Source organism: Procambarus clarkii, chromosome 63 (assembly GCF_040958095.1).
Source record: "Procambarus clarkii isolate CNS0578487 chromosome 63, FALCON_Pclarkii_2.0, whole genome shotgun sequence".
In the NCBI taxonomy this organism is placed as follows: Eukaryota; Metazoa; Arthropoda; class Malacostraca; order Decapoda; family Cambaridae; genus Procambarus; species Procambarus clarkii.
The window spans coordinates 17,559,221-17,812,568 of NC_091212.1; the positions used below are offsets into that span (position 1 = coordinate 17,559,221).

Here is a 253,348-nt window from a genome sequence, read left to right on the forward strand (position 1 = left end):
ACACCATACCACACCCCATAACACCATACAACACCCAATAACAGCATACAACACCCCATAACACCATACAACACCCTATAACACTATACAACACCCCATAACACCATACTACAACCCAATGAAACCATACAACACTCTATAACACCATACAACACCCCATAACATCATACAGCACCCCATAACACCATACCACACCCCATAACACCATACAACACCCCATAACGTCATACAGCACCCCATAACACCATACCACACCCCATAACACCATACAACACCCAATAACACCATACAACAACCCAATGAAACCATACAACACCCCATAACACCATACAACACCCCATAACACCATACAACAACCCAATGAAACCATACAACACTCTATAACACCATACAACACCCCATAACACCATACAACACCCCATAACACCATACAACACCCCATAACACCATACAACACCCCATAACACCATACAACACCCCATAACACAATGCAACACCCCATAACACCATACAACACCCCAAAACACCATATAACACCATATAACACCATACAACATTCCATAACACTATACAACACCCAATAACACCATACAAAACCTCCTAACACCGTACAACACAACATAACACCATACAAAACAACACAAGACCATAAAATACCTCATAACACCATACAACACCCCATACAACATCATATAACACTATACAACACCCCATAACACCATACAACACCCCATAACACCATACTACACCTAATAACACCATACAACACCCCCTGTAACACCAAACGACACCTTAAAACACCATACAACACCCCATAACACCATACAACACCTCATAAAACCATACAACACCCTATACCATCATACAACATTATATAACACCATACAACACCCCATAACACCATGCAACACCCCAGAACCCCATACAACGCCCTATAACACTAAACAACACCCTATAACACCATACAACACCTCATAACACCATACAACACCCTATAACACCATACAACACCTAATAACACCATACAACACCTCATAACACCATACAACACCCCTTAACACTATAGATCACCACATAACACCATACCACATCTCATAACACCATACAACACCACATAACACCATACAACACCCCCATAACACCATACAACACCCTATAGCACCTTACATCCCATAACACCATACACCATGTAACACCATACAACACCCTATAACACTATACAACACACCCATAACACCATACCACACCCCCATAACACCATACAACACCCCATAACACCATACAACACCCCATAACACCATACAACACCCCATAACACCATACCACACCCCCATAACACCATACAACACCCCAAAACACCATATAACACCCCAAAACACCATATAACACCATATAACACCATACAACATTCCATAACACTATACAACACCCAATAACACCATACAAAACCTCCTAACACCGTACAACACAACATAACACCATACAAAACAACACAAGACCATAAAATACCTCATAACACCATACAACACCCCATACAACATCATATAACACTATACAACACCCCATAACACCATACAACACCCCATAACACCATACTACACCTAATAACACCATACAACACCCCCTGTAACACCATACAACACCCCCTGTAACACCAAACGACACCTTAAAACACCATACAACACCCCATAACACCATACAACACCTCATAAAACCATACAACACCTCATAAAACCATACAACACCCTATACCATCATACAACATTACATAACACCATACAACGCCCTATAACACTAAACAACACCCTATAACACCATACAACACCTAATAACACCATACAACACCTCATAACACCATACAACACCTCATAACACCATACAACACCCCATAACACCATACAACACCCTATAATACTATACAACACCCCATAACACCATACAACACTCTATACCATCATACAACATTATATAACACCATACAACACCCCATAACACCATGCAACACCCCAGAACCCCATACAACGCCCTATAACACTAAACAACACCCTATAACACCATACAACACCTCATAAAACCATACAACACCCTATAACACCATACAACACCTAATAACACCATACAACACCTCATAACACCATACAACACCCCTTAACACTATAGATCACCACATAACACCATACCACATCTCATAACACCATACAACACCACATAACACCATACAACACCCCCATAACACCATACAACACCCTATAGCACCTTACATCCCATAACACCATACACCATGTAACACCATACAACACCCCATAACACCATACAACACACCCATAACACCATACCACACCCCCATAACACCATACAACACCCCATAACACCATACAACACCCCATAACACCATACAACACCCCATAACACCATACCACACCCCCATAACACCATACAACACCCCATAACACCTTACAACACCCCATAACACCATACAACACCCCATAACACCATACAACACCCTATAATACTATACAACACCCCATAACACCGTACAACAACCCAATGAAACCATACAACACCCCATAACACCATACAACACTCTATAACACCCTACAACACCCCATAACACCATACAACACCACATAACACCATACCACACCCCATAACACCATACAACACCCAATAACAGCATACAACACCCCATAACACCATACAACACCCTATAACACTATACAACACCCCATAACACCATACTACAACCCAATGAAACCATACAACACTCTATAACACCATACAACACCCCATAACATCATACAGCACCCCATAACACCATACCACACCCCATAACACCATACAACACCCCATAACGTCATACAGCACCCCATAACACCATACCACACCCCATAACACCATACAACACCCAATAACACCATACAACAACCCAATGAAACCATACAACACCCCATAACACCATACAACACCCCATAACACCATACAACAACCCAATGAAACCATACAACACTCTATAACACCATACAACACCCCATAACACCATACAACACCCCATAACACCATACAACACCCCATAACACCATACAACACCCCATAACACCATACAACACCCCATAACACAATACAACACCCCATAACACCATACAACACCCCAAAACACCATATAACACCATATAACACCATACAACATTCCATAACACTATACAACACCCAATAACACCATACAAAACCTCCTAACACCGTACAACACAACATAACACCATACAAAACAACACAAGACCATAAAATACCTCATAACACCATACAACACCCCATACAACATCATATAACACTATACAACACCCCATAACACCATACAACACCCCATAACACCATACTACACCTAATAACACCATACAACACCCCCTGTAACACCAAACGACACCTTAAAACACCATACAACACCCCATAACACCATACAACACCTCATAAAACCATACAACACCCTATACCATCATACAACATTATATAACACCATACAACACCCCATAACACCATGCAACACCCCAGAACCCCATACAACGCCCTATAACACTAAACAACACCCTATAACACCATACAACACCTAATAACACCATACAACACCTCATAACACCATACAACACCCCTTAACACTATAGATCACCACATAACACCATACCACATCTCATAACACCATACAACACCACATAACACCATACAACACCCCCATAACACCATACAACACCCTATAGCACCTTACATCCCATAACACCATACACCATGTAACACCATACAACACCCCATAACACCATACAACACACCCATAACACCATACCACACCCCCATAACACCATACAACACCCCATAACACCTTACAACACCCCATAACACCATACAACACCCCATAACACCATACAACACCCTATAATACTATACAACACCCCATAACACCGTACAACAACCCAATGAAACCATACAACACTCTATAACACCCTACAACACCCCATAACACCATACAACACCACATAACACCATACCACACCCCATAACACCATACAACACCCAATAACAGCATACAACACCCCATAACACCATACAACACCCTATAACACTATACAACACCCCATAACACCATACAACACCCAATAACACCATACAACAACCCAATGAAACCATACAACACCCCATAACACCATACAACACCCCATAACACCATACAACACCCTATAATACTATACAACACCCCATAACACCGTACAACAACCCAATGAAACCATACAACACTCTATAACACCCTACAACACCCCATAACACCATACAACACCACATAACACCATACCACACCCCATAACACCATACAACACCCAATAACAGCATACCACACCCCATAACACCATACAACACCCAATAACACCATACAACACCCCATAACACCATACAACACCCTATAACACTATACAACACCCCATAACACCATACTACAACCCAATGAAACCATACAACACTCTATAACACCATACAACACCCCATAACATCATACAGCACCCCATAACACCATACCACACCCCATAACACCATACAACACCCAATAACACCATACAACAACCCAATGAAACCATACAACACCCCATAACACCATACAACACCCCATAACACCATACAACAACCCAATGAAACCATACAACACTCAATAACACCATACAACACCCCATAACACCATACAACAACCCAATGAAACCATACAACACTCTATAACACCATACAACACCCCATAACACCATACAACACCCCATAACACCATATAACACCCCATAACACCATACAACACTCAATAACACCATACAACACCCCATAACACCATACAACACCCCATAACACACCATACAACACCCCATAACACCATACAACACTCAATAACACCATACAACACCCCATAACACCATACAACACTACGCAGCATTCCCAATGTTAATATTGAGCAAGTGCTCACCTGCGTCAGGTCTCTACAGTGCACGAGGTATTAAACCCGCGCCAAAAATGGACCTCAACTGGACAATAAAGTTGTTATTGATCATTCAGTAATGGGAGCCAGCGGGGATATATGAGACTTGTGTTCTGGGCCTCTCGTATGTAAATTAGTGTACCTTTGTCTACTTTTTGATATGCAAATGAGGTGTGGTGTGTGTTACGGGGTGTTGTAAGGTTATGGCGGGAGCTGTAGGGGCGGTGGGGTGGTGGAGCAGGTAGACGGGTAGAGGTAATTGGAGAGGTAGATGGGGTGTGGGTGGAGGAGGAGGAAGAGAGGTAGGTTGGTGGGGGAGGTGGATGGATGGTGGGGAGGTGTGAAGAGGTGGGGTGGTCAGGAAGGTAGGGGAATAGTGAGGGAGAAAGACGGGGTGGAATAGTAGGGAAGATAAATGGGGTTGAATATTGAGGGAGAGAGACGGGGTATTTGTGAGGTAGATAGTAAGATGATTGTGGAGATAGGGTGAAGGGAAATGGAGGGGAGGGTAGGAGACAAAGGGGGTCGGGGAGGAGAGAGGGGTAATTTACAGACATTAACTATAAGGATACAACCCGTTCTCGCACTTGCTTACAGTCAATATTGGTTTATTTAATGAGTGCATATGTGACATACTAATTGAGTGTGAATATTTTAGTTTACCTTGAAAAGCTTCATAGAAAACACCGACCTCACCTAACCTTCTTAGTATGTTAAGATAATCATCTTAACCTATTACTTAACCTATACCGTTGATAGGTAAAGTAATAATTGTAAATAAGAAGCAATAAGATGCTTATCTTAACATACTAAGAAGGTTAGGTGAGGTCGGTGTTTTCTATGAAGCTTTTCAAGGTAAACTAAAATATTCACAATCAATTAGTATGTCACATATGCACTCATTAAATAAACCAATATTGACTGTAAGCAAGTGTGAGAACGGGTTGCAAGATATTGTTCATATGAATAATATCCTTATCGTAAACCTTATCAATCTCCAGGTATTAATTTATTTTAATAAACCACGAATGTTTTGGAAAGAATAACAACAGTAAAATAAAGACCTATCAAACAACAACAGTAAATTTAGACAAATGGCATCTGTGCCACGCTCTCTGCGCGTTTGTTTCACTACATTAACATTAGAGTCAATAACCAAACATCATCTCGTGTCTGCGCAACATTACAAAAAGACAATCATCAACATTGGGAGCGCAGAGTGGTGTAATTACGCGCAGAGCAAAGTGTTAAGTCTAAATGAGATGGGAGGCAAAATGGCCGCCTATGGACCAGTTTGTTTACAAAATATGACAATAAGTGAGCATCGGGAAGCGAAGGTCGAGGGTTGATGGGGCGAGCACCGGTGCTTCTGCCTCGCTGCTGCTCAGTTTGAGAAGAGCAAGGCATTGACTGACAGATGAATAGACAGGATGACAGAGAGATATACAGAGGGGTAAAGAGAGAGAGAGAGAGAGAGAGAGAGAGAGAGAGAGAGAGAGAGAGAGAGAGAGAGAGAGAGAGAGAGAGAGAGAGAGAGAGAGAGAACTCTAGGGGAGAGTGGGAGAGAGAAACAAAGTAGCAACAGAGAATCCCAAGACACAGCTTCTCACTTTTCGTTAGAATTTCCTTAAGAAAATCTATATAGATGACTTGAAAACTGACCCACTAAAATATTTCTCTCTCTCTCTCTCTCTCTCTCTCTCTCTCTCTCTCTCTCTCTCTCTCTCTCTCTCTCTCTCTCTCTCTCTCTCTCTCTCTCTCTCTCTCTCTCTCTCTCTCTCTCTCTCTCTCCTCCCCCTCTCCCCTCTCTCTCCTTCTCCTCTCTCTCTCTCTCTCTCTCTCTCTCTCTCTCTCTCTCTCTCTCTCTCTCTCTCTCTCTCTCTCTCTCTCTCTCTCTCTCTCTCTCTCTCTCTCTCTCTCTCTCTCTCCCCTCTCCCCTCTCTCTCTCTCTCTCTCTCTCTCTCTCTCTCTCCCCTCTCCCCTCTCTCTCCTTCTCCTCTCTCTCTCTCTCTCTCTCTCTCTCTCTCTCTCTCTCTCTCTCTCTCTCTCTCTCTCTCTCTCTCTCTCTCTCTCTCTCTCTCTCTCTCTCTCTCTCTCTCCCATAGGGAGAAAGCATGGCAGGAACAAACTTAGAGGGGGGGAGGGGAGGGACCGGATGCCTGGATTAGGGAAACAATCGAACAAATGTGGAGTCAATTCAGGGAGGAACTGAGGGAAAGGAGTGAGAAAGTAACCAACTTTCTGGATGCAGGATGAGCTGAAGGCAGCAAAGGAGGAAATAAGAAGCCTGAAAGAGAATCCTACTCATGTCATGACCCCATGTAGCCTTGGTGGAACGAGTTTACCCTAGTGAGAGTTATTCTGCCGACCGGACCTGATTGACAGGTCAAAGGAAAGATGTGTATATTAAATAATTGAATAAACATCAGTGCGTAATCTCAGGATATGTGCAGAAGATGGGCGGTGGTAATAAGTGACGTGAAATGAGATGTCGATACTCTGAGGGCGTGAAGTGAGGCTAGCAGGAAGTCGGTGACCTCACTTGAGTCGCAACTGTCGTCAGAGGTGGTTGTACTTCATTGATTCTCCCGAAATAACGAAGAATATAGTTCGCTGTGTTAGTGCTGGAGTGAAGACTACTTGTCTGCAAGTGTGAGGAAGCTGTTGGCGACTTAGTACACCATTTCTCTGTGGTTTTGATAATTAGGGGCGGCCGGGAAGTGGGTGTTTGGCCGCGCCTTAGTGAGATCCTATTTGACGTGCCTTCAAGAGGAAGGAAGCGAGCAGGAGTTAATGTTATGGAGACTGCCAGGCGACGTTGTGGACTGGGAGGAGCCTTGTGAGGCAGTCCTGAAGCATTTTTGTGCTGGGCCTATGTGAGCGCCGTGTCTGAGCCCCAGTGATTGAGCGCCCTCACATCAGAGATTTCAGCTGTAAGCCTATTTAATCATTTCTTAGATTAGATATTAATGTTTGATCATGTGCCCAGCAATCAGCCTGTCCTCTTAAAAAGAACGTCGCTTTTGGCCGTTTGCCCGTATGGCCGAACATGGACGTAATTTGAAAATGAAAATAAATTTGGGATTTTTTTTTCAACAACAGTAAGTTAAGGTGGGCAGGAAATTCTCATAAAGTTTCAAAACGGTATGAAAAACGTTAATGGAAAGTTTCCTTTTCTAAGCTTGCCGAGAAAAAAGGACGACTCAAACAGAAAACGGGACAGTACGTCACTTTTGTGAGTCGATTTCATTTCAAATTACGTTCAAATTTGGCCATAGCGCGCATACGAGTCAAAAGTGCCGTTATTTTTAAGAGGACGGGTTGAGTGAACACATGTATATGTAGGGTAGAGAATTTATTGAGCCAGTGAACTGAAATAAGAGAGTAGAGATAAGAGAACATGCAGGAGGGAGGAGCAGTACATCCTTCCTCGCCGGAGATCAGTGGATGACTGAAGGGGAATCCCCCGGCCTTGCGACCGACCGGGGAGGCGGCCAACAACGTGTTGAGACATGTTCCCAGAGTAGACTCGCCCAGGATGGGGGAGGTTATCTTGAGATGATTTTGGGGCTTTTTAGTGTCCCCGCGGCCCGGTCCTCGACCAGGCCTCCATCCCTAGGAAGCAGCCCGTGACAGCTGACTAACACCCAGGTAACTATTTTACTGCTAGGTAACAGGGGGCATAGGGTGAAAGAAACTTTGCCCATTGTTTCTCGCCGGCGCCTGGGATCGAACCCGGGACCACAGGAACACAAGCCCAGCGTACTGTCCGCTCGGCCGAGCAGCTCTAACCTGAATCATCAAAATTCAGTTCATAATGTAAATCATCGCAGGGTAGGTCCTGTAAGCTCTCTCTGTAGTCTATATTTTCATCCGTCTTGATTCTTCTCGTAATTTTTGTATCATCATCACATAATTGTTGTTGTGGTGGTGGGCAGAGCTCCCCTACGGACGACCAGGGCGGCGACGACCCATTACTGTTTAAAGAGATGGAGGATGGAGGATTATATTTTCTGTGAATACATTGAATAATGCTTTGTTAGGAAAACATTTTTATTGGCATGGTAATGGAATTGCAGGTTTGTTTTGGAAGGAGTTTGTGAAGAAACTTCGAGGTTAGAGAACAGGTTGATAGAGGAACTTCGAGGCTGGAGAAGAAGTGTATGCTGAACTCTGTGGTAGAGCAGAACTCCATAGTGAAGAGTTGACTTATAGCAGTGTAAAGGAGCTACACATGTCTGTGAAATCAGTGGTGAAGCGTCACTGATATTGGACTAGGACTTCGTTGTGGAGCAGATTGGGAGAACTGCAGAACTACCTTTCCTGATATTTAGGAGGACCTATAGATATACATTGGTGTTGAACCTCTAGGAGCAGAACAGAGGTTCATGGTGGACACGCATAAGTGTATAAGGGAAGTGCTTGAATGCTTATTGGCGTGTAAGGTGGAAGATTGATTTCGTCTTTTGTTGGGGGTACTTATGTAGATGTTTCTGGTGTTTCAGCTCCAAGCTGAGTTTCATATAATTTTAGGACTGAGGATACAGTATTGTTGTGACAGGATTTTAGTCCCATTTAGTGAGGGAGTAGTAAGTGGTAAGCCAAGAGTTGGGCAGCCACTTGATATCGACAGTTGGTGAAGCCGGGATATGATATCGGAAAGCTACCGAGTTGTAGCAGTTTAGAGTGTTGTATGATAACGTTCTATTTTATATGTTATGTATTATGTACGTTTCCTTTGTATATTAAATATATACGTTAGCTGGCTTTGCTCTTGTCCTAGTGAGGTTTCCCAGAAAGTGGGAGAGAGAGAGAGAGGGTCACGGCTGCGGACAGGATGAAAGAAGATACTAATTCACGAAAAGTGGAGTTAGATTTTTCCAAACAAGGAGAGAGTGCGGAACCATGGCGGTTCGAGTTGGGTGTGTACACTAGACAACGAGGCCAGTGTTGGAGCCACTCCCATAAATATGTGATGCTGAACCCCTCTCCAAGATCAAGGGACGTACAGGGTGATCTCCTAGATAAATTACAAGCACTCCAGTGTCCATTGCTGGTCGACCGACGGTAGTGGGAGCGTAACTGCCGAGGTCAGTTGTTTGTTCCGTCAGGGAGTGGTTGGGGACCTGTCCGCCTGTACGCAAGTAACAGTCTGGTGCAACAGCCAGAGCTCTCGTTTGGAGGTTTAAATCCCAAAAGCCCCAACCCCCTCAGGGCAGAACACTCAATACCAGACACAAACCATCCCTCAGGGGGATACTATGTTCCTGTAGAGGGGACTTCTACAATTCAACCCTCATTTGGAGACTAGTTTAAAAAGAACCCTAAAGCTAAGTCTGCAGTAGGGGAATTTGCCGTGAAAATGGCTTCTTTTCAGGAAGCAGCTAGATGTACTAGCCGGCTGATAGAGCAAAAAATAAAAACAGTAATAGTAGTAGGCATTAAGGAGCAAAAAGGGAACAGTCCAGCGGAATGGAGAGACAAGGACAAAAATGCATTTAATGAGATCCCTAAAGAGGTAAGGATGGAGGGCTGACAAGAATATTGAAAAGGTTTTCAGGCTTGGACAGTACAACAAGGACAGAGACCGATTGATAAAGGTGGTATTCACGAGTGAGAACATAAAATAGGACCTGTTAGCAAGGAAGAGCACACTAGTAAATGTACTGAAGTTCAAAAAAGTATTCCTGCAGAATATGACAAGGAACGAGAGAAGTTCCTTGTCATATCCTGAAGTTCTTTGTCACATGTCTCGGCTGCTGCTGAGGGCAGCAGCCGAGAAGATGGAGTGCAGGGAGAAAGAAAGGAATCAGGGAACAACAACCCCGAGCCCTACAATCCCAAAGGGGAGTGGGGAATCCTCCACAAGCAGTTCAACAGCCACAGTGAGAGGAGCACCACCCCACCCTCCACCCAATAGAAGTCGTACCTCCCCAACCCCTGCCAGCCCCCACTAAGTGCCCACCTAGGTCACCCTCCTCCCACTCTCCCCAGGGCCTCCCTTCTTCCTTCCCCATTAAGCCCTCCCTCCTCTCCCACTCCCCCAAGCCCTCCCTTCTCCCTCATGCCCTCCCTTCTCCCCCACCCCCGTAAGCCCTCCCTTCTCCCCCACTCCCCTAAGCCCTCCCTTCTTCCTCACCCCACGATGCCCTCCCTTCCACCCCACCCCCCAAGCCCTCCCTCCTTCCATACCCCCAAGCCCTCCCTCCTTCCATACCCCCCAAGCCTCCCTTTCTCCCCCAAGCCTCCCCTTCTCACCCCCCCCCCAAGTCTCCCTCTCTCCCCAACCCTTCCAAGCCCTCTCTTCTCCCCCAGCCCCCCATGCCCTCCCTCCTCCACCACCCTCCTCATACCAGTTCCTCCCAGCCCCCTCACACCCCAGATCCCCCCAGGTCCCCCTTCTTAGGGTTTCCCCTATCCCAGTCCCTCCCTGTTTTCCTGCCTCACGGGAATCAACAGAAACTGAGGAAGGACAGAAGAGAGTCAGTTTCACGGTGATGTACTCAAACATAGATGGGATTACAAGCAAGGCAAGTGAACTAGGGGAAAGAGTACAAAACGTGAACCCAGATGTAATTGGAATCACTGAAACAAAGCTCTCAGGAATCAAAACGAATGTGGTGATTCCCCAGGACTACACTGTAATATGGAAAGAGAGATAAGGAAGGGGAGGAGGCGGAGTGGCCCTACTAATGAGAAAGGAATAGAGTTTCAAGGAGATGGTTATCCCAGGCTGTGAGAGTTTCAGAGACTACATAACAGGCACCATGACGATGGGAGGACCAAGAATAGTAGTAGTAGTGATATATAACTCTCCACCAAGCGACAGAAGACTCAGGCACGAGTATGACATCAACAACATTTCAGTTACGATAACTGAGAGAGCAGCCTCTGCTGCCTGTAGAAATAGATCCCATCTGCTCATCATGGGGGATATCAACCACGGAAGTATAGACTGGGAGAACAAGAAACCGCATGGAGCTGAGGATACATGCAGAGCTAAACTATTGAAGGTGGCGACAAGAAACTTTTTAAGCCCGCATGTCAGGAAACCTATAAGGATGAGAGGAAACGATGAACCAGCGAGACTCAGCATTGACTCCGACATAAGAGAAATCGGTTTTGAGGCCCCAGTAGGAATGAGCGATCATAGTGTACTGACGTTTGAGTATGTGGTCGAAGAAGGGTTAATGAACTCGAGGAGGGCAACCGAAAACAAAAGGCCGGCATTCCAAAAGGGAAACAATGAGGAGGTAAGAAAATTCCTAACAGATATAACATGGAAAATAGAGCGCAGGGGAAAGACGGCCCAAAACATGATGGATTACATCACGCAGAAGTGTAAGGAGGCAGCAGACAAGTTTGTCCCGGTCCAAAAGGAAAACAACGAAATGCAGATGAGAAACCCATGGTTTAATCAGAGATTTAGGCTAGCTAAGCAGCAAAGTAAAAGGGCGTGGAGAAACTATAGAAATAACAGAACACTTGAGAACAGAGAAAGATACCAGAGTGCCGGGAATGAACACGTCAGATTGAGAAGAAAGGCAGAAGGGCAATACGAAAATGACATCGCAAGCAAGGCAAAGACTCAACCTATATTGCTGCACAGTCACATCAGGAGAAAAACAACAGTTAAAGAACAGGTAATGAAACTGAGGATAGGAGCAGACAGATTCACGACAAATGACAAGGAAGTGTGCAAGGAACTGAATAAGAAATTCCAGGAGGTCATCACATTACAAGAAGAAATTCCAGGTCATCTCATGAGCAAGAAGCTCCAGAGATAAGAGAGGGAATAGTTAACCAGGCACCACTAGAAGATTTTGAGATTACCAGTGGGGATGTAAGCAAGTTTTTGCTAGAGTTGGAAGTACCAAAGGCTATTGGCCCGGATGGAATCTTCCCTTGGACACTAAAGGAAGGAGCAGAAGCACTGTGCCTGCCACTCTCCATTGTGTATAATAAATCACTGGTAACAGGGAACAGCCAAAAAATTTGGAAGACGGCTAATGTAGTCCCGATATACAAGAAGGGGGACAGACAGGAGGCACTGAACTACAGGCCAGTGTCCCTAACTTGCATACCATGCAAGCTGATAGAGAAGATTGTTGGGAAAAAGCTAGTGGAACATTTGGAGCAAAAGAACTTTGTAACACGGCATCAACATGGGTTCAGGGATGGCAAGTCCTGCCTCACAGTATTAATTGAATTCCACGACCAGGCAACAAAAATCAGGCAAGAAAGAGAGGGGTGGGCAGACTGCATATTTTTGGATTGCCAAAAAGCCTTTGACACATTACCACACAAGAGGCTAGTGAAAAAGCTGGAGATGCAGGCAGGAGTGAAAGGGAAGGTACTCCATTGGATAAAGGAGTACCTAAGCAACAGAAGACAGCGAGACACTCTGAGGGGTGAGGTCTCAGATTGGCGAGAAGTCACCAGTGGAGTCCCGCAGGGTTCAGTCCTTGGAACTTTACTGTTTCTGATATATGTAAATGATCTCCCAGAAGGTATAGAATCGTTCATCTCATTGCTTGCTGATGATGCAAAAATTATGAGGAGGATTAAAACAGGAAGATAGTATTACTACAAGGCTACAAGATGACCTAGACAGACTGAATAAATGGTCCAACAAATGGCTACTAAAGTTCAACTCGAGTAAATGTAAGGTAATGAAACTAGACGGTGGAAACAGGAGACCGGACACAGGATACAGAATGGGAGATGAAGTACTTCATGAAACAGACAGAGAGAAAGATCAAGGAGTTGATATCACACCAAACCTGTCTCCTGAAGCTCACATGAAAAGAATAACGTCTGCGGCATACGAAAGTCTGGCTAACATCAGAAGAGCCTTCAGGGACCTGTGTAAGGAATCATTCAGAATCTAGCATACCACATTTGTAAGACCAATCCTGGAGTATGCGGCCCCAGCATGGAGCCCGTACCTTGTCAAGCACAAGACGAAGCTGGAAAACGTTCAGAAGTATGCCATTAGGCTAGTCCCAGAACTAAGAAGCATGAGTTACTAGGAAAGGCTGCGTGAAATGCACCTCACGACACTGGAAGACAGAAGAGTGAGGGGAGACATGATCACTACCTACAAAATTTTCAGAGAAATTGACAGGGTAGATAAGGATAAATTATTCAACACTGGTGGTACGTGAACAAGGGGACACAGGTGGAGACTGAGTACCCACATGAGCCACAGAGACGTTAGAAGGAACTTTTTCAGTGTCAGAGTAGTTAGTAAATGGAATGCACTAGGCAGTGATGTGGTGGAGGCTGACTCCATACACAGTTTCAAATGTAGATATGATTGAGCCCGGTAGGCTTAGGAATCTGTACATCAGTTGATTGACGGTTGAGAGGCGGGACCAAAGAGCCAGAGCTCAACCCCCGCAAGTACAACTAGGTGAATACCTACTCATACGCACACACACACACACAGGCTACCAGGCTACCAGTGGGGCCTGGTAGCCTGGTGGAAAGCGCACAGAACTCGTAAGTCTGTGGCGAAGGTTCGATTCCCGCACTAGGCAGAAACAAATGGGCAAAGTTTCTTTCACCCTGAATGCCCCTGTTACCTAGCAGTAAATAGGTACCTGGGAGTTAGTCAGCTGGGACAGGCTGCTTCCTGGTGTGTGTGTGTGGTGTGGAAAAAAAAGTAGTTAGTAAACAGTTGATTGACAGTTGAGAGGCGGGCCGAAAGAGCAAAGCTCAACCCCCGCAAACACAACTAGGTGAATACAACTAGGTGAATACACATAACCTATCCAAGGATGGGACCTACCTTGAGGTTACCTTGAGGTGCTTCCGGGGCTTAGCGTCCCCGCGGCCCGGTCGTCGACCAGGCCTCCTGGTTGCCGGACTGATCAACCAGGCTGTTGGACGCGGCTGCTCGCAGCCTGACGTACGAGTCACAGCCTGGTTGGGGAAAAGACCGGAGGGGAAAAGACTGAATTACTGAAGAGAAAAATATGATGAGACGAGGAATTTTCTAATGGGAATACCATGGGAAACAGAACTCAGAGAGAAGAATGTACAGGATATGATGGACTATGTCACCCAGAAGTGCCAGGAAGTTACAGATAGATTTATCCCGGTCCAAAAGGAGTAAAGCGAAAAGCAACAGAAGAATCTATGGTTCAACCAGGAATGTAAGGTAGCGAAGCAATTGAGTAAAAAAAACATGGAGAAACTACAGGAATAACAGAATGCTAGAGAGCAGAGAGAGACACCAGAGGGCAAGAAATGAGTACCTCAGAGTGAGGAGGGAAGCAGAGAGACAGTATGAAAATGACATCGCGAGTAAAGCCAAGACCCAACCAGAGCTGCTCCACAGCCACATCAGGAGGAAAACTGTAGTGAAGGAACAAGTGATGAAACTGAGAAAAGTGGAGAATAGATACACAGAGAATAACAAGGTGTGTGAAGAACGTAGAGCATCTGGAGGGAAATAGCTTTGTAACACACCACCAGCATGGGTTCAGAGATGGTAAATCGTGCCTCACAGGGTTAATAGAATTCCATGACCAAGCAACAAAAATTAGGCAAGAAAGAGAAGAGTGGGTAGACTGCATTTTCTTGGACTGTCAGAAAGCTTTTGGCACAGAACCCCATAAAAGGCTGTTACAGAAGTTGGAGAATCAGGCAGGAGTAAAAGGTAAGGTGCTCCAGTGGATAAGGGAGTATCTAAGCAACAGGAAACAACGAGTAACTTTGAGGGGGGGGGAGACAACAGAGTGACGAGATGTCACCAGCGGATTCTCACAGGGCTCTGTACTTGACCAATACTGTTTCTAATATAAGTAAATGATCTTCCAGAGGGTATAGACTCATTCCTCTCAATGTTTGCTGATGATGCAAAAATTATGAGAAGAATCAAGACAGAAGATGATAGACAGAGACTATAGGACGACCTTGACAGGCTAGAGGAATGGTCTAGAAAATGGCTACAAAAGTTCAACTCAGGAAAATGCAAAGTAATGAAATTAAACGAAAAGAGCAGAAGGCTGAAGGACCTTGTATACCACTTATGTCAAACTAATCCTGGAATATGCAGCTCCAGCCTGGAGTCCATACCTAGTTAAACACAAGACAAAGTTAGAGAAGATTCAGCGGTATGCCACCAGACTGGTCCCGGAACTGAGAGGTATGAGTTATGAAGAAAGGCTAAAGGAGCTGAACCTCACGTCCCTGGAAGACAGAAGAGTAAGGGGAGACATGATAATCACCTACAAAATTCTCTGGGGAATTGACAGGGTGGACAAAGACAAACTCTTTAACATGGGTGGAACACGAACAAGGGGACACAGGTGGAAGCTGAGTACCCAAATGAACCACAGGGACGTTAAAAAGAACTTTTTCAGTGTCAAAGTAGTTAACAGAAGGAATGCATTAGGAAATGATGGGGAGGAGGCTGACTCCATACACAGTTCAAATGTAGATATGATAGAGCCCAGTAGGCTCAGGAATCTGTACACCAGTTGATTGACAGTTGAGAGGCGGGACTAAAGAGCCAAAGCTCAACCCCCCCCCCCCGCAAGCACAACTATGTGAGTACAATTAGGTGCGTACACACACACAAATTAGTTAATAGTAGTTAGTAACAGTTGATTGATTGATAGTTGAGAGGCGAGCTGAAAGTGCAGAAATCAACCACTGCAAGCACAACTAGATGAATACACACACACACACACACACACACACACACACACACACACACACACACACACTTAGGGGCCTCATGGCTGAATGACAGTGCTCTGGAGTCGTCGTCGTAAGGGCCCGGGTTCAATTCCTGGCAGAGGCAGAAACAAATGGGCAGAATGTCTTTCACCCTGATGCAACTGTTCAACTAGCAGTAAAAAGATACCTGGGAGTTAGACAGCTGGTACGGGTTGCTTCCTGGGGATGTGTGTCTGTGTGTTAGAGATAAAATATATGTTGTAGACATAATATAAGAAAAATAGATTTGTTAGAAAGACGGGGTCCAAGAGCTAATAGCTCGATTCTGCAGAATACAACTAGGTTAATACACACACACACACACACACACACACACACACACACACACACACACACACACACACACACACACACACACACACACACACACACACACACATACACACACACACACACACAAAAGAACTGGGAAACAAAGGGCTGACGTACCGAAAGGGAAACTATGAGGAGATGAATAAATTCCTAAGGGAATTTATTGGGACACAGAACTCGGAACCAAGTCCGTACAAGACATAATGGACTATGTCACCCAAAAGTGTCAGGAGGCGATAAACAGGTTTATCCCGGCCCGACAGGAAAAAACCGAGAAGCAAAAGAAGAATCCATGGTTTAATAGGGAATGTATGAAAGCAAAGGAGCTGAACAAAAGGGCGTGGAGGAACTTCCGTAATAACAGAACACCAGAAAGTAGAGAGAGATACCAGAGAACCAGGAACGAGTATGTTAGTGTGAGAAGAGCAGCTGAGAAAAGGTATGAAAATTATATAGCTAATAAAGCCAAGACCGAACCAAAGCTACTCCACAGTCACATCAGGAGGAAGACAACAGTGAAGGAACAGGTGATGAAACTTAGAACGGGTGAGGACAGGTACACAGAGAATGACAAAAAGGTGTGTGAAGAACTCAACAAAAGGTTCCAGGAGGTCTGTACAATAGAACAAGGAGAGGTCACGGCGCTAGGAGAGGTGGAAGCAAACCAGGCGACCTTGGAAGGGTTCGAAATTACAAAAGATGAGGTCAAGAGGCACCTATTGGAGCTGGACGTGAGAAAGGCTGTTGGTCCGGAGGGAATCTCACCATGGGTATTGAAAGAGTGTGCAGGAGCACTTTGTTTGCCACTCTCCAGAGTGTATAGTAGGTCACTGGAAACGGGAGACCTACCAGAAATATGGAAGACGGCGAATGTAGTACCAATATACAAAAAGGGTGACAGACAAGAGGCACTGAACTACAGGCCAGTGTCCTTAACTTGTATACCATGCAAGGTGATGGAGAAGATCGTGAGAAAAAACCTAGTAACACATCTGGAGAGAAGAGACTTCGTGACAACCCTTCAACATGGGCTCATAGAGGGTAAATTTTGCCTTACAGGCTTAATAGAATTCTACGATCAGGTGACAAAGATTAAGCAAGAAAGAGAAGGATGGGCGGACTGCATTTTTTTTTTTTGGACTGTCGGAAAGCCTTTGACACAGTACCCCATAAAAGGTTGATGCATAAGCTGGAGAAACAGGCAGGAGTAACTGGTAGGGCGCTCCAGTGGATACGGGAGTACCTAAGCAACAGGAAGCAAAGAGTTACAGTGAGGGGTGAGACCTCAGATTGGCGTGATGTCACCAGTGGAGTCCCACAGGGCTCTGTACTCGGACTTATCCTGTTTCTGATATACGTAAATGATCTCCCAGAGGGTATAGACTCATTCTTCTCAATGTTTGCTGACGACGCCAAAATTATGAGAAGGATTAGGACTGAGGAGAACAGCTTGAGGCTTCAAGAATACCTGGACAAGCTGCAGGAATAGTCGAATAAAATGGTTGTTAGAGTTTAACCCAAGTAAATGTAATGTAATGAAGATAGGTGTAGGGAGCAGGAGACCAGATACAAGGTATCATTTGGGAGATGAAATACTTCAAGAGTCAGAGAGAGAGAAAGACCTGGGGGTTGATATCACGCCAGACCTGTCCCCTGAAGCTCATATCAGGAGGATAACATCAGCGGCATATGCCAGGTTGGCTAACATAAGAACGGCCTTTAGAAACTTGTTTAAGGAATCTTTCAGAACATTATATACCACATATGTCAGACCAATCCTGGAGTATGCGGCTCCAGCATGGAGTCCATATCTAGTCAAGCATAAGACTAAACTGGAAAAGGTTCAAAGGTTTGCCACCAGACTAGTACAAGAACTGAGGGGTATGAGCTACGAGGAGAGACTACGGGAATTAAACCTCACGTCACTGGGAGACAGAAGAGTTAGAGGTGACATGATCACCACATACAAGATTCTCACAGGAATTGATAGGGTAGATAAAGACAGACTTTTTAACACAAGGGGCACACGCACTAGGGGGACACAGGTGGAAATTGAGTGCCGAATGAGCCATAGAGAAGTTAGAAAGATTTTTTTTCAGTGTCTGAGTAGTAGACAAATGGAATGCATTAGGAAGTGATGTGGTGGAGGCTGACTCCATACACAGCTTCAAGTGTAGATATGATAGAGCCCAGTAGGCTCACGAACCTGTACACCTGTTGATTGACGGTTGAGAGGCGGGACCAAAGAGCCAGAGCTCAACCCCCGCAAGCACAATTAGGTAAGTACAATTAGGTAAGTACAAAGCAAAAGGTGCCAATTTAACAGCCCGTCCTCATAAACAATAAGCAAATAATTGTTTACTTATTGTTTCACATGCGACCCACATCTTATTAGGCTCCATCATTTGTTTTAAGTGCTTGTCTTTCTTCATGTGTTCGAATCACTCGTGTAACTCATTCACTGGTGTACTGCAAATACTAATAATTGTCCTCAGAAGCACCATACCCAACTTAATATATCTGAGACCTAACTAAACACAAAGTTTTAATATACATTAATATTGATTTATATTGGAGTAATTAACTTTATTGATTGGCCGCCCTAGATGCACTACTCTCGCCAGACTTTACGACCTCTCACTTACATTCGCCTGGACAGTAAACATTATCCTCCCACCATTCTATGACGTCTTCCACTTAATCAGATTCGTTTGTGGATTTATATAAACAAGAATGCTTCGTATCCAAGTATCTCTGACATAACATAGATAAACGGATTCCTGGTTCAACCTTGACGACGAGCGGACATCTGGACACCACCTCCGCCTGGGGGCCGCCGGATCACGTCCTGTTTTCGCGTTGTGGCTTTGCTACTGCCGCTTGGCGTCCCTCTTCAACGGTCCGGTTGTACAACGCCTGGCGCACATATCACCTTGGGTCACGGGATTGTTGATAGATTTTTTTTTTTTTTTGACGTCTTCTGGCTGGTTCTCACGGTGGGGTGACGGTGTCCGGCGCCGGCTTGGGCGACAGGTGCCGGGGGTTGGTGGGTGTTGGTGGGCTCCTGGGGTGCCCTCAGTTGTGGCGGGCGACCGGCCTCTGCTCTACCGGAGGACACTGGATGACTTGTGCGTTTTAGCTGGGGGCCGAGTTTTGGTTTTGCTACCCGATGCAAACAAGCGCCGGCCTGTGTGGGGCGAGGCCGGTGCTTGTCGCCCTGAGGGACTCCTGGGGCTCTCCAACCATCACCCTGTTGCGTTTCTTTGCAGCGAGGCATATTAGTTTCTAGTGATTCGCGTCACTCGTTTCACGATTAGGCTTGGCGTTTCACCTTTCCGAGCTTCGCGATTAACCCTTTACGGGTACTCCGGGGCGCATTCGATCCCACAATCGTCGTCGCCCCTAAATCAACAAAAATAACATTGTCCCTCCACCGTGAGTACAGGATGATTAGGAGGTTCATGAGGATAGAAGTTAGGAAGTATTACTCTATGGCAGTTGGAAGGAATATGAGGAGGGAGTGCAGGAACGGTGCCAACCACCTGCACCACTGGGGATCGAGCACCGACTCTGCAAGAAGTGAGGCCAGACCACGAGGATGGACAGCAGGGAGATCATCACTGCCCCCTTCCATGTGGGTACAGGAGAATCATTTGTCCATCCCGCGTGGGAAGAAGAGAATAATCTGCCACCTCCCTCTAGGATACAGGAGACTAATAGCCTTACCTCTCTCCCTCCCTCACGGTAAGGGGAGGGTGCCCCCCCTCCCCCTGCCCACACCAGCCCACCTCTCTCGCACCACACACAAAAGTGACATAGTTGTACGCTTGGTATTCAATAGCAGCGAAAAAGCTACAGAGAAGCGCGCAATTTGTCCCTTCCAGCAGAAGCAATTTTACAGAGAAAAAGATTAAATAAAAAAAGTTTGACTCGACAACAGTAAAATTCTGGAGTGTGATTCACGCCCCCCCCCCCCCCCCCCGGCCCATGGACCACTGGAGAATATTTGTGGTCCACATCCTCCCGTAAATGGTCCCATGGACCGTGGGCGGAGGACGGAAGGATCTGGTGTGGGCGGAGGACGGAAGGATTTGGTGTAAGCGGAGGACGGAAGGATCTGGTGTAAGCGGAGGACGGAAGGATCTGGTGTAAGCGGATGACGGAAGGATCTGGTGTAAGCGGAGGACGGAAGGATCTGGTGTAAGCGGAGGACGGAAGGATCTGGTGTAAGCGGAGGACGGAAGGATCTGGTGTAAGCGGAGGACGGAAGGATCTGGTGTGGGCGGATAAGACAAAACTTGAGCGACTTTGAGAGAGTTTCTCAACTGTTGCCAAGTTGGGCGCGGATGCTGTCATTTCTGCTCTCTCCCATCTCACTCACCACCACATTTTTCATGGCCAGGCGCACCTGTATACGTGCATGTATGCATGTATACATGAATTTATGTATACTGACATAATCGTGTATACTCGCCAGCACGTGTACAAACATACAGGGGACAGGTTAGGAGACACAGGTGGAAATTGAGAGCCCAAATGAGCCATAGAGACGTTAGAAAGATTTTTTCAGTGTCAGAGTAGTAGACAAATGGAATGCATTAGGCAGTGATGTGGTGGAGGCTGACTCCATACACAGCTTCAAGTGTAGATATGATAGAGCCCAGTAGGCTCAAGAATCTGTACACCAGTTGATTGACGGTTGAGAGGCGGGACCAAAGAACCAGAGCTCAACCCCCGCAAGCACAATTAGGTAAGTACAGACACATATGAGCAAACTTGAAACGGTTGGAGACTGTTGTTCAATGTTTGGTGCTAACAGAATGGTACAAAGAGAATGGGATGAACAGACTCCCAAAGCGAGAGTTCACTTTCAACCAGCTCGTCCTTCTAAGGTTTCCCAACGTCAAGAAACTGTCGTATTAAAGTGCCCTTATCCTAACCTACCAGAGAACCCGAGACAGATAACGGAAAAGTACGTCAATTTCTCTGGCCGCTACCATTTTCTAGTCCGAAAATTTTTAGACTTAGATAGAGTTTACGTCAAAATGCGACGCTCTATTAGGAGGCCGGGTTGTTCAACATCCAGGCTGGTCAGCACGAGTGATGGGGCTCTCTTGTCACATTTCACAGACAACAAAAACTGACATCCATACTGTCAGGTGCACCACAACTGGCCACCAGGGGCTGAACTATGCAACAAGAAGCCCCACAATCACAGCCAAATAGCTACGTTGCACCAGCACTCAACGACACCATATTATCGCGACACTAAGTAATGGAATGTGTAGCAACACGCCCATGATCTAACCATATGGTCATTACAACAAATAAAACATACAAATGGCTCTTTGGCTCTTTTTATCATTATCAAATGATAATGATAAAATGGTGCCGTTAAAGATAATAGCATTTACAATTAACATAAATGTGTTAAAAAACATAATCATAGCAATAATATTATTTGTAAATCCACCCAGTTGAATATACTCAGCAAGCGAAAAAACTTTCGCAATTTGCTAATCAATAAATTAGAGCAGGTGCAAGAGTTTGGGTCATAACTCAGGTGGCCTTCACTGCCAATATATCAACAGTGATTTATCAAGGCCCGCGATTTTAAGGGCAGTTTAGAATAATTTTGGCGATGGAGTTAGATATTGCAAAGTGGACATTTTGTCCAGAGAATGAGGCAACTAGAGAAATTATTGACCGGTAATTAAACAATGTGTGTCCATGTCGACTTCTTACGGAATGAAGAAGACTGTGTATATATATTAATCAACAGTGAAAAGAAACGTAAGAAAGGTCGAGAAAATTCGTGTTAGAATTATTAATCTTACTTCTCGATCTTTCTTACGTTTCTTTTCACTGTTGATGGTAATTCAAAGATCAATTCTCCAAAATTCATTTTTATTTCTAGTCTGACGCGCCACTTGAGCGCGTTTCGTAAAACTTATTACATTTTCAAAGACTTTAGTTTACACAAACACACACAACTTTAACTGAATAGAGCTTAAACACCTTTCGAGTTTTTATACCTACATTTGGGTGAAGTGACATGTTACAATAGTTTTGGAGTTGCATAAGCCCTGTTGCTTATGCAACAGGGCTCCATTAAGGAACATATAGCCTCTTCCCACAACCAAACCATCACCAGAGAAATCTTAGCAAACAACACAGAAATCATCGATAGATACAGCGATTGCAGGCGGCTCGACGTCTGCGAGGCACTACACATCAAGAAGTCAACACCAGCAATCAACAGCCAATTATTGCACAACTATATTCTACCCACTTCAAGACTCCGCTCCAATATAGAAGCATCAAGAAATATGGGCCAATAAAAATAGGCCTTCTGCAGTCACCTACTTTTAATACCTGTTTCATTGTTTCGCGTTCTGTCTTGTGTTAAAAGTTTATTTTCACCTCATCCAAAACTATTGTAACATGTCACTTCACCCGAATGTAGGTATAAAAACTCGAAAGGTGTTTAAGCTTTCCAGACTGTCCTAATTGTGGCAGATCCTTTCGTGACTATAGAGCTATGCGCGTTCACGTAAGTCGCATGCACAAGGTTCAATACTAATAGATTAACTTAAGATTTGCCTAATAAGCCAAGTTTTCCTGAATTAATATATTTTCTCGAATTTGTTTCTTATGAAATGATAAAGCTACCCATTTCATTATGTATGAGGTCAATTTTTTTTTATTGGAGTTAAAATTAACGTAGATATATGACCAAACCTAACCAACCCTACCTAACCTAACCTAACCTATCTTAATAGGTTAGGTTAGGTTAGGTGGCAGAAAAAGTTAGGTTAGGTTAGGTAGTCGAAAAACAATTAATTCATGAAAACTTGGCTTATTAGGCAAATCGGGCCTTGCATAGTAGGCTGAGAAGTGCGTTCTGGCTACTAGGTACGACATATATATATATATATATATATATATATATATATATATATATATATATATATATATATATATATATATATTTATATATATATATATATATATATATATATATATATATATATATATATATATATATATATATATATAAATATATATATATATATATATATATATACATATATATATATATATATATATATATATATATATATGTATATATATATATATATATATATATATATATATATATATATATACATATATATATATATATATATATATATATATATATATATATATATATATATATATATCTTTGGCTGTCTACCTGTCTGTCATTCTGACTACCTGTCTGTCTATCTGTCTACCTATTTGTCTACCTGTAAGTCTATCCGTCTGTCTACCTGTCTGTCTATCTGTATACCTGTCTCTCTGTCGGTCTTCCTGTCTGGTTATCTGTAAGAAAAAGGAAATATCACAAAATGGATATTGGATGAAATGTGCAGTTATGTGTTTTTTGTCAGAGACCCCGTGTGGTGGTGGTCCCAGGCGACCTGTCGTTAGTGACCCCGTGTGGTGGTGGTCCCAGGCGACCTGTTGTTAGTGACCCCGTGTGGTGGTGGTCCCAGGCGACCTGTCGTTAGTGACCCCGTGTGGTGGTGGTCCCAGGCGACCTGTCGTTAGTGACCCCGTGTGGTGGTGGTCCCAGGCGACCTGTCGTTAGTGACCCCGTGTGGTGGTGGTCCCAGGCGACCTGTCGTTAGTGACCCCGTGTGGTGGTGGTCCCAGGCGACCTGTTGTTAGTGACCCCGTGTGGTGGTGGTCCCAGGCGACCTGTTGTTAGTGTCCCCGTGTGGTGGTGGTCCCAGGCGACCTGTTGTTAGTGACCCCGTGTGGTGGTGGTCCCAGGCGACCTGTTGTTAGTGACCCCGTGTGGTGGTGGTGGTCCCAGGCGACCTGTTGTTAGTGTCCCCGTGTGGTGGTGGTCCCAGGCGACCTGTTGTTAGTGACCCCGTGTGGTGGTGGTCCCAGGCGACCTGTTGTTAGTGACCCCGTGTGGTGGTGGTGGTCCCAGGCGACCTGTTGTTAGTGTCCCCGTGTGGTGGTGGTCCCAGGCGACCTGTCGTTATTGACTAGGGTGGTGGTGGTCCCAGGCGACCTGTCGTTATTGACCAGGGTGGTGGTGGTCCCAGGCGACCTGTCGTTATTGACCAGGGTGGTGGTGGTCCCAGGCGACCTGTCGTTATTGACCAGGGTGGTGGTGGTCCCAGGCGACCTGTCGTTAGTGACCAGGGTGGTGGTGGTCCCAGGCGACCTGTCGTTAGTGTCCCCGTGTGGTGGTGGTCCCAGGCGACCTGTCGTTATTGACCAGGGTGGTGGTGGTCCCAGGCGACCTGTCGTTATTGACCAGGGTGGTGGTGGTCCCAGGCGACCTGTCGTTATTGACCAGGGTGGTGGTGGTCCCAGGCGACCTGTCGTTAGTGACCCGGTGTGGTGGTGGTCCCAGGCGACCTGTCGTTAGAGGACACAGCAAAACGACTGGAGACGCGGTGATAAAACTGCATTATGAAACTGCTCTCAGGCGAGGGGACCCCCACACACCCTGCCTCAGCACCTCCCCCACACCCTGCCTCAGCACCTCCCCCACACCCTGCCTCAGCACCCGCCCCACTACCCTGCCTCAGCACCTCCCCCACACACCCTGCCTCAGCACCTCCCCCACACACCCTGCCTCAGCACCTCCCCCACACACCCTGCCTCAGCACCTCCCCCACACCCTGCCTCAGCACCTCCCCCACACACCCTGCCTCAGCACCTCCCCCACACACCCTGCCTCAGCACCTCCCCCACACCCTGCCTCAGCACCTCCCCCACACACCCTGCCTCAGCACCTCCCCCACACACCCTGCCTCAGCACCTCCCCCACACACCCTGCCTCAGCACCTCCCCCCACACACCCTGCCTCAGCACCTCCCCCCCACACCCTGCCTCAGCACCTCCCCCACACACCCTGCCTCAGCACCTCCCCCACACACCCTGCCTCAGCACCTCCCCCACACACCCTGCCTCAGCACCTCCCCCACACACCCTGCCTCAGCACCTCCCCCACACACCCTGCCTCAGCACCTCCCCCACACACCCTGCCTCAGCACCTCCCCCCCCACACCCTGCCTCAGCACCTACCCCACACACCCTGCCTCAGCACCTCCCCCACACACCCTGCCTCAGCACCTCCCCCACACACCCTGCCTCAGCACCTCCCCCACACACCCTGCCTCAGCACCTCCCCCACACACCCTGCCTCAGCACCTCCCCCCCACACCCTGCCTCAGCACCTCCCCCACACACCCTGCCTCAGCACCTCCCCCACACCCTGCCTCAGCACCTCCCCCACACACCCTGCCTCAGCACCTCCCCCACACACCCTGCCTCAGCACCTCCCCCACACACCCTGCCTCAGCACCTCCCCCACACACCCTGCCTCAGCACCTCCCCCACACACCCTGCCTCAGCACCTCCCCCACACACCCTGCCTCAGCACCTCCCCCACACACCCTGCCTCAGCACCTCCCCCACACACCCTGCCTCAGCACCTCCCCCACACACCCTGCCTCAGCACCTCCCCCACACACCCTGCCTCAGCACCTCCCCCACACACCCTGCCTCAGCACCTCCCCCACACACCCTGCCTCAGCACCTCCCCCACACACCCTGCCTCAGCACCTCCCCCACACACCCTGCCTCAGCACCTCCCCCCCACACCCTGCCTCAGCACCTCCCCCACACACCCTGCCTCAGCACCTCCCCCACACACCCTGCCTCAGCACCTCCCCCCCACACCCTGCCTCAGCACCTCCCCCACACACCCTGCCTCAGCACCTCCCCCCCACACCCTGCCTCAGCACCTCCCCCCCACACCCTGCCTCAGCACCCGCCCCACTACCCTGCCTCAGCACCTCCCCCACACACCCGGCCTCAGCACCTCCCCCACACACCCTGCCTCAGCACCTCCCCCACACACCCTGCCTCAGCACCTCCCCCACACACCCTGCCTCAGCACCTCCCCCACACACCCGGCCTCAGCACCTCCCCCACACACCCTGCCTCAGCACCTCCCCCACACACCCTGCCTCAGCACCTCCCCAACACACCCTGCCTCAGCACCTCCCCCACACACCCTGCCTCAGTACCTCCCCCACACACCCTGCCTCAGCACCTCCCCCACACACCCGGCCTCAGCACCTCCCCCACACACCCTGCCTCAGCACCTCCCCCACACACCCTGCCTCAGCACCTCCCCCACACACCCTACCTCAGCACCTCCCCCACACACCCGGCCTCAGCACCTCCCCCACACACCCTGCCTCAGCACCTCCCCCACACACCCGGCCTCAGCACCTCCCCCCACACACCCTGCCTCAGCACCTCCCCCACACACCCTGCCTCAGCACCTCCCCCACACACCCTGCCTCAGCACCTCCCCCCACACACCCGGCCTCAGCACCTCCCCCACACACCCTGCCTCAGCACCTCCCCCACACACCCTGCCTCAGCACCTCCCCCAGACACCCTGCCTCAGCACCTCCCCCACACACCCTGCCTCAGCACCTCCCCCACACACCCTGCTTCAGCACCTCCCCCACACACCCTGCCTCAGCACCTCCCCCACACACCCTGCCTCAGCACCTCCCCCACACACCCTGCCTCAGCTCCTCCCCACACACCCTGCCTCAGCACCTCCCCCACACACCCTGCCTCAGCACCTCCCCCACACACCCTGCCTCAGCACCTCCCCCACACACCCTGCCTCAGCACCTCCCCCACACACCCTGCCTCAGCACCTCCCCCACACACCCTGCCTCAGCACCTCCCCCACACACCCTGCCTCAGCACCTCCCCCACACACCCTGCCTCAGCACCTCCCCCACACACCCTGCCTCAGCACCTCCCCCACACACCCTGCCTCAGCACCTCCCCCACACACCCTGCCTCAGCACCTCCCCCACACACCCTGCCTCAGCACCTCCCCCACACACCCTGCCTCAGCACCTCCCCCACACACCCTGCCTCAGCACCTCCCCCACACACCCTGCCTCAGCACCTCCCCCACACACCCGGCCTCAGCACCTCCCCCACACACCCTGCCTCAGCACCTCCCCCACACACCCGGCCTCAGCACCTCCCCCACACACCCGGCCTCAGCACCTCCCCCACACACCCTGCCTCAGCACCTCCCCCATACACCCAGGAAGACATAGTCCTGCCCACTAATCACTCCAGCAATATACCAGCTGACTCATCACAGTGTCTCAAGTCGGGCGTCCCGCCGCCTGACTTGAGACGCCTAATTTGTGTAAATGGTAGAAGTAGGCGGGCAGGAGTCAGGCTTGTCCTCGCCTTCTCTTATTATTCATTATATAATATATATAATATATATATATATATATATATATATATATATATATATATATATATATATATATATATATATATATATATATATATATATATATATATATATATATATATATATATATATATATATATTAGCATATTTTGGTAGCAGTCTTCCTTAAAAACATATATTATTAATTATGACTGAAAAGTAAGAGTAATAATTCTAACACGAATTTTCTCAATATTTCTTATGTTTCTTTTCACTGTCGATGGTAATTGAAAAATCAATTCTCCAAAATTCATTTTTATTTCTAGTCTGACGCAACACTTGAACGCGTTTCCTAATAACTTATTACATTTTCAAAGGCTTTAGTTTACACTCACACAACTATAACCTACAAACACTAAACAGAGTTCTACTATGCTATCATTTAAACAACTTTCATCTTATATACCCACATTTGGGTGAGGTGATATGTTACAACAGTTTTGGATGAGGTGAACAAAATTTTCAACACAAGATAGAACACGAAACAATGGGTATAAATTGGGTAATTTAAAGGGAAGAATCGAAGTAACTGCAAAGGGCCTATTGGCTCATATTTCTTGATGCTTCTATATTGGAGCGGAGTCTTGAAGTGGGTAGAATATAGTTGTGCATTAATTGGCTGTTGATTGCTGGTGTTGACTTCTTGATGTGTAGTGCCTCGCAGATGTCTAGCCGCCTGCTATCGCTGTATCTATCGATGATTTCTGTGTTGTTTGTTAAGATTTCTCTGGTAATGGTCTGGTTGTGGGAAGAGATTATATGTTCCTTAATGGAGCCCTGTTGCTTATGCATCGTTAATCGCCTGGAAAGAGATGTTGTTGTCTTGCCTATATACTGAGTTCTTTGAGGCTTACTGTCCCCAAGTGGGCATTTGAAGGCATAGACGACGTTGGTCTCTTTTAAAGCGTTCTGCTTTGTGTCTGGAGAGTTTCTCATGAGTAGGTTGGCCGTTTTTTTGGTTTTATAGTAAATCGTCAATTGTATCTTCTGATTTTTGTCTGTAGGGATAACGTTCCTATCAACAATATCTTTCAGGGCCCTTTCCTCCGTTTTATGAGCTGTGGAAAAAAAGTTCCTGTAAAATAGTCTATTAGGGGATAAAGGTAGTGTTAGTTGTCTCTTCAGAGGTTGCATGGCGTTTCACCTTCCTTCTTATGATGTCTTCAACGAAACCATTGGAGAAGCCGTTGTTGACTAGGACCTGCCTTACCCTACAGAGTTCTTCATCGACTTGCTTCCATCCTGAGCTGTGGCTGAGAGCACAGTTGACATAAGGGTTAACAACACTCCTCTTGTACCTGTCTGGGCAGTCACTGTTGGCATTGAGGCACATTCCTATGTTTGTTTTGTTACGATAATCTCCTTCAAAAGAGATTTGGCCTGCTCTTTCCTATCGTCATGTTACTTCAGTACATCTACAACATCTAGATACTACAAGCAAGTGTAGTACATATTTTGTCAAATACGTTTTGCCAGGCGCAAACGTATCACACACTCGCTCTCCACCTCCCCTCTCCCTCGTCGCCGATCACCAAACTACCATTTCCAGCCTGCCTGCTTCTGATTGGTAAATCGACGTCTGCACCACTGCACTTCTGCACCTCAGCGTCATCTACCTAGCCGATGTCTGGGCTTGTACCAGCCATTGGAGTCAGAATATTCTGTGCTCTCAAGCTGAAACAACCATCTGATATACGCTCTGTCTATTAGTGGATGTTCTCAGCCAGCACTTTATTCTCAGCACCTGTTAATTTCATTTTGTCTTTACCCATTTTAGAGTAACGTCACCACTATATTATTTTATGTTATTTTTTTTAATTTATAATCTTGTGAGTTTGCACTGTACATAGCCAAGGAATTGTCTTATTCATAATTTGTTTTCAATTTCATTAAAGTTTCATTGTTCATACTATTTGTTTTGCTTGTTTTGCCTTACTTTGCCACAGGACACAACAGCTACACAGTCATCTATTTTTTTTTAAATGTGATAGGCATTGACACCAGCCATTGGGAGGACTGCCGAACACCTACACTTCTTTTTTCCATCACATTTAATGGGGGCCTGTCCGGGAGCTTCTCTCAGGTACTAGTACTAAAACATCAATTTGTGGTAAGTGTACTTGGCTTTGATACAGTTGCTTTTCAATATTTTCGTTACTTTTAATATTTATATGGTGCTGTGTATTTTGGGCTTTCCGAGGGTAGCATATTGTGAGTGTTGGATAACTGTGGATTACGTGGTGACTGGAGGCCTCAGTCATTCTCTTAATTGGTCATCCCTCCCTCAGTGTTATTACCCGTGTATTCCACCTTTTTTTGTCCCTAGGATATTTTTCATTCAGACAGATCATCATTTTGGTACCCTGGTACTTTGATTTGTCTTCGAGCCAAAGCACCCTATCTTCTGCAATCTGACCAAAGGAGGATACAGAGGGCCATAGTTCCTCTAGCACGGACTACACTGTTGAGTTGGGACCTCAACAGCAGTTCTCGTCACCAGTTGACACTCGCACCCCTATATGTCAGTCAGAGATGATATTTACTCAGGTAGGGAATTTGCTTTCTTTTTTCAGAGCACAAGGAATGCTAATTCTGTAAGTATCATATAATTAAGTAGGAAACCCCTTGCTTCTGTCCTATAGAGACTCGACAAGGTATCCCTACATTCTTGGACTACTCTTTTCACTTTTGAAACAATTACAAGTTTCATTTGTTTTAGAAACTATCGGTGTCATTTATTTAGTAGGATTTTCTTGCCCTTATTCTCTTACATTGAGTACCGGGTACAAGATTTCCTGCGATTTTGATTGACTAATCATTTACCATACTAATATTAACGTTAATTGTTAACGATTAAATTTCCACAGGATAGTTACCAGTTGCCACGTTATCCTGTTACTGACACTTACAATATCACAAGTATATTCGTTGTACACTTATTTGCTATTTCAAAATGTTTCGTCTCTCAGCATTTCGTAATGATCCAGCAAGTGAAGTAGGGAACTTAAGTCGTGCCAAGAGGACCGAATTACAAACTCTTGCACACGAGTATCACCTAGATGCTCTCCCTGGAACCAACAAAAATGACTTGCACAATCTTATCTTGGATCACCTCTTAGATGAAGGAATCATAGACTCTGATGTTCACGAAAACTATTCTATTGCAGATAAACATGCTCTGGCAGCTATGAAGTTGAAGCTCGAACTAGCAAACATAGAGCGGGAACAACAAACAGAAGCTCTCCGACAATAAAAAGAAGCTCTCCAGATAAGAGAACGTGAGGCTGCCCTAAAGAAGGAAGAACTGGAACGAGAGATGGCCCTGAAGAAAGAAGAGGCGGCCCTACACCAAGAGCATGAGCGAGTACAGCTTGAAGCAAGAAAACGTCACCTGGAGATGCAACGTGAGCACGATAAGAAGCAAGCTGATATGGCTCTATCATGTCGTCAACAAGAACTCACCTTGGAAACTACACACCACACTCAGCGCCAACAAGCTACAGTTAGTCTTCCCGTAAGTTTCAATGTCTCCCATGCAAGTAAGTTAATGCCACCATTCGTTGAGACAGAGATAGACGTGTTTTTTACCACTTTTGAGACCCTAGCTAAAAAACTTAGCTGGCCTGCAGATCAATGGTCTACCCTTCTCAGAGTGCATCTCACAGGTAGAGCTGCAGTTACTCTCAGTACCTTAGCGTCTGAGAATGACTACCAGACCCTGAAGCAAACAGTTTTAGACGCCTACCTTCTCTCCACCGAAAGCTACAGACGAAAATTCCGTGATCATCTAAAGGCAAGTACCACCACCTTTTTAGAATTTGCCAATACAAAGAAAAAATATTTCATGAAATGGCTGGAAGCAGCACATGTCTCTACATTTTCAGAACTTGTCAACCTCATTCTAGTTGAGGAATTCTTTAGACGTGCTCCCCCTTCCGTCCGTTTATATTTAGCAGACAAAGAAGAAACCGACTACATCAGATGTGCGAATTCGGCTGACGCCTACAGTCTTATACACCAGCTAACACCTGACTCACCTTCCAGTAAGAAGTCTTGGTATAGTTATGACAAAGTGAATACCGATCAAGCGAGCTCCCAATTGTATTGTAAGTATTGCAAGCTCTATGGACATACCATAGATAAATGTGGGAAAGCTCAATACAAAGGCTATAGTGAAACTCCTAAACCCAAACCGACTCCTCCTAAGTCCGGTAGGCCTGTGATGAATGTTGGTGTTCCTGTTAATGATCTTTCTCTCTTCAGCAAACACTTGTATCCTGGAACTGTCTCTGCCAACAGTACAGATTCGGAGGGACGTTTCAAATTGAAGATCTTGAGTGACACAGCGGCTCTTCAGTCTATTATATTGAAATCAGCTGTGCCTAACATCACCTACACCGGGGAAACCGTCCTTATCACTGACCTCACTGCTACCACTCCGTATCCACTCGCCAGAGTCCATCTGGATTGTCCTTTCGTGACCGGTGAAGTCCAAGTCGCCATCAGGGAAAAGCCTTTTCCCATGTCTGGAGTGCAACTTCTCCTGGGCAACGACTTGGCCGAAGATCTGCAACCTTCCAACCTGATCATCATGGACAAACCCCAGGTATGTGACTCTGTAGTGGACAACCCCATCTTAAAGTATGTTCCAGCAGAGGTTCAAGAAAGTGATGAAGTTTCTCCTCCGGTTTTGGTGACCACCCGTGCACAAGCTGCACGACCACAACCAGCTGACCCTACTGCAACCGCTGTCCCTCAAGACCATCAGAACCTACCACAGAATCTTACTAGGTTGGAGTTCCGTAAGTTACAGAGGGAAGATCCTTCATTAACACCATTATTCTTCCAGGCTGAGACTCAACCTGACAGTATCCCTGGGTTCTTCCTAGAGAATCAGTTGCTCTACCGTAGGTACAGACCCAGTAAGCTGACGGAGGATGACGATTGGGCAAATGTCGAACAACTAGTGGTTCCCACCAGCCTACGGCCCGATATTCTACACCTGGCCCACGGAGCACTTTCTCACTACGGTTTTAACAAAACCTATCACGGAATCAGACAAGACTACTACTGGCCAGGTATGGTTAAAGACGTCAAAAGTTACGTGAACAGTGTCATATATGTCAGATGGAAGGGAAACTTAACATCCCGATTCCCAAAGCTCCATTAATTCCTATCCAGGTGCCTGCAGAACCTTTCCACAGACTCATCATAGACGGTGTTGGTCCTTTACCCTGGACCAGTTCTGGCAACGCTTATATACTAACCATCCTGTGTCCAACCACCAGATTCCCCATAGCAGTTCCTGTAAAGAACATTACGGCTGCTACGGTGGTAAAACAACTATTGAAGATCTTTACCCAATACGGATTTCCACGGGAGGTTCAAAGTGACTGTGGCACCAACTTCACCAGTGATCTCTTCAAGAAGACACTGGAAGAGTTCAACATCACTCAGATATTGTCCAGCCCCTATCATCCTGCTTCACAGGGTTCTCTTGAACGTAGTCATCAAATGATTAAATCACTCCTAAAGAAATTTTGCAATGAAACCATGAAAGACTGGGATAAACAACTTGACATCATCATGTGTATTTTCAGAAGTCTCCCAAATGAGTCTCTAGGAGTATCTCCTTATGAGATGCTCTACGGACGTAAGTGCCGTACTCCTCTCAAAGCTTTTAAAGACTCTCTACGTAATGCCACCTTCAGTGACACTCAGAATGTGCCCCAGTTTCTTCAAAACTTAAAGCACATTCTAGAGAGAGTACGTAAATTTGCCAATAACAATCTATTGAAAGCTCAAAAGAGGATGAAGACTCATTTTGATCAATGCAGCAAAATCAGGAAATTTAAACCAGGAGACTTCGTGTTGGCATATCTTCCTATCCCAGGTTTTCCATTACAAAATAAGTTTTCAGGACCAAAAAACACAACTACGTTCTTGAGACTCCAGATAGGCGGCGGAGGACCCAGTTGTGCCACGTCAATCTACTCAAGGAGTATAAAGGTATTCCCCCCACTGTGCTAATATCACTCTCCACTTTCAAAGATCCATACCTCTACAGTGAGACCTTCCCTGCTTCTCCTCCGGAAAGCACTGACTCTGAGTCAGTGCCTTCCAACTCGGAAATCCTTAATGATCTTCCTAAAAATTTACAGGACTATAATAATGCTTCTCTGCTATGTTCTGATCCCATTCTCGCCTCTCCAGATATCACGAAGCCCTTCATCATCAAGGTCGACGCCAGTAGTACCGGCACCGGGGTCGTCCTACTACAACAACGAGGCGAGGAGGTTCTTCCTGTTAGCTACAACAGCTACTAGTTGAAGCCTCACCAGAAGAACTACAGCACTATCGAAAAGGAGCTCCTCTCCATCGTCCTGAATCTGCAACATTTCGAACCTTACCTACAGGGGAATCGGTCTATTACCATCTACTCGGACCACAATCCCCTGCGGTTCCTACAACAGGCCCAATTCAGCAATCAACGTCTTCTACGCTGGGCACTGTACTTGCAGAATTTTAATCTGGAGATCTTCTACATCAAAGGTTCGGACAACATTATAGCTGACGCCCTCTCCAGAGTCTACGAGGTAAAGACAGCTACTCCTACCTCTACACCAGCTACTGAAGTAACTTAACCCGTAAGAGCAGGATTCGGGGGAGAGCTGTTACGATAATCTCCTTCAAGAGAGATTTGGCCTGCTCTTTCCTATCGTCATGTTACTTCAGTACGTCTACAACATCTAGATACTACAAGCAAGTGTAGTACATACTTAGTCAAATACGTTTTGCCAGGCGCAAACGTATCACACACTCGCTCTCCACCTCCCCTCTCCCTCGTCGCCGATCACCAAACTAGCATTTCCAGCCTGCCCGCTTCTGATTGGTGAATCGACGTCTGCACCACTGCACTTCTGCACCTCAACGCCATCTACCTAGCCGATGTCTGGGCCTGTACCAGCCATCGGAGTGAGAATATCCTGTGCTCTCAAGCTGAAACAACCATCTGATGTACGCTCTGTTTATTAGTGGATGTTCTCAGCCAGCGCTTTATTCTCAGCACCTGTTAATTTCATTTTGTCTTTACCCATTTTAGAGTAACGTCACCACTATATTATTTTATGTTATTTTTTTTAATTTATAATCTTGTGAGTTTGCACTGTACATAGCCAAGGAATTGTCTTATTCATAATTTGTTTTCAATTTCATTAAAGATTCATTGTTCATACTATTTGTTTTGCTTGTTTTGCCTTACTTTGCCACAGGACACAACAGCTACACAGTCATCTTTTTTTTTTTTTTTTAAATGTGATAGGCATTGACACCAGCCATTGGGATGACTGCAGAACACCTACACTTCTTTTTTCCATCACAGTTTCCTTAGTATAGACTGCAGTGTGGAAACCTCCGCTCCTTTCCATGACTTACATCTAGAAAGGGCAGCTTCCCATCCTTCTCCATCTCGTAAGTGAAACGCAACACAGAATTCCGCTCAAATGCGTCTTTCAGCTCCTGCAGATGTCTGACATCAGGTACCTTTGTAAAAATATCGTCAACATACCTGCAGTATATGGCCGGTTTCAAGTTCATGTCGACTAACTTCTGTTCGATGGTACCCATGTAGAAGTTTGCAAACAGGACACCTAGGGGAGAACCCATAGCGACCCCATCTAGTTGTTTATACATGTGCCCATCCGGGCTCAAGAAGGGTACCTCTTTAGTACAAGCTTGGAGTAGTTTCCTTAGAATGTTTTCTTGTATGTCAAGAGGAGTACAGGCCGGATTACAATACACTCTGTCCGCCATCATCCCGATTGTTTCATCCACAGGTACGTTGACATGTATGATTCCACTCCTGTAAACATATCATTTACGTAAATTAGAAAGAGGATTGGTCCCAGCACCGATCCTTGAGGTACTCCACTTGTTACTGTTCGCCAGTCCGACTTCTCGCCCCTTACCATTACCCTCTGGCTCCTTCCTGTTAGGTAGTTCTTCACCCATACTTGGGCCTTTCCGCTTACTCCTGCCTACCTCTCAAGTTTGTATAGCAGTCTCATGTGCGGTACCGTATCAAAGGCCTTTTGGCAGTCAAGAAATATGCAGTCTACCCAGCCTTCTCTGTCCTGCCTTATCCTTGTTACTTTATCATAGAATTCTAAAAGGTTTGTTAGTCATGATTTCCCTGTCCAGAACCCATGTTGGTGCTTGTTTACAAACCCAATGCTCTCCAGGTGCTCAACAAGTCTTAGCCTAATTATTCTTTCAAGTATTTTGCAGGGGATGCTTGTCAGTGATACGGGTCTGTAGTTAAGTGCCTCCTCCCTATCACCTTTCTTGAAAATCGGTATGACATTTGCCTCCTTCCAGCAACTGGGCAATTCTCCCGACATAAGTGACTCATTAAAGATCATTGCCAGAGGCACGCTGAGAGCCTGCGCTGCCTCTTTAAGTATCCACGGTGATACTTTGTCTGGTCCAACAGCTTTATTTGCATCCAGTGTTGTCAACTGTTTCATTACCTCCTCTGCTGTCACCTCTATATCTGATAGTCTTTCATCTAGGGTAATCGCTTCTAACAATGGGAGCTGCTCAGGCTCGGTTGTAAACACTCCATGGAAATTTGCATTCAGTACCTCGCAGATTTCCTTGTCGCTTTCTGTATATGCCCCTTCTGTTTTCCTCAGTGTGTGTGTGTGTGTGTTTAGGGGGAGGGGGAGGGTAGAAGGGTCAGTCTCACCTAAGTGTCAACTTCCCACTTCTCTGAGCCACGAGTAATCTAGTTTGATATGAACCTCTTTACTCTGCTTTTACAGGCTATGTTATAATCTAAATTAATATTTAAAATCATTGTGTGTGTAACCACAGATACACACTCTCAAGAGAATACAATGTGTTATCTTCCACACCTGAGGTAAGACAGTGTTGTCACCAGACATGTACACACACCTCACGCACCTGAGGTAAGACAATGTTGTGATATATGTATGTGTATACAGGATATGTGGAAGCTGGTCAGAAATGCATTTCACCTTTGTAAACTCATTAATGGCACTGTAGAAAGACACCTCGAACACTGTTTGTGTAGAACAGACGTAAATCTGTGTATTTATGTAGGTTAGATCAGCATTTTAAAAGCACTACAATCACCTTCTGTGGTTGATTGTTCAATAAAACTCTGAACTATATGTTTAACACATCTCTAACCCTGTCCATGGAGGACAGAAGAAAATGTATATATGCTGGTTAGCATTGTAAATGTGTGGCCATGTCTGTGGTAGAAAATAATAATGAAACACACACGCACACGCACACGCGCACGCACGCACGCACGCACGCACACACACACACACACACACACACACACACACACACACACACACACACACACACACACACACACACGCACACACACGCACACACACGCACGCGCACACACACACACACACACACACACACGCGCACGCGCACACACACACACACACACACACACACACCAGCACGCTTCCCACACCAGCAGAATGCTCGCCAAGAAAGGGACAAGAAAATGAACTGAAGAAAGTGAGCTTCAATGCAATGTACACTAACATAGATGGAATTACAAATAAAACAAGTGAACTCGGAGAATGGGCACTAGAAGAAAACCCAGACATAATAGCACTCACAGAAACAAAGCTCACAAACACCATAACAAACGCAGTGTTTCCACAGGGCTACTATGTAGTGAGGAAAGAGAGAGAAGGGAGAGGAGGAGGTGGTGTAGCTTTGCCACTAAGAGAAGGTTGGAGTTTCGAAGAGATGGTAATTCAGAACTGTGAAGGTTTCAGTGACTACATATCAGGCACCATAGCAACTGGAGGACAGAAAATTATAGTAGTAGTCATATATAACCCCCCACCGAATGTCAGAAGACCCAGACAGGAATATGATAGAAACAACTTGGCCACCATCAATATAATAGAGAGAGCAGCTTCTGTGGCTAGCAGGAACGGATCCAGGCTACTAATCATGGGAGACTTCAACCATGGAAAGATAGATTGGGGGAACAGAGACCCACATGGAGGCCCAGACACATGGAGAGCTAAGCTGCTGGATGTGGCAACAAGAAACTTTCTAAGTCAACACGTCAAGGGACCGACAAGAACGAGAGGAGGGGATGAACCAGCCTTGCTTGATCTGATATTTACCCTAAATGAGTCGGATATAAGGGAAGTTAAGTTGGAAACCCCCTTGGGAATGAGTGATCATAGTGTATTGAGCTTTGAGTACCTGGTTGAGCTAGGAATTATCACCCCCAAAAAAGAACTGGGAAACAAAGGGCTGGCGTACCGAAAGGGAAACTATGAGGAGATGAATAAATTCCTATGGGATATACATTGGGACACAGAACTCGGAACCAAGTCCGTACAAGACATGATGGACTATGTCACCCAAAAATGTCAGGAGGCTGTAAGCAGGTTTGTCCCAGCCCAACAGGAAAAAACAGAGAAGCAAAGGAAGAATCCGTGGTTTAATAGGGAATGTATGAAAGCAAAGGAGCTGAACAAAAGGGCATGGAGGAACTTCCGTAATAACAGAACACCAGAAAGTAGAGAGAGATATCAGAGAACCAGGAACGAGTATGTTAGTGTGAGAAGAGCAGCTGAGAAAAGGTATGAAAATGATATAGCTAATAAAGCCAAGACCGAACCAAAGCTACTACACAGTCACATCAGGAGGAAGACAACAGTGAAGGAACAGGTGATGAAACTTAGGGTGGGCGAGGACAGGTACACAGAGAATGACAAAGAGGCGTGTGAAGAACTCAACAAAAGGTTCCAGGAGGTCTTTACAATAGAACAGGGAGAAGTCACGGCGCTAGGAGAGGTGGCAGCAAACCAGGTGACCGTGGAAAGGTTCGAAATTACAAGAGATGAGGTCAAGAAGCACCTATTGGAGCTGGATGTGAGAAAAGCTGTTGGGCCGGATGGAATCTCACCATGGGTATTGAAAGAGTGTGCAGGAGCACTTTGCTTGCCACTCTCCATAGTGTATAGTAGGTCACTGGAAACGGGAGACCTACCAGAAATATGGAAGACTGCTAATGTAGTACCAATATTTAAAAAGGGTGACAGACAAGAGGCACTGAACTACAGGCCAGTGTCCTTAACTTGTATACCATGCAAGGTGATGGAGAAGATTGTGAGAAAAAACCTAGTAACACATCTGGAGAGAAGAGACTTCGTGACAACCCATCAACATGGGTTCAGGGAGGGTAAATCTTGCCTTACAGGCTTGATAGAATTCTATGATCAGGTGACAAAGATTAAGCAAGAAAGAGAAGGATGGGCGGACTGCATTTTTTTGGACTGTCGGAAAGCCTTTGACACAGTACCCCATAAAAGGTTGATGCATAAGCTGGAGAAACAGGCAGGAGTAACTGGTAGGGCGCTCCAGTGGATAAGGGAGTACCTAAGCAATAGGAAGCAGAGAGTTATAGTGAGGGGTGAGACCTCAGAATGGCGTGAAGTCACCAGTGGAGTCCCACAGGGCTCTGTGCTTGGACCTATCCTGTTTCTGATATACGTTAATGATCTCCCAGAGGGTATAGACTCATTCCTCTCAATGTTTGCTGACGACGCCAAAATTATGAGAAGGATTAAGACAGAGGAGGACAGCTTGAGGCTTCAAGAAGACCTGGACAAGCTGCAGGAATGGTCGAACAAATGGATGTTAGAGTTTAACCCAAGCAAATGTAATGTAATGAAGATAGGGGTAGGAAGCAGGAGACCAGATACAAGGTATCACTTGGGAGATGAAATACTTCAAGAGTCAGAGAGAGAGAAAGACCTGGGGGTTGATATCACGCCAGACCTGTCCCCTGAAGCTCATATCAAGAGGATAACATCAGCAGCATATGCCAGGTTGGCTAACATAAGAACGGCCTTTAGAAACTTGTGTGAGGAATCTTTCAGAACATTACATACCACATATGTCAGACCAATCCTAGAGTATGCGGCTCCAGCATGGAGTCCATATCTAGTCAAGCATAAGACTAAACTGGAAAAGGTTCAAAGGTTTGCCACCAGACTAGTACCCGAGCTGAGAGGTATGAGCTACGAGGAGAGACTACGGGAATTGAACCTCACTTCGTTGGAAGACAGAAGAGTTAGGGGGGACATGATCACCACATTCAAGATTCTCAAAGGAATCGACAGGGTTGATAAAGACAGGCTATTTAACACAAGGGGCACACGCACTAGGGGACACAGGTGGAAACTGAGTGCCCAAATGAGCCACAGAGATATTAGAAAAAACTTTTTTAGTGTCAGAGTGGTTGACAAATGGAATGCATTAGGAAGCAATGTGGTGGAGGCTGACTCCATTCACAGTTTCAAGTGTAGATATGATAGAGCCCAATAGGCTCAGGAACCTGTACACCTATTGATTGACGGTTGAGAGGCGGGACCAAAGAGCCAGAGCTCAACCCCCGCAGGCACAACTAGGTGAGTACAACTAGGTGAGTACAACTAGGTGAGTACACACACACACACACACACACACACACACACACAATAGATAGGGACTGGAGAAGTCCCCCGTGGTGGAGAAGACACGGGGGAAGCAGAAGCAGAAGAGGAGGAAGTTATGAAAGAAACATCTAAGAACGTGTCAACAATTACACAAGATGTGAGGAGACGCACCAAGTGTTCTGGACCTGGTCTTCACTGGGAATAAGGAAGACGTCAAGATATTGGGTTTTGCACGATTTTACTAACTTATCCGAGCAAACATATGTGTAGGACACATACATGTGTACATTATGAACAGCGGGCGACAGACAGACTGGCCAGCAGCGTGAGGAGTGTGTATCAGGTTCATCAATACACGACAGTTCCCAGAATGCCATTACGACTTACCAAAGAGCGGACTTTCTTCTCGTGATTGCACCATTCAGATCCCTTGCAAATTCAGGGAATTTTTTTGAAATTTTATTTTCCAATCATTTTGGCGACGATACCGATAAAGTGGCAACACTGCTCGTCGATATTGCCATAAGTGGGTTCGCAATACTTTTAGTTATATATTAGCATGGCAAAATTGTACCATAAAGGATATAGCCCCCTAACAGCCGTGCGTGCGCAAACAGTTTAGTGACCCGCACCTAACGCACTCGTAGAATGGTTGCCACTACCGCAGACAAGGTGCCTGAGGGTAGGTACCACAAGGACTCTCCTCTCACAGTCACTCTCCCGGGCACACCCACACCGGCGCCACACTACAAACCACCACTGACTGGGGCCTGACAGCTGAGTGGACAGCGCTCGGGATTCGTAGTCCTGAGGTTCCGGGTTCGATCCCCGGTGGAGGCGGAAACAAACAGGCAGAGTTTCTTTCACCCTGATGCGCTGTTTACCTAGCACTAAATAGGTACCTGGGAGTTGGACAGCTGCTATGGGCTGCTTCCTGAGGATGTGTAACAAAAAGGAGGCCTGGTCGAGGACCGGGCCGCGGGGACACTATGCCCCGAAATCATCTCAAGATACAAAATCTTACTGAAGCGACCATACGAGTCATAAATACTCATACTCCGCCCAAGTAAAACAGAAACAAGCAACACTTAGTGGACCAGCCAGAGGCTTAGGGCCCGCGCCTCCTCCCCCTGCAAAAAAAAAAAAAAAAAAAAAAAAAAAAAAAAAAATCTCAAGATAAGCAGATGAATAGACCTCCCCCTGGCTCAATAAGGAACTCCCCTGACGACCCTCAATGTGATGGGATTGAACTCGCGTCTCTGAACTAACCAGAGACAATATTGTGATACACTTGTGTAGGATGAAGAACACCTTCACCAGTGTAGAAGGGTACTGTGTACACATTGTGAGAAGCAGATAAGCGTCTTCCAACACTGACTGTCCTATAACACTCCCATACCCCACATGTGTCATCTTGGACATTTGTGTGGGATTAGCCCCAATCGTCTAGCCTCCAAACTCTGACAGACAGACACTTTGAATGGCTTTATGCATTTTGCTAAGGAACAGCTACGCATAATCAGAGGCAGAGAAAAAAGATAATGCAAATGGACACAGCATTATATCCAGGCGGGTGTGACAGTAAATGTTGAGGTTATCCTTATCAGTGTACTTAGTTCACTTAGTTCACTTAGTTCACTTAGTGCACTTAGTTCACTTAGTTCACTTAGTTCACTTAGTTCACTTAGTTCACTTAGTTCACATCTTCACTGGTGGTTGAGGTGTAAAGTGGCAGGTCACTCTCGTCTTGATCACTCTCGCTGGTTCTTGAGTATTGGATGAGAGTGCTTGATGGGAAGTGCTTCTGCTATGTGTAATTTCCTACTATGATTTTATCGAATATTTTGGTGTTGCTGGTCAGGATATCTCTAACGATTGATTGATTGTGAACACAAATTATGTGATCTTTTGTGGAGTCACTGACCCTTACTGTCATATGCTTGGAAAGAGATGTTATCGTCCTGCCCATATATTAGGAGCGTTGTAGACCAGACCTAGTGATAACCAACAGATCATGGTAGGTAGATATAAACTAACATAACCGAGTCGTATAGACGCCAAAAATATCACGGTCACTGTAAAAGTTTTCAATAAATGTAATGTGTGATAAAGACATAATTAAAGATAAACTTAATACACACAATTTGAAATGTAGATATAATAAGAAACACAAGATAATAATACAAGATAATTGCATGATACAATGCAATGCAATGCATAAATTGCATTGTATCATGCATAATTCAACAGGCCCTGACGCTAGTCCCTGCAAGGCACATCCAGGTGAGTGTTCTTGTGTGAGTATTGCCTCCTCCTCCTCCTCCTCCTCCTCCTCCTCCTCCTCCTCCTCACTTTCTAACAGGATCACAAAAACGAGAAAATGTCCAGCCAAATCCCTTTAAGTTTGTGCCTCTTTCTCTTCCTCTTGGAGCTGTCATCATCATCATTTTTCTGTCTTCCCGCGGATCTCAGACGCGAGAGAGTGCGCGAATCGGGTTAACTCGAGAACCAGGGACAACACGAAAACCAGCGAGAACACGAGATCCAGGGAGAACACGAAAACCAGCGAGAACATGAGATCCAGGGAGAACACGAGATCCAGGGAGAACACGAGGACTGGGAGAGAACGAGAGAACCATGTGAGAACATGAGAACCAGGGAGAACACGAGAACCAGGGAGAACACGAGAACCAGGGAGAAGACGAGATCCAGGGAGAACACGAGGACTGGAAGAGAACCATGTGAGTACATGAGAACCAGGGAGAACACGAGAACCAGGGAGAACACGAGAACCAGGGAGAACACGAGATCCAGGGAGAACACGAGAACCAGGGAGAACACGAGGACCGGGAGAGAACAAGAGAACCAAGGAGAACGTGAGAACCAGGTATAGAACACGAGAACCAGGTATAGAACACGAGAACCAGGTATAGAACACGAGAACTTAGAGAGAAGAGCCAGGGGAGTACAGCTGGGGTAGGGAACACACCGGACCTGCTGCACGCTACTAGCCCAAACAACTAACTACTTAACACAAGACATTAGAAGGCTGGGCGTCAGAGGATGGGCGTGTGCCCTCATTAGGCTTCCCTGTTGGCTCGCAAGACTTGGCAACCCGTCCTCGACTCAAGTCCATTACATCCAGCGGTCGACCCCACAGACGCATTCATAAATTTTAACATGCTGTTCAGTCAAAGCGGGAATTTTCTCAAATATAAATTAATATTATAATATTAGCATATTGTGCATATATAGGCATAGGTTAGGGTAGATGTTTAAGTTCTTTTGGCGATTTTTTGTAGTTGTAGTACGTAGGTGAAGCATTTACAGCGTTGTGGTTCAAACAAAATTCGTCAGTGAAGCACTTGTTCCGGAAGAGTTCGAACGGAATCAATTGTGAGTCGTGTGTAACAGCCCGTCCTCCAAACAAAGATCCAAAAGTGATTCCATGCACCCGCCAAACCCCCTGTTTATCAATGAAAAGCGGTTTACACACGACTCACAACTGCTGACGTTCGAACATATCCGGAACAAGTGCTTCACTGACGAATTTTGTTCGAATCACAACGCTATAAATGCTTCACCCACGTACTACAAATACAAATAATCGCCAACAGAACCTAAACACCTAACCTAACCTATCCTATGCCTATATATACACAATATGCTAATATATTATAATATTAATTTATACTTGAGAAAATTCCCGTTTTAAATAAACAGCATGTTAAAATTTATAAATGCGTCTGTGGGGTCGACCGCTGAATGTAATGGACTTGAGTCGAGGACGGGTTGTTGGTGCCCTGCTGGTGCGGGGTACGGTTTCTCCAGGATGAGGTCAACTATGTCTCCTATAAAGCGGAAAACATCGGCTGGCCTGGAGTTTTCTTCCTCGGTGGACCATACATCTGTTGGTGTGGCTCTCGTGGACGTCCTGTGTCAAGATTGCGGACTTGGTTGGAATCCAGCTTATTAGGGACCGGCATGTGGTGGCGAAATTCCAGCTGCAGTGTGTACCAAGAGTTTATCCATCGATGTGAAGGTCGCTCCTTCCCACTGACTGGAGGAGTGGGCACCATGAAGGTAGGCAGCCTAAGTGGAACAACAATGTATGTGGCGGTGTGGGGCGCACCGTTCGAAATGCCGGATGGGCTTTTGGGTAGTTTGGGAAAGTGCTCAGCTTCAGGTGGAACAAGGGCTCTTCAGGATACTGTACGGGGCTGCTTGCTGGCACCAGGACTCTGCTGATGTCTCTAGATCGGGATGCGCCGTCATCAGTTTTGCTGATGGTATTTAACCTCCACTGCCAAAACACACGTTCTGACCAGCCCTGTACGTGTTTTCGGTGTGGGTTGCCAGGTCACCTGGCAGCGGCGTGCTTGGTTGGTGCAGCTGACCGGGGTGAATATTTTCTGGGAGGCTGATTTGCCCCTCTCGAGGGCCCTGGAAGCCTCCGTGGGTACGTTGGATGTGGTTGTGTCCTGCCTATGAGCCTTCTAGCTGCTGGACCTGTGAGTGAGTCTCCCGGGTGCAGGCGTGTTTTTTTTTTTTATAAAACACATAAATACAATATAAAAGTAAGATTCCGAGGCACCTGTACACAGAGACAGAGAACACACACAGAAATCAAGAATATAGATAAACAACACAAACCGGCGATAGAACAATAATTCAGTACACAAAGAAAAGAACAGGACCATGAAGGAAGCAATATATATATAGGGGAACATAAAAAGAACACAGCACCACAAGAACATAGCAATAAGCATAAAAACATACTCAAGGAACAAAATACAGCAAAAAAAACAGTAAAGAAAACAAAATAGAAACATACACTTCAGACCACAGGGAACCGGCAAGACTACAGGAAAGAGCAACATCAAACTCAGCTTAAAGGCGAATACATGTAGATATTTTGAACTGGGATACTTGTCACAATACGCGTCCCAGACCTTTCATTCATCTTCAGTAGGGGGCAGTCCTGCATGCGAAGAACCAGGGCGAGTCTTAGACAATATCACAGGGTCGGGCCGCACAGGGCTCATCATGACGGGAGCTGGCGTCACGGCAATCCCCAGCGTGGGGTCCTTCCTTACGGGGTCCTTTTTCAACACAAGTCCATCACCACCAACCACACCATGAGGAATAACCCCCCATTCCGGAGAACCGGCACACGGGGGTGCGGGTTGGCACACCTGACCAACAACCGAGACGCAGGCAGGAACAGGCTCCACGCCACCTCTATCCGACTCCTAGACAAGACCAGTCTTGTCTAGGCACGGCCACCATCACCTCATCCTTGCCGTCCACACCCATACCGTTCGAAGAACCCTCAGAGGCTACATCGCCTACACAGCCCAAACCATCATAGGAAACCACCAAGGAACACTGGCGTGCACGCTTCTACAAAGGGAGTAAGTCATCAGAAGTAAATTCGTCCACACTCACAGGCGCGGCAGGCACCGCACCCGACCTTGGCACCCTCACCAGATCAGAAGAAACTGTACCCCCGAAAGCCGGGACCACAACCGCAGGCGCGGGCGGGACATGGACCTCCATCGGTACATCCTCCTCCACTCACAGTCCAGGCGACGGCGTTACTCCCTCGCACACTGGCCCAACAACATCCCCAGGGATCACAGCCGTTACCACACGTGGCGCACAAGCTGTAGAACCCACCACAACAGGCGGGGCAGCAGACAGGCAATCAGGCACCACAGGCACAACATCCACCCCGTCCTCACAACCAGCTTAAGTCAGCAGGGGCGGAAAATCCTCTTCAAGAAAAATGTTCACCCGATTTGTTGCTCCCACGTCACACGCAGCAGCCAAATGACCCACCTGGCCACACCATTAACAGGTGTGCGGCTGCCCCCTATACAGACAGTGGAGCATGTATCCGAAAAAGGACACCAATGACGGAATACTACACTTTAGGGACATCGTCAGGGTGTGGGAACCATTAAGCATCCCAGCAGTGTCCGGATAAAACTTTGTTCCAATGAATACTTAACACAGTACCAAACCGCTCAAAACACGAAAATAAAAGACCGTCCTTAAACTCTAAAGGGGCACTACGCACCGCCACATAAGTCAGGGCTACTCTGAGGATTACCTCTACACTGCGCCCTCTAGTGTAAAATATTACTTTCAGTGTGCCTGAGTGTACCTCAAAGTAATCTACCGCATTCTTTATATTGTAATTTTAGTAATTTACTAAGTTTTGTATTCTAACATAGTCATTTCTGTTAGAATCCTCTTTTTACTTGTCATCTATATTATTTGATTTACTTGTCAAATTACATTTTTTGTTATAATTAATTTTCACTTGTAATTATTTTTATATTGCATTACATGCAATATAATTTTTTTATATCTAGATCTTTTTCATAATTACCTTTTTTACCATCAAACAGTCCTCTTATACAAACTAGTATAAGCCCGGAACTAAACCTCTTACCTAGTATCTATGACAATCATCACTTTAATGATCAAACTTGCAGGTATTATACAGCACATGATGTAAACAATGTATTAACACGTAATCACAATGTTTCTGTAATTAACTTGAATGTAAGATCTCTAAGCAAACACTTTGATGATGTTAGTGCCCTAATTCAAACAGTTGACAACAAATTCGCCTTTATTATTGTCAGGGTTCACCCCCTTCCTACCTATGGTTGGGGTTATCCCACGAGTCTTCGCCCCTTAGTACCAGGCGCCACTGCCCACCCTGGGGCACCCCCAGTCAACTAAGAGCTGGCCTTATATATGCCCCTAGCAAGTGGAGAGATTCAAGTCTACCTGTGACACACCTGAACCTGCCCGTCCTGACACTGGGACGCTCTCTTAGATATCTGGTCTGCTCAGGTCGCCAGCTGGGTGTTTATACTCGTGTCCCAGCAACACGTCAGTAGTCTCATTAGTTATCTTAATTTAAGGATGCAATCTCATGTGCAGTGCAAGGTGACATACATGGTTTCACTCAAAATAGCCCTAGAGAATAAAGGCTCACTCAAACACATAGGTAAGATTAAAAATTTACTAAAGAAAAATATATACACTTGTATAGGGAAATAATCAGGTGGAAATTTCCGATGGTGGCAACCTTCTCTCGTCGCATCTCTGGCAACACAGTCAGCTGACTGGGTCCACACGTCAGGCGGCGGGCACACACCTTGCGCCTCTGGCAACATGATCAGCTGGCGGCTCCAACTGTCAGACCGGCGGGGACACACCTCCCGCTTCTGGCAATACTATCAGCTGACTGGGTCCAACTGTCAAACCGGTGGGGACACACCTCGCGCCTCTGGCAACACTATCAGCTGACTGGGTCCAACTGTCAGACTGGCGGGAACACACCTCACGCCTCTGGCAACTCTGTCAGCTGGACGATTCAAAATTCGTTTCTGGCTTCTTGAGAACCAGCTACTATTCCCAGATACACTAACGTCACCGCATCAACGTACTTATGTTCCACCACCAATTTACGCCTACATGAGCCTCTTGGCTCCTACCTTAACACTATCACATAGACGATAAATGGTAACAAGTAATGTTCACGATATATAAAATATCCTAGCTCACCTAGATCAAAGGGGTAAAAGGAGGGATAACTATCTACCTTACGATGCCATGCCAACTCGTCCTCTGGCGAGGGATGATGAGGCTCCTGGTCCTGGCTTCTGGTCTTCTGTTGATTAGTTCCCACACACTCAAGTTTCTCAGTCGTCCTCGCCATACTCACACCCGGCAGGTACGGTCCCCCTCCTCTCACTCGGGGTACTGGAGTCAGGTACCTGCGCCGTCGTCGTCCCCCTCCTCTCACGGGCGCTGTAGACACACCTGCAGTCCAGTGTAACTTCCCCTTGCCTCACTTTCAGTAGATTCGGCCCAGCCGTCACTACTCGCTTGATATGTGGAACGTGATTCGCCAGTCGTCCCAGACGTTTCCAGGCCAACATTCGCCCCTGCTACAGACTCTTGAATATAGAGCTCTTGACTCTCTATCCCGGCCTATCCTTACTTCCTGGCACTCCAATGGATGTCTGCAGTATTAAAGCGATGCTTAAATCCACTGGTAAGAACTTTCTGGCCTCAAGATCTGGAGCTCACTCGAGCGCGTCCACACTCTAGGGCAGCTCGTGACGTACTCTCCCGCCCAGGCGTCAGCCGCCCCTGGGGTCCTCCACCTCGGGACGTCACACCGCCTGAGGGCTCTCGTCATTGGTTACTTCCGGCACGTGACCTCACCTGGCCAATCAGGTGCCGGGAGGCGTCACAACGTCTTAGAGGGGAAACAGAATGGCTCGGCGCCATCTTGTGCCCCAAAAGGGCATAAGCCCCTTGCATAATCACACTTAAATGACAATTTCACAGCCATCCTGAAAACGCTCCACACTCTCACACATATGAAAATGTTCCCTGGATATCAGAGAACGCTCAGGTTATAGAGATATGACTCTTTAAGCTGGGTTAGGAGAAATATAGGGGTGGGACACTGTCACAATTATACTTACTGAAACGTGGTTAAAAGAGGATACAACACAATGCTTTAACATAAACTACTCAGCAATTTACAACTGTCGACAAATTCAGAGAGGTGGTTGTACTGCTCTTTACTACGACCAAGTGTGAAGAAATGATGTGAATTATTCTTTTTTCTTTATTTTTGGTGGTTTAAAAAAATTATTTTTAATTTCTTTATCCTTATTCCTGTCGAGATATTCTAATATTATATCCGTCGACTTTAACTGAAAGTCTAGATGGGTCGCCTGATGAAAGACTTGTTTAGCTAACACGCCAAGTGTAGTAAGCAGCTCATTCCTCACTCTGGGACCATATAAGAACAATTGACAAGGCACGAGCAAACGCCGAGACCTCAAAAGTTTGAAATCCCCTTCACTTAGGCCGTTGACCTTCGTCATTCGCCGGAGCGAATCTAACGAGTAGGTCATGGACTCTCACAACAAAATTTATGTTGTGTGGTGCTATGAATTCAGCTCTAATTTTCAGAGGCAGTCTCAAATGAATAGCAAAGTAACAGAACATATGTAAATCAATAAAATTTGTAGGGTGTAATGAAAAGACAGTGTTCAACATAACAAAACAGTTTATTCAACAAAGTACTAACTACTACAACAATGAAAGAAATATGATGGTTGCGCCCTAGCTTCGGTGGAGTGCAGACGTGTTGCCTGACCTCTCCGGCAGTTGGTGGTTGTTTGCCAGTTTGGCCTGTTGGGGACGTGTGTCTTTGCACGCCTGTGCTGACGTGGAGTTCACGATGGGGGTCCCACTTCCCCCTGTAGTGCGGGCTTAGTCTGTGGGCCTCGAATTTTCTGTACAGGCTGGGTACCCGGAGATAGTGCTGGTGTGTGATTTGCTTTCTGTCCCTGTGATAGACATTAATGGAGTCGGGTTGGTAACAGCACGTCGGGCGATCGTGAAATTTATGGAGGAGTTGGCGTAACGGGAATTTCTCCGTCGATACGAGGGGGCAGACCTTACCCCTGCCGAATGGTACAGACACTGTGACCCTCTCTAATTGGAGTGGTGCCCTGGTTGATATCTGGTTGATACCTGGTTGATGGGGTTCTGGGAGTTCTTCTACTCCCCAAGCCCAGCCCGAGGCCAGGCTTGACTTGTGAGAGTTTGGTCCACTAGGCTGTTGCTTGGAGCGGCCCGCAGGCCCACATACCCACCACAGCCCGGTTGGTCCGGCACTCCTTGGAGGAATAAATCTAGTTTCCTCTTGAAGATGTCCACGGTTGTTCCGGCAATATTTCTTATGCTTGCTGGGAGGACGTTGAACAGCCGCGGACCTCTGATGTTTATACAGTGTTCTCTGATTGTGCCTATGGCACCTCTGCTCTTCACTGGTTCTATTCTGCATTTTCTTCCATATCGTTCACTCCAGTACGTTGTTATTTTACTGTGTAGATTTGGTACTTGGCCCTCCAGTATCTTCCAGGTGTATATTATTTGATATCTCTCTCGTCTTCTTTCTAGTGAGAACATTTGAAAGGCTTTGAGACGATCCCAATATTTTAGGTGTTTTATCGCGTCTATGCGTGCCATATATGTTCTCTGTATTCCCTCTATTTCAGCAATCTCTCCTGCTCTGAAGGGGGAAGTGAGTACTGAGCACTACTCAAGACGGGACAACACAAGTGACTTGAAGAGTACAACCATTGTGATGGGATCCCTGGATTTGAAAGTTCTCGTAATCCATCCTATCATATTTCTGGCTGTCGCAATATTTGCTTGGTTATGCTCCTTAAACGTTAAGTCGTCAGACATTATTATTTCCAAATCCTTTACATGCTGTTTTCCTACTATGGGTACATTTGATTGTGTTTTGTACTCTGTATTATGTTTAAGGTCCTCATTTTTACCGTACCTGAGTACCTGGAATTTATCACTGTTAAACATCATGTTATTTTCTAATGCCCAGTCGAAAACTTTATTAATATCAGCTTGAAGTTTTTCAGTGTCTTCAGCCGAGATAATTTTCATACTGATTTTTGTGTCATCTGCAAAGGATGATACGAAGCTGTGACTTGTATTTTTGTCTATATCTGATATGAGAATAAGGAAAAGCAGCGGTGCAAGGACTGTACCCTGAGGTACAGAGCTTTTAACTGCACTTGGACTAGATTTTATATGGTTGACAGTTACTCGCTGAGTCCTGTTTGACAGAAAACTGAGTATCCAGCGTCCTACTTTACCGGTTATTCCCATTGACTTCATTTTGTGTGCTATCACGCCATGGTCACATTTATCGAAAGCCTTTGCGAAGTCCATGTGTATCACATCAGCATTCTGTTTTTCTTCTAATGCCTCAATGACTTTGTCGTAGTGCTCAAGTAGCTGTGAGAGGCACGATCTTCCCGCTCGAAATCCATGTTGGCCTGGGTTGTGAAGGTCATTGGTCTCAATGAAATTGGTGACCTGATTCCTAATCACTCTCTCAAATACTTTTATAATGTGCGATGTTAGTGCAACTGGTCTATAATTCTTTGCCAATGCTTTGCTCCCTCCCTTGTGTAGAAGGGCTATGTCTTTACGTTAGTGTACATGGGGTACCCTTGGAGTTTCTGGAGGGTCTGCTACGGCGGTACTTCGGCCAGTTTGGCCCCATAGTTAGTGTGCGGTTGCACATGATATCCTCCAGTCCGCTCAAGGATGTGAGGACTAACATTTGCACCCTGGGCATCCGGCTCCGGGCAGACATATCGTCCTCTGTGCATCTTATGGGATACAACGTTCGGGTGTTTTACGCCCACCAGCCTCGGACGTGTTATCGTTGTGGCCTCTTGGACCATCAGGCTGCTGACTGTTCTGAACCTGCCGTTGCGCCCGTGAACCTCTTCAGTGAGGAGGATTTTCTGCCACTTCCTGTGGAGGAGGCTTTGGTGGATGTGGACGTCTCTTCAGCCACGGATGTGCCCCCTGTGTCGACTGTTGCGCCGCCTGTTGCGCCCCTGTTATTGTCGCCTCTCCTCCGGGGGTTGTGTCATCGCCTGGTGATCGTCCTGCTCCGTCTGGTGTCTCTGGGGTTCTTCCGACTGCCTTCTGCTCGAATCCCCCGTCTTCCAGTTCGTCCTCTGCTGCGTCTGACCCTGTCCCTGCATCCTCGCCGTCTGTTTCGGCTGTGCTGGGTGATGGGGTGGATCCGGCGCTTCCTCCTGTGCCTGGCCTGGTGCCCCATGTGGTTGAGGATGCTGCTGTTCTACGACGTGCATCGGTTCGCCCGGCTTGTGTTGCGCGTGTCTCTGAGTCAACCTCCGGGTCTGATGATGTGCGGCCAGATTCTGCTTCCTCGACGGACGTGGTTTGCGCTCCCCAGCCTCGTTATGCGACTTGCGTCGCTGAGCTTCAGGAGTGGCCGTTTCCGCCTGATCTGGAGATTCCTGAGTTTATGCTGGGCCCACGGCGGCAGGGAAGTCGTTCCCCTACCGACATGGAATATTTGATTTGGGAGGCCTATAAGCGAAAGTATCTTTGGGATTCGTTCCTTGAGAAATATGTTCCTGTCTCTGAGAAATGTATTCCTTGCCCATGATTCCTTTGTATATTGTGTGTTGTGGATTGTTTCCATTAGTGTGCATGGTTGTGGGGTGCGGGTCGGGTGTGTGTGTGTGTGTGGGTTGGGCGGGTTTGTTTCCCGGTTCCTGCGTGCTCCGGTTTGTTGTTGTGGGTTTATTTGTGGCTTGTGTGTGTGTGTCCGGTTCCTGTGCGGTCCGGGGTTTGGTTAGTGTGTGTGTCTGGTTGTGGATGTCATGTTCTTATCTAACTAATGTTAAGGACCTAATTTAATCTAACTAATGTTAAGGACCACCTTACAGGAAACTGTCTAGAGTCTTTGTACCTGAATCCCGCTAATTATACTGATGTTAATGTCATAATCCTTTCCCTTAAAACAAAGTCAAGTGCCCTTGCTGAGATACCAACTATAATTTACAAAAAAGCCTCCAGATTTCTAGCTCCTGCAATTGTATTGCTCTACAACAAAACACTTGAACTCCAAACCTTTCCGGATATTCTAAAAAAAAAAGCGAGAGTAACCCCAGTCCATAAATGTGATCTCACTGATGTCAACAATTTCAGACCTACATCAATTCTGCCAACCTTGTCAAAAATATTTTACAAACTAATCTACAAGCAGCTTTACTCTTAACTAGCAAAACACAATATATTTAGCTAGTGCCAATATGGCTTCAGACCCCAAAAAGCACTAACGATGTACTGAGTAGAATGATTAACTTGATACATGCAGCTTTTGATAAAAATGAGTTCCCTGTTGGGATATTTGTTGACCTGCGTAAGGCTTTTGACATTGTCAACCACCAAAACCTTCTTCTTAAATTACATCATTATGGAGTCAGGACACTTACTTTCAGTCTTACTTTACTGACAGGCTCCAGTATGATTCTGGGAATAATTCCATTTCTCCCACCCTGTCCATCAACATTAGTGTTCCACAGGGCAGCATACTTGGCGCTCTCCTCTTTCTCGTCTAAATTAATGACCTTCCAAAGTGCCTCTCAACTTAAACCAATTTTATTTGCTGATAACACAACCTTCATTTTCTCCAGTCATGACCCTCTTGCTCTGAATGCTACAGTGAATATTGAACTAAATAAAGTCCATCTTTGACTAACTGCCAACAAACTCACCCTTAACATTGACAAAAACTTTCTATATTTTGTTTGGTAATAAATCCCCAGATCAAATTAATCTAAGAATAAACAATATCCAAATTAGTAACTAAGTAGATGGTAAATTCCTTGGTGTCCTCATCGATAACAAGCAGAACTTCCTGGGCCACATTCTAAATATAGCAAAAAAAGTTTATAAAACTGTTGGTATTCTCTCTAAGATCTGATATTATGTACCTCGCCCTGCCCTGGTGACGCTCTATTACTCTCTCATCTATCCTTATCTCAATTATGGTATTTGTGCTTGGGGTTCTACTACCGAAAATCATCTACGTCCCCTAATTACTCAACACAAAGCTGCTATTAGAACAATATCAAACTCTGGCCCCAGACAGCACTCGATCGGTACCCTTACTTAAATCTTTAAATATGTTAGATATTAATTCACTGCACATCCTCTCAAGTGTACTCTATATATTTAAAACTCTGAACTGTAATGCCAATCCTGACCTTAAACGCTTCCTAGAAGGTTGTAACAGAACCCATGGGCACTACACTAGAAACAAATACCTTTTTGATATTTCAAGAGTGTGCCTTAACCAAACTAGAAATGCTCTACAAAACAAGGGACCCAGAATGTGGAATGACCTTCCCAATCATGTCAAAGGCTGTACCTCTCTCAACTAGTTTAAGAGAAAAACTAAGTACTACCTATTAAACTCCATGTAACCTACCTTACTCCCTAAATGCCAATCCATGTCTTGCTATTTTCAAACAATATTGTTTGTTGACCAACTTGTTCAATTGCTGGCTCCTGCCATCTCCCCCCCCCCCTCCCCTTTTTTTTTGTCCTTTTCAACACAATTTATACTTTAATCTCAATTAGAATTAAGTTTTAGTCTAAGTGCTTTTTCCCCCCTCACCTTGCCCGCAACGCTGTGCGTACTAGTGGCTTTAGTCTGCCAGGTTGCAGTCCCATGAATGTGAGGACCCTGTGGAGAATATGGAAGATGAGCTGAGGGTAGTGGTTGTTTCGGAGCAAGGTAGGGATGAGATTGCTCCCTCACCGGTACCGGCCTGTGGGACCCCAGTGCGGGGAGGGGGGTCGTTGTGCCTGATGTCGGTAATAGCGAGAGCACTGATTTCCATCTGGTATTAAAGATGGGGGCCTTTCGCCCCACTTTAATGGGATGCCCCTTCTCAGTGTCCTCCCTGATGTTCTAGGTACAGTTTATGAGTCCCCGGGTGGTGTTCTGGTTCTATCGGGGCAGCCGCCACCCGATAGTTAGCTCATTTGTGTTTCACTCTCCCTTTCCCGATATCTTCCCATCTTACTTGAGCCTCCCTGAATGTAAATAGGCTTCGTTCTCTGACGACCCAGTTGGGTCTAGACTCGATGTTTCGTTGCCACAAGGTCGACGTGACTTTTATCCAGGAGCATAATGTCCGGGAAGTGGGCATGCAACAGGGGTTAGCATATCCGTAAAAGATTTTTTTGAACCCCACCAGGTTGTTGAAAAGGGGTACGTTAGTTCTTATTCCCGGTTGAATAGGTTTTAGGTTCATAAGTTAGAGGGGGCTGTGAACTTCTTTTTTATGTTTCCAGTTGCTTTTTCTGACTGTATGGCATTTGTGGAGGTTGGTGTTTGGAGCCAGGTGCGGGTGGGGAGGGGTTGATGGAAACTCAATTGTAGTTTGCTGCAGTGCCCCGACATTCGTGAACTTTTTTTTTTTTTTTTTTTTTTATTTTTACATGCAAGCATGCGTAGAACGTACAAGAAAAACAGAACAAATATAACATAGAACAAAGTACAAAGCACACATATGTACAAGGACAAAGGAACAAATCAATAGAAGACCAGCCAGAAGGGCTGACCACAAAAAAATGCATATACAAACAATACACAATTAGTAACACAGTGTAAAACAAACATAAGGGAAAACCCCAGGACAAAATGCACACAAAACAAGTCTGCTAACACCTCAAATACATACAGAGAGGCGAGAAACATACAAGAATAAGGACAATAACAATAAAGAAAACAGATCCGCCATAACAAACGGAAGGCAAAACAGAAAGAGCACACGCCAACAGCCTGAAGGGCACACAATATGACAAACAAGTGCACACGACATCCATAACCGAACACACAAACGCATAGGATCCGCACACCCCCCCACTAGCCATACAAAAAAAAAAAACAAAAAAAAAAAAAAAAAAAAAAAACAAACCGGAGCACGCAGGAACCGGGAAACAATACCCACCCCACCCACCCACATACACACCCCACAACCAGGCAACACAAAATACATAGAAATCACTTGCGAGGAACCTCGTAAGAAATGTACTTCTCCGGGAACTGCTCACGAGGATATTTCGACTTGTAAGCTTCCCAGACGAGATCTTCAAGGTCGGTAGGGTTTTTGATCCCCCGCGCTCGAGCGGGTATCATAAACTCGGGAACATCTATATCTGGCGGCATCGGCCAAAGCCTAAGGTCACTGACGCAAGTCGCATAACGAGGCTGGGGAGCGCCAACCACGCCCTTCGAGGAAGCAGATGACACCGGAGAAGCGGACGAGGGACGCCGAGCCTGCCACGCCTTCGCCATCGGAGCAGGTGTCGGACGCTGAGACGACAGCACTTCCACGGATACCGCAGGAGACACGGAAGGGACTGCAGGAAACGGAAGAGGCGGCAAGACCGCTGCCGAGGAAACGGGTAACGAGGAAGGGGCCACAGAACATCCAGAGCGAGCATCCTTTCTCAACATCACCACCAGGCCACCCCGCTCACCACCAACTACAGCAGGGGGAACCACCGCCCACGAAGAACCGGAGCCATCCGACGCAGGACCCTCGGACACCGGACCAGAGGTTGAGGCCGAAACGCCGGCACCGGCATCCTCAGGCAAGTGTACCTCCGCCACCACCGTAGTGTGCACCACATCCGGAGCCACGCCACCGTCAACGGAAGGACGACACTCGTCGAAGTCGCCAACATCAGCCCACACAGAAGAACGCCGGGAACGCTTAGGCTCGGGCCGCACATCATCAGACCCGGAGGCAGACTCAGCGACCCGCGCAGCACCAACCGAGCGAACCGACGCACGCCGCAGCACGGCAGCCTCCTCAACCACACGGGGCACCAGGCCAGGCACAGGAGGGAATTCCGGATCCACCTCAGCTCCCAGCACAGCCGGGACAGACGGCGAGGGTGCAGGGACCGGGACAGACACAGCAGAGGAAGAACTGGAAGACGAGGGGACCGAGCAAACGGCAGGCGGAAGAGGCTCAGGGACACCAGCTGGAGCACTAGGCGAGGACCCAACCTCCGGAGGAGATGCGGCAACAACAGGGGGCGCAACAGGCGGAGCAACAGCTGCTACAGAGGGCACCACCTCAGCCGAAGAGACGTCCATACCCACCGAATCATCCCCCACAGGAAGGGGCGGGAAATCCTCCTCACTGAAGAGGTTCACTGGTGCAACAGGAGGCGCAGAACAGTCAGCAGCCTGATGGCCCAAAAGACCACAACGATAACACGTCCGCGGCTGACGGGCGTAAAACACCCGAACGTTGAACCCCATAAGGCGCACAGAGGACGGAATATCCGCCCGGAGTCTCATGCCCAGGGTGCGAATGTTAGACCTCACACCCTTAAGAGGACTAGAAGACACCACGTTCACTCTCACACTAACAACTGCGCCAAACCGCCCGAAATACCGCCGTAGCAGAGCCTCTGGAAACTCCAAGGGAGCCCCATGCACACTGATGTAAGTAAGTGCACCACTTCTATCCGAGAGGGTGACAGTGCCCGCACCATCCGGCAGGGGCAGTGTCCGCCCCTCGTATCGCCGGAGAAAATCGCGATACGCCGCCTCCTCTGCAAACTTCACAATGGCCCTACGGGCCGTTACCAACTCTACCCCATAAATCGCAAACACAGGGACAGAGAGCAGTTCACAAGCCAGGGCAATCTCCGGGTAACCAGCCCGCACAGAGAACTCTAATCCCACAGACTGAGCCCGGACGACTGGGGGTAGAGGGACCCCCATCGTAACGCCACGTCAGCACAGGCGAGCAGACACACACCCGCCCCCAACCGGCCGAAACGGGCAAACAACACCAAACTGCTGGAGCGCCGATTCAACACGTCTGCCCCGCACCGAAGCTAGGGCCAGACTCCATGAACCCCACCAGGTTGTTGAAAAGGGGTACGTTAGTTCTTATTCCCGGTTGAATAGGTTTTAGGTTCATAAGTTAGAGGGGGCTGTGAACTTCTTTTTTATGTTTCCAGTTGCTTTTTCTGACTGTATGGCATTTGTGGAGGTTGGTGTTTGGAGCCAGGTGCGGGTGGGGAGGGGTTGATGGAAACTCAATTGTAGTTTGCTGCAGTGCCCCGACATTCGTGAACTGGTTCGGGTTCGGTGGGCTTTGATGGTCAAACGTAAACAGTCTTTTCCTTGTCTCTTGGACTGGTGTAGGAGGAATGTAGGTGCAGAATGTAGGAGGCTGTTTATTTCTGTTGCAAAACGGAAGTCAGCTGAACGGTTTGGTTTCTTAAATAAGTTGCAGGCCAGGTTGATGCTTTTGTGGTTTGGTAAATAGAGGGTTTGATAGATTTGCCGATATTTTGTTATGTAAAGAACAGATTCGTGGGCTGAAGGAGGAGATGGCTGCGGGGATGCAAGTCAGGGCTGGGGTGGAGGAGCTGTTGTTTGGGGTGTGTTTCGCAAGACTTGCTTCAGAAAGAGTAGGATCGTGAGTCGGTGTTGTTGACTAATCTCCATATACCTGATGGTTCAGTTTTGCTGAAAACGGATGGGATGTTTTACTATGTTGGGTGGAAGCTTGAAGATCCTTATAGGAGTGAGGAGGGGGTTGGAGGATTTTATTCTTGGGTTTTGTTCTCCTGAGATGTCATCGCTGGACTGTATGGTTCTAGATGGTGAGGTTGGTCGTTCGGAGGTTTGGGGTGTGGTTCGTTCCTTGAGAAAGGGTAAGATGCCGGGGTTTGATGGGCTGCCAGCAGAGTTTTGTGTATCCTGTTGGGTCTAACTTCTTGGAGGTAGCTCAGTTTTGTTCCGCACGCATGCAATTGGCTGAGTCATAATGTTACGAAATCAGCACCGTTGCTGGAGTGAGAAGTGGCGGTATCAACTCCATCTTTGGACCTGTACTCCATCTCCAAGGCATTACGTAAGACGAAGACAACACTATCTGTTGGCCGAGGTGTGGCGTCTATGAAAGGCTCCTGTTTCATCCTTCAGTTAGGAAGTGAGGTCGATGATGATGACCTCTGGTAAGTAAAGTAACGATATCAGCGTCATCTAGATTGTACATCCGATTTCATTTCACTGTTCCCCGATGAAAGGCTACCATCCTATGTTCTCCCTGTATACTTTCTGTCTGGATAATAACTTTTATGTCCACAGAGGTGACGTGAAGAGTCTGTTGCACTGTGGAAATCAGTTCACCTTGGACAGTCCCGAACTCCTGACTTGTTCCAGAAAGGACAAATGGCCGCAGTCGGTAGTAAGCAGTGGGTTGGCTGTTATACTTATGCAGTATTGTGTGGACCGACGTACCCGGGATTTGGCCAAGAGGAGTTACAAAACGACAATAGTGGCTGTCTGCTGAGAAGTGCTGCTAGTTTGTTGTTAGAGATTTCTGCCAGAGTGTTAGAGACTCCTGGAAGTGATTATTTGTGACCCCAATTAGCGTGTTGCTGAAGCCCTCTGCCAGTATGTTTCTGGAGAGCAAATGTGGGGTATTGGGACATTGTGATGATACGATGTGTAGACTGGCCTACGTTGAGGAAGGTGAACTCGCCGGTGATTACCATTGAGCGTGGACGACGTATACTTGAAGATAGTGGACTCACCGGGATTTGAGGAACACTGCAGATATATTGAGTTTCCTGTGTGTAAGCAACACTGTGTACGTAAGTATAGCTATACTTCGATAGATAATATATTGGTAAAGGTGTAATTGCGTCTTGTTTACACCCTTTATTCTTTGCACTATTACTTACTATCATCAATTCTTGAGAACTTGCCATTGACTTGGGGAGGGATCATAGAAGAAAAGGCTCTTGAGGTTCAGTCTTTGCCTTGTAAGGCAAAGACTTGAGATTCTTTGCCAACTGGCGTACGATTACTCTCCTCAATCAGGATTACAAGATTCTCTTAATTTGAAGGTGAATTGACTCCGGTCGAATGGTGGGTTCCTTGGTTTCGCAGGAAGTTTTATTCCGGGGAGGTCGTTGGTCCATTATAACAACCTGGTCCAGAATATGATTGTTATATGTCGAGGTCTTAGTTCCCGGCAGTCTTGATCAATCTGCACTGGTCGAAGGCCATCGACCGTGTGGCCATTGACTTTGTGGTACGGATTGTGTAGAGGCTTGGGGTTGCCTCGCGGTTTGTGGGCTGGGTGGGAATGTTGTATAGAGAGTGTTGTAGTCGGGTGTGTGTGTGAATGGGCTGTTTAGTACTCACTTTGCCATTGGTCACACGGTCCGGCAGTGTTGGCCCCTTTTCGATGCTTTTGTATATTTTTCCGGGAACCGTTGTTTCGGTCTTTGTGGGCTTGTGGTTCTATCGTTTCCCCAAGGTTGCCCAACAGGTTTGACCTGAGACTGTGTGGGTATGCTGATGATACGACTGTCTTTGTCGTTACGGTGGGTTTGGTGGTTGGTGTGCAGGACGTGGTGCATAGTTTTGAGCTGGCCACAGGAACTGTCATCAATCGTAGGGTAGCTTGTATTATAGGGTTAAGGAGTTGGGCTTCCCGGGAGTCTTGGGAGGGGAACGTGGTGCGTGGTGCGGTCTTCACGTGGTGCGGTCTTCACGTGGTGCGGTCTTCACGTGGTGCGGTCTTCACGTGGTGCGGTCTTCACGTGGTGCGGTCTTCACGTGGTGCGGTCTTCACGTGGTGCGGTCTTCACGTGGTGCGGTCTTCACGTGGTGCGGTCTTCACGTGGTGCGGTCTTCACGTGGTGCGGTCTTCACGTGGTGCGGTCTTCACGTGGTGCGGTCTTCACGTGGTGCGGTCTTCACGTGGTGCGGTCTTCACGTGGTGCGGTCTTCACATGCTGTGCATCACTTGGTTTGGTTCGTATGAACCAAAATCGTAGGAATCGTTGTTATCTAATAGGGCGAGGGTTGGTCCCTCGGTGGCAGTGGAGGATGCTGTCAAAGTGGGTCATGACGGTTTATCAGTGGGCGAGTATTGTGAATTGTACGGTTCTCTCTAAGGTCTGGAATTTAGCTCATTGTTTCTCCATTGTTGAGCATGGCCAGCACGCTGGATTTGATGAATGTAGTGTTTCGTTGCGTGTGGTGAGGCCGTTACCACCCGATTCGCCAGTCCTTTTTGTATCAGGGTTTGGGAGAGGGTGGGATAGGTCTGGCGAATATGTGAAGTCGTTAGCTATATTTTGGGTGTTCTTTTGTAGGGGGCTCGGGTTGGGGGATGGTCTTAACTCCTTGGCTCTATATTTCTGTTATATTCAGGTGAGTTACCTTATGGGGGTACCGTGTTGTCGGGACGTGACTTTCGTTACGCTGCCGGTTTACTCCTGGGCGGTTCTCATTCTTCGGTCACTATGTAAGTCTCCTAGGTTCGTCTTTTAGTTGTTGGGAGGTGTATTGGGTGCTTTTGGGTCAGATGGATAACAGGACGGAGTGGGTTGTACCTGTTGTTTGATTGGGAGCGGTGTGAGGCGCTCTGAGAGGGCCGTTTCTCGCCCCGAAACAGCGGCAGTGGATGTATAGGTTTCTTCATGAGACTCTAGTTACCAATGCCCGTTTGTTTATGTTGGATTTTGTAGGCTCGGATTATTGCGCCCATTGTGGGGAGATTGAGTCCCAACTCCATGTGTTTTACTTTTGTCGGCGGGTTTCTAGTTTGGTTGGCTGGCTTCGGAGTGCCATGTTACCTATTGTGGTCCTGATTTGTGGGTGGATTTGCTGCGGTTTTTCTTCTTGTCGTTTCCGGGGGGAATTGTAAAGTTCGCAACACATCAGGGATGTTGGTGGCGGGCTTCATTTTTTGTTTGTGAGTTGGAAGGGTACGATGTAGTTTAGCTTTTGGGGTTCCTGAAGGGTTGGCTGCGCTACACGATGTGGTGGTTGAGGCGGTCGTTTCCGAGGGGCATTGCTTGGTGGATCACGGCGGCTCAAGTCGATTCTGCTCGATGTAGAGTTTAGCGTGCACCGGTGCCTCGCAAACGTCAAGCCGCCTGCTATCGCTGTATCTATCGATGATTTCTGTGTTGTTTACTAGGATTTCTCTGGCGATGGTTTGGTTGTGGGAAGAGATTATATGTTCCTTAATGGAGCCCTGTTGCTTATGCATCGTTAAACGCCTAGAAAGAGATGTTGTTGTCTTGCCTATATACTGGGTTTTTTGGAGCTTACAGTCCCCAAGAGGGCATTTGAAGGCATAGACGACGTTAGTCTCTTTTAAAGCGTTCTGTTTTGTGTCTGGAGAGTTTCTCATGAGTAGGCTGGCCGTTTTTCTGGTTTTATAGTAAATCGTCAGTTGTATCCTCTGATTTTTGTCTGTAGGGATAACGTTTCTATTAACAATATCTTTCAGGACCCTTTCCTCCGTTTTATGAGCTGTGGAAAAGAAGTTCCTGTAAAATAGTCTAATAGGGGGTATAGGTGTTGTGTTAGTTGTCTCTTCAGAGGTTGCATGGCGTTTCACTTTCCTTCTTATGATGTCTTCGACGAAACCATTGGAGAAGCCGTTGTTGACTAAGACCTGCCTTACCCTGCAGAGTTCTTCGTCGACTTGCTTCCATTCTGAGCTGTGGCTGAGAGCACGGGCGACATATGCGTTAACAACACTCCTCTTGTACCTGTCTGGGCAGTCGCTGTTGGCATTTAGGCACATTCCTATGTTCGTTTCCTTAGAGTAGACTGCAGTGTGGAAACCTCCGCTCTTTTCCATGACTGTTACATCTAGAAAGGGCAGCTTCCCATCCTTTTCCATCTCGTAAGTGAAACGCAGCACGGAACTCTGCTCAAATGCCTCCTTCAGCTCCTGCAGATGTCTGACATCAGGTACCTGTGTAAAAATGTCGTCAACATACCTGCAGTATATGGCCGGTTTCAAGTTCAACTGATCTTCTCGTAATGCACAGTCTTCAAGAATCTTTTTGATTTACCTCCAACAGTGAAAAGAAATGTACGAAAGATTGAGAAAATTCGTGTTAGAATTATTAATCTTACTTTTTCGGTCATATTTAATAATATATATATATATATATATATATATATATATATATATATATATATATATATATATATATATATATATATATATATATATATATATATATATATATATATATGTCGTACCTAGTAGCCAGAACGCACTTCTCAGCCTACTATGCAAGGCCCGATTTGCCTAATAAGCCAAGTTTTCATGAATTAATTGTTTTTCGACTACCTAACCTAACCAACCTAACCTAACTTTTTCTGCTACCTAACCTAACCTGTAAAGATAGGTTAGGTTAGGTTAGGTAGGGTTGGTTAGGTTTGGTCATATATCTACGTTAATTTTAACTCCAATAAAAAAAATTGACCTCATACATAATGAAATGGGTAGCTTTTATCATTTCATAAATAAAAAATTAGAGAAAATATATTAATTCAGGAAAACTTGGCTTATTAGGCAAATCGGGCCTTGCATAGTAGGCGGAGAAGGGCGTTCTGGCTACTAGGTACGACATATATATATATATATATATATATATATATATATATATAGGGGGGGTACCACCTCTGGTTGCGTCAACCTCGAAGAAGACGATATGCAGCATCCGGGGGAACCTTGTGGGGCACCCTGCATACACTCACATTGAGATATATACAAGAGTTGTTACATTCTTGTACAGCCATTAGTACGCGTAGCGTTTCGGGCAAGTCCTTAATCCTATGGTCCCTGGAATACGATCCCCTGCCACGAAGAATCGTTTTTTCATCCAAGTACACATTTTACTGTTGCGTTAAACAGAGGCTACAGTTAAGGAATTGCGCCCAGTAAATCCTCCCCGGCCAGGATACGAACCCATGACATAGCGCTCGCGGAACGCCAGGCGAGTGTCTTACCACTACACCACGGAGACTATAAAAGACAGAGAAGACATATTGTCTTCTCTTACCAGCCTCTATATTTTTGGTACTTTGTCATTTTTAAATTTTATTTAAAATTTCATAAAATAATTATTCATAATTGCATACAATTTTATAAAATGAAATACACCTTTTATATAATAAATAAATACTCAACACCTGACAATTCATTAGCCTGCCATGTTCTGCCCTTTCAATAATTGAAGATAACACAATTAATCCATTGTCAATCCTTTCAGGTTTGTCTCTAATCCGCAAGGCTGCCTGTTTGTTCACGAGGGAGCAGCTGTGTTTGTTGAACGTTCATTCTTATATACGCTCCTCTTGAACGTTCATTATACACGTTCCTGTTGAACGTTCATTATTATACACGTTCCAGATGAACGTTCATTCTAGTATACGCTCCTCTTGAACGTTCATTTTTAATATTATACACGTTCCTGTTGAACATTCATTCTAGTGTACGCTACTCTTGAACATTCATTTTTGTATGTGCGCCTTTTCGACGTTCACTCTTGTGTCTGACATAGATGGCATAATGCCACGAAAGTACTCCAGCCCAAAATTCAACCGAAAAAACTTCTCATGAATAACGAAGGAGACTCTGACAAGCCGTCGGATTCCTTGCACCATCGAGGCCACTAGAGATGGTGGCCCCGATCTATATTCAGGTAAATGTTGCGTTCAGAATATGCTTTACCTAACTTCCTGTAAGTTTTCCGGATGTTAATATGTTCGGCGTACAGCGACGACGCTAAGTTGTGCGTCTGGTGTCACATTTATGTTCGTTTTATGTCTGTCTCATCTGGTTTAGGTTGGTGAAGGACCTTTATTGAGGCCAGTGTCAATAATATATCTGGTTCTCTTTTTCTTTCTCGCGTTTGGCCGGATATAAGTCCGGTAGCCGTTTTACGGACAATCTCAGGATTGTGCGTAAATCAGTTTGCGTTGTTTAGCAATCTGCTGCTGCACTGACTCTCATATTTTGTTTTGATTATCTGCAAATATTGGCATGAATTATCCTAGATTTACTTGGGACCGATGATGTATGCCAGGAAAAGAATGAACCCTAACACAGGTCGTTGGAGTAGTGTACTTGGACCCTCTCTCTGCTTGGATACCTGTCCTCTCACTGTGTCTTGCCGTGAGGTATTTTTTTGCGTTTAATTTTCAAGTTAACACTCCAGATGCTTCTCCTTGTTTCGTGAACTTTAGTAGAAGTCTCTTGTGGGAACTGTGTCGAGCACTTCTTGACAATCTAGAAAGACAGAGCCTGGCCATCCTTCATGCTTTACGAGTGTCGCCCTCTCAGACAACTGCAATAAATTTGCCAGCAAGGACTAAAACTTAATTTTGTCAAGATGTAGAGTATCTTTCTGGTCAGCCTCGCTAATACCTTGCTGGAGATACTTGTGTGACGGCTTGTGGTATCGCAGCTACTAAACAAAGATGGTATGGCTCTCCATCACATAAATAAAACAAAATGCTGCTAATGGCCCTTGCAGTGTGGAAGTCGCAGGTGGAAACAAATGAAAATCATCAAATAAATAATTAAAACAATTTACTGAAATATTAATGAACAAAAATGGCACCTGAGAACACTTGGCGATCATATAATGCAAAGGTGGACAAGATAATATGAAAATTAATACAAAATTAAACTAAGAAATTCAACGAATACAAAGTATGAAGATATACTGGTGTAGTGAAGACAGCTACCACACCACCACGGCATCACACACACGGCGTAGCTGAAGGCAGACGACGGGTGAGAGAGACCATGGTGATCCAAGAGCACTAAGAGAGAGACCGCCTCTCCAGGAGAGAGAGAGAAGATCAAGCCACCCAAAAGGTGGCTTGGGCATGAATAGCCCATAAGTGGTGGCCCTTTTGAGCCATTTCCAGTATCAATAGATGATACTGGAGATCTGTGGAGGTGCGACTGCACCCTGCGTGACGGGAGATGTCTCCCGTGGCCTCTCCAGGGAGGCGGTGCCCTCTATATAGTCCGGCAGTAATGACTCATCCGGTGTCAATGCAAGGTGGACATCTGGTCAACAAGCAAAGTGCTCGTTTGTGGCTGGCGGTGCTTTTGTGTTAAGCTGAACCACTGCTAGTTGAAGGCGGCTAACTGCTTGTTTGTTAAGACAAACTACCGGTTAGCAGAGGTGCCCAGCTTGCCTCTGAGTCGTACCAGGCCGTGCCAGGCCCTGGAGGGTATGGAGAGGTGGCAGGACTGATGACTCGTCTGGGCTGGTGTAGAGGTAGACTGCCAGTGTAGAGGCATTGAAGGTGAGGGGAAAAAGGCAGTTCCAGTGCTATGCAGGGGATTCATGTGACACTTGTTAGTCATACTAGTCGGTAATTTAGCAGTTCTTGCTTCCTTCCATTGTATAAATAACACATTGGCTGTTTTCAAAAGCTCTGGTAGTTCTCTTTTCTGTATTTGAGGTGAACTGAGCACTGTAGCAAGTGTTGTGCTGTTGTATCAGCACTGTAGCAGCTGACACAACAGTCAGCTGTCTCCTTCAGTACTTTGGGGAAAATCTTATCTAGGCTCGTTGTTTTCGTCACGTGAACGTCTTCCAATATATACACAGTTACACCCCCACTCCTGTGCCAGGTAAATCCACTACGGGCTCACCATAGCCCGTGCTACTTGCAACGTTTTGTTTCGAGTAGCTGAATCTTAAACAACACCAACAACGTCCTCCAATAGTTTCGTTACCTCTACTTATATTACTTAAACTTCTATTAGTCTTTCGTTCGGAAGGTTCTGTTAGTTCCAGGGTAGTTGTGGCTCCAGTGTTGAAGTGTTCATTCTGTTAGTTCCAGGGACAGTTCTGGTTTTAGTTTGGAAAAAACTTGTTCACTTAGTTTTGTAATAACTAGAGCTGAGAAAGCCCTTACAGGTCTGTCTACCTCCAGGCTTCGTCTCTCTCAGTCAAAAGACAAACGCGCACACACAAGATTTATATAACATACATCCACACTCGCAAATATCAATACAATATACGGTACAGGCAACACAGATTACGACATCCCATCATTGTTACCACTACAGGAGATTTAGCTGGTAGCGTGCAGTAATCACTCTAGCTTAGTGTAAATCCAGAAGCTTAGAGTAATCCTGCTTTAGTCCCCACCTTTGACTTTCGTAGATTAACCTATTGTGATATAGCATAACACTTGCCTATCGGTATTCAACCAAAATGTCAGATCACTTGGTAAACATTTTGATGGCATCAATGCGATACTTGAAGCACTGGGCACGAAACTATCTTTTATTATTTTAACAGAAACATGGCTAAGTAAATGTCATGTTCACAGAAAACGGTACCATCCGTTTTCTATGTGCGGCGGCTCGGACGCCAGAGGAAGGTAAACAAGAGCGTACAGGACGCCCGCCAAGCTTGGTAGCTACTAGTCATGTAATCGTTTATAAGTATTAAAGTCAGTAACCAAGCAATGGCTTTATATCAACCCTACAACCAAGACTTCCTCAGCTACATACAAACACCACACTGGCGACGAGGATGAACTGTGAACAGGTATTTGTTCAGCTTAAAACACAAGGAAGAACATGCTGTCTCGCCCCTGGAGGAGGAAGGAGAAGTCGTGCTGTTTGTGAGCACCATACCCGATGCTGTGTGCTAACCAATGCTATGTGCTGACAAGCTGTGTACTGAGGAATCTGCGATCCATGTGTGCTGACGCCGTGTACGAAATGACGCTTTGATACAATATACAAAACCCGATGTTTTGCATACGAAACGCGTTATGTGCTACAATTCTTCACGCTGTGAACTGACTGCTGTGCCAACTGCTGCCAACTGCTGCCAACTGCTGTACCAACTGCTGACAACTGCTGTGTTGCTGTGAGTAGGAACAACACATGTACACAAGGGCTAGGTAAGAAGTCAGTTGCTGCTGTATTGTGCACTGCTGTGAAATTTTGCATTAAAATGCTTGTGTGCTTTGCAGAATTAAAGTAATTACAGTGAATTCTTAACTAACATATACAGTGCAGTAAGTGTTTAATATTCTGAGGAACATTTAAGTGATAAGTTACATTTATTCAGTAAAAATGGCAAATATAACTCAGTTTCCTGCATTTGATCCTGACTGTGACCAGACAAACCTGTCACAGAGGAGGGTCAAATGGCTTAAAAGGTTTGAAAATTTGTTGATAGTTTCTGACATCAAAGTGCTGAAAGAAAGCGTGCCTTTCTACTTCATTATGCAGGTGATAGAGTTTGTGACATTTTTTACACACTGAAAGACACTGGTAGTGCCAAAGATTATGACACTGCCAAAGCCAAACTAACTGAACATTTCAAACCAAGACAAAATACTGCAATGGAAATTATGCATTTCAGGAGAGCAAAACAACTCTCTAATGAAACCGTTGATCAATACCACACACGTCTGCAGGGATTAGCAGCCTATTGTGAGTTTGCTGATGTTGACAAAGAAATCAAACAGCAAATAATTGAAACATGCACATCTACACGTCTCCGTCGAAGAGCTCTAGAACTTGTTGATGATGAAAGTTCTCTTACCAAGATACTGGATATGGCTCGTCGAATGGAAAATGCTGCACGTGATGCTCGTGTCATGGAGTGCAGTGCCAACAACAGCTCTGCCATTGTTACTAACAGAGATGAGGTATGTAAGGTTCAGGGAGGACACCGTGATCAAAGAAGATATCATAGCAAGCCTAACAGCAAATTGAGCCGAGAACCACATCACAACTGGGGTCATGGAACATGACTCAAGCAGTCACAACGACCCACATCAGAAGGTGTCAACAATAAATGTTACAATTGTGGAGAAGACTACCCACACCAAGGTAATGTTTGTCCTGCTCAAGGTAAGAAGTGCTATGAGTGTGGAAAACTAGGTCATTTTGGTGCTATGTGTCGTTCCGCACTAAAGAAACCACAGTCAGTGAATAAAAGCACTGTACGAGGATCAGGTCATAGGGGTCGAGGTGGTAAACACAGTATTGCACCTCATATCCAGAGTGTTAATAATGTACAAGATAACATTTCATTACAACCAGTCTCAGATGACAGTGAATGTGATTACACTTATGGAGTACAAGCAACCACAGAATGGAATGATCTCCCAAGCAACCCAGAGACTATAGTATACATTGCTGGTATTTGTCTTAAAGTTCTCATTGACACTGGATCAAATATTGACACCATTGTTGAATGTCACTACAAAAAATTTAAAAAACAGTTCCCAAAGCTTGAAAACTATAATGGCAAAGCCACTGCCTATGCTTCAAAGGTAGGCTTGCCAGTGATTGGAACTTTCACTGCAGAGATTAAGTCAAAGAGTGCAATGCTCACTACTACATTCCATGTTGTTAGGAATGCAAAGGAGTCTCTACTCAGTTACAAGACTTCAACTAAATTGGGGCTACTTCAGCTTTCTAATGCTGTAGCAGTGGAATCTGCAAACAATGTTGATGCTATTGTTGCTGAATTTTCTGATCGATTTAAATCCATAGGTTGTTATACTGATGGCAAAGTACATCTGCATATCAACCCAGATGTAATTCCAGTTGCCCAACCACATCGCCGACAACCATTCCATACTCGCAAGAAAGTCGATGCCGAACTGGATAGGCTGATGGAACTAGATATCATTGAACCAGTAACAGGCCCAACACCATGGGTAAGCCCAATTGTCACTCCACCAAAGCCGAAGAATCCAGATGAGATACGCATGTGTGTGGACATGCGTGTTCCCAACAAGGCAATAATGCGTGAACGCCACCCTACACCCACTGTAGATGATATGATCTACCGCTTGAATGGTGCAACTGTATTTAGCAAGTTAGATTTAAACAAGGGCTATCATCAGCTTGAACTTGATGATGAGAGTTGCTTCAGCACAACGTTTACGACACATCGAGGTCTGTATAGGTACAAGCGTCTGAGTTTTGGTATTAACAGTGCTGCTGAGGTATTCCAGCACATCATCAGCCAGGTATTGCAAGATATACCTAATGCTGACAACATGTCTGATGACATCATTATTTATGGCCGTACCCAAGCTGAACATGACAAAGCTCTTCGTGCAACATTGCAACGCTTACGAGAAAAGAATCTGACGCTAAGCCGAGCAAAGTGTGAGTTCAATCAACATAAAATTGAATTCTTTGGACATGTACTTAGTGACAAAGGTCTGTCTCCAGATCCTAAGAAAGTTGCAGATATCAAGAATGCTTCACCTCCTTCAACGTCCACTGAAGTACATAGTTTTCTGGGAATGGCAAACTACTGTTCTCGCTTCATTCCAGATTTTGCTACCATTACGAAGCCTCTACGTGAGCTCCTGAAGAAAAATGCATCATGGTACTGGAGCGATATCGAGCAAAATGCATTTGATGCTGTGAAAGATGCACTAGTAGAGAATGCGACTGCTGCGTACTTTGATCCATCAATGGACACTGAGTTAACGGTGGATGCTAGTCCTGTTGGTTTAGGTGCTGTTTTAGCCCAACACAAACCTGGTCAACCAGATTCCAGAGTAGTTATTGCCAACGCCAGCCGTTCTCTCACTGATGTTGAGCAACGATACAGTCAGACAGAGAAGGAAGCTCTTGCTCTTGTATAGGGCTGTGAACACTTCAAAACACTGTGTATCTGCTTGGTGTACCCTTCATCACGATAGTCACTGACCACAAACCGTTGGAGACCATCTTCAATAATCCAAAGTCCAAACCACCAGCTCGCATTGAGAGATGGGCTCTTCGTCTACAACCATACAACTTTACGGTGAAGTACAAGCCGGGTGCAGGCAATCCCGCTGATTACATCAGTCGACATCCTGCCAACAGTTTCACCATCACCAAGCATCAACAAGTTGCCGAGGAATATGTACACTCTGTAACCTGTGATGCAGTCCCTAAGGCTCTCACTCTTGATGAAATCCGTACTGCAACCCTAGAGGACCCAACTCTGCAAGCAACAGTGGAGGCATTTACTAAGAAAAAGTTTCCGCGCATCCCACCCTCAGGAGTTGACCAAGATGCATTCAAAGCACTTGAACGCATCCAGACAGAATTAAGTGTTACGCAACAACGCGACACCGTGCTGCGAGGTACTCGTATCGTCATTCCAGCTGTTCTCCAGCAACGTGCTCTGAAGCTTGCACATCAAGGACACCAAGGTCTTGTTAGGACCAAACAGCTGCTACGAGAAAAGGTGTGGTTTCCTGGCATTGATCGTCAAGCAAAGAACATGCATGATGCCTGTGTCCCTTGCCAAGCTGCAGTAGATACTTCAAGACCAACACCTCTACAACCTTCACCACTACCTGCTGCACCATGGACGGAAGTATCGATAGACTTCTGCGGACCGCTACCAACTGGAGAGTACTTGATGGTAGTCATTGATGATCACTCACGTTATCCAGAAGTAGAAATCATCACTTCCACATCTGTAAAGGCTGTCATCCCGAAATTCGACAAGATCTTTTCAAACTTTGGCATTCCTGAAGTTGTCAAGACGGACAATGGACCGCCATTCAATGGACAATTTTGACTTTTGACAATTTTGACAATTTCAACTTCGTCAATTTTGCTGAGCATATTGGATTCAAACACCGCCGAGTGATGCCACTACATCCTCAAGCAAATGGAGAAGTCGGAAGATTCATGCAACCTCTCATGAAAGCGGTACGCTGTGCTCATGCCGAAGGACGATCCAGGAAACAGGCTATGTATGCTTTTCTCAGGAACTACCGTGCAACACCGCATGGAACTCTGGGCAAGTCGCCTGGCGAACTTTTATTTGGACGTCCTATGAGAATCGCACTACCTGTCATGCCAGCCGAGGTAACGGATACACGTCTCGCTCAGAAGGATGCATTAGCCAAGGGCAAAATGAAAATTGCTCATGATCAACGTACAAAGGAACAATTCATAAAGGTTGGAGACACTGTTCTCGTTAAAAAGAAAAAAAGAGGGAAAGCTAGATATGCCGTATGATACAAAACCATATAAAGTGATTAGTGTAAAAGGAACTATGGTAACAGCGAGTAATAGAGATCATAGTGTAACACGTAATATGGCTTATTTCATAGTGATTCCAACTAGTGTAGAAAATGATGAAGTGCAAAGTCGTACAAACGAAAAAGAAAAAATGAGCTATAACCCGACAAACAATTCATCAAGGGATATTCTTATATTTGGGGACTCTCGTCCTAAACGTCATGTTAAACGCCCTACACGATTTCTCGGACGCCAGAGGAAGGTAAACAAGAGCCTACAGGACGCCCGCCAAGCTTGGTAGCTACTAGTCATGTATCGTTTATAAGTATTAAAGTCAGTAACCAAGCAATGGCTTTATATCAACCCTACAACCAAGACTTCCTCAGTAACACACAAACACCACAGTGAAGACCAGACCCAACTATACAACTTAGCCGGATATAAAGCCCTTCACAACTGTAGGCCTGACACAAAAGGAGGTGGTACAGCTATCTATTATCAAGATAACTTCAATTGCACAAGTGTTATTAGCAATAGAGACGACTACTGTGAATATACCTTTGGTCAATTCTCGGTCAAATCCGTTAAATCGTCAATAGCTATTGGAGCTATTTATAGATTTTCTAATACTAATACAACTGCATTCTCAGATAATATAAAGAACCTAATCATAAACAATAAACTCAACAAAAATCACATCATACTAGGATGCGAGTTCAACATTGACCTCTGTCAACAAAATAGCTCCAAGTTGAATACTTCCTAAACAACATGAACTCCTGTATGCTAATCCCCACAATCACTAAGCCCACACGAATTACTAAACCATCTGCTACAACCCTGGACCACATACAGACTAATATAACAGCCCTCCCTTGTCTCTGGTATAATCACTGACAGAACAACCGATCACTATACTACCTTACTCTCAGCACACATGGACATAACACACTCGGTCACCAATAAACTTACCTTTAGACTACACAACAAACCAGCAATAGGGAACTTCATAAATGCACTTCACAATATAAACTGGGAATCTAAACTCGACAATACACAGGATATAAATTCATTAGCCGACATCTTTCTTTCCAAAACTCTAAGCCTCTACAACACACACTGTCCTCTCCTAACCAAGCAACTACCAAAATATTAAACAACCCTGGCTCGCAAGTCCCATACTTAAATCAATTAACAAGAAACACAAATATGGAAAAAAAAACACGCCCGAAACGCTTTGCGTAATAGTGGCTTTAGGCATTGTATGTACTAGCTCTACCTATAAGTCAACCAATCTTTGTAAAAAATTTATTGTATGTATGTACCTTACCTAAATAAATTATTTTATTTTATTTATTTTACATAGGATTGGCCTAGCTACAAAAGAAGTAGTTAAGCGATACTCATCAATGCTTACCAATATAATACGAAGAGTCAAACTTTCCTTCTATGAGAATAAATTTAAAGAAGCAAAAGGAAACATGAAAGTCCATGGAAAGCCATCTCTAACATCCCAGGGTCTAAACAACAATCACATAACAAGCAGATCAAACACTCAAAAGATTGTTACACATTTGCAACAGACTTACAAACGGCAACTGAATTCAATAGTTTCTTTTCATCAATTGATGCTAACCTTGCCAGAAAAGTCCCAGAGACCCAGACACATGTCACTACATACCTCACCGACAGCTATCCTAACTCTACTCCTTTTACCAGTCAGTCCGACAGACATTATATCCATAATTCAATCACTTAAAACCAAAGCTGGGAACATTAGTGAAATACCATCTATGGTATATAAGGGTGCTGCACCTGCTCTTGCACTACTCATAGCTCTGCTATTCAACAAATCTCTAGTGTCATACTTTTCCTGATATCCTTAAAAAAGCAAGAGTAACGCCAGCTCATAAAGGAGGCGGGACAACTGGCATAAACAATTACAGACCAATATCAAATCTACCTATACTTATTTACAAACAGCTCTATTCTTACTTTGTAAAACTCAACATCTTAAGTCCCTGCCGGTTTGGCTTTCGTTTCCAAAAGAGTACCAATGATGCCATTATTAGTTTGCTTAATATAAACTACACAGCCCTTGACAAAAATGAGTTCCTAATTGACCTCTTCATTGACCTGAGAAAGACCTTTGATACTGTAAACCATGACTACCTCTTACTAAAACTTCACCACTATGGTATCCGAGGCCTTGTTCTGGACTATATTCGTTGCTATCTCAGTAACAGACACCAATATGTAGTCATCAATAGCATAACCTCTCCCACTCTACCATTAAAAATAGGAGTGCCACAGGGCAGCATCTTAGGACCTCTCCTACTCCTTATATATATATATCAATGATTTGCCAAATGTTTCTAACATTCTTAAAACCTATACTATGTGCTGACGATACTACAACCACCACACACTAAATATATTGTCAATAATGAATTTAAAATAAGATCCCTCATGGATGTTAACCAGCAAACTTACATTCAACATTGAAAAAAATCTACTACATTTTATTTGGTAGTAAATCATCAAATCAAATTCATATTCAGATAGGCAATGTTAACATTACCAATAAAAATGAGGGGAAAGTTCCATGGCCAATACATAGACACGAGACTGAAATTCAGCACCCACATACAACACATTTTTTTTTTTTTTTTTGAGATATATACAAGAGTTGTTACATTCTTGTACAGCCACTAGTACGCGTAGCGTTTCGGGCAAGTCCTTAATCCTATGGTCCCTGGAATACGATCCCCTGCCGCGAAGAATCGTTTTTTGTTTTTCATCCAAGTACACATTTTACTGTTGCGTTAAACAGAGGCTACAGTTAAGGATTTGCACCCAGTAAATCCTCCCCGGCCAGGATACGAACCCATGACATAGCGCTCGCGGAACGCCAGGCGAGTGTCTTACCACTACACCACGGAGACATAGCCAAAAAAGTCTCAAAAACGGTCGGTATACTTTCTAAATTATAGATTATGTTCCCCACTCTGTTCTCCTCTCATTATACTACGTACTAATCTAATTCTATCTTACATACGGTATCTGTGCATGGGGTTCAACCACTGCACATTGCCTCATGCCAATCATCACTCGGCAAAAGTCTGTTATCAGAACTATAACAAACTCTGTCTTCAGACAACACACAGCCTCCCTCTGTTTAAGTCCCTTAACATGCTAAACATACACTCACTCCACACATTCTCATATGTTATTTACATATACAAAACTTTGTTCCTAAATGCTAATCTTGATCTGAAACTTTTCCTTGATAGATGTAATAGAACCCATGAGCACCACACCAGAACTAAATCTCTCCTTAATATCCCTAGAGTCAAACTAAATTTGTGCAAACACTTCATACAAATAAAAAGACCCGGCCTTTGGAACTCCTTGACGGATTACAAAATTGTCCAACCCATGCTCTGTTCAAAAGTAAAACCAAAAAATACCTAATTTCATCCTCATAGTTTTCTACCTTTGCTTCAAACTTACACTGTATCATGTACTACCCACTTCCCCAATATTATTAGTACTTAAGACATATATCTTTATCAGTGTAATCACCTCTATCAATTCATTTTGTAGTTATTTGTTAATATAAAACTTTGCTACAATGCACCTTTTCATCTCACGTGATATCTTAGATTAAAGTCCTGCCTGAAACGTTATGCGTGTTAATGGCTTTGCAAGAATGTAAAAATACAGCATGCACTCCTGTATGCTAATCCCCACAATCACCAAGCCCACCCGAGTCACTCAAACATCTCCCACTACCCTGGATCACTTATGGACTAATATAACAGCTCGCCTTACATCTGGGGTAATCTATGACAGAACAACTGACCACTATCCTACCTTCCTCATAGCAAACATGGACACAACACCACCAGAAAGCAAGAAACTCTCATTCAGGCTACACAGTGAATCAGCTTTAGGCGATCTCTCTAATGCACTTCACAATATTAACTGGGAATCTGTATTAATAATACACAGGATATAAACTCATTAACTAACCTCTTTCTCTCCAAAACTCTAAGCCTCTACAACACTTCCTGTAACCAAGGTTTGGTAACCTTGTTACCAAACAAGTAAGTGATAAAAGAAAAAATAACCCGTGGCTCACAAGTGGCATAATTAAATCAATCAACAAAAAACATGAATATGAAAAGAAATTTAGGATTGGCCTAGTTACAAAGGAAGTAGTTAAGAGGTACTCATCAGTGCTTACCAGTATCATAAGAAAAGCTAAACTTTCATATTATGAGGCTAGATTCAAAGAAGCAAAAGGCAACATGAAAAGCACATGGAAAACCATCTCTAATATCCTAGGAACTAAACAACACTCCCACAACCAGATAACACTCTCTAAGGATGGCCTTACACCGTCATCTGATTTAGAAATGGCGAATGAATTTAATAGCTTCTTTTCATCGTTTGGTGCTAACCTTGCCAGTAAAATCCCACAGACTCAGACACATATCAACACATATCTCTCAGGCAGCTATCCAAACTCTCTTCTCCTTTCACCAATCAGCCCGACAGATGTTGAGTCCATCATACACTCACTAAAAACCAAAGCTGGGAACATCAGTGAAATCCCATCCATTGTATACAAGAGCCCCTCCCATGCCCTTGCGCCACCTATAGCTCTGCTGTTCAACAAATCCTTTGAGTGTCATACCTTCCCTGATATCCTTAAAAAAGCAAGAGTAACGCCAATTCATAAAGGAGGTAATCCGGCAGACAAAAACAATTATAGACCAATATCAGACCTTCCCATACTATCAAACATATATGAAAAAATTATCTACAAACAGCTCTACTCCTATCTCGTAAAATTCGACATTCTTAGCCCCTGTCAGTTTGGCTTCCGCTCCCAAAAGAGTACCAACGATGCAATTATTAGTCTCCTTGGTACAATTTACTCAGTCCTTGACAAAAATGAGGTTCCGATTGGACTCTTCATTGGCCTGAGAAAGGCCTTTGATACTGTTAATCACAATTACCTCTTACGTAAACTCCATCATTATGGAATCCGAGGCCAAACACTGGACTATATCCAATCCTATCTCAGTGATAGACACCAATGTGTAGCCATCAATAATATAACCTCTCCCACCCTACCAATAACCGTTGGAGTGCCACAGGGCAGCATTTTGGGACCTCTCCTATTTCTTATATACATCAATGATCTGCCTAATGTCTCTAACATTCTGAAACCTATTTTGTTTGCTGATGATACTACCCTCATCTACTCTAACCCCAACCCACATACACTAAATAATGTTGTTAATAATGTACTAAAAAAGTTCACTTATGGATGTCAACCAACAAACTAACATTTAACATAGAAAAGACCTACTACATCTTAATTGGAAGCAAATCTACAAATGCAATTCAGCTTCAGACAATGTAAACATTAGCAATAAAAATGATGGAAAGTTTCTCGGCCTATTCCTAGACAAGAGACTTAACTTCTGTACCCACATACAACACATAACTAAGAAAGTCTCTAAAACAGTTGGTATACTCTCCAAAATCAGATATTATGTTCCTAACTCTGCCTTCGGTCCGTCCTGGACCATTCTCAAGTCCATCATCACCCAGCAAAAATCTGCTATCAGAATAATAACAAATTCTGCTTTCAGACAACACTCAGCCCCCTTGTTTAACTCCCTAAACATGCTAAACATAATCTCACTCCACAAATTCTCTTGTGTCAACTACATTTACAAAACCCTGTTCTTAAATGCAAATCCTGCTCTGAAACTCTCCCTGGATAGATGTAATAGGACCCATTATCACCACACCAGAAATAAATATCTCTTTGATATCCCCAGAGTCAAACTTAATCTGTGTAAACACTCTATGCAAATATAGGGACCTAGCCTATGGAACTCACTCCCTAATGAATTGAAAAGCTGTCCAACTTTTGCGTCATTCAAAAACAAAACTAAAAAGTACCTAATTTCATCTTCATAGTTTCCTACCTTGTTGCTTTAAAATTGCACTGTATCTAGTACTCTCTATCTCCCAATCTTTATGTACCCAATCCGAACATCTTTACCATTGTGATCATTGCTGTCTTCTTATATGTACTGTCAATCTGCTGTATGGTGTTTATTAATCTTGTTTAAATTACCAATCAAGCTGTCAATGTAATCAATCAGAGCTTTAATATACCAATGTGCTTTAATATACCTACTAATCTCTCTCATCTCATTTTTTTCTTGCAATGTATCTGTTATCATTTTATTAATTCTGCTAGAACTTACCTACTTAAAATTATCTGTTAGATTAAGGACCTGCACGAAACGCTGCGCGTACTAGTAGCTTTACAAGATTGCAAATACTATGCTATGTATTCTCACAAACCCAATGTACCTTCTTGTATATAAATAAATAAATAAATAAAATAATAAAAAAACATGACCTTGAAAAGAAGTATAGGTTAGGAGTCGTCTCCAAAGAATTTTCAAAGATTTACTCATCCATACTGTCTAAAATAATTAGAAGAGACAAAATAAAATACTACGAAAATAAATTTACCCAAATTAAGGGCAACATTAAGAAAACATGGAGCATTATCTCCCAAATATTAGGTTCAAAAAAGATTTTGATTCAAAAAACTAATTCTCCTATCCAATGAAGATGGTGTGCTTTCGGCCTCAGACACTGCTATTGAATTCAATAGGTTCTTTTCATCCATTGGGACATCCCTTGCTCAAGACATTCCATCCTCACTCACTAATAATAAAGACTACCTTACAGGTAACTATCCAGAGTCTCTGTACCTAGCTCCCGCTACTTCCTCTGATGTTAATGAGGTAATCCTTTCCCTTCAAACTAAGTCAAGCGCCCTTGATGAGATAACATCTCTAATTTACAAAAAAGCCTCCAGATTTCTAGCTCCTGCCATTGCATTGCTCTTCAACAAATCAATTGAACTCCAAACCTTTCCGGATATTCTAAAAAAAAAAAGCGAGAGTAACCCCAGTCCACAAATGTGGTGATTTCACTGATGTCAACAATTACAGACCTATATAAATTCTGCCAACCTTGTCAAAAATATTTGAAAAGCTAGTCTGCAAGCAGCTTTACTCATATCTAGCCAAACTAAATATACTTAGCTCTTGCCAATATGGTTTCAGACCCAATAAAAGCACTAACGATGCACTTATTAGTATAATTAACTTGATATATACAGCTCTTGATAACAATGAGTTCCCTGTTGGGTTATTTGTGGACCTACGTAAGGCTTTTGACACTTTCAACTATCAAAACCTTCTTAAATTACATCATTATGGAGTCTGAGGTCATTCACTGCAATACCTTCAGTCTTACCTTACTGACAGGCTCCAGTATGTTTCTGTGAATAATTCCCTTTCTCCGACACTATCTATAAACATTGATGTTCCACAGGGCAGCATACCTGGCCCTCTCCTCTTTCTCATCTACATTAATGACTGTCATGTTCACAGAAAATGGTACCATCCGTTTTCTATGTGCGGCGGCTGAGACGCCAGAGAGAGAAGGTAAACAATAGAGCGTACAGGACGCCCGCCAAGCTTGGTAGCTACTAGTCATGTAATCATATTAAGTATTAAAGTCAGTAACCAAGTCATGACTTTACATCAACCCTATAACCAAGACTTCCTCAGTAACACACAAACACCACAATGACCTTCCAAATGCCTCTCAACACTTCAAACCAATCTTATTTGCTGATGACACAACTTTCATTTTCTCTAGTCCTGAACCTCTTGCTCTAAATGTCACTGTGAATACTGAACTAAATAAAGTCCATCTTTGACTAACTGCTAACAAACTCACCCTTAACATTGACAAAACTTTCTATATTTTGTTTGGTAATAAATCCTCAAATGAAATTAATCTAAGAATAAACAATATACAAATCAGTAGTAAAGTTGATGGTAAATTCCTTGGTGTCCTCATCGATAACAAGCTGAATTTCCAGGGACACATTCTAATTATAGCAAAAAAAGTTTATAAAACTGTAGGCATTCTTTCTAAGATCAGATATTATGTACCTCGCCCTGCCCTGGTGACGCTCTATTACTCTCTCATCTATCCTTATCTCAACTATGGTATTTGTGCTTGGGGTTCTACTACCCAAAATCATCTACGTCCTCTAATTACCCAACACAAAGCTGCTATTAGAACAATATCTAACTCTGGCCCCAGACAGTTCTCGGTACCCTTACTCAAATCTCTGAATATGTTAGATATTAAGTCACTGCACATCCTCTCATGTGTACTCTATATATTTAAAACTCTGAAATGTAATGTCAATCCTGACCTTAAAAGATTCTTAGAAGGTTGTAACAGAACCCATGGACACCACACCAGAAACAAATACCTATTTGATATTCCAAGAGTACGACTGACAATCCAAGGTTACACTCAACGGCTCCTTTAAAGGCAGATTCTTCTATTTAGAGACAATTCTATAACCAATGTTCCAGCGATGTGTAAATATTTCATTCAAAATGATCTGCTACCAGAAATTTTAGCCAAATATCCCCAGTTTGCTAACTGTAGGTAGTAACTAAGTGATTGTAACCTATCCACCGCTGCCCACTGGATGGGGGGCGGTGTGCAGGACAAACTTATAAATTTTGACACTAGCTCTCCACATATGCCAGTTGCTTAATTTAGAACCTGTACTTGAGGTCGATCTCGAACCCATTGTTGATGTGACGACTTATATTGAATTTTGTAACTAGCTCATCAAGATTGTAACTTGCTTAGCTAAATGAATTGTGGGGTTCAGTCCCTGAGCCCATTATGTGCCTCTGTAACCCTTTCCACTACCGCCCACAAGATGGGTATGGGGTGCATAATAAATGAACTAAACTAACTAACTAACAAGAGTACGACTTAATCAAACTAGAAATGCTCTACAAATCAAGGGACCCAGAATGTGGAATATCAATCATGTCAAAGGTTGTACCCCTCTCAACCAGTTTAAGATTAAGATGAAAACTAAGTACTACCTAATTAACTCCATGTAACCTACCTTACCCCTAAATGTCAACCCATGTCTTACTATTTTTAGACAATGCTGTTTGTTGACCAACTTGTATATTGGTTATTTTCTACCATGTTCCCCCTTTTCTTTGTTTTCTTTCTTTTTTCAAGACAATTTATACTTTAAGCTCAATTACTATTAAATTTTAGTCTAAGTGTTTTTTCTCCACCTCACCTTGTCCGAAACGCTATGCGTACTAGTGGCTTTAGGTATTGTATGTACCAACTTTATCTATAAATCCAACATTATGTTTATAAATCAACTATGTATGTACTTTCCTGAATAAAATTTACTTTACTTTACCATGTACCGTAATCATACCTCGTGACCATATACCGAAATATTAATTATTTGGTACTGTAACTGCAAGTAAAAACTTTATAACTAGTTAAAGTTTACCACAAATATAAATTACTTAACCTAAAACACACAAAACTTCAGTTCATGAAAGAATATTATGTAAGAGAACCCTTGCGGTCCCCGGCCACAGGATGGGTGTGTTGAGCTCCTAATTACTTGATTAACTCCCATGTGCTCATATTAGAGCCACGAGGCCTTGCTCATTGTTAAACAACAATTTACAAGAATGTAAGAACAATAAAATTAAAGTCGGCGCTCACCACTGGACTACAGGTCCTGAATACACTACGCGCTTCTAGTTGTCATTCCCATTGCCCACTGCATGGGTAAAATATGTATAGTAAATTAGCAAAGTCTGGCTAATTGGATCAAGTTATATTAAATTATTTTAAAAATTTCGGGCTTGCTAGTGTTTCAAATTTCCCGCGTCGATTATTAAAACAAAAATAAATAACTTGTTGCTTTCATAGTTCTTCATGTAAATTAAAACTACCAAAAATTTAGTTTCTTGCTAAAGTCAAGAGATGATATAATTTTATCTCGAACAAATTTTGTTTATTTTTTTAATTTTCAATTGAATGGTGAGAGGAGCAGTGGCCAGCCATCTTGAGTCGAGGGAGCCGCCGAGATGAACACTGCTCGCGTGAGTCTCTATTACCCCGCCTCTCCTCACCTCTGGCACTCATATAATACATCTTGTTATCTTGGTGGTGTACCTGGCACCCTGTGTGTGTGTGTGTGTGTGTACCGTGAGGGACGGTACTGAGGCCTGCTGGTCAGGGGCCGAGCCGGGGGCACCTCAGCCGGCTCACTTATGTATCCTGTATTATGTGTCTTACTTGTATGTATGTATCTTGTATTGTGTATGAATTGTACGTATAATTGGTGGTGAGGTGAGGTCACATAAACGATTGTGTGTATTGTTGCAAGAGTTGTGATGGAGACGGCACAAGCCTGGCTCGGGAGCTCTACTATTACCTGCATATGAATGTTTTAATAAACATTTATTATTATTAACTCTTGATATTACACGTGGATACTTGGCTCTGGCCCCCGGGGCTACACTTGTGTCTGGCCCCCCCCCCATTGCTACGCTCGTGTCTGCCCCCCCCCTTATAACTGATTGTAACGGATTCATCAGTTATAAGGTAAAATCACCAGCATCTGGCCACCCTAGTCAATTATTGGTGTTCAAATTAAATTTTATAGTAGAAAGACAGAAATACCTTTATGAAAACACCAACAAAATGTAAAATAGTTGCTTTATTTAAATTACATGCCAGTCATTTGTGTAGGTTGTGTTTTATACTAATTGAAATGGTCGTGTATGACATGCTGTACCAAGTATCTGGTCCCCTCAATGTTGGAATTTTGTTTATTTATTTATATATATATATACAAGAGTTCTTACATTCTTGTACAGCCACTAGCATGCATAATGTTTCTGGCAGGTCCTTCATCTTATGTTTCCAGGAATGTGACCCACCAAATTGTTTAACAACCAGGTACCCATTTTACTGTTGGGTAAGTAATTATCAAAAGAAGGCACCAAACCGGGAAGGGCTATGTAGCACCATCAAATGTGCAGAATAATCAGAGGGTGCTAAATATCACCAAGGATGCCAATACGAAAACAGAAGTGCATAAGGCGAGCGATATGAAAAGTATCCGATTCATCAAGAATTCTATCGAGGGACAAGCGACCGTGAGGGACGGTCGGAAAACAAGACACGCTTGTCCTGGAAGTCGCAGATTGCTACCGAACTGGGTTCCCACTTTTCTTCTGTTAGCTCTGGTCTTCATCTTCCCCAATCTTTCCTTCTTCGTAAACCTGTCCTTGAGTCTCGTCCTTTAGATTTCTGCACTCGTCTTCGACTTTCCTATAACGATCCCTTCTCTCTCTCTGAACTTCGTTCTGCCCTGGCCCTCTGCGGTTCTACAGCGGTGGGCTCCGATGGTATTCATTTTGAGATGCTTCGCCATCTCCCTCTGTGCACGTCTCGGTATTTATTGAGTCTGTATAATCGGATTTGGGAGTCGTCGTCAGTCCCTGAGGACTGGCTCGATGCCGTTGTCCTCCCTGTTCGCAAACCAGGGTCTCTGGGAACTTCCCCTAAGGACTTTCGCCCTATTGCCCTCACAAGTTGTGTCTGCAAACTCTTTGATCATATAGTTAACATTCGTCTGATGGGGTTCCTAGAACACCATCACCACCTCTCCCCTTCTCAATTTGGTTTCCGCAAGTGCCGCAGCACGACAGATGTCCTGGTGAACTTGGAGGTCTATATTCGTACTGCTTTTGCTGCAAGGACCTCCGTTGTTGCCGTCCATTTCAACCTGGAAAAGGCTTAAGACACCACTTGGCGATATCATATTCTGTCCCAGCTTCATTCTTTTGGGCTTCGTGGTCATCTCCCTCTCTCTCTCCGCAGCTTCCTCTCTCGTCGTTCCTTTCGGGTGCGCCTTGGTACCGCTCTCTCTGCCTCTTTTCAGCAGTACGAAGGTGTGCCCCAGGGTAGTGTTCTGAGCACTACTCTTTTTCTGGTTGCCCTCAATGGTCTTCTTTCCTCTTCCTTCAGGTGTCTTCTCCGCTCTCTATGTCGATGATCTTAACCCTTTGCTGTCAGGGTGATGATTCGCCTCTCCTTCAGCGCCGGCTTCAACTTGCGATTGATGCCGTGTTGTCTTGGGCCACCGATCATGGCTTCAAGTTCTCTACTTCTAAGACTTGTGCCATGTCTTTTACTAGGAAACGGGTTGTTCTTCGTCCCTCTGTCACTTTATGGTCATCCTCTTGAGTACAAAGATTCCGCGAAGCTTTTGGGGTTATTCCTTGACACTCGTTTATCTTGGTCTCCCCATATCTCTTACCTCCGTGTTGAGTGCTCTAAGGCCCTTGCCCTCCTTCGGGTATTGTCCCATACTTCTTGGGGAGCGGATAGACGCACTCTCCTTGCTTTACATTCCTCTCTCGTCCTGTCTAAGCTCGATTATGGTTGCCCTGCTTACTCATCTGCGCCTCAGTTCTGGTGCCTTTGGTTCGACTCCCGTCCTTAGCTTGTATGTTGACACTGGCTTCCTGTCTCTCCAGGACCGCCGTGATCGCTACTGTCTTCGCTATCTTGCGCGGTCCTTACAACATCCTTCCTCTTGCCTCTGTCGTGCTTTAACTTTTACCCCTCCTGCGGTTCCTCTTCCTCTTCACCACCTCCCTCTTTCTGTCCGGTTATCTCGTTTACAGGATTCTCTTTCCGTTCGTGTTTCTAATGTTTCTCCTCGTGTTGTTCCTTCTTTGCCCCCGTGGAAAGTCCCCCTTCCACAGTTTTGTACATCCTTGACCCGCATCACTAAAGCTTTTACCCCTCCCATGGTTCTAAAACTTCTTTTCCTTGAGCACTTTTCTTCTCCCGCTCCGTTTCTATCTTCACCAATGGGTCTAAGTCTGCGGACAGTGTTGGCTACTCTGTTGTTTTTCCTGATCGCACTTATGTGTGTCGCTTACCTCCGGAGACTAGCATCTTTACAGCAGAGCTTTATGCTATTCTCTATGCTCTTCGTCTCTTGCTTTCTCGTTGTCAGTCTTCCTTTGTAGTTGTTGTTGACTCTCGTGGTGCCCTCATGGCTCTCGGGTCCTTTAATCCGGTTCATCCAGTCGTTGTCGAGATCCAGCATTGGCTGTTTCTTGTTCGCAGTAAATTTCAGTCGGTTGAGTTTTGTTGGGTTCCCAGCCATATTGGCGTGTCTTTAAATGAGCATGCGGATGCTGCCGCCAAGGAAGATGTCCGCTCTTGTCCCATCTCTCGTAAAGGCATTCCGTATTCCGACTTTTACCCGGTTATCCATTCCTCAGTCCTTACCCGTTGGCAGGCTTCTTGGTTGTCTGTTACTGGTAACAAGCTACGTACTCTTAAATGTTGTGTTTCCTCGTGGCCGTCCTCCTTCCACCGTAACCGGCGGTGGGAAACAGCTCTGGCGAGGTTGCGTATTGGCCATACTCGCTTAACCCATGGTCACTTGATGGAGCGCCGCCCTGCTCCTTATTGTCCTAGTTGCATTGTCCCTCTTACGGTCGTGCATGTCCTTCTTGAATGTCCTGACTTCCAGGATGAGCGTGTGTCTTGCTTTCCGACCGCCCCTCGCGGTCACCTGTCCCTCGATAGAATTCTTGGTGACTCGGATACTTTTGATATCGTTCTCCATTAAGTTAAGCGTGTATGGCCTATACGCAACCTCGCCAGAGCCGTTTCCCATCGCTGGTACGGTGGTAGGAGGATGGCCATGAGGACACACTACTCTTAGGAGTACGCAGTTTGTTACCAGTAACAGATGACCAAAAATTCTGCCAATGGGCAAGGATGGAGGAATGAATAACTGGGTAAAAGTCGGAATAAGGGATACCTTTAAGGGAGATGGGACAAGAGTGGACAGCTTCCCTAGCAGCAACATCCACACGCTCATTTAAAGTCGCCAATATGGCTGGGAACCCAGCAAAACTCAACTGACTTAAATTTACTGGAAATAAGAAACAACCAATGCTGAATCTCGACGACCACTGGATGGACTGGATTAAAGGACCCGAGAGCCATGAGGTACTGTTGAGTAAACAGAGGCTACAGTTAAGGATTGACGCCCAGTAAATCCTCCCCGGCCAGGATATGAACCCAGGACAAATTGCGTGCGAAAAGCCAGGCGAGTGTCTTAACCACTACATCACGGGGACTGCTTGTGCCTGGTGGCTCAACAGGCACGAGTAAGTTGATCCAATACATTACATGTACAATACAATACAGTACAATACAAGTTAAGCAAAATAATTGGAAAGTAAGACATGCCCCATTTTAAAGGGAAGTGTGCCATTACAGTATAGATATAAATGTTTTATGGTGTTTCATACATGGTGATAAACATGTAGTATTTTTCCCTTCAGTGCTTCATGTTTATTGTTTTAATCACTAGTGTGTGTTTTATAGGGTTTTTGTTTTGGCCAATGTGGCTGGATATCAACGACCTTATCGTGCCGGAAAAGTAAGTTACACTTAACAGTAGTGAAATGGATAAGCATCATATTGTGTGAAGGCTTGTATGGGCTATTTTTTTTAAATGCTACCCTATTTAAAAAACAATTGAAAGACTGCAGCCTGCACTGCTCTCAACATTAAGCATTGGCTTATTAGTCCTACAATATTTTTATTATAAATAATTATATTAAGTTTCTAGGTGCAGATATATTGGCATGTTACAAACAAAATTAACTTTTGGCACAAATTTTTTTTAATGTTAGCTTTGGTTGTACTACAATTTAACACTTGACTCACTTATGAAGGTGACTGCATTATCATAGCAACTTTGAGCAATGTTCATGTAACCTACGTGTTGTGACTGTCAGCCAGTGATGCCAAAATCCTTTGCTTGGCAGTGACCCAATTTAATACCTTTACTGGATGCTTTGGCATATATTGGACAGGCACCAATGTTATGCTCCTTGTTTATTTAATTGGTTGCTTTGTCAATTTGCCACTGTTAGTACTTTATCCCAGATGTTACTAATATTGGTGTGGTGAAGGAAGGGTTTAAATTGTCCTCCCTGGGAACTACAGATAATGTTGCAAGAAAATCATCTAAAGCAAAGAAGTTAAAATTATTTGAAATTTAAATGAAGCCTTTCAATCTAAAATTAATATTTTAGATTTTTTATTATACAGTATACAGTTGTATATAAATTGAGGCTTGGGTATACACCTGTACAACTAAAATCTTTAATGCAAGCCAAAATGCATTCAAATTTTTGTGTAATTTTTTTTTTTTTTTTTTTTTTTAATTTGAATATTATTTTTAGGCACTTGTCCGAACTTTTGCCACCGGCTCGGTGGGAAGGGCAGTCAAAAGTGAAGTCCATCCAGGATACCAGAAGATCCGTGCAAAGATGCTGGAGTTCCAGGTGAGTGCCTTTTACCACACAATTGTTCCTAAAATAGTTTTATAAGGAAGCACATTATCTATAAATGATTAACGAGTAGGGTGTAGTTTCAAGAATATATATGTTTGTAAAGTGTATTTAAAATAAAGAATATTTGAAAGTTTGATAAAGGCAGAGCTGAAATAATATAGAAACACCCAACTGCTGTTGAGGAATCATCAGCAGTAGAAAAAAAAATATGTATCAACTTTAGAATATTTTCTTTCAGGTTGACAATGGTCTACCAATCCACCTTAAGGGGGGTGCCACAGACAACATGCTCTTTGTCAGCACGCTGATTGTTAATGGTATAGGCTTGGCCATGTGCTTACACTTCTTCTATGGCATGGCATTCCCAAAGAAGAATTAAGAATTGACTTGACTACCTCATGCATTCATTCCACAAGTCTGAAATGGCAATGCTAAAAATTTAATTGCCACGTATTTATTAATGAGTGATGTACATAAAAATAATTAATAACCTGATTAATAAATGGAAGTGTATTGCAACTTCATAAATTGCTGAATGGAATGTTTTATTTACATGAAATTTCTTTTAAATTTGTAACTTCATAACCATCCCAAAAAAAAGTTTACTCAAGATTCAAATACTGTATTGGTACATTTAAATGTAATTTCAACATTTTTTTATTTGTATTGCAGAGAATCATTTTCACTTTGGTGTATTGTATTGGATAATATTTATTTCTCATCAGTTATAGGAAATATGTACAGTATTGTCATCTTGATCATTTTTCCTGATCCAGATTCTTATCATTGCACTTAAGTCCGCTTTGGATTGACCAGCTCTAGAACTGTTGAAATATTTAATACCTTTATGCCAATGGAATAAAGTATGGACATCAATAGTTTTACAAATTAGTCTTAGCAAGAATGTTAGGCACATAGTATAATTTATTTAGGAATTATCATGGCTAGAAGTATTGTTCTACTGTCCTTTGACATTAAAGTTTAAAAAAAAAATGATACCAATAAAAAAAGGACAAATAATTCGTCTATTTTTTTTATATTATAAATATTTAATTGAAAATGTTATAAATATCAGTATAAATGCTATTGGTTGCAAAAGACCCTTTATTAAACCCTGTATAAGAGGTTTGAACAGTGCACTGCAAAAGTAAATAACATCTCCAAATGCTCTGACATAACTCATGCGTTCCTATACATATTTATTATTAAATTCTTTGTATGAGTGTACTTGTACTAAAACAGTTGTATAATATTCAGAATGGTGTGATATACATACAAATCCCCCCCTCAATATAAAACAAAACTATCATACAATTTAGTATATACTGTATATGAAAATAGTACATTTAGACATTCATCTGGTATTGCAAGAACTTGTGACCATACCTGCTAAAGTATGTAATTATTGCTTCTACAATACTTTATGTATTTATGTAACTACTACTGTCCTGACCGTATGTTTAATATTACAAATGACACGAGTTTGTTCTATAAACCAGAAATAGGTCATCACACAAATACATAGGTCTTAAAGCAGTATAAAAATTAAATGGCAGCCCTCTGTGTCAAGACCTAGTCTACTGTACTTCAAAGCCACATATTGGTAAATGATATAAGGCTACACGAGGGATGATACATGGAAAATAATAAAACTGAGTGTAAAGTACTAGGGTTAAAGTTCCATAGTTTTCATACAGCATCACACCACCTAGATTTTATTTATATATATATATATACAAGGGAGGTACACTGGGTTTGTAAGATCACATAACATTGGTATTCTTGCAAAGCCACTAACATGCATAGCATTTTGGGCAGGTCTTTAATCTAATGAGCCAATACCCCCGGAAGAGACTAATCAAGTGACAACTAGAGAAGCTGAGCATGATAAAAGCCAAACTGGATTTCAACATGGATACTAAAATAGGCTGCTGTATCATTGTGTAGAACCCACGATAGACTGGAGAAAGTTAAAAGGTTTAGAAAATAACTAATATGGTATCTATATATGTACAAGACAGTCGGAAGGCAAGAGCCACCGACTGATATCACTAACAAGTATTCGCTTCAAAGATTCGACCAAATGAAGCACGTGTTATGCCAACCTTGTAAAAATAATGAATTATAATAATTAGCCTCTGTTAAGACAGATGGGCATGTCATTTAAAAGTCCAGACTGATTAGATTAAGTAATTATCAACAGGTGCCTAAGCCAGCAAGACTAGCACTGTGTATCACAGGCTATTCAAATGTGCTAAATACCACTCAGGATGCCAATATGAGCAGACAGGCAAATAAACTGAGTGACAAAAGTATTGGATTCCCAAGGGTTCAATGTAAGAACATTAGGAAAGCAAAATATTGAAAAAAAAGAGGACATTTTACAAGGAGGTGCATGACTAGAATACTACTGTTTATCTTGGAAGGTCAGCTAAAGGGCAATTAGTGCTCGGTTGACTCCTTGCCCAGGGCTCAAACCTGTCCAAGACTGCTGACTGATTTAAATACGCAGGACAGTATTATATAAAAAGAGGAGTATGAAAGGTGAATAGTATCATGAAAAAAGTAATGCAACTTATGAGTTTAAAAATAGACCGAGAGATAGTACTATATATTACACACTCAATCTTGACATCCTCCAGGGAGGAGTATAGATATATAGTAGAATTCTTAAAAGCAAAATTAGAATCACAGTATAAATTTCATGGGGGTCTATCACTGAAAACTACATACACTGTATTTGGATTTATACACTTTTCTTTTTATACTGTACTCTTTCCAATTATTGTTTAAAATTTCTATTAGTTACTAGTAATAACTATCAAATATAGGAATTTTGTAATAAGGTCAATACACATTATTGCTGCTCTGATATCTATATGGTTAAAAACAAAAAATCCAACTGGACAGAACAGTCAATCTAATTGACAATACATGTCAGTTAAAGCAACTACAGTATCAATATGAACTGATACTGTTCAAAAGTCTGGTTTAGACTGACCCTTTTTGAGAGAATAAAATACTGTAGTGTATACACTTCTGATTTTATAACAAATTGATAAGCAGCCATGTATGAAAACTACACAAATTAGAGCATCCGAAACTTTAAACAAAATTTTAACTTGTCTTAAAATAAATGTCACTTTTATAATGTGGAGTAAGATAAATATAATGACACAAGACACCTATGCATATTTCTCAAAAACATATTCTTGCAAACCCCCAGACATGAGATCCTTTGCATGTTAGTATACTTATGATGGCTTTTTATTAAACACAAGGCTCCAACCAAGGTTATTTCTCTAGTAAACTATCTTGTCACTTCATATAAATTATCATTGTTGCAGGATTCTCGATGAAAGATTTCCAGAGATTTGAAAACTGTGCCACAGTGGTTCCCTCGATAATGCGGTGGTCAGCGGACCAACTAATCTGCATTATGTGTGCTTTTGTTACTTTACCTTCAGCATCGAACCTCGGCAAAGTCTGCAACAGGAGGAAAAATACATTAGTCTCTATACTTTGTAATAGTTTATATCATTTAATCCTTTGTCTGAGAGATGTGATGGTGATCAAATCAAGGAAATGGAGCCTTTTAGGTGACATGCAAGCTTCATCCATGTTCCTAGAAATTATTTCTCAGTCTTGTAATATTTGCCAAGGTACTCTGACCTTCAAAACAAGTGCCTGGACCATTTAAATTATGTCACTTACTGGCAACCAAATCAATTGTCACCCCCCTGCTTGATAGTGCAGAAAATAAGCAATTATGCCACCATCAAAACTTTGCAACTATTTTTGTGATTTGTTCACATAATTAATATACTTGGTTTTGTACTTTTAATGTTCTGTAATAAATGGATACAGTATACAGTAATTTAATTTACTGTGTCGGGGAACAGGAAGCCAAGAGTGTATCCATACATGTTTGGCTTTTTTTCTAGGTCTAGCCCACCCCCCCCCCTAAGGACTAATTACTGACCCCACCCAGGATGCAACCCCACAACAAGCTGACTAACTCCTAAGTACCCACTTGCTACTAGGTGAACAGAGGAATTAGGGGAAAAGAAATGTGACCAACTATTCCGGGTTCGAAAACAGGGCGGGATTCGAACCCGGATTCTTGATTCTGCATCAAGAACAAACCCGACTGTACTACTGGAACCCCGGTAGTACATACATAGTTCAGTACAGTACAGTATATATTTAAATTTAAGCAAAAGGATGATGCACCCCCGACCTGACCAACCAAGCATCAACAACCCTAGGACTCCTCCGGAAAGCAGCCATCTCATTCTTCGCCAGAAAAGAAGGAGACGGCTACAGACGAACAAACCGATCGCCACGACCGAAAGAGCAGAAACCCCTGTGCCAGAGGAGAGCATGAAACTCCCCGACCCAACCCCCCAGAGGCCAATGGCAACAGGAAAAGAGCCTTTGAGAAACAATCCTGAACAGAGAGGGCCACAACAAACCGAGAAGAGAAAAAGGAGAGCACTTTGTCCAATGACCAGGATTGCTCAGGCGGCGCATGAGCAGGCTGGAGGTGAAACAACGCACGAGACAGCTTGCAAAACGGCGCAGAAGTAACATCAATACCGAAAGCAAGCTGAAGAGGCTCCGCCAGCGCTGCACGATATGAGGCGATAGTATTCGGCATAAGATGACAGTCCAGGAACACCCAAGAGAGAAAGGACAACACCCAAACTGAAAGTGGAGCACAACGACGAAGAGTTAAAAAGAACCAGAAGAACCACCAGGAAACTTCATACTGCAATCGAGATGAAGCCTGCAGATAAGACACTAACAAGGAAGCCACCTGATCACCATAGAGATGATGATAAACTCGAGTAAAAAATACCACATGCAAAGACTGAGAAGATCGAACCAGCCACGTGACTCACTGGTCCGATCTGCTGGAAGAGGCGGAGCCGCAGGAAAACCAACGGGTACGGACACGGAGCAAGCAGTGCCTGAAACCACAGCTGGATTGGCCACCACGGGGCCAAGAGGACTACTCTTGTACGGTACATCTCCAAGCGAGTCAGGACCTGGAGCAACAGCTGAACTGGGGTGGAAAGAGGTACAGGAATCTCCACCTGGACCAGTCCTGCCAAAAGGCATCGAGGGGAAGGGCGCCACATACAGCGGCATACGCCGCTAAGAGGTCCACCTCCGGGCACCCGAACGTCTGGCAGAGCCAATGGAAAAAGTCTGCGTTGACCGTCCATCCCACGGACAGGGGAACAAAACGAGACAGACCGTCCACCAAGATGGACACACCCCGAACATGAACCGCCAGGAGAGCCAAACCCCCGAGAACTCAGCAGACGAGTCACTCGTCTGATGAGATGACGTCTTCTCACTTTGAGAAGAGGCAGACACCGCTTGCCGACATGCGAGCCGGGAAGCATAAAACAGCGAAACCGCATCCCGCAGGATCGGCGCAAACAGCTTCAACAAGGCAACCGATGATCAAGCTGCCGAGCCCAAGGCACCAGACCCAGGACAGCCCCCAGCGCCCCACATTCTCCTCAAGCCAGTCCGGAGACAGCTCCAGGAGGGAAAAAAAATGCAAAGCCGAAGTCAAGAGGCCGCGAGCGCGCAGGTCCTCAGGGACCTGCACATGGAGCTGCACCACGCCAACATCCCGAGGAAGGGCAGGGGCAAACAAACACTCATTGAGGTGCTCAAACTCGCCCCCCAGGAACCTGAACCACCATCGAAGCCTCGTGCCACTCAAGCATATGGGAAAAACAGAAGGAATGCCGAGCCTCCAGAGCAAACACAGGACAGTTCGACAGCCAGGATGACTCTGGAACCTCGTAATGGACCCAGAAGGGGAACGAAGACCCAAACTAATGAAGACGGATCCATAACAGTGGCATACTTCGGGTCACACAGGAGGTAAGCCGCAAGGGCCGCTCACACCACAGGAGGTTGGGTGCGGGAAGCCGAAAACCTCCAGAAAAACGGAACCGACGGAACACTGGGGGACACTGAACCAAACCCGGGGAGGGGCAGACACCGAATCCAATTCATACGCAGAGGGGAGGGGGAGGAAAGAAAACCCCACTCCTTGTAACAATAAGCCCCGCTCAGAGGGCAGTAAAACCCAGGTGGGGTCTTGTAAAAGTAAAACCCAGTAAAAAAACCAGTAAAAAACCCAGTAAAACCCAGTAAAACCCAGACTTGGGGCCCAAGACCCCAAGTCTGCCCCCTCCCCAGCCCCAGGATCCTCCACCGCAGGACCCTGGGCCGAGTCATCACTCAAAGCACTGGCCTCAAAAGAAAAGGCCAGCGCAGCCGTCTAAGCCGGATGGAAGGGGGCCCACTGGCCAGACCCGGAGGCTTTGGCAGGGACATCAGATTCGAATGCCTCTGTCACCAGACCGGAAGGGGCATCCCCCGAGACTGCCCGAGTCTCGAGACCATCTAAACACTGCCCTGACTCCGAAACCCTCAGACGTTTCAGGGCCGGAAACAGGGGAAGGGGGGGACCAGAACGAGCCACAGCAGGGGAAGGACGAGGAGGTGCAGACAAACAAGGTCAAAGTGACCATCAACTCCAAGTCTGAGTCCCCTTAAGCAAAACGGGGCAGCCTTGGGGCATCCGGATGAGCAACCAACCTAGCACGTTGCAACAACCTAAAGCGCACATGCAACGCCTGTGCCGCCTGTACCCACAGAACATCATCATTAGATTGGGTAAACTAAGTCACCAGCAAGCAACAAAACTCACAGGACTCTGGATCAAAAGTGTCACTGACCCAACAGGCAGCGTGATGGAGGCAAAAACAGTGAGAGTCACCCTGAGACAAGGGGACAGAGCAACCCTCGAACTCGGACAAAGTGAGGGGGGAGTCGGGGCCACATCCATTGGACCCGTGAGCCCCCGTGGGGTTTCCCAGGGTCCTGAGACGGAACTCACTCTCGGGAAATCCCAGGCAGAGTACTGCTAAACAGTGCCCAAAACTACCAAGCAATACTAAAGCTGAACCCCAGGGACGTGTACACTCACAGGGACCTAGCAGGGGGTACCACCAGAAGATAGAACTGTACCCAGGTCAGGTACAATGGGGGCAACAATCAAGGCAGACCCCCACCAGGCAACACAACAAAAATAAAAATAAAACCCTGCAAGTGGACAGCATACCCAAAAGGAACAGAGCCGGCCGCTATGAATGGTAAAAACAACTGCGCAGCACCTTGTGCCTCTTACCAGTGCAAACTGCCTCTTACCCTAAGGTAAACAAGGGAGACAAAACACCCAAGCACCCAAAGGGCGGCCGAAAAACTGAGCAGTAAAACGGCCCAGCAGAGGCATGACCCAAGGAACTTGTGGAAGTTGGACCCAAGCCCCAAGGGCAGTACTTACAGGGCACCTAGGGAAGGGAACCCTAGGCGCATGCAGCCCGAGTACTGTAGAATAACTCCTGGCTTGCGTCCCCCTGGAAGACAGCCACCACACACAAAGTACAGTGCTGGAAAAATCACTGGAGCCAGAGCACATGACTTCTGCTTCTAGCATCAGCCTTAGAACTGAAGGGTGGATGGCCGGCCCGGCGACGTGTGACGCCATGCTCGTTTCTTTTTGGGGAGTTCTATCCACTTGTTTGGCTTTTTGTAGCAATTTTCAGCAGAACAGGGGTTTGTTTTGGGACGCATACCTTTCTGGGTGACTGACCCGGTCGATGGCAGACACAGAATGCTTCCAACCCCACGGGGTTTTTATAGGCCATTGCTTCCCCATGCCTCTATGAGGGGGCCAGGCTCGTGGTCCCCGGTAGGCCCACAGAGCTCCATACACATGACTGATGCCAAAGTCTGACATTTCCATATCAGCCTGCATAGCTCTGGGGAGCCGAAGGGGCTCCCACCGGAAAAGAGGCGTTGACAGAGAACACAGGCGCCAGACAAGGTCTGCTCCGCCCCCCAGTTGCCAGGCGGGAGTTGTCACAAAGACATTATTACCTAATTATTTCAATGTCTCTGACTGATTTTTCTTAGTTTTTTTTCAGTAATATTATTCAATAGTGTGTAGTGTGATATATTTATGTAATAAAATCTACCAGTTTATTTAATTTACCAGTCTCCATGGTGTAGTGGTAAGACACTCGCCTGGCGTTCCGAGAGCGCTTTGTCCTGGGTTCGTATCCTGGCCAGGGAGGATTTACTGGGCGCAAATCCTTAACTGTAGCCTTTGTTTAACTCGACAGTAAAATGGGTACTTGGTTGTAACAACGATTCTTCGTGGGGGTCGTATTCCAGGGACCTGCCCGTAACGCTACGCGTACTAGTAGCTGTACAAGAATATAACAACTTGTATATATCTAAAAAAAAAAAAAAAAAAAATGTGTGAACCATCACTACAGTATACTCAAAATTATGATGTGCATATTAGTGATTCAATTATTATGTTCATAAAATGATAAACAAATAGTTTGGTGTTATTACACAGGTTATATATAAGTATCTGCATGTTTTGGTAATGATAAAGAACCACTAAGTTGGGATGGTGAGTCAAAAAGCAAAGAATAATGGCCGCCACACACCAGCCAGCCAGCCACTGGCCGCCACACCCTTCCTCACCTCCTCACTCGCCAACATTCTCCTCCCACCATACTGTTTTTGCTATTATTCACTATATAGAGATGTTATATATAAGTATCTACATGTTTTGTTCACCATAACTGTACATCTAAGCTTGTATGGTGAGTTAAGGCAATAAGAGACGTAGCTACACACACAGTCAGCTGGTGGCTGCCTCCCTCACTGATTCAAGGCCAGATGCAGTAATATTTCTCCTCCAACAATACTGTTTGTGGTGTTATTACACTATACACACACATTAAATATAGGTATCTACATGTTTTATTCATCATAACTGTACAAATAAGCTGGTATGGTGCCCAAAAACCATAGTGGTACCTTACACAACATGACATGTCATGCAGACGGTGCCACATTCCTCACCAAAATGGCTGCTCCAAACATACTCCTTTTGCTGTTATTACATTATATACACATGTTATATATAAGTATCCACAGTTGTGATCACCATAACGAACCACTAAGCTGGTATAGTGAGTCCAGACAGTAAAAGGTGGTCACACAGAGTCAGCAGACAACGCTACCTCCCTCCACACACCAAGACTATTCCTCCCACTACAGTGCTAATTACCACCACAATCCTGCTATTATCAGAATCCTGGTCATTTTTATCACAGTCAGAGGTCGTCTGCAATACTATCATTGCTAAATAATAACATGTACATATATATTTTGACATTTTTAGGCAATGCTGTGGTCACAAGCTGAACAGCAGTGCTGTGAGCTCATGCTGTATGCACCAGCCTTGGTGGCTCACTCAGAACAGAAGCTCTTACACCAATGATTTTTTTCCTAGGTGGTGCCTGTTTAGTTCCAGCTATAGTCCATAGCTGGACTATAGCTGCCCCTATCCCTCGCGAGGCATTTAAAATCATGCGCTAGACCCTCGATCGTATATGTACATGTGTATTGCATGGTTTCCGGAAAGTTACTCCCATCGGATGTGTATGTATTGTGCGGGGTTAAGGATTGCTTGTCTGGTTTCTTTCTAGGGGAGTTAGTTTGATCTTTTAGGAGGTAGATTGCACAGGTAAACCAGACAGTGGTCTGTTTTGATTCACCTACCTGTCTGGATCCTTCCCCAGTCAATGGCAATTATGACATACTTTAAATGTAAAGTGCTCAAGGCCATTGCTCCCTGCACCCTTCTGAGGGGGACCAGGTTCTGGCTCGTGGTTCCTGGTAGACATAGGAACTCTTGTGACTGATGACCCTAACTAATATAGTACATATCAGTTCGGATAGCTTCAGGGAGCCAACAGGGCTCCCTACAGAAAAACTGAAATTATTATGTGCATTGCAATGAGTAACAATACAGTACACTATTTAGTTTGATATTGCAGTTCTTTATACTGCAAACTACAGATATAGAGTTCTAAACTAATTATGTGTACCCAATGTGGAATTTATAAATATTAGTGAAAACAACCTACCTGAATCTTGCCAATAGTACAAAGAGCAACTTCTGGAGGTCGGATCACAACTTTAGCAGAGGTGCCCCCAATCTGAAATAAAAATATGCTGTTCAAAAGTTGACTGTTTTGGGCTCATGACAAATTTTTTTTGTGGTGGGGTGCAGCGTGACTCGGTTTTTAAATTGTTACCCGTTTACCAAATTATTATATACAGAACTTTTAAGTTACTTTACATGGAAACCAAATAATCTCTTAATTATCTATGCTACTCATAATTAGACATCTTGACACATACTCTATAACTCTGGTTTTTCACAGTGGCCATTTACAATAATGAGCAGCTATGGTCATTTTCCCCCCACATCCTTGCCTCCTAGTCTGCCATTATCCAGTAATGTGGCTCATGCAAAACCATCCAAGACAATTCCAACTTAGTACAATGCCATACATTTCAACCAGACAGCTATGACCTGTTTTGTTACCATGTTGTTTAGTTCATGTTTTGAGTTTCATTCATTCTCCCATCAAAGAACAGTCTGGGTTTTTCTGTGGGGAACCCAGTCAACTCCCTGAAACTATCCGAACTGGTATGTGCTATATTAGTTTGGGGTCATAAATCAGTCCTTATGCCTACTGGGGACCATGTGCCAGAACCTGGCTTCCCTCAGAGAGGCGCAGAGAACAATGGCCTATGAGCACCTCACATTTAAAGTACTGAATGTCATAACTGCCATCGACCGGGGAAGGACCCAGAAAGGTAGGTGAATAAAAACAGACCACTGTCTGGTTAACCTGTGCAATCTACATCCTAAAAGATCAAAATAACTCCCCTAGAAAGAAACCCAACAAGCAACACTTCATGCAACGAGCACTCTCGTGCGTCAGTGCTATTCCCCCCATGGGGGGGGGGACGAACAGGGAGCTGGTAGCGCACCACTCCAGTTCTTGAACCGATGTGCTGGTGGTCAGATCAGTCACCTCTGGCCTCACATTCCTGTTGTGGGCTTTTTTCCTTGTGTGTCTGTTCCAGCTGTGTGTGTGGTGTGGTGGCCAAGCATCTTAGTGTATGCGCTTAGGGTGACCTTCCCTAGATCCTCTGTGAGTACTGCCCTTGTATATCAGGGTTATCCTCCCCGAGGCGTTCGGGAATCACCTGGTTGATACCTGGTTGATGGGGTTCTGGGAGTTGTTCTACTCCCCGTTTAAGAACTTCATCGCTTGATGTGAAATGTTAGGGGGGGCCCTGACGGATGAGTGGACAGTGCTCGGGATTCATATTCCTAAGGTTCCAGGTTTGATCCCTGGTGGAGGCGGAAACAAATGGGCAGAATTTCTTTCACCCTGATGCCCCTGTTTACCTAGCAGTAAATAGGTATCTGGGAGTTAGACAGCTGCTTCCTGGGAATGTGTAACAAAAAAAGGAGGCCTGGTCAAAGACCGGGTCGCAGGGATGCTAAGCACCGAAATCATCTCAAGATAACCTCAAGAGAAGTCTTTATCAGTCTCCGTGGTGTAGTGGTAAGACACTCGCCTGGCGTTCCGCGAGCGCTATGTCATGGGTTCGTATCCTGGCCGGGGAGGATTTACTGGGTGCAATCCCTTAACTGTAGCCTCTGTTTAACGCAACAGTAAAATGTGTACTTGGATGAAAAAACGATTCTTCGCGGCAGGGGATCGTATTCCAGGGACCATAGGATTAAGGACTTGCCCGAAATGCTACGCGTACTAGTGGCTGTACAAGAATGTAACAACTCTTGTATATATCTCAAAAAAAAAAAAAAAAAAAAAAAAAAAAAAAAAAAAAAAAAAAAAGATAAGATATTGTCTTCGCCCTTGTGGGGTCTAGGGTTTCCCCGTCTTGCCCCGGGTAGGGGAATGTTATTGGCTGGGTGGAGCGCATTTGGGCTGGCGCAGCTGGCTTTACTTTAACCCTCAAACCGCGCATATCATATAAAATGATATCAGTGACAAAACCGAAACCGCGCACATCATTTATATATGATTTCGTGTCTAGCGCTATAATTTAAACGCCCTGCCTGGAATAGGGGCAGCTATAGTACAGTGATAGTATTACTGAAGCCCCCTGACTGTGATAAAACTGACCAGGATACTGATAATAGCAGGATTGTGGTGATATTTAGCTCTGTGCTCCACGGAGGGAGGAGTAAGGCTGTGGAGGGAGGGTTGTGGTGTCGTCTTCTGACTGTGTGTGGCCACCATTTATTGACTGCACTCACCATACCAGCTTAGTGGTTCGCTATGGTGAACACAAATGTAGATACTTATATATAACGTGTGTATAGTGAGAGAGAACAGCGAGAGGAGTAGGTTGGGAGCCGCCATTTTGGTGAGGGAGGAGCGTCGTCTGCAGGACTTATCATGTTGTTTACTGATGACCATGATGGTCTTTGGGCACCATACCAGCTTATTTGTTCAGGTATGGTGAATAAAACAGGTAGATACTTATATATAATGTGTGTATATAGCGTAATAACACCACAAACAATATTGTTGGAGGACAAACATTAGTGCGTCTGGCCTTGAGGGCAGCTGCCGATCAGCTGACTGTGTGAGTAGCTACGTCTTTGTGGCCTTTACTCACCATACAAGCTTAGATGTACAGTTATGGTGAACAAAACTTGTAAATACGTATATATAACGTCTGTGTATAGTGAATAAATACAGAAAGAGTATTGTGGGAGGTGAATGAGGGTGAGTGAGGTGGTGTTGAGGGAGGGAGTGGCAGTGAGTGGCTCGCTGGTGTTTGGCAATCACTCCTCGTTGCTTTTTGACTCACAAGACCAACTTAGTAGTTCGTTATGGTGTACAAAACATGCAAATACTTATATATAACCTGTGTATATAGTGTAACAACAGCAAAACTATTTGTTTATTGTTTTATGAACATAATTGAATCACTAATATGCACACCATAATTTTGAGTACAGTGATGGTTCACACATTTTATAATATAAATATACCACAATTCACTGTATGGAATAATATTACTGCAAAAAATTTAAGAAAAAATCAATCAGAGACATTGAAATAATTAGGTAATAATATATTTGTGGCAACTGCCGTCTGACAGCTCGGGCGGAGCAGACCTCGTCTGGCGAAGGCTCTGCCAACGCCCCTTTTTTGCCACACTTCCCTACCCTATTGCGGCTAAAATATGCCACCTACGATTTTTTTGTTATTTTTTCCGTGATCACGGAACAAAAATGAACACTTCTATAAGACGAAAGAATTTTTTGGATTTTTTTTTTGTTGCGCCTGTGGGTGTGAATTCCATTTGGGCCCCTAGCGGTTTGAGGGTTAACACAGTGGCCGATGTTTCTCTCTGACTGCCAGTTTGTTGTGTCTTCGGTGGTTTGTGTTTTCCTTTTCATTCTCTGGCATTCTCACCTTGTTTAGACAGAGGAGGTCTGCTTAGCTTCTTATTAGGTGAGCCTAGGTTGTGTTGGTAGTCCTCCTCTGTTATCCCTGGGGTTTCATAGCTGCTACTGATGGTCAATTTGCCTGCTACCTGACAAGGTTCTACCGGCTTTGCTGGCACCAGTTTTTTTTTTTTTTATTACAGTATTATTATTTTCTACCACAGACGTGGCCACACATTTACAATGCTAACCAGAATATATACATTTTCTTCTGTCCTCCATGGACAGGGTTAGAGAAGTGTTAAACATACAGTTCAAGGGTTTATTGAACACTCAACCACAGAAGGTGATTCGGTGCTTTTAAAATGCTAAGCTAACCTACATACGTAAATACATAGATACACAGATTTACGTATGTCCTACATAAAGTGTTAGATGTGTCTTTTACATAGTGTCATTAATGTACATTCACAAAGGTGAAATGTAATTCTGATCAGCTTCCATATATACTTTATACCCATACATATACATACACACACACACATACACATACATATACACACACACACATGCATTCACATACATTTGTCTCATTTACCCTGACAGGGTGAGGTAGCTGATAAAGAAACTAGTGTGCAATTAAGCACTTAATCACTGAAGGTGCTTTTACAAGCTCAGGTTATATAGTTCCATCATATATATACATTGTATGATTGATATATTACATGGTCAATTTTGGATACAAGTCCAATATATCATCAAGTGTTCCAGTACTCATATAGTAACTACAGAGTTCAGCATACCTTAGCCCAGGAGGGCGAAAGTCAGTCAGTATGGGACATTCTACAATATAATGTTCAAGAGAGTGCATGTTTTCTCTTTCACAAAGTTGACACATTGTGTACTCGACATTTGGGTTTTGAGAAAGCTGCCAGATACGTCTATATCCCAGGCGTATTCTGGCCACTATAACATCACATTGCCGGGTTCTTGTTCTATTAGTCCCATATGTGAATGTCTCCTCACGATATCTATCATAATATTTAATGCTACAACTTTCAGGTCTTTGAGAATTTGTTAGGTCGGTGAGATTTTCATTAGATATTTGTTTAAGTATTCTTTGTCACTGCTAATGAAACACCCATATCAATTTCTACCACTGGTTTTCTGCAGGCTGTCTTAGCAAGCATATCAACAGTGTCATGCCTTGAGATGCCAACATGTGATGGTATCCATAGGAATTTAATCTCAAATCTGTTTTCTTTGGCAGCTAAAACATTCATTCGAATATCACTGACTATTTTCTGGGTGTCACTACTATGTGCGTTCAATGCCAGGAGTGCACTCTGTGAGTCACAGTATATAAGTCCACTGCCTTTGTCTTTTAAAAATTCAGTGGCAAGGTATATGCCTGCAAGTTCGGTTTGAGTTGTACTTGCCCAGTCATTGACGCGCTTCATTGCTGTAGGTACGAGAGAAGATGGTTCAAATATGTTACATGCACATCCGGTACATCGTCCACCTTCTTCTACAGAGCTGTCGGTATAGCACTGATAAACATCGTTACCCATACTCTGAGTACTTTCAGTGATGCTTTTCAGTGTTAACTGTTTTAATAATGTAGTGTGCACACTATCTTTCTTGGGCGCATTTACAAAATCAACTGATAGATCCCAGTTATCCCATGGAGTAATTGGCTGATTAATCATTAGTGGAGTTGGGTACATATTTAATATTTTGATGGAGTTGGCTACCTTGTAGAACCAATATACATAATCAGATTTCGTTCTTCTTCTATAGACCTCAGGTGAGTGTAGCATATTAGAAAGTTTAGCTTGAAACTTCATGTGTTGTCTAGATCTACTCAATGCCTTCACGCCGAAAACTGTGCTAATAGACAAAATTCTCTCACTTATGGTAGGTAATTTTAACTCTGCTCTCATGTTAACTATTCTCGTGGACTTTGGAGCCCCAAGGATGAGACGCATAGCTTCATTTTGCAAGGTTTCAAGAGATTTCAGCTCTCTGTCATTATACAGTGTGAGATGTAGAGCATTGTAGTCAATCACAGAGCGTATAAATGATACATAAAACATTCTAGCAAGTCTCACGTTAAGTCCATGATTGACACCAACAAGGACCCGCAAGGGCTTTAATCTCTCCCAAAGTCTCCTCTTGAGAGAAGAAAGGTACCCAGGGTCGTTAATGGGGACACCAAGGTATCTGTAAGACTCGCAGTTCTCAAGTGCTCGCCCATCTATATGATAATTGGCTGGTGGAATACCACATGGAATGAGGGCACGAGTTTTCTGTACAGAGATAAGGAGGCCACATTCCTCAGCTCTAGTAGCAAAAGCGTCGAGCAGAACTTGCATTCTAGGCTCGGTGGCAGCCTGTAAACATATATCATCAGCATAACAAATGACAGTGTCTTCATTATTAGTTGGAAGATCTTTAATAAGTTTATGCATCAGAACGTTGAACAACAAGGGACTGAGGACCCCTCCTTGTGGAGTTCCCAGTTCAAAGTGTTTGCTCTCTGTGCTTTTAACACCATTAAACAAAACATATGCTGTTCGATTAGACAAATAGCCCTTTATCCATTTCAGTTATTTTCCTTGTATTCCCAGCTCGGCAAGCTGTTCCAGTATGATTTCTCTGTTTGCTGTATCAAAAGCTGCTGCTAGGTCATGAAGACTGTTTGAGGGGAAGCTTCAATATGTGCGAAGTACTCAGCAAAACAGTGTTGTATACTGAGCCCAGGCATAAATCCAAACAGTTGAGGTGACAGGTGCCCCTTTATACGATACATGAGTTGGTTAAGAACAATACGTTCAAGCACTTTACAAACACACGATGTTAGAGATATGGGTCTATAATTATCCGAGTGTGGTTTAGGGATAGGAACAATGACACTCTTTGTCCAAGCATCAGGTAATACTCCTTCACGTAAACTCATTCTGTACAACACTAATAGTGGATTACCTGGTACGTGTGAGACTAATCTCAGTAGACTGTAAGTAATACCATCCTCTCCAGGAGCAGTTGATTTTCCCATCTTTAGTGTATGATTTAATTCCCATTCAGTTACATCATTAAGGTCCGACATGTCGATAGCTGTACAGGCAAGAGTGCCTGGGCCTTTCGTAGGGCTAATTCACCCTACGGGCCCTGGAAAACCCGTGCGCCCAGTCGTACAATGGCTACTTCTTCCGAGCTCGCTCTTGCCTTGTTGAAGCCGAAGGTTGTTCGTTGCCCCTGCCTCAGGGAAACGATCATCCGTACTTCCTCAGCCACACTGCCTATTCGGTCGGGAACACCACAGACCCGGAGTCTTGCGGCCTTGTTCTCCACTTGTACTTCACTTTACTCATTCCTTATCTGTTGATCTCAAAAATCAGGCAGCACTTGCATTGCATGCTCGATTCTCCTTACTGCAATGAGCCATGTTGGTTGCTTGGTTGGAGGCCCTGGAGCTGCCCCACTTGTGTTTTAGGGACCAGGATTTGAGAGCGTTGGTCGCTTCGACATTGGTTCTTTCCCTATGCCTCTTTCCACCAACGACTGGTTGGTGTAGGCTGCGTCAATTTCTCTCCCTCCCTCCTGCGGCTTTGCTCCAGTTACGGTCCCACCTTAAGCTGTTGAGGGGGGACCCGGGTCACTCGGTGGTTGCTAGAGCAGCTGTGTGGGAACCTGCACTCTGCCCTGCTGGTTTATCAGCTGGGCAAGGTTTGGCTTCGGAGGCTGTTCTGGTATCTTTGGAGCAGCCTCTTTCGTCGCTCTTGCGTTCGCTGGGTTGGTTCCCCGGTGTCCTTGCGTCAGTTGCTGCATATCCAGCTTCCTCTTTGGGGGTTTTGGGGTTTGGTGCCATGGTGCCTTCCTCTAGCCCAACAACTTGGGCTGGAGGGTACAGCAATGGTATCGCTTCATGCAGGTTAGTGTTCAATCCCCAACCATCCAAGTTGTTGGGCACCATTCCTTCACCTATCCATTCCATCCCAAATCCTTATCCTAACCCCTTCTAATTGCTATATGTATAGTCATAATGGCTCGGCACCTTCTCTTCATAGTTCCCTTCCCTTTCCCCTCACTTGATGTGTTCATGGACGCCTCGTCTCTCGATTGAGGCTTTCTGACCAGTGCTCGCCAGGCCAGCCAGGGGCGTTGGGCGCTCCCTTTCCTTCGAACTCACAGCATGGTGTGAGAGTTTGCAGCTGTGTGGCAGGCGCTACGACGGATCCGGCTTCCTCGGGGTTCGATGATCTGGCTCCATTCGAACTGCTCCCCTGTGGTTCAGTGTCTCAAACGGGGGGATGGAGGTCTCATCAGTCCGTGGTTTTGGGGCTAGTCACTTTGCGTAGCTCTTCTGCTGAGTTCTTGGTGTTTAGCTCTATGCTCTGTTCACATTCAGGATGTGTCCAACGTCCTGGCTGACAGCCTGTCATGCTTCATTCTTCTTTTCACAGAGTGGACGGTCAATGCCGCCTCCTTCCTTTGGCTTTGTTGGATGTATGGTGCCAGGGGGTGGATCTATTCGTGTCGGTTTGGTCTCGGCGTCTCCCATTATACATTGCGCCATTCCCCAACTGCGAAGCTCTTGCGGTAGATGCTTTTCGGTCCAGCCTGTTGCTCTGGATTCTGGATCGACTGAATTTATATCAGGAGTGAGTGGTTCTCTGGCTCCATGGTGGCCGGCCCAGCCTTGATATCAGACGCTGCTTGCTCGGTGTTGGAACCCGGGCGTTTTTTTGCGGCTCTGCCTCTTTCAGCAGGTTGGGCCTGTGAGGTACCTCACTGGTCGCCTTACTGCTTCGTATTATGCGACTGGTCTTGGTTGATCATCCATACTTCCTCATAGCTCCGTACATGGAGCTATCCAGGCTGACACATGTGTATTGCCATTTGTATGGTGATCAGGTGGCTTCTCTGATGGTGTCCCACCTGTAGTCTTCTTCTCACCAATAGTATGAAATTCATGGAGGTTTTTCCATCATTTTCCCTCTCTTTGTTGGTTTTCATTGATTTCGGACCAGGTTATTTGTCTTTTCGCTCTTTGATTTTTCTGGATCGGCATCTCATGCCTAATAGCATCGCTTCATATCGCGCAACTTTGGTAGAGCTGCTGCTGCTTGCATTCAGGACGGATGCTCTTTCCGCTTAGTTCTGCAAGCTTTCTCATGCGTTTTTTCACCTCCGACCTACTCATGTGCCGCCTGAGCTTTCTTGGTCTTTGGACCCAGTTCCTTTCTTTTCTTTCTTCTCCTCACTGTGTTGTAGCCCCTTTGGTTTGGAATTGCTTTCGGGAGGCCTTGTTTATTTGGCCTTGGCCTCTGCGGGTTGGGTTGGGGAACTTCATGCTTTCCTTCGATGCCGGGGGTTCTGTTCGTTTGTTCCAGGTGGTAATTTTGTTCATTTGCAGCCTTCTTTCTCTTTTTCTGGTGAAGAATGGGATGGCTGGCTTCCAGAGGGGTCCACTGGTTGTGGATGCTTGATTGGTTTGGCTGGGGGTGTGTCAAGTGTTGTAATTACCTAAGTGTAATTACCTAAGTGTAGTTACAGGATGAGAGCTACGCTCGTGGTGTCCCGTCTTCCCAGCACTCTTTGTCATATAACGCTTTGAAACTACTGACGGTCTTGGCCTCCACCACCTTCTCACTTAACTTGTTCCAACCGTCTACCACTCTGTTTGCGAAGGTGAATTTTCTTATATTTCTTCGGCATCTGTGTTTAGCTAGTTTAAATCTATGACCTCTTGTTCTTGAAGTTCAGGTCTCAGGAAATCTTCCCTGTCGATTTTATCAATTCCTGTTACTATTTTGTATGTAGTGATCATATCACCTCTTTTTCTTCTGTCTTCTAGTTTTGGCATGTTTAATGCTTCCAACCTCTCCTCGTAGCTCTTGCCCTTCAGTTCTGGGAGCCACTTCGTAGCATGTCTTTGCACCTTTTCCAGTTTGTTGATGTGCTTCTTAAGATATGGGCACCACACAACAGCTGCATATTCTAGCTTTGGCCTAACAAAAGTCATGAACAATTTCTTTAGTATATCGCCATCCATGTATTTAAATGCAATTCTGAAGTTAGAAAGCATCGCATAGGCTCCTTGCACAATATTCTTTATGTGGTCCTCAGGTGATAGTTTTCTATCTAGAACCACCCCTAGATCTCTTTCTTTATCAGAATTCTTTAAAGATTTCTCACATAATATATAGGTTGTATGGGGTCTATGTTCTCCTATTCCACATTCCATAACATGACATTTATTAACATTAAATTCCATTTGCCAGGTGGTGCTCCATATACTTATTTTGTCCAGGTCTTCTTGAAGGGCATGACAATCATCTAAATTTCTTATCCTTCCTATTATCTTAGCATCATCAGCAAATATGTTCATATAATTCTGTATACCAACTGGTAGATCATTTATGTACACAATAAACATCACTGGTGCAAGAACTGAACCCTGTGGTACTCCACTTGTGACATTTCTCCATTCCGATACATTGCCTCTGATTACTGCCCTCATTTTTCTATCAGTCAGAAAATTTTTCATCCATGATAGAAGCTTACCTGTCACCCCTCCAATATTTTCCAGTTTCCAGAACAACCTCTTATGTGGAACTCTGTCGAAAGCCTTTTTTAGGTCCAGATAGATGCAGTCCGGTACCCTATGCCCCTGTTACCTAGCAGTAACATCCAGGTACCTATTTTAGGTACCTGGATGTTAGTCAGCTGTCACGGGCAGCTCCTGGGGGTGGAGGCCTGGTCGAGGACCGGGCCGCGGGGACACTAAAAAGCCCCGAAATCATCTCAAGATAACCTCAAGAGAAGACAAGGAACGAACCAGCAACCCAATTGGGCTACAAGTAGCCCAAACAGGCACCCCGGACAGGGAGTAGGTAAAGAAAACGAACAGTGCCGAGACCGAGGACAAAGAAAATACTGGAACAAAAGAGCGAAACAGGACCGAAAACCCAGGATAAACCCGGAAGGGGACCAACAAGCCCAGAAAAAATGGAGGAAAGCCACACCAAAAGATGCCAGACGTTCCAAAAATACGGAAAGTAGCGAAACCTTCCCGAACCTTCGAGAACATCCACAAGCAAACAGAAATCATGAAGGCACAGAAAAGCACAGTCGCACCCGAGACCAAAAGTCATGCAGAACCCCCAAAAAGGAATGGGGAACATGACAGGAAGTCCGTCCCAAGAAAAGGGGTGAAAAAAACGCAAAGAGCACCCACGAACAGGACGGAACCAATGGACTCAAGGAACAAGGAACCGAGCCCGGGGAGGGGCTGATGCCCAACAACTCGTACGAAGAGGGGGAAAGGAAAAACTCCACTCCTCGCAACCGCAAGCCCCGCTCGAAGGGTAAAATAACCCCAGCAGGGACCAATGGGGCCCAGGGTCCCCCAGGCAGCCCCTCCCCAGCCCCCGTTAACCCACACGCCAGGCCCAGAGGCCGAGCCGTCCCCCCTAAGCCCCGGCCACAAGAAAAACCGGGGCAGCCGCGAAAAATAGCAAGGAAGGGAGCCCACTGGCAGACTCATACAACATGGCTGGAGGAACAGGCTCGAATGCCCCTGTCACTACCCCAGAAGGGGAATTCCCCGAGACTGCCCGAGTCTCAAAAGCATCGAAGCCCCGCCCCGACCCTGAGCCCACAGACGGTAAGAACCCGGATGCAGGGAGAAAGGGGAGGGGGGAAGACAAGGGGCGTGGAAGAAAACCGAAGCAACCAACACCCCCAAGCCCCGTCACCAAAACGGGGCAGCTTCGGGGCTTCCGGGGAGCAAACAACCTAGGGCATTGCCAACCGAAACACGATGCGCAACGCCTGTGCTGCCTGCACCCACATAGTCAGCATAAGTCTGGGTAAGCAAGCCACAAACAAGCAACAAAACTCACAGGGCTCCGGGCCGAAGATGCCACCGACCCCACAGGCAGCAGACAGAGGCAAAACAGTGAGAGTCACCCTGAGACAAGGGGACAGAGCAACCCTCGAACTCGCACAAAGCAAGGGTGGGGGGGCACCCCGGGGTCACATCCATCGGACCCACACATCCCCGTGGGGATTCCCAGGGTCCTGAGCGCTTACTTGAAGAGGACTCATGCTTGGGTAAACCCAGGCAGGGTACTGCTAACCGGCGCCCAAGACTACCAAACAACCTTCCAAGAACTGAACCCCCCTGACGTGTACACTCATGGGGACCTAGCAGGGGGAACCACTTGAAGAAGGAAGAGGACTCAGTACAGGGGACAGGGGGCAAGAACCAAGGCAGACCCACCCACCAGGCAGAAAACAAAAAAAAAAAGAAAACCCTGCAAGAGGTCAGCGTACCCAGGCGGAACAGAGCCGGCCGCTATGATAGGTGAAAACTAGCTGCACAGTACGCTACACCCCGCCAGTGCAAACTGCCCCCTACCCCAAGGCGAACAAGGGAGACAGAACACACAAGGGGTGGCCCAAAACCAAGCAGTAAACAACCTAGCAGGGGCAGAACCCAAGGAACTTGTGGAAGGGAACCCCAAGCCCCAAGGGCAGTACTTACAGGGCACCTAGGGAAGGAAACCCTAGGTGCATGCAGCCCGAGTACTGAAGAAACACTCCCGGCTCATGCACCATCTAGAAGACAGACACCACACTCTAGGTACAGTGCTGAAACAACCACCGGAGCTGGAGCACATGACCTCAGCCTTTAGCATCAGCCTTAGAACTGGGGGTGGATAGCCGGCGCGATGGATGGGTCTGGGGCTCTCCCTTCCCCCTCCCGGGAAGGGGGAGCTGCGCGGACAGCGGAGCCGCGACGTGTGATGTCATGATTGTTTGCTCGTTTATTTTAGGGGAAGTTCTATCCACTTGTTCGGCTTGTGGTAGCAATTTCTACCAGAATAGGGGTTTGTTTTGGGATGCATACCTTTCTGGGTACCTAACCCGGTCGATGGCAGACATAGAATGCTTCCAACCACATGGGGGTTTCTATAGGCCATTGCTCCCCTTGCCTCTTCTGAGGGGGCCAGGTTCTGGCTCGTGGTCCCCGGTAGGCCCATAGAGCTCCATACACATGACTGATGCCAAAGTCTGATATAGCATATCAGCCAAGTAAGCTCCGGCGAGCCGAAGGGGCTCTCCCCAGAAAAGTTAAGATTTAATTTATGACTGGACAATGAAGGGCGGTGGTGGCTTACCATGTAAGGGCGTGCCGATGCCAAAACATACCCAATACCAACCTACGGTTTTATCAACCACCAGACCGGTATTTGAGGCTCCAGATACCAGTCTTCAAAACCGGTTGTAGGACCCGGCAAAACGATAAATAAGAGGCTGTTATATCGAGTGGATACTAGCATATATCCTATTGGATAGCTTCAGGGAGCCTCCAGGGCTCACCCAGAAAATAGCGTTTCATTACATTCAACGCTGGTTTTTTTCTACTTCCTTGAACATACTGTCAATGAAATTGCATTGAATTTGCAGTACTATATACATATTTCATGATAAATATATTCTCAGTCACGGTAAGCTTGTGAAAACAAGTTAAACTTCTATGTAACTTACTGAGCCAATGTTGTAGAGTGTAATTGTTCCACCGGTGACATCCTGAACTCTGAGAGATCCTCGTGATTCCAAATTCTGCAAGCGGTTCAGCTCAGCAGATACTTCTAGCAATGTTAGCCCCTGAACACCCTTTATGTTGGGTACTACTAGGCCCTTACTGGTATCCATGGCAATACCAATGTTGTGACTTGTCTATGTAGAAAATAAACAAAATATTTAGAAAAACCAGACTGAGCCAATAAGGCATATGCATGAGCATAGTTATTCATTTGCTCCCTAAGGAAAGAATCTGCTCAACCAGAAACAGAATTTATGAAGACAGGTAGGATTATGGGGGATACTTTCCGATGGCACTGGAGAAAATCTCAAACTTTAGAGCATAATCAAAGGTGCATCCATAATGACTAAGCCTTATCATATCCTCATTTGGCAGCAGTGATATCACATTCTTCCTGACAAGCACAAATTTGCAAACGGTAACTGTGCAAATTCATCAAATCCCTAAGAGTAAATTTATGGTCATCATGGCCTAGTTCAACCAATTCTAGTCTAGCTATTATTTAACTATGAAACATAGAATATAAAATGTTTTCAATGTAAAATTGTTGTTAGAGAATAGTTCAATTAAAATAGAATCCAATCACTTAGCAGTTTTTAAAAGTAATTTGAAAATACAGGGATACCTCGGTTTAAGAGTTTAATCCGTTCCTGGAGACAGCTCGTAACCCGAAAACTCGTAAACCGAAGCTAATTTCTTCATAAGAAATAATGGGAAATGAATTAATCTTTTCCTGGCTACCCAAAAACCTCAATTCAAACTAAATTTTGTACCTAATTCATCCAAATCTACACTACAAAAGTATATTCAAGTTATTACTTACCCTTGCTGATGACTCTTGTTGATGTATGGAAGATGGTGAGGAGGGGGAAGGAGAGGTGTTACTGTTTGGAAGGGGAGTCCCCTTCTTTTATAACATCAGGCAGTAAAGATTTTTCTGGAGTGTACTCTCTGGCACGTTTTGCCTGCATACCACTAGGTCCTGGTTGTGGCTCACTGCTTGATTTTCTCACAACGAAACAATCCATTGAAGATTGTTTTTCCCTTCTTTGCAACACTTGTCTGTAGTAAGACATCACAATGTCATTTAAAAGGTCAATGCAATGACTTGCTACAGCTTTATCTGGGTGAGTTTTTTCAACAAAACTTTGCAGTTCTTCCCATACTTCACACATTTTCTTAATGAAGAAGGGACATCCTCTACTGTCTCTTCTCAACTATTTTCTTGGGTTGAACCTTACCACTGGCTTTCTTGGGACCCATGGCAAGATATATAATAGCAACTTTTATGCTCAAATGGCCAAAAATCTGACAAAAAACTGTAAATCCTTGTGAAGAATTCAGATGGGATAGTCACTGGGCGCAAGGCTCTGGTAAACTGAGGTGCGATCGTTGTGCCACCACACACTAGGTCGGCCCGTACGCGTATCAACACCCTCGTATCCCGATCCAAATTTTCTGAGCAAATCCTGCTCGTAACCCGAAAAACTCATAACTAGAGATGCTCGTAATCCGAGGTACCACTGTAACACCATTGACAGTAGGCTTTAAAATATTCTAGGGGGATCCAAATCAACATCAAGAAATACAAGACCAATTAGCAAAATGCTGTACGTATAATAACGTTTTGTCTGGTGCGCCATTTCTAACTCACCTTATATGTAATGTTTTCACAATTTTCATCCACTGAAGAATTGAGAATTGGGAAATGGGAAAGGGCCATTGATGCTGCTTTGATGAAGACAGACATGTACGAGAAATGTACACCGTGGACAGCAGCCATATTCTTCAGTTTATCATGCAGGTTAACCAGCACAGTCATGTCAATTTCATCACAATACCAAAATTGGGGAATTTTCTGGGGAAATAATATTTTTCAGGTTATCAGTAAATAAATAGTCCAAAATCCAAAATACAGTGGACTCTTGATATTGGACAGTAGACTGCACATTCACCACAAAAAGCTAAAATACTATGCAGTAAACATTCAGTGCTACATGGTCAATGTATCACTGCAAGTGATCAGCACTAATATATTCATTATATTATAGCAATGTTTTTTTAAGAAACTACACATATGGATAAACAAAATAAACTAAATATAGTATAGTACTGTACTGTATTATATTTTACAGCACTAGGAACATGTAACAAAACAGTTAACAAAAAAAATGAAGCAAGATTAGTGACAGGTGGAAAACCTAGCAAAATAAACAGGGAAATGATATGAACTCCATATGAATTGGTTTGTGACAATATACATCCTGGAGAAGATGAATATCATTACATTAAAGAAGCAGTACCAAAGATAAAATATAATTATTTACCACTGCAGATATCCTATTCTTAATCACAGCTTTTTGAAAATCTTTGACTTTTTCGTCCTTGTCCTCTCCCAAGATGAATGGCACGGATGGTGGCATAGAGAGTTGGACATGAGTAGCAGCAGCTGGAGGGACCGCTGCCGGCCCACCTGCTGGGGTGGCTGATGCCGGTCCACCTGCTGGGGTGGCTGATGCCGGCCTACCTGCTGGGGTGGCTGATGCAGGCCCACCTGCATGGATCAAACCACCTAGATTCAAAATCGAAAACATACTTGAGCAAAGATCAGCAACAGTACTTTACTTATGTGACAGCTAAACCAATACATCTATTTTTTCATAAAATCTTCTCAAGTAACAGTGAACATGGTAATTAGTGGATAATTAACTAAGGTCACTAACATAATTGTATAGTTTGGGTATGGTTATCTGAATTTCAATCAGTGTCATATGACATTCTGTAAAATTATTCAGTGATTTTCTTAGATATTCAAGAATTGCATAACATTCTACAGTTATTTACTTTTGAGTCCTTAATTACCAATCAGACAATCAGTAGCATCATCTGGAAAATTTAATTAAATGAACTGCAAATCAAAGATTGAGATACCTGTAATAGCTCAAGACATTCAACACAAAAACTATTCTTTAAATTTAAAATTATCATCATCAACTGCAGTGTAGTGCCATGACTACAAAAGAACATGAAGCAATGCACAGGCTTATGATCACACGATCATATTTTTCTGTGCAGGACTGCAATGACATGATTATATCTTACTGTACAGGACTATGATTACAGGGTTATATATAACCATACAGGACAGTGATCACAATTATATCGTGCTGTGTAGAACTGATCCTACAGACCAAAAAACCAACAATGAATGTAATGAAATGCCATTTTCTGGGCGAGACCCGGAGGCTCCCTGGAGCTATCCAAAGTCCATATCATTAGACTTTGGCATCAGTTAGTGTGTATGGAGTTCTAGGCCTGCCGGGGACCATGAGCCAGAACGAGGTGCTGCTTGCTCGGTGTCCGAACCCTGAGGTTTTCCGTGGCTCCGCCTCTTCCAGCAGATCGGTCCGGTCCGTCACGTGGCTGGTTCGATGTTCTCCTAAGTCTTCATGTATGGTATTTTTGACTCGAGTTTATCATCATCTCTATGGTGGTCAGGTGGCTTCCTTATTAGTGTCCCACCTGCAGGCTTCATCTCGGCGGCAGTATGAAGTTTCCTGGCAGTCCTTCCGGTTCTTCTTGCGTCTTCGTCATTGTGCTTCGCTTTCTGTTAGGGTGGTGTTGTCCTTTCTCTCTTGGTTGTTCCAGGACCGTCTTCTTATGCCTAACACTGTTGCCTCGTATCGTGCAGCGCTGGCGGAGCCGCTGCAGCTTGCTTTCGGTATTGATGTCACATCTGTGCCATTCCGCAAGCTATCTCGGGCGTTGTTTCACCTCTGGCCTGCTCATGCGCCGCCTGAGCCGTCCTGGTCATTGGACAGGGTGCTCTCTTTTCTTTCTTCTCGTTTTGCTGTGGGCCCCTTCGGTTCCGGATTGTTTTTCGAAGGCTCTTTTCCTGTTGGCATTGGCCTCTGGGGTTGGGTTGGCGAGCCCTCTGTTCTCCTCCGGCACAGAGGTTTCTGCTCTTTCGGTCGGGGTGATCATTTTGTTCGTCTGCAGCCTTTGTCTTTTCTGGCGAAGAATGAGACTGCTGCTTTCCGAAAGGGTCCCTGGGTTGTTGATGCTTGGTTGGTTAGGCCGGGGGTGCATCTTGTTTTGTGTCCGGTTGCGCCGTTATTTGCACGCCACGGCTTCTGTATCCGTAGACGCCCTTTGGGTTGATCTGGTTTCCCTTCTTCCCTGTTCGAGGATGCAGGTCTCCCAGGTTGTCCGCAGGATAATTAAGGCTAGCCAGCCTGCAGTCTATCCTCGTGCCCATGACGTCCACAAGTTCGCGGCTCTTGCCGCTGTCTTTGGCAATATGTCCTGGGCTGACATTCGGGCGCGGGGATTTTGGCAGTCGAACAAGGTCCTGGCTGCTCATTACCTTGTAATTGTTCCTGGGCCCAGTCGGGCTTGTGTCACTTTGGGTTGGCGGATGCAGCCAGTTGTCTCGACTTCGCGTTGAGGAGTGAGCGGCAACCGCCTCCAGGGTAAATCTCTATTCTCTTTCCTCTGTGGGTAGTCAGCTCCAGGGAGCCGTATGGGCTCCCCCCCAGAAAACCAGCATTGAATGTAATGAAACACCATTTTCTGGGCGAGTCCCGGAGGCTCCCCGGCATCCCACCCTCCCTCCTATCGGCGTTTTTTTCGTGTGTTTTGACATCCAGCCTCAGAACTGGGGTGTGGATCGCTGGCATGGTAGGTCTGGGGCTACCCCTTCCCCCTCTCGGGGAGGGGGGGAGCTGCGCAGACAGTGGCGTGATGACGGGTGACGTCATACTAGTTTGCTCGTTTTTGTTTGGGGAGTTCTATCCACTTGTTCGGTCTTTGGTTGCAATTTTCACCAGAATAGGGGTTTGTTTTGGGACGCCTACCTTTCTGGGTGCCTAACCCGGTTGATGGCAGACATAGAATGCTTCCAATCACACGGGGGTTCTAAGGCCATTGCTCCCCTTGCCTCTCTGGAGGGGGACCAGGTTCTGGCTCGTGGTCCCCGGTAGGCCCACAAGAACTCCATAAACATGACTGATGCTAAAGTCTGACATTAGCATATCAGCCTAGTAAGCTCCGGGGAGCCGTAGGGGCTCCCCCCAGAAAAACACTGGGCGGAAAGGGGGGGGGGGTTGCCAGGGAGCCTCCAAGTCTCACCCAGAAAACGACGTTTCATTACATTCAACACTAGTTTTCTGCCAGGACCCTGTTCGACCACCAAAAAACCTGTGCCCGAATGTCAGCCCAAGACATGTTACCAAAGACAGCAGCCAACGCAGTAAACTTACGAAAGTCATGGGCATGGGGATAGACCGCTGGCTAGCTAGACCGAATAACCCTGGGGACGACCTGAGAGACCCGAACCTTAGAACAGGGAAGAAAAGAAACCGGATCAACCCAAAGCGCATTCCCGGTCACTGAGGCCATGGCGCGCAAATAACAGTGGAGAGCCGCAACCGGACACAACACATGATGCACCCCTGGCCTGACCAATCAAGCATCAATAACCCAAGGACCCCTTTGGAAAGCAGCAGTCTCATTCTTCACCAGAAAAGAAGGAGACGGCTGCAAACGACCGAACTTATCACCTCGACCAAAAAAGCAGAAAACCCTGCGCCTGAGGAGAGCATGAAGCCCCCAACCCGACCCGCAGAGGCCAATGCCAACAAGAAAATAGCCTTAGAAAAACAATCCTGAACCGAAGGGGGCCACAACAAACTGAGAAGACAAATAAGAGAGCGCTCTGTCCAAAGACCAGGACGGCTCAGGCACCGCATGAGCAGACCGGAGGTAAAACAACGCCCGAGACAGCTTGTGAAACAGTGCAGAACATCAAAACAAAGTAAGCTGCAGCGGCTCCGCTAATGCTACACGATACGAGGCGACAGTATTCGGCATAAGATGATGGTCCTGAAACAGCCATGAGAGAAAGGACAAAACAAGCTTAACTGAAAGCGAAGTACAGCAATGGAGTGACAAAAAGTACTGAAAGGACAGCCAGGAAACTTCATACTGCCACCGAGATGAAGCCCACAGGTGGGACACCACCAAAGAAGCCACCTGATCATCATACAGATGGTGATAGACTCAAGTCAAAACGACCAAACGTGAAGACTTGAGGAGAAGATCGAACCAGTCCCGTAACGGACCGGACCGATCTGCTGAAAAAGGCGGAGCCATGGGAAAACCTCCTGGTTCAGACACCGAGCAAGCAGCGCCTGAAACCAAGGCTGGATCGGCCACCATGGGACCAAGAGGACTACGCGTCCCTGGTAAGTCTCCAAGCGAGCCAGAGCCGAAAGGACCTTTCAAGCTTTCGGTCGTGCCGAAAGGCATCGACCCCAACGGCCTCTCAGTCGGGGAAGGGCGCCACATATACCAGATACATCGAGTAAGGGGTCGGGTAGGCGCCAAGGAACTGAACCCCAAAAAACCCAAAGAGGGAGTCGGCGATGTAGCAGCCGACACAAGGCCACTTGGGTCTTGTGTCGAACCCAGCGATCGTGAGAAGCGGAAGGGCAGTCCCCAAAGGAACCAGAACAGCCGACGAAGCCAAACCCAACCCGGCGGGTAGACCATCATCGCAAAGTTCAGACTCCTGCATAGACCCTCGAGCAACTGCCACGTGACCTGGAAGCCCCTTCGAAACAAGCACATGCGGGACCACAGCCGAAGGAGAGACTCTAGGAGAGACAAGGAAGCGGTCCAAGACTCCCACACAAGACCCAGCCAAGTCCGAACCTGGGGGGGGGGGGACCAGATGGGGCTTCTGCCTTTTCACCAGGAACCCAAACCCGGCAAGGTGGGAAAGAACCAAATCCCTGTCGAGCAGCCATGCGGACCGACTGGGAGCACAGACCAGCTAGTCGTCGAGATAGGCCAACACCCAAATGCCTAAAAGATGCAGACGGGCCACCACGACCCGGATGAGGCATGTGAACTCACGAGGAGCCAGGTTCAACCCGAATGGGAGACTACAACAGCGGTCTCCAAGACGCCCAACAACAAAACTGAGCCAGTCCCTGAACCCCGGATGAATTGGGACGTGCCAATACGTGTCCTTGAGGTCCAGGGACATCATCCAAGAGTCCGGCTCCAACAGAAGCCGGACCTGGGAGAGAGTGGTCATCCGAAAGGAAGGGGAAGAATCCCAGGGGTTCAGATGGGACAAGTCCAGAATGTCAAGTCCAGACCCCCCAACACCATCGTAGGCCGTGGGAAAAACCCGAAAAGCTCACAAATTGTGAGACCCGTGCACCCCCATGGGGTTTCCCAGGACCCCTAGACTGGTATTGCTAAGGGGAAGCCCAGGCAGGGTACTGCTAACCGGCACCCAAATCTACCAACAAACTTCTAAAACTGAACTGCAGGGATGTGTCCACTCACGAGGGCCAAGCAGAGGGTACCACCAAAAACCGGAGGTCAAGACCCTAACACTATCGTGCGCTGGGCATGCGCGCCACCAAGTTAGAGGTCACGCCCCTGGCATGCGGGCGAGCGTGCGGGTAAGCTCGTGGTGACACTGAAATGTGTATACTTGTTTCAGTTTTCTCACCTTAATTCTCATGCTACATCATTCGTTTTGGTATCATTGTGTTCGCAAAAGAATTCCCTACAGGTGTATATGCATATAATGTCCAAAAGCCTGGCGTGACTCCCAACAGCAAAGCCTAAATCGGCAAAAGTTACCCGTGAGGGCACAAAATCATTAAAATGTGTTTACTCGTTTCAGTTTTCTCACCTTAATTCTCGTGCTACATCGTTCGTTTTCATATCATTGTGTTTACAAGTAAATTCCCTGCAGGTGTATATGCATATAATGTACAAAAGCCCAGCGTGATTCCCCGCAGGAAAGCCTAAAGTTACCCGTAAACGAGCACCAATTGGCACACCGCAACCTAATGTGTATACTCGTTCAGTTTGATAACATCAATTTTCGTGTTACGTGTTTAATTTTGATATCAAATTGTTCGCAATATAAAGGCGCGTATTTTAAAACTAGTCCCATAATAATAGAGCAATAACTGAAATTTTAACAAATATTTTAATTTTGTACGCTCATCATCCCAAAATTATTTATATCTTTCCAGTGTTCTGACATAAATTTTTGTGTTACATCTTTCATTTTGGTATTAAATTGTTCACAATGTAAAGGCGAGCATTTTAAAACTAGTCCCAAAATAATAGCACAATAAACAGAATTTTAACAAATATTTTAAAATTTTGACCAAAAACATATTTATATTCTTTCAAATGTTCTGACATCAGGTTTCTTGTTACATCTTTCATTTTGGTATCAAATTGTGCGCACTCTAAGGGTGTTTATGTTGAAACTATCCCCAAGTCGATCAGATAAAAAATTAATTTTATACAAATATTTTTGTATTGACACGAGCGCTGTCCACTGCTAGGACTCAAGAGAAAAAACCAGAGCTGAATGTAATGAAACGCCATTTTCTGGGTGAGCCCCGGAGGTTCCCTGGAGCTTATCGGGCTAATGTATGTTATATTAGACCGGGACATTAGCTAAGGAGTTCAGACCTACCAGGGACCAGCGCCAGAACCTGGCCCCTTCAGAGAGGTTTCAGGGAGCAATGGCCCTGGAAAACCCCTTGTGGTTGGGGTTTTCCTTATCTGCCATCGACCGGGGTTAGACACCCAGGGAGACAGTACGCATAACAAAACAAACCCCACATGGTAAAAAACTAAAACATAAAAACGAACAGAAAGGTAGAAACTCTCTACAATCACATGGAAACAAGCAATCACCACACTTTACTGCCGTGCCGATCGTCCGCGCAGCCCTCCCCGCCCCGAGAGGGGGAGGGGGGGACCTCCGGACCTACCGCGCCAGCTGCCAAGCTTCAGTTCGGAAACTAAGCTTCAACCAACGCGAAAAAACCGCCTACCGGTGGGAGGGAGGGTTGCCAGGGAGCCTCTGGGGCTCACCCAGAAAATGGCGTTTCATTACATTCAACGCTGGTTTTCTGTGGGGAGCCCCTACGGCTTCCTGGAGCTTCATACCCAAAGAGAAGGAAAAGAGAGGGCTAACCCAGGAGGCGGCCGTCACAAACTCTGCAATGCGAAGCCGAGCCAACAGGTTGCAACCTACGACCCAAGGCAACAAGAACGCACAGGAGATGACACCCATAAAGAATGGGCGGCCAAGAACCTGTGCGACCCTCAAATCCCTGCGCCCGAAATGAGCCCTAGACGTCACCAACACAGCAGCAAAAGCTGCAAACGTCTGAACAGCACGGGCGCAGAGACAGACCGCAGGCTGGAAGACTGAAAAACTCTGCGGACGACCTGGGAGACCCGAGCCCTGAAAACAGGGAACGAGGGGAACCGGATCAACCACAGCGCATCCTCAGACACGGTACGCAGGTAACGGCAAAAAGCACTACCGGACAACACAGGACGCACCCCCAGCCAAACGAATCAAGCATCAAGAACCCCTCCGGAAAGCAGCCGTCTCAACCGTCGCCAGGACGGAGAAAGGCTGCACACGTACAAATCTACCACGAGTACCAAAGAGCAGAAACCTGAACCGAAGGGGCTACCACAAACTGAGGAGAAGATAAGAAGGCACCCCGATCAAGGACCAGGACGGCGCAGGCGATGCATGAGCAGGTAGGAGGTGAAACAAAACACAAGAAAGCGTACGAAACGGGGCAGATGTGACGTCCACCCCAAATGCAAGCCGGAGCGGCTCCGCCAACGCCACACAAAACGAGGCGACAGTAAAAACATCAAATAACTGTAGTCCTGAAAACCCAACAAAGGACAAGACAACTCGATGCGAAAGAGACGACAACCTACGAAGAGCAAGAAAAAGTGCATAGAAACACCAGGAACGTCATACTGTCGCCAAGACGAAGCTCGCAGGTGGGACACCATCAACAAAGCCACCTGAACACCACAGAGATGGTGATACCCGCGTCAAAATACCAGACGCGAAGAGCCGAGGAGAAGGCCGAACCAGTCACTACAGGACCGATTCGACCTGCCGAAAGAGGTGGAGCCGTGGGAAAACGCCTCGGGTTCGGACACCTATCAAGGAGCGTCTGAAAATAAAGCTGGGCCAGCCACCAAGGAACCATAAGGACTGCTCTCGTGGGAATAGGCTGCAACCGAGCCAGAACCCGAAGCAACAGCTGGACCGGGAGAAAAGGAACAGGTACCCCCACCTCGACCAGTCCTGCTGAAAAGCATCCACCATGAACGCCTCGCAGGTGGGTAAGGGCGCCACATAAAACGGGCGACGCCTAGACCATGCCGACTCGAAGACGTCCATGGCCAGGAGTCCATACGTCCGACAGAGCCAACAAAACAAGTCGGCGACGACTGACCAATCCGCGAACAGAGGAATGAACCGAGACAGCTGTCCGCCAGGACGCAGGACATGAACCTCACGGTTAGCCAAACCCCGAGAATCCAGCAAACAAGCCACTAAGGAACCAACCCCAATGGTCAACACCTAAGAGAAACCCTGTGGTTCCGGCAAGACTGCCAGAGAACAGTCTGAACGGAACTGAATGGTAGAGCACCGAGTGACCCAAACCCTCCGAAGCGCAAACCAGACAGCCACGAACTCCCGAACCATGCTGTGAGCCTGACGGACGGACAGACTCCACCATTCCCGGCCGACCTGGTGAGCACTGGTTACAAAGCCCCAGCTGAGAGATGACCAGTCCATGAACACATCGAGCGAAGGCTCGGGGAGGTGCCAAGGCATGGAACCCAGAAAACCCCAAAGAGGAAACTGGTGACGCAGCACCAACACAAGATCCCCGGAGGAACAAACCCAACGATTGCAAGAGGCGGAAGGGGAGTCTCTGAAGGAACCAAACAGACACCAAAGTCAAACCCTACCCCGCAGGCAGACCGGCACGTCGAAGTTCAGACTCCCGCACAACTGCTCAAGTAACCGCTGAGCAACCCGGGACCCCCTCATGAACAGCCGAAGACGGGACCACAGCCGCAATAACACTTCTGGAGGGAAAGACAAGGAGTGGCCCAATAGCCCTAAACAAGGTCCAGGTCCGAACCCGGGACAGAAACAGATGGAATGGCCTCCAGATCACCAGGAAACCAAACCCGGCAATCTGGAAAGAACCACACCCCTGGCGAGCAGACAAGCGGACCGACTGGGAGCCCACACCAGCCAGTCGTCGAGGTAGGCCAGACACCGAATCTCAAGCAGACTCAGACAGGGCACTAAGATCCGGTGAAGATGCAAAAATACACCAAGTGCCAATTACAAAATTGGGAAGGCAGCAAAAGCAGCAAGCCTGAAGCCCCACCACCAACTGTGCCAGTTCCAGAAAACTGGAGAGGAACGTGAAAAGAAGTGACCTGGAGGTCCAGGGCCACCATCCAGGCACCCGGCCCCAACAGAAGTAGGACAGGAGACAACAGTCCTCCGAGGAGGTCATAGAATCCAGGGCGCAGACTGAAGAAGTCCAGAAGAACCGCAGATGTGAAAGGCCTATGACTGCAAAGAGTAGACTGGAACCCCAGAAGGATGGGGCAGATCGACCACGTCCAACGCACCCACTAAGATGACATGACGAAGTGCAGGGGAAGAAGCCCACCCCGCCAGCTCTGAACCCCCCTAAAGGGGGAGAAGCCGTCCACCGACGCCACCAGAGGCCGGAAGACAACCAAAAGCGCCCACCAACAGCGGGACCATGCGAGAGTCAACAGAGCAAGCGGCTCCCCTCAGCGCCCCGTCAACAGAGAAGGGAACAGAGCCCCTTCCAAAAGAAAAAGTACACATACACACATTATGTATATACTGTACACATACATATACATATACACACAAGGTATGTTACACACACGTGTGTATACACATGTGCACACACACACAGCGTACACATGTACATGCGTACACACACACACATACACTATAAAAAGAAAAGTACAAGTAGCCGACCAGTGGGCAGAGAGCACCACGCCGGCCAGGCAAAGAAGGCACAAAACTGCATCAAAAGGCCCACTTCGACAACAAAACCTCGAAGTCCCAGCACGACCACCACATGTGCCAAGACCCAAAAAGATCAGTCTGCAAGCCAGAAAGACCCCGGTACTCCAGAAGGCAGAACCGGGTCACACGAGGAAACAAAGCCCCCTGAACCCACAAAGGGGTCCCAAGAGGAAGAAACCTCCAGAACGAAACCAAAGAACCCAAAGGAACCCGGAATCGAACCAGGGGGAGCCCAAACCACCACATTTGCCGGCGGAGAACACCACAGAAAGGCAAAGCACAGCCCCCAGACAGAACCCCCAGGGAAACGGACATAACAGACCAAAAACCGAGGGACAAAGTGTGGGAGCAAGCATAACAGCCAGGGACACTGAGCCCAAACCCAAGGGCCCCAGACCCAAAACAGACAAAAAGGGAAACCTGGTGTAAAATCAACACCCAAACATCCCCAGAGGAACAGGAAACAGGCAAAAAACACCAGAAAAGCAAAGAAACGACAACAGGAGAATAAAACCCTTGAAAAAAGGTGAAAACTCACCCAAGAAGCTCACTCACACACCCAGGCGCATGTAAACAAACCGCAACGCCGCCCTGGTGGCCATGCCGGAAAACCGGCAGACGAAAATAGCCGCCAGAACAGAGGACTGTAACCGACACTAAAGATACGAAAACATGCCAGCAAAAGTGGAAAACAAGCAGACTGGATAGGCGAAAAACTCCGCCCAAAAGCAGAAAACCCAGGCAGGGGCAAACTGCCAAAGAACTGCTAGCAGGCATCCCCCACAGCCCTGGGAACCAGCAACAGAGGCTCTGGGGCAGAGCCGTCCTCCAAGCCCTCCACCCTTAAAGAAAAGGAAGAGTCCATGGGAAAGGCAGCAGGAAAGGGCTGCTGGTAAGACCCAGAATCCTTGGCAGGAGGAAGAGGCTCGAAAACCTCCGTCCCCCAACCCGAACGGGGCAGCCCCCAAAAACCGCCCGAGTCTCGGCCCCAACTAAACCCCGCCCCGACCCCGAAACCCGCAGACGGTCTGGAGCCGGGAACAGGGAGGGAAAGGGGCGAACAGCACCTAACCAAAACGGGGCGGCCTCGGGGCATCCGAGTGGGAAACCAACCTAGCATGATGCAGCAACCTAACCTAGCTTGCAACACAGATGCCACCTGTACTCTGAACAGTAATAACATCAGGAGAGTACTGGAGAACAAGCAGAGAATCTCTCGCAACTCCGGGTCAAGGTGTCAGTGACCCAACAGGCAGCATGACGGAGGTAAAAGTGGCGACTGTCACCCGGAGACAAGGGCACAGCAACCAACGATCCCGTACAAGACAGGTTGGAACCCGGAAGACACATTCAATGGTCCCCCGAGCCCAGACAGGGGTTTTCAGGGCCCGTAGGCTGACTGCTACGGGAAGACCGGGCAAGGTGTTGCTAACTGGTTAAGAAACCCAAACATAACAAGAGGGTAGAGGATAGCACTGAAAACCTCTGCGACGTGTACAATCACGGGGGCCTAGCAGAGGGCCGCCAAACACTACCAGTGGAACTATAGCCACACTGGGCAGACCCCCACCAGGCATGAAAATAAAAACAAAAGAAAAACCCCGCAAAAGTACACCGTCTCCAGAGGCAACAGGAACAGGTCGCCGCTTAGGTAGCAGGCTGTGCAACACCTTGACACTCTAACCAGCACAATACCAATCCCTACCCAGGGCCAAACAAGGGCCCCCAGACCCAGCTGGCCCCAAGGGCGAGGCAAATGCTGAGCAGCAAGAACCTCTACTGGAATGGTTCCCGAACACCCCAGGGAAGATAACCCTGTTACGCAAGGGCAGTACTCACAGGGCACTTAGGGAAGTCAGCCACTAAGCGCATGCAGCCCTGGCACTGATGAGGTACTCCTGGCCACCGCACAACACAACACACGGCAGTGAACGCCACACAAGGCAAACACCACCTAGGAAACTGAGACCAGAGAAGCGTCTATCCCGGTTGACATTAGCTTACGAACTGTAGCTTGGCAGCCGGCGCGGTAGGTCCGGGGCTCCCCCCTCCTCCTCTCGGGGCAGGGAGGGCTGCGCGGACGATCGGCGCGGCAGTAAAGTGTGATGTTTGCTTGTTTCCTTGTGATTGTAGGGAGTTTCTACCTCTGTGTTCAGTTTTTTGTTTAACTTTTTTACCATGTGGGGTTTGTTTTGTTATGCCTACCTTTCTGGGTGCCTAACCCCAGTTGATGGCAGATAAGGAAAACCCCAACCACAAGGGGTTTTCTAGGGCCATTGCTCCCTGAAACCTCTCTGAAGGGGCCAGGTTCTGGCGCTGGTCCCTGGTAGGTCTGAACTCCTTAGCTAATGTCCCGGTCTAATATAACATACATTAGCCCGATAAGCTCCAGGGAGCCGTAGGGGCTCCCCACAGAAAAAGTGGACGTGAGCATTGTCCACAGCCATCAATACTGCTAATATAACTAGGGTAAGGGAAGAGGGCAACGTATCCAGGACGAACAGAGCCGGCCGCTGTAATAGGTGAAAACTAGCTACGCAGTACCCTGCGCCTCCACCAGTGCAAAAACTACCACTTACCCCAAGATAAACAAGGGACAAAAACCCCCAACACACTCGGGGCAGTCAATCACCGAGCAGCAAAAGATCAACAGAGATAGACCCCAAGGTGAGTTGTGGAAGATAACCCCAAGCATCAAGGGCGGTACTTACAGGGCACTCAGGGAAGGGAACCCAAAGCACATGCAGCCCGAGTACTTGTGAATATTACTCCTAGCTTGCACGCCACCGTAATAGCAGTACTGAGATAATCTTGAGGTTATCTTGAGATGATTTCGGGGCTTTTAGTGTCCCCGCGGCCCGGTCCTTGAACAGGCCTCCACCCCCAGGAAGCAGCCCGTGACAGCTGACTAACACCCAGGTACCTATTTTACTGCTAGGTAACAGGGGCATAGGGTGAAAGAAACTCTGCCCATTGTTTCTCACCGGCGCCTGGGATCGAACCCAGGACCACAAGTCCCGCGTGCTGTCCGCTCGGCCGACCGGCTCCTCTGATTGTGCCTTACTGAACCTAAGGCACAGCACAACACAACACAAGAGAATCTGGAACTGGAGCCACATGACCATGCCACAATCACATCAGCTCAGAACTGGAGGGTGAATCGCCGGCACGGTGGATCTGGGGCTCCCCTTTCCCCTGCCAGGGAGTGGGGAAGCTGCGCAGACATGTGGCGTGGCTCGTGTGATGTCATGCTAATTTGCTCATTTTCATTTGGGGAGTTCTGTCCACTCGTTTCTTTCTTTTAGTCGTTTTAACCAGAATAGGGGTTCATTTTGAGGTGCTTACCTTTCTGGGTGCCTGGCCTTGAGGTTATCTTGAGAGGTTATCTTGAGATGATTTTGGGGCTTTAGTGTCCCCGCGGCCCAGTCCTCGACCAGGCCTCCACCCCCAGGAAGCAGCCCGTGACAGCTGACTAACACCTAGGTACCTATTTTACTGCTAGGTAACAGGGGCATAGGGTGAAAGAAAATCTGCCCATTGTTTCTCGCCGGCGCCCGGGATCGAACCCGGGACCACAGGATCACAAGTCCAGCGTGCTGTCAGCTCGGCCGACCGGCTCCCAATGGTCAATGGCAGACACAGAATGCTCCAAATCCCATTTGAAGCATTTCTATAGGCCATTGCTCCCCATGTCTCTCTGAGGGGGGCCAGGTTCTGGCTCGTGGTCCCCGGTAGGCCTAGAACTCCATACACACTGACTGATGCCAAAGTCTAATGATATCCATATCAGCCTGGATAGCTCCGGGGAGTCGAAGAGGCTCCCCCCAGAAAACCTAAGTTAATTATTTTATAACAAATACAGTATTTCTTACTAGGTAGTACTGAAGTTTTGAGGCGAGTTGGAGTTGAATGTATGAAAGCTTTGCCCGCACTCCTCCTGGTTTCCATGTTTTGCTGTATCTCCTTCTTCACGATTATGCTGCCCTTTTCTGAGCTTTGATCATCATCAAACACATTAATCTGAAAGTTGTGAAACTATTATACAGTACTGCATAATCATTACCATCAACTATTGTAAATTGTATTCAGACACCTTTTCCTTAGACTGGCAGCTTTCTCAATTTGCAACATGCCTGGAAAAAGTTGTCCAATAAGTAAGTTCTGTCCACATAAGTCATTCGGTTCTGCACAACAGCTCTGTCTCGGTCAATTGTCCTGAGGTATCACATGCATGGCTCTCATACACACTGAACCAGCACATACATGCAAGGCTGTGACCCAATGCTGTATTTGTGTGGTGTAGGCCTTGACTCATCTTCTCCCATTCCTCATACATGCGCGGAGCTTCAATATGCGCGAGTTGCCACAAATATTTCTTTGTTCATTTTTTGAGTACATTTCCAAAAACATTTGTTTTCTTTTTTCTTGCCAATCCTATGTATAATGAACACGTACACAATATTATGGCAGTAGAACACCGGTACTGTCCCAAGACAGTGTTATATGTCTCTCAAATGTGTCCACATATATTGCTCATATATATCCAATGTTTCATGTTCATTTATGTATATTTACAACATATTTACACTATACACTATCACACACTATATACATTCACCATCAACACACTCAGAACTCCGCGAGTATGAGCTGTCACTCCCAGCCAGCCCTCCCTCACTCCTCCAACACCTAGCTTACTCCTTACACCTTACTCGCCAACATTGCTCCTCCCACCATACTGTTGTTTTTATTACACTATTACACTATGTATACATATCTACATGTTTTATTCACCATAACTATGCAAGCAAGCCGGTATTGTGTCCAAACAGCATAGTGGCCACCATACACTGCATGAGAAATCACACAGCAGCCAGCAGACAACGCTACAACAGCCACCTCCCTCACCAAAATGGCCCCTCCCAATATACTCCTGTTGCTGTTATTACACTATATATACATTGTATATACCCATGTACATATGTGTTCACCATAGCGAACCACTAAGCTAGTATGGTGAGCAAAACAAGCGTGGCTGCCACACACAGTGACGCTATCTGGATTTCCTCCCTCTCTCACCAAACTTACCTTTCTCTAAAACCTGTAAATGAATAATTGACCATAAGTTTATTTTGTAAAGTAACATCTGAAGTTGTTTGAAGATTCCTAGATGGACGAAATAATGCTGTGATGCCGTGGCTAGCGCTGTGAACATCGTGAACAGCATTGATTCACTGATATTTGAACATTGTGCACAGTCATTATCACACTCAAGGGCTTTCTGTAATACTATCATAGCTAAATAATACCAGTTATAGATATATTTTCACATTATTAGGAAATGCTGTGGTCACAAGCTGAACAGCAGTACTGTGACCTCATGCTGCGTGCGCCAGCCTCGGTTGCTCACTCAGTACTGAGGCTATCACACCTAGGAATGTTGCCCACAAATTTTTTTTTTAAATGGCGTCTGTTTACAAGAGCCCTGAGGAAGCTAATGTAAACCCCATTTAGCCGCGGGAGTTTTGAATCATACACTGAAAATATAAGATCCCGGAGGTGAGTTGCGCACCCCCCGTCGAGCGCCTGCGGACGCATTGTGCAGTTCAGTGGTTAATAAATGGGGAAGTTTATTTTAGTTGAATTTCCTAGTGTATGGAAAGGAATCAATAACTGATTACTGGAAACATCAACATGTTTCCTTTTCATTGGTATGCTGATCCTCTGTAATTATTCTTACCACCGAAACTGAATCCTTCCATTGCATCTGATCTTCCACTGGACTGGATGCTGCTGAAGAGGGACTCCACTTGATCTGCAAACAATACAGCTAAAATATAGTATACCTTTAATTTAAGATTTTTTTATTAGTTTACAAATCTTTCTTGAAGCCTATGTATAGTATTAATGGAACCAAAAGAGCATTTTACTGTAATACAACAACTTGTCCAAAATGCTATGCAAGGAAGTCATGTACAAATAAAATACAATCATTGTATAGAATAGTAGTCTTGCTCAAACAGATTCATACTGGATCCTTTCAGCACAAAACAATGGTTGTAGGTCAAAATTTTGTAACTGAATGCCCAACTTTATGTATTTCTGACTAAAAATTATAAAACATGCTTTTGTACACATTTCAGAGCAAAATTTGCCAGGAAATTTTTTTATATGTTTTATTGAATTTGTTTACATTTTTGACACCATATACAATACATTACAGTATTGAATGTGGACTGCCAACACTGAAAGTCTTTCATTATTTTCTGCTGTAACCGATCACAATGATCTTAGGACAAACAAATCCTTCTATTTCATCTGGACTTCCAGTGCACCATTTGAATGAGATTCTATTGTACTGTATTACTGTAGCACAGTGAGCTACATTGCTAGCTCATAACCAAGGGTCCCGGGTGTGATTCTAGTAGTGGGAAAACGTTTAGGCAACTTTTCTTTTAACCTGAAGTCTCTATGCACCTAGCAGTAAATAGGTGCCAGGGAGTTTGACAAATGATGTGAGTTGCATCCTGGGAAAGACCAGTAGTTGATCAGTAGAACTCCAGGAGGGAAAAGAAAACGCAGGACCAAAACAAAATACCACAAGCGTGCAAGTTCACCGCCACAAGTGCAGCCGACACGGAAGGAACCCGCATAAGGAGCCGCCCCGCACCAACATCCCGCAGAAGGGCAGGAGCGAAAAGACTCATTAAAAGGAGCAAAACTGCCCCCAGGAAAACGAGTAGTGCCGAGACAGCGCGAAGAGAAGAGATATGCACAAAAGAACAAGAAGGCCAAACACCCAGAAGCTGCCGGGAATAGGACCCACAAGCCCTAGAAAGGACCAGAAGGAAGCTCAACCGAATGAGGACAGACGTACCAGAAAATGGGAAGGAGCAAAACCATCCCAAACCTTCGAGAACAAAAAGAAGCAAACACAAAGGACGAAGGCACAAAATCCCCGTCGCACCCGAGACCAAAAGTCATGCAGAAACCCCAAGAAGAGGGGGACATGACGGAGAAGGCCTGTCCCGGAAAAAAGGGGCGAAGATCGTAGAAAAGCACCCACCTACAGGACGGAAACAACAGGAACAATGGACAAAGAAACCAAGCCCAGGGAGGGGCCGATGCCCACAAAGCACGTGCGGAGAGGAGGAACGGAAAAACCCCACACCACAAAATCACAAGCCCCGCCCAGAGGGGTAGAAATACCCCGGCGGGGACCAACGGGGCCCGAGGCCCCTCATGTTAGCCCCACCCCAGCCCCGGGAACCCACCCTGCAGGCCCCGGGGCCGAGCTGTCCCCTCAAAGCCCCAGCATCAAGAAAAACCCCGGGGCAGCCGTGAAAAACACTAAGGAAGGGAGCCCACTAGGCTCTGGAACTTGAACCGAAACCGGAAGATAGGCGAGGGGCGAGACGAAGACCCCAAACTCATCCCCAGCCAGCACAACGAGGCGAGGACAAGACAGAGAATCCAAGGAACATGGAAAACCCAGGCCTGGCACAGCAAGACCAGCAAGGAAGGAGGGCCCCAGAAGGAGCACGGAAGGGTCGAACATAATGCCACAACCAACCCCGACACGTAGCTGCAGTACCAAAACCGCAGCAAAACGTCACCACACTCCCCGAGGAAGCAACAGAGAAGATAAATAAATCGTACACGAGTGGCACACAAGGGGACACAGGCGGAAACCGAGCACCCAACTGAGCCACAGGGCTGGTAGAAGAAACGTGTCCAGTGTAACAGGCAATAGAAGGAACACATTAGGCAGCCCAACGTGGGCTGACCCCATACACAGCCCCAAGAGCAGAGACGAGAGCGCCCATGAAGCACAGAATCCGCTCGACAGGCAAACGACAGGGGAAGAGGCGGAACCAAAGAGCCAGAACCCAATCCTGCAAGCAGAAGGAGGCGAGCACAAAACACCCTCGACACAGGAAATGTACCACCGAACAGGCACCCCCACCGTTGCACTGCGGAACAAGGTGGAGGCGGGGCCCCGAACGCAAGCAAGGTTAGACAAGCATAGGAGAGGGGCAGGAGGAGTACAGGCAGGAGCCGTCTCGGAAGGGCCAAGAGGCCACCCGCAGACACCCGTGAACCGAGGAAGGAATCAGGTGGAGAGAACAAGAGCTGCCCAGTATGGGCTAATAGCCCTGCAGTAGGCACCTCGGCTGATACGGTCCACGTTCTCAAGTACACCCATTCCTACTTCCAAAAACAAAAACAGCGTCAAGACGAAGGAGACGCCAAACTGCACCAACTCACCTGCAGAACATAGGCGCTGAAGGGCCATGACATAAGCTTTCGAGTCCGCAGCCGCTGGAGGCGGCCAGGGCGCCCATGCTGGAGAGGAGGGGAGCGGCGAAGGAGGCTCCCCACCCTAGAACGCAGGGAAAAAACCTCGTGACTTCCCCACAGCGGCACCCCCAAACCAACGGGGCACGGATTGGATTAAGAAAAGAGCGAGAGGTGAATCGTAGAGCTCCAAGCGAGCCGAATCCGACGCAACATAACCCACACTGCCGCAAATTCCTGCACAGTACTGTGAGCCCGACGGAAGGATGGAGCCCACCGCCCCTGGCCAGCCTGGTAAGCACTGGTCACAAAACCCCAACCGAGAGAGAGGAGGCATCCGTGAACACATCGAGACAGGGCTCCGGAAGGTGCCAAGGCACCGAACCCCGAAAAGCCAAAAGAAGAAGTTGACGATGCTGTAGTCTACACAAGGCCCGCGAGGGACGAACCCAGCAATCGCAAGATGGCGGAAGGGATGATCCCGAAGGAACCAGAACAGATGCCGCAACCAAACGCAGCCCAGTGGGTAAACGATCACAACGAGTTCACACTACTGCACAGCTGCTCGAGCAACAGCCGAGTGACCAAGGACCCCTGCAGAAACAGACAACGACGAGACTGCAGCCGGAGGGAAAGACAAGGACGCTGTCTGGGAATCCCAAATAAGACCCCAGACAAATCCGAACCTGAAACAGAACCAGATGGGACTTCCACCAGTTCATCAGTAACCTGAACCCGGCAAGCTGGGAAAGAACCAAACCCAGGATAGCAGACACGCAAACTGTCTGGGAGCCCAGACCAACCAATCATTGAGGTAGGCCTAAACCCGATCACCTAGAAGATGCAGACAGGCCACCACGACCTGGATAAGATGTGTGAAAATGGGAGGGTGCCAGATTCAGCCCAAGACGCAACGAAACTGGTAAGCCTGATGCCCCACCACAAAACCTAACCAGTCCCTGAACCCCGGATGAATGAGGAGGTGCCAATACACGTCCCGGATGTGCACACACACACTCCAAGAGAAGCCGGACCTGGAACAGAGTTATCATTTGAAAGGAGGGGCAAGGAATCCAGGGGTTCAGATGGAACAAGTCCAGAATGAACCGCAGATCCACACAGTCCTGTTTTGGCACTGGAAAAATGCAGGAAACCCACCTGAGGGACAAGGTCATTTCGACCACGCCCAAGAGCACCCACTCCAAGATAACCTGACAAAGCGAAGGGGAAGAAGCCCAGCGCCACAGGGTGACCCGCGAAAGGGCCAGCAACCCTTCCGAGAACCTGACTTACGTACAAAGTGAACACTGCGCCGATCAGACGAAAATGGTTCCAGAGCAGGCGCCAGCTCAGAAACTGGCACCATAGACCCACCTCGACCAGCAGATACCTGAGGCCTGGCATGACCCCTCTGGGAAGTATGAGAACGAGCACCCCGGACAACCAACATATCCGAAAGAGAGCAGCAACTAGCTGAAGCCGCCTAACTGAGACACAGCAGAGTCCGCAAACAACTGCAGGCAAAACAGAGACGAAAATCTAAGAGCCAGGGGCCCAAGCAGAATCCACAGAGAAAGCGAGGATAGCCTGCCGATACCCGAGGCGAGAGGCATAAAACAAGGACACAGCCTCCCAGAGGATAGGTGCAGACAGGATAGGTGCAAACTGCTTAACCACCGTGCTGCGCTGATGCAGCAAGGGCCTCTTGAACCTCCACAGGGGAATTCGAGAGGTAGAAAACCTGTGGAAGGACGCAGCCGCAGAATCCAAGGGAACCCGGAAACGAACCCAGAGAGGAGCCAATCCTATATCAAATTCGTACAAGGAATGGGAGTATGAAAACCCCGAACCTTACAACAGCAGACCCTGCCCCAAAGGCACTAAAACCCCAGGCAGGATCGAAAGGGTCCCAAGCGCCCCAGGCCATCTCCACCCCCAAGCCCCGGAATCCTCCAAACAAGGATCCAGGGCAGAGCCGACCTCAATGCCCTCTACCCTTGATGAAAAGGCAGAGTCCAAGTTAAAGGCATCCAAGAAAGGGACCTGCAGGAAGAACCCAGAAGCCTCGGCGGGAGGAATCAGCTCGAATGCTTCCGTCCCCGCCTCGAATGGGGCAACCCCATTCGGTAGTTCGGTAGTACAAGGGAGCTGGCGGCAGAGCGGACAGAACACTGGACGCGTGATCCTGTGGTCCCGGGTTTGAACCCGGGCGCCGGCGAGAAACAATGGGCAGAGTTTCTTTCACCCTGATGCCTCTGTTACCTAGCAGTAAATATGTACCTGGGAGTTAGTCAGCTGTCACGGGCTGCTTCCTGGGGGTGGAGGCCTGGTCAAGGACCAGGTCGCGGGGACAATAAAGCCCCGAAATCATCTCAAGATAGCCTCAAGATAACCCCTAGGCCCGAGTCTCTTACTCCGCTTAAATCCTGCTGACACCGAAACCCTCAGACGTTTGGGAGCCGGAAGCAGGGCAGGAGGAGAATCGTGAACAACACCAACAAGGAAAGGACGAAGGGATGCGGACTGAACCAAGGTCAAACTGACCAACGCCCCCAAGTCCGGGGCCCTAAAACCAAAACTGGGCAGCCCCAGGACATTCGAGCGGGCAATCAACCAAGTGCATTGCTGCAACCTAAACCTAGCATGCAATGTGCGAGCTGCTTGACCCCTAACCTCAGCTGCATCAGAATGGGTAAATTGGAGTACGAGCAGAGAAAAAGTTTTGCAAGACTCCGGTTCGAAGGTGTTATTGACCCAACAAGCAGCATGTTGGAGGCAAAACAGGTGATCATCACCCTGAGATAGGACGCAATAAACTACCCTCAAACTCGCACAAGGAGAGATGGAGCTCAGAGGACACGTCCACTGGACAACTAAGCACTGATGGGGAGTTTCCATGGCCCGTAGGGGGGGGATGTGTCCCTATGGGAAGCCCAGGCACTGGTGCTGCAAATGCTGGTTGTAAACCCCCGTGTATTATCCAGACAAACTGGCCCCTGTCAGGTGAGCAACCTCGAAAGCCCAGGAGGAGGACTACCCTACTGACCCTAAGCATCACCTCACAGGCACCCTGGCAGCCTCCCAACAGGCAAAAGAAAATTAAAAGTAGGAAAGAGAACCCTGAGGAAGCACCACAACTCAGGGGACCAGAAAGAGTCCCAGCAGCCACGATTATGCAAGCTGGGCAGCACAGTGCACCCAAACCAGCAACAACCACTCCCTACAATGGGCCAAACGAAAGTACTGAGACCTACGCTGACCCTAAGGGCAAGGCAGAAATTCAAGCAGCTGCTACCTCTACTGGAATGGGGACCTGAAGGACCCAGAGAAGAGGACTCTGAACCCCAAAGGGTGTACTCACAGGGCACTTAAGGAAGGGAGCCCTAAGCGCATGCAGCTCTTGGTACGAACGCCTGGCCACTGCCAATGCACAGCAGGAACACCAGCAGGGTGAAGACAATCAAGCAATTGATTGTCTCCGGAAGTCCAGAGCAGACTTCCACCCCTTGTAGCTTCAGCCGACAAATTGATGGTCCAGCTGCCGATACTGTGGGCTGGGACCTCATCTCCCTCGGGGGCCTCGTAGCCTGGTGGATAGCGCGCAGGACTCGTAATTCTGTGGCGCGGGTTCGATTCCTGCACGAGGCAGAAACAAATGGGCAAAGTTTCTTTCACCCTGAATGCCCCTGTTACCTAGCAGTAAATAGGTACCTGGGTGTTAGTCATCTGTCACGGGCTGCTTCCTGGGGGTGAAGGCCTGGTCGAGGACTGGGCCGCGGGGACACTAAAGCCCCGAAATCATCTTAAGATAACCTCAAGATAACCCTCTACGGGGGGAGGTTGGCGCGAACGAGGGGCACACGGTGTGACGTGTTGTTTGTTAGCTTGTTTTTCTTTGGGGGAGTTTTTAGTCTCAGTTCAATCTCAGGTTGCAATGTTTCTAGCAGGAGAGGTCTGTTTTGAAGCGCCTACAGTTCTGGGTGCTCAACCCTGGTCGATGGCAGACATGAATACTTTCATACACGAGTTTCATAAGCCATTGCTCCCTTCACCTCTCTGAGGGGACTATGTTCTGGCTAGTGGTCCCCATTAGGCATGACAACTCCATATGACTGAAGCCCTATACTAATATTAGCTAATATCAGTCTAATAGCTCCAGGGAGCTGACAGGGCTTCCCCACAGAAAAGATTACAGGTATTACCGTATCATGTATCCTGCTTATCACTATTACAACATAGGCCTTGACTGGCTACAAACATTAGCAATGCTTTCATATTACATTATACACAGCAAGCAGGACGCAGTTTGATCTCAACAATCGATTATATACTAGCTTAACTAGCACCAAGGATGAGTTTTTTATACAGTTTTTGAATGTGTTCTATAATATGAAGTATGAAAACAAATAAATTTTTATGAAATTAAGGCAGACACATTGTTAATTTGCAACACATTCACTTCATATTGATCCAGACATCAAGTTTCCACTGTACTGTATTTTGATATACAGTACACACACTCATAGCATGTTGCAACATTTGGATACAGGTCATAGAGGCCTTGTGCTGCTTGGGTATGGGTAAACATTATTGCCCAAGCAGTGCAAATGAAAATTTGTTAGCCTGTATTTAAATAGAGCATAATTCTTCCCCATGAGGGACTGTTTCCAACATGTGCACAGTTCTCAAGTTTAGTGAAGGGGTAACTGTTCACATTATCATCCAACTGCAAGTTCAAATACACAATTTCAATATGAGGGCATATATTTTTTAATTTCCTGCCTAGTACAGCACATTACTGTCTTTGGTCTAGCTCTACACAAGTTCAATTTCAACAATAAACAAAGTTGACAAACTCACACACGTTGCTAGCTAGGCTGTCACTCCCTATTTTGTACAACACTCTTGGTATCATCCAACATCTTACACTTTAGTTCTTCACACAACTAATAAAATGCATTCCAGTACACACCTCATATTCAACTGGTGAATTTTTTTGTACTGGTGGTGATTTGATGATTTTCCCCTCTGGAAGAGTTATGTTACTAGATTCAATGATCATACCCTTTCTAGGATGTCTAATATATATGGTTTCACGTTCTTGTACCTCAGCTACCACACAGTTATCTGAAATGGCCAAATACAAAGTTGAAGAAAAGCATCTGCATGTAATACTTATCCAGTCACTTGCCAGTGAACACTTAGTACAGAACTCTGATTTATGATGACCAGTTACCAGCAAACTCAGCCTCCTACCATTATTTAAACTATTCCTTAAAACAGGTATCTTATCTTTCATTTTAAGAGTCAACATTATTAGTACCGTACGCTTCGTTCTTGACTCAAATCAGGAATCCTGGGGTTCAATTCTTGGGCAGGACCAAAATGGTTCTGAATGTTTCTTTTCTCCTAATGCACCTGGTCACCTAGCAGTAAATATGTAGCCAGAAGTTTGGCAACAGTTGTGCGATTGCATCCTGGGGAAGATCAGCAGTTCAACCTGTGGGGGGGGGGGACCTCGACAAAAAGCCTAATGAATGAATGAATGTATGTATGTCAGGTAATGTGGCCCTCAGGTAAATTCAGGTAAATATGTATATTTATGTATGTATGTATGTATGTATGTATGTATGTATGTATGTATGTATGTATGTATGTATGTATGTATGTATGTATTTACTATTTGTGTTTGCAGAATCGAGCAATTAGCTCTTGGACCCTGCCTTTTCTAACCAATCTATTTTCCTCTATTATATCTACTACATATATCTCTCTCTAACATACACACACACACACAGAACTAGGAAACAGCATTGGTTCGACAGAAATTGCAAGAGGGCCAGAGACCAAAAAGACACAAAAATGGAATCAATATAGGAAAAGGCCAAACTCCCAAACATACCAGTGATACAAAGATGCAAGAAACAACTACACGGCAGTGAGGAGAGAGGCAGAAAGAAATTTTGAAAAAGGGATTGCGGACAAATGTAAAATAGAACCAGGTCTATTCTATAAATTCATTAACAATAAATTGCAGGTAAAGGATAATATTCAGAGGTTGAAAATGGGAAATATTCACGGAAAATTAAAAGGAAAGGTGTAAAACATTAAACGAAAATTCCAAAGTGTGTTTGTACAAAATGAAATGTTCAGAGAACCAGACACAATAAGAATTCCAGAGAACAACATAGAGCACATAGAGGTCTCTTAGAGACGAAGTAGAAAAAATGCTCAAGTAAATAAGAACAAAGCAGTTGGTCCAGATGGAGTTTTCCCATGGGTTCTGAGAGAATGTGCACCTGAGCTCAACATTCCACTTCAACTGATTTTTCAGGCATCCCTGTGTATAGGAGTTGTAGCTGATGTGTGGAAAAAGGCTAACATAGTTCCAATCTACAAAAGTCTCCAGTCTCCGTGGTGTAGTGGTAAGACGCTCACCTGGCATTCCACGAGCGCTTTGTCATGGGTATGTATCCTGGCCGGGGAGGATTTATGGGTGCAAATCCTTAACTGTAGCCTCTGTTTAACTCAACAGTAAAATGGGTACTTGGTTGTAAAAATGATTCTTCGTGGGGGGGGGTCGTATTCCAGGGACCATAGGATTAAGGACTTGCCCGAAACGCTACACGTACTAGTGGCTGTACAAGAATGTATGAACTCTTGTATATATCTATAAAAAAAAGTGGCAGCAGGGAAGACCCCCTCAATTATAAACCTGTATCATTGACAAGTGCAATAGTTAAAATATTTGAAAAAATAATTAAAACTAGAATGGGTAGAACACCTGGAGAAAAATGATATAATATCAGACAGACAGTATGGTTTTCGATCTGGAAGATCCTGTGTATCGAGTTTTCTCAGTTTCTATGATAGAACCACAGAGATTTTACAGGAAAGAGATGGTTGGGTTGACTGCATCTATCTGGACCTAAAAATGGCTTTTGACAGAGTTCCACATAAGAGGTTGTTCTGGAAACTGGAATGCATTGGAGGGGTGACAGGTAAGCTGCTATCATGGATGAAAAATTTTCTGACTGATAGAAAAATGAGGGCCATAATAAGAGGAAGTGTATCGGACTGGGGAAACGTCACAAGCGGAGTACCACAGGGTTCAGTTTTTGCACTGGTAATGTTTACTATCTACATAAACGATATACCAGATAGAATACAGAATTATATGAACGTGTTTGCTGATGATGCTAAGATAAGAGGGAAGATAAGAAACCTAGATGAGTGTCATGCCCTTCAAGAAAACCTGGACAAAATAAGTATATGGAGCCACTTGGTAAATGGAATTTAATGTGAATAAATGCCATGATGTGGAATTGGAGAACGTAGACCCCACACAACCTATAAATTATGTGAGAAATCTTTAAAGAATTCTGAAAAAGAAAGGGATCTAGGGGTGTTCTAGATAGAAAACTGTCACCTGAGGACCACATTAAGAACATTGTGCGAGGAGCCTATGCTACACTTTCTAACTTCAGAATTGCTTTTAAATATATGGATGGAGAAATACTAAAGAAATTGTTCACGACTTTTGTTAGACCAAAGCTGGAATATGCTGTAGTTGTATGGTGCCCATATCTTAAGAAGTACATCAACAAACTGGAAAAGATTTTATTTATTTATTTATTTATTTATTTATTTATATACAAGAAGGTACATTGGGTTTGTGAGAATAGCATGGTATTTACAACCTTGTAAAGCCACTAGTACGTGCAGCATTTCGGGCAGGTCCTTAATCTAACAGATAATTTTAAGTAGGTAAATTCTAGCAGAATTAAAAAAATAACATATTTTGCAAGAAAGAAAAAAAATGAGATGAGAGAGATTAGTAGGTATATTAAAGTACATTGGTATATTAAAGCCCTGAATGATGCATTGACTGCTTGATTGGTAATTTAAACAAAAATTAATCCTTCAATTGCGCATCGCATCATATGATGCTTTGCCCGACTTGCAGAAAATTGCGCATCGCATCATATGATGCGCGGGCATACCGCGCACGATTTGAAAGGCCCGCGGGGTAGAGGGGGTCCCCATACGCTACCCAGGGGCTATAGTAAACAGCCGCCATTTTGAAAAAAAAATCCAGCTCACGCTACCATCGCTTGGGAGGCCTCAGTTACCCAGCAGCCACCATGTCGAGCGCACGGCCGAACGCTTCCCGGGCACGCCCCACGCAATCACTCACCCAAGAGCAAGTAACCAGTGAATTATTTTCCAATGGTGAGGAAAGTGACTTTGATGACTCTGATATTGATAAAGAATACACACAATTGACCAATGTTGATAGCATGGACAGTGAATATGAGATACAGCCGCCTCCTATGCCGCCTCGCCCAGTGTCTACTCCAATTCTCCCTCGGCCACACAGTTCCTGTGATTATTTAGAGTCTGAGGATATTTTCGGTGACGAGTCAGAGGAAGGTGACTTTTTCTGGTTTTAGTGAAGTGGAATCAGAACATAGTGTTACCGAGCCTTGTGCCAGTACCAGTGGTGTTACTGGGCGAGATTTTGTCGCGTCAGCAGCGTCTCGGCCAGCCAAGTGCCACACATGGAACAACATGTGGCACCAAGAGCCTCATGTTCACGTGCCTCTACCTCACGTGCACGTAGCGGCCGTACTGTGCATAGACGGGCTTCAGCTCCTGGTCTACGGGGTGCATCGCTTCCTCGCCGTAGTGCCCCTGCTGCATCCCCTGTTGCGTCCCCTGTGTCTCGCAGGACACCAGGTGTACTAGTGTGGAGTGATGGTGCTGGTTTTATTCCCCGAATTCCTGCCTTTGACAACAAAGACGTTGGGATTACAGATCTTTTCCCTGATAATGGTGATGATATGAGTGAATGTGATTATTTTACCACATTCTATGATGAGCCGCTCGTGGAATATATTGTACACCAAACGAACCTTCATGCGGCTCATCTCGTTAGAAAAGAGATAACAGAATTTTCACACTTGCAACATTGGAAAAACACCAATATAGGTGAAATGTATGTGTTTCTTGCAATATGTATGTTGATGAAACACTGTGTCAAACATGCTCTCACAGATTACTGGAGCAAAGATCTGACTATTCCAACACCTTTCTTCGGGAAATATATGTCCAGAGACAGATTTCAGATACTCCTCAGGTGTGTGCATTTTGCAACTAATGAGGACTGGACTGAGGAGGATACACTTTGGCGAGTTAGGCACTATATGAATGAGGTGATTGGAAAATTCAGAGATTTTTACGTACCAGCACAGAAGCTGGTGATTGACGAATCCCTTATACTATTCAAAGGACGTGTTTCATTCAAACAGTATATTCCCTCCAAATGAAACAGATTTGGATTGAAATTCTTTGTACTGTGTGACTGTGAAACAGGATACGTGTTACACATGATTCTATATTCAGCTAGTGATGTAAACATTCCCAGTAACGACGAACATGGTTTCTCTGGTAGTGTGGTGAAGTCACTGATGGCACCATGGATGAACAAGGGCTACATCCTATATACAGATAATTACTATACAAGTCCATTGCTAGCCAAGTTCTTGATTGAAAATAGAACCGGGTTGGTTGGCACAGTAAAGCCACGAAGAAGGGAAATGCCAGTGTTTGTCGGTGGACTTGCAGTTGGCGAGTGCCAGGTACGGAAATGTGATAAAATACTCTCAGTACGGTGGAAAGACAAGAGAGAAGTGAACCTGCTGACAACCGTTCATGAGGGTACAATGTCGAACAGTGGCAAGGTGCACCGTGTAATGAGAGAACCAGTATATAAGCCAGATTGTGTTCTTGACTACAATATCAACATGCGTTTGATTGATAAGGCTGACATGATGATTGGCACTATCGAGTGTGTGCGGAAAACATTGAGGTGGACGAAAAAAGTGTTTTTCCATCTTGATGACATGAGCATGTTGAACTGATATAATTTGTACCTGGTGAAAACTGGACGTAAACCTGTTTTCCGTTCATTTGCTTCTACACTTGCAACACAGTTATTAGCAAAGTTTGGTCAAGAAGTCCCTGGCATACGAAGACCAATCATGAACCCAGTGTTGCAGCATGATGCAACACCCAGGCTCGCTCACATGGATGCCTTTCAGCAACACAGACTAAAGAATTTGCCAGCAGGTGGAAAGCGTGCAATAGGCCAACGTGCATGCGTAGTATGTAAAACAACAAAACGAAGAGGGCAAAAACGTAAAATGGTGCAAACATGGTGTGAAGGGTGTGGAGTTGCATTGTGTGCTGTCGACTGCTTCAACGACTACCACTCACTCCAAGATTTCTAAATGTGCAATAATAGTGCAAAAACCTGTACATAGTGCATGCTAGTGTGTACATATAAAATAATGAACATTGTGATTACTGTACATAATATAATGCCGTAATGGAAAACGTTTGTGTGCGCATGTGTATACTCGATGTATGCAACATATATTGACAATAACTGTCAAGTGACATTATGTGTAACATAATTAGTGACTAATATTGCAAAGAATACACGCCTAGACACTGTAAACAATGATGCGAAAATAAATTCGCGGCAACTGTGGCTGCTTGAAGAGCGCGCGCGACGCCTCCGGGACGCACAGTGCATGGGCGAACATGCAAACTGTGACGTCATCATCCATCTTCTCAGCTCAATTACATCTTCGGTAAGAATAATTGAATTCCCCCCCCCCCCCCCGTGATCAGGGAACACGTCTTAACAGGTTAGGATGAAATTTTTTTTTTTTTTTTTTTTTGCGCCTGTGGGTGTCAATCAGTATACAGTATATCCATGCGCCATTTAAGGGTTAATAGGCACCATACAGCAAATTGAAAGCACATATAAGACAGCAATGATCACAATGGTAAAGTTGTTTGGATTGGGTACATGAAGATTGGGAGATTAGGTAGCATTGGATACAGTGCAATTTTAAAGCAACAAGGTAGAAAACTATGAAGATGAAATTAGGTACTTTTTAGTTTTGTTTTCAAATGACACAAAAGTTGGACAGCTTTTCAATTCATTAGGGAGTGAGTTCCATAGACTTGGTCCATTAATTAGCATATTGTTTGCACAGATTAAGTTTAACTCTAGGGATATCAAAGAGATATTTATTTCTGGTGTGGGGATAATGGGGTCCTATTACATCTGTCCAGGGAGAGTTTCGGAGCAGGATTTGCATTTAAGAACAGGGTTTTGTAAATGTAATTGACACAAGAGAATGTGTGGAGTGAGATTATGTTTAGCATGTTTAGGGAGTTAAACAAGGGGGCTGAGTGTTGTCTGAAAGCAGAATTTATTATTATTCTGATAGCAGATTTTTGCTTAGTGATGGTGGACCTGAGGTGGTTTGCAGTGGTTGAACCCCATGCACAGATACCATAATTAAGAAAGGGATAGATTAGTGCATAATATAGTGAGATGAGAGCAGAGTTAGATACATAATATCTGATTTGGGAGAGTATACCAACTGTTTTAGAGACTTTCTTAGTTATGTGTTGTATGTGGGTGCTGAAGTTGAGTCTCTTGTCTAGGAATAGGCCAAGAAACTTTCCATCATTTTTATTACTAATGTTAACATTGTCTATCTGAAGCTGAATTGCATTTGTTGATTTGCTTCCAAATAAGATGTAGTAGGTCTTTTCTATGTTAAGTGTTAGTTTGTTGGTTGACATCCATAAGTGGACTTTTTTTAGTTCATTATTAACATTATTTAGTGTGTGTGGGTTGGGGTATGAGTAGATGAGGGTAGTATCATCAGCAAACAATATAGGTTTCAGAATGCAGGTGACATTAGGCGGATCATTGATGTATATAAGAAATAGGAGAGATCCCAAGAGGTCCTTGTGGCACTCCAACGGTTATTGGTAGAATGGGAGAGGTTATATCATTGATGGCTACACATTGTTGTCTATAACTAATATAGGATTGGATATAATCCAGGGCATGGCCTCGGATTCCATAATGATGGAGTTTACGTATGAGGTAGTTGTGATTAACAGTATCAAAGGCCTTTCTCAGGCCAATGAAGAGTCCAATCGGAAACTCCTTTTTGTCAAGGGCTGAGTAAATTATATCAAGGAGACTAATAATTGCATTGTTGGTACTCTTTTGGGAGCGGAAGGCAAACTGACAGGGGCTGAGTATGTTGAATTTTACGAGGTAGGAGTAGAGCTGTTTGTAGATAATTTTTTCAAATATTTTTGATAGTATGGGTAGGTTTGATATTGGTCTATAATTGTTTATGTCTCCCGGATTGCCTCCTTTATGAATTGACGTTACTCTTGCCTTTTCAAGGATATCAGGGAAGGTATGACACTCTAGGTATTTGTTGAACAGGAGAGCTATGGGTAGTGCAAGGGCATGGGAGGCGCTCTTGTATACAATGGATGGGATTTCACTGATGTTCCCAGCCTTGGTTTTTAGTGAGTGTATGATGGACGCAACATCTGTCGGGCTGACTGGTGAAAGGAGAAGAGAGTATGGATAGCTGCGTAAGAGATATATGTTGATATGTGTTTGGGTCTGGGGGATTTTACTGGTGAGGTTAGCACCATCCGATGAAAAGAAGCTATTAAATTCATTTGCCATTTCTAAATCAGTTGACTTTGTATAGCCATCCTTAGAGTGTGTTATCTGGTTGTGGGAGTGTTGTTTAGTTCCTAGGTGGTGTTATGTCCATGTTTGCTATGAGGAAGGTAGGATAGTGGTCAGTTGTTCTGTCATAGATTATACCAGATGCAAGGGGAGCTGTTATATTAGTCCATAAGTCATCCAAAGTAGTGGCAGATGTTTGAGTGACTCGGGTGGGCTTGGTGATTGTAGGGATTAGCATACAGGAGTTCATGCTGTTATGGAAATAGTCAACTAGAGGGTTATTTTGTAGACCCAGGTCAATATTGAAATCACCTCCTAGAATGATGTGATTTTTGTTGAGATTGTTATTTATGATAAGATTCCTTACGTTATCTGAGAATGAAGCTATGTTGGTACACTGTATTAGGAAATCTATAGATGGCACCAATAGTCAAGGAGAATTTAAGGGCTTTACTGGAGAACTTGGCAAAGGTATATTCACAATAGTCGTCTCTATCACTAATGACACTATTGCAGATGAAGGTATTTTTGTAATATATTGCTGTGCCACCTCCTTTTTTATTAGGCCTGCAGTTGTGAATGGCTTTATAACCAGCTAAGTTGTAGAGTTAGGTATAGTCTTTACTTAGCCAGGTTTCTGTTAAAATATTGAAAGATAATTTATTACCTAGAGCTGTGAGTAGTGCATTTATATCATCAAAATGTTTACCAAGTGATCTAACATTTTGGTTGTAAACTGATAAGCAGGTGCTATTTTAGGAGTTTGTTTTTTGCAAGATTTTCTGTGTAAAACCTGCAATAATGATGGTCAATGTGCTGATTAGTGTGGATATGAGACAGAAGATTTCAATCAGGATCAATATCAGTATGCATGTAGATGCAATGGGGTCACGATACAATAAGACAAACAATTACAGGAACAGTTAAACACTAAATCTGCTGTAAATAGAAAGTAATTATAGCAAAACACAACAATAAATGTAAGTACACAAAAAATAGAATCAATTAGAAGTAGAGTGAAGATCAGTGAGTGGAAAGTGGAACGTGTGGAAGGTGTCGGAGAATTATACATAGAAAGAAATAGAAATGTAATTTTGTGGGAGTAGGAAGCATCACACAATGTTTACACCACAGCCACAAGGCCTACCATTGTATGGGACATCCCTTAGTGATAATATACTGGCAATATATATACAGTATTGTAATACGGGAATGTGGGTTTAGGAACTAGTAATAGAGTAAGTGAATACCATTGCAAGTCGGAAAGTAAGCAGATAATCCTTAGGATAATACAGGCAAATAATTCAGTGTTATAAATCAAGGAACTGGCAATGGGTGGCATCCACCCACCCTGCAACCTGTGACACAAACAACGGCCAATTATACCCCACTAGGACCGTCTTCACCACCAGGCGATAAGTACCCCCCCTCAAAGTTAAACAAATAAACATAATATCATAAACATACTGTATACATATTATATATACATACATATAATACTATAAATATATTCATAATATAAATAGTAAAATTACTGAAGTCAACAAGGGATAAATCGACAATAAATCACAAATAGGGGAACAGACAACCTCTATGCCACAAACCCAACATGGAAACGTGTGGAGGATGCTTTAAGCCACTTCAGAAGAGTGTTGTAGGGATTGTATATAACATTTGTAACATAAGATATCACCTGAGTTGTACAGGATTACGTACACAATATGCAGACAGACAAGGTCACTACTGGATCTGTCACAAGGATAGACTGATGTGGCAAAACATAACCAAACTAATGAATGGCATTCCTGAAGTACATAGGTTACAATTCACACAAAAGCTACCAGAAATGTATGCAGAGCATGTAAAAACAGCAGCGAACATTGAACACATCCCAGGGACTGAGAGCTTAGAGAGCCACATTGGCTATATAGAAGGACATTGTGTCGAGGTACATGAAAATGAAGGCAATATTGAAGAGCAAACTGGTAATAGGAGTAAGGAAATAAGCAACGAGAAAGATGAGAACACAAATGAGAAAGATGAAAGCAACAAGGAGAAAGATAAGGGCAATACCGAGAATGAATGCAGAAACGAGAAAGTTGGAACAAAAAACACAGAGGCAGCCAAGTCGTGCACGGGTACAAACAATAAGAATACAAGCACAGATGAAAATATTTGCAGGTATTATGCAAAAGGATAGTACAGATATGGGACCAGAGGCACGGAATGCACATTCATGCACCCACGGAAATGCCGAAGCATGTTACGGAAAGGCAGATGTCGTTTTGGAACAGATTGTAGATATTTCCACCCTAAGTTAGCGCAAACTCAGTGAATAAGAGAAAATGCTATGATCTCCATTGCCTGATTTCCACGTGAGAGGTACATAGCGCTATATGAGAGAGGAAGCCCAATATAATAGCCCGGGAAATTTTCTAGAGGCAAGCAGAACCAGAGGGAGGAACAGACAGGCAGAAACGCTACAGGAGTACGGATGGGGAGGGGGAAATGCACAAGACTGGACTACGTTTCGTCATCAAACCCACACATACTACACCCCCAACTACACAGAGACTACCACACTCCCCAGTATCACTTCCAAAACTGGACAAACTGTGCCAGTGTGTGACACGCACTGGCACACCCCTGGGTCTACCCTGACCTAGGGGTGTGCCGGACCAGCACACCCTGGGTCAGGGTAAAGAGGAGGGAGAACTACCAAAACCTTCCAGAAGTGACAAACAATATGGACAATCATTCATATTTGCAAGCATTCAATGTCTAAAATCAAAGTCAAGAAATAAAGTTAAGTTCATAAAGGCCTCCTTTTAGAGTCAAACTCAATATTTGGGGCATTCACGGAAACTCATACGAAAGATTACATGGATAGTGAAATCTGGATTCCAAATTATAATTTATATAGATGTGATAGAGAAAATAGGTCAAATGGAGGAGTAGGTCTGTATATTAAAGAGGACCCGGCATGCACAGAGCTACTAAACTCAACTAATGAGGTGGTAGAGGTACTTGGAATTAAGGTAGAAAAAATAAACCTAATTATTATTCTAATAGTTATTATACTAATTATGTATTCTAATAGTAGCGAGCAGGACTCGTAATTCTGTGGCGCGGGTTCGATTCCCGCACGAGGCGGAAACAAATGGGCAAAGTTTCTTTCACCCTGAATGCCCCTGTTACCTAGCAGTAAATAGGTACCTGGGTGTTAGTCAGCTGTCATGGGCTGCTTCCTGGGGGTGGAGGCCTGGTCGACGACCGGGCCGCGGGGACACTTAAAAGCCCCGAAATCATCTCAAGATAACCTCAAGATATAATATATAAACGGCCAGATACAACGGTTGAATTCACAGAGCAGATGCACAAAATCTCTGTGGAGATTTTGTGCATCTGTCACAGTCTCCGTGGTGTAGTGGTAAGACACTCGCCTGGCGTTCTGCGAGCGCTATGTCATGGGTTTGTATCCTGGCCGGGGAGGATTTACTGGGCGCAATTCCTTAACTGTAGCCTCTGTTTAACGCAACAGTAAAATGTGTACTTGGATGAAAAAACAATTCTTCGCGGCAGGGGATTGTATTCCAGGGACCTGCCCGAAATGCTACGCGTACTAGTGGCTGTACAAGAATGTAACAACTCTTGTATATATCTCAAAAAAAAAAAAAAAAAAAAAATAGAGAACATCCTTGATAATCTAGTGAACCCAGCACCAGATATTATCTTCCTTGGAGATTTCAATTCACCAAGTCTAAGATGGAGAATGATAAACACAAATATCATAGCAGGGAATGACCCGGGAAATAACCAACCACAGGTCAGAGAACTTTTGATATTCTGTGACAAATTCTCGCTCAATCAACAGATCACAGATCCAACTAGGAACGAAAACACACTAGACTTGCTATTCACAAACAATGATGAACTAATCAGAGACATTACAATCTCTAATGCTACATACTCAGACCATAAGCTCATTGAAGTGCGAACTAGCATAAATAACGGTAGTAGGTCTAAGAGACCCAACAAGCGAGAAGGAATATTCAATCAATTCAATTTCAACAATAAGAGGATCTATTGGGTAAAAATAAATGAAGACCTTGCAACCATTCAATGGGAGACAGTCTTAAGCGACAAAACTCCCACACAGGGAATAGCTCAACTGACAGCTGAAGCATACAAGGTCTGCCTGAAACACGTGCCTGTGAGGAGGGGCAGAAAGAGGACCACTCTAGAAAGAGAACGCAGACGACTGTACAGGAGAAGGAAAAAAAAATAACGGAAATGCTTAGGCACACATGATTATCACAAGCAAGGAAAATAAACCTAAACAGGGAGATTGAAGAAATAGAACAAACGTTGAAGCGATCATACGAGGCTGAGGAAATGGAATTGAAACAGAAAGCTATACAAGAAATAAAGAAAAATTCAAAATATTTTTTCACATATGCAAAATCAAAATCAAAAACCTCCACCAGTATTGGACCTTTAATTACAACTAAAGGTACATACACAGAGGACAACAAAGAAATTAATGAAATTCTAAGAAGCCAGTATGAAGATATGTTTAGCACACCAATAAACAACATGAAAGTTGATGACCCAGACAGCTTCTTTATGAATGACATTCAAGCTGCAGATAATATAACGGATATTAACACGAACTCGGAAGACTTTGAAAGAGAAATTGACAATATGCCCATGCACTCGGCTCCTGGGCCCGACTCGTGGAATTCAATATTTATAAAGAAATGTAAAGTACCAGTAGCACGAGCATTCAGCATAATATGGAGAAAGAGCCTAAATACAGGGGAGATACCAGCAGCACTTAAATTTGCAGATACAGTATAGCTCCTTTGCACAAGGGAGGGAGGAAAGCCTTGGCAAAAAATTATAGGCCAGTTGCACTAACATCACACATAAAAGTTTTTGAAAGAGTGATTAGGAATCAAATTTCTAGTTTTATGGAAAATAATGAGTTACACAACCCAGGACAACATGGATTTAGAGCGGGAAGATCCTGTCTGTCACAGTTACTTAACCACTATGACAAAATCACAGAAACTCTAGAAGAAAAGCAAAATGCAGATGTAGTATACACAGATTTTGCAAAGGCATTCGAGAAATGTGATCATGGAGTGATTGAACAAAATGAGGTCAATGGGAATAACTGGTAAAGTAGGACGCTGGATACTCCATCTCCTGTCGAACAGAACACAGAGTAACAGTCAATCAAATAAAATCAATCCAAGTGCAGTTAAAAGCTCTGTACCTCAAGGTACAGTCCTTGCACCACTGCTGTTCCTTATTCTCATATCAGATATAGATAAAAATACAAGTCACAGCTTTGTGTCATCCTTTGCAGATGACACAAAAATCAGCGTGAAAATTACCTCTGCTGAAGACATGGAAAAATTACAAGCAGATATCAACAAAGCTTTCGATTGGGCAGCAGAAAATAACATGATGTTTAACAGCGATAAATTCCAGGTACTCAGGTACGGCAAAAATGAAGACCTGAAACATAATACAGGGTACAAAACATAATCAAATCTGCCCATAATAAGTAAACAGCACGTCAAGGATTTGGGAATAATGATGTCCGACAATCTAACGTTTAGGGAGCATAACCAAGCAAACATTGCGTTGGCCAGAAAAATGATAGGATGAATTACGAGAACTTTCAAATCCAGAAATCCCATCATGATGGTTGTACTCTTCAAATCACTGGTGTTGTCCCGTCTCGAGTACTGCTCAGTACTCACTTTCCCCTTCAGAGCAGGAGAGATTGCTGAAATAGAGGGAATACAGAGAACATATACGGCACGCATAGACGCGATAAAGCACCTAAATTATTGGGATCATCTCAAAGCTCTCCAAATGTACTCACTAGAAAGGAAACGAGAGATATACCAAATAATATACACATGGAAAATACTGGAAGGCCAGGTCCCTAATCTGCACAGTAAAATAACAATGTACTGGAGTGAACGATTTGGAAGAAAATGCAGAATAGAACCAGTGAAGAGCAGAGGTGCCATAGACACAATCAGAGAATACTGTATAAACATAAGAGGTCCACGGTTGTTCAACACCCTCCCAGCGACCATAAGAAATATTGCCGGAACAACAGTGGACATCTTCAAGAGAAAACTATACTGGTTTCTAAAAGACGCTCCGGACCAACCGGGCTGTGGTGGGTATGTGGGCCTGCGGGTCACTCCAAGCAACAGCCTGGTGGACCAAACTCTCAAGTCAAGCCTGGCCTCGGGCCGAGCTTGGGGAGTAGAAGAACTCCCAGAACCCCATCAAGCAGGTATCAAGCAGGTATCACAGTAGATAGCCAGGAAAGATACAGAAGTTAGGTTAAGAAAGAAGACAAAAAATCAGTAGCATGACAAGATTAATATACAGTATAGCAAAAATAATAAGACAAATAATAATCGTAAGTAAAATAATCTTGAAGATAAATTATTTTATATAGCTTAGTTGTGAACCTATAATTAGTATGAACTTAAGAAAACAAAATGAGCTCAATAATTAATTACAATAAATGATGTATAAATCAAATTACAATTAAATTTAAAATTGAAAAAATGACAGGGTAAGATTATATTAATGAGTAAAATTTTACTATAACACTGAGGTAGATGCTTACATAAATACTAAATCTGTTGTAATTAGAGAATTATTATAGCAAAACACAACAATAAATGCAAGTACACAAAAAATAGAAACAATTAGAAGTATAATAAAGATCACTGTAGATACCCAGGAAGGATACAGAAGTTAGGTGGAGAAAACAAAAAATCAGTAGGGACTGTCAAGATTAATATATAAGGTGCATTTGGTGTATAAGGTGTATATAAGGTGTGCATTTTAATATATAAGGTGCAAAGACATGCCACTAAGTGGCTTCCAGAACTGAAGAACAAGAGCTACGAGGAAAGGTTAGAGGCATTAAATATGCCATAACTAGAAGACAGAAGAAAAAAAAGAGGTGATATGATCACTACGTACAAAATAGTAACAGGAATTGATAAAATTGATAGAGAAGATTTAATGAGACCTGGAACTTCAAGAACAAGAGGTTATTTTATTTATTTATTTATGCATATACAAGAATGTACATAAGGAATGTGAGGATACAAATATGGTAATTACAGTCTTGTAAAGCCACTAGCACGCGCAGCGTTTCGGGCAGGTCCTTAATCTAAGAAAATTTTAAGGAGGTAAATACTTCTAATGCAGTTAGCCAAAGATGGACTTTATTTAGTTCAGTATTCACTGTCATTCAAAATAAGAGGTTTAGGACTGGAGAAAATGAAGGGTGTGTCATCAGCAAAAAAGATTGGCATGAGATGTTAAGAGGCATTTGGAAGGTCATAAATGTAGATGAAAAAGAGGAAAGGGCCATGTATACTGCCCTGTAGAATACCAATGTTAATGGGTACAGTGGGAGAATCGGAATCATTCACAGAAACATACTGGAGCCTGTCACCAAGGTAAGACTGATAATTACCTCCTCAAGTACAGTTATTAGCACCTCAATTAAGTACATAATAATAACATATGCTAGTTTTTTTTTTTTTTTTTAGATATATACAAGAGTTGTTACATTCTTGTACAGCCACTAGTACGAGTAGCATTTCGGGCAGGTCCCTGGAATACGATCCCCGCCGTGAAGAATCGTTTTTACGACCAAGTACCCATTTTACTGTCGAGTTAAACAGAGGCTACAGTTAAGGATTTGCGCCCAGTAAATCCTCCCCGGCCAGGATACGAACCCATGACAAAGCGCTCGCAGAACGCCAGGCGAGTGTCTTACCATTATATCACGGAGACTAGTAATAATAGTAATATAGTAGTAGTAGTAATAAGAATAAGTAATAAGTAGAAAATAAGTAAAATAAAAATATAATAAGAAAAATAAAAAATAAGAAAATAAAAAATAAGTAAAAAAGTAATAAGTAGTGGTAATAATAGTAATAACAACATTTGCTAGCCTAACCTTTACTCAAACAAGTAAAAACAATACCTAGTCATAAGATCGTGGTACCGTACTGTTAATAAAGCCTAGAATAACAGCAAAATGATAGAGGAGTGTAAAAAGTGTGACAACCTGATATGCATTTCATTATGTTTTAAAATTGGTGTTATAATACTTGATACTCAGATACAAGTCACATGGAATTTACTATCTAACCATAAAGTTGTCAAAGTTGCATTTTTTGTCTTAAAACCTATGAATTATAATAGTTTACTAGAATTACATTTGGTTACAAAACATTATAGTTTAAATTAGAATTTATACAAAATTACACCATTTACCATGTAGTATTCACAATTTAAACCGTTTTCATATGACTCTACCCCTTTAGAATGTTTGTCTATAAATAGTCAATGTCATACCAGTGTGCCAATATATATATATATATTAGTAGGCCTACCTAACCCAACCTAACAATATAGGAATAGAGTCTATAATGAGGTGTGAGAACTGTACAACACTATACCTCTGGGAATGGTTTACGACCCTACTGGCCGTTTTTAACTACCTAAACTCTGGTAGTTTTGAAGTGACTTAACCACATATGTTGAATTAAGAAAACCGTCCTACATTCATACGATTTTTCACCTTCAACGGACTCTTCAATTTTCTTGTTTTGAAGTTCAGAAGAATTTTTCCTAGCCGTGTCGTTTCTCATGTGTTTCTTGGAATTTTTGTGGCTGAGAAGTGAAGACTTGTTGCAGTTCTTAAGTTTGCAATCGCAGACGTTGCATACTGCAGAGAACTTGTCATTAGAGTCTGGCTTGAGCCAGGTCTTGAGGTCAGGGTCACGGAGCCACTCGTTGTTGAAGACCTGTTGATACCAGACCTTGGACTTCTTCCTAGGCGGGGAATCTATCTTCCCGCTCTCAGTCATACTGTCACTAATTACACAACCCAGTTCTGTACTCAGACTCCTGTCGTCATTAGCACTGTACGTCCCGGTGTATAAGTACAGTAAGTCCACTGTAAGTACAGCATGAGGATACAGCACACGGTCACTGGACGAGGTGGTGCTGCTGGCGGGTGTATTATGTTCCCAGTCTGGAGGAGGGACCATGGCGGCCCCGGCCACCTGGCTCGCACAGTCCCTCCTCTCTGTCTGCACTCCCTCCATACACTGCCTCCACCGGCTTCCTCCACCCACTCATCCCTCCACCGCCCACATTTCCACAAGCCCCTTACGAATACCTCAATCTTTATACATAAAAACCAAGATTCCAAGCTAGTGAAAAATTCCCATTCTTGGGAAAATTCTAAAATGTACTCATTTTTGTTTGTATTGATTGTCAATGAGCAATCTGAGAGCAGAAGTACACCAAGAACTTCAAAAAAATCTTGTAAATCTGAGGCAGAGTGAAATCGACACCAGTAATTCCATCTATCATCATACTATCATGCAAGAGGAGCCACACATCTATTCAAATTCAAATTCAAAATTCAAATTCAAATGTTATTTAGGTAAAGTACATACAAACAAGGGGTGATACAAATATTGATGAATTTATAGATAGGGCTAGTACATACAATGCCCAAAGCCACTATTACGCAAAGCGTTTCGGGCAGGAAAACACTAGAGACTAAAACTTAAAACACAGTGCAGACAGTGGACTGCAGGTGGCCCCGAAGACTGCATAGAGTGCAGCGAAGTCCATATCACTATGCAGCGGGTAGATACTAAGGAACGCCAACAGGCCAAGGTAAGAGGGAGTTAAGTGGCATCGAACTGCGGAACCACTTATGCTCAACAAGATGAATTAAAACTGCAACGAAATTATTATTAAGAATGGAGAGAAAATGCGTTCTTTCCTTCTTTTCTCGTGAAAATCCTCGGCTGGGACACGCCATCTGTAGCCTCGGCAGCTGGACCATTGCAGCTGCGGCATCTTCGGTTGAACACCGCTAGATGTCAACTTCAGCAGCTGGGACATTTTCGGCTGGATTCCTCCTTCCGGAGCCTCAGCTGCTGGGTCATCGGCTGGAAACTCGTCAGCCGGGACATCCGGAGCTGGGCTAGGCCCCCCAGGGGCATGCTCATCTGGAACACCACCAGCTGTGCCATCAGCTGCTGGATCATCGGCTGGGACCTCAGCAGCTGAGCTTGGCCCCCAGGGGGCATGCTCGGCTGGCACACCACCAGCTGGCCCATCAGCTGGGCCTCGCTCAGCGGCCGTAACGCTACCAGCTGGGCCCTCAGCTGCTGGATCATCGGCATGGACTACGTCAGCCGGCACATCAGCAGCTGGGTCTGGCCCGAGAAACAAACAAATAATATATAATACATAAATTAGAAAGGAATATAAAGAATGACAAAATGTAAAGAACAGAAATCGTATATAAATAAAGAGGGTGACTGTGCATGCTCGGCTGCAACACCACCAGCTGAGCCTTCGGCTGCTATTATTAGCTCCTAATAATTAATTAACAATACTCATAATAATAATGGTTGATTAAAAGGGCATGCTCAGCTGGATCTTCAGCTGCTGGGTCACCGGCAGCATATAAATAATAATTAATCAACTGCAAACAATTAATTAACAATAATCACAATGACTGATGGGCGTGCTCAGCTTGGAACACCACCAGCTGGGCCATCAGCTGCTGGATCATCGGCTGGGACCACATCAGCCGGTACCTCAGCAGCTGTGCTTGGCCCCCAGGGGCATGCTCAGCTGGAACACCACCAGACGGGCCATCAGCTGCTGGATCATCGGCTGGGACCACATCAGCCGGGACATCAGCAGCTGTGCTTGGCCCCCGGGGGCATGCTCAGCTGGAACACCGCCAGCTGTGCCATCAGCTGCTGGATCATCAGCTGGGACCACAACAGCCGGAACATCAGCGACTGTGCGTGGCCCCCAGGGGGCACGCTCAGCTGGCACACCACCAGCTGGCCCATCAGCTGCTGGGTCATCGGCAGCGTATCCACCTCACCCGGGACATCAGCAGCTGTGCCCGGCCCGAGGGCGGCTGGGCCATTAGCTGCTGGATCATCGGCAGGGATCACATCAGCCGGCACAACAGCGGCAAATCAAATGAGTAGCGAAATTATAATAATCAGTATGGATAATTGAATATGAGGATAATAATAAACAGGGAAAGGTTTATTTGCCCTTTCTAAGGACCCCGATGTGCGGGCTGCACGGCGGGGTCCCTCCCCGCCCTCAGTCCTGTGCCCGGGCGTGCGTGTCGTGCCATGCACGTGTGGCTCCCCTTTCCGTATGAGGGCGGGCGGCGCCGCTCTGGTGGTGTTGCCCACGTGGCCAGGCTCAGTGGCGTGCTTGCCATAGTCGCGGTCCCTGGGGGCACCCTTCGCCCCTTGCGTGCGGGCTCCTCTACGCCCGGGGGCGGGCGGCGCCACAGTGGTGGTGTCGCCCATCTGGTCATGGTTCTCAGGGGCTTGCCTGCCCTAGGCGGGGTCCCAAGGGGCTCTGCTACGCCCTCGTCCTAGTGGGCGCCTGGGCCACGAGGCATGCACGTGCGGGCTCCTCTATGCCCGTGGGCCGGAGTCCCCCATGCCTGGTGGCGTGGCCCATGCGGACAGTCCTAATGGTTTCCTTGCCCTAGGGGCGCGTCACTGGGGCCCGGAGGTGTGCACGGCGTGGTCTAGTGTCCGTGCCTGGGGTACGCGTGGGCCACGTGGACGGGCTCCTTACAGTTCTCACGCCTCTGGGGGCTGCATTAGGGGCCTCGCCTCGCCTCGCCCGAGCTGAGGGGCACGGGGTGTGGGCCCGGGAGTGATGTCTGGCCCCAGACATCACTCGGTACCCTTACTCAAATCTCTGAATATGTTAGATATTAAGTCCCTGCACATCCTCTCATGTGTATTTTATATATATAAAACGCTGAACTGTAATGTCAATCCTGACCTAAAAAGCTTCCTAGAAGGTTGTAACAGATCCCATTAGCACCACACCAGAAACAAATTAAATTTTTTTTTTTTTTTTTTTTTTTTTTTTTGAGATATATACAAGAGTTGTTACATTCTTGTACAGCCACTAGTACGCGTAGCGTTTCGGGCAGGGCCCTGGAATACGATCCCCTGCCGCGAAGAATCGTTTTTTCATCCAAGTACACATTTTACTGTTGCGTTAAACAGAGGCTACAGTTAAGGAATTGCGCCCAGTAAATCCTCCCCGGCCAGGATACGAACCCATGACATAGCGCTCGCGGAACGCCAGGCGAGTGTCTTACCACTACATAGTCTTACTACACTAAATCTCAAAAAAAAAAAAAAAAAAAAAAAAAAAAAAAAAAAAAAAATGATCATGTTTGATAAAAGCGACGGTGCCGGGAGTCTCCAGCGACCAAACGCTCTGGCATCAAACATTTCTATCATTGCTCCTTAAGCAACAACAAACATTTCTGATTTATTTTGGCTGCCATTTCCTTCTCAAATAAGCATTAAATGCTATAATTTGCATTTATATTTATTCTGCTTGAATTCAGTTTGAATTGGGTAATATAATGGTATGATATACCCATCTGACGAAATAAAAGTGAGAAATTATTGTTGCGTTGTTCGCTGGGAAGGTTGGGAGGAGCAGGTGACCATGGCGGCCACGGCAGCGGTGTGTCGGTCTCGGCTCGGGTTCCGTCGTTTACACTTCCAACATGCGAGAACCGCCGCTTTAAATGTAAGCAGGGAAATATACAACTTGTGTATCTCAAGCAACCATAGTCGGTTCTCTTACAACGTGGGTCAAAGACACCGGGTTCAAGGTTCAAATCCCTGAACTTGCGCTCACCACACATTCACCTGTGTTAGTTACACATACAAACACTTATTTATAAATTCTAATTCTGTTTTAAGACGCTTCTTTGATAGATGTATCAGGATCCACGAACATCATACCAGAAATAAATTTCTCTGATATTTCCAGAGTCAGATTAAATCTATGTATCCACATACACTAAATAATGTTGTGAATAATGGATTAAAAAAAGTCCACTTATGGATGTCAACGAACAAACTAACATTAAACATCGAAAAGACTTACTACATCTTATTTGGAAGCAAATCATCAAATGCAATTCAGCTACAGATAGACAACATTAACATCAGTAATAAAGATGATGGCAAGTTTCTTGGCCTATTCCTAGACAAGAGACTCAACTTCAGCACCCACATTCAACACATAACTAAGAAAGTCTCTAAGACAGTTGGTATACTCTCCAAAATCAGATATTATGTTCCTAACTCTGCTCTCCTCTCACTATATTATGCACTAATTTACCCCTATCTTAATTATGGTATCTGTGCATGGGGGTCTACCACTGCAAACCACCTTAAGCCCATCATCACACAGCAAAAATCTGCTATCAGAATGATAACTAACTCAGCTTTCAGACAACACTCAGCTCCCTTGTTTAAATCCCTAAACTTGCTAAATATTAACTCCCTCCACACATTCTCTTGTGTCAACTACATTTACAAAACCCTGTTCTTAAATGCAAACCATGCACTGAAACTCTCCCTGGACAGATGTAATAGGACCCATTATCACCACACCAGAAATAAATATCTCTTTGATATCCCCAGGGTCAAACTTAATCTGTGTAAACACTCTATGCAAATTAAGGGACCTAGTTTATGGAACTCACTCCCTAGTGAATTGAAAAACTGTAAAACTTTTGCCTTATTTAAAAGCAAAACCAAAAAGTACCTAACTTCATCTTCTTAGTTTCCTACACTGAGCTTTAAATTTGCTCTGTACCTAGTGTTACCCAATCTCCTAATTTTTATGTAATTTCAAACAACCTTATCATTGTGTTCATTGCTGTCTTCTTTTATGTGCTAGCCATATGCTGTATTGTGACTACCAATTTTTGTCAACTACCATTCAAGCTGTCATTGCAACCAATCTTATATTGTTTCTGCTGTATTATGCCTACCAATTTTTTTGTCAACTACCATCCAAGCTGTCATTGCAATCAATCTTAGCTACCTATGTGCTTTAACATACTGTACCTACAATTTTCTCTCATCTTTTTTTTTCATTTCATGTAATCTGTTATCATTTTTTGTCTATAATTTTGCAAGTATTTACCTCCTTAAAATTTTCTTAGATTAAGGACCTGCCCGAAACGCTGCGCGTGCTAGTGGCTTTACAAGACTGTAATTACCATATTTGTATCCTCACATTCCTTATGTACATTCTTGTATATGCATAAATAAATAAATAAATATGGGTACACGCCTTGCAACTCTTAAGGAACCCATACAGGCAACTGGCTCCTTGATGAAGTAAAACAGTTGTTCAAGCAATACTTTATTGAGAAGTAGAACAATGATGTTGCCAGTTTCACCAGCAGTGTGCCCCACCCTGTGCTACTAACTCGCTCAGTGTTTTACTAATTATAAATACAACTACAGTGTACAGTACTTTCTTCTTGTACATAAATAAATAAAAAAATTATCACCACTTGTTATTAAAATAGTAATTAATAAGTAATAATTAAAAACCAAAGCTGGGAACATTGAAATACCATCTATAATATATAAGGGTGCTGCACCTGCTCTTGCACTACCCATAGCTCTGCTATTCAACAAATCTCTAGTGTCATACTTTTCCTGATATCCTTAAAAAAGCAAGAGTAACACCAGCTCATAAAGGTGGCGAGACAACTGGCATAAACAGTTACAGACCAATATCAAATCTACTTTCAAAAATATTTGAAACAATCATTTACAAACTGCTCTATTCCTACTTTGATACCTGCTTGATGGGGTTCTGGGAGTTCTTCTTCTCCCCAAGCCCGGCTCGAGGCCAGGCTTGACTTGTGAGAGTTCAGTCCACCAGGCTGTTGCTTGGAGCGGCCTGCAGGCCCACATACACACCACAGTCCGTTTGGTCCTGCACTTTTCTTAGAAAACAGTCTAGTTTTCTCTTGAAGATGTCCACGGTTGTCCCAGCAATATTTCTAATAGTCGCTAGCAGGACGTTGAACAACGTTGTAATACTCAACATATTAAGTCCCTGCCGTTCCAAAAAAGAACCAATGATGCCATTGTTAGTCTGCTTAATATAATCTACACAGCCCTTGACAAACATGAGTTTCCAATTGACCTCTTCATTAACCTAAGAAAGGCCTTTGATACTGTAAACCATAACTACCTCTCACTTGATTAAACTTCACCACTATGGTATCCGAGGCCTTGTTCTGGACTATATTCGTTGCTATCTCAGTGACACACCAATATGTAGCCATCAATAGCATAACCTCTCGCACACTACCATTGATAGTAGGGGTGCCACAGGGCAGCATCTTAAGACCTCTCCTATTTCTTATACAGTATACATCAATGATTTGCCAAATGTTTCTAACATTCTTAATACTATACTATTTGCTGACAATACTACCCTCGTCTATTCTCACCCCAACCCCCACACTAAATAATATTGTCAACAGTGAATAAAAAAAAAAGACGACACATCAATCGAGGATGTCAATCAACAAACTTACACTAAACATAGAAAAGACCTTCATTTTATTTGGTAGTAAATCATCAAATCGGATTTAACTTCAGATAAGAACATAAGAATAAAGATAACTGCAGAAAGCCATACCATACAAGGCAGCTCCTATTTATAACCACCCAATCCCACTCATATACATGTCCAACCCATGTTTGAAGCAGTCAAGGGACCCCCCACCACCACCACGCTACGCAGTAATTGGATCCACAAATCAACAACCCTATTACCGAACCAGTATTTACCAAGGTCTTTCCTAAATCTAAACTTTTCCAATTTATTCTATTGTTTCGTGTTCTGTCTTGTGTTGATACTATCAACACCCTACCAATATCTTCCCTTGTTGTGCCCATTCATCCACTTGTACACCTCTATCATGTCACCCCTAATTCATCGCCTTTCTAAAGAATGTAATTTAAGCTTTGTCAATCTTTCTTCATATGACAGGTTTCTTAATTTGGGGGTATTAACTTTGTCATCCTACACTGGACGCGTTCTATTGAATTTATATCCATTCTATAGTACGGCAACCAAAACTGAACTGAATAATCTAAATGTGGCCTAACCAGAGCAAGATATAGCTGAAGAACAACACCAGGTGTCTTATTACTAACGCTACAATTAATAAATCTCGGTGTCCTATTTGCCTTATTACAAACATTTGGTTTTAAATTCTTACTAATCATAATTCCCAGATCCCTTTCCCAATCCGACTTCACAATCTCAACACCATCTACCTCGTATCTTGTAATTCATCATCATTACCTAACCTCAAAACCTTACATTTGTCAGCTTTAAACTGCATCTGCCAATCTTTTGACCATTTCAAAACCCTATTTAGATTGCCTTGAAGTGATAGTGAGTCTTTTTCCGTGTTTATTTCCCTCCCGATTTTTGCATCATTGGCAAATTTGCAAATATTGCTGCTCAAACCTGAATCTAAATCATTTATGCAAAGCAAAGAGGAGCATTGCGAGCCATTGTCTACCATCTATATAAATAAAAATGGAAATGTTTGTTTGTTCAAAATCGCTAATCTCCGAAAGTTCTTCACCGATTGGTTTGAAATTTTCACACAGTATTCCATTCGCATCCGGCCAGGTTTTTATATACATACTATTTAGATGTCACGTATGTGACGGTGAAAAACATGCTTTTTCTGAAAAACTGTGTTTTTCCTGTGAGGGAAATCTTCGAAACATCTTTACCGATTGCTTTGAAATTTTGACACAACTTTGCATTCAAATAGGCGCGTCTTTTTATATATCTACTATATACATGCCTCACCTGTGACAGGAAAAAACATGCGTTTTTTGAAAACAGCTCCATCTGTTGGACGTAAGAGCAACATACACTGTAATCTCTGAAAATTCTTCACCGATTGCTTTCAAATTTTGACACAACGTTTCATTCGAATAAGCACGTCTTTATGTACCTATTATATAGATGCCACCCCTGTGACAGGTAAAAACGCGTTTTTGAAAAACAGCGCCATCTGTTGCACATAATAGCAACATGCACGCAATAATAAATATGTCATGAATTCCATTTCAATGTTTCCGATTGCATTGATAAATTTTATTTTCATAGATTACGATTTGTTTTATTTTTTATTGAATTATTTTGTGTGACATTGTGTTGGAATTGAGCTGTGTTGTTTGCCATACCGTTCATTTTGTAGGTACAAGTATAGATGCCACACCTGTGACGGAATTGAGCTGTGTTGTTTACCATACTGTTCACGATACAAGTATAGATGCCACACCTGTGACAGATAAAACTATGCTTTTCTTGAAAAACAGTGCCATCTGTTGCATGTAAGAGCAATACACATGCTATACTAAATATGTTACAATTCCATTTCAATGTTTCTGATTGCATTGATAAATTGAATTTTCATAGATTTTGATTTATTTTCACTTTGATTTAATTATTTTGTGTGAATTGCATTGGAATTGAGCTGTATTGTTTTCCATACCGTTCATTTCGTGAGTATAGTTTTTTTTTATATATTCATATTTTCATTTCATTTTTTAACTTTTTCTTATATTTCAGTGATGTTTCTTATATATCACTGATCTTATATGATCAGTGATAGGAGCTGTTCTCCTTATCAACCAAACGTTCTTCTTTTTCAAAAATTCATCTAAAGTAAATTTTTGAAAATATTTTGATGAAAGTTTCACAACGCTGAAGCCAATAAGTTGGAGATTTGTTTAACATTTTTAAGTAATTTTTACATAATGCAAATATTTTTTGCTTCTCTGCCCCTTTTGCTGAGCAGTTTATGGGTTAAAGGTTAACAGATATTGCCGTGACATGTTATTGTGGATTAGTTGTATATACAGTGATACCTTGGTTTTCGATAATCCGTTCCCAGAGACAGGTCTTAAGCCGAAAATTCATAACCCGAAACAAATTTTCCATAAGAAATAATGTACTGTAAATTGAATTAATCTGTTCCACACTACCAAAAATAGTAACTTCAAAATACATTTCATATATAATGCACACACAAATATTTTGTACTATAGTATGTACAAGTTACCACTTACTTTTATTGATGACTTGTTGGTGTATGGAAGACAGTGAGGAGGGGCGCGGGGGAGGAGAGGTGTTAGTGTTTACAAGGGAAGTCCCCTTCCATTACAACATCAAGCAGTGATGACTTCTCTGGGGGTACTTTCTTTCCTACATTTTGCAGGCATACCATTAGGACCTGCTTGTGGCTCACTGCTTGCTTGTCTTACTAAGAATCTGTCTATAGACACTTGTTTTTCCCCTACATTTTAACACTTGTCTGTAGTGAGACATCAGTCATTCAAAAAGTCAATGCATTAGCCTGCTACAGCGTTATCTGGGTGAGTTTTTTCAACAAAACTTTGCAGTTCTTCCCATACTTCACACATTTTCTTGAGGAAGAGACATCCTCTACTGCCTCTTCTCACAACTATTATCTTTGGTTGAATCGTACCACTGACTTTCTTGGGACCCATGGCATAATATACAATAATTATTTTTGGTCAAAACCAAAAAAGCAGAACAACGAAATTCGTTACAAAGAATTCAAGCGCGATTGTCACTAAGCGGAGGCACTGGTAATCTGAAGCGCGGTCGCCCATGCCACCAGGAACCACATGCTTGGTCGACCCATAAGTATACTGTATCAACAAAGTCGCAAGGTGAGGCAAAGTTCGTAACCCGATTCAAGTTTTCCAAAAAAATTACGTTAATAACCTGAATAATTGGTAAAGAGGGACGTTCGCTAACTGAGGTTCCACTGCATTTACCGGCATCATGTGCAATAATGAACCTAATATCTAAACATAGCAATAAGTTTTAGCTGTTGGTTTTTTGGAGCAACAGCTAAAACCACTGAGTTTTAGCTGTTTTGAACATAACATTTGTTCAAAATGTTTTGCAGAATATTTGTATTACAATGATCATCATGAACATATGCCACTATTCAAAACTATGACAGACCTATAATTTTCAGCATAATGTCATTTTGTTAGGGGACCACCAGTCAGCCAGTGTATATGTACATGTTAGCCTTATATCGAGGTCTCCCTAAGGTTAGACTACTGACCCTCCCCAGGATGCAACCCCACAACAAGCTGACTAACTATAGTGTACCTATTTACTGCTAGGTGAACAAGTACATTAGGTGATAGGAAACATTCCGAACCATTTTTGTCTTGCACTGGATTCAAACCCCAAATTGCTGATTGTGAGTCGAGAATGAACCCGACTACTACACAAGCAATAACACACTCGTAACCCATGTGTGTTCTATCTTTAAAACTTTGTACTAATACCCATTCTGGTGGGTCCACAGAATTACTCAAAACTACCCAAAGCCTAAAAGTATGTAAGTAAAGAAGAAATATAATATACAGTGGCACCTCGATTAATGAGTTTAATCCATTCCAGCAGCGAGCTCGTCATGTTAAAAACTTATCTTGTGAAACAACAACAAAACTGTCGTCGGAGGTGTCCGAGAACCAGCGGGAGCACTCGTTAATCGAGCGAAAGCTCGTCAGTCGAGAGAGACATTCTGGGAGTGGCTTGCTCGTTGCTTGAAATGCTCGTAACGGGAGCCACTCGTCACTCGAGGTTCCACTGTACAGTATTCACGTACTGTAATGTTGGTGCTGAATGAAGAAACACATTTTTACTCTGAAATAAGCTTAATTTAATAATGACATAATACCAAAATAGGTGGCAGGTGATAGCAATAAAAGTCGCTGAGGGATTCAGATAGACGATTTTGAATACAGGTACAGTGTACTACATTGTAATTCTCTGCCTTTTTTTTTCAGAGATACTCTACTTGCCAACAATATTTAAGAACCCCACAAACCCGTGTGGCTCCTCTGTGGGATCCTTGTAGTATTTTCACACCTAGGAGTAAATGGCTGCTATCACCAGATCACGGAGTTGAGAGGCTCATGCACACAACACCTGCAGGTCACAGGGTTGTTCCATTCCTCCTTGCTGATATTGGTGAGGGCATCAAAGAAGTGGTCATCAAAGAATGGTAATTGACCTTTAGAATTTGTTGTAACTGTTGTGAAATAAGATCTTTGTTAATGCTTTGTGGCTGCTTGGCATCAAATTACACTAAATTAATAATAAATTGTGGTTGCTCACTGCCAATTTATGCTGGACTTTACGTGCTTCTGTTTGTAATTAAGTTGTATCATATTGCGCACATTGATAGTCATGCATTTACTTGGAAAAATCTCATTCATCATCTGCACACATTGCAGTAAATTGAGATTACATATAATTTTCATGATGCCATACTAGTACTGTGTGTGTGTAATTACCTAAGTGTAGTTACAGGATGAGAGCTACGCTCGTGGTGTTCCGTCTTCATTGTCTTCATTCGTCTTCTTCACTTGATATTATGTCTTGCTGATCTGCTGAATGAGAATAAAGATGTTATTTACAGAGTGCATGCTCAAGTTTTGTGGGACATTTTCTGGGGGGAGCTCCCTACAGCTCCCCGGAGTTTACTAGGCTGATATGCTAATGTCAGGCTTTGGCATCAGTCATGTGTATGGAGTTCTTATGGGCCTACCGAGGACCACGAGCCAGAACTTGGCTCCCCTATAAAGAAGCAAGGGGAGCAATGGCCTATAGAAACCCCCGTGTAATTGGAAGCATTCTATGTCTGCCATCGACCGGGTTAGGCATCCAGGAAGGTAGGCATCCCAAAACAAACCCCCTATTCTGGTGAAAATTGCAACCAAAAGCCAAACAAGTGGATAGAACTCCCCAAACAAAAACGAGCAAATTAGTATGACATCACCCGTCGTTGCGCCGCTGTCTGCGCAGCCCTCCCACTCCCTGGGAGGGGGGAGGGGTAGCCCCAGGCCTACCGCGCCGGCGATCCACACCCCAGTTCTTGAGGCTGATGCTATCGGTTCGGTTGTGTGCTCTGGCTCCAGTATTTTTACGGCGCTGTGCCTTGAGTGTGGCTGCTGTTCTCCAGGGGTGCGAGAGCCAGGAGTTATTCCTCAGTATTCAGGCTGCATGCGCCTAGGGTTCCCTTCCCTAGGTGCCTTGTAAGTACTGCCTTTGGAGCTTGGGGTTACCTTCCACAAATTCCTCGGGGTCTGCCTGTGTGTGTCTGTTTTACTGCTCGGTTTCTCGGTCGCCCTTTGAGTACTTGGGTGTTTTGTCTCCCTAGTTTACCTTAGGGTAAGAGTTAGTTTTCGCACTGGTAAGGGGCGCAGGGTGCTGCGCAGCTAGTTGTCACCTATCACAGCGGCCGGCTCTGTTCCTTGGGGTACATTGTCCTCGTGTGAGGTTTCGTTTTTCTTTTTCTTTTTGCCTTGGTGGGAGGTTCTGCCCTATTTGCCACTGGTGTTTGGCCTCACCCTGATACATGGTGGTGCTCCCTGCTTGGTCCCCATGAGTGTACACGTCCCTGGGGTTCAGCTTTTAGACAGTTTGTTTGGTAGTTTTGGTTGCCGGTTAGCAGTACCCTGCCTGGGTTTACCTTAGCACAAGTCCTCTTCAAGTAAAGGCTCAGGATCCTGGGAATCCCCTAGGGGATGCTTGGGTCTGATAGATGTGACCCCGGGGCCCCCCCCCCCTCGCTTCGTGCGAGTTTGAGGGTGATTCGATTCCCTCATCTCAGGGCGACTCTCACTCTTTTGCCTCCGTCACGCAGCCTGTTGGGTTGGTGACACTTTCGACCGTGAGTCCTGTAAGTATTGTTGCTCGCTGGTGACTCAATTTACCCAATCTGTGGATAATCATCTTTGGGTACAGGCTGTGTACATTCTATTGGCTGTGTACATTGTACCCAATGTGTACATTGGGTACAGGTACATTCTAGGTTTCGGTTGTTGCAACGCACTCGGTTGAACGCTCACCCGGATGCCCCAGGGCTGCCCCGTTTTGCTCATAGGGACCTGGGCTTGGGGGTGGGAGTCGCTTTGACCCTGGTTCAGTCCGCACCTCCTGGTCCTTCCCCTCCTGTTGTTCATTCTGGTCCCCCTCCCCTGCTTCCGGGCCCCGAAACGTCTGAGGGTTTCGGAGTCGGGGCAGGGGTTGTTAGTTGGTCTTGAGACTCGGGCAGCCTCGGGGGATGCCCCTTCTGGTGTGGCGACGGAGGCATTCGAGTCTCCTCCCCCGGCCGAAGCATCTGGGTCTGACCAGTGGGCCTCATTCTGTCCGGCTTCTACTGCTGCCCCGGCCTTGTCTAGTGGGGTCAGTGCTTGGGGGAGGACTCAGTTTCAGGGACGGAGGACTCCTCCTGCAGAGGAGGACCCTGGGGCTGGGGAAGGACTGACTTTGGGGGTCTTGGGCTCCACTGGACCCCACCTGGGTTTTTCTACCCTCTGAGCGGGGCTTACTGTTACAAGGAGTGGGGTTTTCTTTTACCCCCTCTTCGTACGAGTTGGAGTTGTTGTCTGCCCCTCCCCTGGTTTGTTTCCATGTTCCCTGGGCACTTCGGTTCTGTCTTTCCGGAGGTTTTCGGCTTATCGCATCCAACCTGCTGCGGTGCAGCCGGCCCTTGCAACAAACCTCCTGCGTGACCCGGATTATGCCTCGGCAATGGATCCCTCGGCTTTCAGGTTTGGGACTTCGTTCCCTTTCTGGCTCAGTTACGAGGTTCTGGAGTCGTCCTGGCTGGCGGACTGTCCTGTTTTTACCTTGGAGGCTTGGCACTCCTTTTGCCATTTCCACATGCTTGAGTGGCAGGAGGCTTTGATGGTGCTTCAGGTTTTCCTGGGGGGGGGGGGGGGCGACCTTGAGCACCTCGATGAGTGCTTGTTTGCTCCTGCCCTTTCCCAGGATGTCATTCAGCTCCATGTGCAAGCTCCTTCCCTTTCGGTGGCGCAGGTGGCGGAGGACTTGCGCGCTCGGGCCTTTGGTTGCAGCCTTGCACTTCTTTTCCGTCCTGGATCTGTCTTCCGACTGGCTCACAGAGGGTGTGGGGGCGCTTGGGGCTGTTCCTGGGTCTGGCGCCTTGGCCTCAGCGACTTGCTCGTCGGCTGCCTTGCTGAAGCTTTTCGGGCCTGTCTTGCGGGATGCAGTGGCTCTGTTTTGTGCCTCCTGGCTGGCGTGTTGGCAGACGGTGCTTGCCTCTGTGGAATCCGCTTGGGCCTTGGCTCTTAGGATGTCTTCCCCATTTTGCCCTCTTGTGTTTGAGGCTTCCGCCGTTGAGCAGTATATTCAGGCTGCTTCGGCTTCTTGCCGTCCTATGTCGGACTTGCTGGTTCTCCAGGGGTCCCATGGTGGACCTTCCCGGAAGGGTCGTGCCAAGGCTCAGGATTCCTCTCGTCTTGGTAGGCCACTGGTGTCAGGTTCGGGTTCAGCTCCTCCTTCGGACCCGCCTTCGTCTGGTCGGTGCGGTGTTCGCTCTGTGCAAGGTTCTGGGTCTCGTAAGGGGGCGCCGGCTCTTTCGCAGTTCGCTTCATTGACGGGGCGATGGGGGGAGGCTTGCGCTGTTCGCTCACGCCTGGTCCCACGATTTGTGGGCGTTTCGGGTCGTTTCACACGGCATCTGGTGGCGTTGCGTGGCTCCTCCCCTTGCGGGGGTTCGGGGCTGGCGAGGCAGGCTTCTTCCCCTGCGCTCTGTCAGGTCATCTTGGAGTGCGTTTGCTTGGGCGTGGTCGAAACGACAACGTCCCTCAGATGGGTTTCCCGTCTGTTTCCAGTCCCGAAACGGGACTGTGCGGACCTGCGGTTCATTCTGGACTTGTCCTGTCTGAACCCCTGGGTTCATTGCCCCTCCTTTCGGATGACCATGCTGTCCCAGGTTCGGCTCATGTTGGAGCTGGCCGCTTGGATGGTGTCCCTGGACCTCCGGGACGCTTTTGGGCATGTCCCGATTCATGGGGGCTCGGGGACTGTCTCGGTTTTGTTGTGGGGCTTCGTGTTTACCGGTTTCGTTGTCTTCCGTTCGGTTTGAACCTGGCACCTCGCATTTTCACGCAGCCGTGGTGACCCGTCTGCATATGTTAGGTGTTCGGGTGTTGGCCTACCTCGACGACTGGCTGGTTTGAGCTCCCAGCCAGTCTGCTTGTTTGCTAGCTAGGGTTCTGGTTCTTTCTCAGCTCGCCGGGTTCAGGTTCTTGGTGAACTGGAGGAAGTCCCATCTGGTTCCCTCCCAGGTTCGGACCTGTCTGGGCCTTGTGTGGGACTCTCGGACCGCTTCCTTGTCTCTTTCTTCAGAGTCTCTTCTGCGGCTGTGGTTCCGCTTGTGTCTGTTTCTGGGGGGCTCCCGGGCCACCCGGCAGTTGCTTGAGGGTCTGTGCGGGAGCCTGAATTTCGCGATGCTGGTCTACCTGCCGGGTCAGGTTTGACTTCATCGACTGTTCTGGTTCTTTTTGGGACGTCTCTTCCGCCTCTCTCGCGATCGTTGGGTTCGGACCCCGGGGGGCTTTGCGTTGGTTGCTGCGTCACCGGCTTCCTTTTCGGATTTTTCGGTATTCAGTGCCTTGGCGCCTACCTGAGCCTCGCTTGATGTGTTTACGGGCGCGTCGTCTCTCGGCTGGGACTTTGTGACCAGTGCTCAACAGGCCGGCCAGGGACGGTGGGGGTCTGTCCTTCTGTCGAGCCCACAGCTGTGCAGGAGTTCGTGGCAGTGTGGTTTGTTCTTCGGAGGATTCGAGTTGCCGATTCGGCTCCATTCGAACTGCTCTCCGGTGGTTCATTGTCTGAACCAGGGGATGTTCGATGCGGTCCTTAGCTCTTTGGCGCTGGTCGCTTCGGGTGACTCGTCTGCTGAGTTCTTGGAGTTTGGCTGTCCTGGCAGTTCACGTGTACGGAGTGTCCACCGTCTAGGCCGACGGCCTGTCTTGTTGCGCTCCCCTCTTCACGGAATGGACGGTCAACGCCGACTCCTTCCGTTGGCTTTGCCAGATGTTCGGACGCCCCGAGGTGGACCTCTTCGCGTCGGCGTGGTAACGGCGCCTTTCTCTGTATGTGGCACTCTTTCCCGACTGCGAGGCCGTCAGAGACGACGCCTTTCGGCAGGACTGGTCGAGGTGGGGGTTCCTGTACCTCTTTCCCCCAGTTCAGCTGTTGCTCCAGGTCCTGACTCGCTTGGAGACTTACCAGGGGAAGAGTAGTCCTCTTGGCCCCTTGGTGGGCAGCCCAGCCATGGTTTCAGGCGCTGCTTGCTCGGTGTCCGAATCCGGAGGTTCTTTTGCGGCTCTGCCTCTTCCAGCAGATCGGACCAGTACGTCAAGTGGATGGTTCGATCTTCTCAAGTCTTCGCGTATGGTATTTTTGACTCGATTTTATCATCTCTATGATGATCAGGTGGCTTCCTTATTAGTGTCCCACCTGTGGGCTTCATCTCGGCGGCTGTATGAAGTTAACTGGCGGTCCTTCTGGTTCTTCTTACGTCTTCGTCGTTGTACTTCGCTTTCTGTTAGGGTGGTGTCCTTTCTCTCTTGGTTGTTCCAGGACTGTCTCCTTATACCTAACACTGTCACCTCGTATTGTGCAGTGCTGGAGGAGCTGCTTCAGCTTGCTCTCGGTATTGGTGTCACATCTGCGCCGTTTCGCAAGCTGTCTCGGGCTTTGTTTCACCTCCGGCCTGCTCATGCACCGCCTGGGCCGTCCTGGTCATTTGACAGTGCTTTATTTTCTTTCTCCTCGTTTTGTTGTGGCCCCCTTCGGTTCCAGATTGTTTTTCGGAGGCTCTTTTCCTGTTGGCATTAGCCTCTGGGGTCGGGTAGGTGAGCTTCATGCTCTCCTCCGGCGCAGAGGTTTCTGCTCCTTCGATCGGGGTGATCGGATTGTTCGTTTGCAGCCTCCTTCTTCTTTTCTGGCGAAGAATGAGACTGCTGTGTTCCGGAGGGGTCCCTGGATTGTTGATGCTTGCTTGGTTGGTTCGGCCGGGGGTGCATCATGTTTTGTGTCCGGTTGCGGCTCTCCGCCGTTATTTGCGTGCCATGGCTTCTGTGTCCGTGGACGCGCTTTGGGTTGATCCAGTTTCCCTTCTTCCCTGTTTGAGGGTGCAGGTCTCCCAGGTCGTCCGCAGGGTTATTAACCTTTAAGTTGTGCAACACAGCGTATGATGTGTTCAATGACTTGCTATAAAATGCACATCCCATCATATGATGTATTGGAGTACTACGCAAGATTTAAACGGCCCGCAGATACACAGGGTTCATTTCATCTTTATCAGGGCTCTTGTAAACAGACGCCATTTAAAAAAAAAATCGTGGGCCAAGTTCCTGGTTGTGAGGGCCTCAGTATTTAGTGAGTCACCTAGCCTGACGCACGCAGCATGAGCTCACAGCACTGCTGTTCAGCTTGTGACCACAGCATCGCCTAAAAATGCCATAATATATATGTTCATGCTATTATTTAGTGATATTATTACAGAAGACCCCCTGACTGTGATAAAAATGACCAGGATTCTGATAATAGCAGGATTGTTGTGATAATTAGTGCTGTAGTGGGAGGAGTAATCTTGGTGGGGAGGGAGGTAGCATTGTCTGCTGACTCTGTGTGACCACCTTTTACTGTCTGGACTCACTATACCAGCTTAGTTGTTCACTATGGTGAACAAAACATGCAGGTACTTATATATAACATCTGTATATAAAAGCAAAAACAGTATGGTGGGAGGAGAATGGTGGCGAGTCAGGTGAGGTGAGGGAGGGAGAAAGTGGCAGCCAGTGGCGGCACTGCCACTCGGCATACCAACTTAGTGGTTTGTTATGGTGAACACAAATGTAGATACTTTTATATATAACATGTATATACAGTGTAATAACAGCAAAAGGAGTGTGGGGAAGAAGCCATTTTGGTGATGGGGTGGCAACATCTGCATGATTTGTCATGTTGGTAGAGGTGGCACTATGCTCTTTGGGCATTATACTGGCTTAGTTGAACAATTATGGTGAACAAAACATGTAGATACTTATATATAACGTCTGTATATAGGGTAATAACACCACAAACAGTATTGTTGGGGGTGAAATTTTAGTGCGTCTGACCTTGGATGTGTGAGGGAGGCAGCCGCCAGCTTCCCGGGCAGAAACATCAAATTCTTCACAGATTAAGAAAGTAATTAGAAACAGAGCAATGCAAAAGATGTACAGTGACCACAACACAGCAGTTGCAACATCGGGATCTGCGGGTTGGTACAAGAATTCAACCAACTACGAACCGCTTAGTTTGATGAAAGGGAGCAGTAGAGCAACAGAAGGGCACTTACATTGCATCAGGCTTGGATACCCATGTGCATGGGAAATAGGCTTACAGGTTCCGGAAGATGAGAGGAAATGTCAGCACTGTGGAGAAATGCCCGACAGACCACTGGAACATTATCTAACACAGTGCACAGTTACAAACCCATTAAGATTTCAACTTAGATTCAACAGAGCAGAAGAAGTTGTTAAACACACATGGCAAAATCTTACTGAAGCGACCATACGAGTAATAAATACTCATACTCCGCCCAAGTAAAACAAACAAGCAACACTTAGTGGGCCAGCCAGAGGCTTAGGGCCCGCGCAGGAATAACCCTGGAAAAAAAAAAAAAAAACGCCAGCTGACTGTATAGCAACGTCTCTTAGTGCCTGAACTAACTATATCAGCTAAGTTGTACAGTTGTGGTGAACAAAACATGTAGATACTTATATATAATATTTGTATGTAGTGAATAAAAGCAAAAACAGTATTGTGGGAGGAGAATGTGGTCAAGTCAGGTGAGTTGAGGGAGGGAGGAAGAAGTGGCAGCCAGTGGCGGGCTGCCACTGCCACTGAGCATACCAACTTAGTGGTTCGTTATGGTGAACACGAATGTAGATACTTATATGTAACGTCTGTATATAGTGAATAAAAGCAAAAACAATATGGTGGGAGGAGAATGTGGGCGAGTGAGGTGTTGAGGGAGTGAGTGGCAGCGAGTGGCTGGCTGGTGTGTGGCGGTCACTCCTCGTTGCTTTTTGACTCATAATACCAACTTAGTGGTTCGTTATGGTGAACAAAACATGCAGATACTTATATATAACCTGTGTATATAGTGTAATAACCGACAAAGTATTTGTTCACTGTTTGATGAACATAATAATTGAATCAACAATATGCACACCATAATTTTGAGTACAGCAATGATTCACTCATTTTATTATATAAATATATCACACTACACACAATTGAATAATACGACAGCAAAAAAACTATGAAATATCAATCAGACATTGAAATAATTAGGTAATTATCTCTTTGTGGCCACTCCTGCCTGACAGCTGGCAAGCAACAGACCGTCTGGGACGCACGCTGAGTCGGCGCCTGTTTTTTGCCAGACTTCCCCACCCTAAAGCGGGCAATATATGCCACTTACGGTTTTTTTACTTTTGTTCCCACGATCAGAGAACACACATGAACAGATTTAGAAGAAAAAATATATATATATATATTTTTTGTATGCCCCTGTGGGTGACAAATGCTAATTAGCCCTGAGCAACACAAGGATTCAGGCTAGCCAGCCTGCGGTCTATCCCCATGCACATAATGTCCGCAAGTTCTCGGCTCTAGCTGCCGTCTTTGGCAATATGTTCTGGGTTGACATTCAGACGCGGGAATTTTGGCATTCGAACAGGGTCCTGACTGTTCGTTACCTTGTAATATTCCTGGGCCCAGTTGGGCCTGTGTCGCTTTGGGTCAGTGGATGCAGCCTGTTGTCTCGACTTGGGGTTGAGGAGTGAGCAGCAACCGCTTCACGGGTAAGTCCCTATTCTTTTCCTCTGTGGGTAGTTAGCTCCGGGGAGTCATAGGGGCTCCCCCCCAGAAAACCAACGTTGAATGTAATGAAACGCCATTTTCTGGGTGAGTCCTGGAGGCTCCCCGGCATCCCTCCCTCCCTTCGGTTGGCAGTTTTTTCGCGTGTTTTGACATCCAGCCTCAGAACTCGGGTGTGGATCGCCGGCACGTTAGGTCTGGGGCTACCCTTCCCTCTCCCGGGGAGGGTGGGGCTGCACAGACAGCAACGTGACGACGGATGAAGTCATACTAGTTTGCTCATTTTTGGGGGGGAGAGTTCTATTCACTCGTTCGGCTTTTGGTTGCAGTTTTCACCAGAATAAGGGTTTGTTTTGGGATGCCTACCTTTCTGGGTGCCTAACCCGGTCAATGGCAGACATAGAATGCTTCCAATTACACAGGGGTTTCTATAGGCCATTGCTCCCCTTGCCTCTCTAGAGGGGGCCAGGTTCTGGCTCGTGGTCCCCGGTAGGCCCATAGAACTCCATACACATGACTGATGCCAAAGTCTGACATTAGCATATCAGCCTAGTAAGCTATGGGAATCACCCCAGAAAATGGCGTTTCATTACATTCAACGCTGGTTTTTATGGCATCTCTCCTGGGCCTCCTGTATTCACCTAGTTTTTCTTGCGAGCGTTGAACTCTGCTCTTTCGGCCTGCCTCTCAACTGTCAATCAATCAACTGTAACTAACTACTAACTAACTTATTTTTCTTTCCCACACACACACACACACACACACACAGGCACACCCCCAGGAAGTAGCTCCGTAACAGCTGTCTAACTCCCAGGTACCTATTTACTGCTAGGTAACAGGAACATCAGAGTGAAAGAAACTTTGCCCATTTGTTTCTGCCTGGTCCGGGAATCGAACCCGGTCCACAGAATTACGAGTCCTGTGCTCTGTCCGCTCAGCTACCAGACCTCCTGTGTAGTTGGTCTGGTTACCCAATAATGTCTTTAGAGTTACCTTGGGGTCCCATCATCTCTTGTTTAGTGCCTGGGTCTCCTGCTTTAGCTGCTAGGGACACTGGCATACCTGATCTGTTGCCTTGTTCTCTGGGTTCATACCCTGGGGTGGGACTTGGGTCTTGTGCCTTGGCTGTGGAAGTGCATGCCTCTTGGCCATATTTTCAAATATCGCAGTTTATCCAATTCTTGATGTGTGTGTTTTGGGTCTCCAGGTGGGTTCCTGGATCTTCTGGGGAGCTTTCCTGGGCCCCCTGTAGAGTTCTCTGCCTGTCAGGGTGCATGGTACATTACCTGCCTTTCCAGTGATGGTTTCCAGATCAACAAAAATGAAGCCAGTTCCTGGGTGGGTGACTGGGTTGTTCTCTGACTATTAATGTTTCTGCCCAAGTTACCCAAAGCTTTGTCTAGAGGTTCCGTGTCTTTTTATGGGACCATCTTGAGGTTATTTTGAGAAGATTTCGGGGTTTAGCATCCCCGCGGACCAGTCCTCGACCAGGCCTCCTTTTTGTTACACGCCCCCCAGGAAGTAGCTCCGTAACAGCTGTCTAACTCCCAGGTACCTATTTACTGCTAGGTAACAGGAGCATCAGGGTGAAAGAAACTGCCCATTTGTTTCCACCTCCACCGGGGATCGAACCCAGAACCTCAGGACTACGAATCCGAATTGCTGTCCACTCAGCTGTCAGGCCCCTTCACACACTGCCACAGGCTGCTGTTTCTTATTCTTTCATTATTTGCTATTCATTCTGGGGCTTCTCTCTGTGGGCCTCACCAGTTTGACTTTGTGCCCTTGTTGGGTGGCATTCTGCATGTTCACATTCCTGCATTTAGTTACATTGCACTCTATTTGCCCTAATTATGTGGTAAGACAATTGGCAAAGTTCCTTGTTATAGTAGGGCTAAGATTAATGAGTGCTTGGCATCTTACCAGTGTTCTGGGTGGACCCTGGCTGTTGGCTCTGGGAGCAACTGAGAAGCCACTCAGAATGGATTGTTTTAGTTCTCACCATCTTGTTTCTTAGTTTATACCACATGTGCTCTTCATTATACGGTGGAACCTCAATTCAATGAATAAGATCCTTGGGGAAGCCAAGGCCCTATTTATTTAAAATCAAGTTCTTTGGTTCATCTTAATTTTGAGAATCCCAGTTTTTGTTTAATATTATGAGTCCTTTTTTCTTTGAAAATGAGATTTGAAGGCTAGTGCATTGGAAATATGCATTTAGTTAACTCTGTTTACAGACAGGTTGTCTTCATAGTTGTTCCTCATATGATAGGTTGAAATTAAAATCTCGCTAGGTGAACGTACAGTGTGGAAAATATTAAGGTATTAACAGTAACATACTTAATATGGCTCTAGTCATGTTTTGATGAATTTTGTAGATGGACTCAACTTTACAAAAAAGTAGTTGGAGCTGTGGGAAAGCTTTTGAAAATATTAAGTGCAAAGTTTGTGGTTCGATTTCATTTTGAGTTAGCAAGGTTTTTGCTCACTCAGGTATGGCCTTGTTACCTTTTAAAAATAAGTTTTGAGGTTGGGGTTGTGAAAAATAAGGTAGAGGTGGTTAAATGTTTTTGCTGACATGTTCATTTGGTAGTTGTCTGTTATATTATAGGTTGAAATGAAAATGTTGCTAAGTGAAATTAGCCCATATAGCATGGGAAATTCAGTCTGGAGGCATCTCCATGATGCATTTCTCGTGCCCAACAAATTACAGTATGCAAAAACATTTTTGCATACTGTAATTTGAGGATACAACTATTCACCCCTTGAAAATAGTTTTTATTGTGAGCAGGTTCGTGAGTGAAGGAGACACTGTGGCACAGTTTGACAGCATTTGTGAAGTACAGTCTGACAAGGCTTCTGTCACTATCACGAGCCGTTACGATGGCGTGATTCGCAAGTTATATTATGAAGTTGATGACACTGCTTTTGTGGGCAAAGCACTTGTGGATATTGAAGTGTCCAAAGAAGGTGAGGAATAATACAATACAGTATATTACTGTATATTCATGTTTATTTTTAGGACATTAGGTGCTATACAGTATTTACTTAAAAGCAGCTAGATGATTTTGTGCATTAGCTGATAAATACAAAACAACATACTGCTGCTTGCCACAGTTTTGTTTGACGGAGTAAGAAAGGTTACCTCACTTTAGATCTAATTCATAAGATAGTTTTGCACATTTTGCCATAAACAGATGACTCGGTAGGAGCAGAGGTACAAGAAGGAGAAGCCATATCTGTTGGTCGTCCTGTGGAAGGGGCTGCCATTGAAGCAGGCAACTTCACACTTCCGAAAGGAAAAATTCTCACAACCCCATCAGTGAGAAGAATTGCAATGGAATACAAGGTATATGTAGTGAATGCATTTCAGCCTCTCTCCACTGTCATCCTGGGTGGGAAGGCATGATCCTGGAATAAATTTGAGAACTAAAGGTTAAGGGTTAGTAATTCACTTTATGCCCTTTCGAATTTAAATACAGTGTTGCATAACGTGATATTTTGTTTAGTTTAACAGTCCATATTTTGCACATTGCATCCATAGTAGCTATAGGTTCTACATACAGGTATTTGAAAGATGGGTTGTAATCTTGGTCTTCATCTCCTACTTTGAAAATTACTTGAAAATGAACTCTCTACCACTCTGATTCATTCAGTACAGTATAACAAAACTGTTTTATTAAAGTCCTCTATTGATTTACCAGCATTCAAACTCCATGTCTTTCCATGACATTTTCATTCTTTTAACTTTCTAGCACAAATGACTCAGAATGGAGATTTTTTCTGCTCTAACTTAAGTTTTTATGCATGTCTCAATAGCTCCTGCTACACCATGCCACCCCTGTTTCTTCCAGGCTGCTGCCTTCCCAACCACAAGTGGGAAATGGTGTAATAATGATGTTGATGACTTCTTAATTGTGTTTGGATGACCACTATTACAAGGAAAACAATTGTATTGGATGTTCAGTAAAAGATATAAAAAATTACCTTTAAAATCATTGATAATATTATAATGATGACTTATATATGAACTGCATTCCTGTTGGATGACCTCTAAAAAAAAAAAACCAGCAAGAGCCAGAAGTTACCTTTAAAATCATTGAAGATAACAAGTGGGAGGAGACAAGGATAAGGTGGAGTGAGAAGAATCAAGTGCAGGCAGTAGATTAAAATGTATAGTATCATTTGGTTTTAATATATTATTTCATCCATATGTCATCTAGTACAAAAAATTGTGATGAAGGAAAGTCCCAATACATGTATAAATGTATTAAAAAACAATCTTCTAATGTAACCTACATCCTTTCTAAGGTACTGTAAGCAATGTCCTGCAGTACGTTGTATACAGCAGGCATGTCAAACATGCGAGCCACATGCGACCCTTAACCAGCATACCTGTAGCCCGCACAAATTTCAATTCAATTTCTTTATTATGCACCCCATACCCATCCCGTGGGCGGTGGTGTAAAGGGTTGCAGAGGCACATAATCAGTTCAGGAACTGAACCCTCTAGTTCGTTTAGCTAAGCAAATAACAATCTTTTGATGCTAGTTTCACAATTATTAATGTTGTATATGCAGGTACACATACTCATACATACATGTACCTATATATATACATACAGGTTGACTGATAAACACTTGTCATTTCTCATTAAAGTGGGAACTGCACAGACATTTCAGCCAGACATAGCAAAATTGTCATTAAAAAAGAGGTGTCACGCCTCGGGACAAAACACTAAAAATGATTGAATAGTCGTAAATAAATGTTCATTTTCAACTTTTGTAATTTTTGTACAATGTATTTGTTGCCGTTGCATAGAAGTACTGTATATGTTGCCGTTTAAAATTTATTTTTCTGGGGGAAGCCCCGTCGGCCCCCCGGAGCTATTCAGGCTGAATGGATATGTATATCTTTCTTGCATCAGTCAATGCATGGAGTTTTTGCCTACCGGGGACCACAAGCCAGAACCTGGCCCCCTCTACAGAGGCACAAGGAGCAATGGCCTATGGAGAACCCCCCTGTGGTTGGGAGCATTTTATGTCTGCCATTGACCGGGACAGGCACCCAGAAAGGTAGGCGCCCCAAAGCAAACCCCCTATTCTGGTAAAACTATTGCGACCGAAGGCCGAATAAGTGGACAGAACTCTCCAAACGAAAATTAGCAAATTAGCATGACGTCATCATGTCGCTGCGCCGGTGTGTGCGCACCCCCCCCTCCCCGGGAGGGGGAATGGGGAGCCCCAGACCCACCTGCCAGCAACCCAACCTTCAGTTCTTGGCTGATGGAAGTCTGGTGCAGTCGTGCCTCTGGCTCCGGTTTTTGTTTCAGTTCTGTGCCTTGTGGTGTGGGCTGTCTACAGGTGGTGAGTGAGCCAGGAGACATATTCCACAATATTCGGGCTGCATGCGCCTAGGGTTCCCTTCCCTAGGTGTCCTGTAAGTACTGCCCTTGGGGCTTGAGGCTTTCTTCCACAAGTCACCTCGGGATCTACCTCCACTGTGCCGTTTACTGCTCGGTACTTGGCCACCCTTGGAGTCAGCTCGGTTTTTTCTTACCCTTATTTGTCTCTGGGTAGGGGGTAGTGATTGTCACTGGTAGGGACGTGGGGTACTGCACAGCTAGATTTCACATATGACAGCGGCTGGCTCTGTTCCGCCTGGGTACGTTGTCCTCTTGTGTTTTTTTTTTTTTTTTTTTTTCTTCTTCTCCTACCTGATGGGGGAGGGGGTCTGCCTTTGTGGTCCCCCATTGCTGTTCTTGGGGTATATATATTTATATACAATGGGGCCTCGACTTACAATGCTAATCCGTTCCCAGAGACGGATCGGAAGTCGAAATATCGGAAGTCGAAGCGAATTTTCCCATAAGAAATAAAGGGATTTGAATTAATCCGTTCCCCACCCTCCAAAATATTAACATAAAAATGCATTTTATACTGAATACAATGTTTTTTCTAACTACAATACAGCACCAAAGTTACTCTTACCTTTATGGAGGGCTCTTGATGGCGTATGGAAGATGGTGATGGGGGAGGAGGAGAGTTGTTCCTGTTTGGAAGAGGAGTCCCCTTCCATTATCACATCAGGCAGTGATGTTTTCTCTGGGGTACTCTCTCTCCTACGTTTTGCCTGAATACCACTAGGACCTGGTTGTGGTTCAGTGCTTGTTTGTCTCACTACAAATTTGTCAAGAGACATTTGTTTTTCCATTCGTTTTAACATTTGTCTGTAATGTTGCATCACTTTAGCACCCATAATGTCCTTTTTCTTAGCTAGTATGGTGGATATCGTTGACTGAGATTTGTTGTACTGCCTAGCCAGTTCACCTACCTGCACACCATCTTCATATTTACGAATGATCTCTTGTTTCTGCTCTATGGTCATTCTTACATGGGATCTCATATGTTGAGCCTTACCACTGACTTTCCTGGGACTCATGGCGTATTATATAATAATTGCTTTAATGTTCAAAATGCAAAAAATCACCACAAAAGCGGAATTTCTTATAGGCGCGATAGTCACTAAGCGGGTAGCTGTAGTAAACTGAGGCAGGTCGGACCGCGTGACCGGGAACCACGCGCTCGGCCAACCCGAACGTGTACCAACAAATATCGGATGTCGACGACACCATTGGATGTCGAGTCGCATTTTTCGATTAAATTTATATCGTAACTCGAAATTATCGTAAGTAGGGGCAATCGTATGTCGAGGTGCCACTGTATTTCTGTGTTTGGTGGTCCTCCTCGCTTGGCCCCCGTGAGTGGACACATCCCAGGGGTTCAGCTTTAGCAGTTTGTTTGGTAGACTTGGGTGCCGGTTCGCAGTACCCTGCCTGGGCTTCCCTTAGCGTGTAACCATGGCTAAGGGCCCTGGGAAACCCCACAGGGGCTACGTGGTCCAATGGATGTGACCCCTGAGTTCCCCTTCACGTCTTGCGAGTTTGAAGGTTGCTCTGTCCCTTTGTCTCGGTGACACTCGCCTGTTTTGCCTCCGCCTGTTGGGTCAATGATTGTTTTGACCCGGAGTCGTGCGACATGTGTTGTCTATCAACACATGCTCCCGTTCACCCAAGCCACTGATAATGACGTGTGGGTGCAGGCAGCTGCGGCGTTGCATGCTAGGTTTGCAGCAGGTTGCTGCAACGCTCAAGGTTTGTTGCGGCCCCGGATGCCCCGAGACTGCCTTGTTTTGGTTAAGGGGTCCGGACATGGGGGTGGGAGTCGCTTCACCTCTGGTTCCATTCGTTCCTCCTCATCCTTCCCCTTCTGTTGTGCATACTTCCTTCCTCTTGCTTCCAGCTCCGAACCGTAGGTGGGTTTCGGGATTGGGGCAGGGTCTGGTTGGGTTGGCCATCTCTGGGGCTTTCCTCTTCCAGGGTGGCGGCGGAGGCATTCGAGCCTGTTCCTGCAGCCGTGCCGTATGGGCTGTATATATTTGTATATATTTGTACGGTTGCTCCAGCTTTTACTTGCGGGGCAGGGGCTTTGGGGAAATGACTCGGCCCCGGGTCCTGCCATAGGGGTTCCTGGGGTTGGGGAGGGGTTGTCTGGGGGGCCTAGGCCCCGTTTTGCCTCGTTTGGGGCTTTGTACCCTCAGAGCGGGGCTTGCAGTTCCTCAGAGTGGGGTTTTCCCCTCCCCCCTCTGCATTTGTGTTGGTCTCGGGTCTACCCCTCCCCGGGTTCGGTTCCATGTCCCTTTCGGTTTGTTCGGCTCCGTCCTTCCTGGGGGGTACTTTTCACCCCTTTCTGCACCATTTTCGCGCTTATGTTGCCTTGCTATTCCCTTCGTTTCGGGATCCTTGCACGTCCCTTGGTTTGGGGTGTCTTTGGGCCCATATGTGCCTCTGTGTGCTTGTACTTGTACTTCACCTTCTAGTGTGTGGTCTGGTCATCATACTTTAGCCACATTATTGTGACTCATCGCCTGCAACCTCTTTGGTACTTCCATTGTTCTTGGAACGTCTGTTGACTTCCAGTGAGGTTTCCCTCCAGTCCTGCTTTTGTATTCACATCGTCTCTCCTTCCTGTTTCGATATTCCTCATATTCGTTACCTTGCCTTGTTCGTATGTACGTACACCTTGCTGGTGTATGTACGATATGTGTACATACGACTGGTGTACGAGCTGCACCACCCGGAAGACGGGTGGTGCGATTCGTACCTCGGGCGCTGGTTCCCGGCGTGATCATTTTGTTTCTGGGCAGTGTACACGTGTGTTGTTGTTCCGCATTCTTTCTCACAGATTCTACGCAGTTTTTGCTCTTCTTCTTTCCGGTCATAACCCCCTGGATACTTGGTGTTCTGAAGCGAGTGTGGGGCGGCTCTAAGTGGCGCCTCCTCTGCCTCTGTACTGCATGCACCTCGTATTCTACTGGGCATGCACCTCTGGATGGTCTCCACTAGGGATGCTCCTGTTACATTGCACAGCTCAGCTGTGTCATGACACGATGGGGTGTGTTTTGCAGGTGAGATTGTACTGTCTGGCGAATCTGTCGGCTGGGTGCTGGTTCTTGCAATTTGGTGGAGTACTCGCCTCGTTATGCTTGCGGGGGTTCAGCTCTGGCTCTTTGGTCCTGCCTTTCCACTGTCAATCATCAGGTGTACAGCTTCCTGAGCCTACTGGGTTCTATCTTCTCTACATTTGCGACTGTGTATAAAGTCTTCCTCCACCACATCACTTCCTAGTGCATTCCACTTACTGCCTACTGACACTGAAATAGTTCTTTGTGTGTCTGTGGCTCATTTGGGTACTTAGCTTCCGCCTATGTTCCCTTGTGCGTGTACCACCCGTGTTCAATGATCCATCCTTGTCTACCCTGTCACTTCCCCACTTGACAGGGTAGCGTCATTGGCTCCTAACATGGGTGTTATGTGTTTTGCTTGGACACTTTGTGTGTGTCTTACAGTGACTACTTTGTCCGTGTATCTTGTTGTACTGGGGGGCACTGCCCCGCATTTCGGTGTTTTTTGTTTCTTTTTCGGCGCCTGGGTCTTTTCTTGCTCTTTGGACACACCTTCGTTCCCCCAGTCCATGTTTGTGTCCTCCTTCATCGACTTGGTATCTGGTCTCTGAACACTCCTTCCTTGCCTATCTTCGGTGCCTGGGTGCACCCCTGATATCCGTGGTGTCCCTCTGTGTATGTGTGACCCCCCACTCCACACGTTGTGGTTGATCGTGTACATTGCGTTCCCGGCTGCTACTTGGTCCGTATTCCGGTCTTTTCCCTTGCCTACTTCTGTTTTTCCCCTCTTTGCTACACATGGTTGTGTATCTTGGTCAGCACTTATTGGCTATACTGTTGTTAGGTGCTGGGGTGGGCCTCTGTCCATGTTCCGTTCTCTGATTTTGGACTGCCCCAGTGTTTAATTTTGGTACTGAGTTCCCTTTTTCCTTGTTCTCCCTGCAGGCTTTTGTGTTGCAATGTCTGTGGGAGGTTGTGGACTTCCGGTCAACCGCTCCTGCCCTCCTGGTTCCTTTTCTTGGGACAGGGGTAGCTTGGATTCAGGTCCTGGCTTCTGCTTTTCTTTGTTCTTTTTCCGGAACGTGCGTTTTTGTTCTTGAACGTGCCTCGTTCTTCCCTGCTGGAGCTGGTTGCACTGATCCTTAGGGTTGCCGGGTCCCTGCTTTTCGCTTCGCGTCTCGTGTTTTAGTTCGTAGTGCTTGGTTTCTTCGTTGGCCTCTGCCTGGGCCCTGGCTCTTCAATGTTTTGCCTTGTTGGTTCTTCCAGGGTCCTGGGGGGGGGGGGGGGTGTTCCTCCCGGACGGGACCTTTCTGTTGTCTGAGTTGGTTCCTTTTCAGCTCACCGGAATTGGGTTCCTGGTTCCCTGGCGGTCGTTCCTTCTGGTTTTTGCTAGTCTTGTTTGAGGGCTCTACATTCCTTGGTTCCGATCCTGAGGGACTTTCCGAGGATCCGCGTCTTTTTTGCGGATCGGTCCAGCCCTGTACGGGACTGGTTCGTTCTTCCCCTCGAGTCTTCGCGTCTGGGGTTTTTTGTCTCGTGTTCTCGTCGCTTGTGGGGGCGCTGGTGGCTTTGTTGTTGGTCTCCCACCTGCATGCTTCGTCTCGGCGGCAGTGTGTGGTTTCCTGGCGGTCCTTCTGGTTTTCTTATCACTGCAAAGGGTTCTTCGGTCTCTAATAGGGTGGTCTTGTCTTTTCCTTCGGGGTTGTTCCGGGACCGTCTTCTGGTGCTGTGTACTGTTGCCTCGTATTGGGTGGCGCTGGAGGAGCCACTCCAGCTTGCGTTCAGTGTTGCAGTTCCTTCTGCTCCTTTCCGCTTGCTGTCTTGGGCGTTGTTTCACCTTTGGCCTGATCTTGCACTTCTGGTGCTGTCCTGGTCGTTAGCCCGGGTGGTCTATTTTCTTCTTCTCCTCGGTTTGTCGTGATCACTTTGGTTATGGTGTATTTTTGTTTTTCAGGTCTCCTTCTGTTGGTGTTGACCTCTAGGGGTCGGGTTGGGGAGTTTCCAGCTCTCCTCTGGCGCTCGTGGTTTTCTGCCTCGCTGGTCCTTGTGGTAGGTTGTTCTTTTGATGCAGTCTCCTTCTCGGGTGATGTTTGGGTCTGCTGCTTCCTGAGAGGTCCTGGGGTTGCTGCTTGGTTGGTCAGGCCGGGGTGTTTCCTTTTGTTGTTCGATTGCGGCTCTTTGCTGTTCTCTGCGTGTCTTGGCCTCCAGGGCTGTGGATGCATTTTGGTTTGCCTAGATTCCCTTCCTTCCTTCCTTCCTTCCTGTTCTGGGGTTCGGGTATCTCATGTCATCGGCAAGGTCCTTTCTTTTAGTCTGTGGTCTTGTTTTTATGTTAGGGCGCATGGCGTCCGCCTCCCGGATCCTTCCCTCTTTTCCTTATCTGTGGTGAGGCAGCTCCGGGGATCTGACGGGGCTCCCCCCAGAAAACCAGCGTTGAATGTAATGAAACGCCATTTTCTGGGTGAGTCCCGGAGGCTCCCCGGCATCCCTCCCTCCCTCCGGTCGGCAGTGTTTTTCTAGCTTTTTGACATCCAGCCTTAGAACTGAAGGTTGGGTTGCCGGCGGGTGGGTTTGGGGTTCCTCCTTTCCCCTCTCAGGGAGGGGGGTGTTGTGCAGACAGTGGTGCGGCGACATGATGACATCATGCTAGTTTGCTAATTTTCGGTTGGGAGTTCTGTCCACTTATTCGGCCTTCGGTCACAATAGTTTTACCAGAATAGGGGTTTGTTTTGGGGCGCCTACCTTTCTGGGTGCCTGTCTCGGTCGATGGCAGACATAGAATGCTCCCAACCACAGGGTGGGGGTCTCTATAGGCCATTGCTCCTCGTGCCTCTCTAGAGGGGGGCCAGGTTTTGGCTCGTGGTCCCCGGTAGGCAAGAACTCCATGCATTGACTGATGCCGGAAAGATATACATATCCATTCAGGCTGGATAGCTCCGGGAAACCTCCGAGACTCGCCCAGAAAATGACGTTTCATTACATTCAACACTGTTTTTTTTTTTCCTTTGTTAAACTACTTCATTACTTTGTGTTCATGAATGTGGCTAATTGCTAAACCATTTGTATGTGCATTGTATGTTTCTAAATTTAAGAAATAAAAAAGTCTGCAATAATTTTTATCAAATGACTTTAATTAGTTGTTGTGTACAACCCCTCCTCCGAATAGACAGTATATTTTAATACTAAGTGTAATACAGTAAGTACAATCCTGACTACAGGCTTAGTACATAAATACACTTAATTGCCAGAATCGCACCAAAATATTGTGAATATTAGAGTTTACCTGAAAAGCTATATAGAAAACCACGACCTAACCTAACCTTCTTAGTGTATGAGGACAAGCATTTTATTGCTTCTTAATTACAATTAGTACTTAACATATAGCTATATTGATATTACAGTTTTATAAAACTAATAAAACAAAACTAAAGTCTTTCAATAAATTATAAAGTAACTCAGGATATTTTCAAATTTTGTATAAAATCTGTATTGTTTAATAAAACTGAAAAAGAAATTCCTTATATTTAAAACTTGCATATATAGAATTGAACATGAAAAATTCATCTTAAAATTTTGAGTGTCTTAACAGAAAATGAGGAGAATATATGGGGAGGTAAATGTAACAGCCCCATAAGTGTAACTATGTACTATGCGGGACAGTCAGGCAATGTACTTTTTACATTTAGTATTAAAACACTGTCTATTCGGAGGATACGTTGGGTGTGTGGTCCTCATGACAACACAAATGTGACCTATATAACCCTCGGGGGACCCTCAGTTTGACGTGCCTGGTACTATACAGTACCTTAAGAAAGGATGTATATAGTACTTTGGGAAAGGATGTATATAGTACTTTGAGAAAGAATGTAGGTAGCATCCAAAAATTCGTTTTTTAATATTTATTTATTTATTTATATACAAGAAGGTACATTGGGTTTGTTAGAATACATAGCATAGTACAGTATTTACACTCTTGTAAAGCCACTAGTACGCGCAGCGTTTCGGGCAGGTATACATACTGTATACATACATTTATACATACTGTATTTTGGGCCTTTCCTTCACTTTCATTCAAGCACTGTGGCATTGTTGTAAGTTCCTCCATAAAAAATTTAATATTTGTGTGTTTAAGTAAATTACGCGAGTGATAACACAGTAGTAAGGGATTCATTTCTCCACAGTTATCTTTAATGAAAGCGTTAGTGTTATTTATCACTTGGTCATAATCAAATAATTTGTGCAGTTTTATTAATGAAAACAAGCAATTCAGTTAACTTACATTTACTTCATTTTGTAAACATATTTCAGATTAACTTGTATGATGTTCAAGGAACAGGAAAAGATGGCAGAATCCTGAAGGAGGACTTACTTCAACACTTGGAGGCTATGAAGAGTGAAGGCAAACCTTCTGTTCCTTCAACCCCAGTTATAGGCACAGCTCCTGTAGCATCTAGTAAGAAATATTTATCCAGTACAATGATAATTTTAGGTTTTATGATTTATTTCTGACGTGAGCCCCGTCGGCTCCCTCAGGCTAACTGACTGATATTCACTATATTAATCTAAAGCATTAGTTACTTGGAATTCTTGCTACCAGAAACCAAGAGCCAGAACTTGGCTTCCTCACAGAGGTGCAGGGAGCAATGGCTTATGAACACTATACTTTTTGAGAGTATAGTCATGTCTGCCATTGACTGGGGGTATCACCCAGAAAGGTAGGCAAACCATTACAAACACCTACTGGTAAAACATTGCAACCCAAGACCAAACAGAGCCCAAGAGTCCCCCCCCCCCTCTTCCCAAAAGGAAACAACAAACAAGCAAATGTCTACTAAACTAGCACGCACACGTGTTAGAACCCCCCCCTCTCTCCCCTTTCCCGGGAAAGGGGATGAAGGGGGGGGGGCCCACCTCATCCTTCCCCTTCCTACAGGGGAAGGATGAGGTGGGCCTTTGGTGCAGCGTTTGTGCCAGTGCCTCCTATGGTACCTTCTTCGTATGGCCGGTGCAGTGCTCATTCTGCTGACATGTCAGATTCTCGCTTTTCTTGTTTTCTTTAACCCTTGTGTTGCTCAGTGCTAATTAGCATTTGTCACCCACAGGCGCATACCAAAAAGAAATATATTTTTTCTTTTAAACCTGTTAATTTGTGTTCTCTGATCATGGGAAAATAATAAAATCGTAAGTGGCATATATTGCCCACTATAGGGCGGGGAAGTCTGGCAAAAAACAGGCGCTGATTCAGCGTGCGTCCCAGACGGTCTGTTGCTCTCCAGCTGTCAGGCAGGAGTGGCCACAAAGAGATAATTACCTAGTTATTTCAATGTGTCCGATTGATTTTTCGTAGTTTTTTTGCTGTAATATTATTCAATAGTGTGTAGTGTGATATATTTCTATAATAAAATGTTTGAATCATCGCTGTACTCAAAATTATGGTGTGCATATTGTTGATTCAATTATGTTCATCAAACAGTGAACAAATACTTTGTTGGTATTACACTATATACTCAGGTTGTATATAAGTATCTGCATGTTTTGTTTACCCTAACGAACCACTAAGTTGGTATTATGAGTCAAAAAGCAACGAGGAGTGACCGCCACACACCTGCCAGCCACTCGTTGCCACTCACTCCCTCAACACCTCACTCACCCACATTCTCCTCCCAATATACTGTTTTTGCTTTTACCCACTATATACAGACGTTATAACGAACCACTAAGTTGGTGTGCTGAGTGGTAGTGTCAGTGGCAGCCAGCGGTAGCCGCCACTGGCTGTCACTCCCTCCCTCACCTCACCTGACTCGCCCACATTCTCCTCCCACAATACTGTTTTTGCTTTTATTCACTATATACAGATGTTATATATAAGTATCTATATGTTTTGTTCACCACAACTGTACAACTAAGCTGATATAGTTAGTTCAGGCATTAAGAGACGTCGCTATACATAGTCAGCTGGCGGCTGCCTCCCTCACACACATTCAAGGTCAAACGCACTAAAATTTCACCCCCAGCAATACTGTTTGTGGTGGTATTACCCTATATACACACATTATATATAAGTATCTACATGTTTTGTTCACCATAACTGTTCAATTAAGTCGGTATAGTGCCCAAAGAGATTAGTGGCCACCCCTACCCAGCATGATAAATCATGCAGATGTCGCCACCACGCTCACCAAAATGGCTTCTTCCCCACACACTCCTTTTACTGCTATTATACTATATATACACGTTATATACAAGTATCTACATTCGTGTTCACCGTAACGAACCACTAAGTTGATATGGTGAGTGGCAGGGGCAGTGGCAGCCAGTGGCAGACCGCCACTGGCTGCCACTTCCTCCCTCACCTCACCTGACTCGCTACCATTTTCCTTCCACAATTCTGTTTTTGTTTTTATTCACTATATACAGATGTTATATATAAGTATCTGCATGTTTTGTTCACCATAGTAAACAATTAAGCTGGTATAGTGAGTCCAGACAGTAAAAGGTGGTCACACAGAGTCAGCAGACAATACTACCTCCCTCCCCACTAAGATTACTCCTCCCACTACAGCGCTAATTATCACAACAATCCTGCTATTATCAGAATCCTGGTCATTTTTATCACAGTCGGGGATCTTCTGTAATACTATCATCACTAAATAATACCATGAACATATATATTAAGGCTTTTTAAGCGATGCTGTGGTCACAAGCTGAACAGCAGTACTGTGAGCTCATGCTGCGTGTGTCAGGCTTGGTGGCTCACTCAATACTGAGGCCCTCACACCCGGGAATTTGGCCCACAATTTTTTTTTAAATGGCGTCTGTTTACAAAAGCCCTGATGAAGGTGAGGTGAACCCCATGTATCCGCGAGCCATTTGAATCTTGCGTAGTACTCCAATACATCATGTGATGTGATGCACAATTTATAGCAAGTCACTCAACGCATCATATGATGTGTTGCGCAGTTTAAGGGTTAAAAAAAAATCTCGGAGGGAGGCGATGGGGGGAAGGCTCACTTTTATTTGCTCACACCTGGTCCCACGATACATGGGCATTCAGGTCATGTCCTTCGGCCTGTGGTGACATTGGGTGGCTCCTCCTCCTCCGGGGGCTGACGGGGCAGGCTTCTTTCCCTGCGCTCCGTTAGGTCGTATTGGTGTAGGAACGCTTTGGCGTGGTCGACATGCACACATCCCTCAGGTGGGTTTCTCGCCTGTTCCCATGCTGAAACGGGATTGTGATGTTCTGCAGTTCATTCTGGACTTGTCCCGTCTGAACCCTTGGATTCCTTGTTCTACCTTTCAGATGACCGCTCTGTCTCAAGTCTGGCTTCTGTTGGAACTGGGTGCCTGGGTGGGGTCCTTGGACCTCAGGGGCATGTATTAGCGCGTTCCCATCTCCAGGGCTCAGGGACTGCTTTGGTTTATTGTGGGGCATCCAGCTTACCGCTTGTGTTGCCTTCCTTTTTTCTTGAATCTGGCACCTCATGTGTTCCTGCATCTTACTCGGTCATGGTGGCTCTTCTGCATCTGCAACGGGTTTGGGTTCTGGCCTACCTCGACGACAGGTTGGTGTGGGTTCCCAGCCAGTCTACTTGTCTGCTCGCCAGGGATGTGATTCTTTCCCAGCTCCACCGGGTTCGGGTTCCTGGTGCACTGGTAGAAGTCCCATCCGGTTCCGTACTAGGTCACTCGGCGGTTGCTCGAGTGGTTGTTCAGGAGTCTGACATTTGTTGTGCTGGTTTACCCGCAGGCTCGGGTTTGACTTCAGCATCTGTTCTGGTTCCTTCAGGGACGCCCTTCTGCCTTTCTCGCCATTGCTTGGTTTGCCCTCAGTGGGCCTTGCATTGGTTGCTGCGTCGCCAGCTTCCTCTTCAGGGTTTACGGGGTTCAGTGTCTTGGCACCTTCCTGAGCTCTCGCTCGATATGTTCACGGACACATCGTCTCTTGGGTGGGGCTGTGTGTCCTGTGCTCACCAGGCCAGCCAGGGGCAGAGGGGTTTGTCTTTCCGGCGGGCTCACAGCACGGTGCGGGTGTTCGCGGTGGGTTGGCTGTCACTTCAGAGGGTTCAGGTTGCTCGGGGTTTGACCATCTGACTCCATTCGGACTGTTCTCCGGTGGTTCCTTGCCTGAACTGTTGGGGGTTCCCTTTGGACCTTACCTCTTCGTATGGCTCCTCTGCTGGTTGCTGGTTCTCGGGGTTTGGCTCTCTGTGCAGTTCATATCCAGTGTCTGTCCAATGTCCTGGCAGATAGTCTGTCTCGGTTCATTCCCGTCGTGAAATGGATAGTCGATGCCGACTCCTTCGGATGGCTCTGCCAGATTTCCGGGCTCCCAGGAGCGAACCTATTCGTGTCGGCATGGTCGTGTCGTGTCGTGTTTTGGTGCCCTTCCCTGATTGCGGAGCCTTTGCGATGGATGCCCTTCGGCAAGACTGGTCGAGGTGGGGTTCCCTGTACCTCTTCCTGGTCTGGCTGTTGCTTCGGGTTCTAGCTCAGTTGTCTTCCCACGGGAAAATCGTCCTAGTGGCCACTTTGTTACAGGCGCTGCTTGCTTGGTGTCCACACCTGGGGCATTTTCCATGGCTATGTCTCTTTTCAGCAGCTTGGACCGGTCCAGTACATGGTTGGTTCGGTCTTTTCCGCTCTTCGTGTCTTTTTTTTTTTTTTTTTTTTTTTTTTTTTTTTTTTTTTTTTTTTTTTTTTTTTTTTTTTTTTAGCGGGTTTATCACCATATGTTTGGTGATCAGGTGGCTTTGTTAAAGGTGTCCCACATGAGAGCTTTGTTTCAGCGACAGTTTGAAGTTTCCTAATGTTCTTTCTGCCATTTTCTCTTTCTTCATCGGTTATCTTCTGTTTCTGATTGGGTTGTCTTATCAGAAAATGGCGTTTCATTACATTCAATGCTATTTTTTCTCTCTCTCTCTCTCTGGGGAGAGAGAAAGAAAAGGAGCCGAATGGGATCCCCAGAGCTTATCCAGGCTGATTTGCTAATGTCAGACTTTGGCATAAGTCATGTGTATGGAGTTCTATGGGCCTACCGGGGACCACGACCCAGAACTTGGCCCCCTCAGAGAGGCAAGGGGAGCAATGGCCTATAGAAACCCCGTGTGGTAGGAATCGTTCTATGTCTGCCATCGACCGGGTCAGGCATCCAGAAAGGTAAGCATCCCAAAACAAACCCTTATTCTGTTGAAAATTGCTACCACAAGCCGAACAAGTGGATAGAACGCCCCTAAAAGAAACGAGCAAACGATCATGACGTCACACGTGGCCGCGCCACTGTCTGCGCAGCTCCCTCCCTCCCCAGGAGTAGGAAGGGGGAGCCCAGACCTACCGCGCCGGCCAATCACCATCAGTTCTTCAGCTGATGCTAAAGGCTGAGGTCGTGTGCTCCGGCTCCGGTGGTTCTTTCAGCACTGTGTACTGTTGGGGTTTCACCTCTCTATTATTCTCTACCCTTACTCTGGGGTGAGCAATAGTTATGCTCAAGGTAACTCACCGTAGCCCTGCGGGTCTTCCCTCGATCCTCACGGCGCCACTGCACGCCAGGAGAGTCTCCCAGTCAATCTTAACGGCCTCTAATTAAGAATGAGTGAGAACACGACTCGTGCACATCGACTGTCGTGTGCCCTCCCCAACAATAGGGCTCTACGGTTATCCACAAGATCGCCAACTGGTGTTTAAGGTGGCCAGTAACACCATCAGTGGACTGGTGTATTCAGTGGTAGCCTTGGCAAGGTCACACTCAAAGATCAGGAATCAGGCAGGTACTTATTGTTATCACTCTATGCTTACAGGTATAGTATAGCCACAAGATCAATGGAGGGGATGATAAAAACACAAAGAGAGTTTTGTATTTTACTTAAAATGTATGAAAGATGTCACAAGGCCACACAATAATCGATAAATCAACTGATCCTGACTCGGCCGGTAATTCCCACGGATATTATGCGATCACTAGAGGGCAACACTCTCCCCCTCCTCATCAAGTGTCAAGAACAGCTGATCGCAATGGTCTCTCCGCGCGAAATTTGCTTGTTTTCTAGATTCACGCGCGCTGTTTCTTTAAACTTTCCAATATTACTAGAAACTCGCACACTCGATATTGGCACAAATAAACCGTATTACTCAGTTACACTGTACTCAGGCTCAAACAGTCTTTTCTACAATCAATGCTATAATGATTCACTGTAATGGCTTTACATTGTTCTTCACTCAACCATATATTATGAAATATTAACACTGGAGTTTTCAATACTTTCTCTCGTGGGCGATAACGCAATAATTCACTGTACTCACAAATGATTATTCACTGAATGAACATAGACATGTATATGGTATATAAATCAATCATCAATACATGGAAAATAAATAGTTTCTGGGCACATAGCCTAACCTCCAAATACTGGCATAATCTTATATATAATTTACCACTATATGTTCATATCAAAAATCTATAGAAAGATATACACAACACAGTAAATTTATCACTGGTTCCTGGTGCCTGTACACACCAATAATCAACATGAATATTACAAGTACTCTTGATAGTACTGTCTAGCACACTGGTGCTTTACCGTGACATGGGTGAGACTTGCTCACGACATATAAAATCCTCAGGCTAGAAAATGTAGCCGAATAATATAGCTAACTAAAGGGGAATGGGGAGGGAACTAGAAACACCTACTTCACCCTATCCTCCGATGAGAGTCGAGATGTAGCTCCTGGTCCTCGTGTCGGGAACGCCCCCACACTACACGTCGTCGTGTCCTACCAGAGCCTCTCGTCGTCCCACCGTTTAGCGCGTCGTCTCCGTGCCTCCTCACTGCAGGTCCGTCCTCCTTCTTAACTTCTTGAAGGTTGGAGTCGGTCTCCTGGCCGTCGTCTTCTCCCAGCAACGGCTGTCGCCTACGTCTCAGCTACAGTCGTCCGGTTTCCCCAAATAGTCCTCTCTTCCTCAGCTACCCAGTGGCTCTGTCTGCCACTACGCTGTCACGAACTGGTGAATTGCCACAGACGTCACGTACGTCACTGCACGGCTTCACTGCTACTGGCACAGTACCTGACTGGAGCACTTGTTGCTCAAATAACCGTCAATTCCCTCTTCTGGTTCAACACATGAACTAGGGAAGACTTCTCAGAGTACTGGCGGACTTCAGGTGAAGCGTAAATCCACGGGAGCGAGGTACAACTGTCCTACTGACAAGACCATCCGTCGCACGTCCGACCTCTATGACGTGTCGTGTCTGACTGCTGGCGCCAGCTTGGCGCGCTGGCCGGACCCCCTTCCTTCGTGACGTCACTTTTACTATGGGAAGTTTTCATTGGCTCCCGGTGCCACCTTGCTGTCGGTGACCAATCCGGTGCCACTGACGTCACACGGTTTTGGCGGGAGGTCAGTGAGGCCAGCGCCATCTTGGCTCCCTAAAGGGCCTATACCACAGGCCAAAATATTACTATTTCACAAATTTCTCGGCTCTCCGAGAACACTTCACTCTCTCCCATATACCAAATTGTAGCCTGCAACGTAGAGAACGCTTGGGAAAAGTAGACATGACTCTTACTGCAGGCGTGGGAGAATTACAAGGGGGGGAACACCGTCACAGTACCTAGAGTGTGGTGACTGTCTTCTAGGTGGTGCGTGTGCCGGGAGTGATTCTCCAGTACTCTGGCCGCATGTGCCTAGGGTTTCCTTCCCCTAGGTGCCCTGTAAGTACTGCCCTTGGGGCTTGAGGCCACCTTCCACAAGTTCCTTGGGTTCTCCTCCTGTTAGGCCATTTATTGCTTGGTTTTCGGCCACCCTTTGTGTGCTTGGGTGTTCTGTCTCCCTTGTTGGCCTTAGGGTAAGGGGCAGTTTGCACTGGTGGAGCGCAGGGTACTGCACAGCTTGTTTTCACCAATCGTGGCGGCCGGCTCTGTTCTGCCTGGGTACGCTGTCCTCTTTTGGAGTTTTCTTTTTTCTTTTTGTTTGTCTGCCTGGTGGGGAGGGATTTGCCTTTGTTCTTGCCCCGTGTCCCCTGTGTACTGAGTATTCTTCCTTCTTCCGGTGGTTCCCCCTACTAGGTCCGTGAGTGTACACGTCCCAGGGGGTTCAGTTCTTAAAAGGTTGTTTGGTAGACTTGGGCGCCGGTTAGTAGTACCCTTCCTGGGATTACCTGGGCGAGAGTCCTATTATAATAAATGCTCAGGATCCTGGGAAACCCCTGGGGGCACGCGGGTCCGATGGATGTGACCCCGGAGTCCCCCCCTTGCTTCCAGTGAGTTTGAGGGTTGCTCTGTCCCCTTGTCTCCGGGTGACTCTGTCTTTGCCTTCGTCTGCTGCCTGTGGGGTCGGTGACGCCTTTGGCCCAGAGTCCTGCGAGTTTTGTTGCTTGTTTGTGACTCGGTTACCCAGTCTTATGCTGACGATGCGGATGCAGGCAGCACGGGCGTTGCACGTTGAGCTTCGATGGTGGCAGTGCTCTTGGTTGTTTGCTCCTCGGAAGCCTTGAGGCTGCCCCGTTTTGGTTGGTGTTGGGGCTTGGGGGTGTTGGTTGCTTCGGTTCCTTTCACGCATCCCCCTTGTCTTTCCCCTGTTGTGGTCTAGTCTGTTCCTTCCCCCTTCCTACCTGCATCCGAATCCTTACCGTCTGAGTTCGGGGCTGGGCGGGTTTTGAGACTCGGGCGATCTCGGGGAATTCCCTTTCCGGGGTAGCGACGGGAGCATTCAAGCCTATTCCTCCTGCCGTGTTGTATGAGTCTACCAGTGGGCTCCCTTCCTTAGTATTTTTGCGGCTGCCCCAGTTTTTCTTTGTGAGGCCGGGGCTTTGTGGGGACGGCTCGGCTCTGGGGCCTGCCTTGTGGGTTCCCGGGGCTCGGGAGGGGCTAACTTGGAGAGCCTAGGGCCCCATTGGACCCCACCGGGGTTTTTCTACCCCTCTGGGCAGGACTTGCGGTTACGCGGAGTAGGGTCCCCCCCCCCCCCCTCCTCTCCGTACGAGTTGTTGGGTGTCGGCCCCTCCCCAGGCTCGGTTCCTTGTCCCTTGAGTCAGTTAGTTCCATCCTGTCGGTGGGTGCTCTTCTCCATTATTCCCCCTTTTTCTTGGGACGGGACTTCTCTGTTATGTTCCCCTCTTCTTGGGGTTCTGCATGACTCTTGATCTCAGGTTCGAATGTGCCTTTATGAGCCTTCGTGATTTGAGCTTGCTTCTGTGTATTCTAGAAGGTACGGGAAGGTTGTTCGCTACTTCCCAAATTATTGGAACGTCTGTCATCTTTCGGTGTGGCTTCCCTCCGATCCTTTCTAGGGCTTGTTGGTCCTCTCCTGTGCTTATTCTTGGTTTTCGGTCCTGTCTCATTCTTTTGTTGCTGTCTTGGCACTGCTCGTTTTCTTTCCATACTCCTAGTCCGGGATGCCAGATTGGCCTACTTGTAGCCCAATTTTGTTCTAATTAAGTTCATTGTATTCATTTCATAAGCCGGCTATGTATGTCGCTGCTTACTCCTTTTTTGGCTTCTGCCCCATGAGCTGGGCTGTTTCTTCTATTTAGTGGTTCACATGGGTCACAAACTGTTTGGCTACTTTTCTTGTAAAGTAGTCCTAGTTGGCCCCTTCCCGCCGTGCGGGTTGTGCGGTTCGGACATAGTGTCCTGCGCATGCGCCGTGGGAATTTGTTTTGGTCTGGGCAGGGTGCACCTGTGCTGGTGTTTTGCGTCCTTTCTCTCGGGTGCTTCGCCTCTCACTCTTCTCCTTTCTCCGGTTCATGCCCCGTAGCTAGTGGGGTGTTCTGGATTGCAGCTATGGGGAGGACGCTGGGTTTTTCCCTGTGTCATCGGTGTGGGGCGCCTCTTTCGCCTCTACCCTGCCTTTCTGCGTGTGCGGCTCTGACCTTTTTCCCCTAGCGGTGCACCCGGGATCTTCTCGGCTACGTTGCGTCGTGACACGTTTGTGCCTACGTTCGGCAGGTAAGTTTCTGCGGTCTGGCGTCTCTTTCGGCCAGGCGCTGGTTTGTGGTTTTTGGATACGAATATAAGACCGTCAGCACACAGGTGACTGCCCCTATTTCTACCCGTCCAGTCCCACTCGTATGCATGTCCAACCCATGTTCGAGTCGATCAAGGGCGGGACCCCCATCGTACCTCATCCATGTTACAAGGTACGATGGTTGAGGTGCAGGTTATGTACTCACCTAGTTGTACTCGCTTGGTTGTGCTTGCGGGGATTGAGCTCTTGCTCTTCGGTCCCGCCTCTCGGCCGTCTATCGCCTGGTGTGCAGGTTCCTGGGCCTGCTGGGCTCTATCATATCTATATTTGAAACTGTCTGGAGTCAGCCTCCACCACATCTTTGCCTAATGCATATGTGCATTAGTAACATGTGGTACTTGTTACTGTGTCAGGATGTTGTGGGGTGCCATTTTGCTGTAGTTTTGCGCCTGGGGATGCGTGTTGGGGATTGATTGTGGCGTTTTTCGTAGTCTTCTCTGGGGTCCCTCATTTCTTTCCCGTTTTGGAGTGCCTGGCTTGGCCCTTCCATGTACAGTACATTGGTTTCTCTGTCCTCGTCTAGTTGTCCGCCCCTGGTTGTGCTTCCTGGGGTTGAGCTTGGCTCTTTCGTCCTGCCTCTCCCCTGTCGCTTCCTTGACATCTACTGAGCTCTGCCTTCTCTGCACTTGCAGCTGTGTGTGGGGTCAGCCTCCACCTTCTGCATTGCATTCCATTTGTTTACTACTCTGCCACTGGAATGTTTCTTTCTTGCGTTTCTTGGCTTCTTCGGGCACTCCTTCCGCCTGTGTCGCATGGTGTGTGTGCACTTGTGTTCATTAGTGTCTTCGTTGCGTAGATTAGTGTGTAGATTTGGGACTCCTAAACAAAACCCAACAAAACTCCTCAGTTTGTTGTGCCCCCTTCAGTTCGGGTTTGTTTCTCGAAGGCTCTTTTCCTGTTGGCATTTGCCTCTAGGGATTGGGTTGGTGAGCTTCCTGCTCTTCTCTGGTGCAGGGGTTTCTGCTCCTTCGGTCGTGGCGATAGGTTTGTTCGGTTGCAGCCGTCTCCCTCTTTTCTGGCACAGGATGAGACTGCTGCTTTCTGGAGGGGTCCTTGGTTGTTGGTGCTTGGTTGATCGGGCCGGGGGTGCATCGTGTTTTGTGTCTGGTTGCGGCCCTCCACTGTTAATTGCACGCCACGGCTTCTGTTTCCGGGACGCGCTTTGGATTGATCCGGTTCCATTCTTCCCTGTTCGCGGGTGAGGGTCTCCCAGGTCGTCCGCAGTGTTATTGAGGCCAACCAGCCTACGTTCTACCCCCGTGCCCATGATGTTCGTAAATTGGCTGCTCTTGCTGCCGTCTTGGCGGCATGTCCTGGCTGACATTTGGGCACTGAGCTTTTGGCAGTCGTACAGGGGCCTGGCTGCTCGATATCTTGTGGTCATTCCCGTGCCCTTTCGGGCCTGTGTCGCCTTGGGTGGGCAGTTGCAGCCAGTTGTCTCGACTTTGAGTTGGGGAGTGTGCGACAGCCGCCTCCCGGGTACATCCCCCTCTTTTCCTCTGTAGATAGTTAGGTCAGGGGAGCCGAAGGAGCTCCCCCCAGAAAACTAGCGTTGAATGTAATGAAACGCCATTTTCTGGGTGAGACCCTGAGGCTTCCCGGCATCCCTCCCTCCCTCCCTTCCTCCTGGTCGGCAGTTTTTCGCATTTTTTGACATCCAGCCTCAGAACTTATGGTGGATAGCCGGTACGGAAGATCTGGGGCTCCTCCTTCCCACTCCCGGGGAGGGGGGAAGGGGGAGCTGTGCAGACAGTGATGCGGTGACGTGTGATGTCATGATCGTTTGCTCATTTCTTTTAGGGGAGTTCTATCCACTTGTTCGGCTTGTGGTAGCAATTTTCACCAGAATAGTGGTTTGTTTTGGGATGTTTACCTTCTGGGTGCCTGACCCTGTCGATGGCAGACATAGAATGCTTCCAACCACACGCTTCTAAAGGCCCTTGCTTCCCTTGCCTCTCTGAGGGGGCCAGGTTCTGGCTCGTGGTCCCCGTTAGGCCCATAGAACTCCATACACATGACTGATGCCAGAGTCTGACATTAGCATATCAGCCTGGATAAGCTCCAGGGAGCCTCCGGGTCTCACCCAGAAAATGGTGTTTCATTACATTCAACGCTATTTTTTTTTTTAACTCTGGGACCTTCCGGCCCACTTGTTGCCGAGCCTTGCGGCTATTTTTCTCGTGCTGTGTCTTGCAGCATTTTGGGAAATTCAAGTACACCTCGGATATATGTAGCATTTGACCATTTCCCAGGATGTGACCCACAATAGTCGATTAACACCCAGGATCCTAATTACTGCGAGGTGAACAGAGGCAACGGGTGTAAGGAGACTTGCCCATACATCTCGCCCAGCCTGGGTTGAATGCCTCACGCCTCTGCGCTTTCTCCTGAGATTGGGTTGCTGCAGTTGTATGCTCGGGTTCCTGTGCTTTCTGCTGCCTTGGTTGTTGATGATCGTCACTCCTCGGTCATTTGGCTTCAGTCTTGCGCTTCTTTAGTCTTCTGGAGCTGTCTTTGGACTGGTTTCTGGAGGATGTGGAGGCATTGAGTGTTGTGCCTTCGACTGGAGAGCTGGTCTCAGCAGCTCTGGCTTCAGCGGCATTGCTAAAACTGTTTGAATTTATTCTCCGGGAGATGGTTTCTATGTTTTTTCCTCACGCCTGGCATGTCAACAAGGCGTCCTTGCCCTCTCTTGATTCTGCTTGGGTCCTGGCTCTTCAGTCTTCAACTCCCTTTTGTCTTGTTATTTTTGGACGATATTGTATTGTGAATCGGTTTTTGGCGGTGGCATCCTCCAGTTGCTGTCCTATTTCTGATTTGTTGGTGCTCCAGGGGGGGGGGTCGTTCTCGCTCTTCCTGGGGTGATCGTGCCAAGGCTCAGGTTTCAGTTGCTTGATGTGGGACATTGGTGCCAGCTTCTGAGCTGGTGCTCCTCCAGGGTCCTCTTCCTCTGTTTGGCACAGTGGTCACTGCACACAGGTCGGCTTTTCTGGGGTCGCGTCGGCCCTTTTACGGGTCGCCCCATTAACGGGGCAATGGGGGGGGGCAACTGGCCCTGTTTGCCCACTCTTGGTCCCACGATTTGGGGCTCGTGGGACGGGCTTCTTCCCCATCGCTTTGTCAGGTTGTCTTAGTGGGTTTACTTGAGCATGATCGAAACGACCTTGTCCCTCAAGTGGGTTTCTCGCTTGTTCCCAGTTCAGAAATAGGACTACATGGGTCTTCGGTTCATGTTGGACTTCTCCCGTCTGAGCCATTGGATTCCTTGGCCCTCCTTAGAGATGACCACTCTGTCCGAGGTCCGGCTCGGTCCAGGTGCTTGGATGGTGTTCCTGGACCTCAAGAATGCTTATTGGCACGTTCCTATTCACCCGGGGTTCAGGGATTGTTTAGGTTTCGTGGTGGGGTTAAGGCTTACTGCTTGCACTGTTTTCCATCTGGGCTCAATCTGGCACTTTGAATTTTTATGCGTCATACCCGGGTCGTGGTGACCTGTCTTCTTCTGTTAGGTGTTCGGGTGTTGGCCTACCTTGACGACTGGTTGGTGTGGGCTCCCAGCCAGTTTGCATGTCTGCTCGCCAAGGATTTGATTCTTTCCCAGCTCACCGGGTTCAGGTTCCTAGTGAATTGGAGGAAGTTCAATTTGGTTCTGTCCCAGGTTCGGACTTGACTGGGCCTGGTCTTGGATTCTCAGACGTGTCCGTGTCCCTCCCTTCCTCCCTTCTGCAGTGTTGCTCCAGCTGTGGTCCTGCCCTGGTCCTGAACTTGGCTGTTCTTGGGGGGAGGGGGTTCCCAGGTACTCGTCAGTTGCTCGAGCAGCTGTGCGGGAGTCTGAACTTCGCCTTGCTGGTTTTCCCACTGGGTCGGGTTTGGTTTCGAGGCAGTCCCTTCCGCCACTCTCACAGTAGCTGGGTTCATTCCCTGGGAGCCTTGTCAGTTGCTATGTCGGTTGCTAATGGCGCCTTCCCGTTTCCCTTGCTTGATGTGTTCGCTGACACCTGGTTCCTCAAAGTTCTTCTGTGGGAGTTCCTTGTTCCTCAGCGTGAATTTCTCTATCTCTTTTTCCCCCGGGCCAGCTGTTGCTTTGGGTTCTCGCTCAGCTCGAAGCTTTTTTGGGGGAGGGGGATTCTTATGGTTCCATGATGGCTGGTCCAGCCTTGGTTTCAATCGCTACTTGCTCAGTGTCCGAACCTGAGGAGGTTCCCTGACACCTCCCTCCGCCTGAGCGGGGCCTCCTTTCTTCTTGGGCTCTGTTAGGTCTTGGGTTGCAATGTTTTACCAGTAGGGGTTAGTAATGGTTCACCTACCTTTCTGGGTGATACCCCCAGTCGATGGCAGACATGACTATACTCTCAGAAAATGCCGCTCAAAAATACACTCGGTATAAAAAAATACTCAAAAAAAAAAAAAGGCAGCAGTTCATAAGCCATTGCTCCCTGTGCCTTTCTGAGGGAACCAGGTTCTGGTTCATGGTTTCCAGTAGGCATGAACTCCAAGTAACTGATGCTCTAGACTAATACTACTTAGTATAGCTAATATCAGTCAGTCAGCTTCAGGGAGCCTTGGGGGGGCTCAACCCAGAAAATGGCATTTCATTACATTCAATGCCTGTTTTTTTATGCAAGTTGAAGATTAAAATACTCTTATGTATGTATGTTTGTATGTAATGTATGTACTGTATGTCTGTATGTATGTATATATGTGCAGTATATACATAATTTTTACAATCTTCACCAAATGAATTGTTTCAAAAAGGGTTAACATATTTAGCCCTCAGTAATGCAAAACAGTTACAACTTGCAAAAGTTTGTAGATGTCTCTTCAAGTGGTTGTCATCCCTACAGGCCAGCCAGCAGGAGCCCCCCCAGTCACTCCTCGTGTGCCGCCCTCTCTGCCAGCGTCCATGCCAGTCATCCTGGGAAAGGACAAGGAGGAACCAATTAAAGGTTTCCGAAAGGCTATGGTTAAAAGCATGTCAAATGCCATGGTACGTAATGTATCTATGCAAAAAAATTCATTCAAATGTTAAATATATATATATATATTCCTATGTCATGTATGTAGACCAAACAATACCAGTATATTCATTGCATCATGTTTTTATTTACTTTTCAGTCCACATTTATAAATGGTCCTGTACTTGTGTTATTTCAATCTGTGCTTGTGGGTATGGATGATTAGCTGTAGGTAGAAATGCTTTAACTATCTCTTCCTTTAGTTCATTCCATGTATTCACTACTTACACACTGAAAAAATAATTGTTTATATCTGTGTGTCATTTATGTGTGTGCACACTTTTCTAACTGTGTCTATAGGAAAACATGATTTAGCTGTAGGACTCCACCTCGTAGCTGTTGGTCTAATTAGTGCCTTTAACCCTTTTGATATTCTAGTTCTCTCTTGTACCTGCTTTTGAAGTTGTGAATCGAGATGGCTTCCATGACCTCAGTTTCAAGCATACACAGTATTGAATATTTCCAGTTACAGCTTGTGCCCCTTGTTTTGCCTTACCTCATCTGGAATAGACTGTCTGGCCACTTTGTGTATTCCTCTCATAAGTTGTAATCATATTGCCTCTGGTCATTCTCTCTTAGTGTTGTGTGATAGAATTCCTCTAACCTGTCTTCATAGCTCAGCTTTATTATCTCGTCTCATTGCACATCTCTAAACTTTCGTGTTTTTTCTTGTGCTTCACAAGGTGGGGGCTTCCATGGTGTGCTGCCAGGACTGGCCAGACGTGCTGTGTGCTTATCTAGTTGCATATAATGTTCTGAATGAGGTTATGTTAATTTTCAAAGGGCCATCATTATGCTTGTCAATTTTGCAAAAGCTGCCAATTGCTTTCATTTTAACCACTGCGCCACCCGACAATACGGGGTATGGCGGTGCGACACCCGGCTCGGGAGCAATGTTAGGATATTGTAAGATTCAAAATGCGCGTTCGGTGAGTGAGTTACGAGATGGAGGCCTGAGGCCTCCAGTGAGTGCCAGCCATCTTGAAAAAAATTTCCAGCATGCTCCAGGGCCGCGGGTAAGCTAAGTTCTGATTGAGCAACCATGGCTGATGCATGTGCCTTCAGCTCCCAGTTCCCTGTCGGTCGCGGTGTTGAAAGATCCCTGTCCGAATGGGAAATTCAGGCATTTTTGTTTGAAGAAAAGGGTAGTGATATTGATGAACCAAGGCACAATAAAGACCTTACACAGACCTAGGGGTATGGTAGCTGAGCGGACAGTGTGCAGGACTCGTTATTCTGTGGCCCGGGTTCGATTCCCGGACCAGACAGAAGCAAATGGGCAAATTTTTTTTCTCCCTGATGCTCTTGTTACCTAGCAGTAAATAGGTACCTGAGAGTTAGACAGCTGTTACGGAGCTGCTACCTGGGTGTGTACTCACCTAATTGTGTTTGTGGGGATTGAGCTGTGGCTCTTTGGTCCCGCCTCTCAACTGTCAATCAACTGGTGTACAGATTCCTGAGCCTACTGGGCTCTATCATATCTACATTTGAAACTGTGTATGGAGTCAGCCTCCACCACATCACTTTCTAGTTCATTCCATTTATTAACTACTCTGACACTGAAAAAATTCTTTCTAACGTCTCTGTGGCTCATCTGGGTACTAAGTTTCCACCTGTGTCCCCTTGTTCGTGTCCTACCCGTGCTGAAGAGTTTGTCTTTGTCCACCCTGTCAATTCCCCTGAGAATTTTGTAGGTGGTTATCATGTCTCCCCCTACTCTTCTGTTTTCCAGGGATGTGAGGTTCAGCTCCTTTAGCCTTTCCTCGTAGCTCAATCCTCTCAGTTCCGGGACGAGCCTGGTGGCATACCGCTGAATCTTCTCTTTGTCTTGTGTTTAACTAGGTATGGACTCCAGGCTGGAGCTGCATACTCCAGGATTGGTCTTACATAAGTGGTATACAGGGTTCCACTTACCACTTACATACCACTTACCACTAGTATACCACTTACATAAGTGGTATACTATATTCACTGTGTGTGTGTGTGTGTGTGTGTGTGTGTGTGTGTGTGTGTGTGTGTGTGTGTGTGTGTGTGTGTGTGTGTGTGTGTGTGTGTGGAAAAAAAAAATTTGCTAGTAGTTAGTTACAGTTGATTGATTGACAGTTGAGAGGCGGGCTGAAAGAGCAGAGCTCAACCTCCGCAAGAACAACTAGGTGAATACCAGTGTCCGATACAAGTTACACACACACGAATGCGGATGATAGAGCGAGGTGTGTCTTGTACAGGGCAAGCGCCAGGTATGCTGTGGCCTCACAGGTCATCACCTTTGCCAGTATTATCACCATTTGTCTCATCTCCCATTTCTGGGGGAAAACCCCTTCGGCTCCCCGGAGCCATCTGGGCTGATATGAATGTATTAGACAGTGGCATCGGTCTTAAGCGAATGGCGTTCTGCCTACTGGGGACCATGAGCCAGAACCTGGCCCCCCTCAAAGAGGCATGAGGATCAATGACCTATAGAAACTCCCGTGTGGTTGGTAGCATTCTGTCTGCCATCGACCAGGTCAGGCACCCAGAAAAGCAAGCGCCCCAAAGCAAACCCTATCTGGTTAAAAAATTGCTGCTGATAGCCGAACTGTTGAACAGAATTCCCCAAACTAAAATGAGCAAACTAGCATGACTTCACACCCTTCACCACGCCATTTTCTGCACAGCTTCCCTCCTCCCCAGGAAGGGGGAGTTCCAGAACCCCCGTGCCAGTTATCCACCCCCTGTTTTGAGGTTGATGTGAGACTGGGCGTTCGTGTGACTCTGTTTCCTGACGTTGTTCAGTGCTGTGCCTTGTGGTGTGGTCCTGTTCTGAGGTGGTGTATGGACCAGGAGTAAAATTACAAGTACTTGAGTCCTCTCACCATCCATCTTGGGACCCATGGCGTGATATATAATAAGAACTTTATGTTAAAAAAAGCAAAAAAGCAGGCAAACAATGAAATTCTTCACAAAGAATTCAAAGTGCGGCCGCGGTCATCACTACGCACTATAGACTTGTACACAAAGCGTTTTGCCCCCCAGCACCATGTGCTTGTTCAACCCATACGCGGACATACAGTCATCGTTTTCCAAGCAAACTGTCATGTACCAATTCAAATTTTACAACGAATTTGACGTCATGTTCCAAAAAATTTGTCTTATAGGACAGTCGTCAACCAAGGTTCCACTATATCTTTTATTGAGATGATTTCAGGACTTAAGTGTCCCCGTGGCCCAGTTCTCGACCAGGCCTTTTTTTTTTTTTTTATACACCCTCAGGAAGCAACCCGTAGTAGCTGTCTTAACTCCCAGGTACCTTTTTACTGCTAGGTGAACAGGTGCTTCAGGGTGAAAGAAACTCTGGCCATTTGTTTCCGCCTCCATCAGGGATCGAACCCGAACCTTAGGATTACAGTACAAATCCTGAGCGCTGTCCACTCGGCTGTCAGGGCCCTTGACCCCTAGTACCCTGGAGAGGATGATTTGCAAAGCTTTCCATTTGCCAGTAACCTGGTATAAACAAACTGGTTAACAGTTTAAATGGTATTTCTGCTACCCATATTTTCTTCCAGTTCAATAAGCTTCTATTCCTCTTGATACTAGCATATTTGCCTCCTGCATGCCAGGTCTTCAATTTTATTCAATTCTGAAAACATTCTAAACCTTCTGCTTAACCAAGATACTCTTGTAAATTTCGATGAGCTCATTTCCATCTCTTAGAGTAAAAACATATTCCTATACTGTTCTTTTTCTTCTTAGGCTTATATGACTGCAATAGCCTGGGCATTTCTTTAGTGTTTGTTGCTCTAACATTGGAAACTGAGGCACTTTCTCTCCTGACTGCAATGTACTCACTCTTAGCTTTACTTTTTCCCTGTTACTCTTCCCTGTTTACCTCGGTATTCTGTCTGATACCTATACAGGGCTACCTCAGTTTAATAGTTTAATGCGTTCCTGGAGACCGCTCGTAATCCGAAAACTCATAAACCGAAGCTAATTTCCCCATAAGAAATAATGGGAAATGAATTAATCCGCTCCTGACTACCCAAAAACCTCACTTCAAACTAAATTTTATACCTAATTCATCTAAATCTACACTACCAAAGTATGGTCAAGTTATTACTTACCCTTGCTGATGACTGCTGTTGGCGTATGGAAGATGGTGAGGAGAGGGAAGGAGGAGAGGTGTTGCTGTTTGGAAGGGAAGTCCCCTTCAATTATAACATCAGGCAGTGAGGACCCCTCTGGAGTGCATTCTCTGGCACGTTTTGCCTGCATACCACTAGGTCCTAGTTGTGGCTTACTGCTTGATTTTTTCACAACAAAGCGATCCATTGACGATTATTTTTCCCTTCTTCGCAAGATGTCTCTGTAGTGAGGCATCGCATTGTCACTGAAAAGATTAATGCAACGGCCTACTACAGCTTTCTCTGGGTAAGTCGTTTCAATAAAAGTTTGCATTTCTTCCCATATCTGACACCACTTATTAATGGTTGCGGAAGGGACATTCGCTGCTGCCTCATCCTTAGCTAGGTCTTCTTGCTGTTCGTTTTGAAGGGCTTGGAGTTCTTCAGTGGTCAGTTCTTCATTGTGTTCTTCCACCAACTCCTCCACATCATCACCATCCAATTCCAAGCCCATTTGTCGGCCCAGAGTAACAATTTCCTCAACAATAGGCACATCATTTACAGGCTCAAACCCCTCAAAGTTTAGTTCTGTCACACATTCAGACCACAATTTTCTCCAGCCAGAGATCAGGGTTCTTTGAGTCACTTCTTGCCAGGCTTTGTCAATGAGTTTTAAAGCACTACAAATGTTAAAATGGTGTTTTCAGAACTCTTTGAGGGTGAGGTTTGTGGCTTCAGTCACTTCAAAACATTTCCGGAAAAGTGCCCTTTCATAAAGTTTCTTAAAATTCGCTATGATTTTCTGGTCCATAGGCTGAATTAGAGGAGTGATGTTAGGAGGAAGGAACTTTACTGTGAGAAATTTACTGTATCTGTGCAACAATTCATCTTTCAAGCCTAGAGGATGAGCAGGAGCATAGTCGAGGAGAAGCAGGGCCTTGAGTGGCAAATGTTTCTCCTGCAGATATTTTTGTATGGCAGAGCACACCACTTCATTCACCCACTCCGAAAAAAATATCCTAGTCACCCATTCCTTATTATTGGCCCTCCACATCACACACATTTGGTTATTCTGCACACCATACTGTTTGAAAACCCTTGGATTTTCAGAATGATACACAAGTAAGGGTTTAATTTTCAAATCGACACTCGCATTTGAACACAGCACAAGCGTAAACCTATCTTTCATAGGCTTGTGTCCGGGCAATGATTTTTCCTCCTTGGTAATGTATGTCCTCTTAGGCAATCTTTTCCAGAACAGTCCTGTCTCATCACAATTAAACACTTGTTGTGGTAGGTATCCCTCTGCCTCTGCAAACTCTTTAAATTCTTCAGTAAATCTTTCAGCCGCTGGTTTGTCTGAGCTGGCAGCCTCCCCATGCCTCACAACACTTATGAATACCACTTCTTTTTCTAAATTTTTCAAACTATTCCCTGCTTGCCTTAAAGTCTATCGTATCTGCACTTGTTCCAGGGGTTTTCTTTACAAGGTCTTTGTGCAATACCTTGGCTTTCTCACAAGTGATGGCCTCTGAAACACTATCACCCCTTTAACTCCTTGTCGTGTATCCAAATTAATAACAACTTTTCCACATCCTCAAGTATTTGTGGTGTTTGTTTCGTGATTGTTCTTACGCCTTGCCACTTTAGCACTCATAATGTCCTTTTTCTTGGCAAGTATAGTGCATATCATTGACGTGGCTTTGTTGTACTGCCTACAAAGTTCAACAACACGTGCACCATTTTCATGCTTCCGAATGATCTCTTGTTTTTCCTCTATTGTCATCCTCACATGCGATTTCTTGCCTTGATCCTTACCACTGACTTTCTTGGGACCCATGGCGAGGCATATAATAACTTTTATGGTCAAATGGCAAAAAATCCAACAAAACACTGTAAATCCTGGTGAAGAATTCAGGCGGGATAATCATTGGGCACGAGGCACTGGTAAACTGAGGGGCGATCGCCGTGCCACCACATGCTGGGTTGGCCTGTATGCGTATCAACACCCTCGTCTTCCGAGGCAACGCTTGTGTTCCGATGTAAACTTTCCGAGCAAATCCTGCTCGTATTCCAAAAAACTCGTAAACATGGGCGCTCGTATTCCGATAACACTGTAATTTCTGGTATTTGGCTTTCTTACATTGTTTACTGGGTAATTGAATCATGGGTTAATACTGCTATTCTTGTCAACCTCTTTTTAAAGCAGCATTTTTACCCTGTAGTTTTTGTATTTTTGTTTGTGTTATATACTCTATACGCAATCATCTCATTTACTGTCCACCACATGCTATAACCACTGTAGCCTCATCTACTGCTTCCATACCCACCACACTTGTTGTCATTTTTAAGACTGCCATCTCTGTACAACCACCATGCTAACTACGACAAATATAACTACAGCACCAACACTTATGCTCATTACATTAGTTTATATTCCTTAAACTATGTTTGCTCTACATATTTATTGCAGCACTCGGTAATCTCTGCACCTTCTGCAGAGAAATATCCATTTTATTTATAATACTCACAAATGCAATTGCGTTTGTATCGTGAGATAGGCCAACATGGGATACCTTTATTGATCACCCACATGAAATCAAAACAACAAATTCTGTATATCCTTCTAAATATTTAATTTAGTTAAGAAGAATGTATGTGTAAGTTATTTAAGAGAGAATCTCATTTTACAGAAAATTCCTCACTTTGGGTATTGTGATGAAATTGACATGACTGCCTTGGTAAATATGCGTAAAGAGCTGAAGGCTATGGCGGAAGTTCATGGAGTTCGTTTTTCATATGTACCTGTGTTCATCAAAGCCGTATCACTGGCCCTTTCCCAGTTCCCAGTCATCAATTCTACTGTGGACGAAAAATGTGAAAGTATTACATACAAGGTAAGTGAGTACTGTACGTTGTAATAACACACTAGAGTAAAGTTTTTCTGCTTGAGGGAGTCTTGAGTATAGCACTAAGGCAACTAGCCACCTATTTATTGCTGTTGCTGGCACTGGATTTATAATTTATGTAATAGTGCCTTATTAGTTATTATGTAAAGGAGTTTTTTTGACATTGAAAGTATAGATTCCTGTATAAGTTTTGTTATTCTATTGGATAAATGTGTGAAAATATCTATCATCTCTGGCTTCTTGAACAGACCCCATGGTTATTATTTCTTTATCTCATGGTAAAAGATCCAGAAATTTAAAAATTGTACTTGAACGAACCCCTCTGTAATATTTTGTACAAATGCTTGACTTCTGCCTCAAGCACACAATGCAATCCTACATAAAATTCATGTTGTCTTTTCTTTTCTTTTTTTTCCCTTTTTTTTTATAAATCTTGATTAAGACCGACTTTGTATAGCACTGACAATTTGTGATAAAAGTGGAAATAATTTGAGTTTTGTATAGTAAAGCATTACCTCATGTTTGTATATTGAACTGGGGAGGTGTTGCTGACACTTAAGCAACTATTATATTATTACTGCTACAGTACAGTGGAACCTCAATTCAAAGAACCTCAATTCTGCAGATCTCTGGTTGGAACACTAGCATCATCTATCACTATAGTTAACAAATGGATTCATTAGGCAGTGATGTGGTGGAGGTAGACTCCATACACAGTTTCAAATGTAGATGTGATAGAGCCCAGTAGGCTCAGGAATCTGTACGACAGTTAAGAGGTGGGACTAAAGAGCCAAAGCTCAACCAGATTTTATAAACACGTTCGCTGAAGTGGGGGGAGGGGGGGATGGACTTGCTAAGGATGTTGGGACAGAGTTCATAGACTGGTGGAAAAGTTGCCAATCACATCATAGGTTAAAATTAAAGATTCCCTTTGTGAAATCAGACCATAGAGAATGGGAAATATGAGAGTATGAATCGTAACTCTTAACACTTTCGCGCTCTCCGCAAAGGTCACTCAGCCAACCGAATGTGCGCGCTGCGTTTTTATCGCTTAAGCGTAAAAACAAAAATGTGTATACTCTTTTTACTCTTCTGACCTTAGTTCTCATGCTACGTATTTCATTTTGGTACCAACGTGTTCGCAATAAAATTCTCTAGAAGAACATCAGTAAAAAAAGTCACGAAACGTATAGGGATACCAGCACCAAATAAATAACTACGAAGATGACTCGCCGTGAGCGCCCATCAGCAACAAAATGTTTTTACTCTTGGGATTGTAATCACCTCCACACTTATTCTACAGCGTTAATTTTGGTATCAATGGACTCGCAATGAAATTCCCAACACGGTGATATGAATATAAGCGTAGAATAATGATGCGGCCCGCCCGCAAGAGTGTGGGAAGTGGTGAAATTGTTACCCGGTATCGGTGACGGGACGACGCACGGCGCTTTGAAAGTTTATACTTATTTCACTCTCATGACATTAATTTTCTATGTACGTCATTCATTTTTGTGTCAATGTGTTCGCAATAGAATGTTCTATGTGCCCATAGGTAAAAAATATCAACAAAGCGTAAGTTAGAATAGCGCCAAATATAAAACAACGCTGGAACATATCAGTGAGCGTCAAACACACACGAAATGTTTTTACTTTTGTTATGTTTGTCAAGTTTATACTTGTTGCACACAGTTATTTTTGGTTGTATATTGATCGGAATAAAATTCCCTAAACAGACATATGCATATAATACATGATATGGGGGAAGCATTACCAGTATAAACGGCTAAAGTCACCCACCTGCAACCCGTTTGGGACAAAATACCATTTGATCGAAGTTATCCACACCTTTCATGAACTTATTGTACCATGCAGCCTAGTGGTGAGAAAGAGAGCCTCATAGCGCGCAGTTTGAAACAAACCCAAAGTAAATCGGATAAAAATTGAATTTTATACAAATATTTTAAAAGAGGACTCAACTTTATGTCCACTATGCGTTAGCGTTAGACGAAACGGGACGCGCCGGCGCGTCCAGATAGCGCGAAAGTGTTAATAGGGCTCCAATTATCTTTTTAATAATTGTCTTAGATGAACATAAGATTAGAAGAAAGATTTTGGGGCCTTGGAAAAGCCATTAAGCATGTTTAAAACACAAATCTGTGGATCTCTTATATTTCCAGTTGCAGATGTTTTCATTTACAAAAAATATGGGCTCATCCACCTTTGAAAATGAGATTTCAATGGTAGGGCATGGGAAATATGCTGGATATGGTTAAATCTCTCTACAGATATTGTAGGTTCTCTTGGTAGTAGTCCTTCATATGACTGGCTGATATTAAAATTTTGCTCAGTGAAATCAGCCCATAGAGTTGGAAATATTAGGGTATGTATGAATGGTAATTCTGTTAATATGGGGAGGTCCCGGTAGTACATTCGGGTTCTTTCTTGACACACACTCGAGAATTCCAGGTTTAAATCCCGGGTGGGACAGAAATGGTTGGGTACATTTCCTTTCACCTAATGCACTTATTCTCTTAGCAGTAAGTACGTACTCAGGAGTTAGTCAACTTGTTGTGGGGTTGCATCCTTGGCAGTGTCAGTAATTCGACCTGGGGGGGGGAATCTCGATAAAAGTATAACATGTATGAATGCACTCTGGCTTCCTTGTCAGACACAATGAATTATTATTAATTATTAATATGGCACTAATCATGTTTTTAATGATTATCATAGATGGGCGCATCATTAGAATAAAGAGTTGGGGCCTTGGGAAAGCCATTGAGCACATTTAAAACCAAATTATATGGTTTATTTTAATTTTGAGATTCACTAATGTTTTCGTTCACTATGTGTTCCTCCTGGGAGTCACCTCTGGTTGGAACGAATTGGAGTTGGTCCCATATACAGGTAGTTCGTTGAATCGAAGTTGCACTGTACATGTACATTGATAGGCTGTTTTACATTAAATTTTGTTTAAAACCATTTTTTGTCTCTGGAAAATATCAGCAATTGTGGTGCAGATATATATGTATGTTTGCTGGCATTAAAAAGAACAATATTATATTTGTCCCTGTCATAGGCAAGTCATAACATTGGTGTAGCGATGGACACCAGTGATGGACTAGTAGTACCCAACATTAAGGGCGTACAAGGACTAACATTGCTTGAAGTAGCCGCCGAACTGAACCGTTTGCAGGACTTGGGGTCACGAGGAGCTCTCCAAACTCAGGACATCACTGGTGGCACCTTCACACTCTCCAACATTGGCTCAGTATGTTTCACATTTCTTATTGTAACCTTTTTTTTGTCTTAATATTTCTATATGTATTTTGTACAAGAGTAATAGTGCGTATGTTCAAGCCTGACTTTAATTATGATGGATTGTAGGTCAGTTGACAAGAAAAAGACATATAAACGTTTTATAATGTAAATTGAATTTTTTAGATAAAGCTTCAAGGAAAACTTAATTTCCACGTAACACTTCAAGCATTAAAACATTAACAAAAAATGTTGTGTATAATTCAATAATAATGAATACTGTACAGTATTGCAAGTATTATGTAATTTAATTACAAGATGTTTAGGTAATGGATGCAAGAAATTTACTGACATAATCAACACACTGGCTGTGAAGGTTAAACTTAAAAAATGTAAGAATGTAGAAAACTATAGGTCTATTGTATAAAGTGATTTGTAGAAATGCATACAAAAATATTTTGGTATACTTCCAGGCTAGATAATAATCTTTCAACCTTGAGAATTGCAAATAAGCATCCCAGTACAATTTGGCAGCAACAGCCTTAAACACTGCTCTCACACTGCCATCCTTCCCTTCACATATGCATACAGTATTTCACTAGAATAACCTAGTTTTACAATATTTTCTACATAACACACACATTATGACGAGTATCATGACATGCTATTGAAACCTATTAGAGTAGACCAAATTCTGCACACTGTGGTCAATTTATAAACTTTATGATGCCAATTGTTGTTTAATCAGCTTGTCTACCTATTTATCATTCTCATTCTTATTCTTGTTACAGTTTAAAGCATATTACAGGTTTCTTGGAGTAGCATATCAACATATTTCTGAGCTAAGATTTCTTAGAAACTTTGAGCCATGTGGTATGTTCAGTACTGTACTCTCATCACTTGCCAGATTCTCGTCGAACTTTAAGATTAATAAATGATTCACAACATGGTTTTAAAAATGGCCGTTCATGTATAATAAACTTCCTATCATTTTATTCCCGCATAGTTGAGGCAGTTGATAGTGGAAAGGTTTGTGACGCTGTGAATCTTGACTTTACCATAGATTTTGTTACAGTGCCACATGAAAGATTGATTAAAAATATAGAGGCTCACAATATTGGGGGGTGCTATATTAAATTGGATAAGGGCATGGTTATGCCAAAGGAAACAAAGAGTTAGTATAAATGGGGTTAAGTCATAGTGGGGAAAATGTTGTAAGTGGAGTGCCTCAAGGCTCTGTCCTGGGACCTCTGTTATTCATAATACTGTATATATAAATGATTTAGATTCAGGTTTGAGCAGCAATATTTGCAAATTTGCTGATATAAAAATCGGAAGGAAAATAAACGTGGAAGACTCGATATCACTTCAAGGTGATCTAAATTGGGTTTTGAAATGGCCAAAAGATTGGCAGATGCAGTTTAATGCTTACAAATGTAAGGTTTTGAAGCTAGGTAATGATGATAGAGTTACAAGATATGAGCTAGAAGGTGTCAAGATTGCAAATTCGGATTGCGAAAAGGATCTGGGAGTTATGATTAGTAATAATTTAAAACCAAAAAATCAATGCATAAATGTTCATAAAAGGGCAAATGGGACACTGGGATTTATTTATCGAAGCATTAGTAACAAGACATCTGGTGGTGTTCTTCAGCTGTATCTTGCTCTGGTTAGGCCCCATTTAGATTATGCAGTTCAGTTTCGGTCGCCGTATTATAGAATGGATATAAATTCACTTGAACGTGTCCAGCGTAGGATGACAAAGTTAATCCCACAAATTAGAAACCTGTCATATGAAGAAAGATCGACAAAGCTTAAATTATATTCTCTAGAAAGGCGAAGAATTAGGGATGACATGATAGAGGTTTACATGTGGATGAATGGACATAACAAAGGAGATATTAATGGGGTTTTAAAAGTATCGGCACCAGAAAGAACACGAAACAATGGTTATAAATTCGATAAGTTCAGATTTAGGAAAGACCTGGGTAAATACTGGTTCTGTAACGGGGTTGTTGATCAACCTCAAGGTTGATTTGTGGAACCAGTTACTGCATAACGTAATAGAAGTAGGATCCCTTGATTGTTTCAAGCATATGTTAGACATCTATTTATATCCACCCAATCTCATTCATATATATACTGCATATGTATGGGCCTATTGGCCTATTAAGGCCATATAAGGCCTATTGGCCCTCATATGGGCCAATAGGCCTTTTGCAGTTACCTTCATTCTTATGTGAGTAATTAGGTAAGCTTTTCTGTCTGGTTTTTATTCTAGACTTTTGTCACAGAGAGGTTATGTGCTTAAGATTCACTTCACCACGTGATTTACCAGTTGTTTGTGCCATGGACAATCCTTGTCTGCTACTGATGTGTTTCAAGGCTATCATCCACGGCACTGTTTGTTGAATGTCATTAGCCCCAAAGATATCTTTATCTCTAGCTGTTTGACAGAGGTAAAACTACCCAAATGAGTCATGGGAATACTGTATTGGAAAAAATTCCATGTTAGAGTAATGTATGAAAGGGAATGAACTTGGAAGTAATGGTGGAGGAGAGTGACTATACTCGGCTTTAAATATCTTCAAATGTGCTTTGTTACATAATGCAAAGCATTTTAAAACTTGTAAACCTGTCATGGATGAGAGGCAGGATCCAAGAGCTGAAACTCAGACCTAGCAAGCATAGTTAGGTGATTAAAAAACCAGCGTTGAATGCCTTATGAACAGAGACAAAAACAGGAGCCAAAGGCACTCGACCGGCCAGTAATTCCATCAGCCAAGAACTGCCAGTTGGATCACTGGCGCTGGTGGTCTGGGGCTTCCCCTTTCCCCTCCCGTGGAGGTGGGGGGGTTGTGGAGATGGCAGCCCGGCGATGTGATGTCATGCTAATTTGATAATTTTGTTTGGGGAGTTCTGTCCACTCGTTCGGTTTTCGGTAGCAATATTTTCACCAGAATAGGGATTTGTTTTGGGGCGCCAACCTTTCTGGGTGCCTATCCCGGTCAATGGCAGACATAGAATGCTCCCAACCACAGGGGGGGGGGTTCTATAGGCCCTTGCTCCTCGTGCCTCTCTGAGGGGGTCAGATTCTGGTTCGTGGTCCCCGGTAGGCAAGAACTCCAAGTACTTTGATTCCAGAAAGTTATACATATCCATTCAGCCTGGATAGCTCCGGGGAGCCGACAAGGCTTCCCCCAAGAAAAGTTAATGTTACTTCCTCAGGCCAGTCAACTACTTAAACAACTGTCTTTTTCCAGATTGGTGGTACTTATGCCAAGGCAGTGATCCTTCCTCCAGAAGTTGCTATTGGTGCTATTGGCAAAATTCAGGTAGGTTGTTCATATAAACTGTGTGATATAATTATATATAATGTATATATTGTGATGGTTTCTGAGATTAGCGTCCTTGCACCCCCAGTCCTTGCCAAGGCCTCGTTAATAATAATATAATATATAATATAATATGTTGACCAAACCACACACTAGAAGATGGAGACAATGTTACGGTCCGTCCTGGACCATTATTAAGTCGATTGTGATGAGACGAGGGAGGCAAGGGCATTAAGTAAGGCTCGAGAGAGATGAGGAGAAAGAAAACTTACAGAAAAGTAAGAGCAAGGCAAAAGGTACAGAAAGGATAGGTGTAAAAAAGGGGGGGTAAGGGAGTGATAATGGAGAAAGAATGGGAATGTAAGAAAAAGAAAGAGAAAAAGGATGGGTAAGCTTATGTTCAGTTGTGCTTGTTAGAAAGTTTAGAATATTTGAGAATGTACTGTGAAAGGGAAGAGTCGACAGCAACAAAGCCAGGACTAAGGTTCATGTTGGGTAGGTTGCGTATCAGAGCCGATTCAGCATGACGGTGTTTGAAGAGTAGAGGCAGGAAAGATTTTAGAAAAAGACCAGTCAATAGAATGATTAGCATGTTCCCATTCTTGCTCCTATTAATACCCCCTTACTCCCCATTTTTTACGCCTATTCTTTCCGTACCTTTTGCCTTACTCTTGCCTTCTTGTAAGTTTTCTTCCTCCTCACCTCTCTTGCCTTACTTAACCCTTGGGAGGCACTTGGGGTTATAGCCTTCAACACCGCCAGGCACAAGAAAAGAATTAAAAATTTAGCTGGTAAATGTGTTCAATTGCCTTGACCCTGACCATGAGAAAATACAAACAAAAAAATGTATTTTACTTACCAATGATGTAAATGAGTCGATAAATGTGATGATGACATCGTAGATTGTGATTTCTCGAGCAGCGTGCATCCCCGTGGCATTCAAGCAGCCAGAGTTGCCACAAATTTATTTTTGCGGCATTATTTACAGTGTGTAAGGCGTATTTTACCACAATTTTTTCACCGATATTGTTCAATATATTATCACTTTAAGTTGCATTATAATACAACTGTCATACATTCAATATACTCACATTTTAGTGTATTAACCCTTTAACTGCGCAACGGAGAGCCTCAGTAGTGAGTGAGCAACCAAGGCTGGCACTCGCAGCATGAGCGTACAGCTCTGCTGTTCAGCGTGTGACCACAGCATCGCCTAATAATGTCAAAATATATATATAACCTGTATTATTTTGCCATGATAGTATTATAGAAGAGCCTGAGTGTGATAATGACTGGGTACAATGTTCAAATATCAGTGATTCAATGTTCTTCACAATGTTCACAGCGCTAGCCACAGCACCACAGCATTATTTCGTCCATCTAGGAATCTTCAAATGACTTCTTTGGTTCCTTTTCAAAATAAACTTGTGGTCAATTATTCATTTACAGAAATTAGTGACCAGGATTGTGGTTATAATTAGCATTGTAAGTAGTATTGTGGAAGGAGGAATTTTGGTGCGGGAGGGAGGGAGAGAATTGAGGTAGCCTTACTGTATGGCAGCCACCATACCATACTAGTTTTGCTCACCATACTAGCTTCGTGGTTCGCTATGGGGAACACACATGTACATAGGTATATACAGTGTGTGTGTATATAGAGTAATAACAGCAACAGGAGTATGTTGAGTGGAGCTATTTTGGTGAGGGAGGTGACATTGTAATCTTAGCGTCGTCTGCTGTGTGATTTCTCATGCAGTGTATGGTGGCCACTGTACTGTTTGGACACAAGACTGGCTTATTTGCATAGTTCTGGTAAATAAAACATGTAGATAAGTATATATAACATGTGTAAGTAGTGTAATAAAAACAATAACAGTATTGTGGGAGGAGCAATGTTGGCGAGTAAGATGTTGGAGTAAGGGAGGGCCTGTCTGGGTGTGGCTGCTCACACTCGCGATGTTCTGAATGTGTTGATGGTAAATGTATATAGTGTGTGACAGTGTTTAGTGTGTACATATGTTGTAAATATACATAAATGAACGTGAAACATTGGTGTGAATAACTGTATGATGGGAGGAGCAATGTTGGCGAATACAGTGTTGGAGGAGTGAGGGAGGGCTGGCTGGGTGTGACAGCTCACACTCGCGGTGTTCTGAGTGTGTTGATCGTGAATGTATATAGTGTGTGACAGTGTATAGTCTGTAAATAGATTGTATATATACATAAATTAGCATGATACATGGTAAATATGTGCAACATATGTGTACACAAGTGTCATGCACGTAACAGTGTCCTTGGACAGTACGGATGTTTTACTGCCATAATGTAGTGTATGTGTTCATTATACATAGGATTAGCACGTAAAAACAAATAAAATGTATTTGGAACTGTGCGAAAAAAATGAACTAAAATATATTCGTGGCAAAACGTGCACCCCGCCCCGGGCGCCCCACCGGCCCTGGGAGCATACGTCACGGGCGAACGGGGAATGATGGCGTCACGTGCCACCTTATGGACCCCATAGCAGCCAAAGTAAGTACAATTTCGAAATTCCGTTGCTATACCCATATACAGGGAGGGGTTTTTGACACTTTCAGAACATAAAAAAAGAATTTTTTCCCAAAAATTTATTTCTTGCACACTGGGGGGTTGTCATATTTATAGGCCGTGCAGTTAAAGGGTTAAGCAGGTATCAAGCCGTGTCACAATTGTGTGCACACAAATGTTTTCTTTTACAGGAAATATAAAATGTATTCTGATTTATTTTCAATATACACACTCACTCAATATGTACATGTTTTGGCACCATTATTGGATATTTCAAAGTTTTGGAGAGTGTGATACTCTTTGGAGCACTTGACACAAAGGAACGGCACATGCTTCGCACCATGTTAGCACTAATTTGTTTCTGTGACCTCTTTTGTGTTACACACAAAACTTAGTACCCAGATGAGCCACAGAGACGTTAGAAAGAATTTTTTCAGTGTCAGGGTAGTTAACAAATGGAATGCATTAAGTAGTGTTGTGGTGGTGGCTGACTCCATACACAGTTTCAAATATAGATATAATAGAGCCCAATAGGCTCAGGAATCTGTACACCGGTTGATTGCCAGTTGAGAGGCGGGACCAAAGAGCCAGAGCTCAACCCCCGCAAACACAACTAGGTGAGTACACAATGCACGCTTTCCAGTTTGTGGTAAATTGTCTATTGCATGTACTTGAAAGCCCTCCCTGTAAGCCAACCTGGGTATAGGAGCATGGTGCAATACTGGGTTCTAAATGGGTCTTTGTTTGCCAAACATGTTTAGTATTTGTGTCACAACAGCAAAACTAAAGGCATGGTAATTTCGTTTACCACCTGTTTTCACCAGATACATATTGTAACTGTTCAGCGTGGTTTTCAACAAGGTGAAAACACATTTTCTTGGTTCACTTCCCTGTTTTCAGTACACACTCGACAGCAGTAACCATCATGCCACACTTATCAACCAAACACATGTTTGTTATAGTCCATAACACAATCTGGTTTATATATTGGTTGTTTTGTGGTTTTGTTCACCTTGCCACTGTTCACCATTATACCAGTGTTTTTGTCAACATGTTCACTTAACGCCTGTCTTTTCACCACACTGAAAGTGTTTGACCAGTTTTTCTTACCTGGCACTCACCCACTTCAATATCATTGTCAATCACCGGCATTTTCCTTCGTTTCACTTTACTGTGCCACACATTCCAGTTCTATTATCAAGCAAGAACCTAGTTAGCAAGGGACTTGTATAATAGTTGTATATAATAAGTGACCCTTGTTCAGCCATGGTGCCCGCAGTGACTTCACCACTACCTGAGAAGCCATGTTGGTCATTACCAGGAATGTCTACATTGGTACCAGAATACATTATCATGTGTAACACAGTTCCTGTTTCACTGTCACAAATTACACAGAATTTCAATCCAAATCTGTGACGTTTGGAGGGAATATACTGCTTGAAGGCAACACGTCCTTCGAAAAGCACAAGGGATTCATCAATCATCAGCTTCTGAGCTGGTATGTAGAAATCTCTGAACTTTCCAGTAAGTTCATTCAGAACGTGCCTCACCCTCCACCCACCCTCATCATCCTTTGTCTCGTCATCATTACTTGCAAAATGAAGATGCCTGAGGATTATCACATGCCTGTCTCGAGACATATATTTGCTGAACAAAGGTGTTGGAACACACTGGTCTTTACTCCAATAATCTGTGAGGACGTATTTGACACAATGTTTCATCAACATAGTGACAAAAATATACATTTCACCTACATTTGTCTCCTTTCAATGCCGTAATCATAAATGATCAAATAACTCCTCACTTACAAGGAGTTTAGGTGTATATTTGTTCGTTTCGTGAACAATATGTTCCATGAACGACTCATCAAAATGTGCAGTAAAGAAGTCCATTACACACACATCCTCACCAGTGTCAGGAAAAAGGTCTGTAATCCTAACATCTGTATTGTCAAAGGCAGGAATTTGTGGAACAAAATCTGCACCATCACAACACAAATACACCTGCTGTCTTCCGAGACGCAACAGCGGTGTAATGATCTGTGCAGACCATAGCTTCTCCATTTCCCCTTTTTCCCCTTCCCCTTTTTCCCTGTCCCTTCCCTTATTCGCCCCGTCCCCCTGTTGACCGCTCCTGCCATATAACTACTAGGAGCCGGTCGGCCGAGCGGACAGCACACTGGACTTATGGTCCTGGGTTCGATCCCAGGCGCCGGCGAGAAACAATGGGCAGAGTTTCTTTCACCCTATGCCCCTGTTACCTAGCAGTAAAATAGGTACCTGGGTGTTAGTCAGCTATCACGGGCTGCTTCCTGGGGGTGGAGGCCTGGTCAAGGACCGGGCCGCGGGGACACTGAAGTCCCGAAATCATCTCAAGATAACCTCAAGATCTCAAGATAACTAGGGTCAAATTACCCTTAGGCAAGTGGTCAAGTCACTTGTCCCCTCCTGTTCCCCAATCCTATTTCTCTAATACCCCATTCGGTTGTCTCCCAGTCCTTCCAATCCTCCCTCACCCCCAATCTGTTCCCCCTCTCCTCCTGTCCTCTATACCAGTGACGAATTGAGGGGCAGTTCACTTAGGGCCATAAAACTGTAGTCTCAAATTTCACGTCGGTAGCTAAGGCCTTGCGGCTGTTTGGTTTCCTGTTGTAGCGTGGGAACGGTTCAGAATTCTACGGGAATAAAACATAACTTTCAGGGCAGGCCTCTAGCCTAGCCAGGGAGGCCTTTAGTGGGCGGAGCCAGTCAGGGTATTTGACTGGCCTAGAGTAAGACTTTGAATCCATTGGCTCGAGTCTTGAGAGGCGGAGTCTGTTTGGGCCTAAGGAACTAGGCACGATAATACACAAAGCGAGAGGGGACGCAAGGGTCTCCACTATCGGACCCGAGAGCCCCCGGGGGGTTTCCCAGGGCCCCTAGACTGGGTCTGCTAAGGGTTATCCCAGGCAGGGCACTGCTAACCGGCGCCCCAAACTACCAAGCAAACTGCTAAAGCTGAACCCATGGGACGTGTCCACCCGTGAGGGCGAAGCAGGGGGTGCCACCACACAAACGAACCTAATATAAGGGGGGGGAGGGGAACACAAGGCAGACCCCCCTACCAGGCAAAAACAAATATAAAAGAAAAACCACACAAGTGGACAACGTACCCAATGGGAACAGAGCCGGCCGCTGTCATATGTGAAAACTAGCTACACAGTACTCTGCGCCCCACCAGTGCTATAACTACCACTTACCCCAAGGTAAACAAGGAAGTAAAACCCCCAAACATTCGGGGCGGCCAAACGCCAAGCAGCGAAAAGCCAACAGAGATAGACCCAAGGTGACTTGTGGAAGGCAACCCCAAGCCCCAAGGGCGGTACTTACAGGGCACTCAGGGAAGGTGACCCTAAGCACATGCAGCCCGAGTACCTGAGAATACTACTCCCAGCTCACACGACCACCGTAAGAGCTGCAAACAAGTCACAGCACTGAGACAAGACCGGAGCTGGAGCCACACGACCGTGCATTATCCCATCAGCCGAGGAACTGAGGCCGGGATCGCCGGCGCGGGGGTCTGGGGCTCCCCCTTCCCCCTCCTGGGGAGGGGGGAGCTGCGCAGACATGCGGCACGGCTCGTATGACGTCATGCTTGTTAGTTCGTTTTCCTGAGGGACTTCTGTCCACTCGTTTGTCGATTTTTGTTGTTAACCAGAATAGGGGTTTGTTTTGTGGCGCTTACCTTTCTGGGTGCCTGTCCCGGTCGATGGCAGATATAGAATGCTCCAAACCACATGTGCATTTCTATGGGCCATTGCTCCCCGTGCCTCTCTGAGGGGGCCAGGTTCTGGCTCATGGTCCCTGGTAGGCCTAAAACTCCACCCACATCGACTGATGCAAAATAGTTAGGGTATCCATATCAGCCATGGATAGCTCTGGGGAGCCTCCAGTACTCACCCAGAAAATGGCGTTTAATTACATTCAACGCTGGTTTTTTCTCTAACTACAATACAGTACATATGTTTATCTTACCTTTATGGAGAACTCTTGATGGCGTATGGAAGATGGTGAGGAGGGGGGAGGAGAGGTGTTACTGTTTGGAAGGGGACTGCCCTTCCCTTATAACATCAGGCAGTGAGGATTTCTCTGGGGTACACATTCTGGCACATTTTGCCTGCATACCACTAGGACCTGCTTCTGGTTCACTGCTTGATTTTCTCACTGGAAATTGTTCCATTGAAGATTGTTTTACCCTTCTTTCCAACACTTGTCTGTAGTGAGGCATCACATTGTCATCAAAAAGATCAGTGTAATGGGCTGTTAAAGCTTTATCTGGGTGATTCTTTTCAGCAAAACTTTGCAATCCTTCCCATACTCCACACATTTTCTTAATTAAGGAGGAAGGGACATCCTCTAATGCCACTGCCTTCTCCTCTGAAGATTTATTGTACTGCCTAGCTAGTTCAACAACACTAGTACCATTTTCATGGTTTACATATAACCTCTTGTTTTTCCTCTATGGTCATTCTTACATGTCTTTTCATATGTTGAACCTTACCACTGACTTTCTTGGGACCCATAGCATGATATATAATAATCAGTTTTATGTTCAAAAAATAAAAAATCACCACAAACGAAATTACTTATAGGCGTGATCATCACTAAGCGGGCAGCTCTAGTAAACTGAGGCAGGTTGGCCCGCGTGACCGGGAACCACATGCTCGGTCGACCCAAAAGTGTACCAACAAATATCGTTAGTTGACGACACTATCGTAAGTGGAGTCGCATTTTTCTATCAAATTTATATCATAACTCGAAATTATTGTAAGTTGGGGCAATCATAAGTCGAGGTGCCACTGTATATACATTTTACTGATTTTGCGCGTTCACAGGTAACTTGGCCGACTTTAGGCTTTGCTGTGGAAAGTCACTCCAGGCTTTTAGACCTTCTATGCATATACCCCTATAAAGAATTCTATTGTGAACACGACGATACCAAAACGAACGATGTAACACGAGAAATAAGGTGAGAAAACTGAAACGAATACAGTACAGTATATACATTTTACTGATTTTGTGCGCTCATGGGTAACTTTGCCGACTTTAGTCTTTATACTTTGTTACTGGTATTGCTTATATATATTGCAGTTGTTATTGCTTATATTTGTCTTTCTATTTAGAGCATTTTATTGCGAATAACTTGATACTACAATGAACACCGTTGCACAAAAATGTCTGTTAGCAAACTGTATGTGTTTGTCTGGTGTATTGGGTGTGGCAATGAGTGTGGTCTAGCGGGTAAGGATTCGGCGACTTTAGAGGTTGTTGCAAGTTCCCCCCCCCCCCCCCCTGTTGCCTAATTTATATGCATATGTCTGTGTAGGAAATTTTATTGCGATCACAGTGATATAAAAAAGAACGAAGTCGAACAAGTTTGGACTTGATAAACCTGAAAAGAGTAGCAATATGTTCGCGCTGTTTGGTGTGCACGGCTAACAAACGCCTTAGTTTTTTATTTGGTGCCGGCATCACGTTAGCTTTGGTGACATGTTATACGTATGTTCCTCTAGAACATTTCATTGAGAACACATTGATACCAAAATGAAACGCGTACATCGAAAATTACGGTCAAAAACATGAAGAGAGAGTAAACTTTTCAGTAGGGGTGTAGCCGATGTGCAGTTGGGGGTGCGGTAGTGGGTAACCCTTGGGCAACTTCCCATGGTCTTGCGGGTGGGGTGCGCCCATGTTTTGTACTTTATATTCATATGTCTGTGTATGGAATTTTATTGCGATTAGTGATATCAAAATTAACGACGTAGAAAATTCTGGGGTTGACAAACCTAAAAAGAGCATAAACATTTCATCGGTGTTTGGCGCTCACGGCTAACGATCACCATAGTTTTTTATTTGGTGCGGGTCTCACGTCAGCTTTGGGGAAATTTTATATAGTGTAAGTGTTATGGTAGTGTTCTGAGCACTACTCTCTTGTTGTTCTCAATGGTCTTCTTTCCTCCCTTCCTTTTGGCGTCTTTTCCGCTCTCTATGTAGACGATCTTACCCTTTGCTGTCGGGGTGGTGATTCACCTCTCCTTCAACGGCGGCTTCAACTTGCGATTGATGCCATGTCGTCTTTGGCCACCAATCATGGCTTCAAGTTCTCTGCATCTAAGACATGTGCTGTGACTTTTACTCGGAAGCGTGTCATTCTTTGTCCCTCTTTGTCACTTTATGGACATCCCCTTGTATCCATGTGGATTCCGCTAAGCTTCTGGGGTTAATCTTTGACACTCGTTTGTCTTGGTCATCCCATATCTCTTGCCTCCATGCTGAATACTCGAAGGCCCTTTCCCTCCTTAATTAAGGTTTTGTCCCATACTTCTTGGGGGGGCAGATAAGCTCCTCTCTCTACATTCTTCACTCATCCTATCTAAGCTCAATTATGGTTGCCCTGCTTACTCATCTGCTTCTCCTACTCTTCGCCGTCTTGATGCTTTGCACCATGCTGGGTTGCGCCTCAGCTCTGGTGCCTTTCGTTCGACTCCCGCCCTCAGCTTGTATGTTGACACTGGATTCCTCTCTCTCCAGGACCACCGGGATTGCTACTCTCTTCCCTGTCTGGCACGTCCTTGCAACATCCTTCCTCTCACCTCTGTCGTGCTTTGACTTTTACCCCTCCTGTAGTTTCTATTCCTCTTCACCACCTCCCTCTTTCTGTCCAGCTATCTCGCTTACAGGTCTCTCTTTCCATTTGTCTTTCTCATATTTCTCCTCGTATTGTTCCTTCCTTGCCATCGTGGAGGGTCGTCCTCCCGAAGTTTTGTACATCCTTGACCCGCATTACTAAAGCTTTTGCTCCTCCTATGGTTCTGAAAAGCCTTTTTCTTGAGCACTTTTCTTCACACTCCCGCTTCGTTTCCATCTTCACCGATGGGTCTAAGTCTGTGGACAGTGTGGGCTACTCCGTTGTTTTTCCTGACCGCACTTATGCGTTGCCTCCTTTCGGAGACTAGCATCTTCACAGCGGAACTTTATGCTATTCTCCATGCTCTCCGTCTCCTGCTTTCTCGTTGTCAATCCTCCTTTGTAATTGTAGTTGACTCTCGTAGTGCCCTCATGGCTCTCGGGTCCTTTCATCCTGTCCTTCCGGTAGTCATCGAGATTTAACATTGGCTGTTTCTTATCTCTAGTAAATTTAAATCCGTGGAATTTTGCTGGGTTCCCAGCCATGTATGTGTTTCTTTAAATGAGCGTGTTGATGCTGCCACTAGAGAGGCTATCCGCTCTTGTCCCGTTACCCGTAAAGGTATTCATTTTTCCCACTTTTACCCAGTTATTCATTCCTCCATCCTTGCCCGTTGGCAGAGTTGTTGGTAACAAACTGCGTACTCTTAAGCGTTGTGTCCCTGTGGCCTTCCTCCTACCAACTTAACCGGCGGTGGGAAACGGCTCTAGCACGGTTGCGTCTTTGCCATACTCGCTTAACTCACGGTCACTTAATGGAACGCCGCCCAGCTCTTTATTGTCCAAATTGCATTGTCCCTCTTACCATCGTGCATATCCTTGTTGAAGGTCCTGACTTCCAGAACGAGTGTGTGTCTTGCTTTCCGACTGCCCCTCGCGGTCACTTGTCCCTCGATAGAATTCTTGGTGAATCGGATGCTTTTGATATCGTTCGCCTTATGCGTTTCTGTTCTCATATTGTCATCCTTGGTGATATTTAGCACCCTCTGATTATTCCGCACATGTGATGGTGCTACATAGCCTTCCTGGTTTGGTGCCTACTTTTGATAATTACTTACTTTTAATGAACATTGGTATTTCCAGTGTACCAATGTAAATTTTCACAATCAATATTTGTATTTCTGACTAACGTTAAGAATGGTTACAATTCTGTCTATACGGTATTAAATAAGTTTATAGTGATTGGCATGCAATGTCTACAAGCTTTGTTCACTATATTTTACCCATGCTGTACATTCTCTGAGTCAATACCTTCTTTTCCCATAACAGTTATCGTTTTGTACATGTGTCAATGACAACAATACGCAAAATAAATAAGTAAATACAAAAGAAACTGGCGTTGGGAAATAATTATCATTTATGGCATTTAAAGTTTTCAAATAATTATTCCCCATCAAATCAGCATAGGAGATTAAGATGTAAAATAATCTCAAATTTATCAAGATTGCTAGATTGGTAAATATAAATATATAATGGTGTTTAGTACTGATTAGTAAACAAACTTAACATATTTGTTCCCACTTTAGGCTCTGCCAAGGTTCGATGCTGCAGGAAATGTAAGTAAAGCATACATAATGCAAGTGAGCTGGTCAGCTGACCATCGCATCATCGATGGAGCCACCATGGCACGATTTTCCAACCTCTGGAAATCATTCCTAGAAAATCCAGCAAGAATGATAGTTTATATGAAATAAAAAATAACTTGTTTAGGATTAACAATATATTTGGTTGGCAGTAGCCTTTCAAGTTTAATAGTGAAGGATCTTATAGGTATTAAAATGTTTTGGGGCAATATGCATTTATTTATCCTTATTATACAATCATTATTGCACATTTAACTTCAGCATCCTAACCACTGACCTAACTTGTGCGAGGCCGAATATATGCACTCTAATGCCTGATTTCTTGTATGTACAATACTAGGCCTAGGGAAGGTTAAGTTGAGTGCTGACATCTTTTTTGGTCCCTTTAAAAATTAAATAGCACAAAATATGGTCTGCAAAAGTCAATATTTTGTACATTTCATCCACAGCCACTATTGGTATTATAATTTTGGAAGGGCAATGTGTGCACATCATGAAGTGACCCATGTACTGTATATCTAAGGAAGTTAAGAAAATCAAGTTTTTGTATTCTTGATTTATATGGTTTATAGGCAAGTGCAGTTTATTACAAATTGATAAATTATTGAATTTGATGTTGTTAGTCAATATGTAGTCACAACTCTTCAATCAGTATTGACACTTTCACATTCTGTTGATACTAAAATGCGTCGTCAGTACTCTTAACAGTAAACATTTTGATGATTCTAAAATGCATCATCCGGTTGCTATTCATAAATTTTCATATTCATCACTCACACATGATCTATTATAAATATAATTTTAATTTTTTTATCATTCTATACAGAGTTCATTTCCAAAAAATTTTGATACCAAATTTATAGTTATACCCAACAAATAACTTAGAAAATGTAAAATGACTAAACAATTTTTACATCACTGAGTGTCCTGCAGAGCCCGAAATGTGTATAGTCAGGAATGCATGGAGAGGCTGGCCTACCAGAGTGTTAAATTGTTCATTAATTCATTTTTATTTGGGATTGACTGGCCGTAGTCTATTTGGAAGACACTACTTATAGTTCTTTTTTCGGAATAATTAATTGTGTCCAATACTTTCCAATTCCACCATATTGCTCCAAAAAAGTTTCTTTTGGATGTACTGTATCACGGTATTGTGATTTAATTGTGCATTACTTTTCAAAATTTCATATTTTGTAATTTATTTATTTACAAAATTTCTCATTTATTATCAATAACTAACAATTTGGTTCTAATGTTATGTGAGGAGTATATATTGAAAAAATCTCTGTACAGTATACACCCCCAATGTTTATAGATGACCATAAAATTTATTGTTGAATTATTTAAGTTTTCCAACATTTCTCTGAATGTGCGATAGTAAAGGCTTGTGAATCGTTTGTGTAATTGAACAGATGGCCGTTTCCCCTAAAGATGGTAACATGACTTTAATTGAAAGCTATTTTAATACTCTGGACAGTACAGTTCCTTACATCCTGCATTTCCTTTACATCCAGGATGTTCCCTTACATCCTGTAAATAAAGTAATAAATCAAGAATTTATGTACATTGTCAGTGGCCTAAGTCGTGAACTCGAGAAGAAATCATCTGCACAAATGCTAGACAAAGAAGTAGCTTTCTATATACAGTCTCACAAGGTGGCAATTCGCCACACAGCAAAAGGTAGCCTTAATTTAGAATCTTTAACCATTTAACTGTGCAACGCACCTGCAGGCCCACGTCTGGGGTGCGCTATGCGCCTCCTACGGGTATTTGTATTTTTCACGTTCCATTCAAAATTCCCGGCCTGTCATATTTGGAGGCCGTGCAGTTAAGGGGTTAAATAACAGATCAACAATCATATTGTCCCCAAGTTAAGAGAGGAACCTCCGCACTGAGTTTGTAGAGCTCTGCATACTAAACACAATATTGTAATGCCTCATAAATCCTAAATGATGGTCAGGTTAAGAAGTTCTCATCAGATAAATCACTACAGCATTGCCAACTAATTTTCTGCTTATTTGTATATTTTAACATTTTTAATATATTGAAAAGCCCAGTATCAAAAGTGAGCTACTTAGGTATGATAGAGGAAGGATAGACATAATGCAAGTTTAATCAGTGGTTAAATTAATCCATACTGTATGTCCTCAGTCATACTACAGTATCAGGGACAATACATGTAAAATAAAATAAAATTGTGTACTGTATTCATAATGTGAATAAAAAAAAGGTTTTGTGATTACGGTATATCTGTTATCTTAATTTGTATAGAATCCAGTTGAGCCTCGATGTAAATTGTAGTTTATGTATTGTAATGTTGTCATTGGTAAACATTATTTGTTGTGGTGATTGGCAACTATGGATGTATATAAAAAAAATTCCTCTTGAGAATTTATCTTAGTCACCTACCATATGACACATTTTTTATTTTGTAGCATTCCTACAGAATCTCTTCATGATTTTGATAAATAATTTTATACGTTGCCATGGCTAATAAATTATTTTTGTAGATCAAATATCGTGCAGATGCTAGTCATGATATTTTGTTAGGTATATAGTTGGTTTGGTTATATTTTCTGAGAGAATGAGATTTATTTTCTGCTTAGTGTACAGTTGTAAATATTTCCAATAATATTGGAGTTTGTATGTTGAATTATCATGCAGTTATTCATAGTGCAAAGAAATTTAGTGTAGAAAGAAATGGGTTAAAGGTTAGGCATGTACTGCATGAGAAGGTGATCAAAAAGTTCCAAAATAAATATCATGTACTGTTTTGTGTAAACACCTGCTTGATTCCTTGCTATTTGACCCATCAAAGAGAATTGCAGAATCTCTATCCAATGCCTAACAGGCATGTGAGAGTAATCTGTGACACTAATTTATCATAAGGTTCTGAATCATCCTTTGGCTACCCATACAGGGCTCTTGTACAACTTGCATCACATAGAGAGGCCAATTAGAAGTAATCCCAGGTGTCATGTGAGCAGTGGAACATATTCATGATACACACAGAAATCACATTAACATGATATATCAAATGAACAAATCCAGAAGGGCCGTGATGAGGGTTCGAACCCCATGCACGGAATGTTCCCAGATGCTCCTTGGTCAACTGTACCATGACAGGGTTAAAAGACTTGCACCCTGGAGTGCTAATGCCCTCGCTAGGATCCCAAAGCTTCTCCGAAGCCCAATCGGGGTTTCACACTATTCCCCCATGCACCCGGGTTCTGTCAACCAAATGTTCTACCCCCTACACCCTTACTTACTGTGTGTATTGAAGTAAGGGCGTAGAGGTAGAACATTTTGTTGACAAAGCCCGGGTGCATGGGGGAATTGTGTGAAACCCCTAATGGGCTTCAGAGAAGCTTCGGGATCCTAGTGAGGGCATTAGCACTCTAGGTTGCAATTCTTTTAATCATGTTGGGGTACAGTCGACTAAGGCTCATCTGGGAACATACCATGCGTAGGTTCAAACCCTCATCATGGCCCCTTGTGGATTTGTTCATATTCATGATGTATTAGGAAGCCAACCTCTTTAAATTGCCATATACTGGCAATGACACGTTTCCCTTTTAGTGCAATATAGTACTGTACACATTAGCAGGTACATGTTCTTACAATCTGCTTGACTGTTGCAACCCTTAGTGTTCATGTGGTATATTCATATTCATTATGAGAACTTTTGATCACTCACATACATGTAGCCTTACAATTTGATAATTTGTAACTGCAATAGTTTATATTGCAATCTGATGTTAGTGTTCTGTATAGTAAGCATTTCTTGTAAATTTGATTTGTAAATAAAATCAAACAAATTATTCACTGTTCTTAATGTTTGCCTTGGAAATTAATTTTAACACAAACACCAATGGAAGATGAACCAGAATATTAGCATTAAGCTCTGTAAGACTAGTGATGTTGATATCACTATTCATAATACCGTATATGTAACTGATTTAGATGCAGGTTTGTGCAGTAATATCTGCGAATTTGCCGACGATACAAAAATTGGGAGGGAAATGAACATAATCAAGGAAAATGCAGGAGGCCTATTGGCCCATATGAGGTAGTTCCTATTTATATCCACCCAGTCTCATTCATGTCTAACCTACATTTGAAACAATCAAGGGATCCTACTTCTATTATGTTACAGTGGTAGCTCAGATTATGAGCGTCCCTGGTTAAGAGTTTTTTGGGTTACGAGCAGGATTTGCTCGGAAAATTTGGATTGAGATACGAGGGTGTTGATACACATACGGGCTGACCTTTTGCGTGGTGGCACGGCGATGGGGCCTCGATTTACCAGAGCCTCGCGCCCAGTGATTATCCCACCTGAATTCTTCACAAGGATTTACAGTTTTTCTTGGATTTTTGGTCATTGAGCATAAAAGTTGTTATATATCTCGCCATGAGTCCCAAGAAAGCCAGAGGTAAGGTTCAACCTAAGAAAATAGTTGTGAGTAGAGGATATCCCTTCCTCATTAAGAAAATGTGTGAAGTATGGGAAGAACTGCAAAGTTTTGTTGAAAAAACTCGCCCAGATAAAGCTGTAGCAGGCCATTGCATTGACCTTTTAAATGGCAATGTCTTACTACAGACAAGTGTTACAAAGAAGGGAAAAACAATCTTCAATGGGTCGTTTCGTTGTGAGAAAATCGAACAGAGAGCCATAACCAGGACCTAGTGGATTGCAGGCAAAACGTGTAAGAGAGTGCACTCCAGAAAAATCTTTATTGCCTGATGTTATAATGGAAGGGGACTCCCCTTCCAAACAGTAACACCTCTTCTCCTCCCCCCTCCTCACCATCTTCCATACGCCAACAGCAGTCATCAGCAAGGGTAAGTAATAACTTGAACATACTTTTGTAGTGTAGATTTGGATGAATTAGGTATAAAGTTTAGTTTGAAGTGAGGTTTTTGGGTAGTCAGGAACGGATTAATTCATTCCCAATTATTTCTTATGGGGAAATTAGCTTCAGTTTACGAGTTTTCGGGTTACGAGCTGTCTCCAGGAACGGATTAAACCGAGATACCCCTGTATGTGGTAATTGGTTCCACAAATCAACTCCTATGTTACTGAACCAGTATTTAACCAGGTCTTTCCTAAATCTAAACTTATAAAAAATTTACCCATTATTTCGTGTTCTATTATGTGTTAATATTTTTAATATCCCCTTTGTTATGCTCTTTTAGAGAATATAACAGTACGTCAACATCAATGCTTTCTGTCTTCTCTTCCTAGTGATCTATGCAATATCCTGTTTCCCATCGCATTTGACACTGCTCACCTCTCCTCTTCCCACCACTCCTCCACACAACACAACAAACTTCAACATCTGATTTCCATCAGTCCTTCAGCTAAATACTCTCTTTCTGACTGGGTTACCAACCATTCATCTTCCCTTCTCTCTAAACACCAGCAAGAACTTCTCGGACTTGGTCTCTCTTTTGCTACTTCCCCTGGCCCGAGCTGTAGCATTGACCTCATTAGTTCCTTTGATAAGTTTGTCAATTCTAACTCTAGTACTCTTCCAGACCTTTTTGCTTTTAGGGGGCCCTTATCCTCGTTCTTGACAATTTTTCTAAATATCGCCACCTTACTCATTACTTCCAGCTTGCCCTTTGCCTCCCTGAAATCTAACACTTCTATTCTTATCCTTCCTTCCAACAAAGGCAATTCAGTGGTTGCCCTTGACGGTGTGGACTACCTCCAGAAAGCAGATGTCTTGCTCTCTGACTTGCGCACATATGATCTTCTGACTTCTAACCCTTTGGATTGCCTTAAAATTTCCTACAACCGCAAATTAAGACAGCTCTCCAGTCTCTGTCCTCCTGACTTCGATCTTATAAAACGTTTGAGTCATCTGCTCTTCCTTTCCTTATTTCTATGGTCTACCTAAGACTAATACACCTGATGGGGCTCTGTCAGCTATCCTCTTGCCTCCTGGCTAGCAAAAACTCTGACACCTTACTTTGGCACTTTTTCTCCAGCCCACCTCTGTCATTCTCAGGACATCATAGAAAGAGTGCGTCTGCAGCTCTCCTGTAAGATGCTTAGTCTTGATGGCGACTCATTGTTTACTAATGTTCCCCTTGATGACATTCTCTCCTTAGTCAGAAGGCGACTGAGGGCCTTCTTCCTCTCCCGCTTCCAACTGACGTTTTCCTCGAACTCATCAAACTCTGTGTTGACTTTAACTCAATCTCTTTCAACGGTAAATACTTCTCTCAGACTTTTGGTGTCGCTATGGGTTTCCCTCTTTCCCCCTGTTCTTGCCAATCTATGCATGGAATACTTGGAAACTGTTCTTCCTTCTATTGATACTCGTCCCTCTCTCTGGCTTTGCCAAGTTGATGACATTTTTGCTTTATGGCCTCATGACCTTAGTCTTTTCCAGCCTTTCCTCTCCTCTCTTAACAATCTGGTTCCTTCCAATTATTTCAAAGTTGAATGGGAATCTAATTCCCTCTTTCCTGACGTTCACATTCACAGCTCTGTGTCTGGGTTCAGTTTCTCTGTCTACCGCAAATCCATGCATAGTGGCATGTACATTCACTTCTTTTCCTATCATCCTTCTTCTGTTAAGAAAAGTGTCCTCGTCTCTCTCTTCCTCCGCGTTCTACGCATCAGCGTCCCTCTCTTCCTCCGCGCTCTACGCATCAGCGTCCCTCAGTTTCTTGATTCCGAAATTTCCTTTATCTACAAATCTTTCTCTCGCCTTGGTTACCCTTTACAATTTATGAACTGTGCCTATTCTCAAGCTAAACGAAAATTTCTTTCATCATAAACCTGCTTCCAACCCTTTCAACACTGTGCTCTGCCTTTCCTTCATATCTGAACTCAAAACTCTTACTAATACCTTTAGTCCTCTTGAAATAAAGTTCGCCTTTCGACAAACTAACACTCTTCGTAGCAATCTAGTTCACAATGCTCCCCCTGCTTCTAATGCTGCTGGTGTCTACACTTTTTCCTGTTCGTCTTGTCCTCTCCAATACTTTGGTGAAACTGGCCGTACACTGAATGGCAAGACTTAAGGAACACAAAAGAATTGTCAAGTCTACAGACACAAACAATGCTCTCTTCTGCCATGGTTGGGATTATAATCATCCTATTGATTGTTTTTTCTCTAAAATAATCTTTCCTGCCTTTACACAGACGCCGTCTTGTCGAATCAGCTCTGATACACAACCTACCCAACATGAACTTGAGTCCGGGCTTTGTTGCTGTTGACTCTTTTCACAGTACATACTTAAATGATCTAAACTTTCTAACAAACGTGACCTAACATAAGCCTACCCTTCCTTTTTCTTTTTATTTCTCTTGTTCCTCGTACATTTCCATTCTTACCTCTATTATTACACCTTACCTTCTGTACCTCTTAGCTTGCTCTTATCTTCCTCTAAGATTTGTCTCCTCACCTCTCTTGCCTTACTTAATACCCTTGCCTCCCTCGTCTCTCCACTTCAAATACTAGGACAAAAACAGTGGAAAGATAATGTGGAAATAATTACCACCATTTTGTATCAAGGAGCAGTCGCTAAAGGCAAAGGCCTCAACATAACCTTAAACTGGATCCCATCCCATATTGGAATCCCATTAAATGAAAAAGCTGATGAAATTGCTAAATTGGCAACTCGTCATCCAGTGATACATAAAACAATTCAACCCAGCCTAGAGAACATAAAAAACATCATCACCAAAAAACTCTCACATCTCAACAAAGCCTACCTGCACCAGAGAATAGCTGAAGGTTCGCCATCTGCAACATGGTATCTTCAGGCAACCAAATTAGAAAGGTTAAATATCCCAAAAGGAATCCACAGGGAAATAGCAGTTAGGTTATATAGACTACGTCTAGGTTACAGATGCAACTGGGAGATTGGTGAACCCCGACAGAGAGAGTGCATCTTCTGCCAAACTGTCACAGAAAAGCCATTACTTCACTATCTTCTGGAATGTGAAGCAACCAATGACCTTAGAAGAGCTTTAAGAGTTCCTGAATCATGCAGTGGCCACCCTGAAGCCATCAACACAGCCACTCTCCTGGTCAACAAAGGTGTCCAGCAGCTGGACACCCTCATAAAGACTGTGAAGCAGTATCCTCCCCCACGATAACAGCTTGATGGTTAAATGCAACCTCAGAACACTGGGAAAAAAAAAATTGTACCACTTACGGGCTATTCATGCCCGTGCCACCTCTTGGGTGGCTTAATCTTTATCAATCAATCTCGTCTCTCCATCTGGTCACCACTTGGTCCGGGAGACATCTCCCGTCACGCAGGGTGCAGTCGCGCCTCCACAGATCTCCAGTATCAGCTCTTGATACTGGTAATGGCTCAAAAGGGCCACCACTTACGGGCTATTCATGCCCGTGCCACCTCTTGGGTGGCTTAATCTTCATGAATCAATCAATCAATCATCAAGGCACCATCTGGTCACCATTTGGTCCGGGAGACATCTCCCGTCACGCTGGGTGCAGTCGCACCTCCACAGATCTCCAGTATCATCTATTGATACTGGTGATGGCTCAAAAGGGCCACCACTTACGAGCTATTCATGCCCGTGCCACCTTTTGGGCGGCTTCATCTTCATCTTAACACATTCACAAGAGAGACATCTCCCATCTTGCAGGGTGCATTCGCACCTCCACAGATCTCCAGTATCAGCTCTTGATACTGGTAATGGCTTAAAATGGCCACCACTTACGGGCTATTTATGCCCGTGTCACCTTTTGGGTTGCTTCATCTTCATCTTAACACATTCATAAGGGAGACATCTCCCGTCATGCAGGGTGCATTCGCACCTCCACAGATCTCCAGTATCAGCTCTTGATATTGGTAATGGCTTAAAAGGGCCACCACTTACGGGCTATTCATGCCCGTGCCACCTTTTGGGTGGCTTAATCTTCATCATCATCATCTCGTCTCACCATCTGGTCACCATTTGGTCCGGGAGACATCTCCCGTCACGCAGGGTGCAGTCGCACCTCCACAGATCTCCAGTATCATCTATTGATACTGGTGATGGCTCAAAAGGGCCACCACTTACGGGCTATTCATGCCCGTGCCACCTTTTGGGTGGCTTAATCTTCATCAATCAATCAATCTCGTCTCACATCATTGACAAAGAGGTCAGAGGCAACCTGCTCTCCTGGACCAAAAACTGTCTCATAAACAAAGAAGCAAGAGTAAAACTTCATGGCACAGTCTCTGAGTACAAAAGACATGAAAATGGTACACCGCAAGGAGGTATTCTCAGCCCTCTTCTCTTCAACTGTTTAATGGAAAGAATAATGAGGTTGAAACTCCCACATCACTGCAGGCTGCTAAACTACGCGGACGACTTTGTCATCATCATAAAAGGAAGGGATGCGGCGCGCCTTGCACCCAAATGCTTAGACTGCATCAGTAAAGAGGCAAAACAGATTGGGATCAAACTCAACCCCTCAAAGTCAAAGGCCATGCCCATAAAAATAGCGAAGCCCAACATCCAACTCACAGTACAGGGTCAACCAATAGAATGGGTCGACACCTATGAGTATCTAGGAATCATCCTGGACACACACATGAATTTTAATGCTGAGGTCACTTACTTGAGAGAGCGAACTGCGGCCCGAACGGCAATCCTCAGGTCGCTAACCTCCCTTTCTGGAGGAGACAATCTGCAAGTCCTTCGCACATACTATGTACAGGCAGTCAGATCAGTGATCGATTATGCCGCACCTGCACTCACAAATCTATCACACCAACAGTGGAAAAAGCTTGAAGTTGCCCAAAACAATGCTATGAGAGCTGCACTGGGAGCCCCCATGTGGACCAGGCTTGAAACTCTTAGACTGGAGACGGGTTTGCCCTCTCTACAAGAAAGAATATCACAAAGGACAGCTACAATTATCAGTAAGATAATTATTTCTTCTGATCCAATCCCAGTACGGCAGGCCTTGGTGGTTGGACTAGGCCAAAACAATGGAAACTTGGGTTGCAAGAGCAGGAAAAGTCCTAAACAGACTACATTTAAAAACATGATTCTTGATAGAGAGGGTGATCATCCACACCCAAATTACACTCCTTCCGCGCCGTGGGAAGAGCCTACTTCCAAAATAGTAATAGAAAGTCTCCCAATGAAAAAGGCTGCCTATGATCCGACAATCCTAAGGCGCATAATAGAAGAGCAAATGTATAGCATAGTAGTAGCAAGAGCCACCACATCTTCACAGACGGATCGGTGGACACAGAAAATGAGAGTGCTGGCGCTGCTCTTTGCACGACCAGCGTACAGGCATATTGGAGACTGGGAGGACTAGTATCATCAACCCAAACTGAGCTGTTTGCCATACAACAGGCATTCGCAATACAACAGGCATGTGATTGCACAAAACACTCAAAATGCAATCATACACACAGACTCAAAAGCTGCACTTCAAATACTAGGACAAAAACAGTGGAAAGATAATGTGGAAATAATTACCACCATTTTGTATCTTGGAGCAGTCGCTAAAGGCAAAGGACTCAACATAACTTTAAACTGGATCCCATCCCATATTGGAATCCCATTAAATGAAAAAGCTGATGAAATTGCTAAATTGGCAACTCGTCATCCAGTGATACATAAAACAATTCAACCCAGCCTAGAGAACAACCCAGCCTAGAGAACATAAAAAACATCATCACCAAAAAACTCTCACATCTCAACAAAGCCTACCTGCACCAGAGAATAGCTGAAGGTTCGCCATCTGCAACATGGTATCTTCAGGCAACCAAATTAGAAAGGTTAAATATCCCAAAAGGAATCCACAGGGAAATAGCAGTTAGGTTATATAGACTACGTCTAGGTTACAGATGCAACTGGGAGATTGGTGAACCCCGACAGAGAGAGTGCATCTTCTGCCAAACTGTCACAGAAAAGCCATTACTTCACTATCTTCTGGAATGTGACGCAACCAATGACCTTAGAAGAGCTTTAAGAGTTCCTGAATCATGCAGTGGCCACCCTGAAGCCATCAACACAGCCACTCTCCTGGTCAACAAAGGTGTCCAGCAGCTGGACACCCTCATAAAGACTGTGAAGCAGTATCCTCCCCCGCGATAACAGCTTGATGGTTAAATGCAACCTCAGAATACTGAGAAAAAAAAATTGTACCACTTACGGGCTATTCATGCCCGTGCCACCTCTTGGGTGGCTTAATCTTCATCAATCTCGTCTCACACAGCCCCGCTCCTGTGCCAGGTAAGTCCGCTACGGGCTCACCATAGCCCGTGCTACTTGAATCATCTATAACAACAACAACAACAACCTCGTCTCACTTTAGTCATTTTCCACTCAGTCTGTTGAGTGCCATTCTGTCAGCCGTCTTGGCTGCACAGCTTTGGAGAGAGATGGGCCTGGGATTAGCTGGATCTTTGGGTTTTGGGATCGCCACTATGTCTGCTCTATTCCAAGCAGAAGGTCTAGTTTGAGAAGTCCAGGCTAAATTAATTAACCTTAGGTATGCAGCGTCTCCCTCTGGGCCGAGGTTTCTAATCATTTTATAGGTTATTTTGTCGGCTCCAGGGGATGTATCCTTGGAGTTTTTCTTAGCCCGATTGAGCTCATCCAGTGTGAAGGGGGCATTAGAGTCAGAGACTTCTTCACATGCTGTAAGGATTCTGTGCCACCTTTCTTCCTCTAGTCCGGTCTGTACTGCTAATACATCTGGTGGAAGTTGATTGCTGGCTGCTCTCTCTGCAAACCTGGTTGCCAGTACTTCGGCTTCCTGTTGAGGATCCTTGGGGTGTGGAGCTTTAGGTGTTTTATTCCCTTTGGTTCGGTGAATTTGCTGCCACATCTCTCCGAGAGAGGTGTGTTCATTCAGGTGTGAACACCATTCCAGCCACTTTTGTTCTTTTATTTGTCTGGTCTCTCGATGTACATGTTCCTTGACCTCACAAAGTAAGATCCTGTTGCGATCACTTGGCTGCTTTTTGTATAGCTTTCTTGTTCTGTTGAGTCTATGGTTGAGTTCTTTGACACGTTTGCAATAGTACCAATGATCTTTATGGTGTCCGGTGGACTGTTTTTTCAGTGGGATTGAGTGGTTGGCTGCACTTTGAATCGCTTTGACAAATTCTTGTTCTGCCTGATTAATGTCTTCGGGAAGATCATAGTTTCTTTGCCACTCTGAAATGAGGTTTTGAAATCGGTCCCAGTTTGCTAAAGCAAAGTTCCAGGCTTCAGATGGAGGCGGAGGTGGGGTGGGTAGGTCTAACTTAAGATCAATTTGGACCCCATAGTGGTCGCTTGTGAGTGTGGGCTCAACTGACCATGTTGCTGCATCTCTTAGGGAGGCTAAAAAGAAGGTTAGGTCTAATCTGCCTCCTTGGATGTGGGTAGGTTCATTTTTGTTTAGAATTTGTATTTCTGGAAGCTGGTCCAGTAGATGTGTAATGTGTATGCCTGCTTCATTTGTTCTGTTCGAGCCCAGTGCCAATCGATGATGGGCATTAAAATCTCCACAAATGATTGTGTTTGTTGTTGTCGCGTGTCCAAATAACAGAGAGATCCATTTCGGCTTGTGGAGACCTGTACACATTGAACACTTCAAGTTTGTCGTGTCTTAGCTCTATGGTGACTCCCATTACCTCTGTCCCTGCTCCACAATTGGGTGGGCTGGTTATGGACTTGGAGATCAGGTCACATTTTACATAGATTGCACATCCCCTGGATTGTCCATTGATCCATGGAAGGAAGAAGCCTCGATAGCCTGAGATTTTAGGTTCTAATCCGGCTCGAAGCAAGCTCTCCTGTAGTATCAGGATGTCTATGCCCTTGGTTGCTGCTATGCATTGCAAGTGTTGCAATTTAGTGCGCAGTCCTTGCGCATTCCATTGCAGGATCTTTAGACCTCTAGGTTCTTGGAATTTGCTGATAATTCCGTGGTATCCATAGAGTCTGATGAACACGCCATGGAAGTTGCAATTGGTGTATAGGTTCTTAGTGGACCTGAAATTGACTCATCAATGTCGCTTTCCGACGAGCTGGACTCTATCTGTTTTTATGGGGGTGTCTCCTGCCCTGCTGTCTTGACGGTGTGGATATTACATCTTCGAATTTCTTGAGCTTGTGCTCAATTGTCTTCCGAGTCTCTGTGGTTTGCTTGATTCCATGTGATGATAGCAGACTTTCGATCAACTCGGTGACCAAAGTTTTGAGCATTGGCCAGAGAGCGTCCAGTTCTGTGGGAGCACTATTTAATGCTGTGAATCTTCTGCCAAACTGTCACAGAAAAGCCATTACTTCACTATCTTCTGGAATGTGAAGCAACCAATGACCTTAGAAGAGCTTTAAGAGTTCCTGAATCATGCAGTGGCCACCCTGAAGCCATCAACACAGCCACTCTCCTGGTCAACAAAGGTGTCCAGCAGCTGGACACCCTCATAAAGACTGTGCAGCAGTATCCTCCCCCGCAATAACAGCTTGATGGTTAAATGCAACCTCAGAATACTGAGAGAAAAAAAATTGTACCACTTACGGACTATTCATGCCCGTGCCACCTCTTGGGTGGCTTAATCTTAATCAATCAATCAATCTCGTCTCACGACGGGAGAGACATCTCCCGCCAACACATCACAAGGCGCAGTGTGGTCACAATGCGACCCAAACGTCTTAAGGTCAGAGCTACTCCACTTGACGGTCATGCTATCGGAAGAAGCAATACTTTAAAGGTCCTGAAGGACGTAATCTCTTTAATACAGAGATTTAGGACAGCCATTGAATTAGTTAGGAGCAAGGGAGGAATCCCGATCATATGTGGCATTCTTCCAAGAAAGGGAGTGGGAAATGAATGGATGTCGAGGGCACTTGGTGTCAATTGCCGGCTGGAAAGATATTGCAAATCAAATGCAATATCTTTCATAGACAACTGGGAACGCTTCTATGGACGAAATGAAATGTATGCTCGTGATGGGGTGCATCTATCGAGGGCTGGGGTTGTTGCTGTTGCGAACTCGTTGGAACCACTGGTTAGAGGTGTTTGTTTGGGTTTAAACTGTTAGTAGATAGAGGTATGGGAATTGATTTGGAGGAAGGAGATAATAAAAGTATGTGTTTGTGGGAGAAAGGAATTGGCAAAATGATCAGGGAAAGAGAAGGACCTCAAAATAACAATTCACTTAGGATATATTACACTAACAGTAGAAGTCTAAGAAATAAAATTAACGAATTACATACTCTTGTCTGCACAGAAAAAATAGATATTATTGCACTTACCGAAACGTGGGTGAATGTAGAAAATAGAGAACTATTAGCTGAATATCAAATAAATGGATTTATACTATTTCACACTGATAGATATATTAGACGAGGAGGGGGAGTAGCCATATATGTTAGGGACAATTTGAAATGTAGTCTCAAAGAGGGAATCAAAACTGAGCCACACACAGAAACTATTTGGATAGAATTATACGAAAAAGCAAATAATATTATAATAGGAGTTATATATAGGCCACCAAATTTAGACAGAATGGAAGCAAAGCATCTATGGGATGAAATATCTAGGGCATCTAGTTCTAACAGTATTTACGTCATGAGTGACTTTAATTTTAGTGGAATAAACTGGTTGAACAAAACAGGGAATAGTGAAGCAGAAAATTTTCTAGAATTAATTGACGATTGCTTTCTTACGCAACACATTAAGGAACCAACACGGGAAAATAATATTTTAGATTTAGTGTTAACTGACAGGGAAACACAAATTAATGACATCGAAATAGGGAGTGAGCTAGGAAACAGTGATCACAAAGAAATCAGATTTAGCATAGAATGGAATAGACCTGTAGGAGAAAATTCTGTTAAAGTGCCAGATTTTCGAAAAGCTGATTTTAATAGCCTAAGAAATTTTTTGGGTCAAATTGATTGGAAAGTCTTGGGTATGGGGTGGGGGCCGGTCTTAGAGCGAGACATGAACCCAGCGATAGGTGACGTAAATGGGAATTTCGATGTGGATTCAATATATAACTTATTTAAGAATATTCTAAACAAAGCACAGGAACGTAGTATACCATACAAATTGAATAGATCGAATACCAATGACCCAAAGTGGATAACAAAGAATTTGAAGAACCTTATAGGTAAAATGAGAGCTTGGTACAAAAGGATTAAAAATGGGGAGGTCACTTTAGAACAGGAATTCGTACAACTGGTTAGAAATGTTAAAAAAGAGATAAGGAAAGCAAAAAGAAACTATGAAGTTCGCATAGCAGGGCAAGCAAAGACAAATCCTAAAGGATTTTTTCAGTTATATCGTACTAAGACTAGGGAAAGGATAGGTCCATTAAAAACTGAGACAGGTCAAATAACAGATAGTGATGAAGAGATGAGTAGTATTTTTAATAAATATTTTGTATCTGTATTTACTAAAGAGGAACTTAACAATATGCCTTCAGCCGAACAAGTCTATGTGGGTGGGGACGAGGACAGGTTGACGAGTTAAGCAGTTACCAGGGAGGATGTTCTTAAACAAATAGTAAAACTCAAACCAAACAAATCCCCAGGGCCGGATGAAGTGTTTGCCAGGGTGCTTAAAGAATGCAAAGAGGAGCTTTCCGAGCCACTGTCAACCATATTTAATAAATCAATAGAGTCAGGCAGAGTGCCAGAGTCATGGAAGGTAGGTAATGTGGTACCAATTTTTAAGAAAGGAGATAGATCACTTGCGTCAAACTATCGGCCAATTAGCCTAACGTCTATTGTGGGAAAGTTACTCGAATCTATAATAGCAAATAAAATTCGTCTTCATCTTGAAAAACATAAATTAATAATTGAGTCGCAACATGGTTTTATAAATGGCCGTTCATGTTTAACAAATTTGTTATCTTTTTATTCTAGCATTGTTGAGGCAGTTGATAGTGGTAAGGATTGCGATGTTGTGTACCTTGACTTTAGCAAAGCTTTTGATACAGTGCCACATGAAAGACTGATTAAAAAGTTAGAGTCTTATGGTATTGGGGGGTGCTATATTAAGCTGGATTAGGGCATGGCTATACCAAAGGAAACAGAGAGTTAGTATAAATGGAGTCAAGTCAGAGTGGGAAAATGTTGTAAGTGGGGTGCCTCGGGGCTCTGTCCTGGGGCCTCTGTTGTTTATAATATATATAAATGATTTAGATTCAGGTTTGAGTAGCAACATTTGCAAATTTGCCGATGATACGAAAATCGGTAGGGAAATTAATTCGGAGGAGGACTCACTATCACTTCAAGTTGATCTAGATAGGGTTTTGAAATGGTCGAAGGATTGGCAGATGCAGTTTAATGCTGATAAATGTAAAGTTCTGAGGTTAAGTAATGATGATAGGGTTACAAGATACGAGCTAGATGGTGTTGAGATTGCGAAGTCGAATTGCGAAAGGGATCTGGGAGTTATGATTAGTGAGAATTTAAAACAAAGGGATCAATGCATAAATGTTCGTAATAAGGCAAATCGGACACTTGGATTTATTAATCGCAGCGTTAGTAACAAGACACCTGGTGTGGTTCTCAAGCTATATCTTGCTCTAGTTAGGCCCCATTTAGATTATGCAGTTCAGTTTTGGTCGCCATATTATAGAATGGATATAAATTCACTTGAACGTGTCCAGCGTAGGATGACTAAGTTAATTCCCCAAATTAGAAATCTTTCATATGAAGAAAGATTAACAAAGCTTAAGTTGCATTCAATGGAAAGGCGAAGAGTTAGGGGTGACATGATAGAGGTTTACAAGTGGATGAATGGACATAACAGGGGGATATTAATAGGGTATTAAAAATATCAATACAAGACAGAACACGAAACAATGGGAATAAATTGGATAAGTTTAGATTTAGAACAGACTTGGGTAAATACTGGTTCAGTAACAGGGTTGTTGATTTGTGGAACCAATTGCCGCGTAACGTGGTGGATGTGGGGTCCCTCGATTGTTTCAAGCGCGGGTTGGACAAGTATATGAGTGGGATTGGGTGGTTATAGATAGGAGCTGCCTCGTATGGGCCAATAGTCCTTCTGCAGTTACCTTTGTTCTTATGTTCTTATGTTCTTATTCACATAATATGAAAGTTTTGCCTTTCTTATGATACTGTTAAGCACTGATGAGTACCTTTTAGGTACTTGGTAGTGGTAAGGATTGTGATGTTGTGTACCTTGACTTTAGCAAATCTTTTGATACAGTGCCACATGAAACACTGATTAAAAAAATAGAGGCTCATGGTATTGGGGGTGTTATATTAAGTTGGATTAGGGCATGGCTATTCCAAAGGAAACAGAGTTAGTATAAATGGGGTTAAGTCAGAGTGGGATAATGTTGTTAGTGGAGTACCTCAGGGCTCTGTCCTGGGACCTCTGTTGTTTATAATATAAATAAATGATTTAGATTCAGGTTTGAGTAGCAACATCTGCACATTTGCCGATGATACAAAAATCGGTAGGGAAATTAACACGGAAGAAGACTCACTATCACTTCAAGTTGATCTAAATAGGGTTTTGAAATGGTCAAAAGATTGGCAGATGCAGTTTAATGCTGATAAGTGTGGGGTTCTGTGGCTGGGTAATGATAATGTAGTTGCGGGATGCGGGCTTGGTGGTGTTGAGGTTGCGTGGTCGGATTGCGAAGGGGATCTGGGAGTTATGATTGGTAGGAGTTTAGAACAAAAGGGTCAATACCTGAATGTTCGTGGTAGGGCAGGTGGGACGCTGGGATTTGTTAATTAAAGCGTTGGTGACAAGACGCCTGGTGTTTTTCTTCAGCTGTGTCTTGCTCTGGTTGGGCCCCATTTGGATTGTGCAGTTCAGTTTTGGTCGCCATACTGTGGAATGAATGTGGATCCACTTAACATAAGAACACAGGCAACTGCAGAAGGCCTGTTGGCCCATACGAGGCAGCTCCTATTTATAACCACCCACTTGGACTCGTCCAGCGTGGGATAACTGAGTTGGTTCCCCGAACTGGGAATCTTTCATGTGAGGAGGGATTGGCGGGGCTTGGGTTGCATTCGCTGGAAAGGCGAAGAGTTGGGGGTGACATGATAGAGGTTTGCAGGTGGATGGATGGACATAGCAGGGGGGATATTGGCGGGGTATTGAAAGTATCAACACAGGACAGAGCGCGAAACAATGGGTATAGATTGGATAAGTTTGGATTTGGGAAGGACTTGGGTGGGTACTGGTTCGGTAACAGGGTTGTTGATTTGTGGAACCGGTTGCCGCGTGGCCTGGTGGAGGTGGGGGTCCCTCGATTGTTTCGGGTGTGGGTTGGACATGTTTATGAGTGGGATTGGGTGGTTGTAGATGGGAGCTGCCTCGTATGGGCCAATGGGCCTTCTGCGGTTGCCTTGTTCTTATGTTCTTATGTACTTCCTTTGAAACTAGGCCAATCCTAAGTTTCTTTTCATATTCATGTTTCTTGTTGATTGAGTTGAGAATGCCACTTGTGAGCCATGGATTGTTTAATCTTTTGTCAGTTACTTGCTTGGTAAGAAGAGGACAATGAAGGTTGTAGAGGCTTAGAGTTTTGGAGAGGAAGAGGTTAGCTAATGAATTTATATCCTGAGTATTATTGAATTCAGAATCCCAGTTAATATTGTGAAGTGCATTAGTAAGATTACCTAGAGCTGATTCACTGTGTAACCTGAATGAAAGTTTCTTGCTTTTTGTTGGTGTTATGTCCATGTTCGCTATGAGAAAGGTAGGATAGTGGTCAGTAGTTCTGTCGTATATTATACCAGATACAAGGGGAGCTGTTATGTTTGTCCATATGTGATCCAAGGTAGTGGCTGATGTTTAGGTGACTCGGGTAGGTTTGGTGATTGTGGGGATTAGCATACAGGAGTTCATGCTGTTAAGGAAATAGTCAACTTGAGAGCAATTTTGTTGACCCAGGTCAATATTGAAGTCTCCTCCCAGAATTATGTGGTTTTTGTTGAGATTGTTGTTTATAATAAGATTCCTTAGGTTATCTGAGAAAGAAGCTATGTTAGTATTGGGAAATCTATAGGGGTGACATATAGTCAAGGAGGATTTAAGGGATTTAATTGTAAACTGAGCAAAAGTATATTCACAGTAGTCATCTCTATCACTAATGCACTGTTGCAGATAAATGTATCTCGGTAATATATAGCTGTGCCACCACCCTTTTTATTAGGCCTACAGTTGTGAATGGCTTTATAACCAGCTAAGTTGTAGAGTTGGGTAGTCTTTATTTAGCCAAGTTTCTGTTAAAATAATGAACGATAAGTTAGTACCTAGTGCTGTGAGTAATGCATTTATATCATCAAAATGTTTACCAAGTGACCTAACATTTTGGTTGTAAACTGATAAGCAGGTGCTATTTTGGAGTTTGTTTTTTGCCTGGTGTGCTGTGTAATACTTGCAATAATAATGATCAATGTGCTGGTTGGTGTAGATATGAGACAGAAGATTTAGATCAGGATCAATATCAGTGTGCATGAAAATGCAGAGGGATCACGATGCAATAAGACAAGCAATTACAGAAACAGTTAGTTAGTTAGTTTAGTTTAGTTCATTTATTATGCACCCCATACCCATCTTGTGGGCGGTAGTGGAAAGGGTTACAGAGGCACATAATGGGCTCAGGGCCTGAACCCAACAATTCATTTAGCTAAGCAAGTTACAATCTTAATGAGCTAGTTACAAAATTCAATATAAGTCGTCACATCAACAATGGGTTCGAGATCGACCTCAAGTACAGGTTCTAAATTAAGCAACTGACATATGTGGAGAGCTAGTGTCAAAATTTATGTTTGTCCTGCTCACCGCCCCCCATCCAGTGGGCAGCGGTGGATAGGTTACAATCACTTAGTTACTACCTACAGTTAGCAAACTGGGGATATTTGGCTAAAATTTTTGGTAGCAGATCATTTTGAATGAAATATTTACACATTGGAACATTGGTTATAGAATTGTCTCTAAATTCACGTATCTTTTCGCACTCCATCACATAGTGACGGAGGGTGTGCGAATAATTTTGTTGACACAGTTTACATTTGGTCAGGTCTACATCAGCAGATAATGAGAATTCCCAGAGATACTTGTAACCGAGTCTAAGCCGAGCAGTAGTAACATCTAGAAGTCTGCTGATTTTATTGGATGATCCATAGATGTGTGGCTCCTCTTGCATGATAGTATGATGATAGATGGAATTACTGGTGTCAATTTCACTTTGCCTCAGATCTACAAGATCTTGTTGAAGTTCTCGGTGTACTGCTACTCTCAGATTGCTCATTGACAATCCAAGGTTACACTCAACGGCTCCTTTAAAGGCAGATTCTTTGGCTAACTTATCAGCTCTATCATGCATTCGGAGGCCAACATGAGATGGAGACCACATGAAATGGACTCTGTTACCATCCTTAATAATTTTGTTGTATTTGTGTCTAGCTTCGGACACGAGCATGTTACAGTTATGTCTTAAAGAGTTGAGAGCATTTAAGGATGATAAGGAGTCACTTACAATTAATGTATCAACTTTGGAGACTTGTACACATTTCAGTGCAAGGATTAAGGCAAATAGTTCGGTCTGAAGGGTAGAGGCCCAGTTGTTTATACGGACTCCCCACTCAAAGTACAAGCCATCGCCCATTGTCAGAACAACTGCACTTCCAGCTGCACCCGTGGTGCGGTGTAGGGAACCATCAGTGTATATGATTTGAAAGAGAATGTTCTGTGGACAGAGCATAAGTCATCAATATGACTTAAGGCGTTGAGCTTTGCCTCAAGACGAAGCTTGGGCTGATCTCTAATTTGCTTCTTGGGTGGAAAGGGAGGGATTAAAACTGGAAAGGGTGTAACCTCCCACGGTGCAGGAAAGTGCCGTTGTTGTTTCTCTTGGTACAAATCATGAACCCCATACATTCTGAGTTGCGTTCCAGTTTTTGTTATCCATTTGAAACAATGCTGATCTTCAATAAAGAAATTCTGGAGGGCTTCTGTGCAAGGATTAGGATGAGTTAGCCTAAGCATTTTTTTACCAATTTGACAGTTAATTTCAGTAACACGATCAACAACGCTCAGAATATTAAGTTCCTTTCTCATATTAAGTATCTTTGTGGTACGAGGGCACCCAAGGATTATCCTGAAGGCTTCGTTCTGCAATTTTTCAAGCTCTCCAAGCTTTCTTTCAGGCATCAAAACAAGCAGAGGTGCAGCATAATCCACTAAAGATCTGATGTATGCAAGGTACATCATTTTGACAATTCTGACATTGGCACCATAGCCTGAGTGATAACCTGCAACAGCCTTGAGAGCTCGGAGCCTCTCTTTATACTGACGACAGAGTCTGAATACAACAGGACCATACAGTGGCACCTCAAGGTCAAGGTATTTGAATCTGTTTACATAGTCAAGCTGGGAGCCATCAGACAGTTGCATCTTGCGAACAGCTCCTCCCTGCCTGGGTGGGCGCCGATTTAGTATCTTTGTTTTCTCTGCTGAGATAATTAAACCTAGGTCCTGACATGAGTCTAATACAGAGTTAAGAGTGTTCTGCGTGTTAGCATACCCAGTGGTGTGTATCATTATATCATCAGCATACCCAGTGGTGTGTATCATTATATCATCAGCATAGCTAATGATGTGGACGTTGGGTTTGCTCGGTACAGAGTTTAACAGCGTGTTTATTAAGATATTAAATAAGGTAGGACTGAAGACACCACCCTGCGGGGTACCTAGTTCAAAGTCTCTTGTTACACTCCTATGCCCTGGAAAAATACAGATGACTTCCTGTTGGATAAGTAACCCCTGATCCAACAAAGAAGCCGACCACCAATATTCATTCTTGCAAGCTCACTCAAGATAACATGTCTATTTGCAATATCAAAGGCAGACTTAAGATCTAGGAAGGTGGTATATGACTTTTCAGTGTGCAGGGTAAGAAAGGTGGTGATGCAATGATGCACACTCCTTCCATGCATGAAGCCATATATCTGGGGAGATAGCATGGTTCTTATTCTATGGAGGAGACGGTTTAGGACCATTCTCTCGAATGTTTTGCAAATGCAGCTAGTAAGGGAAATTGGGCGGAAAGCATTCTCTTGATTTGGCTTGGGAATTGGAATGATTATACTGTTGGTCCAAGAGATAGGAAGTTCCCCAGTAACATAGCTCATATTATACAGCTCAAGCAGGGGATTCCCTGGTACTAAAGGGAGCAGACGTAATATGTCATAAGTGATACCATCTTCACCGGGGGATGTGGCTTTGCCTTTGTTTAGGGCCGCGAGTAATTCAAACTCAGTAAATGGCACGTTGCATTCATCTTCCTTGTGGAGCATGAAGTCAACGAGCCTTTCTCGATCTCCGTAACCAGCATTTAATCTGAACTGTATGTCTGGGGGAAGATCATTGAAGCTAGAGGTGGTTGCCCAAGCATCGACTAACTCGTTTGCTCTGTGTAGAGGGTGAGGGTGTGCTACTTGGCCGATCTTATCGCCTTTAATTCGTTAATATCCTTCCATGCCTGGCTGAGGGGGGGTGTGAGAGTTGAGACTGTTAACACAAGTTTCCCAGTTATCTTGCCTGAGCTCTGTCATGCGCTCCCTCGCCTTGGCTAGGGCTTTCTGAAAGAACTTGAGCATTGCTGGCGTACGTGTTTCCCTATATGCAAGCCCAACTTGTCTGGCAGTGCGTTTCAAAGTACGCAGTTTGGGGTCATTGTAATAGGCATGGCGTTTATTACCTTTCATATCGTTGCGACTATTGGATGGTGCAGGGGGCCGACCTAAAGGGTCAGCAAACATCTGAATGCTCTGTACTAGACCGTCGTTAAATGTCTGGACTGTGGAGGGATCATAAGTGCTGTACCACTCTGACACATGAGCAACAAAGTCTTCACGTCGAGCAGGAGGAACACTGAGCCGTTTGCGTTTGAAAGTCCCACCGGGCAGGATGGTATTTCCTATACATAGAGTAGTCAATCTAGGGTGATGATCTGACAACAAATCTGTTACAATAGATGATGTGCACCAGACGTGAGAGACGTTGAAACCAACACAGAGGTCTATAATGCCTCCACAAATATGCGTGGGTTCAAGGTCACCCACAATCTGCACATCTTGGTGACTATTTAGTAGCGACAGCAGTTGATTCCCGTTACCGTTACTGAAGCGAGAGCCACCAATGTCCTTGTGTCTAGCATTGTAGTCACCAAGAATGATGGTTGGCTCTGCTTGAGCGCAGGCCGGAAGATCAATATAATTTAACTTTCCTGCTGGAGCATATAGATTAAATACATTGAGAACAGACGATGAGTCACAATAACGTGGCTGAAGTATGTTGACCAGACCACACACTAGAAGTTGAAGGGACGAAGACGTTTCGGTCCGTCATTTCCATTTCCGAAGCTATAGAGTCATTTCGGTGTCATTTCCAGCTATAGAGTCGTTTTGAACATACTTTAGCACAACTTTGGCAGTTAACCTGCCTGGAAGGGCTCCACTACACACGATTTCAAGATCACTAGAAGTTTCCCCTGATGGGCAAGCGAACACATGTTTGGAGGGTTCAGGGGTGGAAGGGGGAGTTTGGCAGTCATTGCTTACAAGTCCCCTCATACACGTGACCATCATCGAAATATCGCTGGTGGATTTTTTCTCATGTTGGAGTTGCTCTTGCAGCCGCTCCGTTTGCTGCTGTGACTGCTGCTGGTGTTACTGCAACCGGTCACGAAGGGCAACCACTGCTTGAACAGTGGAGCAACCCAAGGGCGAGGTGGTAGGGAGGCTGAGGTTGCGATCTGTCTCATTTTGATCCAGTTCCTTATCCCCCACTTCCAGTTGACTGTGGGGGTCCAGCTGTGGATGGTGGTCTCACAGTAGGTGACATTAACCCAGAACCAGGAAGTGGCCACTCTACATCAGGGGAAGGCCCATCACTGGCAGAAGATGCAGCACCTGGTTCTTGTGGGGGAGCTGGGATGATGGCACGAGTCTTCGGTCTGGCACCGGTCCCCTTGTGCACTTCGTAATTTAAAGGTGGCGAGTTTGGCAGCCAGCTGGAGCGAACATCACCTCCAGATGGCTCTGAACAGCGAGTGGGACTGATTGCAGCACTTGGCAACTGCTCTTCATGGTGGTGTGAAGGGTATGACGAGTGTTGTGTCAACACCTCCGGGAGGCAGGTTCCTGGCACCTGACGGGCAGGCGCAGGTTGAACAGACACCTGTCGTCTGGCCCCGTGATGCACTTGTTAAATACTAAATCTGCTGTAAAAACAAAGTAATTATTGCAAAACACAAGAATATTAGCAAATACACATAAAATAGTAGCAAATTAGAAGTAAAATATAGATCCAATAGATAGCCAGGAAGAACCCAGAAGTTAAATAAAAGAAGAAAAACAAAAAATCAGTAGAGACTGACAATATAAATGTAAAATGCAAAATAATAATCATAAGTAAAATGATCTTAAAGATAATTAGCTTAGTAATGGTTAGTTAAAATCCTATAATTAGTATGAACCTAAGAAAACAAAGTGAGCTCAAATAGATAATTCAAAAAAGAAAAAAATGACATATAAATCTAAGTGAATCTAGAAATTTACTCTAATATAAATCTAAGTTAAAAATAAACAGGGTGAGATTATATTTATGTGGAAGATTTTACTATGATGCTGAGGTAGATGTTTATATAAACAATTATACTATTAATTAATTTCAATTTTAAGAATTAGCTTTGTCTTCCTACGCAGGACACGTTCAAGTGAACATAAGAACAAAGGTAACTGCAGAAGGCCTATTGGCCCATACAAGGCAGCTCCTATTTATAATCACCCAATCCCACTCATATACATGTCCAACCCATGTTTGAAACAATCGAGGGACCCCACCTCCACAATCTTACGCGGCAATTGGTTCTACAAATCAACAACCCTGTTACTGAACCAGTATTTACCCAAGTCTTTCCTAAATCTAAACTTATCCAATTTATACCCATTGTTTCGTGTTCTGTCTTGTGTTGATACTTTTCATACCCTATTAATATCCCCTTTGTTATGTCCATTCACCCACTTGTAAACCTCTATCATGTCACCCCTAACTCTTCGCCTTTCCAGTGAATGCAACTTAAGCTTTGTTAATCTTTCTTCATATGAAAGATTTCTAATTTGGGGAATTAACTTAGTCATCCTACGCTGGACACGTTCAAGTGAATTTATATCCATTCTATAATATGGCGACCAAAACTGAACTGCATAATCTAAATGGGGCCTAACTAGAGCAAGATATAGCTTGAGAACCACACTAGGTGTCTTGTTACTAACGCTGCGATTAATAAATCCAAGTGTCCGATTTGCGTTATTACGAACATTTATGCAATGATCCTTTTGTTTTAAATTCTTACTAATCATAACTCCCAGATCCCTTTCGCAATCCGACTTCGCAATCTCAACACCATCTAGCTCGTATCTTGTAACTCTATCATCATTACCTAACCTCAGAACTTTACATTTATCGCATTAAACTGCATCTGTCAATCCTTTGACCATTTCAAAACCCTATCTAGATCAACTTGAAGTGATAGTGAGTCCTCCTCCGAATTAATTTCCCTACCGTATCGTATCATCGGCAAGTTTGCAAATGTTGCTACTCAAACCTGAATCTAAATCATTTATATATATTATAAACAACAGAGGTCCCAGGACAGAGCCTTGAGGCACTCCACTTACAACATTTTCCCATTCTGACTTGACTCCATTTATACTAACTCTCTGTTTCCTTTGGTATAGCCATGCCCTAATCCAGCTTAATATAGCACCCTCAATACCATTTTCTTTCTATTGTTTCTCGTACGTTCCCATTCTCATTTCTCTTATTACACCTTACTTTCCGTATCTTTTGTTACGGGCTATTCATGCCCGTGCCACCTCTTGGGTGGCTTTATCTTCATCAATCATCTCGTCTCATCACAATCGACTTGATAATGGTTCAGGACGGACCGAAACGTCGTCATCATCTCTTCAATATCTAGTGTGTGGTTCAGTCAACATTTTTCAGCCACGTTATTGTGAATTTTCATCTGCATTAATCGTACACTTTGGAAGAGATTTTAATTGTAAGTAGTGAATCTAAGATTAATGTAAAACTTCCTGGAAAGTAGAGATAATTAGGGATAATTCTTCTTCTCATCTCTTGTCGAATCGTACATACAGTGAAAGCAAATTTCTTCTTCTTCTTCTTCTTCTTCTTCTTCTTCTTCTTCTTCTTCTTATTATTATTATTATTATTATTAAGTGGGATTAACAGACTCATCTAATTTACCTGAGGGGCCACTAACACTCTAGTGGCCTTGACAAGGACAGGAAGCCCGAAGCCGGCGGCTTGTCAACGGTCCCCCCATTTGCCCTTATGATTTTTCCAGATGGATGTTATAATTTAACAGAGTTCTGGCATTTACGGCTTCGGCGGGTAGGCGGTTCCACGGGTTTATCAACGTGTGGAACTAACCCTACTTATCTGCAATGAAGCTAATGAGAATATGGAGCAAGTATATAACTTCTTAATATAGTTGCTAAATATTAGTTCAAGTTCAAGTTCATGTTTATTGAGACAAGAAAAAAATACATCTCAAAGGGATAGAGTAGCTTAGGCTATTTCTACCCCTCTCCACTTCAAGTCCCTCAAGAGGCGCACAAGTTCAGTGAGTACAAATACACAAATCACAATACAAGAATCCCATTTAATATTGCAGGTTAATATAGTAAGCACAGCACATAAGTGTTACACTCCTGGGGCAAAATTCTTGTAGCTCCTAAGTATTCTGTCTGTCATACCATTATCACACATCCAAACAATTTGATGTAGTTCACTACTTATTTCCTTATTTCTATAGTTATCAATAAGTTGACACTCTAATACATAATGTTCTAAGGTGTGGGCGTGCGGCATACTACATAATTTACACTCCTTTTCTTTTTCACTGACAGCAACACCGTATTGCCAGATATATTTGTATCCTAATCTTAATCTCATGTAAATTGAATCCTTCCAAGTAAACTTTCCTCTACCAAAGGTGAAGGATGAATGTGTGTTTATTATTGAATAATTCTTAAGTGTGTTGCTACTGTCCACCATTGCCATTCTCTTTACCATTTCTTCACCCTCTTGGATCATCTTGATTCTTGTTTTTAATTGTTTCAAGGTTATCTGACATACAATATCGACAAGAGTTTTTTCCGTGACTCTCTTTGCTATCTCATCAACTACTTCATTCAACAGTATTCTCACATGTAAAGGGATCCGCATGAATCTTACTTTACACCCAGTTTTTTTCTAATTTCTTAACATTCTCTCTACACTCCATCACAATATTCTGGTATACTGGGCGTCTGCTATTTAAAGACTAACGCTCCTCTAGTGTCAATAAAGAAGCAGACATTTTTACCACATTTGACTACTTGTAATCCTGCTAATACACCTTGGAGTTCAGCCTCTGTTGAAGAGACATTGTCAGTTAAGCGGCGTCCAATAACAGTACCGATGTCAGTGTACTCCCTGATCAAGACTCCACATCCTGCCTTCCCATCTACCCTAGCTACTGACCCATCACATTATACATGTAGAGTGTTTTCTGTAGGCAATTTCCTAATTATACAATCATATGTTGCCCTCAGCTCTCCTATCTCATACATACTTTTTTCTTTTGCAAGGGAATAATTACTACATCTACATTACAATCCTCCCATGGTGGTGTGAATTGTCTGTTGGGCACAGCAATACATTCTGTAATAACATCATACTTTATAACATTAGAACGTAAGGTACTCATATATACTCTCTTCTTTATCATACACTGTTCACTACTTCCCACCTTTTGAACTGAGAGGATTAATTCATTAGCTCCCCCGCCTCTCATTAATCTAATGGCAGAGGCAACATTTATCTCTGAAATTCTATCCTCAATACTCTTCAAATTCAACTCCATCCTCATTATCTTAATCATAGCATTTCTTGGGCATCCTAAGATAATTCTCATGGCTTCATTTTGTATCTTCTCCAACTTGCCCATCCTACCTTTACCAAAACAAGAAAAGACAGGTGCAGCATAATCAGTAAGAGATCTTACAGTACTCAAGTATATCATTCGTAGCACAGGGACTCCCACTCCCTTTCCACAGCATGCCAAGGCCTTCAGAGGTTGTAATCTCTTCAGACATTGACCCAACAGTCTGTTCATCTCAGCTTCCAAACTCTCATGGGTATTTCCAACATATATGCCTAAATATTTATATATATTAACTCTATTTTTACCGTTTATTTCCAATTTATTTCCAATTTAGGCATTGTATGTACTAGCTCTATCTATATATCAATCCATTAATGTAACATCACTTGTATGTATATACCTTACCTGAATAAACATCTGAATCTGAATCTGAATCAATATAATGGGCCTCCGACTGCTACATTCAAACTTAGTTTTGTCTTCATTATCCAGTTAGTTAGTTTAGTTCATTTATTATGCACCCCATACCCATCTTGTGGGCGGTAGTGGAAAGGGTTACAGAGGCACATAATGGGCTCAGGGACTGAACCCCACAATTCATTTAGCTAAGCAAGTTACAATCTTGATGAGCTAGTTACAAAATTCAATATAAGTCGTCACATCAACAATGGGAGATCTACCCCATTTGAGTATCTCTCAGATGCTATCTTATTCATTAGTACATTAAACAAGGTGGGGCTCAACACTCCTCCCTGAGGTGTGCCGAGTTCAAAAGACCTCACACCTGATCATACAACCTTGATACCACACCTGAGCCTTCCTTTCGTGAAGATAATCCCCTATCCAACGCAATAATCTCCCTTTAACACCAAGACCAGTTAGTTCATATAAGATAACCTCTTTGTTGGCGATATCAAAAGCTCCTTGTAAATCAATAAAAATTCTATAACAATCATTATCATTAGCTAGACATTTAATAATACAGTCACTACATATTAATAATCAAGTTAATCTGTCAGTTAAGTTTGGTATTTAAAGTGAAGTATGTTTTCATTTATTATTATGCACCCCATACTCATCTTTAGGGCGGTAGTATGTTTTAATACAAGAATACGCGGGTTTTGTTCCTCCCTCCCATTGTATACA

The 253,348-nt window shown here is 44.7% G+C and overlaps 3 protein-coding genes across 8 annotated transcripts; 2 read left to right on the forward strand and 1 right to left on the reverse strand.

The window, feature by feature from the left end:
- The first annotated feature begins 82,236 nt into the window (after positions 1-82,236).
- Positions 82,237-88,180, forward strand: LOC123769488 (cytochrome c oxidase subunit 7A, mitochondrial). Of its 2 annotated transcripts, XM_069308782.1 has the most exons (4): positions 82,511-82,542; positions 86,668-86,722; positions 87,534-87,635; positions 87,883-88,180. In XM_069308782.1, the coding sequence occupies exons 1-4, from the start codon at positions 82,526-82,528 to the stop codon at positions 88,021-88,023; spliced, it is 315 nt and encodes a 104-aa protein (XP_069164883.1). In that variant the 5' UTR covers positions 82,511-82,525; the 3' UTR covers positions 88,024-88,180. The 2 variants fall into 2 exon arrangements, with proteins under 2 accessions (XP_045616588.1, XP_069164883.1); XM_045760632.2 differs by lacking the exons at positions 82,511-82,542; positions 86,668-86,722 and adding an exon at positions 82,237-82,340.
- Positions 88,181-88,672: 492 nt separating this feature from the next.
- On the reverse strand, positions 88,673-152,725 carry LOC123769487 (lipoamide acyltransferase component of branched-chain alpha-keto acid dehydrogenase complex, mitochondrial). Of its 4 annotated transcripts, none has more exons than XM_069308780.1 (9): positions 152,171-152,725; positions 135,907-136,061; positions 128,377-128,451; positions 126,509-126,656; positions 112,999-113,198; positions 112,326-112,529; positions 110,614-110,805; positions 97,691-97,762; positions 88,673-91,130 (listed from the first exon to the last, which is right to left on the reverse strand). In XM_069308780.1, the coding sequence occupies exons 1-9, from the start codon at positions 152,697-152,699 to the stop codon at positions 90,963-90,965; spliced, it is 1,743 nt and encodes a 580-aa protein (XP_069164881.1). In that variant the 5' UTR covers positions 152,700-152,725; the 3' UTR covers positions 88,673-90,962. The 4 variants fall into 4 exon arrangements, with proteins under 4 accessions (XP_069164881.1, XP_045616587.2, XP_045616585.2 ...); XM_045760631.2 differs by having other exon boundaries at positions 112,999-113,225; positions 152,171-152,724; XM_045760629.2 differs by having other exon boundaries at positions 112,999-113,243; positions 152,171-152,724.
- Positions 152,726-156,064: 3,339 nt separating this feature from the next.
- Dbct (Dihydrolipoamide branched chain transacylase E2) lies at positions 156,065-224,451 on the forward strand. 2 transcript variants are annotated; one of them, XM_045760626.2, is made up of 10 exons: positions 156,065-156,219; positions 163,383-163,600; positions 175,082-175,260; positions 175,488-175,639; positions 185,062-185,206; positions 199,618-199,760; positions 206,579-206,782; positions 209,874-210,065; positions 213,316-213,387; positions 224,186-224,451. In XM_045760626.2, the coding sequence occupies exons 1-10, from the start codon at positions 156,136-156,138 to the stop codon at positions 224,351-224,353; spliced, it is 1,557 nt and encodes a 518-aa protein (XP_045616582.2). In that variant the 5' UTR covers positions 156,065-156,135; the 3' UTR covers positions 224,354-224,451. The 2 variants fall into 2 exon arrangements, with proteins under 2 accessions (XP_045616582.2, XP_045616583.2); XM_045760627.2 differs by lacking the exon at positions 156,065-156,219 and adding an exon at positions 162,183-162,242.
- Positions 224,452-253,348: the final 28,897 nt, after the last annotated feature.

Coding starts and splice junctions, on each gene's coding strand:
- Dbct (XM_045760626.2), top strand. CDS start 156,136: ATGGCGGCCACGGCAGCGGTGTGTCGGTCTCGGCTCGGGTTCCGTCGT. Junction 156,220..163,382: donor CGAGAACCGCCGCTTTAAAT/GTAAGCAGGGAA, acceptor TTTTTTTTTCAG/AGATACTCTACTTGCCAACA. Junction 163,601..175,081: donor GAAGTGGTCATCAAAGAATG/GTAATTGACCTT, acceptor TATTGTGAGCAG/GTTCGTGAGTGAAGGAGACA.
- LOC123769488 (XM_069308782.1), top strand. Junction 86,723..87,533: donor GACCTTATCGTGCCGGAAAA/GTAAGTTACACT, acceptor TATTATTTTTAG/GCACTTGTCCGAACTTTTGC. Junction 87,636..87,882: donor CAAAGATGCTGGAGTTCCAG/GTGAGTGCCTTT, acceptor ATTTTCTTTCAG/GTTGACAATGGTCTACCAAT.
- LOC123769487 (XM_045760629.2), bottom strand. CDS start 152,699: ATGGAGGGAGTGCAGACAGAGAGGAGGGACTGTGCGAGCCAGGTGGCC. Junction 113,244..126,508: donor CAAAACTTCAGTACTACCTA/GTAAGAAATACT, acceptor TTTTGAATCTAG/GTGGTTTGATCCATGCAGGT. Junction 91,131..97,690: donor GTACTATTGGCAAGATTCAG/GTAGGTTGTTTT, acceptor CTCCTGTTGCAG/ACTTTGCCGAGGTTCGATGC.